The sequence below is a fragment of the Agelaius phoeniceus genome, chromosome 23 (genome assembly GCF_051311805.1).
Source record: "Agelaius phoeniceus isolate bAgePho1 chromosome 23, bAgePho1.hap1, whole genome shotgun sequence".
In the NCBI taxonomy this organism is placed as follows: domain Eukaryota; kingdom Metazoa; phylum Chordata; class Aves; order Passeriformes; family Icteridae; genus Agelaius; species Agelaius phoeniceus.
The window spans coordinates 4,546,869-4,806,369 of NC_135287.1; the positions used below are offsets into that span (position 1 = coordinate 4,546,869).

The following is a 259,501-nucleotide window of genomic DNA, read 5'->3' on the forward strand; positions in this document are numbered from 1 at the left end:
GAGGCTGAATGAAGGAGCTGTGTGACAGGAAGCCCTAAAGAGTCTCTCCTGCAGGAACACCAGCTGAAAACTAATTCTCTTTGCATTTAACCTTCATTTGCATTCCCTATCCCTTTATTTTGGGGGAATTTTAAAGCAAGCGGGTGGGCAGGGAATTTTCAGGGCGGAATTTTCTGTGTGGATTCCTAATAATTAATTCCCATTAATAATTAATTCCCATTAATAAATAATTCCTATTAATTCATTCCTATTAATTGCAAAGGGGATTTCCAGGGCTGCTTTACCCATTGCTGTCCGTAGGAATCCTCAAAGTCGTTGATGGCGTTGCTCTCCCAGTTCACCCTCACTCCCAGCAGCGTGGAGGGCAGGAAGCCCTGCTCAGCATAGACCGTGAAATAGGTGACAAAGGCCCCCACCGACTGCATGATTCCTGCAGAAACAAAGGGGCAGCAATCAGGAAAAGCCGAATTTAAGGAGCGCTGGGGGGTGTGCTGGATGCATGAAACATTCTCAGGGTTTTGGCGCTGTGAATTTCTCGCCCTCTGTAGATAAAACCTCATTTTATTGCTGAATAATGAGCAACAGGAGGGGGCTGGTGGGTTTGCAGCGGAAGGGGTTGAGTTTCAGCTCCTAAATTTGCCCTAATTTTTTTTTTTTTAATGAATTCGCTTGAGTCTTGCTTTGCTGACACGAGAGAGAGAGTTTGGGAGGCCAACCCGCCAATCTGCAGGTAGGAGTAAATTTATATTTTTTTTTTTAATTAATCAGCTTGAGTCTTGCTTTGCTGACACAAGGGAGAGAGCTTGGGAGGCCAACTTGCCAATCTGCAGGTAGGAGTAAATTTATATATTTTTTTTAAATGAATCAGCTTGAGTCTTGCTTTGCTGACACAAGGGAGAGAGTTTGGGAGGCCAACCCGCCAATCTGCAGGTAGCAATAAATTTATATTTTTTTTAAATGAATCAGCTTGAGTCTTGCTTTGCTGACACAAGAGTTTGGGAGGCCAACCCACCAATCTGCAGGTAGGAGTAGACAGCCAGCTGCTGGTTCACCAGCCGGTCCCTCCTCTTGTTCCGGGGTCTCCTGTTCATGATGTCACTCTCAGCTTTCTCATAAGCCAGTGCCACCGAGGGGATCTGCAAGAGAAACAAACCCTCAGGGGCTGGGGAGCAGCATTTGCCTCATTCTCAGGGGTTTAGCAGCAATTTGTGGTTCCCAAGTGGTTCTGCTGAATGATGGCAGAACAGAGGAGAGGAGGATCTGTATGGGTCCCTAATTAATAATTAATTCCTAATAATTCGTTCCTATTAATTGGAAAGGGTTTGGGTGAAATCTGAAATATGCATGGATGTGGTGATCAATACAAAAGGCTAGAGGAAGTTAAAAATAATTGAACATTAATTTAAAATTAAAGGGTCTTCCATGTCCCTTGGGCTGGGCTGGATGGAACATGAGGTGTAACTGCAAAAATCTCTCTGATCTCTTGATTAAAACACAAGATTTTTTTATATATATATATTATTATATATATTGTTAAAGATATTGTGTTATATATTTATATATTAGTATATATATAAATATATACTATATACATTATATATATAATATCATTATATATATATTATGATATTATATAATTATTTTATATAATTATTTTATTATTATACATAATTGTTATATATTTTTATATATTAGTATGTATTGTATAAATTATGATATATAATTATATTCTATAATTATTATTGTTATACATAATTATTCACTGCTGATTTTAGGCTGCATCATTTGTCTTTGCTTTCTGCTCCCTCCCTGCAGGCTGTTGCTGTTTTCTACTCTTATTTCTCTCTACCTGCCTGCTTTTAGTCCCTTTTTTTGCTGCCTTTCTCATCTGTAGGATAAATCCCCTGTTCAGATGTGCCTCCCCCCAGCCCCTGTCCCCGGCAGGATATTCCAGCAGGAAAGGACTGTGGAGCTCCCAACTCACAATGTCCGTGCCCAGGTCGATGAAGAGGATGGTGATGGTGCCAATGGGCATGGGGATGCTGGCAATGATGTAGATGAGGAAGGGGCAGAGCTCAGCAATGTTCTTGGTCAGGGTGTAGGCAATGGTTTTCTTCAGGTTGTCAAAGATCAGGCGGCCTGGGGGAAGAGAAAATTCTTTTGTCAAAGGGAATTTTTATCAGCAAAAAAAGCTCAATTTAACTAAATGAGGTGGAAACATTTACTGCTTATTTCTACTTTCCTCATGTGTTTCATCATGCATTTTGTAATTTGGTTTTGTTGGGTTTTTTAAGCTCCCCTCCCTTAAAGGCTTCTGAAAAGTCAAGTGTAATAAAACATTTCTTTGGATGAGGCAGTTTGAGGGGAAAAAACCTCATTCCCCAAAATGCTGTGGTTGTGATGGAAACCACAAACTCTTTACAGTGAAAGAAGAGTGGGGTGAGTGCTCCTGTCTTAGGTGGAGCACAGTGAAGGTGAGGTGTGAGAAAATAATAGAGGGAAAAGGTGGAGAAAATAATTTCTATCTTTGTGAGGCTTCAGACTGCATTGGAACAGGTCAGGAAGTGCTTTTATCTGAAGTTTGATCAGAGACAGCAAATCTTTATTATGTGTGAGGAGGGAGATTATTTCCTTATTCTCTGGTTGTCGTGTGTAGACATGGATTTAATTCCCAGCTTTGCCAAATACCAAATCCACAATTCCAGAAAGAGAAGAGAGGAAGATCAGGAGGCCCTGCCAGCAGCTTCCAGCTCAAAAAGTGGGAAACAACATTATCCTTACCTTCCTCCACTCCTGTGACAATGGAAGCAAAGTTATCATCCAGCAGGACCATATCAGCTGCATTTTTGGCTGCATCAGAGCCAGCAATCCCCATAGCAATCCCAATATCTGCTTTTTTTAGGGCAGGGGAGTCGTTGACTCCATCTCCAGTCACGGCGACCACAGCTCCCTGGAACACACAAAAGCATCCAGATGTGGGTTTGGGAGCAGAGGGTGGATCCTGCCAGCATCAATCCTTAAATTTCTAACAGAAAAATGCTGATAGGAAGTGCTGATTCCTCTCTGTACCCACGTCAAACACAGCCAGGGGTCAGGAGGGTGGTGGGCAGGGCTGGGAGAGCAAGCTCAGAGTTTGTGTGGTTCCCTTTAGAGCAGAGACCTGGAAAATTCAGGGTTGTGGTTCACTGCATCCTGAAGAGTGGACATCTCAATTAGATGCATTTCAAATGCAATTAATCTGATAGTTTGGTATAAAGAGGATTTGAGATTTGGATGTCTGCTCTATGTTCGTGGTCCATCCCTGTCTGAGCAGAGCCAGGCTCACCTCAGACATCTGGGGGAGGTTTGATTAACACAAAATGTCCTGGGTTTTTTTTTTTTTAATTAAGTGCTACAGAAACAGCCAGGCTTCATCTGATTCATAAATTATGTAACTGTTGAGTTAGAGCCTGTCCTCATCCTATCCCAACTGCTTCTGTCCATCCTCAGTCTGTGCTGGAATTTCTCTACTAATCCAAAAGATGGAAAACTCTGATTATCCCACTCAGCTTCTTTGTTATCTTCCTGAGCATCTCCTGCAGCTCCAGGCTCTGCTCTGGCTGATGCAGAAGTTTCTGGCTTGGTTCAAGGCAGGGTGCTCAGAGTGGGGACAAAGCCAGGCAAACTGATTAATAAAATGCTGAATTTCCTGTCCCTGGGGGAATTGAGCACAGTGTCACTACCTATAAATAATGCCATGTACAGAAAGGCTTATAAGCTCTAAGTGCTAAACATAGCAGGAGTCTGGCTGGGGGCGGGTGTTCCTTTTCATCCCTAAAGAGCCAAATCTGCCAGGAGTGTGGGAGTCTGAGCAGTGCAGAACACGTTTACCCACCGTGTGCCGAACACAGACCATTCAAAAAATAAAAACCACATCAAATTGAAAAGTTTTATCTCTTTTTTTTTTACTCCCTGGAGAGCCCTCCAAGCTTAAACCCAAAGAGCTGACAAAATGCTGATTGGGAAGCTCAGTGCTGGCACGACTACAAAAATAAAATAATATCTTATGCCACATCTTCTTCTCTACAAAGGCCAGGCACAGCACTAGTGTGGCTTTAATTCACAAAATCTACTTGGAAGATGTCATTTTTTAGTGGAGAGTCTTTTGATGGCAATTTTCTTCTTTTACAGAGCTCTGTAATTTTATTTTTTTTTTCTCCTATGCTGGCTGCACTCCAGGCTGCTTTATATAATATTGCCCATGCATGGGACAAACTGTCTTTAAATCCTGCTGCCTGATTTACAGCCCTGGGAAGTAGCACAGATAAGACCTGGTGGTGCACGAATCACGCTCTGGCATTCTGTGGGGTTCCTACCTCAGAATCACAAATAATCTAGGCTGGGAAAGAGCTGTGAGCTCACCTGTTCACCCAGCACTGCCACTAAGCAGTTCCACTCCCAAACATTCCTGTGGGCAGGAGGACATGGCTCTGAGCAGCCACAAGAGATAAGAGGAGAGGATGTGGCAGCAGCATTGCTTTTATCTGGGTTTAAAGAATTCCTGAGGGAATTCTCCTTCCCAGCCAGGGCACAGGAGGCTTTTTGTGCTTCTCAGAGTGCCAGGGACAATCCATGCTCTGGCCACAGCTCCAAACCCAGGGAAAGCTCATTTTGTCACCAGGAGCTGTGTCTGCAGCAGGAATTTGAGCGGCTTGGATTGAGTCCAGGCAGCATTTGTGGCCATCTGTTAGATAACGTTCTGGCACGGGGAAAAGACAATAAACAGAGCTTAGGGAGCACTGGGAATTGGCTCCCAGCCTCCCAACCCTGATGTGTGACCTTTGCCAGGCCTGCCTCACCTGCCTCTGACAGCCCTCCACGATGATCAGCTTCTGCTGGGGCGAGGTGCGCGCAAAGACGATCTCGGCGTGCTCGCGCAGGATCGCGTCCAGCTGCTCCGAGCTCATGTCCTTCAGCTCCATCCCGTTCACCACGGCTGCTGTGGCTTCCCTGCAAGAGCCACGGGCAGGGCAGGGTGGATGTTTGGATTAGGAGGGTGGAAATAGTGCACTCGTGGGATGGGTGTGCAGCTGGATGGCGGGAAAGCAGCAAATTGAGTTAATTGCAGAGGCGTTTGCTGTTAATCAGCAGGAGTTGAATGAAAGGCACTGCAGAAATCCAGAGTGGATCACAGTCACTTCTGGATACAGAGGGGTCTCATTGAAGCTTCAGAAAATGCATTTTAAAGAGGCCTCTCACTGGGAGGAGCAGAGGAAGACATCACTTCTGCAAAGAGCTTTTATCCTTCCCTTGTGATGTTATTTTTTCCCCGTTTAAGGGGTGAAGGAGGAATTTGGGCTGATGGTCCAAATTGGGTCGTGTGATGCTGAATTTTGCTCTGTGTGTGTGTGTGTGTTTAGTGAAACAGGCAGAGGCAGTGACTTCCACATGATGTGCAAAGAATAATTCACCAGATTTTCTTCACGGGCAGCAGAGATGAAAACCACCGAGGGGACACATTTAGGTGGAGATGACTCAAGAGTGGGAATGTGTCATAAAAATCCAGAAAGCAGCAGGGCTGTAGAATAAAAGCACCGTGGAGGGAGCAGGGAAATGAAGCCCTGGGTGCTGCCCAGGCTCTGCTGGCTCTCACCTCCTGTTGACCTGCTCCACAGGGATGTTGAGGCGCTTGGCAATGTCCTCCACGGTCTCGCTGGTGGCTGAAATGATGCCCACGCTCTTGGCAATGGCCTTGGCCGTGATGGGATGGTCGCCAGTGACCATAATGACCTGAGAAAGGGACAAGTGGGTGCCAAATGGCCAAGGGTGGAGGGAGATAAGGGGGAATGTCCGGTTTGGAGGAGCTGAAAGCACTTTGGGATCAGAGCAGCGCTGTGTACACAGCAGAGGAGATTAGGGGCGGTAATTGCCCAGCTCTGTATCAACATCTGGGCTCTGCCTCTCTTCCTGAGGCTGCTTTATCAGGGCTCTGGAGGAAGAACTCGTCACAGGCAGCCAGATTAGAATAATGCAGAATAAAGGAGCCCTTATATAAGGATCTATATTAGGTATGTTCAGTGGGGAGGGTTTGTTAGGATATTGCATCTTAAAATGGATCCTTGTGACTGAGGTGTCCTGACAGATAAGGCACAGCCTTTTCTTGCTTTTCTCAAAGAAAAATTGCCAGATCTGTCTTCAAGCTACAGAAAATTTCATCAGGGTTGGGGTTTTGGATTCATCTCATCTGAGATCTGTAATTCCAAATAGGATTTTCTTTGATTTAGGTAGATTTCCCTGCTGCTTAGGGCTGAAAGTTTACTTGTGGGTCCCAGGGAGTGAAATTAGGGGAATTACTGCTTCAGGTTCTTCTTGAATAGTGTTAAGATTGGTGATTCCTCTGGGTAAATGTTCAAAGCAGTGTCCTGACGCCTTCTCTAGAGCTGTTTCTATCAATCACCTTACTCTGTTTCCAAGCAAGTAATTCCAGCTGGTGTGGGTTCTGTATTCTAGAAATGGATCTGATGAGAGAGTATCTGAGCTTTTGCAAATTTGGATTTCCAGGTCTGAGTTTTTTGTGCAGTTCCTTTAGTCTGATTCTCACTTAAATAAAAATGTTTTGTCTCTAGGGATTTTCTAAATGGAAATTATACAATGGTATGAACTAAGGTTAAGATTTTCGGTAGTGGTTGCTAGAAAGTTAATTAGGGATGATGTGGCGGAAGATCTTAAATTTTAAACACTTTAAATAATACCTAAAATAATCCTAATGAGTCTTTCTGTAGTGAAAGACTCATTAGGATTATTTTAGGTATTTTTCTGTGTTTTTATCTGTAAAATCCTCACCTTGATGCCAGCACTGCGGCACTTGGAGACAGCGTCAGGCACCGTGGAACGAGGTGGGTCAATCATGGACAGGAGCCCCACAAAGCACAGGTTGGAGGTTGGGAAGTTCATGGAATCTGTGTCAAACTGGAAGGTCTCTGGGAACTCATTCTCAGGCAGGTACAAGTGGCAGAAACCTGAAAAGGTATTTAGGTTGGTGTGATGGGCAGGAAAATGTGGGAGAAAGAGGAGAGGCTTTGCTCTTGCCCACGTGACTCCAGAATTTAACCATTTCTCCAGGGATGCTGGATGTGCCAAGACTTTAAACCCCATTTCATAGGTTCTACAGCTGGATTTTACCCCGTTTTAATTGTTCACCCCATTTTCCCAGGCACTCACCCAGCACTCTCTCCCCCATGCCCCCCAGCTCCATGTAGGCTGTCTGGAAAGCTTCTGCCTTCTCGCTGTCCAGAGGCTCTTCCTTGCCGTTGATCATGATGGTGCTGCACCTCTCCAAAATCCTCTCTGGGGCACCTTTCATCACCAGCAGGAAGCGTTTGTCCTGGGGGTCGTCGGTCTCGTGGATGGAGAGCTGTGCCACAAACAGGAGAGGGGTTGGAAGAGCTCAAATTCTCCTCATTTCCTTCTAGTTTCCCATGGGATTAATGTTCTTTTCCATGAAGAAATCATGAATCCCATCAAGTGGAATGAGCTGTCTCTATTAGAACTTGAATTTCCTCTGTTGTTGAATTACCCCATTAGGGCTTCCAGATCACCCATTGCTGCATCAGGCCCAGTGATAGAAGAAATCTGGCACGATTTCCAAAAAAAGAGAAACACACCTGGAATTTGTTGGTGGAGTTGAAAGGGATTTCAGCCACTTTCCTGTTCTGTGCTCTAATGCTCATCACGTCCCCCAGAATGACCTCAGAGAATTTCAGCAGAGCTGTCTCAGAGGCATCTCCAACCACGACCCTCTGTGGGCAAAAAGGAAGAAAACATTTTAGTTTTACATTTCCACAATTCCATGGCATGCTGCACACTTCAGCATGGAATCTCCAAGGAAGATCTCCAATCCTCACTTCAACAAGGAATCTCCATTTCTATGTTCAAGTTATCCTAGAAAAAAATATTGAAATAGAAGTTGAGGATGTCTGCTTTGCTCTTGGAGTTAGAACTGAGCCACAGCAAACTGTAAAGCAGATTTGGGGTCACACTCAGGGCACTGCAGGTGAGCTGTGGCACAAACCCAAATTAATTTGAAGATAGCATTGATGAGTAAACAGCAGGTTTGTCCTGGTAGCCCAGTCAGTAGAATTTACTACCTTCAAGCAGTCATGTGGAAAGACATCAATTAAGGCATGTTTACCTTTGCTATAATAAATTAACAGTGCAGTAATTACTGCTCCTGCTACTTGTCTTGCCTTTTTCCTGGCAGGCACAGTTGGGTTTGGACAATGCACAGGAGTTTTTGGAGCTGTCCTGTGCAGGGCCAGGAGTTGGGATTTTGGATCTCCTCCAATTCAGGATAATCTGCATTTCTATGCTTTTGGATCTGTGGATTTTTTATCCTGTGTTAAATATTTTGTGTGAGTGTACAGCAGTAAAACCACTGTCAGTAAGAACTTACTGGTAAAATGGAGATTGTTAAAACCAAACAGAGAAAATTGCTTTTTCAGAGGAAGGGAACTAAGCTGGTGTGAAGTCAGCAGTACCTTCATGATGGGGAGATTTTCCTGTCCTGGCCGGAATTCCGCCCGGTTGCAGAGAGTGACAATTTTTGATAATGCTGTCCACGAGGGGGAACTTTGATCAAAGGGCTGGGCTGAGAGAAGAAAAACACACATTGCATCTTTTAGCACGTTGCATGACACAAGTAAAATCTTAACTGTGAAAAAACAGGACTGACTTATGGGCAGAAAAAAATTATTCTTTTGACAGCTTCTTTTATGGAAAAAAGATTGATATAAATTTTCCCTTTAGCAGTAGTGGCAAAGGGGCTTGGATGATGTAGTTTACTTAATTCCCTACTAAATATACTCTTGGTAAAAGGTTCTGGAGTAGAACCTCCTTCAGGTTTACTTCCTGTGAGTGGAATTCAATATTAATTATTTTTTTTCACATCTCACATGGCTAAGGAGGGATTTCCATGTGTAGAAGGAAGATATGTCTGATTTAGCCACCAAAAATGAACATCCTGGGATGGATCCAGGTATGTGCCCCTTCCCACACCCCCATTTTCCCATTTACTTGTTTGATCTTCACTGGTGTCAGCTGAGTAGATCTGGTTGTCAAACCAGAGGTGGGCAACAGTCATCCTGTTCTGGGTGAGGGTGCCTGTCTTGTCGGAGCAGATGATGGAGGTGGAGCCGAGGGTTTCCACGGCCTCCAGGTTCTTCACCAAGCAGTTCTTCTTGGCCATGCGCTTGGCCGTGAGGGACAGGCTCACCTGCAGGAGGGAGGGGGTCCAGCTGTCACCAAGGTGTCACACACAGCTGTGACAAGACTGTGATCTCCCAGTAGATCTTTTGTGGGGTTTGTAAGAGAATATTTTAAATTTTTCATTTTTGTTGGCTGCAGTGCGGTTTTTTTTCTCCATTTTTTAATTTAGAATCTGAGGTTGCAACTAGCACAGGTAGATTTGCTGCTGATAGGAACCTACTGCCTGCTGATAGAAATAATAATGTCTTATCAATCAAGAGGCTGTTTGGGATGGAAGAACCTGCAAAGGGCAGGGAGCTGCTGGTCGCCAGCTCCATGGATCCTGCAATGATTCCCTTCATTCTTTGCTGCTGGGGTGCTTTGGAGCCAGCAGTGTGTGCTGCTCCTCAGGCAGGGAGGGATTTTAGTGCTGCACAATTTGTAATAAGTGGAGTTTTCATGTGACTTTCAGGGTACAATGTCCCCACTTCCAAGTGGGAGCGGGTGGTGGGGAAATGAGTCACGTCACCGTACTCGGCAGCCATCGAGGCAGAGCAGCACTTGAACTTAAACCCCAGCTGGGTTTGAGATGAATGACTCAGTTACACCAGAATTACCCAAATGAAGGGTTTATCCTTGCAATAAGAACTCCCACCGCTCTCCAAACCCAACCCAGCCCAGAGCTGGAGAACCCCAGCGCAGACTCACCGTCACCGTGGCCAGCAGCCCCTCGGGCACGTTCGCCACGATGATGCCGATGAGGAAGATGATGGAGTCCAGGATCTTGTAGCGCATGGAAACGGAGATGATGAAGAAGAGGACCCCGATGGAGATGGCCACCCCTGCCACCAGGTACACGAAGTGCTCGATCTCGATGGCGATGGGCGTCTTCTCGTTGCCCACGCCCGAGGCGAGGGAGGCGATGCGGCCGATGATGGTGCGGTCCCCAGTGTTGATGACAATGCCGGTGGCAGTGCCTGCAGGGACAAAAAGCTGTCACCTCCAGGGCACACAAACACTCAGAGGAAGCTGCAGCCTGACATTCCAACAGGTATTGATGGAAAAACTGTGAGGAAACCGCCGTCGGTTCAAATCCAAATCAATTCGTTGATTGGTGCGGCCATAACCACGCTGCATGTTGGAACAAATGCTGAGTGTGACCATCCCCAAGGTCACTCTTTAATCTGCTCTGGTCAAAACTCATGTGGGCAATTAAACCTCTCTGAAGTTCCTCAAAGCAGAATTTCTCAAATGATTTAGCAGGACCAAGCAGCGCCTGTGCTGGTGCCTTTTTGGGGGCCCTGCTCTCTGTACGCTGATATATAACAAAAATTAGGAACATTCAGCTCCCCTGAAGTTGCTGAGTAGAGGTGAAAGATTAACGAGAAAAAAAGATAAAAGGATGTAAAGACGTGCACACAGGATGATAAACCTGGCTGGAGCCAGTGGAGAAACATATAAAGAGAATAAAATGGGATTTCCATGCCCATTTTCAGGGTCAGCTCACCTTCCACACAGGTGGTAGAGTAGAAGGCAATGTTCCTGGTCTCCAGGGGGTTCTCGTGGGTGAACTCACAGGAGCGGGACTGTGGCTCTGACTCCCCTGTGAGTGAAGAATTGTCCACCTTTAATGAAAGGGAGACATGCCCAGATTAAAGTCAGCAGTGCACAGAGGTGTCCAGCCCGGGAGGTGAGGTGGCAGCTTCATCCATAACCAGTGACATCAGCATCTCTCAGTGCCTCTTCTCTGGGCTGCTGCTGTCCCTGACAGAGCCTGTTTCTGTGGGAATTCAGGTCAGCCAATGCTGTGTGTCTGCATGTCTGTGTGAGTGTGTGTCTGTGTGTCTGTGTGTCTGTGTGTCTGTGTGTCTGTCAATGGGATTTTCAGCAGACGCCTGAGAAAACACCCAAATTTTGAGGATCTGCCTCCAGTGGAAACTCTCAGTCATGCATTGGTGCATCTGCCCTGTCCTGGCAAAGAGCAGAGCCAGAACATGGCGTGGACTCCTTGGATGTTCAGGGAGGTGTCAGTCCTAGAGGAGCTCAACATCAGGTTCAGGCTTCTGCTCTCTGACTTCATTAATTATGTCCAGTCACAGCTCTAATTCCCCATAGTGGCTGTGTAGAAATCCTTCCTATATAACAAATCACTCCAAACTCTGTTTTCCCTCTTTCCTTTGCTCTTCCAGGCCCTGTTTACCTTGCAGCCCTGAGTGAAGATGAGGCGAATGTCTGCAGGGATCCTGTCCCCACCCTTGATCTCCACAATGTCCCCAACCACCAGCTGGTCTGCTGGCAGCTCCTTCTTCTCGGCATCCCTGAGGACAAGAGCTTGCTGGAAGACAGAAAGGGGACAAAAATCAGCTTTATGCCACCCTCTACACTGAGATCCTCCCCTCTGTTCTGGGACACAGCCAGAGCAGGGTGATGGAGAGGAAATGTGAGAATATTTGACATCCAGCTGGACAGCTCAGCCTGGAATCTGGGGGATTTGAGATGGGGAAATGCCTTCCAGGGATGTGCTCACACGCCATCAGGGCTGTGGGTAAAAGCAGTGGGCTGCAAAATGTGAAACCCAGCACATTTCACCCTTTTGCAGGTTTGAAGTGGGCACTGAGATCTCGAACCCAGTGCTGGATGGAGAACAGGGATGTGCATCCCACAATTCACAGATCCATGAAAGCAACCACCGTGTGCTTGTTAGCAATGGTTTGTGATTCAGGACGTTTATCTGGGTCATTTGCCAAGAGATAAATTCAAGTTGAGCTTGCTGGGCTTCCCTCATGCATTATCGGGATGAATTCTGGTCTCAGTTGAAAGGGACTGTGGTTCTCACCTGTGGGATCATCTTGCTGAAGCTGGCCATGATGTTTGTGCTTTTGGCTTCTTGATAATAAGCAAAGATGCCAGTGAGGATGACAACCAGGGCCAGGACTACTCCGAGGTAGAGCTGATCAATAAAAGATATAATTTGGTTAATTTAAAACAAATTTTCATAATTCCTCTGTTCGAATGCATCAGTTCTGTGTTGCTTTAAAATGAGGTTTTGGCCAGGTTAAAAGACAAGTTAAGAAAAGAACGTTCAGGTGTTGGCTTGCAAATGATCAATTAAAGCTTTTTTGTGTGTTTTAATAATCTAAAATCCTTCTCTAAACTGACACAATCATGAACAAATTAGTGTAAAAAATAAAAAAAAAATAGCAGAGTATAGCTCAAAGGGGAATTCATCAGAGACTCTTTAGTCTCTGGCTGAAGTCAGAGTCTAAAGTCTCCAGATATTTTTACTGCTCTCAGAATTCTCAAGAATTGTGATTATACCCAGTGGCTATCAAACCTTTGCCCAGGCACTCTTTCAGCGAGTGATGTGGTGGTGTTTGAGCTTTTATCAGACGTGTTTGGCAGCAGGAGAGTCTGGTGAGAACAAGAGGCCTCCTTGTAGTTACTGAGTAACTGTGGAGTATTTAAATCCCGCCAAGCGTGGCGGGGCCCGGCGCTGGCGGGGTGGGCGCTCATCCACTCACGTTGTCAAAGGCCGAATCCACCCCCTGAGCCAGCTGGATGCCAAAGGAGATCCAGGAGAAGCCAGCCCCGATCCACAGGAGGATGGAGAAGCCCCCGATCATCTGCTTGAGGAACTTCACGATTTCGGGGGTGGCTTTGGGAGGAGTGAGCGCGTTGGGGCCGTCCCGAGCCAGAATCTCTGCTGCTCTTGCACTTGAGAGACCCTGCAGAAGGAGGTGACATGTGAAACCTCAGTGAAACCACAAAGAGAGTTTTGCCCCAGCTCAGAACAAAATGCTCGTGCTGCTGTTTTACATGTTTACATGTTTTTCATGTTTACAATGAAATTACTGACAGATTTTTACCCCAGCTCAGAGCAAAATGCCCGTGGTGCTTTTTTTTTTTTTCACACATTCACAATAAAATCACCAACAGATTTTTACCCCACCTCAGAGCAAAATCCTCGTGCTGCTGGTTTTTTTCACACGTTCACAATAAAATCACAGAGATTTTTAGCCCAGCTCAGAACAAAATGCCTGTGCTGCTGGTTTTTTTGCACGTTTACAATAAAATCACAGAGATTTTTACCCCAGCTCAGAACAAAATGCCCATGCTGCTGTTTCTTTCAAGGTTGTTTGTGTCACAAACCAGCTGCAACTCTGATTTCCAAACCTCCTGATTTCAGAGTGGCTGCTATTAATTATCTGTTGTGGAGAAACAGCTATTTCTTATTTCTTCTGGAGCACTGAATTTGGGGCCACAACCATCAGGAGTTTCCAGTCTGTTGGTTTTCAATCCAATATACCTGGACTAAGTGTTTGGAAAGCCAGGGGAAAACTGACATTCTTCTGCTGCTGCTTCTGCATTTCCACAAGGTGTTTGCAGCTCTGGAGGTTCTTGAAATTCTTGTCTGGGCTCTGGCCACGTTCAGTGCTTTGATATTCAAATGTCAGGTGTCAAAGGGACTCAGGTGTAGTTTCTCAAATTTAGATTTTCCTTCAAAATCAGCTCAAGCCATGCAGTCTTTGGCTATAAACTGCTACAGTGCAAAGTGAATTGTGGTGAAATCAAAAGATCAGATAACAGCTTTAGAAAAAATGAGGTGCTGGTGCAAACCCCTGAGGTCCCATTTTTGATTTCAAAGCAGTAGCTCAGCTTTGCTCAGCCTGGAGAGAAGCTCCACCTTAAACCCAGGGCAGCGCTCGTTGGCTTGATGGTTTAGGCTTTACTGGGAGCATCAGTGCAGGCACCCACACACATCTAATAATGAAATTCCTGCTCCTGGGAGCTCTGGGGAGGCCAGAGGAACCTGACTGAGGCAGTTCTTTAGGAAACCTTAGACACTTACTTTGTCAATGCTGGTACCATACTTCATCTCCAGCTCCGAGGTGCTGAGCCTGTGGTCATCCTGCATCCCAGGAGAGACAGAAAAGGACAGTGAGCAGAGCATCAGACTGCTGGAATTTTTATTTCCAAACTGCCTGGATCTGGGGACATGGATGAAGTATGACACCCCACTTCCATGAATTAGACAAATCTGCATATTGATAAGCAAAGTATCTTCCACTGGAAGATGAGAATTTTTCCCTTTTGATTTGCAGAGTGCTTTTGTAAATAGCTCCCTCCTCCAGCAAATCTGTCACAAGAACAGGGTGGTGTGTTCATGTTTCTGCTTCTTTTGGATAAATCATTTCAGTCTGCATGCTGCAGGGCTCAGAGCGTGTGTGACAGCAACCTCTGCCCTTGATTGCCAGGGTAGGGAATGTGAATTATCCTTCTCAGTCTGGTGGAAAGAGACAACAGGTTCTAAGCACGGGTAAAAAGGGTGTGGGAGAGGGAAATCTCAAAGCTCTTGTCCTTGGCCTGCAGTGACACCTCTGTGGTATCATTGGCCTAATTATATCTTGTGCTGAACTGGGATTTAGAAGCCAAGAATTTGAGAGATCTCCCAATTGTTTTCTCAGAGTGATTCATGGGTACTTGGGTGAGTCAATTCTCCTGTCTGTGCTTTGGTTTCTCTTTAGAAACACGGGAGTGGAGTTACAGCCCCGGTGGCAAAGACAACGCAGACAGAAATATTTACCTGCTGCTGGGCAGATCTTGGAAACGTGCTGGGTGAATGGGTGAGAGAATCATGGATTCAATATCTTATTTTGGTGTTCTTTGAGCTTTTAAATGCCATCCAGCCTGTAAATGGCCTCTCCTCTGAGCTGCTCTCACAGCAATCCCAAAAAGAGGTCAGCACAATTACCCTCATGTTCCAGATTGGGAAACTGGAATGTGTGGAGAGGAAGCAACATTTCCAAGAGCAGCCAGCAGGTCAGTGTAGAGCCAGGAGGAAAACACGGATTTCTGGAAGGCCAGAGCAGTTGGTTTGGGTAAAAACCCCTGTGTTTAAAGCTGAGACATGCTCTCAGCTCTGCAATCTCTGGAGCACAATGCCGCGGTCCTGCCTCTCCTCTGCCTCCTGGCTGGCTGTGCAAGCTGTCAGGAAATACTGAAGGCAGTAATTCCATCTGGGGAATGGCTCCTTTTTGGGCAGACAATGTTCTGTACCATTGGTGGCTTAATTGCACCAGAATCATCCTCTCATTTTAGGTATTAATCTTGCACAGGGTTTGTCTGGCACACTCCAGGAGGGTGAGGAAGCAAATCCTTCCCTGTGCCAGGATTTTCAGTGCAGGACACTCCCTGGATTTCATGGAATGTGTAATGGAGGCTCAGCAACACTCACCAGGTCCAGTTCTTTCTTAAGCTCTTCTGCCTTCTTTTTCTTCTTGTTGCCTTTTTGGTCTTTGTGCTTCTCCTCCTCATCTTCGATCTCTGTTTTATGCAGATCTTTTGTCCCATAAATCTCAACGGAGTAAACATCAGACCTTTTCTGTAAAAAACCACAAAAAAGTCAAAATTTTGCAGATCTGCTCTTTTAGACAACTTACAGAATTCTACTGTCACTTTCTTCTGGCTGCTTAAGCTGTTTTTTCCTGTCTTATCCAGAGGCCCATCCAGTTTGTGTCACTGTGATTGTGATCAGGACTTTATCAGGTGCAAATTACAGGGATTGCTTTAGGAATGTACAACACTTCCTGCAGCTTATGATCTAAAACAGGTGTAGGAAAATACTGCTCAGTACCTCAGCAGTGAAAATTATTCATTTATTTGTGAGCTCCAAGAAGAGATCAGTGGAAAAGCAAAATATTCATGAAAAGAAAGGGGAGGGGAAAATTATCCATTGAGAGCTTGCTTGTTCCTGGAGCTTTTCAGATCCATAACTTCAAGATTCAAATTTTAATTACAATTAACACTTAGAAATACATATTTGCACTGAATCAAAGTGAGGAATGGAGGCAAACACCGGACAGAATGCCAAGGAGGAGCTGCTCTGTTTCTGCCCTCACAGAGCTCAGACCTGGCAGGGATTCAGCCAAAAATTCGCTTCTTTTTGGCAGTGGAATATTGGGCACAGGCAGCTGTTGACCCAGGGAGGCTGCTGCACCCCAGGAATGTTTTGCTTTCAGTGATAACTCGGGAGTTGTGCTGTTTCCAAACCCTGGGTTAACTCTGCACAGTGCAGGGCAACTTCCCTCCCGTGCCACTGATTAATGATAACATTCCAGCTCCCAAATTATCCTGGAAATGACCTGCCAGGCCTCGGGAGAGCCATTGCTGACCCCATTCCAGAGGTTTCCTTATGGATTAAACCCCAGAAGTTCAGGAGAGCCCCCTGGATGTTCCCTGGTGGGACAAAAGGGGCTCTGCCAGTGCTTGGCTTGCTGAGAGCTCTCACAGCAATGAAGGGAGAGCTCTCCAGAACATAAAGAAAGCTCAAATAATGGAAACAGCAAGAAAAAAACAATAATAATTGGGGTGTCTTGTTATTTAATACTATTCTGAGCTCATCACTGGCATCTTATCCTGAGCTGTCCTGTAACCAAAGGAGTGTTTAAATCTTGATGTTGTCTCTTGGTGAAGGGGAAAGCAAAGAGCTGCTGAGCACTTTGAGCACTTTAAAGACTGAAATATTATTCCTAAACACTTGGTTTTGCTTGGTGATGTACATCCCAGAGACAGGGCATGCCTGTTATAAGTTCTGACTTTTTTTCTGCCATGCTGAAGATTCACAATCTGTTTTATCTATTGGGATTTTTTCTCTTCACCTTCCTCCTCCTCCTCCTCCTCCTCTCTTTAACTCTCCAGCCCAAAAAAATCTGTTCAGCTTTTCAAATCCCTATAGAGCACAGAAACCAGGAAAGGCAACAGCTCTCTGCTGGGAAAACTTAGCAGGTGGAAGAGAAAAATAAAGAAAATTGGTGAAGTTAGTAAAATCTATTGCTCACTTGCAAGCATGACCTGTCTTAACCTTTAACCTTCAGAGTTTCATAAAATCTCAGATTTTTGGCTCAGCCCATCCAAGAATTCTTCCCAAGAATGCAAACTATTACTGTCTGGTATTAATTAAAATTTTCACTTAGCCTGCACTTAGTATAGATTATATAGTATATATAATATACTATATATGTTATATATACTATTTTATAGTATAGATTCACAAAATAAAACTTAAGAAGAAGCAGAAGGGGCAGTTCCTTGGGCATTGTACCCACCTTGACCATCTTGGTGAGTTTACTCCTTTCCTGGTGGAGGGAAGCAGCCAAGCCAAAGCCTCTGGATCAAAAGCCAAAAACCTCTGGATGAAAAGCCCAAGCCCAGCTGGGGTCTGTGGTGGCTCAGAGCAGTCCTGGAGTGCAGAAGCTCCCCGAGGTGGTGGGTCCCTCTCCCGTTCCAGCAGGTGTTAGCTGGAATGCTGCTCCCACCTCGGCATCCTTCGGGCAGGACCAGCTCCCTGTCCCAAGGCTGTGGAGAAAGAGCTCTGCTCGCTGCTGCTTTATAAATCAGCATCTTGGGCTGCCACTCCACCCCTCCCCTTCCAGGTCCAGCCCATCTTCTGTTTCACCTGGAGTAGGTGGAAAAATACCGCAGTAATGGGCATGTGGGTTTCAGGTCAGATAGGTTCTAATTATTCCTCTGTAGTGTTTGCTCACAAGTAGGGAACAGGTGTATTATTCATCTTGCTGGAAGCAAGGAGTTTCCTCCAGAGACTTTCCAGCTCCAGGCTCCCCTGGGGATCCTGGGCTGGAGGAGGGCTCTGCACATTCTGTCTCACCTGCACAGGTGATGTTCTCTTTGCCCGAGGCCCCTCCAAGTTGAATTCCTGCCTTATTTGCAGGGATTTAATGGAGCTGTGCCCTTTGAAGCTTCAGAGCTTGGACTTCACTCTGAATCCTTGCCTTGTATTTCGTGTGTTTTCTACCTTCATGCTGAGCTGGGAGAAGTGAATGAACTTCCTGGTGCTTGGCCAGCAGGGCACTTACCTGAACACTTCTTGGTTTGTCTTGCACCAATTACCAGCTTCCAGGTAGGAGTGATAATGACATTTGTGACACTTCTGGGACCTGGCTGGTCTCATCACTTGGGAGTGAAGCTGCTTCTTCACCTCTGAGGCTGAACTGATGAAAAGCTGAGTGGAACACGGGGAATGGTCATCTGTAGTTTAACATTATTTGGGGAAAACTTTGCTGTCATCCATCTAAATGTGCTGATCGACAGAATTTGGTTTTTAGTATTATAACCTTTACTCTTTGCTGCTATAGTCTTGAATTCTATGCAATCCATAACCTTTAAATCCATTGGAGATACCGTGTGGTGCCACCAGAGAATTGAACATCTAAAAGTGCTGATCAACAGCATTTGGTCTCTAATATGATAACCTTTTATCTTTGCTGTTATAGTCTTGAATTCTATGTAATCCATAAACTTTAAATCCACTGGAGATACCGTGTGGTGCCACCAGAGGATGACTCAAGCTGTGGTCAGGCATATGACGTGTGGCTGGAGATAATCAATCACCTTTATCAAACCACAGACAGAAGCTGTTAGCGGAGGGGAAAGTCCACAGGACATCATCGATCACCTCAACAAAGCAGGAAAAATTTATATTCAGATCAAGTTCACGGGAATTGGAGTACCAGACCTCCTCAAGGTGCTCCCACTCCACAGTTTGTGTGTGTTGCTCTTTTTCCACGGCGTTCTTTGACCCTGGGACGTTGCGCAAGGTGCAGGAGTGGGTCTGGAAAGGTTTCGTGTTCAGTTTCTGCTCCTTGATGTACTCAGAGCTGGGTTTTGGCCTGGAATATCAACCTTTCCCTACCTCTGAGAGTGCTGGAGGTTTCCCAATGTGAAAAATGCATGTATTTTATGATTGGCTTTTCGCAAATATTCAAATGAATATTATATGTGTTGTGTTAGAAAGCGATGCTGTATTAATGCTCTTAAGTAGTGTGTTCAATATAGTTTTAGGTTATAAAAAATGTTAAAATAGAAATGATGCCATGTAGGATACTTTTTTTAAAGAAAGGACTCACAGCGAGATAGCAGCCACAGGACACTTGAATTTTTCAGAGAAAAAGAATTTATTGCTCCATATCAGGAGAAACGAACTTCTTCCCACCTCAATGGCTCTGTCAGGAATCAGAGGAAGAAGCTGACACTGCCCAGCCAGAATCCTGTGTTTGAATGGAATTTATGCATCATGGATGAGATGTATGAATATGCAACAGGCTGCTGCTTTTAAGGGTTAATCCTCTGTTAACGTGGGTCCTTTTTCAGGCTCATGCTGCCCAGAAAAGGTACCCAGACTGTCCATAACCCTTTGTCTTTATTGTCTCATATTGTCCTAATTCTGTTTTGTTCAAATTATTATTACTCTAATTGTATTACTATTTTTATAACCATTTTATTACTATTAAACTTTTAGAATTTTAAAAACAAGTGATTGGCGTTTTTCACAGCACTGTGAGCAAAGCAGGGGTGAGCTGGCTGTATGCAGGGAACCTGTGTTGTGTGATACCCAGCACTGAGATCCTCCCCTCTGTTCTGGGACACAGCCAGAGCAGGGTGATGGAGAGGAAATGTGAGAATATTTGACATCCAGCTGGACAGCTCAGCCTGGAGTTTGGGGGATTTGAGATGGGAAGTGGCCTTGGAGATGGGGAAATGCCTTCCAGGGATGTGCTCACACGCCATCAGGGCTGTGGGTAAAAGCAGTGGGCTGCAAACTGTGAAACCCAGCACATTTCACCCTTTTGCAGGTTTGAAGTGGGCACTGAGATCTCTAACCCAGTCCTGGATGGAGAACAGGGATGTGCATCCCACAATTCACAGATCCATGAAAGCAACCACCGTGTGCTTTTTAGCAATGGTTTGTGATTCAGGACGTTTATCTGGGTCATTTGGGTACTTTTTGCATTTGCCTTCTATAAACCATGATGGCTTCTGCCCGGGGAGGAACGTTAGAAATGCAAATGAGAGAAGTGTTTGGCAACAAAGCACCGGGTAACCCTGCTGCTCACGGGGTATTTGTCCTGACACGTCTGCCTGCTGAGGGATGTGCTCTGAGGCCAAGGAGCTGAGCTGGGAAAGTCTCTGTGGGCCCTTCTGTGGCTCGGGATCGACAGAGGATTTGCTGCTGGCAAACCACCTGTGAGGAGCTGCCAAGTGCAAAGGGCAAATTTGAAGTTAAACTTCTGTGGCCAAAATTCCATTAAGTCTGTCAGCTGAAGGGTTTTGTGTTTTTTGGCCAGTTACAAAGCAAGGATGAGGAGCACCGTAAAAAAGACAAATCTCTTGTTTTTCATGAGCCAACAGGAGGTGGTTGGACAGCTGGAATCCTCCTTGTTAGCTGGGGTCACTTGTCACGACAGAATTTGTGTTTTGTCACTTGGTTGTGCTGAAAAGGCCCTGGGAACAGAGCCCAGATGTGAACCCAGGCTGAATTTCCAGGCAAGAGCTGCTCCAAAACCAAATCCTGCTCTGTACCCTGCAAGACGTGGCATGTCCTGAGAGGAACATACCTGAGGGCTGGGATTGTCACGTGTGCTCCTGGTGTGTCACAACAGTCACAGATGAGGGGGGAGAATGAGTGAGCGTTGTGCTGGTTCCTAAAGATCAGCCCAGAAAAATAATGTGGCCCTTCTGGGTTATTATGTCTCACGTTTATTCACCTGAATTAAAACCTATTTGGATCCTATGTGAAGAAAGACAGCCAGGAGAATGTTTGGATCTTATTTAGCACAGGGGGGCCACATTCCTTAACTCGTAGGGCCTGATCCCAGTGCTCAGATTGTCAAATCCTTTCAGGTTTCGAAGTAAAAGTGTGAATGTTTGCAAAGCATTTTGGGGGAAGGAGAATGCACTGCCTCTGCCTGATGAGGTTTGCTGTGTTCTTTACATGTCTTGGATGAAGCAGGACGATCATGAGCGGTGGAAGGACCTGAAGCCGCAGAGAGGGAGGTAAATCGATGCCAGCCTTTGCTAAAGTTTGCTTAAATTTGCAAAAATTGTTTAAATTTTCTTTAATTTGCTTTTCTCCGGGGTGGAGCGCGCTGGCTGCACTTCCCGGGCCGGCCGGGAGAGGGCGCACGGCTCTCTGCGCTCAGCAGTTCCTTCGCTAATTCCTGAAAAATTCCCCAAATTCCCCCAAAATGAGCCCGAATCTGCCTCGGTGTCCCTGCACGTCCCTGTCACCTTTCCCGCAGTGCCACCCCAGCACGGCAGGGACGTGGAGCTGTGGCAGCGAGGCCAGAGGAGGCTCCAAGCCGATGAGAAATTGAGGATTATTCAGCTTTTTTCTGCAGAAGAGACACGGGGTGACCTCATTGTGACCTTCCTGTGCATGAAGTAAACCAGCGAGAGAATTCCTGCAATGGTCTGGGGTGACAGGACAAGGGGGAGTGGCTTCAAACTGAAAGAGAGAAGGTTTAGATGGGATATTGGGAAGAAATTCTTCCCTGGGAGGGTGACACAGAGAAGCTGTGGCTGGCCCTGGATCCCTGGAAGTGTCCAAGGCCAGGCTGGATGGGTTTTGGAGCACCCTGGGAAGGTGTCCCTGCCATGGCAGGGGTGGCACTGGATGGGATTTAAGGTTCCTTCCAACCCAAACCATGCTGGGGTCCTGTGATTCTACAAAAAAAGGATTTGTTTGGTTTATTTGGGCTTTGTTTGTTTGTTTTCCTTCCCTCGAAGCTAAGGGTAAAACTGACCCTGAACTCTCCAGAGTCAGACAAGTGGAAGGGGCTGAGAATTTATTCTGGGTCCATCCACTACCCAGGAGAAGAGTTCTGCCCTTTCCCTGGGTTTCCCCTTCCCTCTAAGTACCAAGTGCTAAATCTTCCCCGTTTTTCTCCTTAATTTAACCCAAAGATGTTCAACCGTAATTCAGATGCCACAAGTAATGAGCCAAGCACCTGTAAAAACCTCCCAGGAGCCAAATTAAGCCAAAGCTTAAGTGGTATTTGGACAGTGGTAATTTGGGTATTGGCTGTAAACCACTCCTTGTCTGAGCATTCACCTCCTGACAGGGGGAATTTTACACGGTGTTCATGGAAACCTGAATTTCTCTGCGTTTTTCCCCTCCTAATTTCTCCATTCTTGTTAACCAAAGATGAGTAGGAAACGCTGAGGAGCAAAGGGTTTCATTGCCAGCTTTGAGGCTGGCATTGTAAATGCTGAACTCTGCTCTAACCTTGTTACAAATGCCACCATGACTCGGTGTCCCTGCAGACCTGGCACAGCCACCTCAGCCTGAGGCCATTCCAGGGCAAGGTTTGGGTTTTCCAGAAGGATTTGAGTTTTACCTCTCGAAGCTGAGCTGGGTTCTGAACACCACAAAGAGACGGCGCAGGTGGAATTCATCATTTCATCTCCATGTATTTCCACGTTGCCTTCATTTCTTCCCATCCCCTGGTGAATCCTGGGGACACTGACTCATCTTTCACCTTGTTTGCTGAGGGTTTTTGGGTTTCTACAGCAAATTTCCACTTTTTTGATGTTGAATGCTGCTCATTTTAAACTTTTCGTGTGGGCCATCAAAAAGTCGTGGCTGTCTTTAATTTATAGATCAGCGTGTGCTGAGCTGGCTGCTGCCTGCCCAAAGAGAGGTCAAAATTCAGAATAGAGAGTTCAAAAATCAGAATTTGCACATTTCTTCTTACGGGGAATCTCACTGAGAATCAATTTTCTGTCGATGTTTTCTATTTGTGAGGAAGAAAAACAAATCACAAGCGAGTCACAGCATCCAGGACTATTTTACTCTTCTTAATATTTTATCTTCCTGCTTCCTCATGCTCCTAAATACCAACCATTACTGGATTCATACTGCTTTAAAAAACAGTAAAGAAAATTGATTTTCCTCCTTGTAACTTCCTGGAGCTGTCAGGAGCAGCCAGGACTGGAAATTGGTGCAAAATTACAGAACTTCTTTCCTTAAACATGGTGATACTCCAAACATTTCATGATTTTTAGGAATTTGTAAATTCCAGTTTTTCAAACAGCTGCTGCCTTGATGCTTTGGTCATTCTCAGGTTAAAAAAAAAATTATATATATATATATATATATATATATATATATATATATATATATATATATATATATTTTATATATTATATATATATTATATATATATATGTATGTATATGTATATATATAAATTATATATAATATATTTTATATAAAATACATATAATATATAATATGTATACAGTAATATATAGTATATAATGCATAATATAATATACAATATACAATATACAATATATTATATATTATATATTATATATTATATATTATATATTATATATTATATATTATATATTATATATTATATATTATATATTATATATTATGTATAGTATATTATATATTATATATTATGTATCGTATATAATATATTTTTATATAATAGATTATAAATATTTAATTTAATTTGTTTAATAATATATAATGTATATAATTATATATAATGTATTAATAAATATTTAATTTTTTTTTTCCTTCTAAAATATTACCTGATGTGCAGGGTGAGGAACCCACTGTGGTTTGCAGTCAGAATCTGCTGCTCCAGAGCACACCCTGCCTCATTCCTGACAGGCATCACAGCCTGGAAATTGGCACAGCCAGGAATTTTTTGGGATGCAATCAGGAAAATGGGATGGTAAAAACAAGGATGTGAGCTTGGCCTCCCGTGCAGCTGAAGCTGGAACACAGGAAGACAAAATGGGGTTTTTTCCAGGGGTGTGTTGACCCCAAAGCACCTCTGCAAAGGCAGGGGAGGAAGTGGCCGGGCTCGTAAAAGCCCTGGTATGTGTGATGTGTCCTGAACCGTGCCAGCACCACGGAGCCCTGGAATCCTCGGGGTCAAAGGGACCTCAAAGCTCGTCCCATCCCCTCCCTGCCATGTGCAGGGACACCTCCCCTGCCCAGGCTGCTCCCAGCCCCTGGTGCTCCCTGAAAACCACGGATGGTGGTCAGCCAATTGTCCATATCCAGACTTGGGAAGAGCCACATCCATCTTTCACCAAAAAAAAATCACTTTGAGTGGGCAAGAATTGCTTCCTGATTTCATGTGGAACCAAAGTGAGCATTGTTTGGCAAAGATTTGCTTTAAAATCTCTGTTCTGTGGCTTTTCTGGGGTGTTTTTGTATGAAAAGCAAATCAGTACAGCAATGTGACTGCACAAACAATTTCCAAAACCAATTGAACCAAACTAAACATTATTTGGCAAAGATTTACTATAAAATCTCAGTTCTGTGGCTTTTTTGGGGTGTTTTAATATGAAAAGCAAATCAGTGCAGCAACATAACTGCACAAACAATTTCCAAAACCAACTGAACCAAACCAAGCATTACTTGGCAAAGATTTGCTATGAAATCTCAGATCTGTGGCTTTTTAGGGTTGTTTTTAGTATGGAAAACAGGCCAGTGCAGCAATGTGGCTGCACAATTTCCAAAAACAATTTAACCAAACCAAGCATTACTTGGCAAAGATTTGCTTAGGAAATCTCAGTTCTGTGGCTTTTTTGAGGTGTTTTTGTATGAAAAGCAAATCAGTGCAGCAATATAATTGCACAAACAATTTCCAAAACCAATTGAACCAAACCAAGCAAAGATTTGCTATAAAATCTCAGTTCTGTGGCTTTTTGTGGGCGTTTTGGGGATGGAAAGCAGGTCAGTGCACCAATGCCACTGCACAAACAATTGCCAAAACCAATTGAAGCAAACCAAGCAAGGATTTGCTATAAAATCTCAGTTTTGTGGCTTTTTGTGGGTGTTTTGGGGATGGAAAGCAGGTCAGTGCACCAATGCCACTGCACAAACAATTTCCAAAACCAATTGAACCAAACCAAGCAAAGATTTGCTATAGAATCTCAGTTTTGTGGCTTTTTGTGGGTGATTTTGGGATGGAAAGCAGGTCAGTGCAGCAATGCCAGTGCACAAACAATTGCCAGCTGCTGGAGCAGGACAAGCCTGGCAGGATCATTCCCTCTGGAAGGTGGCTGAGGTGCCACAGCCAGATGTTTACCAGCTGCGTGACCTGGAAAGGGATTAAACCTGACTCAGTTGGATGTGGGTCACCCCAGCCCCGTCCCCTTCCACGTCCTGCCGTGTCACCCTGCTGCACTTGTCACTTTGTCAGGCCACAGGCGCCGGGGTTTCAGCTGGGAATGCCAAAATCCTGGCTCACAGCTTGCAACAGCAGCTGGCAGAGCCAGGCAGGGCTTTAGTCAGGGCCTGCAGGGGCTGCCAGGCTGGCACAGCCCTGGCACTGCCAGGACGGCAGGAGGAAGCAAAGGGAAAATGCCAGGAGTTGAGCAGGAAGTGAGGCACCTTGAGGAGTGAGTGGTTTCAAGCTGCTTTTGTGGGCTTGCATTCCCAGGAAGGTTGTGTGGATTCTGTGGAGCTGCTCCCAGAGCAGGGAGCATAGAAGGCATCTGTGGAAACATTTCAAGAAAAGGCTGCTTCCCCCTTTTCTTTCCTATTTTTCTATATTTTCTATTTTATATTTTATATTTGAAATAGAAAATAGAATTTTCTATTTTCTATTTTCAATTTTCTATTTTCTATTTTCTATTTTCTATTTTCTATTTTCTATTTTCTATTTTCTATTTTCAATTTTATATTTTATATTTTATATTTTATATTTTATATTTTATATTTTATATTTTATATTTATTTGATCTTTTGTGTTTATTTTATATTTTATATTATATATTTTATATTTCTATATTTATGTTATATATTTTATGGGGTTTATTTTATTTTTATTTTATATTTTATGTTTACTTTATTTTTATATTATATATTTTCTCTATTTCTATTTTCTATTTTCTCTGTTTTGATTTCCTATTTCCTATTTCCTATTTTCTATCTTCTCTATTTCTATTTTCTATTTTCTTCCCTATTTTCTTTTTTTTTTACTTTATTTTTCTCATTCCCATGCATTATCATCACAGTGGAATTCTGTTGGCTGCTTCCAAGGAAAGGAAGGAAAACATTGTCTCACTTTCCTCATACCTTCTGAGAAGGTATTTCAGACCATCTGCATTTTATTTTTCGTTTGTATTTCCTCCTGAAATTCCACCCTCTAGACATCCTATCCTCTAGAAATTAGAGGATAGAATTTTCTATTTTCTCTATTTCCTATTTTCTCTATTTCCTATTTCCTATATTCTATTTTCTATTTTTTATTTTCTATTTTCTCTATTTCTATTTCCTATTTTCTATTTTCTTTCTGGTTTTCCTATTTTTTATTTCATTTTTCTCATTCCCATGCATTATCATCACAGTGGAATTCTGTTGGCTGCTTCCAAGGAAATGAAGGAAAACATTCTCTCATACCTTCTGAGAAGGTATTTCAGACCATCTGCATTTTATTTTTCATTTGTGTTTCCTCCTGAAATTCCACCCTCTAGAAATCCTCTCCCCTAGAAATTCCATTGCCACTGCAATGGTCACGTTTGTGCTCTTGAGCAAAATTCAGAGAAGGCTCCCGGGGTCAGAGAAAATGGCCTTGATAGAGTTCAAGGTGTTGCACAACTGGGCTGTGGTGTGAGCCTGCAAGCAGCATTTTCCCCGTGGAACTGGAGGATCACATGGGTTTGTTGCACAGCCCAGTGTGAAATCCTGCCTGCACTTGCCCTTGGCCTGCTGCAGAAAATACTTGGGGTCAAGAAAAACTTGTTTCATGTTTGTCAGAGCCGTGGAGGGGCTGCCAGGGCGTCCAGAGGTGCCACTCTGGGGTGGGAGATCGGCAGCTAAAGCTGAAACGAGGATGTGGAGAAAGGGCTGCTGCCATGAGAGGCAGAAATTCACAGGGAAAATCCTCCTCTGCCTCTGGAAGGCCGAATATTTTCACCATGGAACAGAAAGAGCTGCTCTCAGGGCAGGCAGACAAATCCTGTCCTGAGGAGCAAATGCATAGGGATGAGCCCAGATGACACAATTTAAATATTGAAATGAGCTTTGATTTGGTTTTTGTGTTGAGACGTGTCTGAGTCAGCCTCAGACAGGAGCAGGAGTGCTCCTTGGCCTTCCTGGGAACATATTTATCTGGGAATGAGCTTGTGCTGGTCACACTGCTTTGCTGCAGGAACACTTGCAGTTAATGCTGCCTTTTACTGGAAGAGGATCTGGCAAATCCCATCAAGTTTTGCTCCAGGAGTCAAATATTTTGAGTTTATCTGGGGTGAGATGATTTGTAGAAGAGCTAAGGATGAATGAAAGGCTCCCTGTGTGTCACCAAATCCGAAGTTTTGTGATGAGTAAGTGACTCTGCGGGGAGCTGGGAGCCAAAATAGAATCCCAGGCTGGTTTGGGATGAAAGGGACCTTAAAAATAATCTCATCCCACCCCCTTCCTCTATCCCAGGCTGCTCCAGCCTGGCCTTGGACACTTCCAGGGATGGGGCAGCCACACCACCCTCACAGGGAGGAATTTCTTCTGAATATCCAATCTAAATCTGCTCTCTTTTGACAAGAGGGAAAACAAACAGAGTCCTTTTGGTGCTGGGTCTGACCTGAGTGGTTCCCAGTGTGCAGGAGGCTGCTCCTCCCCTGGGACAAACTGCTCCATGGCTTTGGAGGTGGAAGAGAGGAGTCAAAAGAGAACCAAATTACAGGAGATGCTCGGAGCTTAATAAGGCCAAGGACTGTGAGGTGCAAAAGATATTTATGTTCTTGATATTTATTTATGGCATTGGAGGTGGAAGAGAGGAGTCAAAAGAGAACCAAACTGCAGGAGATGCTCGGAGCTTAATAAGGCCAAGGACTGTGAGGTGCAAAAGATGTTTATGTTCTTGATAACCCTGGGAAAATATGGAAAAAGCAGGAGATAACTGAGTTATCCTGTCAAATGAGCTTTGTGTTTCCTTGCTGCTTGGCAGCCTGTCCTGCAGAGCTCCACACAGCATCTGGGTGCAACCTGGATGAATTTTGGGTGCCAATTTTGGATGATTATTGCGAGGCTGTGCCTGCAGACCCTTCCCAGGCAGTGTGAGGGTGCTGGGGGGCACAGGGCAGGGATGGAGCTGCAGCTCTTTGGGGATCTGGGAGCAGCAGGGTCCCGTGCTGGGGTTGATCAGTCACATGGCAGGGATGGAGCTGCAGCCATGCAGGGGTTAATCAGTCACAGGGCAGGGATAGAGCTGCAGCTCTTTGGGGATCTGGAAGCAGCAGGGTCCCAGCAGCCGTGCAGGGTTAATCAGTCACAGGGCAGGGATGGAGCTGCAGCTCTTTGGGGATCTGGAAGCAGCAGGGTCCCAGCAGCCGTGCAGGGTTAATCAGTCACAGGGCAGGGATGGAGCTGCAGCCATGCAGGGGTTGATCAGCCACAGGGCAGGGATGGAGCTGCAGCTGCTCGGGGATCTGGGAGCAGCAGGGTCCCATGCAGGGGCTGATCAATCACAGGTCAGGGATGGAGCTGCAGCTCTTTGGGGGTCTGGGAGCAGCAGGGTCCCGTGCAGGGGTTGATCAGTCACAGGGCAGGGATGGAGCTGCAGCCATGCCAGGGGTTGATCAATCACAGGTCAGGGACGGAGCTGCAGCCATGCCAGGGTTAATCAATCACAGGGCAGGGATGGAGCTGCAGCCATGCCAGGGTTAATCAATCACAGGGCAGGGATGGAGCTGCAGCCATGCCAGGGTTAATCAATCACAGGGCAGGGATGGAGCTGCAGCCATGCCAGGGTTAATCAATCACAGGTCAGGGATGGAGCTGCAGCTCTTTGGGGGTCTGGGAGCAGCAGGGTCCCGTGCAGGGGTTAATCAATCAAGGGCAGAGATGGAGCTGCAGCTCTTTGGGGGTCTGGGAGCAGCAGGGTCCCGTGCAGGGGTTGATCAGTCACAGGTCAGGGATGGAGCTGCAGCTCTTTGGGGATCTGGGAGCAGCAGGGTCCCATGCAGCCATGCAGGGGTTAATCAGCCCCGCTGCCTCCCGGCATGAATTGCTGTTTGCAGAGCACTCTGCACATCTGAAAGCAGTGCTGAAATGCAGACGATGAACAGGCTGGCTCCCAGCCCGCCTCTGGAGCCTGCCCTCTCTGCTGATGAGGCAGGCAGGCGTTTGGGGTGAGTGGGAAATGTGGGGTTGGATCAAAGGTGTGACAGCAGGGTCTGTGTGGACGGGCTCATCCCCTCAAAGGCAGCTGAGCTCCCAAAACTCCGAGGGGAGGAATGTGCAGCACTCTGGGATCCTGATTCACAGCGTGCCCTAAAAGCCATGGAAACAGTGGTTAATTCATGTGGGATCTTGTGCCATGAGGGTGGCAGCGTTGGAGTTCTCACCCTTGGTGCCACCATCCATTTAATCTGGGGACGTGCACAGCTCAGTCACTGACCCAGGGATTTATTGGATATGAACCATGAGCCTCTCAGCAACAATCTCCAGCTCCTTGGGATTGTTTGAAATTGCACAGAGAGTGCAGTGGGATGACTAAAAAAGATCCAAAATGTGGATTATTATTATTGTTATTCCTCTCTCCTATGAAAACTGTAATCACAGAAAATTCAAATTTGCTTAATTCCTGTGAGCTCTTGTGCCATGAGGGTTGCAGTGTTTGAGTTTTCACCCTTGGTGCCAACATCCATTTAATTTTGGGGACATGCACAGCTCAGTCACTGACCCAGGGATTTACTGGACATGAACCATGCACTCCTCAGGAATAATAAACCCCATCCTTAGCTCCTTGGGATTGTTTGAAATTGCAGAACAGCACAGAGAGTGCAGTGGGAAGACTAAAACATATCCAAAATTTGTATTATTATCATTATTCCTTTCTCCTATGAAAACTGTAATCACAGCAAATTAAAATACATGAGGTAGTGTTCTCCTCCTTGGATGGGAAGTCGGATACTTTGATATTTCATGTGCACAGAATAATACTTTCAATTTAGCTGTTGCAGAACCCTGAAAATTTACCCTGCTTGGCACTGGCTCACCAACATGTAGGAGTTTAGGCTGCTGCATCATTTGGAAGCAGATTACTCTTTAACATAATGTGTTTTAAGATTAATAATTTCAGAAGCTTCTGGGCGTCCATTCAAGAGAACAGCTCCTTGGAACAATGTCTGGTTTTGTTAGGTTACTGCACAAAATCAGCATTGCATTCAGATATTGCTGTCTCGCAGTATCACCCTGAAGGATTTTATTCAGCTACTGAAGTGATACTACAAAATGAGAATAATTTTACCACCATGTGAAACCAGCCAGCAGAAAGGAGGAACTATGTGCAATGCTAGCAGGAAACTAAGGCTGGAACATGGTGGCAAAAGAGTTTTGAAAAGTTCAGAAAAGGAAAATTGCATCATAAAGAAAATCAGGTTTAATAAATTACCAGTCCTGTGGGAATTGTCTTGTACTCTGAGAAGTAATTCTGGGTATTTCTTCTCATCAGGATGATGAATGGGCTGGTTCTGCCTAAGGGAGCATGTTTAAGCACAAGGTAAGCACTAAAAATGAAAACTCTGTGTTTCTGCAGCTGCCCTGTGTGAAATTGGCTTCTCTGAGGAAGAAGCAGAAATTAGGGTGGTTCCAAGGGAAGCTGGGCCAGTGAAATAGAGCAGCTTCATTTTGTTCCATCAGAGAGAGATTATCCCTGGAGAGGTCCCTGCCTTATGCCAAACCATCTCAGCTACCTCAGGCACTTGATTGTGGGTTCCAATTAGGACCAGGAGCTCCCCAGCTCCCCAGAACCTGACAGCAGCAGCCTTTGGGTCCACCCAAACCCCCCAGCCATGGAGAAGGAGCTGAACACCAGTTCCTGGACACCCTTTTTAATTTTTTTAATATTTTTTTTTCTATTTTTGATTGCTGAGTCCCTTTCCTGCAGCACCAGGCGGCCCTTGGAGGTCTGTCAGTCCAGGGCTCTGGATCAGCAGGTGATTGACACCTGCCTGCCTTCCTCTGGGAGTGACTCAGAGGCTGCAGAGTTTCAGTCCAGTTTCTATTTTAAGTTGCTACACCTGGCTGGCTCCTCCTGAGAGGGGCTGGATCTCGTAGCTGATATCACTGACATCTCCAGGGATAATCTGTGGCTGTCAGCAAGGTGAAAATCCCAGGCTTGGGCTGCAGCAAATGGAAAAAGGCTGAGCAGGGCCCAGTTCTGGGGGGTCAATGACTCCATTTCCACAATTCCCACCTTTTTTTGGGGTGCTCTCATGCTTCACTCCTGACTTAATTTCTCTTTTTCAATTTTAAAGAGTTAAATTTTTTCAATTTTCACTAGACTGCTAAGACTTTTAGCTGGAAGAGGAATCACATGCAGGTGCTGTGACCCTACAAATACTGCTGTGGGTTCAGAGACAAATTTGCAGCCACAGCAAGCCTGGATATGGATTTAATTTTGTGCATTTTCCCTGGATTTTTGCTCTGGCAAAAGCCTGGCTGTGGCACTGGGTGTGCTGTGCAGGAGAGGGAGCTTTCACTTGTGGATGTCACATCCCTGGTTGTGATGGATTCCTTTGGTTTTGTGAGTGTGTGGGGTTTGTTGCATTACAGAGCTTGTTTGGGGAGATAATCCACTTATCAGACCAAGAACACCTTCTCTCCCTAGCAGACAACAAATTATTTCTTCCCTTTCTGAGGGAGATAAAAAGGGATATCCCAACCCAGGGGAACAGGGCCATGGCACGAGGCTGGCAGGGTCAGAAACAAAAGGAGAGGAAGAAAAAAAGAAAAACAATATTTGTTGAAGAATGGCTGCAAAATCTGAGCGATTTACTGCAGCAAGTCATTCATCAGGGGAATTTGGCCTTGCCTCACTCTAATCTAAATTGAATCTAATTTAGATTCCAAGCAAGGGATGGGAATCCTTTCCTGAACCAAAACAAGCCTTGCCACCTCCTACCTACTCATTACTCATTCCTTAATTTGTTTGGGTTTGTTATGTAGGACACTCAGGAAGAATAGCTTAAAGCTGTGAGTGCTGACTGGATCTGCTGCTATAATCTCTGCTTTGCTGCACATGGGGTTGGTTTTTGGTGCAGTTTTGATGCAGGGTTGGTTCCATGCCTCTGTTTGGGGCCCCCAGGAAGTGGGGTGTGAAAATCTTCCCCTTTTTTCCTGAGTGCTGAATCGCCTGGGAGAGATCACTGCAGCCTGGGGCTCAAACAATTTCTGGTTTTTCATTGAAATCCAGCTCTGCTCATGCAGAACCATCCAGCAGAGCCATCAGGCAGAGCCTTCCTGGAAGGAGGCACTGCAGGATGGCTCTCTCCACCTTTGGGGTGTCCTGCCTTCTGACCTACTTTCAGTTCTTGCTTTATAAGTCAATAAACACAAAACTTGGCCTCCCAGTCCGTGCCTGTCTGGGAATGGCCTCATCCCTTCCCCAGGGCCCGCCAGGGCTGCCAGCGTCTGCACTGGAGCCCAGGGCAGTGAACAATCCTCATTCAGGACTCCCTTGCTGCTTAAAATGTGTGCCACAGCTTGTTCTGAGCCTGTTTTCTGGGGAAAGATGAAATTTGGGCTTCTTTGGGTCTTGATTCCAGCAGCTTCTGCAACCTGGAGCAGGTCAGGGCATGGCACAGACCACGCTGCCGCCTCCTCGTTTTTGAATTCCATGCCTGATTCTTTGCTTCTCTGTGCCTTGCCTCCCTCCTTCCTGGAAATTCATCTCAGTCCTGAGGTGTTTGGCCCCCTGGGAATGCTCTGCTGCCTGCAGGGATCTCCTGTGGCCCTGTGGGGATGTGCTCCATGGTCTGGTCACTGTCCCACTGCCATAAATCCTGTCACACCCACAGGCATCATTCCCATTAGACTCATTTGTCTCCCGCTGACTCCGAGCAGAACCTTGGGCTGTGCAGGTTGTTAAACCCCAAGGATAAAGGTGTGGATTGCAAATTCAAGACTTGGGAAAAACCCTGCCTGCAAGCACTGAGGGAGGAATGGGAGTGGGGAAAATGAGCAGCTCAGCAGGGGTGTGAGAGTGGCTTGGATTTGGGGGTATCTGGAGAATTTGCTGGAAGAAAAAGCAAATTATCAGTTTCTCTGCAGAAATTGAGAGAAAATGTTGAACACCCCCACTGAAAATGTTGAACATCCCCCCATTTGCTGGGGAAAAAAAGCAAATTATCGATTTCCCTGCAGAAACTGAGGGGAAATGTTGAACATCCCCGCTGGAGCAGGATCTGTGTGTGTGCAGCCCTGGCTGGCAGTGGGGTTTGTGCCCTCTCTGCCCTGCTGCTCCTCTCTGTGCCCTCTTCCAGGGCTGTTTTCCAGCTGCCTCCTCACAAACAGCATTGCCAGCAGCTGGTGATGGGTGGGAATGCTGCTTCCTCCCCACTTCCTACAGCTCCCAAACCAGAACCTCCAGGCAAGGGCTGGGGAGCTCTGTTGGCCTTGCAGGAGGAAATTCCAGTGGAAGCCAAGGCTGGCCTGACCTCATTAGAGGCAGCCAAACACCTCCTGTCCCAGGAAGCTTTTCTTGCTGCCCAGGTGATGTTGGGGTCTGCTGTTCCAGCCTCCTGAGCTGGAATTCTGTCTTCTCCCACAGCCTGCTTTAATCACATCTCTCCCTCCTGTTTTTCCCTTCTGAAATTTCCTCCCAGCTCTTGGATGCAGTTTGGCACATCCAATCTGGTGGCACTGTCGTTTGGAGCTGAAAGGAATTTGCATTTTGGTGTTCAGGGAGATTTTTCAGGCGTGTAGAGCCACCCCATGAAATATGAGTTGGAGGAATTGAAACTGAATTATGCTTTTCAAATTCTTAATAATTACATCGAAGGGATCAGCATAAATTATTTTTTTTTAGAAGAAAGTGGTTTTTAATTAGCTCTAAAACAGCTGGAGATAAGGAATTGTGAGCTAGCAATGTTATTCTGCATTTCCATCTCAGTCTGAGATCTGCTGGGCCAGGCAGGGCTGGGGTTTGGGTTGGACCCTTCCAAGTTTTAATTTCTGGGACAGAGTTTCCATGGGATCAGGAAATGCTGCCACTGCCAGAGTGAGCAGAGCCCTTTGGTGGCAATGTCAATACTTGGAGCAAAACCAGGACAGGACAAGGAAGCAGCTCCTGAGGCAGCATTTTGGCTTTGAGACTAAAATAACTCACAGGAGGATCTATATTCTGCTGGAAATGCTCCTGACTGCAGCAGGTCTTCCTGAAAAACCTCAGCCTGTGCTTGGGATCATGCCATGATTCCCAGATTTACTGAAAAACCTCAGCTGGTGCTTGGGATCATGCCATGATTCCCAGATCTTCTGAAAAACCTCAGCCTGTGTTTGGGATCATGCCATGATTCCCAGATTTACTGAAAAACCTCATCCTGTGCTTGGAATCATGCCATGGATTCCCAGATCTGGAAAACCTCAGCCTGTGTTTGGGATCATGCCATGGATTCCCAAATCTCCCTGAAAAACCTCAGCCTATCATTGGAATCATGCCATGGATTCCCAGATCTCCCTGAGAATCCTCATCCTGTGCTCAGAGTCCTGCCATGGATTCCCAGATTTGGGGTCAGCCTTGCTCCATTCCCAGATTTGGGGTCAGCCTTGCTCCATCCCGTGCTGAGTCTCAGTCATGGGAGGTCTTTCAAGCTGCCTGATGAGCTGGAAAACACTAAATTAGCAGGTCATGGAGCCAGCTTATAGAGAATTGTGGCTATTTGCATATTTAACAACTTGCACATCATGAAATGCAGGTGATTTGAAGACTCGAGAAGGAAAAATGTGTGGGAAGAGGGCAAAAAACACAATGAAACATGCTGCCAAAGGAAAGCTGATTTTAGTGCTGGCACCCAGTGGGTCAAAGACTCTCTGAAGCTGAAAACACAAAAGTTTTCAGTACTCTAAAGCACTGAAATGCTCCTTGCTCTGTGCTGGCTCCTGTCTGCCCCGGGAGGCTGTCACCAGGTGGGGAAGAGCCCATAAAGCTCTGCCTAGAAAGGGAAATGAGGTGAGGAGGTTTTGCTGAGCAAGAGGAACGAGAGAAGCAGAAAGCCTGACGTTGCTAAAGCAGCCCTGGCGTGCTCATGGGGCAGCAATGAAGGAATGGGGGTCACTGTGGGGGTGGAGGGCCATAAACTGGTCATTACAGCAGGAAACGGGAAGTGCAGGGCCCTCACCCCTGCCTTTAATGTGTGGCCTTGAGCAAATCACCTCACCCGGGTTTACCCTTCCTGGGAGGGAGGGTTTGGCACTCTGTGGGTTCAGGAGATCAAGGATTTTATTGTTTATGGATGGATGTGCAGCCATCCAGAAGGAGGGGCAGCATTGACCCTCCTTGTCTGCATGGTCTTTACAGCTCAAATTCAATATTTATAGACCCCAGAGTAGCTGGGAAAGGAAAATCATCCTTAATACTCTTAATACTTAATACTCCTTATTCCAGCTGAGGAGCTCTCTGGCATTTTAGAGGAAGCACATTCCTCTGTAAATTGAGATGAGCTTCCAGCTTTTCTGGAGGATGTGTGAAGTTTTTATTGCTGCTGCCTCAGAAATGGCTCCATCCTTGTGCCTTCAGAGCGTGCACTAATGTGCTTTATTGCCTGAGCTCTCACAGAAACAGAAATATTTACTTGTGAGCTGTTGCCCTGAGGTGCTGGGAAAGGGCGGCGATGCCTGTGGTGCGGAAGAAAAAGGCTTTTTTTAGAACACCTCGTTTCTTGGAAAGTGATGTGTCCATTCCTTGTCTGATTTGCATCAGGATGGGAGGGAGGAGGAAGAGGAAGGGCTTTTGTCCAGGGGCAGGGAGGTGCCCTGTGTGGTGGAGCAGCTGGACGAGGCTCCATGCAGGGGATGAGAACCTGATCCTTGCCAGGCAAACAGAGCTCGCTCGGTGCAGCTGGCTGAGCACTCCTCTTTGGGCGCTCCTTATGGTTCATTGCTGGGCTCTTTTTGGAATGAAATTCCTGGCATAAAGCTGATGTATTTTATAAAAAAAGGCTTTGGTGTATTTCATAGAAAAAGGGGTTTTGTTTCCTCTCCATTCCAAAGGCTTTGCTCAGACAGATTCATGACAAAAAGTGACAAAAAAACCCCCCCATGGTTTTCTCACCAGCCCTGAGGGTTCTGGGCTCTGCCTCCCTGTGCAGAAAAGCCTGACAACATAAAACATTATATTTTATGGGGTTTTCCAATGAAAACTGTTCTTCCAGACACCTTTGTAATGGAGGATTGTTTGCACAGAGTGAAGAAAGGTGAATTGGGTGCTGTGGAGGGGCTGTGAGCGTCCTGAGTGCAGGAATGGCCAGAATTCAATAACTCCTCTCCTGCTGTGTGCAAGAGGTTTCACAGGGACTTCTGTGAGCCAGAGAGGAGTTTGATAAGAGGATCCACATTTACCACTGAAAGAATTTCCTACCAAGGTCGTTGACACAGAAACCAAGAAAGAAAGAAGGAGAAATAAGGGAAACCTGCAACTCTCTATTCCATGAGCACTTTGTTTGTCTCATGACCAATGAATAAAGTGCAAACTGAAGAATTTTGTAAGAATGTATAAAAAGCATCCATGCTGTAATAAAAACAGGTTTGAAGCCTTCTGAAAATGGAGTGTAGCTTTGTGTTGTCCCCATCTCACCCGTGACACTGCTGGGCTGTGTGTGTAGTGCCATTGGAATGGGAATGGCTGTGCTTAGTGGGTCACACCAGTGATCTTTCACCTCCTTCTCGTGATCTTTCACCTCCTTCCCCTGGGTTTTTGTGGCCCAGGATGCTCCCAAGTCACCCACTGTGATGTAAAAGCTTTTATCAGCGTGAATAGATTTCATTGTGCTCTGACACCATCAATGTGGCTCCCTACAGAAAGAAGGAAATAGGGAAATAATTTGAATAAAACAAATAAGGAAGAAAAAGAGATTAGAGCCCAAATGGTTTCCATTTTGATAATTTACAGAATCAAAGAATTGCTAGGTTGGAAGAGACCTTTAAGATTCAAATGGATGCATTAGGATAAAGAAAATAGGAAAGAAGCAGATAAAATTCCACTGTTCTCTCAGGACAGCAAAAACAAAACCCTTTTTTGCCCCATTAGTAGGAATTTTTTCTCATAATAAAATCCTTCTGAGAGCATGGTGCTGATATTCTGCATTTCTCTGTGTGTGAGGGTGATCAGGACTGACCCTCACAGCATCCCTTCGTCCTGGAGCACCTCCAGCACCAGAAGAAAACTCTGTTTTTCCAAAGTCCCACCCAAAAAGGCACTTTTGGTGCTGTTAATTTTGGGGCAGGGCAGGCAATCACAGCACCATGAGGGCCAGGAATGCTCCTGGATCCCTTCATTCATCCCTCACACATCGCTGGCAGCTGGCACCAATCTTTAGTCCTGGCCTAAAGAGCAGCTGGAGCTGCTGCCCTGGTTCCAGCTGCCCTTGAAGCAGCAGCCTTGGTTGTAAGAGCCGAAATGAGAGATGCAGGACTCCAGGCTGCTCTCCAAAATGCAGTTTATTGTATCCAAAATGCAGTTTATTCCATCCAAGAGGTTACAGCAGTCCAGGGCTGTGGGTGACAGAGCCTGTGCCCACAGCTGTCAGCTCCAGCTGCAGGCAGGCCTGGAGCCCTTTGGTTTTGGTTACAATGCATTCTATCCTTTTCTTTTGGTTACAGTGCATTATATCCTTTTCTTTTGGTTACATTGCATTTTATACTTTTCTTTGCTGAGCATCTTAATACAGTAGAACCAATCTATACCTTAACTATTATCTATAGCCCATCATAACTACTGTAATTACCATATTCATGTTACTGTTCTCCAATCACTAAAAGTTAGTACATTACAGTTGAAGCTAGGAGTTGTTTTTCAGTTTTCTTGCAGTGGAAAATTCTGAGACCTTTCTTCTATTTGCAGCTTTGCTGCCTTGTTTGCCTGTGCTCTCTTCTGCTTGGTAAAAATATCTTCTTTTTTGGGGTGGGTTTATCCTTTGCTCTAAGCCATAAAAACCCCTTCTAACTCACACACCCTTTGCCTCCTTGGTTAGCCAGTGAGACTGGCTCAGCAATTCTTTTCTTCTCTATCAAAACTTGCTTCCATCTCTATTCCTTCATCAGACTCCACATTCAAAAACCTTTCTGCCCAGCACACAGATCTGTGAGACTTTCCTGTCAAACTTCCATCCTTCCCAACGCTCGGCGACCTGCAGAGAATTCCCTGGCTCCCGTGAGCTGCCTCTGCTCTGGGGATGCTCTGCTGGAGGATTTGAGTTATTCCCGAGAAAACCATTCCTGCAGGAGGCAGAGGAGGAGCCAGGAGCAAGGCAAGCACGTGGAGAGGGGCAGGGCTGGTATTGGATGCCAGGGTTCAGCTGGAGAGGAATTTCTGCATCCCTCCTGCTCTTATTGTGCCGTGGAAATGCAATCCTGGAGGTTGCTCAGAGATGATGATGATGATGATGATGATGATGCATCACTCAAGTCCTTTATGGCCAGATGCTTTTAGGATGTGTCAGAGCTGCTCTGTCGCAGACATTTCTTGGCTTTGCTAAACCAAGAGGCTCAAATCTCTGGCCTGAAAGGGGAAAATTTGCATTTGCTCGCCACGTATTAATTACTGCAGCTGATTAGGTGCCGTGTGACACTTTAATGTAGATTTGCACCCTCAATTTGGTTGGTTTTTTTTAAAAATGATGTATTTCTGTAGCACTTCACAGTAGCTGGGGAAAAGGTGTGATGCAGACGCCTCAGAGTTTTCCCAGAGAAGTGATTTCCAGCTGAGGATCTCACTCACTAAATCCTGGGATTTAAAAAGCCTGCGGGGCGCATTTAGCCGGAGGTTTATGAAGTTTCAGTGTGTGCTGGGGACTCTCTGAGGTGAGTGATGAGCACGGGGCCCGCGGGAGGAGGCAGGGACAGCCTGGGCTGTGTCCGGCCCCGGGGGCACAGCGCTATCTGCCGGGAATGCGGAGCGCTGCTCTCCAGCATCACACACCGCCGGACTGGGTCCTTTTCTGACCCCGACGTGGGGCATTGAAGGATTTTTAAATAAAAATTTAAAAATTTTTATTCCATTTTCAGTGTCATGAGAAGGATGAGACAATACGGATGATGTATGATGCTCTCCAGCATCACACACTGCCAGATTAGGTGCTTTTCTGACCCCGATGTGGGGCACTGAGAGATTTTTAAATAAAAATCTAAAAATTTTTATTCAATTTTCAGTGTCATGAGGAGGGTGAGGTAATGCAGATGTTATAATTCACTTCATCACAATCAGAAATCAACTACTTTCTAATTATAACATACAATAATGTATGATGCTCTCCAGCATCACACACTGCCGGATTAGGTCCTTTTCTGACCCCAACGTGGGGCATTGAGAGATTTTTAAATAAAGATTTAAAATTTTTTATTCCATTTTTCGTCTCATGAGAAGGGTGAGGCAATACAGATTTTATAATTCACTCCATCACAATCAGAAAGCAACTGTTTCCAATATTTCCAAACCAACTAATTATAATATACAATATTGTGTTTTAATTACACTGTAAGTGTTTCTCAGCCTATCAGCTTTTGCTACACTATTCTGTAAATGCCTTAAAGCCAATCTTCTAAAATTACCCCTCGTGGGACTTACTACAGTACATCTTTTATTCTACAGTACCTCTTCCATCCTATTCTATTCCATTCCATTCTATTCCATTCTGTTTCTATTCTATTCTATTCTATTCTATTCTATTCTATTCTATTCCATTCCATTCCCTTCCATTCCATTCCATTCCACTACAGTTCATCTTCTACATGGTTCTATTTCTCTAAACTCTCCAGTCTTATTTGCAAGGTCACCCTTGGAAACTTTTTTCTATCTCCATTTCCCTCTCACCAACATTGTGGAAAGCACTAAAATAAACAAGCTGTGGCAGAACACCCAGCCAGGGGGAGGTGCCTGCTTAGACACCAAAGTGTCAGCAAGGAATCCCTTTTGGAAAATTGGTGTTTTGGGGAAAGAAAGTGAGATTTGACAGATTCAAAGCTCTGGGTAGCTTTGGCTGTTTTATACAGCAGCTTTGAGTATGACCAGGGAGATGTTCTTCACTGACAGAAAACAAAAGACCTTTCAATTCTGTTGTATTTAAGCTGAAAAACTGTTTCCTCCTTCCTCCTCCTCCTCCTTCCTCCTTCTCTTCTGTGGCGTCTAATTTATTACAAATATGTTTGCTATTTTAGGTGAAAGAGGCTGACAGTGTGCTACAAGGAGGACAAAGCTGGGAACCCCAGATGGAGGGTGCAAAACACAGCCAAAATCCCCAAAAGTTTCTGTTTCACAGTGGGGAACTTGATTGTGCAAAGCAATAATGGACATCAGACCAAAAATCTCCATTGCAAAGTCTCCTGGTCTTTTGAGGGATGTGAGGATGATTTATGTCCATGTTTAGACAGCTGGGAGCAGATTCAGCTTTATTTCCTTTATTCATGTTCAAGGAAAAGCAGCAGCCAAGGTAAGACAGCAACATTTGCTGAACAAGCTTTCCTCCACAAAAACACAATCCTCACCCAGAGCTGAAATAATTGATGCACTTGTGTGTTTTACAAGCAGTGAGAATCCCCAAATTAAATGAGCAGATGTCAATGAATATGTGTGGCAACCTGACACACTAATGGGTTCCATCCAGGGCTGAGGTGAGCGAGCTGAGGAGAGGCCTAAAAGCAAATCTGAAAGTGCCACCTCATTAGGCTGGGATGGCTGGAGCAGCACACAAAGGCTTCCCTCTGTGCCTCATTTTCTTGGCATCCACTCCCAGAAATCAATGCCCAAAAGCACCTGGAGCCACACCAGGGCTTAGAATTTCCAGGATGTATACAGTCACACCCCTCTAAATATAGCCTGGGTTAAAGGTCTTGGGGGGGTAAAAAAATAAATAAATTGTTGGTTGAATTTCTGCCCACAACGTGCCAGCAAGGTGCAGGAATGTGCTCTGTGCAGGAATGTGCTCTGTGCAGGAATGTGCTCTGAGCAGGAATGTGCTCTCTGCTCATGCACACAGAGAGGGGAAATTTCAGCCTCCAGAGCGTGGCTGCTGCTCCAAGGAATCCCTGACCCTGCCAGGCCCCTGTGCATGCGCAGCTCTGCCTGGGTGAGGCTGCTCCTCATCTCAGAGAGCATTTCCCTGGCTCTGGAATGCCCTGGGAATGCTCTGGGAATGCTCTGGGAATGCCCTGGAATGCCCTGGGAATGCTCAGGAATGCCCTGGAATGCCCTGGAATGCCCTGGGAATGCCCTGGGAATGCTCTGGGAATGCTCTGGAATGCCCTGGAATGCCCTGGAATGCCGTGGGAATGCCCTGGGAATGCCCTGGGAATGCTCTGGGAATGCTGTGGGAATGCTCTGGAATGCCCTGGAATGCCCTGGAATGCCCTGGGAATGCCCTGGGAATGCTCTGGGAATGCTCTGGAATGCCCTGGGAATGACCTGGAATGCTCGGGAATGCTCTGGGAATGCTCTGGGAATGCTCTGGGAATGCTCTGGAATGCCCTGGGAATGACCTGGAATGCCCTGGGAATGCCGTGGGAATGCCCTGGGAATGCCCTGGGAATGCTCTGGGAATGCTCTGGGAATGCCCTGGGAATGCCCTGGAATGCTCTGGGAATGCTCTGGGAATGCCCAGGGAATGCCCTGTGAATGCTCAGGAATGCCCTGGAATGCCCTGGAAATGCCCTGGGAATGCCCTGGAATGCTCTGGGAATGCTCTGGAATGCCCTGGAATGCCCTGGAATGCCCTGGGAATGCTCTGGGAATGCCCTGGGAATGCCCTGGGAATGCTCTGGAATGCCCTGGGAATGCCCTGGGAATGCTCTGGGAATGCTCTGGGAATGCCCTGGGAATGCTCGGGAATGCCCTGGAATGCTCTGGGAATGCCCTGAGAATGCTCTGAGAATGCTCTGGGAATGCCCTGGAATGCTCTGGGAATGCTCTGGAATGCCCTGGGAATGCCCTGGGAATGCTCTGGGAATGCTCTGGGAATGCTCCCAGGCAGGGCAGGCTGCTGGCAGGGGCAGCCACTTCTGTCTCACAGAGCTCACTGAAATCCTGCCCCTCTGGCTCAGAGTCCTGATGGAAAAGCAGCCCCAGAGCCAAGGATAAATAGAGGAGGCTGAGGAGAGGAGGATGGCGAAGGAGCTGTGACTTGTGGGCCCTGGGGGGAAGCAGGGAGAGCAGGGAATCAAGGACAAGCTCGATCTGTGTCTCACAGAGTGAGGTCCTGCAGGGTGTGTGTGATAGAAATCACAGATTTGCTCAGGATGGAGCAGAGTTTTTGGGAATTGTGGGGGTATTCACGCTCTGTTACACCCCATGGGGAGGTAGATTGGCCAAAAAAAACCCCCAAAAAACCAGTACAATGCTGCTTTTATTCCTGCCTCTGTCAAGGCTGGGATTGAAGTGCTGGAGATGGTATTTCATGTCCAGACTCAGATGTTTATTATTTTTTATCTATATCACAGTCTTACCAGTCCTGATTTCTACAGCATTCTCCCAACAAGCTACAAAATGGCTCACGATCTTTCTCTACAAGGCCTTTTAAGGCCAAACGATCCAATTAAGAAATGGCACCTAAATTATTTTCCCTTTTAACCAAAAGCTCTCAGTATCCAGGGTTCCAACAGTGCACACACAAATGCAGGTGTGATTTCTGTGTGGAGAGAGCAGGCTGGGCAGCAGAGGCACTCTGGACCTGCAAATAAAGGCATGAATGAGGATCTACCCCTGGAATATTGGCTGGGAAGGGGCTGGGTGCACCTGGAAACTGCAGATCAATCCTCAGCATCAGCTGGGAATGAAGGTGCTGAGGTGTGGGAAGAGCAAAGCTGGAGTTGCCTCCAGTTTAGAACATTCAGAGGATCCAGGTGCTGGCAGCTACATGGGGAGCTCATTTTAAACCTTGAGTGTGAAAAGAGAAAACTGAATGAGCCTTTCTAACCCCCCAGGCACCCTGTGGAAGCAACAGAGAGGGAGAGCAGCCCTCCCTTGCCTGGGATTGGTGCAGCACGGATGTTGGAGTGCGTGGGAAGGTGCCTCCATCCATTACATCCAACATCCCTAACTTGGCATTCATTATCCCGCAGGGCTCCTCTGCACAGCGCTGCTCCTCCCATCCTGCCTGCAGCAGGCTGAGGGGCACAAAGGGGCCGCTTTTCCCCCATTTTGAGCCCCGGGGGTGGCAGGGCTGGCTGTGGGAGCCTGCAGGGCTCCGGGAGCAGCTGCTGCCGTGCTGGCCCTGCCGTGTCCCCGGCAGCCAGGAGGGGCCGGGCAGATGCGCTGGGGATGGCAGAGGAGCCCAGACAGGCGGGGCTCCGTTCCCGGTGCCCTGTCCCAGCCTCAGGGACCGTGGCAGGGAGGGATTAGTGGGGGCAGGGTGCTGAAATTATTTTTATCTCCTCGTCTTGTTGTGCCTGTGCACAAGTGCCAGCCTTTTCAGCCTTTTTTTTTTCTCTTTTTTTTTTTCCTCCTGTGAAGCATTAACTGGGTGGGTTGCCATAGCAACCCCTGCACGATAAGTTGGGCTGCTTCTTGCAGAGATTTCTCCCTCAACGCTCAAGATTTCTCTCTCTCTGAGCGTTGCATCCCCTTCTCCACGTCCCCTGGGGTGGCAGTGACCTCTGTGGTGCCCCAAAGGCCACCCCTGACCCCCACAGGGCTGGGGCAGGGCAGGAAGGAGCAGCTTGTGCATCATCCTGGCGTGGGATGGGGTTGGGAGGATCTCTGCTCTCCATCCCTTGTGCAGGGCTCAAAATTAAAACAGGCTTTGAGTGTGATATCCTGATTATTTACGAGTTTTCTGAAGAGGGCAGGGAGGTGTTTGCTGCTTGTCCTAAGCAGGCACAGGGTGACGCTGGAGTGGTTCCCAGCTGAGCCCAGATTGTAGGAAGAGCGAAATGATCTTATCCTTTCATTCAGAGAGGACCCAGAGAGGTTTGCTCTGAAAACAAAAACCAGCACAGTTTGTGGCAGGTTAAGAATCTGGGTGGATTTATTGCAAATTACCTTGGATCTTGTTGGTGGTAGGCTCGAGGTGAAGAATAAACTTCTCCAGAGCTGGGGAAGAGGGTGTGACCTCCCTGCCATGTGACTCTTCATCTCAAAATCCACCCAAATCCGAGGCCAGTTTCACCAGAGGTTTTCTTCACCTCAGGGCCCCATTTCCCTTCTTGAAATAGCAGCTACAACGCTGGTCTGGAATGGAGTCATTGAGGTTGGTACGTGAGTGATTCTGAGGGAAAACTCATTACTTTTTCAGGATGTTTGTTTGCCAATATAATCTGAATTGTTTGGCAGGCAGGCTCTGGGGTTAGAGGAGAGAAGGTTTCTGCTTCTACCTGAGGAGCAGCAGGGGCTGGGGGTCAGTCAGTGACTCTGACTGAGTCAGTGTGCTCGAGCTGCTGCTTCCTCTTAATCCTCTTGGCCCCTGAGTCTCATCCCTGGCAGGATTGGCTGTAATAGATGTAATTACAGCGGCAGCAGCACAAACAGTGCAGCCCTGCTGATCCCTGCTCTGTGTTCTGCCAGGGCACCTGCCTGCCTGGGAATAGCTCTCATTTCCATGGAGCTTTGTGGAACAGGTGGCTGGCAGAGGACAGAGCCAGGGATGTTTTCCAGCAGCTCCTGGGGCTATAAAAAACCCACCCCCAGCACTCATCTGCTGTGCATGGGATGGATTGTTCCAGAAAGGGTAGGAGCAAATCCTTGTGGCTTAACCTGCCCTTCCCTTTGTGCTGTTGTGATGATAGCAAGGGGAAATGGGATAAAAGAAATGGCTCAATGTCCTTCATGCAGCTCTGGGTATCATGTTTGCTGTTCTGTCTTCCCATGGAGGAAATCAGATTTTAAGGTTTCTCTATCCATGATGGATGACTTCTGAGGGGGGATGGAACGCTGGCATCAGCACCCTGCAAGCTGTTGGTCTCCCTGGCCACACCTGGCTCCTGCAGGTACATTAAACAGGTTTATTTTCTTCTGGTGGGCTGCTGGAAGAGTGCACAGGAGCCCAGAGAAGCCTGGGAGCAGAGGGGACAGTGAGAACAGCCTGACAGCCAGCGTGTGGCTTTGGCCAGTCCCTGCTGGGACACTTCAGGCTGCAAAGATTTGGGGAATGCCAGCCAGCTGTGGGCTGGAATAGGGCACAGCAACCTGTGCAGTCAGCAGAGCGAGGCAGAAGGAGGCAGCAGGAGGGTGTCCCTAGCTGGGAATTGCTCAGAGCAGCCGCTGGAGCCTGTGCAGGGTGACGTGCAGGCAGCTGCTGCGTGTGGCCGCTGGCAGATGATGAATGCAGCCTGCTGACACAAACACAATTAGGTGATGTCTAGGAAAAGCCTTGGCTTTGTTCTGTGCCTGCTTCACTCCAGCAGTGCCTGATCAGGGACCTGATCTCACGTGTGTGCCCCTGTGTCCAGCCCTGGGGAGGGCACAGAGCTGTGGCAGTGGCACTGCCAGTGGGGTGTGCCCAGCTGAGAGCCCCAGGACAGCTGGAGCTGATTTTTTCTGCTGCCTGCAAACATCTCTGGGTGGCTCTGGCCACCTGCACGCTGAGTTTTGGCACTGCCAGTCACTCCTGTGTCATCCTCTGGTGGGGCTGCTCAGGTTTAACTCAGTAGATTGGGCTGCGTGTGGAGCTGCAGGTGCTTTAAAAGGAGCACATGTAACAAAAGCTTCATTTTCCCCTCTCTGTCCACTGTGACCTTCAAAGCTGGAGGAGCCCTCCAGGGCATGGTGGCCCCTGTCCAAGGAGAGAAAGCCCAGCCTGCTGCTGGCAATAAATTCCCTGGAATCAGGCAGGAACATGAGGCAAGAGGATTTCCCAGTATTTCCAACTGTGACCTTCAGAGCCGTGCAAATGTTAGTATTAAACTTATTAGCAGCAGAGGCCTTTCTGTGACCCTGCAGGGATAACTCCCCCCATTTCCCCCCCTCTCCTTGGCTTTTTTTGGAGGCAGGACAGTGATGCTGATCTGTAGAGACGGGGAAAGGAGCGAGGGGTACAAATGAAAAGAAGGGAAATTCAGATTTTGGGAAGAAATGCTTTGCTGTGAGGGCGGTGACAAGGGCATCCAGGGAGGTCGTGGCTGCCCTGGACGTGCTCGAAGGTTGGATGTGGCTTGGTGGGAGTTGTCCCCACACATGGCAGGGGGTGGGACTGAGCTTTAAGCTCCATTCCAACGCCTTAACACTCCGTGCTTATGTGACATCCTCTGTGCGATGTCTCCGGCCGAGCTGGGCGCTGCCCGCGGGACCACCGGAGCCCGGGGCCGCTTGCGCTGAGCCGGGAGGGGCCGGGGGAGGCGGCCGCGCATGTGCCGGCCGTGCCCCCCGCCCGGGCTGCTCCAGCATCCTCGGCATCCTCCCAGGCATCCTCCCAGGCATCCTCCCAGGCATCCTCCCTGCCGGCCGCTGCGCTCCGCAGCCCGCGCAACAAAAGCGCCGCGGCCGCGCCCCGCGGAGCCGCTCCCGGAGCGGGGCACCTGCTGCTGCTGCTGCTGCTGCTGCTGCTGCTGCTGCTGCTAATGATGATGATGATGATGATGATGATGATGATCCAGCGCAGCTGATCCAGCGCTGCTATCTAACGGTGCTCCCGCTCCGCTCCGCCCGCGCCCTGCGCAGCGCCGGCCGCGCCCGCGGAGCCGCGGAGCTGTCCGGGCTCGGGCTCCGGGCTCGGGCTCCGGGCTCGGGCTCCGTGCAGGCTCCGGGCTCGGGCTCCGGGCTCGGGCTCCGTGCAGGCTCCGGGCTCGGGCTCGGGCTCTGTCCGTGGTGCTGCCGCCCCCGCGGCCGAGCGCAGCCCCCGGACCGCGCCCGCCCGGCCGCTCCCCGCCCGGCATCCTGTTGCGCCGGGAGAGCGGCGAGCAGGGAAAGAGCATCCGAGAGCATCCGAGAGCATCTGAGAGCATCTGAGAGCATCCGAGAGCATCCGAGAGGATCCTGCCGAGAGCCTGAGCGCCGGCCCGGCTCCGAACAATGGCTGCGCTGCCGCGGCTGCTCTGCGCGGCCGCGCTCGCTCTGCTGCTCTGGGGTAGGTGCTGCCATTCCCTCTCCCACCCAGCGCCGCTGGAAAGAAGGGAGGATGCTCCCTTCGCCTCTGCCCTCCGAGTGGGGCTTTTGTTGTCGGGAGAAGGGAATTCCGCTCGTGCGGAGATGGTGTGGGTGTAAGGGAGTGAAAACACCTCCGTGCCGAGCACAAAGCATGTGCTGGTCCCTTGCTGTTTGCTGTTGGTCTGGGGTTTGCAGCGTAATTTGACATCGAGTTGCCTCGGGGAGGGAGTGCAGCCCATTAAGAGGTGCTTTAGTGCCGGTTTGCCGTGCAGTCTGTGTAAACTGGAGTTAATCAATCGATTGCAGCTGCAGTTTGATTCCTGCCACGAGAAGAGGTTGGGTGGTTTCGCCACATTCGATGTGCGTGTGCCTTCAGCCCTGTGTGTGGGTGCCTGCCTGTGTGTACAGATCTCGTTTCTCAGAGTAAAGAAGGATCCAGGAGCTTTTCCTAATTTCTCCCTGGAAGCTGCTGCTGTCCGTGGAGCTGGTAGTACGGGAGAATTGGAACCAGGCTGCTTCCAGGAATAGTCCCGGGATAATGTTGCTTGGGAGAGTGGGTTAATGGTGCCTCAGAGGCTGGGGAGGAGGGAGCAGCCAGCAAAGTCAGCGTCTGGGCTCTGGAGACAGCCTTGGACAGACAGAGCCCGGGATTGTTTAGCCCGGGGGACAAATGTCAGCAGGGATTTGGTCAGAGATGTGGTGCTGAAACGATCCCTTCCTGCTCCAGCGTGTGGCTTCACATGCAACCATTTCTGTGCTCTTTGCAAGAGCAGTATTCGAGAGTTGCCAGCCTTAGCACAGCTCTGATTGGAAGCGTTTTGAGCAGGAATGCCTGGGAAATCAATAACTCCTCCTGCTGCCAAATTCACTCCTGTCCAAGCCCCTTGGTTCCCACTAGTGCCCATGAACAGGAAGGGTGCTGGACCCTCCCAGTTTTGCTGAATTAAAGCATCCAGAGCTTCCAATTCAGCACAAAGAGTGAGCTGTTCCTCCACTCCAGAATTCTGGGCTTCCCCTCATCCCAGACTGTAATTGCTGCTCTAACAGGGGCATGCCCAGCACACATGGGAGGCAATGAACAATACCTTTAAAGTGGCTTTAATTACCAGGGAAAGATGAAAGTTGTGGCAAAGCAGATGCTGGAGAGGTGAATCTGTGTGAAGTGATCACCCTCTGTTAATTATTATGAATTATTAATATCTCAGGAGAAGGAAGCTTGGTAAAATTTAACATTTGAGACTTAATCCGTTATCAGACAGTGCTAGTAATAAATCAAGCCATTTTCCATTAGGGACATTAATGCCAAGATGTGAATAACTGATGCTTCTCTAATTCTGTCTTAACGCTTCTTTCTCTGCTGCTCTTCTCCCCCAGCTGGATTTTGTTCCTCAGTGTGTGTGGAAGTCCCATCTGAGACAGAGGCTGTCCAAGGGACCGACATGAAGCTGCTCTGCATCTCCTGCATGAAGAGGGAAGAGGTGACAGCCAGCACGGTGGTGGAATGGTTCTACAGGCCCAACGGGGGGAAGGATGAGCCTGTATGTGTCACTGGGACCTCAGTCCTTTCTTTCCTTGCTTATCCCATTTCCACACCTGGGCACAACACGAATTCCTGGCAGGAAAAGCTGCAATCAGTTGGTGAGGTCAAATATTTGGGTTGTAGATTAATCAATATCAGTTTCCAGTCCCATTCCCTCAATACCTCAAGCCCAGTATCTGAGGATGTCAAATACGACTGACCCTTGGCACCCTTGTCTGAATCAGTTCTGAATCCCAAAGCTGTTCTTTTGGAGGTGAAATTAATAAAAATAAATCTGCAGGGCAGGATTTACTTATTTTTGCCTCAGAGAAAACAGTTGTATCCCAACTGTGGGAGGATCTCTGGGAGCTGCTTTGGATCCCTGTCAGAAAAGGTAAAATTGATTTTCAGAGTGAATCAAAATGGAAATTGGACAGATGAGGAGCAGCTGGAATTCAAGAGAGAATGGTGAAATGGAGAACTAGATAAAGGCTGAGTGCACATTTCTTTCTAGCTATTTTATCTGAGTCTGAAGCATTAAATCAGTGGCTGTGATTGAGCAGAGCCAGGCAGGATTACAAATATTCTACTGTCTGAGAACTAAAGGGACCAGGCTAAGGAATGAGATGGGAATTCACTCAAATTCCAGTGCCATGGGGGATCCATTTGCCAGTGGCAACCCAAAGAACACCAGTCACAGGTCATGGTGGGACTGTGGTCAGCCAGAATGTCACACTGCCACATTTGTCCTGCAGCCCTTCCATCTCAGCTGAACACCCCAGGGCTTCCCAAGGAGAGCTGTTGGTCTTCACTGTGGATGTTCTGTGGTCCTTTCCTCAGGAGATCTGACATGCACTGACTGTCAGGCACATTGCTGGGCATGAAGAATCCCAGGGTTCTGTCCCATTGCTGATTTTTTTGTCCACGTGCATCTGTGTTTTGCTGTGCCTTCATTTTTCTCCCTCTCTGGTGGAGATACTGGATTCCTGATCACTCATTTTCCTGTCTTTTGTAAAGTCACCTGATACTTTGAGGCAAAGGATGATGGAATATGAATAGCTGCTGTTACCAAGGGAGCTCAGCACATCCCTGAGTGTCGCTGGAGGGGGATGCTGCCCCTGGCTCATGGCATGGTGTTGTCCAAGGGAGAGATTACCCAGCACATGCCTTTATTTCATTACAGATCTATCTATATTTATATATATATATATTCCTCACAGATCTATCTATCTATATATATTTTTTTTTTCCTCACAGATCTATTTATTTATATATATATATTCCTCACACATCTGTATATCTATATATATATATTCCTCACAGATCTATATATCTCTTTATATTTATTCCCTCACAGATATATATATATATTTTTTCTTCACACATTTATATATCTCTTTATATTTATTCCCTCACAGAAATATCTATATTTACATATATATATTCCTCAAAAATCTATATATCTCTTTATATTTATTTCCTCACGGATCTATCTATACTTATACATATATATTTTTTCCTCACAGATCTATTTATCTTTATATTTATTTCCTCACAGATCAATCTATATTTATATATATATATATATTCCTCACACATCTATCTATATTTATATATATTCCTCAAACATCTATATATCCATTTATATTTATTTCCTCACAGATCTATTTATCTTTATATTTATTTCCTCACAGATCTATCTATCTATATATATATATTCCTCACAGATCAATATATCCATTTATTTCCTATTTCCTCATAGATCTATCTATATTTATATATATATATTCCTCACAGATCCCTTTATATTTATTCCCTCACAGATCTACGAGTACAGGAAAACAAACCACGAGTTCCCGAGCCGCTTCAGCGGGCGGATCCAGTGGAACGGGAGCAAAGACATGCAGGACGTGTCCATCACCGTGGTCAACGTCACCCTCAACGACTCGGGCGTCTACACCTGCAACATCACCCGCGAGTTCGAGTTCGAGATACACCGGCCCCTCTTCCAGAGCTCCAGGGTGATCCACCTCACCGTGGTGGAGGAGGGTAGGAGGCTGTTTTGTGCTGTCCCTGGTCAGGGTGACCCACCTCACCATGGTGGAGGAGGGTAGGAGGGTGTTTTATGTTTTGTTCTGCCCCTGGCCAAGATGATCTATTGGAATAATTACCAATATTGTGGACAGGACATGCCTGAGCTTGTCTGGCCCTGCTGCTGAACCAAAGAGCAGCACTGTGGTGTTTCACCCACAGACACTTTTGCCTGGCTGGGTGTGTGGTGTTTCACCCCACAGACACTTTTGCCTGCCTGGGTGTGTGGTGTTTCACTCCACAGACACTTTGGGCTGCCTGGGTGTGTGGTGTTCCACCCCACAGACACTTTTGGCTGCCTGGATGTGTGGTGTTTCACCCCACAGACACTTTTGGCTGCTGGGTGTGTGGTGTTTCACCCCACAGTCACTTTTGCCTGCCTGGGTGCTGCAGTTGGCACGTGGGGACAAGTCCAGGCCTGCAGGAGCTCTGGTGGTGCTGGGATGGAGCTTCCCCCCATAACAGGGGCTGCTCCTCAGGTTTCCCTCTGGCAGAGAAGCTTTAAGGTGATGGTGAAGGAAAGGAGTTGGTTCTGATGGAGGGTTTGGATCCAGAGCTTTATTCTGGCCCTCAGGCCTCTGAATGCAGCACCAGCTCCAACAGAACTCCCTGAGCCCGTGGCTGCTGCTCCTGGCCAGGGTGATCCAGCTCACCATGGCTGAGGAGGGTAGGAGGGTATTTTGTGCTCTCACTGGCCAGGATGATCCACCTCGTTGTGTTGGAGGATGGTAGGAGGGTGTTTTGTGCTGTCACTGGCCGTGGGTGTTGTCACCATCGCGGGTAGAGTTTGTCACTGCGCCACAGGAGAGGGCTCTGAGTTTGGCATTGACAAAGACCCTCAGGAGGAAAAACCTGTGGCTTGTTTGATGGCTGGAGGCTGTTTGTGGGCACGGGCTGGTTGTGTGTGAGCGTGGGAAGGCTCGCTGGGCCTGGCACAGCTGGGCAGGCTCCAGCAGAGGTTTCCAGCTCCTCCGGTGGCGGCTCTGGATGTTACAGCGCTGCCTTTCCCAGCGAGCCGCAGCGATTCCTTGCTGCCGCCCCCTCCCTCCTGGAACAACGGCTGGTTCTCCATTTTGACAGCAGTCTCCTGCTTCTCCTCCTTCCCTCTGTGGTGCTCCTGAGTCTTTCTGCTCCTCTGGGTGTTGCTGGGCTCAGTGCTGCAATCGCGGCGTGTTACGGACAGTACAGGGGATTCTGCTGCTCTCCTCAGAGAGGGCCAGGAGCTTTCAGCCCTTTTGTCTGCCCTTTCCCCTCCCTCTCCCCCGCCAGCACCTCAGTGTTTTGATCCTTTACAAATCACTGGCGGCACAACAGAGCTGAGTAACCCCAGCGAGTGGGACACGGGGAGGAAACAGAGCGTGAGGGTGAGATAGGTGAGCAATCCCTGAGGGTGTGGGGGTGGCACAGGCAGGGCTGTCCGTGTTGGATCCCTCTTGGATCCCTGCCTGTTGCAGGTCCCTCTCTTTTGCCCCCTCACAGCCTAAAGGCACCTGGAGATTCTGGCAAGGTGGGTGAGGAAGGATGACACAAGGGTGGGAAGTGTCCATGGAGCTGCATGGAAACAATCAGGGGTTATTTCATTCTATTCACAGCTGGAGAAGACTTCACCTCTGTCATCTCAGAAATTATGATGTATATTCTGCTGGTGTTCCTCACGCTGTGGCTGCTGATTGAGATGATCTATTGCTACAGGAAGGTGTCCAAGGCAGAGGAGGCTGCCCAGGAAAACGCGTAAGTGTGGAACCCCTGGAGGTCAGATCTGTTCTACAAGAGCTCTTCACATGTCCCAGAGCTCTCAAATGTGCATAGACCCGTGCTAGTACAGGACAATCAGGTCTAAAATTGGTGATTTTTTCTTCCTGATGATTGAATAAATTGTGTAATACTAATTCCTTCTGCCTCACCTCCTCTGCTGTAAAACCCCAAGGAAGTGGTTCTGTACCAGCAGGAACCTGGGCCTGTAGGGTGTCCACAATATGGGACAGACCCTGTGCAGTTTGCCAGAAATCCTCAATAAGGTCTCAGTATGACACGAAATGAACAACACTCCCACTCTGAGATGTCCAAGGCAAAAAAGGGGCTGGTTTATTTCCAGTATTTATAGAATTCCAAAAGTGACCATGGATTGGAGGATGAAATTGCCACCTCTCCAACCACACTGGTCAAACCAACAGTCCATCAATTCTCTCCTCCTCCAGAAAGGAATGCAAACCAATCATTATTTACATGAAAAGCGTGTGAGAAACTCCATTACAAAAATGTAAACATCAGAAGGCTTAGAAGAACTTTAGAAGAACAGGGCAACAAAGGTCGACAAAGTGAGTAGTGATTCAAACATGCTGGAAGACTGCAGGAAGATTGAACCCTGCTGTGGCTGACATGGGCTGGTTGGTGTTTGCTCTGTCCAAAGTCCTTGCAGTGTTTAGGAGCACCAGCACCGTGCCCCCTTGCACCACACACACCAGGCAGGGAGTGAGCACTATTCCAGGTTTGGACCATGTGGAGATGCTCTCATGGAAGGTCTGGTTTCATCCTGGCCCATTCCCATCTTTCCACACACTTGGCTGGGATTGGAGCACTCTTTGTACAAAGGAAGGCTGGCTGTGTAGGATTTTGCAGCAGGGAAGATTCGGTGTTTGCCCCTGCCTGTGCCAAGGAGTTTCCCTCTGTGGGCATCTACAGGTGACGTTTGTTACCTCAGAGATGCTTCCAGGCATTCAGCAAAGGTGAGTTTACCCAAGCTGGGCTTTACACTGTGTGCTTTCCTCCTTCCCTCCAACTACAGGACAGACTACCTTGCAATTCCATCGGAAAACAAGGAGAACTGTGCTGTGCCTGTGGAGGAGTAGCAGAGGGGAGGCAGCGCAGTGAGCGGCACCAAGGTGGGTCATGGAGAACTGGTCACTCCTTGTGTCTGTCCACCCTCAGCTTCCTCGTGGTGGGGCTGGAGACTCCTGGAGCGTGGCTGTGCTCCCCTGGAGCTTCCCCAGCAACCTTAGAGGACACACAGGAGTCTTTAGGTGTGGGGTGTGCTTGTATTTATTGAAACCCCAAATCAACACAGGCCATGATGTATTTATGCCTCCTTTACCTATTGCTGTGGCGTGGGGAATCTTCACTTTCCCCTGCACAAAGGCAACTGTAAGGGCTCTATCTCCAAAGGAAACACATTCTAGGAAGGAGTTTGTGTGCTACAGATTAAAATCTGGATCTTTTACCCACCTGTTCACCTCTGGTCAGTTCCTGTGCTAACTCTGTTGCCATCCTCACCCCTGTGAGCTCCAAGAGGAATTGTCTCCCTTGCAGGGGCTCTGAAGATAGAAGGACCATGCCACACCAGCCAGCTTTGAGGGGAGCTCTGCGCCGTCAGGAGGAGCAGGGGGAAGTGTAAATTCTCTTCCATTTGCCCTGGACTCTGTACAGCCTTGACTTTGGTCCTGTGACCCACCTGAGCTGCCAGCCCAGTGCTGAAGGACTCCTCTGTGGAAGCATGCTGAGCAAAAGGGTGTGGGCAGCACGGCTCCTCCCCGACCTTCAGTTCCACCATCACCTCAATGGCTTTGTAAATGTCACCTGTCACTTCTTAGCTGCTCTCACCACCACCTTTATTTGCTAAATGTGCTACTTCTCCACTGCAGAGGTTAAGGGTATGTATGGCACGCTGCTCTGAGCTGCAGGAGTGTGAACAAGGATCTCTTAGGGGGTTATTCCACCACATACTGAGGCCCAAGTGGTTTTCTTGGTGTTAAAACAGGAGGAATTTAATTAATTAATGAAGTCACTCTGGATTTTAGGCTGTCCATGCACAAGCAGAGTAGGGTGAGGACTGTAATGCACTAAAATTGGAAATGTGTAGTAGGAAGGACAGGTCTCTGTCATGTTCACACTTTCTTCTGGAGGGAATTGAGAATACAGACCATGAAGTATTCCTGCTTTGGGAAGCAGGATGATGTAAGTATAAGAAACCCCTGTGTCCCTCTCATTTATCAAGGGTCAAATCCCTCATCCCCTTCCACCTGCCTGGCACAGCAGGTTTGCTCCTGGACACACAATGGGAGGAGGAACCTGCAACAGCTGGCAAGGCAGCAGGACCAGGCAGGGGATCCACCTTTTCCTGGGAAACCCCAAAAAGGAAGGCAGCCTCATGCTGGTAGGCAGGAGAAATAAACAGGATGCAAAGCCCTCACAGCTTAGGAAAATGGTTGTAGTTTTATAACTGTGATGGTTCTCTGGTGCTGTAGCAGCACCATCTAGAGGGATAGACAGAAAACACCCACTTTTCCCAGTTAATCCTAATTCTCTCTTGAGGTAATTAATCACCAGTATAAATAGTCTGGATTAATCCTAAATGATCTTCTTGTGCCCAGGAATCACCCTGGAAATTCCATCTTTCCTATGCAAACTTACCTTTTCTGAGGCTTAAGCAGAATAAAAATGTTTTCTGCCCTTCAATGCAGATCAGTTGAGCTCAACAGCTGGGATTGGAAGGGAGGAAAAGGCAGAACCATTGGCCAGGCTGGAATTGTGCTGTAAAAGCAGGTGGGGAAGGTTTGGGTTTGTTGCATGGCAGAGCTGTGACATCCCTGCTGCAGTGGAGCCTGTGCTGCCTTGCCAGAGCTGACAAATTCTGCTCCATTTGTAAAGTAGCTCCAAGTGCTCGTGACTCCAGGCATGCTCCCCACCCACGGGATCCCCTCTGCTTTGTTCTGCTGCTTTTGATGTGCTGGCTAAAAATCACAGAAATTACCCCGTTTGTAAGGCAGGCTCAGGCCAGATTTCCAACTGGCACTTGTTCAAAACCCTTTTTTTAGAGTGGGTGTCAACTTTAGTCAACTACTCCAGTGCAGTCTTGGTAGCAGGAATGCTCCCAAACCCAGAGCCAAGCCTGGCAAGGGGAGCACATTTTCCAGATCAAACACACTCACAGTCTGGGCAGTTCCCAAAATCCTGATATCCAAAAGGAATATCCAAAGGGATATCCAAAAGGAATATCCAAAAGAATATCCAAGAATATTCAGCTGGATGCCATCTTTTTCCCTATCCCAGTTTGCCTGGCAGAATCCTGAACTCAACAGAGGAGGGACTGGGTTGTAACTGGAATTTCCAGCACTGCCCACAGCATTGAGCCCATTTTAGGTGAATTTTAGGACACAAGTCCAGCTCTGCTCCTGAGTCCCTGTGAGCCACAGACAACCCTCTGGTGTCATACTGTTAAATCAAAACAGGAGTGAACCCAAGAACTTCTTGAGAGCTACCTCAGGTGGTAAAGAAAGGCCATCCCCTTGTCCTGCACCTCCCTGGGTCCCACAGGCATCTTCTGGATGCTCTTTTTTGGACAAATCTTTCACTTTTCCAGTTCCTGCAGACAGAGGTGACCATTGCCATGTGGTGGTGTTCCAAGCAGGAAGAAACAGGGTGCAAAGTTCTGCTCAAGAATCTTGCAGGGAAAAAAAGAATAATAATTAAAAGATTGGTGATTCTTCAAGAACCTGGAAGAGATGGTCCTGACAAAGACTCTGTGTGTGTTCAGAATGAGAGAGAAGATTCTGGAACAGGCAGGACAATAAAAAGAACCAAGAGCCACGCTGGTTGTTGGATAGATTTTTTAATTGATACCGTACTTCCATGGTACTAACTACTTACACAGAGTTTGGCTGCAGAGCCTGTACAATTCCTACATTCCAGCACGTTCCAGTATCACTTTGAACCGTGGGTTGGTTTTGTTTTTGTTTCTTTTTATGGTTTTTTGTTTGTTTTTTTTTTGCGCACAGCGCAAAGTTTCTGACAGTCGGGACAACTCCTAAAACAAACCCACAATCCTTCCCCCACCCACCCCAGAGTCACCTCAGCCATCAGCCCCCTGCTGCCCGGGCTCTGGAGGGGATTCCAGCAGGGAACAGGCGCCTGTGGTGGTTGTAGGAGCCGCTCCTGTGCCGTGCTGAGGAGAGCAGAGCCTCGTTCATCATCACCTTGTGCACAGGAACTGCAGGACCAGGGTGGGGAGAACAAAACCCACGTGGGGAGAACAAAACCCACGTGGGGAGAACTAAACCCACGTGGGGAGAACAAAACCCAGGTGGGGAGAACAAAACCCAGGTGGGGAGAACAAAACCCAGGTGGGGAGAACACGCCCCAGGGTTTTAGCAGCTTTCTCCAGCCCTGGAGCAGGTGGTGGGAGATGAAATCCCACTGGATTGGTGATGTCCCAGGCTGCCCCTGCGAGGTTGTGATGCTGCCACTGCTCTGCTGCTCTTCCCTCCCTCCACATCCAGCCCAGAGCCAGGTCGGTGCTTCCATCCCTGCTCTCCAAGGGCCATTTCCCAGGAGGTGGGAATGTGGAGATGGGGATGACGTGCACGGCCCAGGCTCCACCTCCCCGCTGGATGGAGCTGTATCAGCTGCTCTCCCAAATCCCAATTCCACTGGGCAGCTCCAGAACCCGAGCTGCACACTGGGGTTCATTCCCTACCTACTCTCAGGGTTTGGGGTCAGGGAAGGTGGCCTTGAACGTTAGCAATGGAATTGGCCTAAATGAGTGAGGTAACAGAAACGGCCAGAGGAGGAACCTCCCCGAGCCATGTGCAAATATAACTCCTTCAGCAGAAGGAAGTCCTTTTCCCTACTGAAAAAAAAAAAAATTAAAATAAAATAAAATAAAACACATTCACTTGAAGAGCATACAGACTGCAGGAGGGGAAGGCAGGCAGGGACAGCACCAGGTCAGAGCATCTATGACACAGGTAATGATTGTCCAGCAGCAGAGGTGGGAGGGGACAGGGAAAAGCCAAAGCAAGCACTGCAAAACGTGTGGGAGAGGAGGAGGGGGGCATGGCATGCCATGGATCCATGCTGAGGGAAGCCCATGCTGGCTGCCAAGATCAGGGAATGGCCTTGATCACAGTCACCCAAGACACGAGAGTGTTTGGCCAGAGTGCACATCTGGGAAAAGAGAGGTTTTATGGCACAGAGAGACTCGTGCTGGAGAGACTGCAAAGCACAGAGATCACAGCGTGTCTGGTGGGGAACAGAGTGAAAATCAGCACGGGAGCCACCCTGGCACAGGTGCCCTGTGAGCCACAGAGATCAGAGCATGTCTAGGGGGGAACAGAGTGAAAATCAGCACAGGAACCACCCTGGCACAGGTGCCCTGTGAGCCACAGAGATCAGAGAGCACAGGAGCCACCCTGGCACAAGTGCTTTGTGAGCCACAGAGCTCAAAGCATGTCCAGTGGAGAACAGACTGAAAATCAGCACAGGAACCACCCTGGCACAGGTGCCCTGTGAGCCACAGAGCTCAGAGCATGTCTAGGGGGAACAGACTGAAAATCAGCACAGGAGCCACCCTGGCACAGGTGTTCTGTGAGCTCAGAGAGCACAGGAACCATCCTGGCACAAGTGCTCTGTGAGCCACAGAGATCAGAGCATGTCCAGTGAAGAACAGACTGAAAATCAGCACAGGAACCACTCTGGAACAGGTGCTCTGTGAGCCACAAAGATCAGAGCATGTCCAGTGAAGAACAGACTGAAAATCAGCACAGGAACAGGTGCTCTGTGAGCCACAGAGATCAGAGCATGTCCAGTGAAGAACAGACTGAAAATCAGCACAGGAACCACCCTGGCACAGGTGCTCTGTGAGCCACAGAGATCAGAGAGCACCCTGGCACAGGAGCCATCCTGGCACAGGTGTTCTGTGAGCCACTTCCCTCAGCAGCTTTGGTCCCAGAGTCTCTGTTCTGAGCTGTGCTTTAAGCAAGCTCCTGCCAGGTATTTTAAGTGGTGCTGAGGCTGAAAAGACAAATCCAGAGGCCAGGGGGCTGTGCCAGTGGCAGCCTGGCAGAGATCTGTGGGCAGAGCCCCTTGGAGCTGAGCAGGCAGTGCAGGAAGCACTCATCTGTCAAGAGCTGGGGGTGGCAGCAGCTGCCTGGGCACACAGGACAGAGCTGCCCCCCCAAGCCAGGCACTGCTGCTTTGAACTGTGATTTTAAGACTGATTTTCTGTGTAATGTGGAACCAGATGGTTCCAGCTGTAAATCAGGAGTTTGTTTCTGTGCTCCTGGGGAGAACAGCTGCTGCAGCACACCAGAACAAATCCAAAAGGTCCCCAGTACCCTGATCCAAAGTGTCTCCAGCCACTCTTTGGAACAGAAATTTCTACCTTGTTGCATAAAGGTAAGAATAGAGTCTTATGTCACTACCAGGAGAGTGCTGAGGAGCCAAGGAGGCTGAAAAGTCTGTCCTTACCTACACCCAGGTGAGCTGCTGAAGCTGGCTGATAAGGACAAGGATTAGCATTCCAGGATTAGCATTCCTAGAGGGATCTCCCAACACATGCCCTGTTACCTCAGAGGCAGCTTTGTGCCTTCCCACCAAAGCCTCGTGCTTTGAGACCTTTCCTCTCCCAGCCCAGGGTCACAGAGACATTTCCTGTGCCTCAGGTTTCTGGTTTAGAATTATCCCAGCAGGGGCAGGTGGCACCCAGCAGCCAGAGGTGTAAATGCAGCCTCTGTGCCACACAGGCAGCTCAGGGGACAGCAAAGCCATGTGCCTCTCCTCTCCTCTCCTGTCCTCTCCTCTCCCAAAGGACTGCAGGGAGGCAGGAAGGGCTCAGACACAAGTCAGGATCAGGCAGTTTGAGTTCACAGCACAGTTTGGAGACTGAGGAGTGCGTGGAGTGCAGAGCACCCCAGAGCTCATTTTCCTGTTAACCCACAGCAACTCCTCCCCTGCAAGTGCCTCTCTCCCTCTCATTTTCCCACATTTACTCTCTGGAGGGTGCAGGCCCAGCAGTGCCCCTGCCTTGGGCAGCTCCATCTGGAATCCCCTGGTTTTTGGTCCCTCAGAGGCTTCACAGGCAGAAACCTCTGGTATTCACTCTGGGAATGCCTGGTTTGCACAGCCCTGATCCAGAACTCAAATCCACTCATCCCAGCTGCCAGAGCTCTAAGATAAGCTAAGATAAGGTGTGTACTTATCAGGGGTGAGGTTGTGCCAAGGTTTGTGTCACAAACTGGTAGAGCAGAGCCTCCTGCTCCCCCTTCTCCCCACAGGAAGCATCTTCCTTGGCAGGAATTGGGCTACAAGCTGCTGGCATTGCTTGTGCATGCTTGGCTGGGGAAATGCCTTTTAAAAAATAAAAATAATAAATAAAAAAAATCCTTGTTTTGGTGGTTGTTCAGATCCTGCAAATCAAACCAAAAGCATCTTCCTTGGCAGGAATTGGGCTACAAGCTGTTGGCATTGCTTGTGCATGCTTGGCTGGGGAAATGCCTTTTAAAAAAATAAAAATAATAAATAAAAAAATCCTTGTTTTGGTGGTTGTTCAGCTCCTGCAAATCAAACCCCAGCAGCTGTGCAGGTGGAAGGGTCAGGCTGGGAGGGGAAATGCACCTGGAAAGAATCCAGGGGGGTTCCTGATGAGTGAGCAAGGGCAGAAGCCAAACCCTGCTGCCAAACCCTGAGCCAGGCCTGGCCGTGAGTGCTGGGGAAACTGCACCCTCTGCAACATCACTCACTCCTAGAAAGTGCTGCTGATCCCTCCAGGAAATGCAATCCAAAACTGGCTCCAGCAGGAATGAACCTGGCAGCTGGGACTGCTCAGGGGCAGCTGATTCCTGTCCCAGCTCCCCAGAGGAAGTGAGAACACTCCAAGGTTTTCTTTAAACCCTCACCCTGAGTGCCTTCAAACCTTGCTTTTTCCCTTTTTATTACTACTGTGAGAGATGAAGAGGCAAAACAAGACTGTGAATCCCACCCAACTCTAAGGCTGCCAAGTGGGAAAAAGAAATAACTGGAAAAAACCAAAATCCCTAAAGCCTCAAAGAGAAACCTCCCTCAGTGTGAAGGACAGGTTCTGCTTGGTCCCCTTGGGCTCTCACTGAAGGATTTCACATTGCTGAGTGTCAGGATAGGTGTCAAACAATTTAAAAAAAAACACTTTAATGTGCAGGTAGAAGAAATATCAGTGTGAGATTGCTACAGCTGCCTGGCCTGATTAACAGAGCTTTAAACAGTGATTTTAAATGGTGATTTTAAACAGTTCTGTCTCTGGGGCCCAGCCTGAGAGAACATCCTGAGCCCGCAGCTGAAATCTGCACAGGAGGAAGGATTTAGGGTGAGAAAAAGGGTTCCTTGCCTCCCTGACAGAGATAATGTGAGCAGCAAACACTGATCAGCAGCATTTATCTGTGTCCTTCTGATTTTTCTGCCTCCAGGTGGAGGAGACCCCACATTCCAGGTTCCCCTTGCACAGTGTGCTCTCTCCTGGATCCCAGGGATCTCTGTGTCTCCTGCTTGGAGCCTGATATTAAATTCTACAAGAGGGAAATCCCAGCAGCAGGGGAATTCTGTGTGCTTGGTAATTGTGGGAGTGAGTAAGAGGGGGAAGGGGGACTCTGGGACAGTCTGGCAAGTCACAGTGGGGAAAATGAGCCCCAGAAATCCCTTCCCAGGCCCTAGCACCTCAATTTCATGGTACAGCAGCCATTTCAGCAGCCTCCCTGGAAAACAAAGCCAGGGAGCAGTACAGTAGTCAGCAGCATTAAATTAAATAAATAGTCATAAATAGCCATTTCTGTCTGGTTTCCCCCAGCTGGAGCTTGCTTTCACAGTCTGAAATGTCCTTTTGATAGCCTGGCTCCATCCATGCTCCTGCACATGGGGTCTGGTGTGGGGCATGGGGAGGAAGCAGCAGCAGGTTACTCCTGCATCCACTGGAAAGGAAAGGGGGAGCTTGGAGGGTTTTGCTCAGGCTGCACTGAGGATATTCTGTGCCACAGAATGGTGTGAGACCAATTATTCATCCTGGAGGAGCCAGGCCTGCACCATCTCCAAACTGGGCTGTGCAGCTGCCTCCCTCCTGCCTCTCAGAAGGTGGAAAAATCCCAGTGCTGGCCCAAGTGGGACCCACATCCCCCTCATCCACCAGGCTGGGGAGAGGCCAAGGCCTTCATTAAACCCTTCAAGGAGCAGCCTCATCCTCACTCCAGCCCCAGAGGAGTTTGTGCATTGCACAGCACAGCCAAGCTGCCCCTCTTCCCCACCTGGCTGCTCATGGGGTCTGGAATGATCCCCAGAACACCACAAAGTGCACACTGGCTGGTTCTGAGTGCAGCTCCAGCTCCTGGCTGCCCTCCAGGGCTGCTGTGTGTGCCTCACAGCCAGCTCTGTCCTGCCACCCTCTGATGGGCCCTTTTTCCTTTCCTCCCTCGGTCCCTGCGACCCTTCCTGACCTCTCCTGGGTTTTTGGAAGCCTTGCTGCTCCACAGATGCAGTCACATAAATATCCACAGTGATGGCTGTTGCTGCATAGATACAATTATATAAATTTATCCCAGGCAAGGAAAGGAAGCTGCTGTTTTTCCCCCCTTTTTTTTTCCCCCACAGATTTGACAAGACAAGGGCTGGGTGAACAAACAGGAGAGAGATTTGCTGAGCTGGGTAGTGGGAGTGCTCGCAAACCAATCCTAATTTTGGTTTTGTGTTTAAATCTGGGTGGTGATTCCAGCACCAATGCAGACCTGCAGCACAGGGGTGGCTCAGTGGCACAGGGAAAGCAGAGAACAGGTAAAGGGGACACTGTCACCCTGTCACACTCACCTGGCAGGCAGGCACTGCCCTCGCCCAGGGCAGCAGCAGCACAGGGTGGGCTGTGGAAGGGATTGCAGCTCTGTGCTCTGCTCCCTGAGCCAGCCTGGCTGCCCTGACAGCAAATCCTGCTCCCAGGAGGAGCCTGCCAGGGGGATCTGCCCTCCACGGGGCCACAGCAGCTCCCCCTCCTCTCCAAAGCACTTCTGCAAGGGATTGGCAGCGACTGCCACCCCTGTGTGGCCGCAGGTGAGGGGGTGACAGTGTCCCCTTGGGAGACACCAGAGCAAAGCAGGGAGCTCCATGCACAGGGAGGGCATGGGGACGGGCAGGGGGGGCACTCAAACTGATGCTTCCCTTCGAGACAACAAAAACAGAACAGACAGACAGACAGACAGGAATATTACAGAGGAGCAGTGCACAGGCTCAGGGAGCAGAGCTGGGCACAGCCCTAAGCACACCCCAGTGCTGGGAGAGCACAGCCCTCCCACACATACACACCCCACACTCCCAGAGCCCCTCCAGTTCAGCCAGTGTTGGAGGTCACTCCTTCCCCTCTTTAGGCTTTTTTTTTTGCTTTTTTTTTTCCATTTTTTTTTCTCTTAAAATCTGTATATAATATATATATTTATATCTGTATATATATATATATATTTATATATATATTTATATATCCTATTTACACATATTGCACACCGTCCTCTGGCCTCCTGCATTCCTGCCTGTCAATGGAAACGTTTCCTTTTCTCCTCTGGATCTGACCCGAAGTCCCTGGACCCGATGCCATTCTGGAGATTTATTAGAGAATCCTTCATCTGCAAGACAAGAGATTTCTCCACTGTGGTGCTACCCTGGAGAAGACAGCTTGGGGATTTCCTTTTTTTCCTTTTTTTTCCCTTTTTTTCCTAGTATTGATACCATAATTGTGATTTTGGGAGTGGGAGTCAGGCCCATTTAAACCCCCAAATCAGAATTGAGGGGAGGAGAATCAGGGCTGGGGACTGGGAATGTGGGGCACCATTTTCCAGAAGGGGTGAGCAGATTTAACAGTTTAAGAATAAACTCCTGAGTGACCAACAGGACAGTGCTGAGGAGCCAAAGAGGCTGAAGCCTGTCCTTATCTACACCCAGGTGAGCTGCTGGAGCTGTCTGATAAGGACATGGATTAGCATTCCCTAAGTTCCCTCTCCTTAGGGGAAAGCAGCTCACATTTAGGGACTTGTGAGGGAGCAGCTCTCATTTCTGGACTGTGTTTTCAGCAGCCCTGTGTGCTTTTTAGGAAGCCCACCCTGAAATTCCTGGATTTATGTGGAAGCAGCCTTAATTTCTAGGCTGTGTTTTCAGCAGCTCTCTGTGCTTTTTAGGGAGCACACCCTGAAATTCCTGGATTTATAACAAAGCTGCTCTCAGCAACCCTGTGTGCTTTTTAGGGAGCACACCCTGAAATTCCTGGATTTATGAGGAAGCAGTTCTTATTTCTGCCCTGTGTGCTTTTTAGGGAGCACACCCTGAAATTCCTGGATTTATGAGGAAGCAGCTCTCATTTCTGCCTTGTGCTCTCAGCAGCCCTGTGTGCTTTTTAGAGAGCACACCCCAAAATTCCCAGACTTATGAGGAAGCAGCTCTCATTTCTGTCCTGTGCTCTCAGCACCACTGTGTGTTTTTTAGGGAGCACACCCTGAAATTCCTGGACTGATGCTATGAGATTTTGTCCCCTTCCTCCCTGAAAGCTGCATGTAAATCCAGGGTTCAGCTCAAACCAGTGTGCTGTCCAAACTGGGATGACAGATTAGACACCAAATGTGTCCACATGAGGTTTTTGGCCCTGTAGGGTTCTCTCCCTGATGTGCATGGACCCCTCTGATGGGAGAGAGCAGCCCTGGCCCCCTGACAGCCCCTGTGGTAGCCACCAGCAGCAGGAGATGGGTCTAAAGGAGCTGGCACACCTGAGGGGCTGTGGTGGAAGCAGGAGATGCTGAAGGATGGGGAGCAGCCCTGGGAGGACACAGGGACAGCCTGGTCACAGCCCTGCCTGCAGCTGTGCAGTCTCACCTGGTCCAGGAGCATCACGGAGGATTTGATGATCTCGCGCCATTTCTGCAGCTCTGAGTCGTGGTACTTCTGCTGGGACTCCAGCAGCTGGGCCCACTCTGTCTGAGACTGGGGTAACCTGCCACAAAAACACGGGCAAGGCTCAAAATCACACTGTGTACAGAGATTTCTATTCACAGAATCATCAGGTTGGAAGAGACCTTCAAGATCATCGAGTCCAGCCCAGCCCCAACCCCTCAACTGAACCCTGGCACCCAGTGCCACATCCAGGCTTGTTTTAAACTTTTGATTTTATCTTTCTCTGGTGCTCTCGGTGATTTTTAGACTACTACAATAGTATGTGAGTACAGAACTTACATTCCAGGGATGTTAGGGTCACAGAACTTGTGACATCCTCTGTGACCCTAACTCTGCCTTTCAGCTGCAGGGGAAATGCACACAGAGGAAATGCACACAGGGGGAAATGCACACCGGGGGAAATGCACACCGGGGGAAATGCACACAAGGGGGAAATGCACACACAAGGGAAATGCACACACAAGGGAAATGCACACACAAGGGAAATGCACACACAAGGGAAATGCACACACAAGGGGAAATGCACACACAAGGGGAAATGCACACACAAGGGGAAATGCACACACAAGGGGAAATGCACACACAGAGGGAAATGCACACACAGAGGGAAATGCACACCAGGGAAATGCACACAGAGGGAAATGCACACCAGGGAAATGCACACAAAGGAAATGCACACTTCAGCTTCACCTGTTTTGCACAAAAGTGAGAGCCCAGAGCTCTGGTGTGACAGGAAAGCCTCTGGCACCCAGAAAACCCAAGGGGAGCCCCAGCAGGGGTGGCTGTACCTCTCCTGCAGCCTCAGGCCCTGCCACGCCGTCAGCGTCTGCGTGGTGTACTCCAACATCCAGAGCTTGTAGAACAGCATCATGTTGAGAATGACCAGCAGCACCAGACTGCAAAAAAAGCAAGAAAAAAGCCACTTCAGGAGCATCTCACAGCCCACTGCCTGCCAGGAGCAGCTGGGACAACACCCAGCCCTGCAGGAAGGTGTCTGAGCTCAGTCCATGCTGTGAGTGGGGATTTAATCTGAGTGAGCAGCCCAAACTTCACCTCGTGGAAGAAATGTGTGAGCCAGGAGGACAGACAAACAGAACAGGCTGGGTGAGTGGATGTGCTGAATGCAGAGAAAGGGAGGGAAATGGGAGAGTAAAGAGGTAAAAAAAAGAGAGAGACAGTACCTGAAACAGATCCTAATGGGAGCAGGGAAGAGAAAAGACGGAGCAGCTGCAGGTTAGAAACAGAGTGACACAAACTGGGCTGGGAGGGGGAGGCTCAGACAGTGCAGGGGGAAAGGAGCAGAGGGGAGAGAGGCAGGAAGGACAGACAGGGATCCGTGAGCCTGCACTGCTGGTGAAGTTCCCTCAGCACAGCTGAGCTCCTGGGGACAGCAGGTGGCTGTGCAGGCACTGACACTCACACAGTGCTCAAATCCAGCCTTCCCAGGCAGGCACTGACACACACACACAGTGCTCACATCCTCCCTTCCCCATCCCCAGAGCAGGCACTGACACACACACACAGTGTTCATATCCAGCCCTCCCAGTGAGGCACTGACACACACACACAGGGCTCACATCCAGCCTTCCCCCTTCCCAGTGCAGGCACTGCTGACACACACACACTTCTGCCAGGATTTTTCTCCTGAGAAGCTGAGAAGCCTCAGAGGAAAAGGAAAACAATGATTATCTGCTGCTGCTGCAGGTGCATCTTTGATTGGCCCATGTTGGTTGTTTCTAATTAATGGCCAATCACAGTCCGGCTGTCTCAGACTCTCTGAGAGTCACGAGCTTTTCTTATCATTCTTTTTCCTTTCTATTCCTTTCAAGCCTTCTGATGAAATCCTTTCTTCTATTCTTTTAGTATAGTTTTAATATATCATTTTCTTTTAATATCATATATATCATAAAATAATAAATCAGCCTTCTGAAACATGGAGTCAAGATTCTCATCTCTTCCCTCGTCCTGGGACCCCAGCAAACACGACCACAACACACAGTGCTCACATCCAGCCCTCCCAGTGAGGCACTGACACACACACAGTGCTCACATCCAACCTTCCCCACTCCCAGTGAGGCACTGACACACACACACTGCTCACATCCTCCCTTCCCCATTGCCACTGAGGCACTGACACACACACACTGTTCACATCCTCCCTTCCCCATTGCCACTGAGGCACTGACACACACACACACTGTTCACATCCTCCCTTCCCCATCCCCAGTGAGGCACTGACACACACACACTGTTCACATCCTCCCTTCCCCATTCCCACCCCAGCACTGGAACACCCCCCAGCCATGCCCTGCCCAGCTCCTCTCTCCCCCACCACTCAGGGGGGGCATTCCTGCTCCTGCCCAGGAAGAGATTCCCAAATGCCAGCCCGGTGCCTGGCTCTGAATAGTGCAGTTATTTTGCTGGAAGAATGGCCCACTATGACCAGTCCAGTCAGGAGGATGGCAACTGGCCAGAGGAATATTCTGGAAACACCACAGAGGGCTCTGTGAGCCAAGTGAAGCTGTCAGGAGCTTGGCACAAAGCTTGGGCACCTCTGTGCTATGTTCTCATCGTGGCAGCACCTTACACCACCTCATTTATCACTGCCTGGGTGCTGCTGCAATCCTCTGCCATCTGTGCCCCCTCTGGGACCAGGGAACACAGAAAGGAGCTCAGCTTGAGCTGCAGTTTCAGCCCTGAAATCCCAGCTTCTCCCCACCTCTCTGACAGCCAGGTGGAGCCTAAGGAAAAGCTGAGCCCAAGTCAGAAAAGCCTGGGTCACTGCTTTAGGCTGCTCTGCTCCACAGCAGCTGCCCAGTGAGCACTGCAGCACTAAATGAAGCCTGCTGTCAGTCCAAGGGCAGAGGAACAATAAAAACTGAGTTTAGGAATTAAACTGAGCCACAGGGACGTGAGGGGCCCATTCCCAGCTCACTTGGAGAGCACATCCCAGTCCAAGACCATCAATCCTGAAAGATGAGGTAGGAAAGACCCAAACCAAACAGATCCTGCTGCTGAGCTGATGAAATCACTCCAGCCCCTTGTGCTTCAGCTCTTTCTTTACTTATTGTGCAGAAATCATCTCTCAAGGGTCCAGCTGCTTTCTGGCTGAGCCTCTCATCAAAATCACTGCCCAGCACCAGACATGAAAATGTTTTGCCTGACCAGATGTGACAGAATCCTCACAGACACTGAGCCCTGCTGGGGTAGCCCAGTGAGTCCCAGAGAGCTCTGCACAGTCATTGTCCCTCATAGCAGCTGGTGTGTCAGCAATTAAATCACTTGTTTTAAATTACCCACAGACACAGAGGTTTTTACGTGTCATTAAAGTCATCTTTGATGTAAAAATAAATAAATAAAATGTAAAAATAGATAAAATTTAAAAGATGTAGCAGTAAATAAGATGTAAAAATAAATAAATAATAAGATATAAAGTAAGATGTAAAAATAAATAAATACTAAGATATAAAATAAGATGTAAAAATAATACTAATAAGATGCAAAAATAAATAAACAAAATGCTTATACTTGTTGGATTTCCTCTCCTGTAGGTATTGACTTCTCTCCTTGCACAGCTGCCTCTGTCCCAGACAGGCCCCAGACCTGCCTTCAGGACTCTCAGATCAGAGTTTGGCTAAAACAAGGGCAAATCCCAGGGGAAAGGAGAGAAGGGAGCACAGAACTCCAGGAGCACAGATAAACCAAAGGTGTTTAATGCTAGCTGGGAAGGAGAGCAGAAAAAAATCATCACTTACACAAAGCTGATGACAAGGAGCAGCTTGGAGACACTCTGCAGGTGGAAGCCACTGGGGCTCTCCTCAGGGATGTGCCGTGTTTGAGTGGAACCTGAGGAGATGGGGATGCATTTGGGATGGGAAACAGGGGAAGGAGCCCCCAATCCTCTACCCACCCACACAACCCCAACAGGGAAAGGAACCCCCAATCCTCTACCCACCCACACAACCCCAATGGGGAAAGGAGCCCCCAATCCTCTACCCACCCACACAACCCCACCAGGGAAAGGAGCCCCCAATCCTCTACCCACCCACAACCCCAACAGGGAAAGGAGCCCCCAATCCTCTACCCACCCACACAACCCCAATGGGGAAAGAGCCCCCAATCCTCTACCCACCCACACAACCCCAATGGGGAAAGAGCCCCCAATCCTCTACCCACCCACACAACCCCAATGGGGAAAGAGCCCCCAATCCTCTACCCACCCACACAACCCCAATGGGGAAAGAGCCCCCAATCCTCTACCCACCCACACAACCCCAACGGGGAAAGGAGCCCCCAATCCTCTACCCACCCACACAACCCCAACAGGGAAAGGAACCCCCAATCCTCTACCCACCCACACAACCCCAATGGGGAAAGAGCCCCCAATCCTCTACCCACCCACACAACCCCAACAGGGAAGGGAATCCCCAATCCTCTACCCACCCACACAACCCCAATGGGGAAAGGAGCCCCCAATCCTCTACCCACCCACACAAGCCCAACACTCCCCTCTGTGACCAAACCCCTGCCTGTCCCCATCCCCGCGAGCTGTGCAGCTGCTCACCTGCCACATGCTTGATTCGATGGGCAACCTCCTCATCCGTGGGGGTGGTCACGGGGCTGAGCACCTCCTCCAGGTGGGGCACCCTCAGGTGGGCGTGGGCGCGTTTCCGCCGCCGCACCGTGGATTGCTTGCTCACCTTCTCTTTGGGGGATTGTCTGTGCACCTCAGCCAGGTACGTGCTCTCTGTTTTGGTCAGCTCGCTCTCTGCAGCACCAAGGGGAGCATTTGGTAGAGAGAGAAAGGTTTAACCCCTCTGCTGTGATGCCTTGGGATTTTAGATTTCTATTTTTCACATATTTGTAACCTTGCAGTTCTTTAGTGTGTCACTCCACACCCAGTGGGAGCTGCTGCTCTCCCATTTTGGGCAGACACAACAATTCCTCTCCAGGCCTGGCAATCAAGGATACTTGATCTGTTTTGGTCAGCTCGCTCTCTGCAGCACCAAGGGGGAGCATTTGATAGAGAGAGAAAGGTTTAACCCCTCTGCTGTGATGCCTTACAATTTGAGCATTTATGTTTTCCATCTATTGTAGCCCTGCAGTTCTTTAGTGTAGAACTCTGAACTCCACACGCAGTGGGAGCTGCTGCTTCCCCATTTGGGGCAGACACAACAATTCCTCTCCAGGCCTGGCAATCAAGGACACCTCACTGCCTCAGGCCCCAGAGATGGAAACAAAAGGGAGTTGGGGGCAGCAAACTTGGGGTCAATGACTTCATCAGCTGCAGCTGGAATTGGCAGATTCACCCCCAAAATGCAAATGGACCAAACTTATCAAAGTGTGAAACCTGTGATCTATTGTCCATTTCTGGGTGTAGCTCCTGGGGGGCTTTGTCTGCCCTAAATGAAGCTAAAGGCCCTTCAATAAATAGATCTGTGTTTAATTTTCTTTTGCCTGGCCTCTGTTTTTAAGTAGCCCCCAAAAAAGGCATCAGCTGGCCCAAAGAAGCTGGCAGGGCCTAAGAGATTTGTGCTCCACATTCCTCTCACCTTTTACCAAAATTTGACCCCAAACTGCCTGACAGGGAGCAGGATTTGCTGCCCTGATTAATTCCAGCAGTTAATTTATTCCAGCTGTGGTAGCCCCTTTTGTAAACCACCCCAAGGCTGGCTTAGGCTACCCACTCCCAGGGAAACACGAGTGTCCCTGTCAGTGCCACACTCACCCAAGTGACGGAAATAATCCTCCAGGCCGCTCCAGAAATTCTTCTCAATGAAGGATTTCACCAGCCCCCAAGGCTGCTTCCTGTAGCGTAATTCTGTGGAAACCCTGTGAGGAGGAACAGGTCACTCATTCCCCTGGTGCTGCTGCCTGGGGGTGATGCCAATTCACAATCTTTGCCAGTGTAAATAATAAATAATCATGTACTCTGTTATTTCTGGAATGCTCTCAGCCCTTCACGTTTCCAGAGGAGAAGCACTGCTGGAAAAATCCTTCCAAAGGCAGGAAGAGCCTCCCTCAAGAGCACTCCAGGGCCATTTGGCAGACATTTGGATTATCATTACTGAAGTCACAGGAATAGAGCTTTGCCCAGCACCCAGTTCCTCTGTTTAGCCCCAGGAAGTTCATCCTGTGCTTATCACAGATCCTGTGCTTATCACAGATCCTGTGCTATCACAGTCTGCAGTGCTCTGCAAACCTCTGCATCCAAGAGAGAGGCAAGAAAAATCTGTAAATCCCCTCCCTTATGCAGCTGTGACTGCTCTGCATTGATGTCAACCCAGCAGGTGAAAATCCTGCCCCTGCTCTTGGTGACAGCCATGTCCCAGCAACAGGACAAGGAAGAGGTGACAGAATCCTCACAGGCTCTGAGCCCAGTGACTCCCAGAGAGCTCTGCACATAGTCCCACACAGCAGCTGCTGTGTCAGCAATTAAATCACTTATTTTAAATTACCCACACACACAGTTTCTGTGTGTCATTAAAAATCTGTAAACTGCATTTTCCCTGATGTAAAAAGTAAATAAATAAAACGCTTGTTGGGTTTCTTCTCTTGTAGGTATTGACTCCTCTCTTCTTGCACAGCTGCCTCTGTCCTGATTGTCACTGTCCCAGACAGGGCCCAGACCTGCCTTTAGGACTTCCAGGACTCCAAAGCCCATGTTTGGCTAAAACAAGGGTAAAACACAGGGGAAAGCAGAGAACTCCAGGAGCACAGATAAACCACAGGTGTTTAATGCTGACTGGGAAGGACAGCACTAAAAAATAATCATAAAAAAAGAAATAAACAAAGAAATTACTCCCTCAACCCCTCCTAACACCCAAAACTCCCTCCCAAGGGTGCTTTTTGCTCATCATCCACTCCCAGGGGAGGTACCTGAGTCGGCTCTTGTTTCTGGCAACACGAGTCAAGGTGTAGCGGTTGATGGTGTAGAAATAATCGTGGTAGGGGACATCGTGGGTGAGCACCTCTGCATCGATGACATAGCACTCACTCTCCTGGCTGGCCTTGTACATTGTCTGCAGGAAAAACAGCAGGGAATTTGCTGGGTCCCAGGACGAAGGAGGAACTGAGAACCTGACTCTGTGTTCTCAGAAGGCTAATTTATTATTTTATGATACTATATTATATTAAAGAATTATTTTAAGATACTATATTATATTACAGAAGGCTAACTTATTATTTTAAGATACTATATTAAAGAATTCTTTTAAGATACTATATTATAAAAAAGAAGGCTAATTTGTTATTTCAAGATACTATATTAAAGAATTACTATATTATATTAAAGATGGCTAATTTATTATTTAAGATATTATATTAAAGAATTATTTTAAGATACTATATTATATTACAGAAGGCTAATTTATTATTTTAAGATACTATATTATATTAAAGAAGGCTAATTTATTATTTAAGATACTATATTATATTAGAGAATTATTTTAAGATACCATAATATATTAAAGATGGTTAATTTATTATTTTAAGATACTATATTATATCAAAGAATTATTTTAGATACTATATTATATTAAAGATGGCTAATTTATTATTTAAGATATTATATTATATTAAAGAATTCTTTTAAGATACTATATTATAAAAAAGAAGGCTAATTTGTTATTTCAAGATACTATATTAAAGAATTACTATATTATATTAAAGAAGGCCAATTTATTATTTTAAGATACTATATTATATTAGAGAATTATTTTAAGATACCATAATATATTAAAGATGGTTAATTTATTATTTTAAGATACTATATTATATTAAAGAAGGATAATTTATTATTTAAGATACTATATTATATCAAAGAATTCTTTTAAGATACTATATTATAAAAAAGAAGGCTAATTTGTTATTTCAAGATACTATATTAAAGAATTACTATATTATATTAAAGATGGCTAGTTTATTATTTAAGATATTATATTATATTAAAGAATTATTTTAAGATACTATATTATATTAAAGATGGCTAATTTATTATTTAAGATATTATATTAAAGAATTATTTTAAGATACTATGTTATAAAAAAGAAGGCTAATTTATTATTTTAAGATACTATATTATATTATATTAAAGAAGGCTAATTTATTATTTTAAGATACTATATTATATTAAAGAAGGCTAATTTATTATTTAAGATACTATATTATATTAGAGAATTATTTTAAGATACCATAATATATTAAAGATGGTTAATTTATTATTTTAAGATACTATATTATATCAAAGAATTATTTTAGGTACTATATTATATTAAAGGTGGCTAATTTATTATTTAAGATATTATATTATATTAAAGAATTCTTTTAAGATACTTTATTATAAAAAAGAAGGCTAATTTGTTATTTCAAGATACTATATTAAAGAATTACTATATTATATTAAAGAAGGCTACTTTATTATTTTAAGATACTATATTATATTAGACAATTATTTTAAGATACCATAATATATTAAAGATGGTTAATTTATTATTTTAAGATACTATATTATATTACAGAAGGATAATTTGTTATTTAAGATATTATATTATACTAAAGAATTATTTTAAGATACTATATTATATTAAAGAAGGCTAATTTGTTATTTCAAGATACTATATTAAAGAATTACTATATTATATTAAAGATGGCTAATTTATTATTTAAGATAATATACTATATTAAAGAATTCTTTTAAGATACTATATTATAAAAAAGAAGGCTAATTTGTTATTTCAAGATACTATATTAAAGAATTACTATATTATATTAAAGAAGGCTAATTTATTATTTTAAGATACTGTATTATATTAAGATACTATATTATATTAAAGCATTAAATATACTAAAACTATACCAAAGAATAGAGAAAGGATACATCAGAAGCTTAACAAAAACTCCTGACTGCTGCCAGAGTCCTGACACAGCTGGATTGTGACTGGCCATTAAGTGAAAATAATTCACATGAAACCAATCAACAATGCCCAGCTGGTAAACAATCTTCAGACCACATTCCAAAGCAGCAAAACACAGGAGAAGCAATCAGAGAATTATTGTTTTCATTCATTGTTGTTTTTGATCATTGTTTTCATTCATTATTGTTTCTCTCTGAGGCCTCTCAGCTTCCCAGGAGAAGCAGTCCTGGGCAAGGGGATTTCTCCAGAAAATGTGACAGTGCCATGCAAGGTAACTCAGTGTCACTCAGTGCCCCAGTGTCACTCACCTGAGTCTCGGTGACTGTGGCAGTTTTGGGGGCCAGAGGGTTGGTGAGGGTGATGGTGTACAGGATCACTCTGGTCTGATTGCCATTTTCCTCCTTCTTCCAGGGGTGAAAGATAATATCTGAGAGGACAAAACAACATTCCAGCCAAGTGACTGGGGAGGGATCTCAGGCCAGTCCCCTGGGGAAAGGCACAGCCATATAACCCAGCTGGGGATGGGATTTCCTTCCCCTTGGGGAGCCTGGCTGCTCTAGAGCTCAGCTGAGTGTGAAACCAAGGCCTTCTGTGCTAAATGTGAGTGTTTTCCCCTCTTTCAAGTACAGGGAAAGGGAGAGAAGCTGGGGATTTATCTCCTTTAGCAAACCTACAGTTACAGGGAAAGGACTATGACATGCCAAGGGATTCTCCCTGCAGCTCTGTCCATGACAGGTGTGGAGCTTTTCCCTCACACTCTTAAGCCTTGAACAGAAGATCAGGCCTTAGGTGATGATAAAAAATAAGAAAATCAGGTTTTTTTCCATAAAAAAGCTGTTCCAGCTGTTAGAAAATGAAACCAGATGGGCACTCAGCTCCTGCCTGCTCTTGGTTACTACCAGCACGGGACAGTGTGGCCAATTGGACAAAATGTGCTCATAATATCACCTCAGCAGAAAATTGCAGCTCCAAGGCAGAGGTGATGATAAAAAATAAAAAAGGCAGTTTTTTTCCATAAAAAAAGCCGTTCCAGCTGTTAGAAAATGTAACCAGATGGGCACACAGCTCCTGCCTGCTCTTGGTTACCACCAGCACGGGACAGCGTGGCCAATTGGACAAAATCTGCTCAGAATGTCACTCCAAGCAGACAAAATTGTAATTCCAAAGCAGAGCCCTTCCCCTGCAGCCCCTTGGCAGGTCCAGCAGCAGCAGCAGCTCACCAGTGTTTTGTGGGAGCAAACTCCAGAACTTGGTGAAAGTTGTAAAGCATTGGACACATGTGGAGATTCCTCTCCTTAAAAGACACGTGTGCCTCTGGGAACTCCAGATCCTTTGTTATCCCCCTCTCAAATACTAGGCATGCAATTTCATACATATTCATTTTACAAATTTCCCGTGACATTTGCCACAAATTCCTTTTTATCAGAAAGAATTCCTAGGTCAGGTTGAGCCGCTCTCCTGGCAGTTTCTCTGTCTCTCTGTCTCCCCTCCCTTATCCCTGTCCTTTGGCTGAAGCAGTTTCTCTGAGCAAAGGCTTTTTTTTGCACGAACAGGCAGACTAAACAGCTGTCTTTTCATATGTAGACTTAACTCAAAGATATACATTTCACCTAAATCAAAATGAAATCAAAATGGATTTCTACTGGGGAAGATTTCCCCTCTGCCTCACCAGAGAAGCGGCGCTGCTCCATGAAGTCCCTCTGGAACTGGGAGTCAGTGAAGAGCAGGTCGTAGAGCTTGTCCACGCTGAAGTTGAACACCTCGTTCACGTACTGGCGGCCGTTCAGGTCCTCATAAAAGGCTTGGACCTCCCCTGTGGGCAAAGAGAGCCTCAAGGTGCAGCCATGACCCTCCAGGGTGATGGAAATTGTGCTGCCCCAGCGCCAGGAGCTCAATATTGCAGAAGGAACCTTAAAGGAGGGACCTCAACTGCTGCCTCAGGTTTTGGATTTTCTATTTTTCACATTCTGTGCTGCTTTAGTGGGTGGGTCTGGGTTCACATCAGGGGATGCTGAGCTCTGGGCACAGAGCAGGGAGACAAAACAATTCCTGCTCCAGCTGGGCACCAAGGACAAATGATCCAAATCTCAGCCCAGGAGCACAAACCCCGTGGGCTGGAGAGAGAAAAACAAGGATGGGACTGCAGGGGCTAAAGCTGGAATGGGACAATGAACTGCAAGATGCAAATGGAGCAGAACTGATCCAAGGGAGAGACCCCGGGAGCGCTCGTGCATTTTGGGGCCATTTGGGTTCATCTTGGGTGCATTTTGGGACCATTTTGGTTCATCTTGGGTGCATTTGGGACCATTTTGGTTCATCTTGGGTTCATTTTGGGACCATTTTGGGTTCACCTTGGGTTCATTTTGGGGCCATTTTGGTTCATCTTGGGTGCAGCCCTGGCTGGGCTCTTGTGCTGCCCAAGGTGCATCCATGGAGGCCTTTTAATAAATCCCTGCTTTATTCTTTAGCTCTGTCCAGCCTCTGCTCTAGGCCAGCCTGCACAAGGCAACACAACCCTTTTCCTGCACTGATCCCAGGGCAAGAAGTTTGGACATCAGAAGGGATAATTAATTACATAGCTTATTTTCGGGACATCCTAAAATTGTTTTGGCTCATCCTGAAATTTTTAGGCACATCCTACAATATAAACACATTCACTTTCTGCAGCCCACAATGGGAATTCTTTGCATCTTCAGGGTCCAGGAAAGGATTTCAGTAGCAGCCACCACTGCATTCCCTCACAGGAGGGATGGGATAAGGCTGGAAGGAGCCCTGGTGGAGTGGCCTTTCCCCTTTACCTTCATCGTGGGTGTCTGAGGAGTCACTGAGCTCTGTGGGAATGTCCTCGTTGTCATTGAAGTCCAGGGAGGGGGAGTTCACAGGGCCAATGATGTCAATCTTCTCTCCCATGATGTTGGCAATGCCAAGGTCCTTCTCCACAGGACTCTCTGCCACTGCCTCCTCCTCTTCTGGGAGCACTCCATCAAACTGCAGCAAGGACAGGGCACAACAAGGGCAAGATCAGCGCCTAGAAATGGGCTTTAGTTCAAAAAACCTCACATCTGTGAGCCAATATCTGGATATTTGGCCTTGACATATCTGGAAATTAAATAGAGAGGAGGACAATTGCTATACAGTGTTTGTAAAACCTCTCAAAAAATCAGTGTTCAAGCTTTGAACACCACCAGGATTTTTGTTCAGACAAGAACAATATTGTCCAACACTGGTTTTGCTCTTGAACAAGCTAAAAGAACCTAAAAGAGGTAATATCTAAACAAGGTCTGCTCTGCCATAATTCCAACACTGTTTGCCAGGGAATAACTGAAGGCAGGGAAGAAATTACAATCCTTTTATGTCCAAAACTTTTCATCCAGAAGTATAGAAAGGAAAATGCTCTTGCTGCTGAGATTCCCAGTGCCAAAATCACCGACCAAGGACTGAACTCAGCAGCAGTGGAAGAAGAGCTGGAGGACGAACAAACCTCATATGACCCACAGGGTGCTGAATTTCAGGGAAAAACAAATTCCTGCTGCCAGGGGAGGGGGAAAACTCACCGAGGCTGGGGCTTCACTGCTGCCTGTGGAGGTCAGGGTGCTGGCAGTGACAGATTTCTTTGGCAGCTGAGGGCTGGCTTCTGGCTTGGCCTCCATGCTGCTCTTGGAGGAGCTGTCGTTGACTTCATTCTCCTCCACGGGGATTTCTTCGCAGTAGCTGGGACGCCACAGAGAACACAGGTTTTTATGGTTACCCCTCTCACAACAGCTACAGCTGCACACACAGAGCAAGTGAGAATGTTTCTATGAAGTCTCCAGGCTGTCCAGAAGCAGGAATGGCTCAGTGCAGGGGAGAGCAAGCCCCAGTTTTTTCGGGTGTTTATACAGGGATTGACAAGCATCAGCATTTTCTGGCCATGCAACAGTGCCTGGCCTCGTGACCAGGGTGCTTTGGCATTTCTAGAATTGCTCAGCTGGCTCAGCAGGCATTGAGCTCCCTCCCAGTGGTGCCTTAAGTTTTAGCTTTTCTGTTTTTCAGATTCTGTGCTGCTTTAGTGGGTGGGTCTGAGTTGATATTAGTGGATGGTGAGCTCTGTGCACAGAGCAGGGAGACAAAACAATTACAATTCCTTCTCTAGGAATTGAGAAGGAATTGTTGACAATTGACCAATTGTCCTTGGTCCCCTTGTCCTCGGGGAGTCACTGAGGAGTCAAGGACCAAGAACCATCAACAGAAGTTACAGGCCCAAGAACATAAACAACATGGACTGAAGAGAGAAAAACAAGAAGGAGGGGATTTGATAACCTAAAGCTGGAATTGGACAATTAACTCCAAAATGCAAATGAAGCAGAACTTATAAAAGTGAGTGACCCCGTGAGTGGTCGTGCATTTTGGGACCATTTTGGTTCATCTTGGGTTCATTTTAAGATCATTTTGGGTTCATTTTGAGACCATTTTGGGACCATTTTGGTTCATCTTGGGTTCATTTTGAGACCATTTTGGTTCACCTTGGGTTCATTTTGAGACCATTTTGGTTCATCTTGGGTTCATTTTGAGACCATTTTGGTTCATCTTGGGTGCATTTTGGGACCATTTTGGGTCCATCATGGGTTCATTTTGGGACCATTTTGGTTCATCTTGGGTGCATTTTGGGACCATTTTGGTTCATCTTGGGTTCATTTTGGGACCATTTTGGGTTCATTTTGGGACCATTTTGGTTCATCTTGGGTTCATTTTGTGACCATTTTGGTTCATCTTGGGTTCATTTTGAGACCATTTTGGGTTCATCTTGTGACCATTTTGGTTCATCTTGGGTTCATTTTGGGACCATTTTGGTTCATGTTGGTGCAGCCCTGGCTGGGCCCTTGTGCTGCCCAAGGTGCATCCATTGAGGAGATCCTTTTAATAAATCCCTGCTTTATTCTATAACTCCATTCTAGGCCAGCCTTCAGAAGGCATCACCAGCTTCCACGAGGAACCCTCCACCTCCAGCTTTTTTGGCATCACACATTCCAGAGCCGCAGCTTGGCCAGCTCCCAGGTGTGCCAGGACCGGCAGCATTTGGGGCATGCAGCACCTGTGCCAGCTCCCAGGTGTGCCAGGACAGGCAGCATTCGGGGCATGCAGCACCTGTGCCAAGTCCCAGGTGTGCCAGGACCAGCAGCATTTGGGGCATGCAGCACCTGTGCCAGCTCCCAGGTGTGCCAGGACCGGCAGCATTTGGGGCATGCAGCACCCCCTGCTCCCCCAGGAGAGCCCAGCCCTGCCCTCTCACCCCATGGTGTTGAAGTCATCGTCAGGAGGCACGTAGTCTTCGTCGTCGCTGGTCAGCCCCAGCTCGTTGCCGTAGCACTGGTGGACAAAGTGCCAGAGCTCCTTGGGGCACAGGGGCTGCAACAGGGGCACAGAGCGTCACCAACCGGCGGCCAAGAATGGCCAAGCACACTGAAAATATCAGGAATTGTCACTGGCAGGAGGATATTCCTTCCCTGAAAGGAGTGAGGGATTCTGGTCCTTGAGGTGAGAGCCCTTCTGTGGGCTCAGCTCTGTGAAATGCCATTTGATGGAGTTTCTTGTTATTTAATTTTTTATTACTTAATTTTTATATATACTTACATATTCATATGCAGAGTTGTTATATTTATATTTATAACTGCATTTTATCTATATTTATATTTTATTGCTATTATTATATATATTATATGTATAATAATAGCAATAATCTATTATAATTTTTTAAAACTAAAAATAGATGAATATGTAAAATATAAATATAATAACAATGCTATTTATATATTTATGGATATATACTTTTCATATATTATAGTAGTTATTTAAAATGTTAATTAGTTGTTTATATTTAAATGTTACTTTTAAAATAATGTATTCTTAATATATGTTTATATATATATGTTAATATATATATTTATATATATTTATATATATAATATATATTTTTATATATATAAATATATGTTTATATATTATATAAATATATGTTTATATATTATATGAATATATGTTTATATATTATATGAATATATAATATATAAACATATGTTATATGTTATATAAATATATGTAATTATGATTTTGTTATAAATATAATATCCCATAATAAATATTGTAAATTATACAGTTATAGATAATGTTATATACAATTTTACATAGTATATGTAATGTACAAAATATATGTAGAATATATTTTATATACACTATATATAATATATAATCTTATATATATATCTTGATAATAAATATGTAATTATATATATGTATGTCTGTGTAATATATATCTAATATATGCAATATTCAATGTTTGATTATATTATTATTAAAATACAGATGAGATTTCCCACTAACAGGGCTGGAATGTCCTAAAGGAAGCTCTGAACCTGCATTTCCCTCCACAAATTTTTTCCCACTTCTTCTGCTGTGCCTCCATTCAATGGCTGCTGCTCCATCAAACCCCAAGACCTTATGAGGTTTGTTTTGTTTTTTCTCCCCCCTTCAACTTTTTGTTAAATTAAAGCTGCCTGAAAAATCCCAGCTGCAGGGAAAATTATCTAAAACAATCTAGAAAAAAAAAAATTAAAAATTCAAATCATCTAAAGCAATGAAGAAAAACATTTCCTGCTGCAGTTTGGAATCACAAGGAGTTTGTGTCACCAGACACCCCTGTGAAAAGTTAAAAAAAAAAAAGTAAAAAAGAGAAAATGAATTATCCTGACCACGGAAAAAAAAGCCCAGATTTTAGGGATGCAGGTCAGTGATCACCACATGACTGTGACATGAGGCTCTGAAAAATGGGGCTTGTGATTGAAACTTGTGATTTAAAGATGTGGTACAGGGATGAAAGGGGATTTTCACCCCTCAGAAACTTATGACCAACCACAAAGATTTCTTGGTAATGAGGGGAAACAAACCCAGTGAACTTTTTCTGAGTTGCTGGCTTGGATTTTTTCCCATAGTAACTGCATGGGATAAGGAGGAATTTTTTAATCTAGTCCCTCACAGCAGCAACCAAAAGCATGGGGGGAACAAAGCCTCTGATGAGGAACTTCCATCCAGAGAAATGTGACTGCTCCTCCTCCTTCCCACACACATTAACTCACACCCATGTCTTGTCAGGAAAACTGCACTCAGCTTTTTCTCCCCTTTTCCTGCCAGCCACAGATCCCACATTGGGAAAAAAAAGAGCTCTGGAAGTGCTTCCTGTGTTTATCAGCCCCTTTTGCCTTGACCTGGAGACCAAGGACACCGAATTTCATTTGGAGCTCCAAAAAAGCTGCTCACAGGCAAGGTGATCCTTGCTGCTCCTAAATTCTACTCCAGTTTTTGGGACAGGGTATTCCTGGTGCCTCATTGCTCCAGCAGGGCCTGAATTCCAGCCAGGACACCCCAAAGTGCTGTGGAACAGATTCTCAAATAAAATCCAGGATTTACAGGGTCTCTGGCACAGCAGGAACAGATTTAGTTTAAAATCCAACCAAGAAAACAGGTGGTTTATCCTAGAAAACGGTGATTCATCCCAGAAAACAGGTGGTTTATCCCAAAAAATGGGTGATTAATCCCAGAAAACAGGTGATTTATCCCAAAAACCAGGTGGTTTATTCCAAAAAATGGATGATTAACCCCAGAAAACAGGTGATTTATCCCAGAAAATGGGTAATTAACACCAGAAAACAGGTGATTAAACCCCAGAAAATGGGGGATTAACCCAATAAAATAGGTGATTTGTCCCAGAAAACAGGTGGTTTACCCAAAAAAATAGGTGATTAACCTCAGAAAACAGGTGATTTTTCCCAGAAAATGGGTAATTAACACCAGAAAACAGGTGATTTATCCCAGAAAATGGTTTATTTGCCCAAGAAAACAGGTGGTTTACCCCAGAAAATGGGTGATTTCCCCCAGAAAACAGGTGATTAAACCCCAGAAAACAGTTGATTTACCCCAGAAAATGGGTAATTAACACCAGAAAACAGGTGATTTTCCCAGAAAATGGATGATTTACCCCAGAAAAAAAAATTCCCTGCAAAAAGAGGGACTTGCCTCTGCAGTCATGAGCCTGCTCTGCCTAAACATTTGTGTTTAACGTCCCTAATGCCCAAACCCACTTTTGTTTGCTGTCCCTTCTGCCCAAGCACTGGTGTTTGCTGTCCCTGGGTGTTTTTTTCAGCCAGAAGTGATGCTCCTGCCCACATCCATCCCTCCCTTCCATCCCTCCCTTCCATCCCTGTGTACCTTGTCAAGCAGGGCGTTCTGCCAGAGTCTGAACATCATCATGTACGTCCTGTCCCGAGCCCCAAAGGAGGTAAAAAAGTGCTGGATGGGGAGAGAGGGAGAGAAAAATCAGCTCAAAAAAAGCCAAAAAAACCGGGAGAAGAGCACAACAAAGCTGTTTGGGGTCGCTTTCCAGCTGGAGTGAGCCATCCCTGGAACATGGAGGGAAGCTCATGGAGAGGCTCTCAGCAGGGAATGAGCACTGGAACAGCTCTGTTAGAAATGTGCTGCTGTAAAACCTGGGTATTTCACCTGGCCCCACACCTGAGCTCCAGCTCAGCACAATCCCTGCTCCCAACCCTCCTCCCAGGGTGGAAAAACCCCACACACACTGTGCCCTGCCAGACACAGAGGTGGCCTTATCCATGTGGGATTTACCTTTTCAGTGTCAGTGCAAACTTGGATGGCATTGGGAATGAGCCGGGCTGTCTTCTCCTTGGTCATGGAGCAGATGTCCTTCAAGCGAACTGTCAGCTGCAGCAGGCAGGGAGAAACACCAGGAAAGGGAGGAAACCATGAGAAAAGAGGCAGGAAAGCCCTTCCAAGGCCAATGTGGGCACAGCCCCTGGGTTGGCAGCAGTGGGAGAGCCTCACCAGGGAGGGAACAACACCAGGAAAGGGGAAATTGATGAGCAGGGCAGCAGAAGAGCCTCACCAGTGTCTCTCAGGCAGGGAAAAATATCAGAAAAGGGAGAAAATCAAGAGAAAGGCAGAAGAAAAACCTCACCAGTGTCTCCCAGGCAGGGAAAAACACCAGGAAGGGAGAAATTATTGAGAAAGGCAGCAGAAAAGCCCTTCCAAAGCCAATCTGAGCACAGCCCTGGGTTGGCAGCAGTGGGACAATCTCACCAGTGTCTCCCAGGCAGGGAAAAAACATCAGGAAAGGGAGAAAACCATGAGAAAAGAGGCAGGAAAGCCCTTCCAAGGCCAATGTGGGCACAGCCCCTGGGTTAACAGCAGTGGGAGAGCCTCACCAGGGAGGGAAAAACACCAGGAAAGGGGGAAATTCAAGAGAAAGGAAGAAGAAAAACCTCACCAGTGTCTCCCAGGCAGGGAAAAACACCAGGAAAGGGAGAAAATCATGAGAAAAGCAGAAGAAAAGCCCTTCCAAAGCCAACTTGAGCACAGCCCTGGGTTGGGAGCACTGGGAGAGACTCACCAGTGTCTCCCAGGCAGGGAAAAACACCAGGAAGGGAGAAAATATTGAGAAAGGCAGCAAAAAAGCCCTTCCAAGGCCAATGTGGGCACAGCCCCAGGGCTGGCAGCAGTGGGACAGCCTCACCAGTGTCTCCCAGTGTCCTGGTTTGAAAAGGAAGTGAGTTTTTGGGAGGCTGTGGTCAAACCAATGGGTGCTCAGGTTTGCATATTGGTAGCTGGTGTGGTCACTGAGGACATGGATCCACCTCTGAGAACACAGGGGGTTAAAAGCAGAGAAAAGCAGGCAGGGAAAAACACCAGGAAAGGGAGAAATTTGTGAGAAAAGCAGCAGAGGAACCCTTCCAAAGCCAATCTAAATACAGACCCAGGGTTGGCAGCAGTGGAAGAGCCTCACCAGGCAGGGAACAACACCAGGAAAGGGAGAAATTGATGAGCAAGGCAGCAGAAGAGCCTCACCAGTGTCTCCCAGGCAAGGAAGAACACCAGGAAAGGGAGAAAATAATGAGAAAAGCAGAAGAAAAGCCCTTCCAAAGCCAATGTGAGCACAGCCCTGGGGTAGGCAGCAGTGGGAAAACCTCACCAGGGAGGAAAAACCACCAGGAAAGGGAGAAGTTGATGACAAAGGCAGCAGAAGAGCCCTTCCAAAGCCAATGTGGGCACAGCCCTGGGTTGGGAGCACTGGGAGAGCCTCACCAATGTCTCCCAGGCAGGGAAAAACACCAGCAAAGGGAGAAAATAATGAGAAAAGCAGAAGAAAAGCCCTTCCAAAGCCAATGTGGGCACAGCCCTGGGTTGGGAGCACTGGGAGAGCCTCACCAATGTCTCCCAGGCAGGGAAAAACACCAGCAAAGGGAGAAAATAATGAGAAAAGCAGAAGAAAAGCCCTTCCAAAGCCAATGTGGGCACAGCCCTGGGTTGGGAGCACTGGGAGAGCCTCACCAGGGTCTCCCAGGCAGGGAAGAGCACCAGAAAAGGGGGAATTGATGACAAAGGCAGCAGAAGAGCCTCACCAGTGTCTCCCAGGCAGGGAAGAGCACCAGAAAAGGGGGAATTGATGACAAAGGCAGCAGAAGAGCCTCACCAGTGTCTCCCAGCGGAAGATGTTGCTGTAGAAGCAGATCCAGTTCTCGGAGAGGTAGAGGCGGCCCTGCAGGAGAATGTCCCTCTGGAGAGCACATGAGTAATCTGGGGGAGGACAGACAGGAGCAGAACACCACAAAATGCCACTGATACCTTAAGATTTCTGCCTTTGTGTTTTTCAAATCCTGAGCTGCATCAGTGCATGACTCTAAACTCCATATAAACTCCTGAACTCTTCACGTTTTTAGTCAGCAAAATAATTCCTCTGGGCATGAAACTCAAGGAGACCCGACAGCCTCAGGCCCCAAAAACTATAAACAAGAGAGAACTGGGGAGGGGAGAAAACTGGGGTAACTTCATTACTTGAAGCTGTAATTGGACAATTAACCCCTGATATGCAAATAGACCAAACTTATAATTGTGTGAGAAACTCATGATCATTTTGGGGGTAGCCCCTTGGGGAGGCCTTGACTGCCCTCAATGTACCTGAGGGCCCTTCATTAAATATATCTGCTTCATGGATATATTGAATATGTTTATGGATACAAACATGTATTAATAAATAGAAATAGAAATGTTATATATATAAACATGGATAGATATATATATTTATATATATATACAAAAAAATATATATGTATATATATATGTATACATATAATATATAAAATATATATCCATGTTTTTATATATAACATTCATGTTTATGTATGATATATAAATAAATATTTTTATTTATTTATTTATTTATTTATTTAATCCATATAGACATGGATATATTTATATTATATATATATAAACATGGATATATTTAATCTATTTATCATATGCTTTAAACCTTGTCTGGCCTCTGTTTCTAGGCAAGCCCAAAAGAAAAGGCATCAGGAGAGCCCAAAGGTGAGGATGAGCAGCAGCATCAAGAGCAGCCACTGAGCCCAGCAAGGCAAAGGCAGGAGCTGAGCCCCAGCTGCTGCCTGTCCCCTGGGCTGGCTCCTCCAAGGACCTGTCACAGGCAATCCCTGTCCCTAATGATGATCCTGCCTTATCAGCTGCTCACTCTGCAGCAGCCCAGGTGTTATTTCCAGATTTCATCTGTTTCTTCCTTTCTGCCTCCCTGGTGTCATTGTGAGTTTTCCCCCAGTTTCAGCGGGTGGGGCACAGGAGGGGATCACCAGCTCTGTAAGGCACAGGAGCAGCTGCATCTCAGCAGCTGTGAGGTGAGGTCTGGAAGGGCAGTGGTGTGTGAGCAGGGACGTTGGTGTCAGGAAAATTCATCCACAAACACCAGAGGTTGATGTCCAAAAAGGAGACAGAGCAGTCCTGGAACTTTATTCCAATCAAGGCAGAGGCCATGGGGCATCCCCTGGGGTCTCTGCAACTTTTGGAGCACGCAGCCTCCTTTTTATCCCAATTTATGTGTTAGTGGATGCATTTAAGGATGAAAACCTGGCTGGATTTGTGCTGCCCTCCTCCCCAGAGCTGTCCTTACCCACGATGAGGCGCTCGGTGTCCGGGAGCTGCTTGAAGAGTTTCCTGAAATCCTCATTGCGCTGCTTGTACGTGGGGCTCAGCACCTGCAGGGGACAAGGGGCTGTGAGGACAGGGGCAGCTGGGGACAACAGGGACACCTCAGGGGCAGCAGGAGAAGGGGGGCAGAGGCACTGAGGAGCTCCCATCACAGCCCAGAGATGGGAGGGTTTGGGCTTTACTATGCAGGGAGGGAGAGGAAGAGGAGAACGTGGCTTGGGAGAGCAATCCAGGCTGGGAAGGAAAAAATCCTGGAAAAGGCTGCAGAATTCCCTGTGCCTGCAGAGGAGTTCCCTGTGCCTGCAGAGGAGTTCCCTGTGTGCCTGCAGAATTCCCTGTGTGCCTGCAGAATTCCTTGTGCCTGCAGAATTCCCTGTGCCTACAGAATTCCTTGTGCCTGCAGAATTCTCTCTCTGTGCCTGCAGAATTCCCTGTGCCTGCAGAATTCCCTGTGCCTGCAGAATTCTCTCTCTGTGCCTGCAGAATTCCTTGTGCCTGCAGAATTCCCTGTGTGCCTGCAGAATTCCCTGTGCCTGCAGAATTCCCTGTGTGCCTGCAGAATTCTCTGTGTGCCTGCAGAATTCTCTCTCTGTGCCTGCAGAATTCTCTCTGTGCCTGCAGAATTCTCTCTGTGCCTGCAGAATTCTCTCTGTGTGCCTGCAGAATTCTCTCTGTGTGCCTGCAGAATTCCCTGTGTGCCTGCAGAATTCTCTCTCTGTGCCTGCAGAATTCCTTGTGCCTGCAGAATTCCCTGTGTGCCTGCAGAATTCTCTGTGTGCCTGCAGAATTCTCTCTCTGTGCCTGCAGAATTCTCTCTCTGTGCCTGCAGAATTCTCTGTGTGCCTGCAGAATTCTCTCTCTGTGCCTGCAGAATTCCCTGTGCCTGCAGAATTCCCTGTGCCTGCAGAATTCTCTGTGTGCCTGCAGAATTCTCTGTTTGCCTGCAGAATTCCCTGTGCCTGCAGAATTCCCTGTGTGCCTGCAGAATTCTCTCTGTGTGCCTGCAGAATTCTCTCTCTGTGCCTGCAGAATTCCCTGTGTGCCTGCAGAATTCTCTGTGTGCCTGCAGAATTCTCTCTCTGTGCCTGCAGAATTCTCTCTGTGCCTGCAGAATTCTCTCTCTGTGCCTGCAGAATTCTCTGTCCCTCCATGCTGCCCAAGGTGGGAGTTGTGCTCTATGCTTGCAGCACTGATTTGCCAATAGCCAGCAGTGGGGCAGCCACCACAGGAAAATGGGGGATTCAGCACAGAAAATGGGAGATTTACCACCAAAAATTGGGAATTCAGCACAGAAAACAGTAATTTACCCCCTAAAATGGGTGATTTACCCTAGAAAATAGGTGATTCACCCCAGAAAATTGGGGATTGACCCCAGAAAATGGAGGATTTACTCCAGAAAATAGGGGATTCAGCACAGAAAATATATTTATCCCAGAAAACAGGTGATTCACCCCAGAAAATGGTGGATTTAGCACCAAAACCAGGGATTCAGTAGAGAAAATAGGTGATTTACCCCAGAAAACAGGTTATTCACCCCAGAAAACAGGTTATTCACCCCAGAAAATGGGGGATTGAGCCCAGAAAATGGAGGATTTACTCCAGAAAATAGGGGATTCAGCACAGAAAATATATTTATCCCAGGAAATAGGTGATTCACGCCAGAAAACAGGGGATCCAGCAGAGAAAATGGGGAATTGAACCTAGAAAATGGGAGAGTTACCCCAGGAAATGGGGGATTCACCACAGAAAACAGGATTCAGCACAGAAAATAGATTTACCCCAGAAAATGGCTGATTTAGCACAGAAAATGGAACATGGGAGATTCAGCACAGAAAATGGGTGATTTACCCCAGAAAAGAGGTGATTCACCCCAGAAAATGGGGGATTTACCCCAGAAAAGGGGTGATTCAACCCAGAAAATGGGGGATTCGCCCTAAAAAATGAGGGTTTGCCCCAGAAAATTATTATTTTATTAGGGTTATTAGCCCTGCCAGAGGAGCTTGAGCAGGCCCTGTCACTGAGAGCTCAGGACTCCCCATGCCCACCCTCTCCCCACCAAACACAGCCCTGTGCTGGGACAGTGGGAACACCTCACTCCAAAAGGGCTCTCCCCAGTGTCCCAGGGACTGAACCCTGTCCTGCCCCTGTTTTGTGTCCTGGCCTCAGGGAGCAGGGGCTGGAGGGACACCAGGGGTTTGTGGTGTGGCACCCACGCCTCCTCACCCTGTGCCAGCTGCTCCCCACAGCCACAACCCCTTCAGATCCCCATCTCCAGAGCATCTGCAGTGTTCCTCCTCACACAGGTGCAGAGAAGGAGCCACCTGGGGTACAACAATTTTCCTCTTTATCCAACAAGCCAGAGGCATGATGAGCAAGGCAGCAGAAGAGCCTCATGAGGGGGATTCACCCTAAAAAATGAGGGCAAACCCTCATTTTTTAGGGTGAATCCCCCATGATCTCCTAGGGAAGAAATGTGGGAGTGTTCCAGCAAAGGCCCCAAAATTCTGAGATTAGAGAAGGCATTTTCTGCTTAAGAATGGTGGTGGAGCCACAGGGGTGGGAGGAATACAGAGTTTATTTAGAATCAGCCTCACAGCTCTGCCAAAAGCTGTCAGATCACAGCAGATTTGATGCTGGCTGTCAAATCACAGACAACCCCTCGCCCACAAAAGCGTTCCCTGCTCCTCACAGCAGCTCAGAGCTACAAACAGAACATTCCAACAGGAGCAGAGGGCCCAGAGGAGGGGATCTCACTCTGAGCAAAGCCTGCCAACCAGCTGATGACAGAAACATCAATTGTACTTACCAAACTCCCAGCCTGAACATCTGGAAAAGATCTTGGTCTGAGATGGGCTCCAGCAAGAGCCCAAGGCCAAGATTTCCAGGAACAAGCAGAGAGGATGGGGATGGAGTGGGGAAAAGGGACTGTAATCCCTGCAGGGCTCAGCAGGAGCTCCAACCTGTCCTAGCAGAGGCTCTGCCAGGGCACAGCCAGCTCAGTTTAGACACTCACAGCTGGGATTCCATCAGCTCCAGGGCTGGCATCTCCTCGAGAGAAGTCCCCAGGTCCCTCCGGGTCCCACCAGGGCAGCTCTTGGTCCAGGAAAAGATCCCAGAGGGAGCCACACTCCAGCAGGGAATCCATCTCCTTCCCTCAGCCCTGCTCAGCTCCCCAGCTGCACTGCAACTCTGCTCTTCCTGCTCCCTCTGCTCCTTGTTTATGTCCAAAGCCCAGAGGTGCAGCCTGGCAGGAATCCAGGTGGGTTTAGGTGCCTTTCCCTGCTCTCCTGCCCACATCCAAAGCCCAGAGGTGCAGCCTGAGGAGTCCAGGTGGGTTTAGGTGCCTTCCTCTGCTCTCCTGCCCACATCCAAAGCTCAGAGGTGCAGCCTGAGGAGTCCAGGTGGGTTTAGGTGCCTTCCCCTGCTCTCCTGCCCACATCCAGCTCGTCCCAGGCGGCCCCCGAGGATCCCAGCGAGGATTTCCCCTCCAGAGCACTTTTCCCAAGGAGGCTCATGGGGGTGATTGTGCTGCTGGGCCCCCTCTGTGCCCTCCTGCTGCAGCCTCACCGCAGGCACCCCCTGCAGGAGCCCTGGCAGGTGTGAGCAGGGCAGCAAAGCCCCCAAATGTCCAGGAGTGCCGGACCCGGCCCCACAGAGCCCCGGCCCCGCTGCGACTCACGCGGCTCCAACAGCTCCAGCTCAGCTTTCCCCTCGCTGGCTGCACAAAAAGCAGCAATTCTGCCTCCTCAGCGCCTCAGGCTCTGCTCTCAAAGGCAGCCTCAGTCTCTGTGCTTCTCATGGAAGGGGCGGGCAGGGAAGATCCCAAAATGCCTCCCCATGGCTGCAGTGGCTGGAGCTGGGAACGCTGGCGGCCAATGCCCGGCAGTAACCCGGCCCTGCCTCCCAGCAGATGTTTCCTGTCATGGAAAGCTGCTGGACAGCGTGTGCTGGAGCCTGAGGGGAGCCTGGGACGTGGGCTCCTGTCCCACTCCCTGCACATGGGCCCCTGTCCCTCTCCCTGCAGCCCTCAGGGCTGACCGGGCCCTCCCAAACACAGGTGGGGCTCCTGTGATCTGCCCACACTGGCTGGGACAGCAAATACTGCTGATAGGCTCATCTTTAGAAAAAGAAATAAACTCTGTATTCCTGAAAAAGACAATTGACTGGGAAGGGGTTTGGAACACAAACCCTGTGAGGAACCCCTGAGGGAGCTGGGGGTGCTCAGCCTGGAGAAAAGGAGGCTCAGAAAAGGAGACTCAGGAGACTCAGCCTGGTTGAGCCTGCAGACACCCCTGGGTGATGGGGGCTGTTCACAGGGCTGAGATGGATGGATGGGGGCACCTGAGCTGCTCTGCACGTGTGAGGAGCAAAATTTGTGTTTCCTTGGCCACACTGAGCTCAGTGGGAATAGACTGGGCACTGGAGAGGGCACACCTGGAGTGCTGTGCCCAGCTCTGGGCCCTCAGCTTGGGAAGGACCTTGGGACACTGAGCACATCCAGAGGGGGCAGCGAGGCTGGAGAGGGGCTGGGAACACAAACCCTGAGAGGAACCCCTGAGGGAGCTGGGGGTGCTCAGCCTGCAGAAAAGGAGACTCAGGGCTGCCCCCATCACTGCACAGCTCCTGAAAGGTGCCTGTGCTCAGCTGGGGCTGGGCTCTGTCTCCAGGAACTGACACAACCAGAGCACACAGCCTCGAGCTGCACCAAGGGAAATCCAGGGTGGATATTAAGAGGAAGAATTTTCCAGAAAGGGTGATAAAGTTCTGGAATGTTCTGCCCAGGGAGGTGGTGGAGTCCCCATGCCTGGGTGTGTTTAACAAAGCCTGGATGTGGCACTGGGTGCCAGGGTTCAGTTGAGCTCTTGGGGCTTTGATGATCTTGAAGGTCCCTTCCAACCCTGTGATTCTGTGTCTGTTCACTGCTCAGGTCAGTTGAAGGAAGAAGAAAAACATTCAGGTATGTGATGGATAAAAATAAAGGATGTGGCTGGGAGGAACCGGCCATGGGAGGCCCACGGAGGCAGAATCTGAGGGGCTGCACCACTCCTGAGCCCACTCTCCTCCCCAGAAAATGGGACTTTCTAGGATTCATTCATTAGAATTCAGTCAGGTCACCTTGGAAACGAAGGGCTGAGTGAAATCCCTGCAGGTGCAGGAGATGCCCTGGGGTGCTGGCTCTCCCTGTGCCCCCTGCCCTGGCTCCCAGCCCCTCCAGCTCCCTGCTCAGGTGCTGGCAGTGCCCAGGTAAATGCCCACAGCACCAGATCTGCTCAGCTGTGGGCAAACACTGAAATAAACCCCTGAAATAAAACCTGAAATAAACCCCTCCTTCTTCCAGAACTGGGCACACAGATCCCAAAAAGCACCAAGCAGCCAACCCAGCCCCTGCTCCAGGCCAGGGGGGGAAGTTTGTTCACTAACGAGCTGTGTCTGCTCAGCTGCACCCCAAAATCACCCGGGCACAGAGGTGTCTCCATCCAGCACTGTAGCAGTGCACCCATCTGCACCCCAAGATGAGTGAATAATAATAAAAAACAACAAAAAAAACCCCAAAAACCCAAAAAAACCAAAAAAAAAAACCCCAAAAAAGCCATTCTGTAGGCCGTGAATGACAAAGAATTGGCATTACAGCCACCTGCACTGCTTTACTGAGTTTCCCTTGGCTGGAAACTCCAAATGGGATTGAATTTAAAAAAAAAAAAAAACACCACCCCCAGCCCCCTGCCTGTGCAGAGATGGTGCCAGCAGCAATGGGAAGAGCTGACCTGGAGCTGGAGGCAGCAAACATTAACTGCACTGCAAACACAGAGATGGGACAGGATGGCACTGTCCAGGTGAGGGAACAGCTCCCTGGGGAAATGGGGACACAAGGGTCACTCCCTGTGGTGGCGTCTCCCTGCGGTGACATCTCCTCATGTCACACAAACAAATCCTCCATGGGAAACTCCCAGCAAACACTGCTGGGGAAAGGGACAGGGCAGAGAACACAAAACCTGAGGAATGTTGAGTCTTGGGCAGGACAGAAATCAGGGAGCAGAGATGGCACAAGGAACAGAAAACAGGGAGCAGAGAATGGCACAAGGACACAGAAAATGGAGCCAGGGTGGCACAGGGCACAGAAAATGGAGCAGAGATGGCACAAGGAACAGAAAATGGAGCAGGGGTGGCACAAGGAACACAAAATGGAGCAGAGAATGGCACAAGGAGCAGAAAACAGGGAGCAGAGGTGGCACAGGGCACAGAAAATGGAGCAGAGATGGCACAAGGAACAGAAAACAGGGAGCAGAGGTGGCACAAGGAACAGAAAACAGGGAGTGAGATGGCACAAGGTACAGAGGAGAGGAGGAAGGAAAAGCTCATCCAATTTTCATGACTGATGGACTTGTGTGGTTTAATGGCATTGCTTCTGGAAAACTGCTGGAATAACCAGAACACTCTCTGGGAGAGTTTAGACCCCACTGACAGCAGGGCTGGTGTGAAAAACCAGCAAAGAAAGTGGCCCCCAGTCCAACAGCATCTCCTCTGAACCCATTCTGGTTGCTCAGATTTTCCATCTTTTTCTCCTTTTAAAAGTGAATGAAAACCAGAGGAAGATGCTTCAAAGTAATCACTGGGACCTGGGCTGGAAAATGGATCTGAGTTCATCATCACAGGAGCTTGCACTGAAAGTTTACTGCCAATTTAGTGCCTCTACAACCCAGCAACTGGTAATCCACACACTGAAAGTCATGGAAAACCTGACAGGATGAAAAGCACCTGAAAGGCAGGGAGTTAAACATTGCTCCAGAAATAATCTGGTGAAATGGTCACTGGGAGTTCAAAGATGATTGTGTTGATTTACTGAGAAAAGAGGGGAAATCTGAAAGGATGAAAAGCACCTGAAAGGCAGGGAGTTAACATTGGTCCAGAAATAATCTGGTGAAATGGTTACTGGGAGTTAACCATTAAGAAATGGTCACTGGGAGTTAACCATTAAGAAATGGTTACTGGGAGTTAACCATTAAGAAATGGTCACTGGGAGTTCAAAGATGATTGTGCTGATTTACTGAGAAAAGGGCTCTTCAACACCCTGCTCCCACATCAGGCCTGGATTTCTGCATTAAACTCCATTCCTGTGATTGCTGCTGCTGAGGGAGGCTCACCTGCCACCTCTGGGAAGGTTTTCCTGATGTTCTCACAAAGGTGAGGCAGAATTCCCCTTTGCCTTTATAAGAAATGTTTTACTCTTTCCAACAGACGAGTTTCCCCTCCACTGTGGCACCCACGAGGTCTCCAAGAGCAGACAGAGCCCTCTGAGCCCAGCCAGGGCTGATTCCTTATCACTCTTGTGATGTCTGGGTATCCTCCAGAAGCTCAAGAGCTGCTCAGAGTTCCCCCAAAGGCCCTTTAGAGCCTCACAATCCAGGACAGATCCTCCCAGCTCCTCCTGCACAGGCTTTCCCTGCATTCCCCCACAGGAAAACTCTGCCCTCTCCCTTCACCTGCCTCCCCAGGGGCATTTTGGGGTTGTTTTGGAGACTCTGAGCTCCTGCCAGGCTGAGGCTGCCCTGTGTGCACAAATCTGAGCTGCAGGAGCAGGGCTCCTCTCCCACTCCCTGCAATCCTCAGCGCAGACTCTGCTCTCCCAAACTCAGGTGGGAAGGGCTGGGCTCTCTTCATCTGCCCACGCTGGCTGGGACAGCAAATATTCCTGATATTCTGATATTTAGGAACAGCTAAAAGGAAGAAGAAAAATACTCAGGCAATCCTCAGGGCAGACTTTGCTGTCCCAAACACAGGTGGGAAAGTGTGGGCTCTGTTCACCTGTGGGCTCTATTCAGTGTGGGCTCTATTCAGTGTGGGCTCTGTTCATCTGCCCACACTGGCTGGGACAGCAAATATTCCTGATATTCTGATATTTAGGAACACCTAAAAGAGACAATTGGTGCCTTTTCACCGCTCAGTTAAAGGAAGAAGAAAAACACTCAGGCATGTGAGAGATAAAAATAAAGGAATTCAGAGCAAGGCAGACCTTGGGATGTAAATGCCAAAGTGAAAACCTCATGGATTTAAATCTCACTTCTTCCCTGCTGTCAGCTGAGTTTTCTCTAACTTTTCAAGTTCATCTTATTCACTCTCTTTTCCAGAGCATCCTCTGGATTCTCCTGATGCCTGGTGCTGAATTTAGGAAGCAAACCTTGCTGTGGAGCAGCAGAAATGCTGCAGGATATGGAGACACAAACCCTAATTCAGGAACAGGGAGTGGAAGGGTTCACAGCCCACGTGAGGCAGAATGAGGCAGGAAAACCATGGCAGATCTGCCAGGCTCAGAGACACAGAAATGGGGCCCTTTGCCCAAAACTCAGAGAAAATGAGGAGAGGACAGAGATTTTATCCCTGGCAGCAAAACATCTCCAGTTTGTGTCTCATTTTAATGGCATCTGCTGGGTGACAAGGGGCTTCTCCCAGGTGTGGAGTTACTGACACCCCCCCAGACAGAGCAGCTCCTCCCTGGTGTCCTCAGGGAAGAGAAACACAAATTCCACCTCTCAGAGCCCCTCAGGGCTACAGGGTAAGGCACATCTCTGCTTCAGCAAACAAAACTACAAAGGAAAATTAGCTTTAAGGCCCGAGGTCTGTTTTTATGAATTATTTTAAAAATAATAAATGAATTAACAATAATTCACCATGCAGACACACAACCCAAAGCAGACACTACAATGGTTAAACCACAAGGAACCAACAGGTTTTTTCCCCCCCTAACCACCACAGTATTTCCAAACCAAAGTCTCCATGTACACAATTACTCACTAAAGGCATGAGACAAACCTCAGGGACTTTTCCTTTCCCCTGACCTTCTCTGCTCTTCCACCACGAGGACAAGAACACAAAGCAAACCCCACAATTCTGAGTGCATTTATTCCCAAACTGGGCTTCTCTTCTCACTCTCACAGAGCACCTGCACCAGTTTGGATCTGTCCTCTGCAAAGCCAAGCAGAGAAAGCAGAACCAGAGAGGGGGCAGCTCTGCCAGACCAGCCCACGAGCTCATTTCACCCCTTTCCTCCCACTTCTCCATGGGGCAGGGATGGAAATCCCAAAAAAGCACTGCTGGGAACCACAGAACACACAAGGCAGGAGAAGTTGGTGGCATTTAAGGAAAAAAAAAAAAAACAACCAAAAATAAAAAATAGAAAAAAAGGAATCCAGGAGAGGGGAAAGGGAGGGTTCCAACTGGCAAGGAGGAATGCAGTGTTCCAGAGACAAAAAGACCAGTTAAAAGCAGCAAAAAAATGAAGAAAATTGGTGATGTCCTGCAGATCTTTAAGGCCCATGTGCTCTTTTGGGGATTATTTTTTGGGTTGGGTTTGCACAGTGCCTGGAACACAGAGCAGTGTGGAGGGGTTTGTGTAAAATGAGAGTGGGGGAAAGTGGGCAAAGGAAATGTGAGGTTCCATAAGAGGGAGATTGCACTGGTTCATTTCTAGAGCTGCCCTCAGCAGGGAGAGGAATGGAGGAACCAGAATGGTCCAAATGGCAGAAAAATCCTGCCTGGAAGGATTCCCTTACCAAAGAAGGGAAACTCTATCAAGGAGATGCATTAGCAAATTTTTAATGGAAATAACTCTGCCAAGTAGGACTGACTGACTTCCTGCAGCCTGTGCCTCATCCATATTTTCACACTGCTGCTTTTATCTGGCCAGAATGTCTCTGCTAACTAGAAAATGGGTTTGTTTTGTTTACAAAGGAAAATAATGGGGTGGGGTGGGAAAAACCACAAAAAAATGCAGCCAGTGCTTACTCTCCGGATGTACTGTCTCTCATGCTGAAAATATATGGAGGAAAAACAAGAGAACAGAAAGATAAGATAGAGAGGACATGAAAACACAAGAGACCCACAGAAGCAGAGCACAGCAAAGCATCATGCAGCAGGGAATGGAGCTCAGCAGCTACAGGCAGAAGCAGTAAGAGCCAAAGTCACCTCTAGGCTGGTGACAGAGCCAGGGTTGGCAGCAGCCAGCCCACACTGAGGCATCTGCTCACAGTCCTTATCTGCCACTTCTCCACCAGCTTGGCCCACCTTGCTTTGTATTTTATTCTTAAAATAAAATCTTATTCTTTCATTCGCTGCCTCAGTCCCTCTCTGCCTCGGGGGTCTCTTCCTGTGATGCTGTTCACACCCAGCAGGATCCCAACTCTGCCTCTCCACCTCACTGTTTCAGCCCAAGTGCCACATTCTGCTGGCCCCCATCCTGCTGTGCAAGGCTGCAGGAGGGCAGGAACTGTGGCTGACCACGGGTGGCTGCTGCATTTGCCTATGGCTACTTCAGAGGCTGGGGGCCCCACCTTGCAAAGGTCACACCGACTTTGTGCCCAGAGCAGGGCCCCTCGTGCTGGCAGAAGGAAAAACACCAAGGCAGAAGCAAAGGGTGGTTGGTGTTTCTTTGGGATTGGTAGAAAATAAATCCTCTGTGGCCCCCAGGCCACCCTGAGAGATGCACAGGGTTTGCAGGGTGGCAGCTTGTGGGGGTGCTCACAGGGGACTGAGGATGAGGGAAGAGATGAGGATCTGACTCTGTGTTTCAGAAGGCTTGATTTATTATTTTATGATATATATTATATTAAAACTATACTAAAAGAAGAAAGGATTTCATCAGAAGGCTGGCTAAGAATAGAAAAAGAGGAATGATAACAAAACTTGTGGCTCAGACTCTCTGTCCGAGCCAGCTGGGCTGTGATTGACCATTAATTAGAAACATCCACATGAGCCCAATCCCAGATGCACCTGTTGCATTCCACAGCAGCAGATAACCATTGGTTACATTTTGTTCCTGAGGCCTCTCAGCTTCTCAGGAGAAAAAAACCCTGAGGAAAATATTTTTCATAAAATGTGTCTGTGACAGCAGCTCTGTTTGTCACCACACCCCACGCTGGGACACCAGAGGGGCAGGATGTGGGGAGCACCACCAGAGTGGCCAAAAGGACAAAGCTTCTGCTCTCTGTCTCTGGCATCCCTTCCCTGAGGATGCCAGCCCTCCTTTGCCAGTGCTGAGCCATTTCCAGCTCCTCCTCCTGGAAATGGTCGGGGTGCCCCAGTGCCACTGCAAAGCCCCTTTGCACCTTCCCCCCTCCCACCCAGAGCACCCAGGGACAAGAGAAACGGGAGTACTTACATTATACCAACTCTGGCTTTTCTGTAAGGACAAAATAAAAGAGAAGCATTAGTTAGCACAGAGATCTTAGGATCAAAAAGAAAGAGGGACAGAGAAAGCAGGTCCAGTCTGGTTTGGATCATTAGTGAAGTGAAAGTGGGATTAAACAGAAGATTTCAATGGGTTTCACAGTGTGGTGTGACACAGTTATCCCCAGGTACAGGAGCAAGGGACAAGTCCAGCAGCAGGAGTCTGGAACAGGAAACAGTTCAGGCCAAGGTGTGCATGTCCACATGCACACACACACAGACATGCTGCCACCTTGTCTGCAACCAGCAGGGCCAGCCAGCAACGGAGGAGCTCATCATCATCATCATCATCAGCAGCATCATCATCATCATCACCATTATCATCATCACAGCATCATCACATCATCATTATCATCAGCACATCATCAGCATCATCAGCACATCATCAGCACCACATCATTATCACCACCATCATCATCATCATCACTGCCAGCCACCTCTTCAGGGCCTTCATTCTTCCACTGGCCGGGTGGTAAAACTCACACTGAGCCCTCCAAGCACTGCTAAGGGCAGGGACACAGCTTTGCCCACAAAAGGCAAATGTTCCAAGGGTATTTTGAATTTTAAAAGGGAGACACACACACACATACACACAGAGCCAGGAAAAGTGCTGTACAAAATCGCTAGAGAAGCTGGGCAAGGAAAAAAAAAAGCTGGGATTTTTTTTTTTTTTCAGCATTTCAGCGCACAGTGTTTTGCATCATCTGCACATGTGATTTTTTTTCCCCCCATCCTTATCATGGCATTTCAGATGGTTGGAGAGGACAGGCCACACGTCACACTGGAGCACACAAAAGAGCTGGCTCAGCTTGGAAAGCCACGCTTGGCAATTTTCAGCTGGAGATGAGATTTATCTGCACAGGGAGAGGAAGGAATGAGCTTCCCACCGCAGCCAGGCTGGCTTTCCAAGGGCAGGACACCGAGCTCCTTCAGGACACAGGAATCACAGGAATCCCCCTTTTCTGGGGGCATTTCCCTCGTGCCAGTGAAGCCTGGGGGCACCAGAGCCTTCCCCATGAGGGTGGGCAGCTCCAGCTGTGCTGTCCCCTCTCCCAAACCCTTCAGTGGATAACACACAAGGACAGAAGCAATATTTCACTGCCTTCCCTCCTCTGAAGCCATCTTGCTGCTGACCTTGGAGAATTTTCCAGGCTTTGCAGGCAGTTTGGAATAGGAAGGGAAACATTCTGTGCTGTGCCTGGCCACAGAGGCTGCAGGAACCTCACTGGGAATTAATTCCCTGGAATATTCACAGGGACACAGGCACTGCCTGCCCACCAAGGACACACAGGGAAGGAGGAAAGCGTTGATGAGGGCAGAGTGGAACAGATTTCTGTGAAGGGACAGGGGCAGCTCTGTTCCCATCCCGGACCTTCCTGCTCCCTGTGTGCCACTCCAGCCACAAAACCTCACTGGATCCCATTTCTGAAGGATCCATGAAAAGCCCCACAGTAACACAGCACACAGGCTAAAATACAAAATTCTGACATTAAAAAGAGGAACACCCCCTTTTTCCCCCAAATCCTGGGGAAAGGAGATGAGCTGAGGGACTGAACACAGAGCATGGCTCACATCCCATTCCAAGCAGAGGAATTTCCTCCTGCTTCCCACTCTTCTCCATACTTGGCCATACCTGATCCATTCATAAAGGACTGGGTTGAAGTCATCCCTCTCTGCAAGTAGGACGTGGAAAAAGAGCCTTATGCAACCCAGTCTAGACTAAAAAAAGCAGCAGGGTAATTAATCTGAGCCATGCACACAGCACCTTGTCCTCAGGAGCACAGGCCCTGAGATGGAGTTGATTTTCCTGCAGATTTGTTTTGCCATCTGTCTGCCTTAATGAGCAAAAGGCGTAACACAGAAATTCCTGGGGAAAAAAAACCCCTCATAATCAAACTATAATTGGCACACACACAGCAGAGGCACTGCTGTCACTCTGCCTGCTAAATCAGGGTGCCCATGCTGTGGTGTCAGCACAGCCCAACAGGATTTCAGTCCTCTCTGCTGCATTCATTGCAGGAACTAATTTATTTTTTTTCCCTTCCTCAAATTTGAGTTTCCCTGAATCAAGGGTCCTCTATAAAGGAGCTCTGCAGGTTCTTCTTTAAGCTCTTCCACACAAAAAAAAATTATATTGAGATCCATAATTATGGAATATGGATGATTGTTATACTGATGCTGATTATACTGATGCTCCATTATACTGATGTCCATAATTTTACCAACATCCTTAATTACACCAACACTCAAACCTCAGCTTTTGCCTCCACCAAGTCCAACAGACTTGTCCAAAATCCAAACAACCTCAGCCCTTAATCCTCTCTTCTAATTTATCTTTTTTGGTTTTTTTTAAACTCACTGAGAGGGAGATGCAAACTGTGAAAATCAACAGACAGTAAAATGGAGAGGGGAAGGAGAAAAGAAAGAAAAAGGAAAAACATATTCTTACTTTGAGCAGGTTAAGTCTGTCATACTGGAAAAAGAAACCATAAGCATTAGAACTGAAAAGAGAAAATAAATAAGTAACAGAAGGAGGAGGTTGCACACAGTGAGGGAGAAGATGGGACAGGTTTGCAGAGATGATGCTACAGGAGCACAGAGCAGAGCTCGCGGTTACAAGGGGACTGTAACCAGGAAGAGCTTGGGAGGAATGTGAAAAATGGAATATTTTCCCTAAGCCTTTAATTGTTGCCTCTAAAAAGTCACGATTCAGTGACCTGACACCTGCATGCAGTGCTGGGGAAGGTTACAGCTCTGCAGGGCACACACCCACCCTCAGCTGATAGCCCCAAACAGAGCTTCTGCCTCTCAGCACCACCGGCACTCCAGTGGGGCACTCCAGGGCTTAAAATCTCCTGCAGAGCACTGCCTCTGACAATCCCAGTGCTTAAAATCTCCTGCAGAGCACTGCCTCTGACAATCCCTGTGCTTAAAACCTCCTCTGACAATCCCAGTGCTTAAAAACTCCTGCAGAGCACTGCTTCTGACAATCCCAGTGCTTAAAAATTCCTGCTGGAGCACTGCCTCTGGCAATCCCAGTGCTTAAAACCTCCTCTGACAATCCCAGTGCTTAAAATCTCCTGCAGAGCACTGCCTCTGACAATCCCTGTGCTTAAAAATTCCTGCAGAGCACTGCCTCTGACAATCTCAGTGCTTAAAACCTCCTCTGACAATCCCTGTGCTTAAAAATTCCTGCAGAGCACTGCCTCTGACAATCCCAGTGCTTAAAACCTCCTCTGACAATCCCTGTGCTTAAAAACTCCTCTGACAATCCCAGTGCTTAAAAACTCCTGCTGGAGCACTGCCTCTGCCAATTCCAGTGTTTAAAACTGGTGAAGAACTGCAGTGCTTAAAAAACCCTGGTAGAGCACTGCCTCTGCCAATTCCAGTGCTTAGAACTCCTTGTGGAGCACTCCAGTGTTTAAAACTCTTGGTGGAGCACTCCCTCTACCAGTTCCAGTGCTCAGAAACTCCTGGCAGAGCACTCCCTGTGACAATTCCAGTGTTTAAATCTCCTGCTGGAGCACTCCCTGTGACAATTCCAGTGTTTAAAACTCCTGATGGAGCACTCCAGTCTTTAAAAGCCCTGCTGGAGCACTCCCTCTGCCGGTTCCAGTGTTTAAAACTCCTGGTGGAGCACTGTCTATGACAATTCCAGCGTTTAAAACCCCTGAAGAAGCATCTCCTCTGACTATTCCAGTGCTTAAATCTCCTACTGGAGCACTCCCTGTGACAATTCCAGTGTTTATAACTCCCTGTGACAATTCCAGTGCTTAAATCTCCTACTGGAGCACTCCCTGTGACAATTCCAGTGTTTATAACTCCCTGTGACAATTCCAGTGCTCAAAACCCCTGCTGGAGCACTCCCTGTGACAATTCCAGTGTTTATAACTCCCTGTGACAATTCCAGTGCTCAAATCTCCTCCTGGAGCCCTCCCTGTGACAATTCCAGTGTTTATAACTCCCTGTGACAATTCCAGTGTTTATAACTCCCTGTAACAATTCCAGTGTTTAAATTTCCTGCTGGAGCACTCCCTGTGACAATTCCAGTGTTTATAACTCCCTGTGACAATTCCAGTGCTCAAATCTCCTGCTGGAGCACTCCCTGTGACAATTCCAGTGTTTAAATCTCCTGCTGGAGCACTCCCTCTGACGGCAGCGCTGCAGCACGACAGAACAGCACAGACAAAAGAGGGCAGGGAGCTCAAGCAGCAATTGTACCAGCACAGCAGCAAACTCATGGGCTCAAGCTGCTCCACCTCACTGGGCAGCAAGGTTGGGAAGGCAAACCATTCTTCCTGCAGGAGATGGGTGGGGAGAGGAGAAGAGGCTGAGAAAGGAGAGTTCAGGATCTTTGCCCTCCAGGTTTTTTTGTTCCTAACCTCTCCCTGTGTGAGCAGACAACAGTCTTTTCTGGGTTAAAGAAAAGACCCATAAAGCAGGGGTTTAATGCCTGAAAATTCCTCATTTGTGCCAGAGGAAGCATAGAACAGAGCTCCAGGCCGCACACTGGATGATGCTCGTGGTTCCAACTCAGAATATTCTGTGTGAGCAGGGCAGGAGGCTCTGGTGGGCTGCTGGGGGCCCTGCCTGGGATCCCCTTCCCCTCTGAGCTCATCTGGCCTCCACATCTCCCCAGTTTCCCCAGCTGCCTCACACTGGTTGGGCTTTTCGCTCTCAGAGAGGCAGGGGCTGGCTGCAGGCACCTCCCAGCAGCACTGCACACACATTTTATAAACATCCCTCTGTTCCAGGCCTCTTCCCACCACCCCCTGCCCCTGCAGCTCAGCACAGCCTGTCCTGCCCACACTCACCAGCAACCCTGCCAGGACTCTGCTGCTCCACACCTTTCACAGCTCACCTTGAGTCCCACAGTGCTCCCCTGCAGCTATCCCAGCCACAGACACCGAGCACAAAACAATCTGTCTAAAATAAAACACACCAAGGAGCTCCCAGCAGACACCAGCAAATCGTGCAAGGTCAGGCTGGTCACAAGGACCATGACCAAGGGGTGACAGTGAGCCAGCACTGCTCTCTGAGAACTTGCCTAGAGGGAAACCTGAGGCATCCACTGGGAAAAGGCCAAGACAAGGATTCTGTGGATTTTTGTGAAGCCATCCAAGCCATTCTGCTGCTGTAAAGTGGAAATGCCAACAGCCTGGCACTTTCTCCAACAACACCCCACCTGTGTTTCTGATTTTTCCACTCTTCTGAGGGCAGCACAGAGGTGTGAGATCAAATCCCAAATGATCTTGTCTCCAATTCAAGCACCCACAGAGGGGATCTTCCACTTCTCACCTCTCAGAGCGAGCCCATGAATTCTCACAATTCATTTGGGACAGGTCTGCTCTACCAGGTTCAAGCTGGGTTCACTTGAAATCACTGATCTTTAATATTTACATCACACAGCAGAGCTTGCAAGGGCAGTAAGCTGAGATCACTGGCCACAAAAATGCAATTTATCATGAAAAGCAGGGAAGAAGTCATGGAGAACAACTCTTGTTTCTGAAACCATGGGGGAAGAAGGAAAGAGAAGGGATCGTGGCTCTGTTCAACTCCAGAGGATTTCTCCCTGGCAAAGACAGCAGCTCACTTCAAGGGAGAGGGGAAAGCAGAACTGAAAGGCTGAAATGGTTTGGGAGCAGCTGCAGGGGCTGATGCCCAGGCCAGTTCTCAGTCTGTGTGAGCAAACACAGAGATGCCAGTGATGCCAGTGAACCCAGCTTCCAGCTACAGGCACGGGGCTGAGCTTGGCTGGCATTCTCCCAGCCACAGCAGGAGAATGCCTGACTGGGGTCAGCACTCAGCACCACAGGGAGGGTTCCTGAGTGATGAGACAGCTCCACAGTGGGGGACAGGAGAGAAAAAAGAAGGCTTACTTTGGAGAGGCGCTTGTGTGACTTAATCGGAGAGAAAGCATGCAGGAATGAAAAGAGAGAAATTAGGGGAAGAAGAAAAAATTACCTTGCAGATCAAGAGAAGGAAAACCCACACACCCAACAGAGAGCACTGTACCCCCTCTTGCTCGTGGAAAGCACCAGGAATTAAAGCTCAGCTTTAGCAGTCACTGCGTTGGTAAAATTCTCACTCCCATGATTTTAATTTTGAGGGCCAGGGTGACACAACTCCTCTCTGTGGTTCCCTGTCACTTTGGTTTTTTAAGATTTTCTAAGCTTTTTGATGTTGACATTCTTGTAGTGAACTTTCTCACACACTTTCTGTAAATAACTCATTGTTTTGCATTCTTTTATAGAAGAAGAGAAAGTTGATGGGCTGTTGGTTTGTCCAGTGTCATTGGAGAGGTGGCACTGTCACCCTCCAATCCACTGTCACTCTTAGACAACTGTAAATGTTAGAGTTAGAAAATAAACTTATTTTTTCCTTCACCTTGAAAACAGCGGTGTGCACTTGTGGTTTTTCGTGTCCTACAGCAACAGTTCCCCTTCCCAAGGAGCCCCTTTCCCTGAGATCACCCCCAGTGTGGCTCTGAGCTCAGCCTGCCCTGCATCCTCCCACCCATGGCTTCCTTTGGGAACACAGCGCTGGCAACCCCGTGCTGAGGGTGTCACCAGCACTGGGCCGGGGTTTGTAGGTCACTGTGTGCACAGGAAGCCAGGCTGACCTCAAGGGCAACCTCAGAACGCCAATGATTCAGCTTGAAAACCCTTTTCCCCCCTCTTTTGAACTCACAGACTGCCCCCAGAGTGGTGAGAGATCAGAATGTGGGCCACTGAGTCCTGGTCCCTCTGCTGAGTGGCCACGAAGGGGAGGGGATGAGGATTTCTTGTCTGTGACACAGCCCAGCAATAAATCAGGCAAAGATCTAACAATTCATTTTATACAAGCCATCAGAGTTCTGCCTGGGAAATTATTCAGGCTGAAACATCTCCCTTCAAAAATCTGGGCAAACACAGGTGCTCCTGACAGCTGACACATCACTGATCTCAGGGTTATAATCAAAGCTTTATTTGGCACCCCAGGCTCTCGTGTGTGTTTTACCAGGTCCCATTCCTCACAAAAAAACCCTAGAGCCAAACCTGAAATCCTTTACCCCTGCACAGCAAAGACAAGGCTGTTTCTAATATTGTCCAAAGACACAAAACCTTCCTGGGGAAAATATCAGCGACCCTGGGCAAGCCAGCCATAACACTGCAGCCAAGGGAGGAATGGGCAGGGGGTGGGAAAAGTGATTCTGTGCAGTTTGAACTGATCTCAGAGGGCTTGGACAGGACTGGGGAAATGCACAGGCCCTTCACAGGGGAAACCTTATCAATTTCGTGATCCAGGTGATAAAAAGCAATTGCAACAGCTGAGTTACAAGGTGTGCTGAAAACCCCTGGTGGAGGAGGTTTCCCACAGAGCCTCCCAAGGAACAAGACCTCGAGAGAAATGACCTAGAGGAAACAGGACCTAGAGGAAACAGGACCTAGAGAAAGGACCTTTCCTCAAGAAAAAGGACCTAGAGAAAGGACCTTTCCTTGAGAGAAAGGACCTAGAGAAAACAGGACCTAGAGGAAACAGGACCTAGAGAGAGGACCTTTCCTCAAGAAAAAGGACCTAGAGAAAGGACCTTTCCTTGAGAGAAAGGACCTAGAGAAAGGACCTAGAAGAAACAGGACCTAGAGAGAAAGGACCTTTCCTCGAGAGAAAGGACCTAGAGAAAACAGGACCCAGAGAGAAAGGACCTAGAGAAAGGACCTTTCCTTGAGAGAAAGGACCTAGAGGAAACAGGACCTAGAGGAAACAGGACCTAGAGGAAACAGGACCTAGAGAAAGGACCTTTCCTCAAGAAAAAGGACCTAGAGAAAGGACCTTTCCTCAAGAAAAAGGACCTAGAGAAAACAGGACTCAGAGAAAGCTGTAGCCTCAGAGCTGTGCTGAGCCTGACCCAGGTGAAGGACTCTGAGTTAGGAGAACCTCCAGAAACCCCACGTGGGAAGAGGGAGGGAACCAGCCAGAGAAGAAGGCGGCGGCAGAGGACAAAGGCAGCGTGGCACAGCCCGACACCCGCGGCCCCGCGCTCAGCCTCACCTTGGAGTTCTTGGCCCCGCTGCGGCCTGACTGGGAGGAGCAGCTCCTCTGGACGCCCTGCTCCGGCGTGGACGGCGACTTGTCCGAGGAGTGGTCGGAGCCCTTCTCCACCATGGCGTCCCCCTGGGCGTCCTGCGGCGTGGGCGAGCGCGAGCGTTTGCGCAGGATCGGGGAGCAGGCGGGCGTGCTGCGGTTGGAGTTACTGGCGGTACTGTGGGGCACAGGGAGGGCACAGGGCAGGGTTAGAGCATCTCCGAGCTGACACAGCCCGAGCTGGGCGGCAGCCACAGCACAGAGCTGCTTCCTGAGCAGTCTGAGAGCAGCACACCCCATGCCCCCCATGGGTTCAGGCACTTCTCCTCTAGCAGAGGAACTGCTGGCAGTGCCTTTCTCCAGCCACCCTCCCAGCCCTCAGACCACAGGGCAGTGCCCACCAGCAGGAACTCGCTGGCTCCTGCAGTTTCAAATGGTCTGAGCTCAGCAAAGTCAAGTGTGCACTGAGGAATGAGAGAGGTGTCAGCGTGTGCTCAATACAGCCTCGCTCTGCCCCTCCTTTGTCAGTGCAGCTCTTCTCAACAGGATGCACGAAAATGGGGTCACACCTTTCACAAAACACCCCATCAAAGAGCATCAGAAAGCCCTGGGCTCTGTGATGACATTCAATGCAGCATTTCCTGTACAGAGCCATCCTTTCCCACACCAGTTAGAGCTGGGCATGAAAACGGTTTGCTGTGACCCAAAAGCCTTTGTGATTAAAAAGAAAATTAAAAATTAAGTTCCTTTTTCACAATGGGAAAAGCAAGGCTTTTCAGAGTTTTACAGAAATTATGAGGGGAATGGAACTTCTCGTTCTTTTTCCTCAGCAAATGCCCCAGTACATAGATCAGCAAGCCAGTAATGCACAAACTAACACAGAACAGGAAAACTCAGATTTCCTCACTGCTCCTTCTCTTTTGATGCCTCTCCTTCCTGCCAGACTCTTCAAAATCCCACACACTACCCCCATTTTTCCCTCCATCACTCATTTCCTTCAGGAGTCAAATCTATTTCTGACCAGCCCAGACATCCTCGAGGCTTTCCCAGCTGTGCTGCCCCAGTCAGCAGGTCACAGAGGAGCCTGGTGCAAGGACTGGACCTGTGCTAACTTCTTTAGGAGCCTGTTTTCCCATGAGCAACACCAAACATCTGACAGCACAGGCAGCAGGGAAAGGATGGAGGAATTACAGCTGCAAGGGACTGAATTAAAGAAGTTGTTACAGTCAGACTCTTAAGGGCTATGATTAAAGCCAAATTGCACACAGCAATCACAATAACGCACAGCAATGTACTCCAAAAGGATCATTTCCTCCCTGAAAACCTAGAGGAGCTGAACACATGCCTGAGGTTTCATTAATTCCCAGATAAAAACCATATCCATCTCTCCTTACCTCTGAAGATGCCAAAACCATTTTACAAGCATTAGTCAGATATGAGCAGCCAGTGTAACGCACTCCCCAGGTTTGGCTTGGCTTGGTTTTGGATGAACTGGTCTTGTAAATTCTCCTTTATTTGCTCACTGCTTGTGTCAATGCACAAGTGATGAAATTTTCCCCGAGCAGCCTGCAGGAAGCACACAGCCAAGCTGCTTATGCAAACAGGGCCAGAATCAGATTTCCTAGGAGCTGGCACGGGGCAGGAACAGCAGCGTGGAGCTTCCCAGGAGCCCCTGAGAAGATGTTTTCACCCCTTCAAAGTGTGGGATTTCATTTCAGGCTTGAAATGAAAATGGGTGTGCAAAATGTTCTGCAGGCAGGAAGGTGGATTTAAGTTAAACTCTGCTCTGTTACCTATTTCTACTCAGTAGAATGAGAAATATAGAGCAATAAAAACCTGTTCAAATATCAGCCAAACCCCAAGGCAGCTCCAGCGCAGAGCAATCCCCCTTGGCTTGGGGCTCTTCACGAGGAGCAATGGAACATCCCCAAGGGAAATATTGTCACATCTTCTTGTCCTGTGCCCTCCCTTTCCCTGGACAAGGCACAGGAATATTGAATGCTACACCAGTACAGCAACAACTGTAGCAATATTCAAGATTTAATCCCCCAAATAATAACTGAAGCAAAAGATAAAAAATGATCTGAACCATTCTCCCAGCAGCTCTGCCTGCCACAGATCAGGTACAACATGAAGTAAAATTATCAGGGATTTCTTAGTTTATTGAAGTATTAAAAAGCATCAGGTTCCTTCACAGACTTTCAGCTGATCTAGTCAAAATGGGTGTTTCACCTGGCCTGTGCTCCTGTTAAACTCAATTTTAGCAGCCCAGCAGAGCTAGATTGGTGACTCCAAGTTCATCAGCAATGATCCCAGAGATGGAATTGGTTCTGAACTGATGGAATTGGTTCTGAACTGCCATTTTTACAGACTGCAGAAAAAGCAGACTTCCAGTTAAAACCTCTGAATTCTGAGGCTGTGTTGGTCCTGCTCGTTATTGAGGCAACACTGGTTGTGTGAGAGGTCCCCAAAAACACAAGGCAAGAATTTGAAGCCACTGTCCCTGACCAGCACATTGCTGGCTAAACCTGTGTGAACACATGGACTTATTGTTCCTCTACAGCTCTACAAAACCTGAGTTTACCACACACAACCCCTGTCTCACTTTCACTTCGTGCGAGTTCAGTTTCACTTTGAGCTTGAGTTTAGAGCAGCTCTGTAAAGACCAAAAAAAGCCAAACTCAGCCCAGCCTCTGTTTGCTTTCAGTTTGCACTTGGGAGATTTTGCTGCTGCTCAATGAAAGCTCAGAATGAGCAGCTCAAACCCAGGGTGCAGCTGCCACAGCACGCAGGTGAAACTCAGGATGAAAAATGCTGGAAAGTTTGGTGCTATTTTAGTCTTTTTAAGGTCTTACAGAGCTCCTCAAGGTGGGTTTTTAGTCACAGCCCAGCACTGCAGCTGCACAGGAGCAGCACCAGCTCAGATGTTTTAGATCATTCAGATCCATTCAGATCATTGCTCAGAGCTGGCAATTTTATTTTTGCCCAGCTCACACACTGCCATAGCCACAATTTTTGGTGCCGGCTCTGCCAAGCACAACCTTGGGCAGATTTCGTCTTCCAATCTCATTTTTTAGTTGAAAAAAATTAAAACCATCCCCAAATATCGTGTTAGGTGTGTGTGTGGATTCTCACCTCTGCAGAAATAGGGGGGCAAAAAATAACACCAAGGGCTCCTTCTTTGGCTCTCCCTGCAGTCAGTGGCACAAATATCAAACCCAGGAGGGCTGAATTCCCTTCCTATTTTCTGATAACTGGGAAAACCTGAATATTTCTGACATGAAGGACTCATTTCAAGCTTGTTTTTTAGTTTAAAAAATTAAAACCATCCCCAAATATCGTGTTAGGTGTGTGTGGATTCTCACCTCTGCAGAAATAGGGGGGCAAAAAATAACACCAAGGGCTCCTTCTTTGGCTCTCCCTGCAGTCAGTGGCACAAATATCAAACCCAGGAGGGCTGAATTCCCCTCCTATTTTCTGATAACTGGGAAAACCTGAATATTTCTCACATTAAGGACTCGTTTCAAGCTTGTATTTAGTTTGAAAAATTAAATCCATCCACATCTCTCGTGTTAGGGGCATGTGGATTCTCACCTCTGCAGAAATAGGCGGGGAAAATAACATAAAAGGGCTCCTTCTTTGGCTCTCCCTGCACAAATATCAAACCCAGGAGGGCTGAATCTCCTGATAATTCAGGATATTCTGATAAAAAGCTGAATATTTCTCACATGGGGACTGCACAGACAGAGGAAATGAGGAGCCTGCTGGCCGATGCCAGCGAGGATGGGCACGGAGAGCACAGGGCTGCCCCTGCCCCGAGCCCCTCAGGGCTCTCCCTGCTCCTGCTCCTTCCCTGGAGCTTGAATCCAGCCCAAGCCCGGCCATGACGAACGCTTTCTGCAGTTGCCATGGCGACCGAGGCCTGCAATTGAACCAGGAATCCACGCCTGAAATGCCAAAACGGCCCTGACCCACTTTGAAATAAAAATAATTGTAATAAATAACGCTTTAGAGACCTAATTGCCCAGAGTGCATTCAGGGCCTCACGTCCCCCTGCAGAGTAGCCTTCAGTGGGTGAGACAGATTAAGTGAGGGACAGAACACAAACAAGCCCACCTAAGCAGCAGCCCCTTTGCTCTGAGGTGAAAACCTCTGCACACAGCATTTGAAAGCACAGAAGGCTGGGTTTGTCTCCTTGCTTTATGTCCTTGCTGTCCCCTAAAGGAAAAACATCATCAAAATACCATCAGCAAGCGTGGTAGACTCTGCTCAGATGTGGAGGAAAAGCATCAATATCTGCAGCAATGTAGGAAAGAATCTGCAGCCCACCAGTATCTTGGAGCTGGAGAGCAGAAATTGTAGTGATAGGACAAGGAGTAACAGATTCAGACTGAAAGAGGGGAAATTTAAGTTGGATAAATGGAAGAAATTGTTCCCTGTGAGGGTGCAGAGGCCCTGGCAGAGGTGCCCAGAGAAGCTGGGGCTGCTCCATCCCTGGAATTCCAAGGCTGGGTTTGTCTCCTTGCTTTATGTCCTTGCTGTCCCTAAAGCAAAAACCTCATCAAAATACCATCAGCAAGCATGGGGTGGATGGGAAGAGGCCAAACTGCTCAGATGTGGAGGAAAAGCATCAATATCTGCAGCAGTGTAGGAAAGAATCTGCAGCCCGCCAGTATCTTGGAGCTGGAGAGGGGTTTTTAGCAGAAATCGTAGTGATAGGACAAGGAGTAATAGATTCAGACTGAAAGAGGGGAAATTTAGGTTGGATAAATGGAAAAAATTGTTCCCTGTGAGGGTGCAGAGGCCCTGGCAGAGGTGCCCAGAGAAGCTGGGGCTGCTCCAACCCTGGAATGCCAAGGATGGGGCTTGGAACAGCCTGGGATAGTGGAAGGTGTCCCTGCCCATGGGACAGATGATGTTTAAGGGCCTTTCCAACCCAAACCATTCTGGGATTCTACAAGCTTTCCTTCAGCTGATGAAAAAGGACATTTGGCAATGCACGGAGCAGCCCCTGAGACACCACAGAAAGGCCAAATTTCTCCTCCAACAGAATATTTCCTGTAAGGGTCTGAACCAGGTGATGAACAGAGCTTCACCAAGCTGTCACTTTGGGAAAGGCATTCCACAAGTTAAGCCTAGTGTTCTTAAAACCACAAAGGAACTCTTTATAATGTTTTCATGGAGAACTCCGTGAGAAACCTGCCTTTGCTGCAGTCTGGTAAATGAATTCTGCATGAATGACACCCAAGCATCCTGGAGTGACACCAAAGTTCTGAAATCACAGCCATCCCTGGGACTGACACAAGCAATTCCTTCCCAAATGTGCCCCCAGAGCCAGCAGCCATCTCCACAGGGCATTGTCACAGCACCTGTGACACTGCTCAACACAGCAAATCCCTTTGGCTCTGCCCCTTGCAGGATGTGAGTTAGAATTCAGCCACAAGTAGGAAAAGGACCAAGGAATTTTGCAACTGGAGCAGCTCAGCTGAACAAGCAGCAGCCTCAGGTACCCAGCTGTGGCCACCAGCAGCTTCTCAGGGGCAGAAAAACACCACCCACACCATTCCCTGCAGGGCATTTCTCAACCCCTTGGATTCCCTCAAGCAAGTCCTGATCTGGAAAGCTTAAAGGCCTCCAAGTCTTCCCTCAGCTCTCAAAAGAATTTGCTTTCCAAGAGTCATCCTGCAATTACTCACTCCTCCCTGCAGCACCGGCCTGGTAATGAGCTCTCCCAGGCCCAGAATTGGGGTTTGTGCTGCAATTTGAGCTGAGCTCTGGAAGTGCTGAGCAATACATCCCCAGCCCAGCAGAAATGCACAGATTGAAGCACATAATGAACTCTCTCTGTCTGAAATCCATGGGCTGTGCAAAGCCAAGCCTGTGCCTACACTTCCCTGAGGAGATCCTGGAGGGCGGCACAGAACTGTGCTGGTAGTCTGGAAAAGAGCAGAAAGGTCAAGAAGGCACCTTAGGCCTGGCTGTGGCACTGGAAAGAGTTAATTCTCCTCAGAAGCAGCTATTAGGGGGGTTAATTAGACGCCTACAAAGATACTTTTCTGCCATCCAGTCTGACATCAGTGGAAAACGAGGAGATTCAGCAGCTCATTATGCAGTCTCCCAAACAGCAAGCAGATGGTAACAACTTTTGATCACCAACCTACACTCCCTTCAAATTGATAATCCAAGAATGAAAACCTGCACAGATCCTGGAGCAATTCCCCGGGCCCGCCATTGCTCTACAAGCAATAACAAAATGTTATATTTCTATTACATCTCCCAGCAAGAGAGACAAAAGAGAAAGCAATAAGTCAAAAAAGCAATGACACCTGCAGGGCTGTGCAGAAACCAAGGAGTGTTTCATGACAAGTGCTTTGAAAAGAATATAAAAATAGTCTGCCTTCTGCATGTTTTTTTAGCAGGAAAGTCCAGCTTTGTTTAAGATTTATTCTGTCTATTTTGCCATTTCACAGAATGCTGTCCTCCCGTGACATCCAATCACATGTTTACATATTCATGAAATAAAATTAATGCAATTATTATGCCTCAGAGGATTAGCAAATCACTGCAAGCATTAGGAAGGAATTTGCCTTCTGCCCAGAGCCAGCAGTGCGAGGATGGGCAGATGCATTATTAACCATGGCATTGTCCCTGTGGATCACCCGATCCTGGTTACCACTGGAGACAGACAGACCCATGGACAAACGGCCTCATCTCTCACAGAAACCACCCCTCAGCCAGCTTGGAAGAAACCTCTCCCTTCCTGCTTGGGGTGGCTGCAAAAATCCCGAGGAGAAGCTGGAAAATGTTTCTGAAATGCAACAAGAGAGATCTGCATAATAAATCCAATAACGCACCAGTCACAGCTTGGAAAGGGTCATTAACGGGCAGGGTTATAAATCACACCCTAAACCCTCCCTCAGTCACAAATTATTGTAATTCCACTTGCTCCAAAGGAAGGCAAGCCACATAAAACAAAGCATGATGGATAACACAAAGAAATCTGGGAGGCAGTGAAGGGGAAACAGCACAAAGTAAGAATTTCACATCCCTCTGAAGGTGACAGACACAGCCCCAGCACTGTCACCTGCAGGTCACCCACTCACTTCCCAGGGAGGAACAGATCCAGGCTTTGTTTTCCTCCCCTCCCCACCACAAAGTCAGCAGCTCCTGTAATTAACAGCAAAAACTGCAATGTCTGAGGCTTCCATCAACATCTCCAAGGCTGGAACTTGGGACAGAACAGAGCTCCCAAGCCTTGTCTAAGAAATAAACAAAACAACAACAGACCCTGTTCAACCATCTTTGATGTGAGGGAAGTTTTGAAAACCTGACAGCTCAAAGGATAAAAATAAAAATTAAAACAAATCCAAGCTGGTTATTTTAATCCTTGTCGTTTCCAAGCTAACATCAGAATCTTTCAGTGCTTTGGGGATGCAATGCTGCTGTCATCTGCGTTTTATTCCAAGGGAGAAAGAGATAAAGCAACAGAGCCGGTGCTGAACACCCAGGCCCACTTTGGGGCGGGGATGTAGGTGTGATACAACTCCCAGATTCCCTCCAGAAGAGCTCAGGCACCTTTTCCCCTGCTGTAACTCCAGCAAGGCTTCCTGGGCTTTATCCCCAGCCCAGGGTGTGCCCCCTGAGCACACCCCAGCCTCGTCCAGGCTCACAGGCCCGGTGGGAGTGAGCCTGAGGAAGGCTCCAGGAAGGCTGGAGCAGCCCGCAGGCAGCGGGGGCGGGCAGGGACATTGTGCAGCAGGAGCAGCAGACAAAGCTGCAGCTCCGCATCGTCCCACTCACTCCCACAGCTCGTCAGCACAGCCCTCACAAGTTAATGGGAGATGCTGTGATCTTCAAAGCCGGGATCAAAGCCGTTTCCCTTTGTTCAGCCCTTGATGTTTCCTCCCGTTACCTTTCTGAAAATAACAAAACAACTTCTGATTGATCCCCCCTGTGCATTATTCCCCCTGCTCTGCTCCGGCCCTGCAGCAGCCCCGAGGCACAACCAGAGAGGGCCAGAGCCCCCCAGTGCAAGAGCCACAAAGTGCCCTTTGTCCTGAGAACCCTGCTCAACCCTGTCCCCTCCCTGTAACAGATTCTCTCCTGCTTCATCCAGGTGTTTATTAGCTGGGGGCTCCATCCAGCTCCTTATCACATGGGGGTTTCACCACCTCTTTATCAGATGGGGTTTTCACCCAGCTCTTTAAAAGATGGGGGTTCCATCCACCTGTTTATCAGATGGGGGCTCCATCTAGCTGTTTATCAGATGGGGGTTCCATCCACCTGTTTATCAGATGGGGGTTTCATCCACCTGTTTATCACATGGGGGTTTCATCTACCTGTTTATCACATGGGGGTTTCACCCAGCTCTTTATCACATGGGGGCTTCTCCAAGAGAAGGTTGGGGGTTCTGAGTTATTGCACTGCTGTAAAGGTAAATACAACCCGAAGATTTGAAGTTTCCATCCTACTGAGTCAAAATCACAAGCTGCATCCTAAATCTACCAGCCTCTGCTGCAGATGCATGTGATTTAATGGAGCAAGGGAACAGGAATAGATTCTCTTTTCTGAAGCAGCATTTCCATGATGCACAGGACAATGCCAGCCACCAGTAGTCTAAGAAAAAGCTATTTTTTAGGGCTTTCAGCAGATTCTCCCTTTCTATGAACACACACAGTGCAATGAATCCTCACTTCCTACTGTTCTCCCTTGCCAAAAAAAATATTAAAAAAAACAAAAAGCCACCTGAATGGACTCTGGAGCAGAGCCTGAAAAAGCGGCACAAACCAAATCCTGCCTCTCCCCATCAGTGCAAACACACAAACACCGGGAGAGGAAGGCAGAGCGGAACCACGAGCCCTTGTAGAGGCAGGAGAGCACATGGGCAAACAAATCCAACCATATTCCTGCAGCGGCTCCGTGACGCATCCAACCCCGACCCCCTCCTGCCTCCCTCTTTCCCCGGACCCAGATGTTACGGCAGGAATAAGTGTCCCTATGGGAATGGGGGATGGGGGACACAGCAGGGCGTGAAGGGGAAATGAGGAGGGGTGAGGGGAATGAAAGCTGGGGAAAAAAAAAAAAAAAAAGAAGAAAGAAAAAAAAAAAAAAACAACGAACCCAAACAATCAGATTTGCCCATTGTTCGGAACAATCGAAAAGGCTGTTTTAGCAATTCCGCCCTGCAGGAGAGGCAGGGCACGTGCGTGGGGGGGGGAAGAGAGCAAGGAGAGGGAGAAAAAAATAAAATAAAATGAAAATTAAGAAGGGATCAGCCCGCGGAAAGGGAGAGAAACGAAGCATCTCTGCACCATGATGTCACGCCGCCTGCTCTCCCGTCCCCCGAACGCAGAGGAGCAGCAGCAGCAGCAGCAGCAACCAACATGGACTCCAGCTTTAATCTGCCCGGAGAGCGCCTGTGTGCGATGGAGGAGCCGCCAGAGCCGAGCCCTGCGTGTGACACACGTGTGACAGCGACAGCACTGACCTGGCAGCCATTGGGGAGCGTGGAGCGGCTCAGCAGCAGCGGCAGCGGCAGCAGCTAGGCGGAATTCAGTGGGGATCGCCCGGCATTCATGGGGCTCATTCATTCATTCATGCACTGTGCGGCCGGCCGGGAGGGTACTCACCTCCTGCAGCATGGCACGGCCCCTGCCGGGGCTCTCAGGGCCACCGCGGCGCTGCCCCGGCCCCGGCCGTGCCCATGCCCGTCCCCCCGCTGGTGCTGCCCGGTGCGGCCGCACACGCTCCGCGCACACGCCTGCGCAGCGCTTTACATAATGCGCCCACCCCTGCCCGCCCCGATCGCATCGCCCCGGCAAAGAGACCCCCCCAAAGGCTGGGAAAAAAGGATGGAAAAAACGCTACGAGTTACAAATCCGACAGGTTGGAAACGTTATGTTTGTCCTCCTCGTTTTACATAATGCGCCCACCCCTGCCCGCCCCGATGGCATCGCCCCGGCAAAGAGACCCCCAAAGGCTGGGAAAAAGGGATGGGAAAAACGCTACGAGTTACAAATCCGACAGGTTGGAAACGTTGTGTTTGTCCTCCTCGTTTTACGGAATGTGCCCGCCCCGCTCGCATCTCCCCCGCCAAAGAGACCCCCAAAGGCTTTAAAAAGGCTGGAACAAACGCTACGAGTCCGACAGGTTGGAAATGTTGTGTCTGTCCTCGTTTTACAGAATGCGCACACCCTGCTTGCGTCTCCCCTGGCAAAGAGACCCCCAAAGGCTTTACAAGGGCTTGGACAAACGCTATGAGTTACAAATCCGACAGGTTGGGAATGTGTTTGTCCTCCTCGTTTTACCATAATGTGCCCACCTCGCATCACCCCGGCAGAGACCCCCAAACCCTTTTTGAGGATTTAAACACTGCGAGATAAAAATCTGACAGGTTGGAAACCGGTCCTGTGTTTGTCCTCCTCGTTTTACATAGTGAGCCCACCCCTGCCCGGCCCGATCGCAAAGAGACCCCCAAAGGCTGGGAAAAAGGGCTGGAAAAAACGCTACGAGTTACAAATCCGACACGTTGGAAACGTTGTGTTTGTCCTCCCTGCTTTACATAATGTGCACACCCCAGTCGCGTCTCCCCCGCCAAAGAGACCCCCAAACCCTTTTCAAGGATTTAAATGCTACGAGTTACAAATCCGACAGGTTGGAAATGTTGTGTATCCTCCTCGTTTTACATAGTGCGCCCACCCCAGCCCGCCCCGCTCGCAACACCCCGGCAAAGAGACCCCCAAACACTACTCTGAGTTAAAATCCCACAGGCTGGAAATGTTGTGTTTGTCCTCTTCGTTTTACAGAATGCGCCCACCCCTGCCTGCCCTGCTCGCATCGCCCCAGCAGAGACCCCCAAAGGCTTTAAAAAGGCTGGAAAAACGCTATGAGCTAAAGATCCGGCAGGTTGGAAACCTGTCTGGTGTTTGTCCTCCCCGCTTTGCAGAATGTGCCCCGCCAAAGAGACCCCCAAACGCTTTTCAAGGGTTTAAACATTAGGAGTTAAAGATCCGACAGGTTGGAAACGTTGTGTTTGTCCTCCTCGTTTTACAGAATGGGTCCACCCCTGCCTGCCCCCCTTGCATCACCCCTTCAAAGAGACCCCCCAAAGGCTTTACAAGGGCTTGAACAAACTCTATGAGTTAAAGATCCGACAGGTTGGAAATGTTGTGTTTGTCCTCCTCGTTTTACAGAATGTGCCTGCCCTGCTCGCATCACCCCCTCCAAAGAGATCCCCAAAAGCTTTTCAAGGATTTAAACAAGGAATTAAAGATCCGACAGGTTGGAAACGTTGAGTTTTTCCTCCCCTTTTTACATAATGTGCCCACCCCGTTTACCTCTCCCACGCCAAAGAGACCCCCAAAGGCTTTACAAGGGCTTGAACAAACACTACAAGTTAAAAATCCGACAGGTTGGAAACGTTGTGTTTGTCCTCCCCGCTTTACATAATGTGCTCACCCCACTCACATCACCCCTCCAAAGAGACTCCCAAAAGCTTTCCAAGGATTTAAACACTAGGAGTTAAAAATCTGACAGGTTGGAAACGTTGTGTTTGTCCTCCCTGCCCCGCTCGCATCTCCCTGGCAAAGAGACCCCTCCAATGGCTTTTTGGGGATTTAAACAACACTACAATTAAAATCCAACAGGTTGGAAATGTGTTTGTCCTCCCCACCTCCCTCCCTGCCTGCCCTGCTGGCACCTCCCCCAAGGAACCCCAAAAAAAACCGACCCTAAACGCTTGCCAAGGACACCAACAAAACGCCAGGAGTTAAAATCTGACAGGTTGGAAACATTGTGGTTTGTGGTTTGTGTTTTGTCCTCCCTGCCGCACACGCGCTGCTGGGAGAAAGTTTCAAAGCCTGTAAGCAAGAACAGGCAGGAAAATTAAACCCTAATTAAGCAGCCACGTGGATTATCTGAGCTGAATTAAACAACGCTCATTCAGAGTTAAGGTGACCTCAACTCAATTTAGCCGGCTCTGTCTAGGAAGCTAATTTGGTTTCTTTTTTTTTTGTTTTGTTTCTTTTGCAGCGCTTATCCATGTGTAAACAGGCCTGGGATTTTTAAAGCAACATAATCCAGCAAAGTTTACAGCTTTTTCAGCATTAGGACACTGTATCCCTCCAAACCTGCTTGGGGACATCTTTATTCCTGAATATGGAGATGGACTTCAGTCCCTCTCAATACAATAATAAGGGACAATAAGTCCCTCTTAGTACAATAAAAATTAAGATGAAGGATTATGAGAGCAAAGCAATCACCCAGCTTGCATTTGCCTCCCAGGCCTTGTGTGTGCAAGGAAATAGAGTAGAACTGAGCTGGAGCTGCACTGACACCCCTGATTGGAGCACAAGTGTCCTCGTGTGGAATTACACTGAATTATTGGCCTTGGGGTGCTGTGAATGACCCTCACTGACAGCACAAGGAGCTGTTCCTTGGATGCTATAAATACTGATCACTCTGCCCTTTGCTGCTCTTGTTGTATTTTGCTCCTTCCACACCCAGGGCTGAGCATTTTCTCTTCTCCTGACAGTCAGTCCCAGCTTTGGGTGCTGATCCCCAGAAGGGCATCTCCCCAAAAGGCTGATTATCCATCATTCCACTGTAAAGAACACCCGTGGGAGCAGGAGGTGCTCCAGCAGGCTCAGATCAGTGCCATTCAAAGGCTGCACAGGATTTAAAACTGAAAGCAGCACCACCATCCACGCCTCTGTCTGGATATCACAACACTGCCAGCACCTTCATATTCCTCAGAGATTACACCTAGGTGCACAAGAATCCACTGTTCCAATAACTTTGTGGCATCCATCAGCCTGAGGTCAGTTTTGTTGTTCCAAATGCTTCCCAAAGTTTGCCAGCTGGAGAATTAGTAATTTACTTCAAGGAAATGACGTTTTAAATTGAAATTTTCCCATGGATGGTGACTCCCACTGAAACACCACGTGTAGGATTGTAACCAGGGTCAGGGATGGATAATCTGGATAAACCCAGAGAAGAGCAACCAGCACTAAAGGCACTGAATCCTTCCAGCACAGCCTGGAGGCCAAGGAATGGCAAAATTTAAATGCTCACCTGGAATCCAGGTTTGATCCCGCTGGGTATCAGCTGGAAATGCTGAAAATTGGAGCTGGATGAATCCTGACCAGACAAGAGAAACCTATTTTGGGAAGCAAACAAAACTAACCACTGTAACTAATTCAAGGCTCAATTACCCATCTGTGGCAAGCATTATTATGCAAGGGTTTGTGCTCTCCCAAACACTGTTCTGTACCTCCAACCAGAATCAATTCAAGCCTCACACTTTGCATTCAACAGCACTTGGAATGAGATATCTGAATGGTCCCATTTTGTTTTACAGCCTATGGATCTTTCAGCGTTTTTTTTCTTTTCCAGAAAGTGAGAAAATAGTTAAAACCACAATTCTTAGCCTCCACAAATGTTGATACATTTAGTCTGGATGAATTTTAAGGTTTGAACAGATGCTATATTTCAGTAGCCACATGAGTTACACTGACCCAAATGCTGTGATAAATTCAATATAATGGCTGCTTCAGATCTGGAACACACAAAGGCTCAAAGCTCCATGGAGTGGCAGGACAGACATGAGGTGAAGCCTAACCCACCCTTCAGACTGTCGGGAGAGAAATGAATCAAACAAAAGTCCTCCTTCCAAAAGCACTGTAAGAGAAGTGGTAAAAATGCAAGATTTACTCAGAGAAAAGCTTCCTAGGCTTATCTGGCATGGTGTGCAAGGGGCAAAGTTATGGGGAATTTGGAAAACCACACAGCACCTCTAAAGCTTTACAAACTTGGTCACATCTGCAAAGTTTCACCCCAAACTCTTGGAAGGACAGAGAGTTTTTACATTTCTGCAGCACCATGCCTGGCCCTGAAGACAGCTCATTTCATGGTGATAAAAGTTGGATAAAACTGCACTGAGAGAGGCTCTTTAGGAGCCTTTAAGGAAGCTTTTCTGGACATAAAATTGCAAATTCCTGTCTTGTTCAAGAGCTGCAAGAATGCATTTTATGCCAGCTGGGCTCGCTTGCACGAGCCTGCTGTTCAAGACTCAGGACAAGGACTTCACTTCATGTGTGAAGGACAATGTGAGCATCTGCCTGCTGAGCATGACATGGTCACAGCCCTGAGCTTCCTCAAAGGCTCCTAAAGAGCCTCTCTCAGTGCAGTTTCATCCAACTTTTATCACCATGAAAATGAGCTGTCTTCAGGGCCAGGCATGGTGCTGCAGAAATGTAAAAGCTCTTTGTCCTTCCAAGAGTTTGGGGTGAAACTTTGCAGATGTGACCGAGTTTGTAAAGCTTTTGAGGTGCTGTGTGGTTTTCCAAATTCCCCATAACTTCGCCCCTTGCACCCCACAGCTCTACCAAGCACCAGAGCCACGTCTGGGCATCCCTCCCTCCAATTTCCTGGGCCAGGCTCTTCAGTGGCCAGGCAGGCAGCGCCTTCTCCTTGCCCAAACTGCCCCTGCAGAGCCTGCAGGGCTGTGGTGCTGCTGTAACACAAGCACTCTCATGCATTTTGCATCTCCCAGCCCCGAGGAAACGAGGCACTGGCTGGGTAATTAAAGCCCAGGGCTGGTGACAGATCCACAGCAGGGCCTGGCTGTCCAGACCTGCAGAGCATCAGGTGGGGCTGGGATCAGCTCTCCAGAGCAATCCTACCCTCCCTGTAAGGCACACCAGCAGGGAAACACAAAAAGAGCCCTTTAAAATCTGTCTGCAGAACGTCAGGCAACAATGAGCACCTGGGTGGGTAAACACATTTCCCCCCCCCGTAATTCTTTGCCCACCTTTAATCTGATCTGGTTTGAAAACTTAAAGCCACTGGGAGAGCTCTTCCCCAACAGCTCTGCTCATCAGCTGAGTGCAGAACAGAACCAGCGGGACACACTTGTGTTTTATTTCCAGCCTTGCCTTTGAAAAAGACACAACAGAAATGTCAAGAAACACTGAAGGAAAACATGTCCTGAGGGAAAACCGAGTGCAACAACCTGGAGATGTGCAAGCAGGATTAGCACTGCTGGGAAACTGGGTGGTAATTAGCATTTTGCACGTGTTTGATTTGCTGGTTTGCTATTGTCCCTCTTCAGGAATGAAGGGGAGGACTCCTGACTGCTCAGCTTGGGACAGGGGGATTCCCTGGCTGGGGATTGCTCCTGTCTGACAACTCCTGCTCAGCCCACGGGTGCTGCTCCTCAAACCACACAGGATTCCCAGCCTGTGACCGTGTTCACAGGGGTCTGAGGATGAGGGAAGGGACGAGGATCTGACTCCATGGTTCAGAAGGCTGATTTATTATTTTATGATATATATTACATTAAAACTATACTAAAAGAATAGAAGAAAGGATTTCATCAGAAGGCTGGCTAAGAATAGAAAAAGAAAGAATGATAACAAAGGCTTGTGGCTCAGACAGAGAGTCCGAGCCAGCTGGGCTGTGATTGGCCATTAATCAGAAACAACCACATGAGCCCAATCCCAGATGCACCTGTTGCATTCCACAGCAGCAGATAACCATTGTTTGCATTTTGTTCCTGAGGCCTCTCAGCTTCTCAGGAGGAAAAATCCTAAAGAAAGGATTTTTCATAAAAGATGTCTGTGACACCAGCCTGCCAAGCAACAAGAAGCACTCTCCCTTTCTCCTTGTGGAAAATGGGCTCCTAGACAGGTGCCAGACCAAGCAAAACTCTTTCTGAGCTGGCAGTGGCATTTTCACAGAGTCCATGGATTCCTAGAGCAGTGGGGGCCGGAGGAGGCAGAGAATCATGTGCTCACAGGCATGGGGAGGAAGAGGGGGAGGAGGAGAACAAGGGGAGAGAGAGAACAAAGTGTCAACATCTTAACTGGGACACACAAAGAGCCAGTTCTTGGTAAGAACTTAATCCAGGATTAACAAGAGGTCAGCTACCTCTGCAAGGAGACTGCACTAAGAGGAGCTAATTAGCTCTCCTTAATTGCACAAAAGGAACCACACAGAATTAAAGACATTCACCAGCAGCAGGTCCCACCTCAGCCAGGACACACAGCCCTGCCTGCTGTCCCCAGCACCAGGCTCAGACAAGCAGCACAATCAGCACCTGGGGAGCCAGGGGCAGGAGAGGTGCAGGCATGGATGGGAGGGAAAAGGCTGTGGGGAGGTTCAGCACCAACAAGGGCTGGAGTGGGAGCTGGAGCCTGCACCAGCCAGGACAAGCATTTGTAGCATGGCCAGAGTCTGTCTGGGCAGGTTCCTCACCAGCCAGGTGGGACGGTGCTCACAGGGTCTGAGGATGAGGGAAGAGATGAGGATCTGACTCCATGGTTCAGAAGGCTGATTTATTATTTTATGATGTGTATTATATTCAAACTATACTAAAAGAATAGAAGAAAGGATTTCCTCAGAAGGCTGGCTAGAAATAGAAAAAAGAATGATAACAAAGGCTTGTGGCTCGGACAGAGAGTCCGAGCCAGCTGGGCTGTGATTGGCCACTAATTAGAAACATCCACATGAGCCCAATCCCAGATGCACCTGTTGCATTCCACAGCAGCAGATAACCATTGTTTGCATTTTGTTCCTGGGGCCTCTCAGCTTCTCAGGAGAAAAAATCTTAAGGATTTTTCATAAAATGTGTCTGTGACAGCCAAGGGCTGCCCCAAATCCCTGAGGAATCACAGCTATCAGCTCCCAGTGATGCCCAGGAGGGTGCTCAGTGCAGTTCTGGCCTTCTTTAAATCCGTGTGATCTCTGAAAATGAGGAGGAAGAGGAGCACAAGGCAAATCAGTTTTTCCCTGCTGGTTGATGCCAAGAGAATCCCATCCCAGCCTGGAGAGGCACTGCAGGACAGACGTGAGGAGAAATGGAGAGCACAGAGCACCAGGGACAGGCAGCAGATCCCACCTGGAAGCTGCCAGTTTGGAATGATGCAGTGGGAAAGGCTGGCTGAGCTTCTCACCCCCAAATCCCCTCTCTGGGGTTTCTACCCATGCACCACTCACACACCTGAAGCTCCTCTTGGAGCTTGGCACTAAACCCATCTGTTGTTTCCTGGGGAGCCATTGCACGTTCTGTCCTCCTGCATCTTTTAGCCCAGCAGCCCTTGCTCTGCTCTGACAGATCATGGACCCAGCAGTGTGCTGGAAAATGAAGATTACCAGGCACATCAATAACCCAGCAGATGTCTCTGAGATGGAGCACTAATAAAAGAACTCCTGCATTTATTTGGGTTACAGCAGCGTGCTGAGGGCTGGGGAGATCAGGCAGATAGGGCCTGAGTGCACCTCAGCAGGAGCAGCTCCCCTTTGCAGGGAGGATGAAGGGAAAAGCAAAACAGCTTTTGAGAGGAGGCTGCCCTACACACAAGGAAAAATAACAGAAACAGGAGCTCAGCCTAACTACAGGTCCCTGTGAAATCAGCACAGTAGTGCCTCTGTTATTAATCTTCTTTTCTTCCCTCAGGACAGAGTTAAATGTTTTGCCACTGGACTTCCAGTGTCCCCACTGCTCCCACCGACTTCCTTAACTTCTCTTGGCCCTTTCTTCCAGATTCCTGGAATCTGCTGGGCTCACCCCAAAACTGACCAAAAACCCCAGAGAGCTGCTCAGTGCAGCCCCTGCCCCCATGACCACAGATAAAACAAGGTGGAGAATAAGGCTGCCCTAAACTCAAGGAAAAAGGCCAGAAACAGGAGCTCAGCCTAATTACAGATCCCTGTGAAATCATCACAGTACTGCCTCCATTATTTATCCTTCTTTTGTTTCATTAGTAAAGAGTTACATGTTTTCCCACTGGACTTCCAGTGTCACTGCAGGGGCAGCCAGGAGGGACCAGCAGCACCAAAATTTCAAATTCCACCTCAAACACAAACAAATGAGTTCTTGGGATGCCACTGGGAATATTCTCCACCTTAAGTTCTTCCCCAGCTTTTTGCCCCCACATCCCTTCCACCCCAGCTGAGGAGCTCCCTGACCCCCCAGCACACACACACACACACAAAGGAAGGATTCCCCACCTGCCTGGGAGGTGAAAAACAAAAATCATCACAGTGCTGCCTCCATTATTTATCCTCCTTTTCTTCCCTCAGCACAGAGTCAAATCTTTTGCCACCGTACTCCCAAGTGTCACTGCAGGGGCGGCCAGGAGGGACCAGGAGCACCAAAATTTCACCTCAAACCCAACACAAACAAACGAGTTCTTGGGATGCCACTGGGAATCTGAGACAGCCACCCCCTCTCTGCTCCCAGGAACTGAGCAGCCGTGCTGCTCCCGTGCAGGCCCAGCACAAAGGGAGAGTTCCCTGACATCTGGCTAAAGCTTCAATAGCTGCCATTGGGGAGAGCAGAATGAGCATCCACAGAGCTGTGCCAGGGGCTGGCCTGCAGCAGCCTCCTGGTACAGACAGGCCCCATCCAGCACCCAGCACCCCTCTGCTCCCTCTTCCCTGCTGGGCTGAGCTGCAGGAGCTCACAGCTCGTTCATAAAGAGAAGGGAAATTGTCCTAATTGTCCTAAAATGGTCCATGGGCCAATCTCTTTCTCCAGCACCGGCTGGTGCAGTGGGTGCTTCTGCATTGTGTTGTTCTGTTATGGATATTCCAGCTTCTCCATTCCTCCCAGCTGTTCCAATCTGGTTATCCAAAGAGATCCCAGCCTCCTGGAGCGTCCTACACAGCACTGCCCCAGTCTCTGCCTTCAGACCTGCCCTGTGCCACCTCTGATTTCCAACCCCAGCCCAGCTGGATTCACCCCTGCTCCCACCGACTTCCTTAATTTCTCTTGGCCCTTTCTTCCAGATTCCTGGAATCTGCTGGGCTCACCCCAAAACTGACCAAAAACCCTCACAGAGCTGCTCAGTGCAGCCCCTGCCCACATGAATAAACAAGGTGGAGAATAAGGCTGCCCTAAACACAAGGAAAAGGCCAGAAATAGGAGCTCAGCCTAATTACAGATCCCTGTGAAATCATCACAGTGCTGCCTCCATTATTTAGCCTCCTTTTCTTCCCTCAGCACAGAGTCAAATGTTTTGCCACTGTACTCCCAGTGTCACTGCAGGGGCAGCCAGGAGGGACCAGCAGCACCAAAATTTCACCTCAAACCCAACACAAACAAACGAGTTCTTGGGATGCCAGTGGGAATATTCTTCACCTTCCCCAGCTTTTCCCCCCACATCCCTTCCCCCCAGACTGACATTCCCCCATCAGCCACATCTCCATCCCAGCTGCATCTCCATCCCAACCCCACATTCTTTTCCTGAGGAGCTGCCTGAGCCCCAGCACACACACACACACACACACACACACACACACACAGGGAGGATTCCCCGCCCGCCTGGGAGGTGAGAAACGAGGATTCAAGGGTTCCAGGGGCACCTGTCAGCGCATGGCCCTTCCCGGGAGGTTCCTCCCCGCTGCCCTGCGACCCCGCCAGGGGGAACCGCACGGAGCCGCCCGGGACCCTCGCTGCTGCTGCCGCTCCGAGGCATCTCAGGGCCGCCCAAGGAGTGGACAAAAAGATTCCCCGCTCTGATAAGGGCTCGGCATGGCTGGAACAAAGCCGCCTTTGCAATGCGCTGCCCGGCTCTGGCATCCCAGCCGGCTGCGGAGAAAAGCTCCCGCTGTGCCTTTAAGGATGTCCCACATCACCCGCTTAACCCTGGCTGCTCCTCGCTGCCCTCGCCGAGGAGAAATTGCAGATTTTTGCTCCTCTCCTGCCCTTACCCATCGGTTCTGCCGCCCTGGTACTGCAGCCCTGGCACCCCGAGTGGAGCTGCATGAAAAATCCCAGCCCTGGCACCCCGAACAGAGCTTTATTAAATGCTCTATAATATATAGAGAGATTTAATATAGATATATATTAAATATATATAGGTAGATTAATATATATATTAAATATTAAATATATTGATATTTTAATATATTAATATATATTTAATCTATTAAATATATAATGTAATATTATATATTAGATATATAAAATGTTCTATATTCTATATTTTATATTATATATTATATTTAACTATACATTATACATAATTTAATATAATATATTAAATATATATAATTTAATTATATATATAAGATTATATATATAAAAATTATATATATAAATTATACATAAATTATATATATTATATATATATAAATATATATATATGATTATATATATGATTATATATAATATTAAATATATAACGCCGTGCAAACCACCAGGGAGCACTTCTGTGACGACAAAGGAGCAGAGCAGTCAGCTGGACATAAACATCCCAATTACCTCGAAATTCCACTTCCCCACTCCCACAAAGCTCTGGCTTTTCACCCTGAGGGGCTGCACACCCTCCCAAAGCTCATCAGGCAACACAAAGCATCGATTTCCCTGCTAGAACAGCAGGCAGCAACAGGAAATATTTAGAATAAATAGAAATATTTGCCTCCAACACTCGGGCATTTCCAAATACAAGCTCTGGGAAAGGCCACCTTCTGCACGGAGGTTCTACAATGCAGAAGGTAACAATGTGACTCATCTTGGAAGTGTGTATAAACACACTTAAAAAACCTGTCTGGGGAAAAATAAACAGAGGCTGTGTCTGATTCCCGTCTGGGAAAAGCAGGAACGCAGCCCTGCTGCTGTCCTTGGCTTTGTACCTACTCCAGGCAGGTGCAACAGAGGAAACAAAACCACAGCCAGCAATTTAAAGAATTTAAAAAGCAAGGAAGCAGCACAGATGGACAGGGGAAGAGCAGAAAGCAAATGAAAAATGTTCCTGCAACGTGATGGAGGAGCAGGGAGGACGGATGTGACTGGGAGCTGATCAATCAGCCCTCGTGGAATGATGAAATATTTGCTCTGTATGATCAGTTAATCCCAAGCAGGAACACGTTTAGAAGGGTGGCAAAGAACCAGAGAGATTTTCTTACAGCGCAACGAGTTCAAAGGAAAGCAACAAAAACATCCCGGCACTCATGAGGCTCGTTGTGAAAACAAACTCGGAGGGTAAACAAAGTGGAGTGGTCAATAAATATTTGAAGAATGTAAATATTGAAGAGAAAGAGAAGCTGTTTTAAAAGGTTTGGGGTTGTTGTTTTTTTGAACAATGAGCAATGGGCTGATATGAAATTGTGGGAAAGAAACAAGGCTGAAGTCAAATCCTCACAGCCAGGAGCAGGAGAGAAGTGGAACAAACTCCTTCTCTTGTCACATTCATAAACAGCAAAAGGTAACTGTTAATAAATACAAAACAGGCCCACAGAAACACAGAATATCCTGGAGCTGGAAGGAACCCACAAGGATTATTGAAGTCCAGCTCCTGGCCCTGCCCCATTGGCAGGAGCACGGATCAATGCCTCAGTTATATCACACTTCTTTCACTCTCTAGCTCTGCTTTCCATTATTTCCATTTCTTTAAAGAGGCAGCAGCCCAGTTTGCAGCAATGCAGGATTCTAAAGGTTTGCAATGATTGCAAACCTCATTGATTGCAAACCTGTAATTGCAAAATCAGGGCTGGTTGAGCGTTACAGTTTCAAGGATTGTTTTGTCTTGCCCCAAAACTTCCAAGACACACTAAAACATCCTTGGGATTTGGAGTTCCATGTGGGAAACCTTGAAAAGTGAAATCCAAATCATCCTGAATTCCTAATCTGGACTGTGATCCTTGAAAGAACAGATGTCCTCAGGATAACTGTGATATCTCCAAATAGAAGCAATGCACAGGTTGGTTTGGGACAATTATAAGGATTCAGGTTGTTTTGGGACAGTGATAAGGATTCAGGTTGTTTTGTGACAATCACAAGGATTCAGAATGGTTTGGGACAATCACAAGGATTCAGGTTGTTTTGGGACAATTACAAGGATTTAGGTTGTTTTGGGACAATTGTAAGGATTCAACTTGTTTTGGGACAATGATAAGGATTCGGGTTGTTTTGGGACAATGATAAAGATTCAGGTTGTTTTGGGACAATTATAAGTGTTACAGTTTCAAGGATTGCTTTAACTTGCTGCATTTTTGTCCCCAAAACTTCCAAGACACACAGAGACATCCTTGGGATTTGGAGTTCCATGTGGGAAACCTTGCAAAGTGAAATCCAAATCATCCTGAATTCCTAATCTGGGCTGTGATCCTTGAAAAAACAGATGTCCTCAGGACAACTGTGATATCTCCAAATACGAGCAAGGCACGGGTTGTTTTGGGACAATTTTAAGAATTCAGATTGTTTTGGGACAATGACAAGGATTCAGGTTGTTTTGGGACAATGACAAGGATTCAGGTTGGTCTGGGACAATTACAAGGATTCAGGTTGTTTTGGGACAATTGTAAGGATTCAGGTTGTTTTGGGACAATCACAAGGATTCAGGTTGTTTTGGGACAGTGATAAGGATTCAGGTTGTTTTGGGACAATTTTAAGGATTCAGGTTGTTTTGGGACAATGATAAGGATTCAGGTTGTTTTGGGACAATGATAAGGATTCAGGTTGTTTTGGGACAATCACAAGGATTCAGGTTGTTTTGGGACAATTACAAGGATTCAGGTTGTTTTGGGACAATTGTAGGGATTTGGGTTGTTTTGGGACAATTGTAAGGATTTGGGTTGTTTTGGGACAATTACAAGGATTCAGGTTGTGGCTCTGGGCAAGTCCCCTGTGAGAGGTGCAGGGGACAGGGATTTTGCATTCCTCATCCTGCTCTTACTTCAGCAGAGTTTGCTCTCTTTAGAGAATTGTTTAAGCTGTATTAATTTTTTGCTCTTCTAAGCCAAGATTTCAGTAGGGAATTAATACACAGCTATTAATAAACAATTCAAAGGAAAAACACCTTTCATCTCTGTGTGCCTCATCTGCAAACCAGGACTAATTCCACTTCCTTTCTTCTACCCTTTGTCCATCTTGATTGTTTAGGATGGAATCTCTTCCTCCAAACTGGAGGTGGGGCGTGAAAATCTCCCAGCACAGCAAATCTCTGTTTTCAAGAGCCTCTTTTGCTGTAAAACAACACAATTTTAGAAACAATTCTATTTCCCAGACCAGTTGTGCTATCAGCTGCCTTTAAAACAGAAAAGAATCCACGGGGAACTTGTTCTTCCTGCTGGAAAAATAATGCAGCAGGTATTTGAAGCAATGCTGCAGCTTTAGTGCCCTGGAGCAGGCACTGAATATTGCTCAGTTCTGTGAGCCCTGGCCTCCAGACACATCCTTCTTTCATGGCCTACAGCTAAGCTTGGCTTTGCCTCCCAAACCTCATTCCCAAAATGTGCACCAGGTTGTGCATCACATTTCTCTGCCAGCTGACAGCTCTGAAAAAAACCCCAGTTCCAGCTCTGAGGGCTGCACAGCCTCACAAGCAAAGGGCACTCCTTCCACATCCCCACAGCTGCTTTATTTCTGGTGCTGTGGGGTCAGAAATACACCAAAATTACAGCTCTGCAACTCCTCTGGCTCCATGCAAACCCTTAACTCACAGCACCTGGTGTGTCCTGACTGCAGCAGGGCTGAGACCTCACCAGTGCAATGCCCAGGCCTGGCCACCTCCTTCCATCCTTCCAACACAGCCTGATTTGCTCAGCATCTCAGCAAGGGGATGACTCTAATTAGAGGGAGCTGTTCTTGAACCACACAAGTTGTGTGTTCCCCCTCCAGCTAATTTTTCTAATTTTATGTGCATAGCTGGACATTTCTTCTGTTACCAAATCGTTGCTGCTACTCAAAATACACCTAATTTTCCCCCAAAGTCCTTTTCATTCCACTCATTTTCTCCTCCATTTTTCTCCTTCCAATCGCAAGGCCTGAAATTAACTGTGGTCCAAAACCACATTCTGCCAAACCTGGTATTCTGAGTGGTTTGAAAATTATTCAAAATATATATCCCAAATATAGGAATCTCCAAAAAAAAAAAAAATCCCCAAAATCCTCTTTCTCTGCTCTTCTGCCACATGCATGGAGTGGCTGTGACATTGTCAAAGGAGAGTGGCAGCATTCTGCATCTTTTTTTAGTTGGGGAAAAAAGCAGAAGCATCTGCCCTCAGATCACTTGGCTGTGACCACAGAGATCATTCTGTCCTGGAAAAATGGTTACAGGCGAATAAACCGCTGGAAAATGTAAAATATAATCAACAGCACAGGCCTAAATCTGGCCAAAAGGAAAACTTTAGGAAAGGAGAAGCTCAGAGAACATTCCAGCATCTTGTATTCAGCACGTGGCTCTGTGCAGCATTTTGGGTTTGGTGACTCCATTTCCTGAGCTTGGATATTCCATCCTTGGATATATTATTGCAACTTCTACAGTTTATTTCAAACAGGCTCAAAATCCTGAAATTAGTAGTTAATTATTATTACAGTCGTAATAAGCATCAATTAAAATAATAATAATGGCATTAAGATGCACTTTCTAACCAGGGCCTGAACTCAGAGGAGTTCTGGGGAAGGTTCAAACAAAAACACAGCAGCTGCTCAACCAACCAAAGTTTAAACTGTTTAAAATAGAGAGAAATCTGGAATTTCAGCTGGAAAAAGCAGAAGAGGCCTTGACCGGGATGCTGTAATTCTGTCAGGAAGCACCACAAGGGTTTTGATGGGAATTTCTGCCTCTTCCAGGCCTTGCCCCTGCCCACTTGCTGAGCAGAAATGCAGCAGAAATTCCAGCAATGCGAGAGCTTCTCATCAGTCCAACACAACTATCAACACACACGGGGTGAATCAGGCACTTAAAAACGTGGGACACTGCCCAGCAGCTCCTTCCAGCACCTGACCCTGGAAAATCTCTGCTCCAGGCACAGGGAGAAGGAGAGGGAGACTGATTTCTGCCCAACATCTTCTTCTAGCACTTGTCCCATGAAAATCGTTGTTCCAGGCAGAGGAAGAAGGAAGGAGACTGATTTCTGTCTAACAGCTTCTTCCAGAACTTATCCCTTGAAAATCTCTGCTCCAGGCAAAGGGGAGAAGAAAGAGGACACTGATTTCTGTCCAACAGCTCCTTCCAGCACTTGTCCCTTGAAAATCTCAGCTTAGGCAAAGGGAAAAGGAAGAGGAGATGGATTTTTGTCCAACAGCTCCTTCCAGCACTTGTCCCATGAAAATCTCTGCTCCAGGAAGGGGAAGAAGGAAGGAGAGACTGATTTCTGCCCAACAGCTCCTTCCTAAAATGTGGGAATGAAAATCTCTGCTCCAGGCAGAGGGAAAAGGAAGGGGAGATTGATTTTTGTCCAACAGCTCCTTCCAGCACTTGTCCCATTAAAATCTCTGCTCCAGGAAGGGGGAGAAGGAAGGAGAGACTGATTTCTGTCCTACAGCTCCTTCTAGCACTTGTCCCTTGAAAATCTCTGCTCAGGCAAAGGGAGAAGGAAAGGGAGACTGATTTCTGTCCAACAGCTCCTTCCCAACATGTGGGAATGAAAATCTCTGCTCCAAGAACAGAGGAGAAGGAAAGGGAGACTGATTTCTGTCCAACAGCTCCTTCCAGAACTTATCCCTTGAAAATCTCTGTTCTAGGCACAGGGAGAAGGAAGGAGAGACTGGTTTGCCTCATTTTGCAGGCAGGGAAAGTGGGGCAGAGGCACCATGAGGATGAAAATGGTCAATGACAGATCCAGGCACAAACAGAGCCTCTTGTGACCCCCAGCTCCCACAGGCAGCCCCTTCCTTCCCTTCAGAAGGGACTGAGCTCTCAAACAGCACCCAGCAGCCTCAGCTCCATGCTTTATCTCTTCCTGACTGAATTTTCCACATTTTCAGGCTTTTAGTGAGGAAAAGAACCCCTGGAACAACCCCGCTGGTGCCTCACTCGCCTCAGCTGCAGGCCCTGAGTGAGCAAAGGCTGCAGGATTGCAGAGCCACTCCAGTCTGCCCTTCACCTGACATTTCTGAGGACTGGAGACAGAGAGCAAGGTGATCCTGCCATCTGATAAGAGGGGGAAGGCAATTTCCCAGCAAAACAAACGACTGGGATTCAATTAGCCAAAATAATCTGCAGCCCAAGGAGAGATCTGGGGGAGAGATTCTGGGTGCTGCAGCAAACTCTGCAAAGTGCAGCTGCTTCTTCATGGCCTCAGTGACAGAACTGCTCTGTCTGGCTGCCCTCAGAGAGGTCTCAGTCTGCACATACATATTAGAGGACAAAATTACAGAGGTTTATCTAAATTTAAATCAAAACCTGATGCCAAGAGCCAACCACATAAGAAACAAAAATATTAAAGGGATGCTTTTGCCAGTGTATCATCACACAGCAAACCCAGTCTCAGATCAGGGGTTTGAAAATGCCTTGGTTTTATTTCAAATGGTTTTCTTCCACTGTAATTTCAGACTTTTGCTAAAATAAAAGTTGTGCTTCACAGCCTGTTGCCAGTGCAGGTATTAATCCAGTGTGGCACTGAGCAGCCAGGACAGAAACTGCTGCTGGGCTGATCCTGCTTCTACTTCTGCCCCTCTTGGTGCCCAAGCACAGCCTGGCCAAGGGAATTGTGTGCAAAGCTTTTCCATGGCTTTAGTGCACTCACATTAGGCTCCTCAGTGCTTCCCACCATGGAAAAGAGCAGAAAAAATAACACCAAGGGCTGAGAAATGAGCACAAAAGCTGCTAATTACCCCTCAGTGTGCCACAGAACCATCTAGAGAATAAACCTGCCAAGGCTGCTCCAAGCTGTCCTTCCTGACACCTGGCCCGGCATCTTCTTGCTGGAAAAGGATAAAAACCTTAATTTATGGCCAGCCAGAAGGTTCAGGATGTGTGGCCAGGTCAGAATGTTCTGGATGCAGGGGAAGATGAGCGACCTGTTAATGAGGTTTGCTCTTCCTGCCGCAGCCAAGGGAACATCCTGATTCCTCAGATCCATTTGCAGAATTCATAAGGAGCTAAGGCCTCTCCTTTCCCCAGAAAACCATATTTATATGTATGTGGGTCAGCTCTGGTGGTTTTTAGCTGAGGATTATCAGCACCTATTTCTTCCCCCTGAATAAAAGGCACAAAGGATGATGAAGGAGCAGGGGAATCAATGAAGACAGGAAAGAATGAAAATGCAACATTTGGACCTGTAATGTGAAGGTCAAACAGCACAATGGGCACAGCAGCACAATTATGTAACTTTCACAGAACTATTTTGTGAAGCTTCTCCAGAAATTGAGGAAGAATTGATTTGGAAATCCAATTTCATTTGGGATCATTTGCAGCGCCACGGGACGAAGTTCATTGCACGCAGCAGTTCTTTAAGGCTCTGCGGCTTCAGCACCAAATTGGAAGTGATTTAAGCAGCTTCATCATTTCCTGGCTAATCAAGGAGCCACGAATCCCAAACACCCACGTTTGTCACCCCTGCGTGTCACAGCGAAGCGAGGACAGAGCCTCCCCTCCCGGTAATTCCCATCTCAAAGGAGCGGCAAGGCCGGGGAGCGGAGCAGGGTGGGACGAGCTCAGGAACCCCTCCCGCCCCTTTTGCCCACCCTGGGACTGGGATTCCCAGATCTGCGGGGCTGGGAAGGGCAGGGGCAGCCTGGTGGAGGCACCAAGGGGCTCCTGCAGCCGCAGCCTCCAGAAGGCAGAACTGAAACTGCCTCGAGTCAATCTTCACTGCTCCCTGACATCAAACGATGCTAATTTTAGCTCTGCTGTTCTCTAACCCTACCTAGTTCCCATCCCACCCCCACGACTACATAATAGATCCTTCCCTCAGATAAGCAGGGTGTTGGAACATTGAGAGTTTTGTTGGTTTTTTTTTTTTTCCCTCACCCACAGGCACTAGCAGAAAAATGAATTACAGATTTATTTTTAGTGGAGCCTTTGGCCCTTCTTTTCTCTGTAGGTTCCAGATTGCAGGTTCTGCAGCTCAGAACTATTCCAAGCAACACAGCAGCACAAGCAATGCAGAAGGAACCACAAAAGAAGGAAAATCAGACGAGCAGAGTTTTACTCAGTATCCCATTTATGGGACATCAATTCAGCTACCAGCTTGTTTTTGTCCCTGCAACGCTCTTCTGGCATTAGATTTCCATTTTTCATCAAAGATCTAAATTAGTTTCCATCTCTGCTGGATCATGAACTCCCCAAAAGTCCTAAGAAGGAAGAGCAGGGCGAGCAGCAGAGCCTGAGATGGAAGGGGAGGGAAAGGCTGCTGTGGTTTTTTGGCTTTCTGAGATTTAAAGCTCCAGGCCTGGCTGATTACAGTCCCTGAGGAGCTGTGAGATAACAGTGATGTCAGCCTGGAGGCAAAAGCTCTCTCACAGTACCAGGTCACAACATCAAGACGGGAACAGCATTAAAACACAAAAATGACCAATTAAACCACGACAGCAGACTGTGATGAGGCAAATTGCTGCTGTCATCTGTCCTGCCAGCATCCTCAGGGGCTGCAGCATCACTGCTGCCACCAGCACACTGTGACAGCACAGCAGGTCCTTGCACGGTGCCACTGCCACTCCGTGATGTCAGCCAGCCCCCCTGGCTGTCCCAGCTGTGCTGCAGAGCCCCAGGGCCACCAGGTGGGGATGAGATCATTTTGGGCAGGGTGAGGTGGCTGCTGCAGGAAATGCAGGGTGTGCTGAGAGAGCAGCAGTGCAGGAAATGCAGGGTGTGCTGAGAGGGAGCAGCAGTGCAGGAAATGCAGGGCATGGTGTGAGGATTGAGGGGCAGCAGTGCAGGAAATGCAGGGCATGGTGAGAGGGAGCAGCAGTGCAGGAAATGCAGGGCATGGTGTGAGGATTGAGGGGCAGCAGTGCAGGAAATGCAGGGTATGGAGGGAGGAAGCAGCAGTGCAGGAAATGCAGGGCATGGTGAGAGGGAGCAGCAGTGCAGGAAATGCAGGGCATGGTGTGAGGATTGAGGGGCAGCAGTGCAGGAAATGCAGGGTATGGAGGGAGGAAGCAGCAGTGCAGGAAATGCAGGGCATGCAGAGAGGGAGCAGCAGTGCAGGAAATGCAGGGCATGGTGTGAGGATTGAGGGGCAGCAGTGCAGGAAATGCAGGGCATGCAGAGAGGGAGCAGCAGTGCAGGAAATGCAGGGCATGCAGAGAGGGAGCAGCACAGGCACAGCCAGGGGAGGCAGCAGGGCCTTGGCACTGCAGAGCTGCTCCATCCCAGGCTCCCAGCAGCTCCAGCGCATGCTTTGCTCTCCTGCCACTCCACTGAGCCATTATGCAACTCCAGCACAGCCCCAGAGGTCCCTGGTGTCCCACCCAGTGGGATCTGGTGTGATCCCACAGCACAGGATGGACGTGGGGCCTGAACTCTGGGAAAGGCAGGTGCTGCTCCCAAGGGTCAGGGCAGGCTGTGCTGCCGGCAGCTTTCTGTCCCTCCCTGGTACAGACAGACAGACAGACAGACAGACATCATGTGTCTCTCTGAGCATGGCTCTGGGAGGAAATGTGGGTTAACCCCAGCAGTGCTGCTCCTGCACCAAGCACCAGAGGATTTGTTTGCAGCCCATGCACTGGATGGTTTTCCTTTATAGAAATCCCAACCCTATAAGCTCATTTTGTATCGAGGCTGTCCAGCCCTCATTAAACACCCCAAGCAGGTTCAGGGAGCCCTGCATTCTTTCTGTGCTCCTCCAAACACACAGATTTGGGCAAAGCAGGGCCTGGAATAACATCCCTAACTCACCCCCCTGTGCTGGATATTGCAGCACAACCAAATAAACAAAATATCCCGGGGGGAACAGAGCGACAGCTGCAGAGATCCAGAATGCTGTATAATTAAATAAGGGAAGCAATCAGAATATTTAATTTTGGGACTGGATGACGAGGATGCAGGGCTTGGGTCGCACCTGTCAGGTGACTCCAGGAGAGCTGGGGGGAGCTGCTCGGGATCTTTATGGAGAACAAAGGGGCCCAGGAGCCCGAGGAAGGGAGAGGGAAGAGCGTCACCTACTGCAGCCCGGCCAGCACTTCCCCTGTAAGCTGCTTGTGTCCCCAGGAGGGCTCCGGAGCCTCCGCTCGGCCCCAGCCCGCACGGGCACCGGGGATGCTCCAGCCGGAGCTCCAGGAGCGCCGGGATGAGCTGGGACGAACTGGGACGAACTGGGAGCGTCACAGCGCTGTCCCTGCCGGGTTTGTGGGGATGCAGCGGGGCCATGGCACTGCAGAGCCGCTCCATCCCAGCGTTCCCAGCAGCTCCAGCACATGCTTTGCTCTCCTGCCACTCCACCGAGCTATTATGCAACTCCTCAGCCCAAATGCACAGCACAGAAGGCAGCGGATCACTGCGAGAGAGGGACTTTTTTTTAATTAAAAAAAAAAAAAACATGTAATATTATCAAATGCTAATATCTGTATCATTTGTACAGCCTGTGTGACACACAGCCATGTACACACAGGGAAAATTCAAAGGCTCTCAGTGTAATTAAATAAAAGACAGAATTAGAGAAATTAGAAAAAGAGATGACCTATTGAGTCATCCCTGGCTCGGCTCTGTCCCCTGGGGCCCAGTACAAGATGCTTCCTAGTGCTATACTGTGGTGCTTTTCTTTTTTACACAGAAAAAAACCAAAAAGAGATAAAATTAAAATAGCAACAATAAGTAAAATAACATGCAAAATAACTTTGCTGTTTTCTCACACTTTACAGGCGAGGATCTCAAAGCACCACATTCATCCTGATGCAAACTAGCACACTTGAGAAGGAGGCTGTTATTTCTATGATTGCTTCCTTTTTCATTGCAGAAAAAAAAAGGATTAAGGAAAAGAAACAGGCCTTCCCATTGCCCTTGTCATCCAATTCAAACCAAATTACGAAGTCACATTCCTCTGTTAACCGTGGAACTGTTCCCATCTGATAAAGTTCTGGTTAAATCAATTTCATCATCATAATTCAAAGCCTATTTATTCCAACTAAGTGGTTTTGACATATTGGAAATTCAAAATAGTTTTGATATACTCAGGATTCTACATAAGCCTTTGGTGGTCAGGTTTATATTATATTTTATATAGAGATATATAATTGTATCCTCTATTATATACATATATATATATATGTATGTATATATGTAATAGAGGATACAATTATATTATATATATATAATTGTGTATATATATACAATTTTATATATATATATGTAGGTAAATATATATATAATTGTGTATATATATACAATTATATATATAATTGTATATATATACACAATTATATATTTATATATATATATATTTTCCTACCCCTGAAAAATACAAACTTGACCAACAATTATATATATATTATATATATATATATATTTACCTACCCCTGAAAAATACAAACTTGACCAACAATTATATATTTTATATATATATATATATATATATATATATATATATATATATATTTACCTACCCCTGAAAAATACAAACTTGACCAACGAAATATCTCTGTGGGAATATTTCAGACACACACACACACAGAGCTTTGTCAATTGCCTTTCACCCACACAATGTTTTCTTTCACTGCCCACTTAGCCCAACCTGGCGAGTTTCTCCCCAAAACACCCAGGAATGATGAAAGAATTATGGAGCCCTGGGGTACCTTGCTGGCAGCTCCGGGCTCCCTGGAACTCTGCTATCGATGTCCTTACAGCACCACGCCAGCGAGGAGCATCCCCAAAATCCGCTGCTCAGAGGACAAGCCGAGCAGGAGCCATTCCACGCACGCAGCATCCAAACCACTTTTGTATCCCCCCACCTTTCTCCGGCAGGATGTGCCCGCGGTTATTTTCCTGTGTGAGCCGGGTGAGGCGGCTCGGGGAGCGGAGCAGGGCTGGGGGATGCGGCCGGAGCGCTCCGGGCATCGCAGCGGCTGCGGAGCCGCCGGACAGCAGCGGCCCAGCGCCGCATCCATCACCGGGGCCTCTCCCGTGCCTCCCTCCCCGCAGCCAGATCCCCCCGGCATTGCCGCAGCGGAACTTGGCGGATCCCATCCCTTTTTCCCCCATTTCGAGCAGAGAGGGGGGGAAAAGGGATCATCCTCCCCCCAGCCCTTCTCCGCACCGCGCGCTTACCAGGCGAGCTTGAACCCTTTCATTAGTACAGCCACGATAATCCGTTGCCCGTGTCCTTGTCTGCCCACTGACAGCTCCAGAGGTGCCAGCACATATTGGAGCAGCCCCGGGCGGCGAGCGTCCCGCGGGGAGCGCCGAGCCCCATGCGCCGAGCCGGGGCACGGCCGCCCCCCGCGCCCCCGGAGCCGCGGCGAGGCGCGCAGGGCTCCCCGCAGCAGCAGCGACGGCAGCAGCGCCGGGGGCTGGGGCTGAGCCGCCCCGCTCGCTGCCGCTGCTGCTGCTGCTGCTGCTGCTGCTGAGCATGTGCAGCAGCCGCGGGACCGCAGCGTGCCATGGCACCCGCGGCACGGCCCGGCCCCCGGAGCCGGCACACGGCCCGCAGCCCCGCCCGGCCACGGGGGTCCGCTGGTGACAGCCCCCGGGCACGGCAGGGACAGCGAGGGTCCATGGTGACAGCCCCCGGGCACGGCAGGGACAGCGAGGGTCCGCTGGTGATAGACCCCGGGCACGGCAGGGACAGCGAGGGTCCATGGTGATAGACCTGGGCATGGCAGGGACAGCGAGGGTCCCTGGTGACAGCCCTCAAGCACGGCAGGGACAGCGAGGGTCCATGGTGACAGCCCCCGGGCACGGCAGGGACAGCGAGGGGCTGCTGGTGATAGACCCGGGCACGGCAGGGACAGCGAGGGTCCGCTGGTGATAGACCCGGGAATGGCAGGGACAGTGAGGGTCCATGGTGATAAACCCAGGCACGGCAGGGACAGCGAGGGTCCCTGGTGACAGCCCCCGGGCACGGCAGGGACAGCGAGGGTCCCTGGTGACAGCCCTCAAGCATGGCAGGGACAGCGAGGGTCCATGGTGACAGCCCCCGGGCACGGCAGGGACAGCGAGGGTCCATGGTGATAGACCTGGGCATGGCAGGGACAGCGAGGGTCCATGGTGATAAACCCGGGCACGGCAGGGACAGCAAGGGTCCATGGTGACAGCCCCCAAGCACGGCAGGGACAGCGAGGGTCCATGGTGACAGCCCCCGGGCAATGCAGGGACAGCGAGGGTCCATGGTGATAGACCTGGGCATGGCAGGGACAGCGAGGGTCCCTGGTGACAGCCCCCGGGCAATGCAGGGACAGCGCCTGGATTTGGACAGCCTCGCACGCTTGCAGGGATGGGGCACCTGCAGCTTCTCTGTTCCGGGGTCTCACGCCCCTCACAGTAAAGAATATTTCCTATTATCCACTCTAACCCCCCTACTCTGTGTCATTGAAGCCACCCCCCCTGCCCCAGCACTCCATGCCCCTCTCAGTAATAAATATTTCTGATTATCCAATCTAACCCTACTCTCTGTCAGCATGAGGCCATCCCCCTTCCACTCCATGCCCCTCACAGTAAATATTCCCTGTCTAACCCTCCTCTCTGTCACTGTGAAGCCACCCCCCCTGCACTCCATGCCCCTCACAGTAAAGAATATTTCTGATTATCCAATCTAACCCTTCTCTCTGTCAGTGTGAAGCCATCCCATGCCCCTCACAGTAGAGAATATTTCTGATTATCCAATCTAACCCTCCTCTCTGTCAGTGTGAAGCCATCCCATGCCCCTCACAGTAAATATTTCCAAATATCTCCCCCTCCTCTCTGTCACTCTGAAGCCATCCCCCTGCCCTGTCACTCCATGCTCTCACAAAGCCCCTCTCCATCTCCCCTCAGCCCTGGCCATGCTTCCCCATTTGTGAAATCAGTTCCTGGGGCCAGCAAGCCCAGAAGGGGGTTTTGAAGGCCCCTCACACACGTGGGTCGTGCTCCCTTGGCCTTGATTTGCTTTTCCCTTCCAGCACAGGGGAGCTGCAGGAAGAGCCCCAGGGCTCTCCTCCCTCTCCCAGTGCTGCAATATTTGGTTGCTGATGCTTGGGGGGGATTTGCCAGAGCACCACTCCAGTTCCTGGCTATCCCAGAGCAGGGGTGAGCGATTGCTCGGGCCAGAAAAGAGAAATCCGTCCCTGCTGGGATGTGCAACCTGCATTTCAACTTGCACCCATTCCTCCTTGTCCTATCACCACAGCTCCTGACAAAGGTCCCGTCTGCAGCTTCCTGAAGGGAACAGAGTCAGACCCCCCTAGGATCACCTGAGGGCTGTGGAAATGAGTGGGAAAACTGAATTTCATCATGGAAAACTGAATTTCCTAGCAGAAAACCAAAATTCCTAATGGAGAACTGAATTTCCTAATGGAAAACTGAATTCCCTAATGGAAAACTGAATTCCCTAGCAGAAAACCTAATGGAGAACTGAATTTCCTAATGGAAAACTGAATTTCCTAGCAGAAAACCAAAATTCCTAATGGAGAACTGAATTTCCAAATGGAAAACTGAATTCCCTAATGGAAAACTGAATTTCCAAATGGAAAACTGAATTTCTTAATGGAAGACTGAATTCCCCAATGGAAAACTGTATTTCCTAATAGAAAACCAAAATTCCTAATAGAAAACCAAAATTCCTTATGGAAAACCAAAATTCCTAATGGAGAACTGGATTTCCTAATGGAAAACTGAACTTCCTAATGGAAGACTGAATTTCATAATGGAAATCCAAACTTTGTAATGGAAAACTAAATTTCCTAATGGAAAACTGAACTTAATGGAAAAGTAGATTTCATAATGGAAGACTGAATTTCTTAATGGAAGACCGAATTTACTCATGCAAATCCAAACTTCCTAATGGAAAACTGAATTTCTTCATGGAAAACTGAGTTTCCTAATGGAAATTTAAATTTCCTAATGGAAAACCAAAATTCCTAAAGGAAAACCCAATTTCCCTTAGAGAAAACCAAATTTCCTAATGGAAGACTGAATTTCCTGATGGAAAACTGAATTTCCTAAAGGAAAACCGGATTTCGTAAAGGAAAACTGTATTTCCTAATGGAAAACGAAATTTCCTAATGGAAAACAGAACTTCCTAATGGAAGACTGAATTTCCTAAAGGAAAACTGTATTTCCTAATGGAAAACGAAACTTCCTAATGGAAAACTGTATTTCCTAATGGAAAACAGAACTTCCTAATGGAAAACTGAATTTCCTAAAGGAAAACCGGATTTCCTAAAGGAAAACCGAATTTCCTAATGGAAAACGAGATTTCCTAATGGAAAATGAAACTTCCTAATGGAAAACTGAATTTCCTAATGGAAAATGAAACTTCTTAATGGAAAACTGAATTTCCTAATGGAAAACTGAATTTCCTAATGTAAAATGAAACTTCTTAATGGAAAACGAAACTTCCTAATGGAAAACTGAATTTCCTAAAGGAAAACTGTATTTCCTAATGGAAAACAGAACTTCCTAATGGAAAACTGAATTTCCTAAAGGAAAACTGAATTTCCTAATGGAAAACTGAATTTCCTAAAGGAAAACTGAATCTCCTAAAGGAAAACCAGATTTCCTAAAGGAAAACCGGATTTCCTAAAGGAAAACTGTATTTCCTAATGGAAAACGAAACTTCCTAATGGAAAACGAAATTTCCTAATGGAAAACAGAACTTCCTAATGGAAAACTGTATTTCCTAATGGAAAACTGAATTTCCGGATGGAAAACTGAAAGGAAAACTGAATTTCCTGATGGAAAACCAAGGCCTCTGGTGAGGCAGGGCCCAAGTGGCTGCTGTGGAGCTGAGCCAGGGGATTGCACCTGGCAGCTCTGGCACAGCAGAGCCGCTGCTGCAGCCTCTCCTATATCAGGACAGAGCCCCTGCACCCACACCCACAGGGCAGGGCCTGAAGGGAAAAGTGCCAAATGTTGCATTCCCACCCACGTTTCCTGCAATGCACGTTGATTTTCCCGGGAATTCTGGTTTATCTCGTGGGATCCCAGCACGCTGCACGCAGCAGGAGCTGGGGAGCGGGGCAGGGTATCTCAAATAATTTATAATTTCATTATTTATCCATAAAATTCTTCAAAAAGTGAAGCCTGGGATGGACACCCACGCTTTTATTATTCCACACAGCTCTGAAGGGGTTTGGGCCTGGGATAGGAACGGTCTGGACTGTAAATCCTGCAGGAATTCAGGGGTGGCAGAGGAAGGAGAACAGGCAGCTGTGTGTGAATAAAGATTCTGCTCTCTTGAAGGGCTTTAAATGGTATTTTGTCTATTTTTTTTTTTTTGCACCCACACCCCCATCCCCGTGGCTGCAGATAACGATGAGTGGACTGATATGAAAACTTTGATGTGTGAAATCACCACCCTTGTTGTGTTCTCTGCTCAGGGGGTGCTTGGGGCAGTTCCAGAGCTCTGCCCCGGTTTGCAAATCTTTCTTTTGACATTTTCTGAGGGAGTTCTGGGATTCTGGTGCCCACATCCCCTCTGCAAAGTGACCAATGTGGTTCCTTGCTCTCCTACTCTGCCTGATAACCACAAAGAGATTTTGTTTTTTTTCCTGGTTCTCCCAAACCCTGAAGAGATGAAGAGCAGCAAAGCTCCAGTTCTGAATTCAGCAGGAAACCACTTTTTGAGGGCTTGGATCATTCCAGGGTGGCTGAAATGAAACAGCATCTTGGGCTGAAGTTTGAGAAATTGGGGCAGTAACCCTGAAATGGGGAGAGCCCCAGGGCAGGCGGGGACATCCCAAATCCCTGCTTTGGGAATTTGCTCCAACAACAACTTTGCAATGCATTTTTTTTGCTTATTTTTAGACAAAAAAGCCCTCATTTAACCATAAAGTCAGGCACGGGCCTTTCCCCATGACAAACAGCATGGGAAAAACACCTTCAAACCTCACCCTGCATAATCCCAGACTCACCCTGAATAATCCCAGACCCTTCTTAGGTCCCACCTGGGCCAGGCTTTGGGCTGGGCTTTTCTCCAGGAGCAGCTTTGCAGCTGGGGCCTGCAGGTTGGCAAGGAGGGAGGCAGATCACAAATGCTGTAAAATGGGTCAGGAGACCTGCAAGCTTGGCAAATCTAGGACAGCCTAATGCTGCAGAGTCACATGTTTGGAAATCAAAGCTCAGGCAAGAAAGGTATTAAGAGATAAGCAGTCATGCACTTTTCCTTTTTTTAAAAAATTTTCTTTTTTTTTTTTTAAATCCAAATAATGCGAGGGGTGGGGGAATGATCAAAGGAAGGAGATGGCTGGGAAGGTGTTTGTTTAAAATCCTCCCAGCAGGAGCCTTGGAGGGACTGTGGATCAGGTATTCCCCACCCCAATCCCAGGTTCTGCCTGATCCATCTGTGCCAGAATGAACAAACCCTTCACTTTCCCCCTAATCCTCTGCATTTCACTATTCCAGTGAGGGGAAAAAGGAAAAAAAAAAAGGTATTAAAATTGAAAGAAGGCAAGCCAAAAGCAGCTGTAGGTATCAGGAGGGAGGGGCTGTGCACAGCCACCTCCTCAGAGCTAAGAATACCCATCAGTCACAGGCAAGATGAATTCCAGATTAATTATCTACCTACTCCAGCCCACTAAAGGGGAAAATGGAAAGAAAATACCTGTCAAAGCTGTGGCTGGAGGGTTCAAAGCCATTTCTAGCCCCTGTTTGGGAAAGGGAAGCTCAATAAATCCCTGATTCTCACCTCTACAAATCCCTGATTCTCACTGCTCTGTGCAACTGCAGGTTGTAATTCTGAAAATGATTGTGAAAAGCATCATTGGTATATTGTCCTCATCTGTGTAAATGTCAATTGAAGTGGCAAATATCTTTCATGATCATGTTTTGCATTTAAAAGAGCTTTCCCAAGGCATTGGTATTTGGGTAAAAATTCTTTTTCCATAGGAAAAATTAAAAATAGGCATAAAAAAGGGTAAACACTGGGTTTCCTTAGAGTTTGTTTTGATGTTTTGTGAAAATAAACATAATAGCTGGGCTGAAGAGCAGCTCTGAAGGATGTGCAGGTGCCCTCTCAGAGCCAGAAACACAAATTTTCACCATTTTCACCCTTCCTACAGGATCTTAGACCAAAGGTTCATTTTCCCCTCCAGCCATAAAGGCTGCAAATCCAATGATTTTATCAGAATGCCATTTGGATTATTGAGGGTGGGAATCTCTTTTTTTTTTTTTTTTAAATTAGATGCATCATTTGCTCAGCACAAATAAATAATAATAACACGAGTTCATGTGGTTGTGTTGTCCTGCCTCAGCCCTGTCCTTTCTCCCAGGAAAAAAAATTCTCACAAACTTCAAAAAGAATTCAGATAATTTGGACCCTGGCCTGGTGCCAGTAACATTTTGAGTATTCCTGGTCCAGATGAAGAATTCCATTAATAAAACCTCCCCTGGGGCTCCTGGCTGCTTCCAGGCCCAGTCAGGAGGAGGAAGTCAAGCAGCAGCAGAACACACACACACAAACACTAAAAACAGCAACAAAGCCAAAACCAGGCAGAACTTTCTCAAAACTGAAGGGAAAATTGGGAGATCAGGGGCAGAAGAAAAAAATAAAAAGAGGGTTGGAGAAACAGACAGGATGTTTTCCTGAGCTGTGAGCACAAACTATCGTGGATTTTAAAAGTTAGGTCACAAGGAATACACAAAACCAGAGTTATTTTGTTTTTCCTGGCCTCCTACTTGGATGAAAGCAACATTGATGGTGCTGTCAGGATAAACCAGGGCTGGACATGGCCTCTGCAGAGGCAGGGACAGCTGCACCAAGGGACAGGCAGGCAGAAAAAAAAGGCAAAAAAAAGGCAAAAAAAGGGCAATTTTTGCACAGGATATTACCACGGCCCCAGTCAGGGCCTGGGGGGAAGCTGGAAGCACAGGGGCAACCACAGAAAGTAAAAGTTGAATATTTAGCACTGTTTCATTCACACACAGCTGGTTTGTCCTTCTCCCCTCACAGAGACTTCTCTGAGCAGCCCCAGCCAAGGGCTGCCTGCTGAAAGCCAAGGAAATCAGCTCTAAAAACCTCTGAGATGCTGCAAAAAGGAAATCAGCTCTAAAAACCTCTGAGATGCTGCAAAAAGGAAATCAGCTCTAAAAACTTCTGAGATGCTGCAAAAAGGAAATCAGCCCTAAAAACCTAAAAACCTCTGAGATGCTGCAAAAAGGAAATCAGCTCTAAAATGCTCTGAGATGCTGCAAAAAGGAAGTCAGCTCTAAAAACCTCTGAGATGCTGCAAAAAGGAAATCAGCTCTAAAAACCTAAAAACCTCAGAGATGCTGCAAAAAGGAAATCAGCCCTAAAATCCTCTGAGATGCTGCAAAAAGGAAATCAGCTCTAAAAACCTCTGAGATGCTGCAAAAAGGAAATCAGCTCTAAAAACCACAGAGAGGCTGCAAAAAGGAAATCAGCTCTAAAAACCTGAGATGCTGCAAAAAGGAAATCAGCTCTAAAATGCTCTGAGATGCTGCAAAAGGGAAATCAGCTCTAAAAACCTAAAAACCTCTGAGATGCTGCAAAAAGGAAATCAGCCCTAAAAACCTCTGAGATGCTACAAAAAGGAAATCAGCTCTAAAAACCTCTGAGATGCTGCAAAAAGGAAATCAGCTCTAAAATCCTCTGAGATGCTGCAAAAAGGAAATCAGCTCTAAAAACCTCTGAGATGCTGCAAAAAGGAAATCAGCTCTAAAATGCTCTGAGATGCTGCAAAAAGGAAATCAGCTCTAAAAACCTCTGAGATGCTGCAAAAAGGAAATCAGCTCTAAAAACCTAAAAACCTCTGAGATGCTGCAAAAAGGAAATCAGCTCTAAAATGCTCTGAGATGCTCCAAAAAGGCACCTTGGCTGCCTTCCCTCAGCACCCCCTTGCAGCTCAGGACAGGACACGTTTCCCCCAGGATGGAGAGAGCAAATCAGCTGAAATATCTCCACAACTTCCTAAAATCCAGAGGATTTCTCTGTGTGTTTGCAGGGCAGAGAAGCAGAACCTTGCAGTGCCAGGGGTGAAATTTTCCAATCTCCATTTCACCTGGGCAGTGACCCCTGCTTGCCCAACAAGCTCCACATTCACCTGATTTTTTTTTTTTTCTCCCCCTTCTCCAAGAGTTTAATTTGCTTTTCCCAGGCACTCAGCAAGGAGCAAGCAAATCAGCTGGAATATCTCTCACAACTCCCTAAAATCCAGAGGATTTCTCTGTGTCTGTGCAGGGCAGAGAAGCAGAACCTTGCAGTGCCAGGGGTGAAAGGAGCTCACTGATTTTCCAATCTCCACTTCACCTGGGCAGTGACCCCTGCTTGCTCGACAAGCTCCACATTCACCTGATTTTTTTTTTTTCTCCCCCTTCTCCAAGAGTTTAATTTGCTTTTCCCAGGCACTCAGCAAGGAGCAGGGATGGAGCAATGCAGGGGTTTCACTTTTGGCAGGCCAAGCACAGCTGGAGGTGACACAGCCCCGTGTCCCTGTCCCACAGCCGCTCTCCGAGCCCACCAACAGCTCCAAAAAGCCCCAAAATGAGGATGAATAATGGATAAAAATTGAATTTCTCCTTTTTTTTTTTTTTTTTTGGTGGGAACACACCATTCTCTGGCATGGCAGGAAATGCCAGTGCTTGAGCCAGCCTGTGTGGTATTTCCTTCCTGCCCCAGGATGAAGGAGGAATTGAGAATCTCAACTTCGTGTTCTTAGAAGGCTAATTATTATATTATATTATATTATATTATGTTATGTTATGTTATGTTATGTTATATTATGTTCTGTTATATTATGTTATGTTATATTATATTATGTTATATTATATTATATTATATTATATTAATGCTATACTAAAACTATACTAAAGAATAGAGAAAGGATACAGACAGAAAGTTACAAAGAATTATAATGGAAACTCCTGACTCCTTCCAGAGTCCCAACACAGCTTGGTTGTGATTGGTCATTAAATCAAAACAATTCACATGAAACCAATCAAACATGCACCTGTTGGATAAACAATCTCTAAACCACATTCTAAAACAACAAAACACGGGAGAAGCCAATCAGGTAATTCTTGTTTTCATTTTTCTCTGAGGCTTCTCAGCTTCCCAGGAGAAAAAATCCTGGGCAAAGAGGATTTATCAGAGAATGTGACAGTGACAAGGCTGGAAGGTGCCTCAGCAGAAAAGGAAGGACACGAAGGAGAGGTGGGTGACACAACGGAAGGGTGACACAGTGGAAGGGTGACACCAATGGAAGGGTGACACAGTGGAAGGGTGACACGATGGAGAGGTGGGTGACATCAGTGGAAGGGTGACACCAATGGAAGGGTGACACCAGTGGGGAGGTGGGTGACACCAATGGAAGGGTGACACAGGGGAGAGGTGGGTGACACAGTGGGGAGATAGGCGACACCAATGGAAGGGTGACACCAATGGAGAGGTGGGTGACACCAATGGAAGGGTGACACCAATGGAAGGGTGACACAGGGGAGAGGTGGGTGACACCAATGAAAGGGTGACACCAATGGAGACATGGGTGACACCAGTGGAAGGGTGACACTGTGGGGAGGTGGGTGACACCAATGGAAGGGTGACACCATGGAGAGGTGGGTGACACCAGTGGAAGGGTGACACCAATGGAGAGGTGGGTGACACCAGTGGAAGGGTGACACCAATGGAGAGGTGGGTGACACAATGGAAGGGTGACACAATGGAAAGGTGACACAATGGAGAGGTGGGTGACACCAATGGAAGGGTGACACAATGAAGGGGTGACACCAATGGAAGGGTGACACCAATGGAAGGGTGACACCAATGGAGAGGTGGGTGACACCAATGGAAGGGTGACACCAGTGGAAGGGTGACACAATGGAGGAGTGGGTGACACCAACAGAAGGGTGACACAGTGGAGGAGTGGGTGACACCAACAGAAGGGTGACACAGTGGAGAGGTGGGTGGCACCAATGGAAGGGTGACACAGGGGAGAGGTGGGTGACACCAATGGAAGGGTGACACAGTGGAAGGGGGACACCAATGGAGAGGTGGGTGACACCAATGGAAGGGTGACACCAGTGGAAGGGTGACACCAGTGGAAGGGTGACACCAATGGAAGGGTGACACCAGTGGAGAGGTGGGTGACACCAATGGAGAGGTGGGTGACACCAATGGAGAGGTGGGTGACACCAATGGAAGGGTGACACCAATGGAGAGGTGGGTGACACCAATGGAAGGGTGACACCAATGGAGAGGTGGGTGACACCAATGGAAGGGTGACACCAATGGAAGGGTGACACAGGGGAGAGGTGGGTGACACCAATGGAAAGGTGGGTGACACCAATGGAAACGTGACACCAGTGGAAGGGTGACACAGTGGAGAGGTGGGTGACACCAATGGAAACGTGACACCAGTGGAAGGGTGACACAGTGGAGAGGTGGGTGACACCAATGGAAGGGTGACACCAATGGAAAGGTGGGTGACACCAATGGAAAGGTGACACCAATGGAAGGGTGACACCAATGGAAGGGTGACACAGTGGAGAGGTGGGTGACACCAATGGAAGGGTGACACCAATGGAAGGGTGACACAGTGGAGAGGTGGGTGACACCAATGGAAGGGTGACACCAATGGAAGGGTGACACAGGGGAGAAGTGGGTGACACCAATGGAAGGGTGACACAGTGGAGAGGTGGGTGACACCATGGAGAGGTGGGTGACACCAATGGAAGGGTGACACAGGGGAGAAGTGGGTGACACCAATGGAAGGGTGACACCAATGGAAGGGTGACACAGTGAAAGGGTGACACAGGGGGCAGCAGCTGTGACAGGACATCCCAGCCCATGGGAGGAAACTAATCTCTTCAACCTCCTCAGGAATTCCTCCAGACTGAGCTCAGCAGAAATTGAGCAAGATTAACGACATCCCTTCAGTGCTCCAAACTCCTCACAGGGGTAACTGGCTCAAAGTCAGCAAAGAAAACAGAATTTGGGGGTTTTAAATAAAGAATTGGGGGCTAAATATCAGCACTCGCCAAGGTTAGGTTCAAATAAACCTGTGCAAATTCCAGGAATGTCTACATAACTAATTCCCAATTCTATCTGTTTTAGAAGGTTCAAACTCAACTCAGTTTTCCATTTCTCCAAAAAGATAGATTTTTTTTTTTTTCCAGTACATTCACCTAAGATGGTGCTGCAGGTGACATTTCCCTTTAATTAAAACCAAAACCTACAAAAAACAGGTACAGAGAAAAACAATTTTCAAGTGATTCTGTTGTTCCTGTCGTGGCAAACGTCTGTTTGTCAAGCCAGAGATAAAACTGAGTTCCCCAAAACGCCACCACAGCTCTAACTGAAATGCCACAGACCCTTCAGCACCCTCAATGATATTTTTTTCCAAGCCCTCCAGCTTGAAGAGGGTTTGCAGCAGTTGAGGTTTCAGCAAATATGAGAATGAGGGCGAGTTCACCTTTATAAAGCAACATTTATCCAGAAGCACATCATACAATTTATTGATAAACACTTAAAAAAAAAAAATAATCAAAAGCTGCATCAAGGAGCGACCCAGTCCTGGGGCAGAACCTTCCCCAGCACCATCCAGGCTTCAGGGAAGGGGAATTGAAAAGGATGGAGAGTTACAGCTGGAATAAACGTGACAGGGAAAGCCCAGCTTGGATTCCATGAGCCCTGCAATGTGAGGGGTTTAACCCCTGAGATCAGTGAGGGGTTTAACCAGGGAATTCCACACCCAGGAGGGAGCTTCTCCCCGGAATACAGCCATGCTGCAGGATCCAGAGCAGCCTCAAAAGCAGATTTTTAACTATTAATGCCCTTCCCCACTCCCTGCAAGCCATGGCTCCCTCCAGCCACGCTGAACTTCATCCCTTGGTCAGATAAAGCCTCAAACACGTCCTGCAGACACATCCCCTGCACTTTAACCCTAAGGAGGGTCCTTCTGGTGCCCAGGAGAACAAACCTTGGCTCTAAAGGCAGCCAGTGGTGCCAGCCTGGTGCTCCCCAGGCCTCCCAGCCATTCCCACCTCTCAAACCCCTCTGGATCCACTCCCAGATTGCCACCCCACGCTGAATTTCACCCTTTGTCAGATAAAGCCTCAAACACGTTCTGCAGACACATCCCCTGCACTTTAACCCTGCTCTGATCCCCAGGAGGGTCCTTCTGGTGCCCAGGAGAACCAGCCTTGGCTCTAAAGGCACCCAGTGGTGCCAGCCTGGTGCTCCCAGCCATTCCCACCTCTCAAGCCCATCTGGATCCACCCAGTTCCACTCCCAGACTGCCAGCCCACAGGAAAGCAGAACCCACAGCCCTGTGAAAGGCACAGGCAACAGAGAAGCCTCACAGAAAAGGGTGGATGCATCCATAAGCTCGAGTTACTTTCTCGCTTTTGACACTCCCCCGACATCCTTTCCAAAAAAAAAAAATTCAAGAGGCTGCCAGAAGGAATTTCTCCTCACACAACCGTCCCTGGGAGTGGAAAGCTGCCCCTAAAGCACCATCTAGTGTCACTCCCTCATCCAGCAGCATCCCTGCTCCCACCTCAGATGCCACGGAGGGACCGCAAGCCCCCAAATCCCCTCCCTCCCACCCCGACCTCTGCCTCCAGCACCAGCCCTGCAGCATTTCCTCCAACCTCGCGACTGTAAGGGCTCAAACCCCATCCCAGAGTGATTCCCTGGCTGTCCCAGCAGCAGGGAGGGTGGGCAGGGGGCAGGAGGGAGGTGGAGAGACAGAGTAAGAAGGTGCCAAGCGAAACCACTTACGCACAGTGAGGCCGGCAGCATTTCCATCCTACCTTTGCTGTCGCCATATCAGACGTCTCCATGCTTTCTGCTTGGCCTAGCAGTGAACAAGAGCATCAGGGGAGAAGGGAGGGAGGGAGGGAGGGGAGAGAAAGGGAAAGTCAAAAGAGGATGAAGAATAACAGGCAAACAACCTGGCAGGAGGATGAGAACAATGGAAGTCGCTTAGGGGTCAGTGCCAGGATTCTGCCCCCACCAGAGAAGGGCAGGAAAAGCATCTCAAGGGGATGGCCCCAGGTTAGGAACTTGTTTGGAGCCTGGCACAAGACCTGAGTTACTGCCATGCCCTCAACTCCTTCCCCCTGCCACCAACCGAGTGTCCAGCAGGAGGGACAGAGAGGAGCAGGAGGGACAGAGAGGACCCCGCTCCTCCTCCTGCTGCTCCCAGCTTCCCTTCCAGGCTGAGCTCCTGCAGGGAGCTGGGGAAAACCCAACTTCTGGTGAGCAGGGAACAACCCAGGCTGCAGGGAGAAGGGAGCAACCCAGCTCCCAGTGAGAAAGGGAATAACCCAGATCCCAGTGAGAAAGGGAATAACCCAGGCTGCAGTGAGCTGGGGAAGAACCCAGCCTGCAGGGAGAAGGGAACAACCCAGCCTGCAGTGAGAAAGGGAATAACCCAACCTGTAGTGATCAGGGAACAACCCAGCCTGCAGGGAGCTGAGGAAGAATCCAGCTTCCAGTGAGAAAGGGGACAAACCAGCCTGCACTGAGCAGGGAACAACCCAGCCTGCAGGGAGAAGGGAATAACCCAGCTTCCAGTGAGCTGGAGCCCAGCCTGCAGTGAGCCAGGGGAACAACCCAGCTTCCAGTGAGCAGGGGAAGAACCCAGCTTCTATCCAGCTGGGGAACAGCCCAGCCTGCAGTGAGCCAGGGGAAGAACCCAGCCTGCAGCCAGCTGCTCATCCTCCCTCTCTGCAAGAAGGGAGAGCCACCCACCCCACCCCAGCCACCCCGAGTGGGCATTCCCGGAGTCAGGAGGGCAGGAAGGAAAGCAGGTGGGTTCTGGGCAGTGCACAGGGGCAGGGGGAGCGCTCAGACACGAGGGGGTGGATGTGGGGAGGGAAGAGAAGAGTGAGGGGGGGCAGGCAGGCAGGTGAAGCAGCGATGGTGCAGAGCAGCCGTACCAGAGAGCGCGCAGTGCAGAAGGCGGAGTGCGGGCTGCTCAGTGCACCCCTGAGCACACTCACCTCACACAACCCTCTCACACCACTGGGCCTGACCTAGTAACCCTTTGGTGCACGCTGGGCTCGGGCTGGAGGCACCAAAGCCCCAGGAAAGGTGCGCTGGGTGCCAGCCTCGGGAGGCATCCGTAGCTGCGTGTGCCTGCCCCGATTGGCGGAGCGCGGTGACTTCACGCCACCCCATCCATCCCCCGGCTTCTCCCTGCCGGTCCCTCCTGGCCTACTTTGCTCCAGGAAATCAGCCTGGAGCCTGTGAGGCAGCCCAGCAGCTCCCCAGAGCAGAGCAGCGGGCAGGCAGAGCAGAGGGAGGCAGGGAAACACTGCAGAGCTCAGACAAATCAAAGCCTCTGAGAGCATCACTGCCTCAAAGTGCTGCCTCAAAGTGCTTATTCATCCCCCGGCGCTCAGGCACGCAGCAGGAGCACGCAGGGACCCACAAACGGATTTATGGCAGGGTTTGGACACACTGAGGGGTTTGAACACACCAAAGAGCGGCTCAGCCTCTGCAAAAGCAGCACCGAGCACTGCGGCTGCCCTGGGCACAGCCACACTCTGTCACACCCCAGGGAGCAGACCCACGGGGTTTGGTATATTCAATATTTAACTACAGCCCTGGCAGACCCACAGGGTTTGGTATATTCAATATTTAACCCACAGCCCTGGCAGACCCACGGGGTTTGGTATATTCAATATTTAACCCACAGCCCTGGCAGACCCACGGGGGTTTGGTATATTCAATATTTAACCCACAGCCCTGGCAGACCCACAGGGCTTTGGTATATTCAATATTTAACCCACAGCCCTGGCAGACCCACGGGGAGTTTGTATATTCAGTATTTTACAGCCGTGGCAGATCCATGGGGGGTTGGTATATTCAATATTTGACAGCCCTGGCAGATCCGTGGGGGTTTAGTATCTTCTATATTTCACAGCCCTGACAGACCCAGAAAGGTTTAGTATATTCAATATTTTACAGCCATGGCAGACCCACAAGGGTTTATTATATTCAGCATTTTACAGCCATGGCAGACCCATGGGGATTTGGTATATTCAATATTTTACAGCCATAGTAGACTGAGGGGGATTTGGCATATTCAATATTTAACTCACAGCCATGGCAGATCCATGGGGATGAGGTATATTCAGTATTTCACAGCCCAGGCAGACTCACTAGGGCTTGGTATATTCAATATCTGACAGCCCTGGTAGACCCATGGGGGTTTAATATATTCAATATTTCACAGCCCTGTCAGACTAGCAAGGGCTTGGTATATTCAATATTTAACTTACAACCCTGGCAGACCCACAAGGGTTTGTTATATTCAGTATTTGACAGCCCTGGCAGACCCACAAGGGTTTGTTATATTCAATATTTGCCAGCCCTGCCATCAGCCTGTGCTGGAGGACAATGGCACGGGGGTGAATTTCTCCTTTTCTCAGGCTGGGGACGGGCAGGAGCCCTCAGCACCAAGGCAGCCCTAGGAAGGGCCATCAGCACAGAGAGGGCTCCTGCCCTGGCACACAGAAACGTGGATTTTGCCCTGTGTTTGTGCTGCCGTGCGTTCATGCATGCTTGCACAAACCCACGCTGGCACACTGCTCCTTTGTGCTCAGAATACACAAATGCTGTGGGAGAGAGGAGGTTTGGAGGCAATACTGGGAAGGAATCCATCTCTGGCAGTGCCCAAGGCTGGGCTGGGCAGAGCTTGGAGCAGCCTGGGATGGTGGAAGGCGTCCCTGCCGTGGGACTGGGTGGGTGTAAGGTCCCTTCATCCCAAACCATTCCATGATTCCACGCAGCACAGCCTTGTCAGGGACACAGAGCCCCTGTTCCGAACGCTCATTTCAACCTCCTGAGGAATCCAGGGCAGACACAGAAATGCACAGACAGCAAATCCACACCCTCTGCTCCCCAGTCCCTCTTTCATGAAGCCACAGATGCCCCTTCATGACATTTCTACTTCTGTGATTTCCTCCAAGTTCACAACAGCGTGGGAAGGGGGGGGTGAGAAAAGCACAACAGCTTCATGGAGGCCTTTCAGCAAATCCTGAGCTACAGAGCCATAATTCTGCAGTTCAGAAAAAGCTGAATTTCCACGTTTCAGCCTCTCTGCAGCAGAGGCTCCCTGTGGCTGCAGCAGCTCCTGAACTTAAAAGCAAACAGGAAACATCTCCTGAGGAAGTGCAGCCTTAGGAAGGGAACAGCCCACTGTGAAATGCCTGAGCTCCGGGGAGGAATTCCAGCCTCTATAAATATCCACAGCCACGGTCCTGCTAGCCCGGGCTTCCAGCTCCTAATTGCCTCCGAAAGGATTCCTCAGCAATTAGAGAACGCTGCTTTTTGTCAGCATTACCCTTGCAACAGCCCCAGCTCACAGCCAGCAGGGCATCCTCTGTGCAGCTCCACGTTCCCCAGAGCAGCCTCACCTCCCAAAGGCTCCCAGGGAATAAAAAATTCCCTTTTTCTATTTATAGAATAAGAGCCTCACCTCTCAAAGACTCCCAGGGAATAAAAAAATTCCCTTTTCCAAGTGCCCAGCAGTGCAAACAAAGGGCTGAGCAGGCTCAGACAGATGAAAGGTGCAGGCAGAGAATTCAGTGTGCTGCCTGTGAGGCACCACTTCAGCCACACTGTGATTCTCCCATATGGCAAAAAAAAAAGAGAAAAGGCTGCAGGAGTTAAGGAAACACCAAAAAGCCCTGTTTGGGTCAGTGAAAAGCATGCAACACAAAACCTGTTAGCAACAGAACCAGCGGGAGGGGAAATTAGAAACAAATCAGGAAATGTTACGGGGAGAGAGGAAGAGCTGCTGGAGAGAATGTCAGAATGTGAGGAGCAGAGAGTTTAACCGGTATATGAACCTCGATTACAGGTGTACAGATCCCCAGGACAATGTGGCAGGTGGGCACAGTGCCGAGTCCTCCCCGAGGGCAGCAGCAGCAGCAGCGGCAGCAGCAGCGGCGATGTGCAGCGCTGCAGATGCCATCACAGCATCGGCCAGCCAGGGCACACCTCCATCTCCCTGGGAAAAAAAACCCTGCAGGGACTCCCTCTGTGCTGCAGCAGCTGGGAAGTCACATGAGGCTTCATTTCCAGCAGGAAAAAAAATAAAAAATAAATATGCATGTCTCTGCCTGCAGGCATGATGGGAGCTGTAGTTCCATGGCCAGGGCAGAGAGCGCCCGAGAGCCATTTCTGAGCCTGTGCCCTGGAGCTGGGGCCCGGGAGGGACAGAAAGGTGGAACAGCAGCACAGCACCTTCCTGGTGATGCCTGCCTGGAATATAACTACCCTCTTCTGATTCCTGCTTGCAATATTCCTACCTGGAATATAACTACCCTCTTCTGATTCCTGCTTGCAATATTCCTACCTGGAATATAACTACCCTCTTCTGATTCCTGCTTGCAATATTCCTACCTGGAAAATTCCTACCTTTTTCTGATTCCTGCTTGGAATATTCCTACCTTTTTCTGATTCCTACTTGCAGTATTTCTACTTTTTTCTGATTCCTGCTTGGAATATTGCTACCTTTTTCTGATTCCTACCTTCTTCTGATTCCTACCTTTTCCTGATTCCTGCTTGGAATATTCCCACCTTTTTCTGATTCCTACTTGGAATATTCCTACCCTTTTCTGATTCCTACTTGGAATATTCCTACCTGGAATATTCCTAACTTTTTCTGATTCCTACCTTTTTCTGATTCCTACCTGGAATATTCCTACTTTTTTCTGATTCCTGCTTGGAATATTCCTACCTTTTTCTGATTCCTATCTGGAATATTCCTATCTTTTCCTGATTCCTACTTGGAATATTCCTACCTGGAATATTCCTACCTTTTTCTGATTCCTACCTTTTTCTGATTCCTACTTGCAGTATTCCTGCCTTTTTCTGATTCCTACTTGCAGTATTCCTACCTTTTTCTGATTCCTGCTTGGAATATTCCTACTTTTTCCTGATTCCTGCTTGGAATATTCCTACTTTTTCCTGATTCCTACTTGGAATATTCCTACCTTTTTCTGATTCCTACCTTTTTCTGATTCCCACTTTTTTCTGATTCCTGCTTGGAATCAGAGAGTGGAGAAAAACAGCCCTCCATCAAAAGGAGAAAAATAATTCCCCAGAGAGACTTGGGAACAGGAAGAATATTTGTGTTGGGAGAATGAGGGGCAGCACCCACCAGGAAGGCAGAGAGGCTGGCATGATTCAGGTTGTAACTGCTGCTTTCTTGAGCAATATTAGAAGTTTAAAATCCTGCTTTCACGCTGTGCTTTGGCTCTTTGCCTCCCCTCATTGTCCTGCCTGTTTGAACTCAACCTTCCTTTTGCCTGAGGTGGTGCAAGAACCTCTCCCAGGCCGGGAAAGGCTCAGTCACTCTGCAAATCTGAGAACTGTGACTCATGGCACACCTGAGAGAGAAATCCCCCTTCTCCTTTTCTGGGCAATTCAAAGCAAAGCCATTTCCTAATTTTTGCCTTCACGGCCAAGAACGTGCAGCCACTGTGAGCAGGCAGCAAGAGGTCACTGCCTTGGGCAGAAATCTTGGTTGGTTTTGATCTTAGAGACAAGGAAATCCTGAATTATCTCAGGGCCTGAAACAATTCCCATCACACCACAGCCCAGCACCTGAACAGGGGAAGATTTCCACTCAGCATCACGCTGAACATGCAGACTCCCCAAACCAGAGTGCTTTAAAATGCCTAAATAAAGGGCTCAGACCTGCTGGAAGCCAAGCCTTTCCAGTCCATGAAGCTGAACCTTTATATGCAGGGCAACAGCCTGGAGTCCCTGGGCTGGCCCTGCCTGAGGCATCACCCATGGGGACACTGGAGGAACCAAACCTTCTGTTCCCATCTGGATCTGGGGGTAGCTCGTGCAGTATCCTATAAAAAAATAACCTCCAGTTTCAGATAAACTGGTCATGAACCACACTATGATATTTTTTTGGCTTTAGGAATAAAAGCCCTTAGAGGGATGACTGCAGAGGGGGAGAAAGATCCCGAATCGTTCATTTCTGAAACCTGAGACAGAAGAAAGCAGCTAAAGAACACAACTGAGGCTGCAGAGAGGATTTCAGAGCATCACTGAGAGCCCCCCCCAGCCCCTCCAGGGGCTCTCCCAGGCTCAGTGGCAACAACAACAGGGCAGAACAACGGCTGGCAACAGGAACAGAGGGTGCCCCTAACCCACAGAGCCACCCTCCCTGGGGAGCCCAGCATCAATCCTGGCTCCTCAGGGCACGGATGGGTGGCAGGTGCTGCACAAAGCCTGAACGCACATAAAGAAGCCTAAGCCTGGAGCAAAGAGTAAAGGAACCATGAACTCTTACAGAGCTGGAAGCTTTGCCAGACCCCCAAACAGGCCCATATTCCCATGGGAACAGCACTGAAACAGCAGGAAGGGGTTGAGCAGAGGCAGCAGCCAAAGGTTTGGGGCAGGGCTCATGGAGGGAAAGGAAAGCAGGGAGAGCTTCAGGAGAAGGATTCGGTTAAAGCTGGAGGAGAAGAGGGGAAAAAGCAGAGGGGCTGAAGGCACCCCAGTGCCTGACCTTGCTCCACACACCAAGAGCACAACAAACACTCTGCACAGGCCAGGGGGAGCGGAGGGGGAGGCAAAGAAGCAGAAGAAGAAAGGCAGAGGTCAGCGAGCACTCACACGGTTACAGTCATCGGCAGGAAGGGGGGATCTGTCCCAGGCCAGTCCCAGCAGCCTGAGGGAGCCTCCCTGCAGCAGCAGGGGAGGAAAACACCACTGGAGCCAAAGAGGATAAAATCCCAGCTGGGTTACACACGCACAGTGGGGCAGGGGGAAAAGCAGCACAGGGCCGTGACCTCGGAGTCCAGCGTGGAAGGATGCAGGGCTGGCAGGGCACAGCCCTGGCGAGGCTCTGGGGGTGCTGTGGGCACTGCAGCCTGGCCCAGAGGAAGCAGCAGTGACGAGGCTGATGAGAGGGCAGAGCTGAGCAGGGAGCTGCTGGAGCTGCTCTGCTCTCAGGTTTCTCCCATCACAGGCAATTCCATTTTAAAGGAGCAGCTGCCTTGGAGACCTTGGCCAGATGCGGTGCTGCTGTGGGGCAGGATGCAGAGAGCTGAGAGAATTCATTCTCTACTGCAACAAAGAGAGTTTGATGGTCATTCCAGTAACCATTACCCTCTCAAGGGCAGAACTGACCCAGCAGGCTGCCCACTACCACTATCCCACATTTTCCCCAAATCTCCTGTAACAGGGCAGAAAACACCTGAAAAATGTGTAAAAAGTGTGCATGTTCAGCTCAGAAGGAAGCCAAGGGATGCCTTGCAGAGGTAAAATCTATGAAGGGATGTTTCAAGCCCCTCTGGAATGGTTGGTACCTCTCCTTTTTGGTTGCTGACTATGAAATGTGAAGATGCACTCATTTCCTTGTGCCAGTGCAGTGCTGCTGTGGGGTAAGATGCAGAAAGCTGAGGGAATGAATTCTCTGTTGAAACAAAGCGAGTTGGACTGGAATGGTTACTGGAATTAAATTCTCAAGGGCAGAATTGACCCAGCAGACTGCCCACTACCACTATCCCAGATTTTCCCCAAATCTCCTGAAATGGCAGCAAACACCTGGTGAAAAGTGTGGATGTTCAGCTCAGGAGGAAGCCAGGGGATGCCTTATAGATATAAAATCCATAAAAGGATGTTCCAAGCCCCTCTTGAATGGTTGCTACCTCTCCTTTTTGGTTGCTGACTATGAAATGTGAAGATGCACTCATTTCCTTGTGCCAGTGCAGTGCTGCTGTGGGGTAAAATGCAGAAAGCTGAGAGAATGAATTCTCTGTTGAAACAAAGAGAGTTTGATGATAATGGTTACTGGAATTAAATTCTCAAGGGCAGAATTCACCTGCCCACTACCACTATCCCAGATTTTCCCCAAATCTCCTGAAATGGCAGCAAACACCTGGTGAAGAGTGTGGATGTTCAGCTCAGGAGGAAGCCAGGGGATGCCTTATAGATATAAAATCCATAAAAGGATGTTCCACACTCCTTTGGAATGGTTGGTACCTCTCCTTTTGGCTGCTGACTATGAAATGTGAAGATGCACTCATTTCCCAAGGAAACCACTGCAAATCTTTTCATATTCCAAAGATTTCCAGCACTGAAAGCACAGAACAGGCCATGATGAGGGGTGTGTGTGTGCTGGCTGCAAAGCCAGGAGAGAGCTGCTTTGTTCAGCAGGAGGACCCTTCACCAAACCAGTGCAAAAAACACCTCAAATTCCCAGCTCAGACCAGTGGAATTCTTCTGTCCCTACAGAGAATGAAGAAGAAACGCCCTGCAGTGAGCAGCTGCATTCAGAAAGAGCTGATGGCTGTGAGATCCAAAGGGCTCTGTGAGGACAGCAGCATTCCAGCTGCAGGGAGCAATTCCCAGTGATCCTGTGAGTTACAGCAGCATTCCAGCTGAAGGGAGCAATTCCCAGTGATCCTGTGAGGACAGCAGCATTCCAGCTGAAGGGAGCAATTCCCAGTGATCCTGTGAGGACAGCAGCATTCCAGCTGCAGGGAGCAATTCCCAGTGATCCTGTGAGGACAGCAGCATTCCAGCTGCAGGGAGCAATTCCCAGTGATCCTGTGAGTTACAGCAGCATTCCAGCTGAAGGGAGCAATTCCCACTGATCCTGTGAGTTACAGCAGCATTCCAGCTGCAGGGAGCAATTCCCTCTGATCCTGTGAGTTACAGCAGCATTCCAGCTGCAGGGAGCAATTCCCAGTGATCCTGTGAGGACAGCAGCATTCCAGCTGCAGGGAGCAATTCCCAGTGACCCTGTGAGCTACAGCAGCATTCCAGCTGAAGGGAGCAATTCCCAGTGATGCTGTGAGGACAGCAGCATTCCAGCTGCAGGGAGCAATTCCCATTGACCCTGTGAGTTACAGCAGCATTCCAGCTGAAGGGAGCAATTCCCAGTGATCCTGTGAGTTACAGCAGCATTCCAGCTGCAGGGAGCAATTCCCTCTGATCCTGTGAGTTACAGCAGCATTGCAGCTGCAGGGAGCAATTCCCAGTGATCCTGTGAGTTACAGCAGCATTCCAGCTGCAGGGAGCAATTCCCAGTGACCCTGTGAGTTACAGCAGCATTCCAGCTGCAGGGAGCAATTCCCAGTGATCCTGTGAGTTACAGCAGCATTCCAGCTGAAGGGAGCAATTCCCAGTGACCCTGTGAGTTACAGCAGCATTCCAGCTGAAGGGAGCAATTCCCTCTGATCCTGTGAGTTACAGCAGCATTCCAGCTGAAGGGAGCAATTCCCATTGATCCTGTGAGTTACAGCAGCATTCCAGCTGAAGGGAGCAATTCCCTCTGACCCTGTGAGGACAGCAGCATTCCAGCTGAAGGGAGCAATTCCCTCTGATCCTGTGAGTTACAGCAGCATTCCAGCTGCAGGGAGCAATTCCCTCTGATCCTGTGAGTTACAGCAGCATTCCAGCTGCAGGGAGCAATTCCCTCTGATCCTGTGAGTTACAGCAGCATTCCAGCTGCAGGGAGCAATTCCCTCTGATCCTGTGAGTTACAGCAGCATTCCAGCTGAAGGGAGCAATTCCCTCTGATCCTGTGAGTTACAGCAGCATTCCAGCTGCAGGGAGCAATTCCCAGTGACCCTGTGAGTTACAGCAGCATTCCAGCTGAAGGGAGCAATTCCCAGTGATGCTGTGAGGACAGCAGCATTCCAGCTGCAGGGAGCAATTCCCAGTGACCCTGTGAGTTACAGCAGCATTCCAGCTGAAGGGAGCAATTCCCAGTGATCCTGTGAGTTACAGCAGCATTCCAGCTGCAGGGAGCAATTCCCAGTGATCCTGTGAGGACAGCAGCATTCCAGCTGAAGGGAGCAATTCCCTCTGATCCTGTGAGGACAGCAGCATTCCAGCTGAAGGGAGCAATTCCCAGTGATCCTGTGAGGACAGCAGCATTCCAGCTGCAGGGAGCAATTCCCTCTGATCCTGTGAGGACAGCAGCATTCCAGCTGCAGGGAACAATTCCCACTGATCCTGTGAGTTACAGCAGCATTCCAGCTGCAGGGAGCAATTCCCAGTGATCCTGTGAGGACAGCAGCATTCCAGCTGATGGGAGCAATTCCCAGTGATGCTGTGAGTTACAGCAGCATTCCAGCTGAAGGGAGCAATTCCCTCTGATCCTGTGAGGACAGCAGCATTCCAGCTGCAGGGAGCAATTCCCAGTGATCCTGTGAGTTACAGCAGCATTCCACCTGCAGGGAGCAATTCCCTCTGATCCTGTGAGGACAGCAGCATTCCAGCTGCAGGGAGCAATTCCCAGCTCCCTTCCCAGCACTCACACCCTGCCCCAGCCCCAGGGAAACTGAGGCAGCCCCTCTGTTTCTCCTCCAGCTGCCCAGGCAGAAGGATCAGCATCCCCTGTGCCTCAGACCAGCCAAAATCCAGTTTATAGTGGGCCCAGATCGTCCAAAAATTCAAGAGGGAGAACAAAAGGAAACATGTTATAAAAAACAAACCTTTTCCTGCCCTCTAATTTTTTGGCTCCACAAGTGGGTTTGTCTCCCTTATCCCTACATTATTTCTCCTCCCCTGTGCATTTATCCTTTCCCTGCCCACTGCACATCAAAGGAGTCACTACAAATTCAGAGTTTTTCCCCCATCTCATCCCCAAGATTAAGAGAAGCTTGAAATCTCTGAGGTTTTATTAAAAACAGAAGCAGATTAAAGCTGTAGCAATCCAAGGGGCTCCTACCTTGACACACCCTTTCCACCCCACTGCTTTGAGCTAAAAATCTCTGTAAAAAGGGAAAAGATGACACTTAAACCTCAGAGACAGCAGCAGCTCCATCTGCTAACTCAACTCTTGATCACAAGAAGGGACACTCTGGGGTCCAGCTGGGATGTCTGACACCACATTTTAGAGTTTTCTTAAGTGGATACACATTTTAACCTCCCAGGGAGTTCTCTGAAATGGGAAATCCCCATTGCAAACTGGATTTTGGCTGCAAAGAAGCTGAGGGATGTGTTATCTGATGTGCATTCTCACATGTGATTTGTCCTCTCTGTTGGTTAGACGCACAGATGGAGTTCTCTGTTTGTGTAAGATCACTTTTCACTTCCCCTTAAGCAGCACTCCAGGTCCCAGAACATCCCCTAGGGAATTCTACACCCAAATAATACTAAACTAAATATTTCTGGCACAACAGCAAACCGGATTTGCAATGATTCACGAGAAAAAAATGTTAGAGAAAAAAAAAAGGGTTCCTGGAGAGCTGCACCCCATGCCAGCCCATTTTATCCGAACACCACCTCTGTGGCACTGCAGCCACCCCACACAGGCTGGAAGCAAGGGACAAATTCCCTTTTTCTGTGCAGCAGGAGCACCAGGAACACTCATGGCATGAGTCACATTTTATCCTGATGCCAGCCCAGCTGAAAGGGAGGTGGGTTTGTGTGACAGGCACACAAAGAGGGGTTGCCCACACTCTGCCTTCTCTCAGGGAACTCTGCGCTCGTTTCCAGCCTCCATTCATTGTTATCATCACTAGCACAGCCAAAATTCCCAAATCCTTGGGGTTTGGGCACATGCAGTAAGAGAGGACAGTTCTAAGCCCCTAAAGACATCCCACAGAGGGATTTTATCCTGGATTTTATCCAGCTTAACAAGGCATCCCTGTGAGACGAGGTGGGCAGCCCTGACCTCAACTTACAGCCAAACCTGCAATGCAAACCCCTCCCTGCAGGCTGTGCTGAGAGCAAAGCCTGGGCACACCTGGAGATCAGGGAGCACAGGGAAACGCCTCTGGGTCACTCACGGCCCCTCCTGGCTGCATCTTTGCAGGAAAAGGGGCTCAGAATGCTCTGCCAAAGGGAGAAATAATCAAAATAATCAAGCCCTAAGAACATCAAAAATATGGAATTCGTCCATTTTCAAACTCTGACCTCCTTTCTGCTCTCCCCACAACTTCCTGGGAAAATTCAAGCAGCCAACAGAATTTCTTCAACTTGTCTCTGTGGCAGACTTTCCCTTAATTCCCTTGAAAGCTGTCTGGTGAATTTTGATCCATCATTTGAGACATCTTTATGAGATTGCTTAGAGCAGCAGCGAGCCCTGCAGAAATAGGAGCTGCACAGATTAAGGAACTAAAATGAGATGCAGGATAGATCAGAGACAGAGATCTTAAAGCTAACTGTGCTTCCCCATTTCCTCCTTTAGATATGATCTCTGTGTAAATCATTTGGATTTACAGCAGTGGAAATGTAAATAATTTTGATTTATTTGGTTTTTTTTGTGTAAATAGTTTTTTTATTAGCTCTTGTAAACTGCCACTTCTGTCTCCTCCATTTCCAGCCTTGCTCTCCATGCTTTCCTCTCTTCAGCAGTTTGTCTCCTCCTTAGGCTAAGGACTAATTTTCCCTCTGGTTCAGTAGGTTAATTTTTAATTAAAACACACTTTGCATCCTTAAACCTGATGGGTGCCTCGGACAAAGAGCAAGTCCTTGGATCAAGCAGAGACAGGCTCATGAATTTGGGGTTAATTTGGTGGAAAACCAAAGTAATTCATGCATAACTTTGTCTCCTTTCAGTGATTCTGGGGTCTCTTATGTGCACACATCTCACCCAAATCTGTGGCTCAATCCCAGCCTTACCCACCCCTGGAATTATTTTAATTCAAGCACAATTATTCGGACCCTCTGCCTGAATTTGAACTTTTTTTTTGAGAAGTGGTGTTTCAGCATCTGAGCAACTCAGACTTAATTCCCCACCTCTGCTTTCCTGGGAGGTGAAAGAGGAATTCTCCTCTTTTATTTCATAAATAGTGATAAATAATTTTCATAAATACTGACACAAATGACTCACCCAGGCAATCAGCAAAGAACTGAGCTCTAAATTCACCCCAAACCTCTTTCCAGTGCATCCCACTAAATTCCTCCACCTAAAAACACCCATAAAGGACATTATCACCCCAAAATAAAGGACATTATTGCCCCAAAATGAAGGACATTATTGCCCCAAAATGAAGGACATTATTATCCAATAAAGGACATTATTACCCCAAAATGAAGGACATTATTGCCCCAAAATAAAGGACATTATTACCCCAAAATGAAGGACATTATTGCCCCAAAATGAAGGACATTATTATCCAATAAAGGACATTATTACCCCAAAATAAAGGACATTATTACCCCAAAATGAAGGACATTATTGCCCCAAAATGAAGGACATTATTGCCCCAATAAAGGACATTATTGCCCCAAAATGAAGGACATTATTGCCCCAGAATGAAGGACATTATTACCCCAAAATGAAGGACATTATTGCCCCAAAATGAAGGACATTATTACCCCAAAATGAAGGACATTATTGCCCCAAAATGAAGGACATTATTGCCCCAAAATGAAGGACATTATTACCCCAAAATAAAGGACATTATTATCCCAATAAAGGACATTACTACCCCAAAATAAAGGACATTATTACCCCAAAATAAAGGACATTATTATCCCAATAAAGGACATTATTACCCCAAAATGAAGGACATTATTGCCCCAAAATGAAGGACATTATTGCCCCAAAATGAAGGACATTATTGCCCCAATAAAGGACATTATTACCCCAAAATGAAGGACATTATTACCCCAAAATGAAGGACATTGTCACCCCAAAATGAAGGACATTATCACCCCAAAATGAAGGACATTATCACCCCAAAATAAAGGACATTATTACCCCAATAAAGGACATTATTACCCCAAAATGAAGGACATTATTGCTCCAAAATAAAGGACATTATTACCCCAAAATAAAGGACATCATTGCCCCAAAATAAAGGACATCATTGCCCCAAAATAAAGGACATTATTACCCCAATAAAGGACATTATTACCCCAAAATGAAGGACATTATTACCCCAAAATGAAGGACATTATCACCCCAATAAAGGACATTATCACCCCAAAATGAAGGACATTATTACCCCAAAATGAAGGACATTATTGCCCCAAAATAAAGGACATTATTACCCCAAAATGAAGAGTGGCTCCCTCTCTTCATTTTGGGATTATAAAGAAGGAGGCAGAGACAGAACTCACGTGGATTTGCAGAGGGAGAGTTTTTTCCTCAGGGAGGACACGCAGGGGTGGCACACCTGCCTGGCGGCCGTGCCACAGGACGCTGTGCCAGCACAGGGCGTGTGGACCATGGCAGCGCCTCCCAGCCCTCCAGGCAGCAGCAGCAGCAGCACCCACAGCTCAGAGCGAGGATGGCAGAGAGCCCCAGGTGCATCAGAGCAGGGCAGGATGCTCAGAGTTCTCCCCAAACCTCCAGGAGCTGCCCTGGGAACCCCCGGCTGAGAAGGGAGCTGCACCTCGGGTGTGTGAGCCTTTGGTGGAGATCCTGCCTGGGAGGGTTCCAGCCATGCTCAGCTGCGTGTCCTTCCTTTCTGCACCTCACAGTCAGCTCAGCAGCTCTCTGCCTTGGGCTGGGGCAGCTCCTCTCAGCGCTTTCCCAGCTGTCCTGAGGCGGGTGCAGCTCGTTCCCTGCGCGGAGCATCCCGGGCTCCTCCTGCTCTCCTCGGGATGCCAGGGCAGAGTGCCAAGGCAAGGGCACCCTGCAGGGCACAGCACCCGGCTCCCTGCTCTCCTTGGGATGCCAGGGCAGAGTGCCAAGGCAAGGGCACCCTGCAGGGCACAGCACCCGGCTCCCTGCCCTCCTTTCTGCTCACATCCTCCAGCTCTGAGCGTGTGGGAAGCCAGCACATCCCTCAGGCTGTCCTGAGCAGCCCAGACCCTGCCAGGGGGCTCAGAGACCCTGGCACAGAGCCCAGAGCACCTTGTGGGTCTGGTTATGACCCATGGAGCAAATTACCAACCTTGGATGAAGACCAGCGAGCCATGACAGTTCAGGTAGAATAACAGTGAAGTTATCACAGGGTGGAAAAGGAGATTTTGGGGTTTTTAGAATGGAGGTTCAGAAGGCAAGATGGAGGGATCTGAGCGTGTCCAGCTGTCACAGGCATCTTTTATGGAAAATCCTTTCCTTAGGATTGTTCCTCCTGAGAAGCTGAGAGGCCTCAGGAACAAAATGCAAACAATGGTTATCTGCTGCTGTGGAATGCAACAGGTGCATCTGGGATTGGGCTCATGTGGTTGTTTCTGATTAATGGCCAATCACAGCCCAGCTGGTTCGGACAGAGAGTTCAAGCCACAAACCTTTGTTATTCATTCTTTCTTTCTCTATTCTTAGCCAGCATTCTGATGAAATCCTTTCTTCTATTCTTTTAGTATAGTTTTAATAGAATATCTATCATAAAATAATAAATCAAGCCTTCTGAACCATGGAGTCAGATCCTCGTCTCTTCCCTCATCCTCAGACCCCTGTGAGCACGGTCACACCCAGCTTTTCTCCTGCTTCTTCTTGGCCTCCATCTCCTGCTGTGATGGTGGCACTTTGGGATTGGTTTAGAGTAGAAGCTCAGTGTCTAACACAGGTGAAGGGTATTGGGAATTAATTGTAAATATTGCACAGGCAGTTTTTAGTATAAACACATAACACCGGCCTAGGGACAGGCAGAGTGCCTGGAACTGTCCTGCTGGATGGACCTGGGCAGGACAGGAGAAAGAATTTTATAGATAAGGAACAATGAACAACCTTGAGACAGAGAAATGAAGAGCCCTGACTCCTTCATCAAGCACTGGGCTGGGAAAAGAGAATTTCTAACCTTTCTCAGGGTCACTCTGACCAGCTAAAGATCCCAACATCTGGGTGGCTGTGGGGTTTTTAGGGGGTTTTTTAAGCACTGGTGTGCAGATAAGTGACCAGAACTGCCTTGCAGTTCTCCAAAACTTTGAAGCTCAGAGCTTCAAATCTGTGCTTGGAGGACTCTTTGTTACTGGTCAAAAAACAAAACATCACCCAAAAGCAGCAAAAATAAATCCTCCTCATTCAGTTTCTGGGGGATCCAAAGGATTCAAATGCCTCAGAAAGAACCTTCATCTGTGTTATTTATTAGAGCAGACAGCAAGCTCTCAAAGGCTTTGTCAGCTTTCACACAAATTCCTGTCCATCTTACGTCCAAAGGTGTTCTTGAGTTACTTTTTGGTGAAGTTTCATGAGCACAAACCACCAACATCCAAAGGAAGACTGTACCAGTGCAGGCTGAGGGAATTACATCAGCAAATGAGACAAAAAAACAGTAGAAAAGGTAATTTACTGTCCCTCATGTGGATAATTTTAGGATCCATGCAAATAGAAGTTAATTGTAATTAAATTTAGGTTGCTGGTCCTAAATATAAGAGGTCAGCAGACTCAGCATTGCTCTGGCTTTGCATAAACAGTTTTGAAATCAGCCCCTTCCAGTCAGGAAAATCCTGTTATCACCAACCTAAATGCTCCCTTTAAAATCCACCTGGAGCAGGCAGCAATTCCAAACGATTCCCTGCTGCCAAACCCAGAATTGGATCAACAAATCCTCACCCTGCTCCACCTGTGGAATTCCAGCTGAAATGGAATTTCAGCCGCCCTCAGAACCCCCTGCTTTGCTGTCCCACTCCATTTCCTGGCTGCAGGCAGTCACCTGTCAGTCAATTAGCGATGTTTTGTTAATTAGTCCGGGCTCCACAGCCATGGGGAGATGGATAATTGGAGGAGAAGGTTCAGCTACAACTCCCAAGCGCTGATTCTGAGCCAAAACCCCTCGTGGGATGTGCAATTTTAATATGGGATATTAATTGGCTCCTTAGGGTCAAGTGAGTCAATTCCTGCTGTTTCAGGGGCTGGATGCATTTTCCCACTTTCAAGCTGATGGAAAGTGCAGCTTTTTAAACATTTCTAAAACCACCAAAAATCACATTTCTTCTTAGAGAACTCTGAGAAGTGCAAGGAAAAATAAATCAGGGATAACTCAGGGCTCACAGCTTGTGCCCAGCATAAGAAAACTCAGCAGATTCAGGCTCAAAACTTGACCTGGAGGATGCAGCAAAACTCCTCATCATGTGGCTCTGAGCACAGCAACACCCATAAATCATGCACCCAAATAAACACCAAAAATCAGCTTTCAACAGCTTTTGTGCCAGCGCTGCAATTTGAAACTGCCATTAATCAACCCAAATTCAAGTTTCTCCTGGAGCTCCACTGCAGTTCTCACCCAGGTGCTGCACACGAGTTAACCCAGCTTAAATCTGGAGTTCAGGATTGCCAGAATACATCAGAGGTGAACAAAACAGCCAAGCTCAGAGGTGTCTTTGCTGAGGACAGGATCCACCCAGGAAATTCCATTCGTGGGTTTTTAAGGATCAGAGGTGCTGATTGCCAGCACACAGCATGTCTGATGAGGCTGCTGCAGCAGCTGGAATTTGGGGAAAGAACCCCAAAAGAAAATTCTGGCTATTTCAGGGGCTGGATGCATTGTGCCGTGTTAAAAGTGATGAAAAATCAGCTTTTTAGACAGAAATTCCGGCTGGACGCATTGCCCCACGTTCAAAGTGATGAAAAATCAGCTTTTTAGACAGAAATTCTGGCTGGATTCATTGCCCCACACTCAAAGTGATGAAAAATCAGCTTTTTAGACAGAAATTCTGGCTGGACACATTGCCCCACACTCAAAGTGATGAAAAATCAGCTTTTTAGACAGAAATTCTGGCTGGATTCATTGCCCCACGTTCAAAGTGGTGAAAAATCAGCTTTTTAGACAGAAATTCTGGGTGGATTCATTGCCCCACATTCAAAGTGATGAAAAATCAGCTTTTTAGACAGAAATTCTGGCTGGAGGCATTGCCCCACATTCAAAGTGATGAAAAATCAGCTTTTTAGACAGAAATTCTGGCTGGATGCATTTTGCCATGTTAAAATTGATGAAAAATCAGCTTTTTAGACAGAAATTCTGGCTGGACGCATTGCCCCACGTTCAAAGTGATGAAAAATGCACCTTTTTAGACATTGATAGACCAATTTAAAGCCCGTTTTTTGTTAACCAGCTGTGAGAAGGACAAGGAGGTGAGAGCAGCTCGGCAGGTGAGGTTCAGGGTGCCCCTGGCACAGACTCACCTGTCCTCGGGCACGGAGGGGCTCAGGAACCGCGCGGAGTCATCGTCGTGGCTGCTCTGCTGGCTGCTCTGCTGGCTGCTCTGCTGGCTGCTCTGCTGGCTGCTGCAACACACAACACGCTCAGTCAGTGCTGGGCACCCCCTGGGCACAGCCAGCGTCCATCCCAGCCCCACAGAACAGATCGGGGAGCCCTGGGACACTCAGTTTGAATCCAGATGGAGGAGAGCACAGACAGAGCTGGGCAACCTTGTGTAAAACACTCAGTTTGAATCCAGATGGAGGAGAGCACAGAGCTGGGTAACCTCGTGTAAAACACTCAGTCTAAATACAAATTGAGGAAAACACAGATAGAGCTGGGCAACCTCGTGTAAAACACTCAGTTTGAATCCAGATGGAGGAAAACACGGATAGAGCTGGGCAACCTCGTGTAAAACACTCAGTTTAAATCCAGATGGAGGAGAGCACAGACAGAGCTGGGCAACCTCGTGTAAAACACTCAGTTTGAATCCAGATCATAGAAAACAGATCTGTCTGACCCCCTCTGGGACACTCAGTTTAAATCCAGATTGAGAAAAACACAGACAGAGCTGGGTAACCTCCTCTAAAAGACTCAGTTTAAATCCAGATTACAGAAAACACAGATAGAGCTGGGTAACCTCGTGTAAAAGACTCAGTTTAAATCCAGATCATAGAAAAACAGATCTGTCTGACCTCCTCTAAAACACTCAGTTTAAATCCAGATCATAGAAAACAGATCTGTCTGACCTCCTCTGGGACACTCAGTTTAAATCCAGATCTTAAAAAGCAGCTTTGGGAGCTCTGGGACATTTAGTTTAAATCCAGATTGAGGAAAACACAGATAGAGCTGGGTAACCTCCTCTAAAAGACTCAATTTAAATACAAATTGAGGAAACAGATCTGTCTGACCTCCTTTGGAGCACTCAGTTTCAATCCAGATTACAGAAAACACAGATAGAACTGGGTAACCTCCTCTAAAATACTCAGTTTAAATACAAATTGAGGAAACAGATCTGTCTGACCTCCTTTGGAACACTCAGCTTCAATCCAGATCTCAAAAAGCAGCTTTGGGAGCTCTGGGACACTCAGTTTGAATCCAGATTGAGGAAAACACAGATAGAGCTGGGTAACCTCCTCTAAAAGACTCAATTTAAATACAAATTGAGGAAACAGATCTGTCTGACCTCCTTTGGAGCACTCAGTTTCAATCCAGATCCCAGAAAACATCTTTGTGACCTCTGGAACGCTCAATTTTAAATCCACATCAAGGAAAACATAAACAGAGCTGGGTAACTCCTCTGGAACACTCAACTGTGAACCCAGATTACAGAAAACATTTTTGTGACCTCTGGAACACTCAGCTGTAAATTCAGATCCCAGAAAACATCTTTGTGACCTCTGGAACATTCAATTTTAAATCCACATCAAGGAAAACACAAACAGGGCTGGGTAACTCCTCTGGAACACTCAACTGTAAACCCAGATCCCAGAAAACATCTTTGTGACCTCTGGAACACTCAGCTGTAAATTCAGATCCCAGAAAACATTTTTGTAACCTCTGGAACACTCAATTTAAATCCAGATCCCAGAAAACATTTTTGTGACCTCTGGAACACTCAATTTTAAATCCACATAAAGAAAAGACAGAGCTGGGTAACTCCTCTGAAACACTCAACTGTAAACCCAGATCCCAGAAAACATCTTTGTGACCTCTGGAACACTCAGCTGTAAATTCAGATCCCAGAAAACATCTTTGTGACCTCTGGAACACTCAGTTTAAATCCACATCAAGGAAAACACAAACAGAGCTGAGTAACTCCTCTGGAACACTCAACTGTAAACCCAGATTACAGAAAACATCTTTGTGACCTCTGGAACACTCATCTTAAATCCAGATGGAGGAAAACAGATCTTTGTGACCTCTGGAACACTCAGTTTAAATCCAGATCCCAGTAAACATCTTTGTGACTTCTGGAACACTCAATTTTAAATCCACATCAAGGAAAACACAAACAGACCTGGGTAACTCCTCTGGAACACTCAACTGCAAACCCAGATCACAGAAAACATCTTTGACACCTCTGGAACACTCAGCTGTAAATTCAGATCCCAGTAAACATCTTTGTGACCTCTGGAACACTCAGTTTAAATCCAGATCCCAGAAAACATCTTTGTAACCTCTGGAACACTCAACTGTAAACCCAGATCCCAGTAAACATCTTTATAACCTCTGGAACACTGAGCTGTAAATTCAGATCCCAGAAAACATCTTTGTGACCTCGGGAACACTCAATTTTAAATCCACATAAAGAAAAGACAGACAGAGCTGGGTAACTCCTCTGGAACACTCAGCTGCGAACCCAGATTACAGAAAACATCTTTATAACCTCTGGAACACTCAGCTGTAAACCCAGATCCCAGAAAACATCTTTGTGACCTCTGGAACACTCAGTTTCAATCCAGATGGAGGAAAACAGATCTTTGTGACCTCTGGAATGCTCAGCTGCAAACCCAGATCCCAAAAACCACAAGGCTCATGCTCCACGTTTGGGGTTGACAGGAGGAACCAACAGGAGGCCTTGAGTTTAAATCTGATCCACAACCAGCACGAGGGTTTGGAGTCTCCATCTCACCGTGTGACACTTTCCTGAGAGCTTCCTGAAACACAAAAATGACCTTGCACACCACCTGGCCAGCGTTACCTACAGCCAAACTTCCCAACATCAAGCTGCTGGCTGCTCATACCTCCCCAGTGCCAGGCAGGAATAGAAAAGATCAATAAAAAACCCCAACTTTTGGCGTGGCCAGCGCTGGATTTCGGGGCAGACTTGCAAGCTGAGCCCACAAGATGTCACTGTCCCCCCTGAAACGGGCGTTTGGTGGGCGATAATTGAATTTCCTGCACATTTATGTGTGTGGGGGCTGCTCAGGTTCCTGCAGCTGATTCTGCTCCAGGGAGAGGCTCCTGGGCCAGATTCCACAGCAAAGCAGCGGCAAAAACGCGTCTGGAAACTCAGACCGGGGTCAGTTTCTCCCTTGGCAGGACGGTAAACAGAAATGTTCAACCCAGCGAATTTAATTGTGCATCACTGCTGGCAGTCACAGCCCTGCTGCACATCACAGAACGTAAATATGGGATAAAACAAACCTCCAAATTGCATCTTGTCATTCTAAAGAGCAATTTCTATGCAGGAACATCTGTTTTGGGGGGAAACAGTGCCAAAACTGCAAATGGCATATTTCCATGAGGTGTAATCATTAAATTTGATAATTGATGAATTAAATTTGTAAATTAAATTGACAAATTAAATTATATTTATAATTTAAACAAATAGCATATTTCCATGAGGTGTAATCATTAAACTTGATAATTGATGAATTAAATGTATAAATTAAATTGACAAATTAAATTATATTGATAATTTAAAGAAATAGCATATTTCCATTAAGTGTAATCATTAAACTTGATAATTGATGAATTAAATTTATAAATTAAATTGACAAATTAAATTATATTGATAATTTAAAGAAATAGCATATTTCCATGAAGTGTAATTATTAAACTTGATAATTGATGAATTAAATGTATAAATTAAATTGACAAATTAAATTACATTGATAATTTAAAGAAATAGCGTATTTCCATGAAGTGTAATCATTAAACTTGATAATTGATGAATTAAATTTGTAAATTAAATTGACAAATTAAATTATATTGATAATTTAAACAAACAGCACATTTCCATGAAGTGTAATCATTAAACTTGATAATTGATGAATTAAATTTGTAAATTAAATTGACAAATTAAATTATATTGATAATTTAAAGAAATAACATATTTCCATTAAGTGTAATTATTAAACTTGATAATTGATACATTAAATTGATACATTAAATCGATACATTAAATTATATTGATAATTTAAACAAACAGCACATTTCCATAAAGTGTAATTATTAAACTTGATAATTAATACATTAAATTGATACATTAAATTGATACATTAAATTATATTGACAATTCAAACAAATAGCACATTTCCATAAAGTATAATAATTACACTTGACAATTAATGAACTAAATTTATAAATTAAATTGATACATTAAATTATATTGGTAATTTAAACAAATTATCACACACATTTCCATAAAGTTAATAATTAAACTTGATAATTGATAAATCAAATTGATAAATCGATACATTTAATTATATTGATAATTTAAACAAATAAAGGGATGGGTTTTCTCTTCTCCCTTCTGTTTTTGCCAAAGAACTTGCAGTTTCTTTAAGGAATAAAAAGCCAATTAATCTAAATTTCATTCAATATTTTCCCCAGCCACCTTAACTTTGACCAGCTGCTTCTCTGGGGCTGTCGAGGGCTCCATCCTATAGAAAATGACTTTTTTGAGACCACAGCACCCGGCTTGGGGACACATCTGGGAGACATCACCTGGCCCTGTGCACCCTTGGTGCCTCCCCAGAGCATGGGGCAGAGCATTGCTACAGCCACGGGAGAGGGGAGCAGGATGGAGCTTCCAGAAAAGTGAAATTAGTTATAAAATAGTTATAAATAGTTATAAAATAGTTATAAATAGTTATAGTTATAAAAATAGTTATAGTTATAAAAATAGTTATAAAAATCCTTGGAAAACCAATAGAGAAACCAGCCCATGAGGCTGGGCTTAGGAAAGCACAAAACCCCTGCAGGAAAGGAAGGAGAATTCTGTAAATCAGCAGCTGGGTAAGAACAACACATTCCTAAGAGCAAATCAAGCTTTTCCTTGCGCTTCTGAGCTGTAAATCTACAGCTGGGTAAGAGCAATGCATTCCTAGAAGAAAATAAATTTATTTTTTTGCATTCCTGAGCTTCATTGTGGAGAGCAGAGAGGGAACCACATTCGCCTTCCTCTGCCTGAGGAATTCCCCTTTTTGATCAGAGGAAGCATTGCAGGGATTGTTTCTCTAATTTCTCCTTTCTGCACAGGAAACCCTCCCAGCAAAATTCCTCATTTCGGTTCAGATGGAGCCAAACTCACCCAAGGAGAATTCCCAGACTGTCCCAGGCCAGCAGCGCTGGGAGCAGCAAATAAAGCAAATAAAGCTTTTCCTTGCATTTCTGAGCTGTAAATCAACAGCAGCTGGGTAAGAGCAATGCATTCCTAAAAGAAAATAAATAATTTTTTTTTTTGCATTTCTGAGCTCTGAGCTTCATTGTGGCCCAGTGGGCTGGGGAAGAGCAGAGAGGGAACCACATTCACCTCCCTCTGTCAAAGAATTCCCTTTGTTGGTCAGAGGAAGCATTGCAGGGATTATTTCTATTTTTTTTTTTTTTAATTTCTCCTTTCTGCATAGGAAACCCTCCCAGCAAAATTCCTCATTTCGGTTCAGATGGAGCCAAACTCACCCAGGGAGAGCTCCCAGACTGTCCCAGGCCAGCAGCGCTGGGAGCAGCAAATAAAGCAAATAAAGCAAATAAAGCTTTTCCTTGCATTTCTGAGCTGTAAATCAACAGCAGCTGGGTAAGAGCAATGCATTCCTAAAAGAAAATAATTTTTTTTTTTTGCATTTCTGAGCTTCATTGTGGCCCAGTGGGCTGGGGAAGAGCAGAGAGGGAACCACATTCATGTTGGTCAGAGGAAGCATTGCAGGGATTATTTCTATTTTTTTTTTTTTAATTTCTCCTTTCTGCATAGGAAACCCTCCCAGCAAAATTCCTCATTTCGGTTCAGATGGAGCCAAACTCACCCAGGGAGAGCTCCCAGACTGTCCCAGGCCAGCAGCACGTGCAAACTCCCTTTGGGACAGCCCAACTGAACCTTAGACCTCTCTTCCTCCTCATCCACCCCATAAAGTTCACATTCCGAAGGAAGGTTTAAAATTTAACAGAAGCCGGGTATTGCAGCTCATTGAAATTCAACACCTCAGCTGCAGATTCTGGGAGCAATTAAAAACTCACAGGGGGAAAAAAAAAAAAAAAAAAAATCACTTTTTACCCACCCGTCCCTTCAGCATGAGCTGCGCTTTGCAGAAAGCTCTGGGAGCTTTTCACACAACATGAAATTATTCCAACCTTCTGGTTATTAGGCAGCGAGGCTGTTAAATTCACTAAAATGCTTCAGAGCCTGTTGTTTTGTGATGTTTTTCAGTCCATTTGAGGATAACCTGCTATTAAGTGTTCCTTTGGAACTGTGTAATGACAACTTAAAATATGGGATAATGACAGGAGAAGAGAAAGAGAGGTGGGATTTGTTCTGAGGAATAACAAGGAAAGGAATATTCAGACAGAATTTTGTGTCCACAGGGGAAGTCAAAAAGCTGCATAAAACTGTCAGGAAATCAGCAAAACTGACTCTGTCATTCCTAAGCTCAGCAGTGATAAACTTGGATTTGGAAAAGGTTTAAACTTGGACTTGGAAAAGGTTTAAACTTGGACTTGGAAAAGGTTTAAACCTGGATTTGGAAAAGGTTTAAACTTGGATTTGGAAAAGGTTTAAAATTGGACTTGGAAAAGGTTTAAACTTGGACTTGGAAAAGGTTTAAACTTGAGTTTGGAAAAGGTTTAAACTTGAGTTTGGAAAAAGGTTTAAACTTGAGTTTGGAAAAAGGTTTAAACTTGGATTTGGAAAAAGGTTTAAACCTGGATTTGGAAAAAGGTTTAAACTTGGATTTGGAAAAGGTTTAAACTTGGATTTGGAAAAAGGTTTAAACTTGGATCTGGAAAAGGTTTAAATCTTCATTCCTAAGCTTAGCAGCGATAAACTTGAATTTGGAAAAGGGGCACAAGCCCAGGGTGCCCCCTTTGTTCCTGTAATTTCTAAGACAATAAAAATATTTTCAGCTTTGTGCCCTGTGGTTTTTCCTTAATTCTCATGCAAACTCATTCATTATTAGTTTAGAAAATGAAGAAAAATCCTCAACACAGATTAACCAGGCCTTGTAACAGTTAAATCTTTGAAAATGCTGCTTCCAGCACTCCTCCACCAAGCAATTTACCCAGGCAACCCAAGTACAAAAAGTCCATTTTTCTACTGACTAAACCCAGGTGTTCTGATCCCACACGCTTTGTTTGAAGCAAATTTGAATTTGCTGCTGTTGCCTTAAATATTTCAACATTTCTCTTGCACTTGGGAAGTTCTGCGCTATAAACGAGATTTTGTACTATTAATATTCACTTTAAAAGGCAGAAAAACCTCATTTGATTCTGAGATTTCAGTCTCTGAAGGATGAGGCAGAGCCAGGATCTCTGATTTTATGCATGAACAGCCCTTTCAGGGCTCAGCAGAAGATATTTATCACCATTTCACAAAGTTCAGGCACTCAGGTCGATGTGTGCTCACCAAGAACCTTCTGGAACTCCTGTGCCCTCCAGGTGTGGGTGAGAAACGCACTGTGCTTTTCTGCCTCCGGGGGTTTTTGGCAGAATTGGAATCCAAGGGATTTTATTTTATTTTTTTTTTTTTCCACAGTGAAGGATGAGTGGGATAAGGGAAGAAAAAGGACAGAAAGAGCTCAGTGCTGGAAAATGGGATCAGGGAAAGAGTTGGGAGCATTATCCAAAAAACAAAAAATCCCAGCTATGAGTGAGGATTCCAGGTCTGAACCCAGATGAGTGTTTTATATTCACTTCGTTTAATTAACCCATTTATTTGTAAGGCTTTGGGTATTCAGTAGATAAAAGGGCTCTGTGATCACCTGTAAATTGAGGTGTGTATTGGGAGCTATCCCACAATAAACAAACACTTTGTAACTTTAAATTGTCAGAGTTTTTGGATATCAGTATTAGATCAATATCAATATTGGGAATGGGATGTACCAAAGTTATGAACATGTATTTGTATTTTGGGCATTCAATACTTGAATTGATATCTATGGATATAAAAATCCATAGATTTTGGATATCAAAATCCATAGCTCAACACTCATATTGGGAAGGGGATGTACCCAAGTCATGAACATGTATTTGTATTTTGGGTATTCAATACCCGTACAGATAAAAGGGCTCTGTGATCACCTGTAAATTGAGGTGTGTATTTGGGATCTATCCCACAATAAACACACACTTTGTAACTCCAAAATGTTAAAGAGCTTTTGGATATTGGTACTAGATCAATATCCATATTGGGAACGGGATGTACCCAAGTCATGAACACGCATTTGTATTTTGGGTACTCAATACCTGTACAGATAAAAGGGCTCTGTAATCACCTGTAAATTGTGCTGTGTATTTGGGAGCTATCCCACAATAAACCTTCACTTTCTAACTCTGAACTCAGAGAATTTTTGTCCCTCACATTGGATACCAGTACTATCAAGATCCATATTTCGAATAAATCACTTGCAAAGGGTTAAAAGGGGCAGCGTGGCCGAGTCCTCTCCTCTCACCTCATTCATCTCACAAAGGGAAACATCAGCACCACCCTCCCAGACGAGCCCTTTCACCAAAATAATCTCATTTACACACCCACAGCAGAATATTCTGATGCTGGAAACAGAACCCCTGGAAAGCCACGGAGATCAGGAAAATGGGAATTAATTGTTAAATTCCATCGGCAGGCGCAGGCAGGACGCGATCTCAGACGGCCCAATGGCAAATATTTGCTGACCAGATAAGATCAACAGCGTTTCAGTCCCGGGCTGTTTGTAAATCAGTCGTGTTTAATACTCTCGGGTGACTGGTCGCCCTAAAGCACACAAATACTGGAAGGCAAATATTTTAAAAGAAAACCACAAAGTGCTGCATATAAAGGCAGCGAGGTTCAGCCAAAAAAAAAAAAAAAAAAAAAACAAAAAAACTCCAAAAAACCCCCCAAAAATTAAAATAAAATCATAAAACAGGGCACTTGGCACAGACTACCAGAAACAAATGGCAAAAAATCTGCAGCCCCAACAAAGAGCACATCAGCATCCTCAGGAGACAGGCAGGCAACAGATGAGGAAGAAGAAAAAAAAGAAAATCACTTTTTTGGGAGCACTTTAGGGCCTCATTTGAACCTGCAGGTTCAAAAAGGAAAAAGTTCCATTAATGATGAGTTGTTACCAAGATATCATTTGTGTGTTTTCAAATTTTGGATTAGAAGAGACACCACATAGATATTCCTAAAGAGCCACATAAATATTCCATAGATATCCCTGGATCATTTTTCCATAATGGAAGAGGATCTAAAACCTTCATCTTGCAGTTTTTTTGGTTTTTTTACTTTTCACCATCAGCAGATTCTTACAGAAAAAAAAAAAAAAATTCACATCACTCAGGATTTTTCCTCTAGAAAATACCACAATATTTTCCACACATGTTGAAGCCAGAAAAAGGGGGAATGACCATTAAAATGAATGGAATGACCAAAAAAAAACCAAAACAACAAAACAAAAAAATCACTTTTTTTTGGAACACTTTAGGCCTCAATTGAATCTGCAGGTTCAAAAAGGAAAAAGTTCCATTAATGCTGAGTTGCTACCAAGCCATCATTTGTGTGTTTTGAAATTTCAGATACGGTAGAGGATCTGTAACCTGAATCTTGCAGTTTTTTTACTTTTCACCATCAGCAGATTCTTACAGAAAAAAAAAATAAATTCACATCACTCAGGATTTTTCCTCTAGAAAATACCACAATATTTTCCACACATGTTGAAGCCAGAAAAAGGGGGAATGACCATTAAAATGAATGGAATGACCAAAAAAAACCCAAAACAACAAAACAAAAAAATCACTTTTTTTTGGGAACACTTTAGACCTCAATTGAATCTGCAGGTTCAAAAAGGAAAAAGTTACATTAATGCTGAGTTGCTGCCAAGCCATCATTTATGTGTTTTAAAATTTCAGATACAGTAGAGGATCTGTAACCTGAATCTTGCAGTTTTTTTACTTTTCACCATCAGCAGATTCTTACAGAAAAAAAATAAAATTCACATCACTCAGGATTTTTCCTCTAGAATTACCACAATATTTTCCACACATGTTGAAGTCAGAAAAGGGGGAATGACCATTAAAATGAATGGAATGACCAAAAAAAGTAAAAAATTAAAAAAATCACACCCCTCAGGTTTGTGCTCATGGCTTTTCCAAAGCCACCAAAAGCAGGGAAGAGCAGCTGATTCCCCCAGAGACCACAAGACACTTGTCTTCCCAAAATCCTCAATCAACCAGCTCCAGCTACAAGCAAAAATGGGGGGAAAAAAAGGCATTTTCCTCTTCCATGCTGAAATCCCAGCGCAGCCATCAGTTCTGCACACAAATGAGATTTTTACAGGAATTTCAGCAGAAACGAGTGAGCCCAGAGCTCGCCCACTTCCCAATTCTCGCTGTGCAGCTCAGAGAGGAGCAGCCCCACATCCTCCCCTCTCAGGCACAGCTGGAAAGTGGAAGTTCAGCAAAAACCGAGAAGTGCAAAATTTGGAGCTGCTCATTCTGCAGCTCCTGGGAACAAAATGACCAAAACCGCCCCAGGCCTGCCCAGGGCTCCCCAGCCCAGCTCCCTCCTCCATGGTATTCCCAAAGATCACTTTTCCATAATTGAAGAGGATCTATAACCCTTAACCTTGCATTTTTTGGTTGTTTTTTTTTTTTTTTTTACTATTCACCATCAACAGTTTCTTAGGGAAAAAAAAAAAAAACACCAAACCACACCACTCAGGTTTTTATCTCTAGAAAATACCACAATGTTTTTCACACACACCGAAGTCAGGAAAAGGGGAATGACCATTAATTTATTCCCAGAAACGCTCAGAGTGAATTTCAATTTAATTCAGGAAGGGCTACTTAAAATTAAAGGCTCCTTTACCTTCATAAGGCAATTCAAAATATCTGAGCCACTAATTTGTAAATAATTTTAGCCCAAGTTCCAACAAATCAAATCACTGTTAACTAATTGATAGCACTAGATAGGATCAGGATAAAGGTTTTTTAAGGAAAAAAAAGGAGATTTTTTACCTCAGAACGTGAAGGGAAGCATCCTCAGAGCCCAGTGCTGAGCAGTGCTGGAGCCTCCCCTCATTTGTTCCACGCTTTGAGATAAGTTATCAGGATTTCATCTCAAAAACCTCCACATTTGCGTAGTTGGCAGCTCAAGAAACCTCCGGCTCCTCAGCACAGACACTTTTCTGAGCTGGGATGGAATTCTTCTCACAATACACTTCATTTTTAATGGGTTTTAGGCCTCAGACAAGTCTTTCCTTTTGGATGAACCCACGGTGAGTGTCAGAGTTTCCAGCAGAAACCCAGCCTGAGGAAATTCACCTACACAAGCGTCAAGAGCTGCTGCACGAGCTGCTCCCACAAATTCCACGAGCTCTGCATCTTCTGCAGCACCAACATTTCATCCCTAACCAGCCCTGCTCTTAGGCCAAAGGGAGAGCTGTCCTTAAACTGGAGCCTGAATGATCTACCCAGCAATTCTTGCCCCAAAAATCACGTGCAGGTCCTGAAGTTACAAGCAAGGCTGGCTTGGAGAGGTAAATAATAAATTCAAGCTGATCGACGGCCTTGTGGCCACATCAATAATGCATGCAGGCTGCATGCACAGCAAAATGCCACCAGATGGAAGAGAGAAACATCAGCATGTCTTAATAAAAAATAAATTTAAAAAAACCTGTGTACCTGTGTGCAGAGTTCATGGTTTATAAAGGTAAATAACTTCATTACCTGGCCGGGAAACGATGGCTGAGGGGTAGAGGAGGAGCTGTCTGCATCCCTCATTAAAAAAACATCTTATTTATCATTTGTAAGGCAGCCTTGAGGTTTGGGCCATTGTTCTTTGAGCAAGGACACGTTGCAGGGACAGTCCTGAGCCCAGGGATTGCCCTCCTGCTCCCTCACCCTGAGCACAGAGGGGCAGGAAAGGCTCTGCCAGCCCTCCCTGGGCTCTCATGGAAGGAGAAGAACATTCTCCCTCCTGCTCTGGCAGCTTTTGGAGACCCAGCAGGTAAACGAAGCTAAATTAATTACCCAGGATGCTAAAAACCAGCACCTGGGAGTTTCTGGGTGGGAAAAGCAGACCTGGAGTGTCACTGACATATTTCCTGAAAAATCCCTTCACCAGGATGTTTCTCCTGAGAAGCTTCAGAAAAGAAATGTAAGCAATAATTACCTGATTGCTTGGAATGTGCTCTGGAGGTTGCTCACCAACAGGTGCATCTTTGACTGGTTCCATGTGAATTGTTTTTAATTAATGACCAATCACTGTCCAGTCGTGTCAGACTCAGGTCAATCACGAGATTTTATTATCATTCTGGATGTCTCTTTTCTCTTTCTTTAGTAAAACAAAGCTCACAGTTACCCAGGCTGTTAAAAACCAGCACGTGGGAGTTTCTGGGTGGGAAAAGCAGACCTGGAGTGTCACTGTCATATTTTCTGAAAAATCCTTTTGCCATGATTTTTCTCCTGAAAAGCCTCAGAGAAGAAATGTAAGCAATAATTACCTGATTGCTTGGAATGTGCTTTGGAGTTGCTCACCAACAGGTGCATCTTTGACTGGTTCCATGTGAATCGTTTCTAATTAATGACCAATCCCAGTCCAGCTGTGTCAGACTCTGGTCAGTCACGAGATTTTATTATCATTCTTTGCTATTGGGATGTCTCCTTTCTTTACTAAAACAAAGCTCACAATTAATTATCCAGGCTGTTAAAAACTAAGCAGCACATGGGAGTTTCTGGGTGGGAAAAGCAGACCTGGAGTGTCACTGACATATTTCCTGAAAAATCCCTTCGCCAGGATGTTCTCCCGAGAAGCTGAGAAGCCTCAGAAAAGAAATATAAACAATGATTATCTAAGCATTTGGAATGTGCTTTGGAGGTTGCTCATCAACAGGTGCATCTTTGACTGGTTCCATGTGAATTGTTTTTAATTAATGACCAATCACTGTCCAGCCGTGTCAGACTCTGGTCAATCATGAGATTTTATTATCATTCTTTGCTAGCCTTGGGATGTCTCCTTTCTCTTTCTTTAATAAAACAGAGCTCACAGTTACCCAGGCTGTTAAAAACTAACCAGCGCGTGGGAGTTTCCGGGTGAGAAAAGCAGACCTGGAGAGCTGCAAGGGTTTGTTTATTCACTGTATGCTAATGGACACAGAGCATTTATTTTATAATAGAGCAAGGAGCAGCTCAGCTGCAGCACAGCCTGCTCCCTGCCAGCTGCCAGATTTCCTGGGAAAACCCTGCCACCAGCCAGGCATTATCCCCACAGGGTGGGGATAGAAGTTACCAGGCTCCAAAAATGAAATTCCAGCCGTGCTGAATTTGCTGGGTCCCCAGGATGAAGGAGGAAATGAGTGAATCTGACTCCATGTTCTTAGAAAGCTATATTATATTATATTATATTATATTATGTTATATTATATTATATTATATATTACATTACATTATATTATATATTCTATTATATTGTATTACATTATATTATGTTATATTATGCTGTATTATGCTGTATCATGCTATATTGTATTATATTATGCTATATTGTATTGTATTATATTGTATTATATTATATGATGCTATATTATACGATGCTGTATGTTATATGTCATGTTATGTTATATGTTATGTTATATGTTATTGTTATATGTTATGTTATATGTTATGTTTGTTATGTTATGTTATGTTGAAAGGATACAGACAGAAGGCTTAACAAGAATGATAATAAAAACTCATGACTGCTTCCAGAGTTCCGACACAGCCTGGCTGTGATTGGTCATTAAGTCAAAACAACTCACATGAAACCAATCAAACAAGCAGCTGTTGGACGAACAATCTCCAAACACATTCCAAAGCAGCCAAACACAGGAGAAGCAAGCAGATAATTATTGTTTTCATTTTTCTCTGAGGCTTCCCAGGCAAAGGGATTTTTCAGAAAATCTGACGGTGACACTGCAGCTCGATGGCAACTCAGCCAGAGGAATGGAGTGCTTGGATCAAACCGTGTTTATTTCTGTTTGTTTCTCCAGTGGGGGTCACAGCCTGCCGGCTGCTGCCTTCACCAGGTGAAATTTGGGGATTTGCTCACCCCATGGGTGCCTGCACTCCCAGCACAGGCTGGTGGCACACGCTGGGGACACCGGGCAGGCCAAGCACGGTCACTGAGCAGCAGGTGAACGATGAAATACAAGCTCAGGGAGTGATCTGCTGCACAAAACTCCTCAGCTGCTGCAGGAGGACATGAAATAAAACGATGCAGACACCGGAACTCTAAGGTAAGGAGAAGGGGCAGTTTATTTTTTGCCTCTAATATTTATAGACTTCCCAAAGTGACAGTGGATTGGAGGATTAAAATGCTACTTCTCCAATGACACTGCACAAACTAACAGTCCATTAGTTTTTTCTTCTTCCAGTAAAGAGTGTAAAACAATAATTATTTACATAAAAGTGTGTGAGAAACTTCATTACAAGACTGTAAACACCAGAAGGCTTGGAAGAACTTAGAAGAACAGGGTGACACCCAGCACAGCTGTCCCTGCTGCCCTCAACCATCACACAGCACAGAGGTGACACTGGGAGCATCTGTCACCAACAGCAGTGGCACAGCAGAGGACAGAGCAGGTGCTCTGTCTGACCCTGCTAAAGCAGCAAACAGGCAGTTTCTGGTTTATAGCAAAACAGCTTCTTGCCCTGAAAAAGTTACATTTCACTGGGGGCACAGCAAGGTTTGCCCCAGGTCTGTCAAATGAACGCCACAAACCCCTCAGGGTTTATCGCCCTCTCCGTGGCCAGCTCCTCACAGGTTCTGCTTGTGAAAAATGGGTATTTTATGATTGGCTTTTTGCAAATATTTGAATGAATATTATATGTGTGGTGTTAGAAAGTTATGCTGCATTAATTTTCTTAACTAGTGTGTTAAATATAGTTTAGGTTATAGCATAATGTTAAAATAGAAACTGTGCTATGTAAGAGTTTTTAAAAGAGAGGAATGAGGTACTTGCACTGAGATAGCAGCCACAGGAGCTAAATCTTTCAGAGAAAGAGAATTTATTGCTCCCTTATCAGAAGAAAAGAACTTCTTCCCACCTCTCTCAGCCCTGAAGACACCTTCAGGACTCAGAGGAAGCAGCTGACACTGCCCAGCCAGAATCCTGTGTTTGAATGGAATTTCTGCATCATGGATGAGGTGTATGAATATGCAACAGGCTGTTGTTTTTAAGGGTTAATCCTCTGTTAACATGGGTCCTTTTTCGGGCTTATGGTGCCCAGAAAAGGTACCCAGACTGTCCATAACTCTTTGTTTTTGTTGTCTCGTATTGTCCTAAATCCTAATTGCCCAAATTTTTTATTACTATCTTTATAACCATTTTATTTCTATTAAACTTTAGAAATTCTAAAAACAAGCGATTGGCATTTTCCCCATGCTCCTGTGGGCTGTTTGCTCTGCTCTGGTGGGAGAGCCCAGGGCTGATCCCAGCTCTCTGCCAGCCCAAGGCTCAGCACTGTGACCAAACCGGGCTTTTCCCCCTGGGCTAGAGAGGGAAAATTCCATTTGCAAACCCCCTGTTTGCCACGCAGAAAGGGGCAGATCTGGAGCCTGCTGCAGGTGAAGAAAGGAGGTGCCAGGCTGGTTTTGTCGTGCTAATGCCACCTAAGCCATCCCCTTCCTTCCAGTCACTGCTTGGGAAACATCACCAAAAATCCCTTGGGGATGAATAAGCAGGAAATTGTCAGCATGGAAACATTTGTAAACGACAAATGTACGAGGAAACTTGGCTCTTTCTTCCACCTTCACACCAAAATAAACACCTCTTGGCCTGCCTGAAACTCGTTCACCATGAAAAAATTCAGATTAAGTTCTTCAGCTGAAGGATTGGCTCCTTCATCCTCTGAACCTGTGACCACAACTTCAATATTCTGACACTTCAGCACGTGCCTCATGCATTGTCTTTCCCATTTTGTGTGCTGTGCCTGAATCCCTACCTGCACCACCACTGCTGTGTGGAAATCAGAAGTATTTCCTAAATCAGAAGAATTTCCTAAGTCAGAAGTATTTCCTAAATCAGAAGTATTTCCTAAATCAGAAATATTTCCTAAACCAAGAGATGTTTTTCAATGTTAACTTTCTGAGAAGGATTATCAGATCCTCAATGGCACGCATTCATTGCTGAAAGTTCTTTAAAAATTAATAAGCTGACAGACTGACCTTGCTAAAGGGGCCTGATGAAAGAAAAAATTATCAGATAATCGGAGTGGATATTCAAAGCTCTGCCCTGTAAACACTCAAGCACCACAGCAGGCAGTGAGTCAGTGTGGTTTGGTGGGTGCAGAAATGGTTTCTCTTTTTCTGGAAGTGCAGCACATCCTTGAAACACAACCTCACAGATCAGCTGCACAGGAGCTGCAAACAGTGGAAGAAAACTTGGCCCGCACTAAGCCAGATTTGTAAACTTATATCAGTTTCTTGGAGAAATCTTTATAGTGTCTTGTGGGTTTGGGGCCTTCAGGAAAGGCAGATTGTTAAAGGAGGAGTTAATTCCACTGCATGTAGTTAAAAGAAAAGTTAATTCCAGTGCAATTAGATTGTTAAAGAAGAGTTAATTCCAGTGCATGTAGATTGTTAAAGAAGAGTTAATTCACTGCATGTAGATTGTTAAAGAAGAGTTAATTCCAGTGCATGTAGATTGTAAAGGAAGAGTTAATTCACTGCATGTAGATTGTTAAAGAAGAGTTAATTCACTGCATGTAGATTGTTAAAGAAGAGTTAATTCCCCTGCATGTGGGGTGCCCTGCAGAGGGTTACATAAGGTGCAGCTTTATCTCCTGTGGCCACACAATTACAATGCCTGGGCATTCACTCCCTGTGCTGACAGGCTCCTGGAGGCCCTTGGGAATGATTTGTGCCCTTTCCAGCCAAAGGACTGGGTGACTTTCAGGTCTGGAAAGCTGCCAAGGGCTGAGCCCAGCCACCTTGACACACAGACCCACTGGGCTGCTTGGTGTCCCCTCCTTGTCCCCTCTTTGTCCTGTTACTGAGCTAAGGATCTCAAGGGAAGTCTCAGTGGTGGGAAGGAGCATCACCCAAAAACACTGGCAGGGTTTGGCAGCGTCACTCCCACACCTGTGAAAATCAGAAATATTTCCTAAACCAAGAGATGGTTTTCAACGTGAACTTGCTGAGAGGGATTATCAACTCCTCAATGGTGCACATTCATTGATGAAAGTCCTTTAAAAATTAATAAACTACACCAGAGAGGTCACTCCTCTCTCTCAGGTCTCCTCAGGACACCTCAGTGAGGTTAAATCTTCTCACCCACTGCCTCTGTGTCCACAGAGCCTTGTCCTGCCATTCCCAAACAGCTCCTGGGCCTTTTCCTCTTTTCCTCCCACACCTGTGAAAATCAGAAATATTTCCTAAACCAAGAGATGGTTTTCAATGTGAACTTGCTGAGAGGGATTATCAACTCCTCAATGGCGCACATTGATTGATGAAAGTCCTTTAAAAATTAATAAACTACAGCAGAGAGGTCAGTGCTCTCTCTCAGGTCTCCTTAGGACCTGAGGTTAAATCTTCTCACCCACTGGCTCAGTGTCACCTGATCCTAATGAACCATCCCATTTTTTTTCAGGACACCTCAGTGAGGTTAAATCTTCTCACCCACTGGCTCAGTGTCACCTGGAGGACCACGAGCAAGGACAGAGCCTGGCCCTGCCATTCCCAAACAGCTCCCGGGCCTGTTCCTCTTTTCCTCCCACACCTGTGAAAATCAGAAAACCAAGAGATGGTTTTCAATGTTAACTTGCTGAGAGGGCTTATCAGCTCCCCAATGGCGTGCATCCATTGATGAAAGTCCTTTAAAAATTAATAAACTACAGCAGAGAGGTCAGTGCTCTCTCTCAGGTCCTTTCAGGACACCTCAGTGAGGTTGAATCTTCTCACCCACTGGCTCAGTGTCACCTGGAGGACCACGAGCAAGGACAGAGCCTTGCCCTGCCATTCCCAAACAGCTCCCGGGCCTTTTCCTCTGGCACCAGCACATCCAACCACCACCATTCCACACTCCAGCCAACAGGCGAGGACACAATCCGGGAAGAGCCACCTCCAGGGCAACAACAGACCCTTCCAGGCTATTTTGGGCAGCATCACCTCGGGATGAGGGAGGGGAGCGGGCAGAGGACCTACCTGCTCTCACTGCACTCCTTCTTCTCTCGGACGCGCAGCCACTTCCGAAGGAGGAAGCGCTTGCGGCGCGGGGAGGCACTGGGAGTGGAGCAGTTGGACCAGGGGGTGTCCTCGTCACTGGACGGGGTGATCTCAATGGAGGGGAGCTGCAGGTATTCCTTGCTGGAGGAAGGAGACTCCTGGTACCTGCCGGCCTCCAGGCTCTGCTCCTGCACGTTCTTCATCCTCCTCATCTTGAAGCGCTTCCTGCGCAGGGTCGGGGTGGACGAGCTGGACCAGGCGCAGCCGCCCTCCAGCACCTGCTGCTCGGGGACCCGCAGCGCCGGGAGCTGCAGCGTTTCTGTCATGTTGGCAGCTGGCATCAGACGCCCTTTCCTCCTTCTGCTCCCACCCCCAGGCACTCGGAGCTCTGATCTCGGCGTAAACCACGCCACAAAGCCACAACTCGCCTTCCTCCTCCTCCTCCTCCTGCTGCTGCTGCTGCCCTCCCTCTCAAGCAGGAAACCTCATGTTCTTCACGTGCTCTCAGGGAGCACCCAGCGCGCTGGGAGGGGATGGCCGGGACACACACATGTCACAAGTTTCGAGTTTCTTTTCTCCTTCTCCGCTCTACAAAAAGTCCCTCCCTTCCCCTGCCCGCTCTCTCTCCAAGCAGGTCCAGCCCTGCCCCAGGGGCTTGGCCGGGGTTCAGGGCCCTCCCCAGCGCCCCTTTGCCTTCTGCTGGCTCAGGGGAAGGAAAAAATCTCCCGGGGCTGCTCGGGGGAAACTCGGCTGCGGTTTCTTCTCGAGAGACGAGGCAAGCATGGAGAGGAGCGGCGTGGAGCTGTGGGGAGGGCAGAGAGAGAAACAGAGGGAGGGGAGGAACAAGGCTCGATAAAAATCCGGAAAAAAAAAAAAAAAAGAGCAGCAGGAGCAGCTTGTGCTGTTTGTGTAGCGGGTGAGACACACACGGGCAGCTGTCGCAGAGTGGAACCGCGCTCCTAATCCCGACACGCAGGGTTTGTGTTACCGAGGGCGCTGCTGCCACGGATCCGCCGGGGAGAAGGGAGGAGGAGAGGGAAGAGCCTCCCGGAGGAGCCAGCGGGGCTGGGTTGGCCCTTTTGTCCTTTTTGTCCCTTTTTGTCCCCCCTTCCTGCTCAGGCAGCCCTCCCCGAGAGGGGGGCAGCCAGCGAGCTTGGACCTTCAGCCTTCTTTCACAATAATTTCTATTTTTTTTTCTTTTTTTTTCCCTTTTTTTGTTTGTTTCGGGTTTTTTTTTTTTATTTTGGGGTTTTGTTGGGGTTTTTTTTGTTTGTTTTTTGTTGGTTTTGGTTTTGGGTTTTTTTTGTTTAGGGGTTTTTTTGGGTTGTTTTTTTTTTGTTTGTTTGTGTTTTTGGTTTTTTTGGGGGGTTTGTTTTTTGTTTTTGGTTTGGATTCTTCTTTTTGAGTTTGTTTGTTTGGGGTTTTGATTTTTTGTTTGTTTGTTTGTTTGGGTTTTTGATTTTTTGTTTGTTTGTTTGTTTGTTCGGGTTTTTGATTATTTTTTTAATTATTATTTTTTTTTGTCCCCGTTGACTGCTCGCAGAGAAGCCGAAGGAGGAGGGGGATTGAGGAACAGCCAAAAAAGCAGCAGCACCAGCAGCAGCACAGCAGCAGCAGCAGCAGGTGGCAGCAGCACTGGTCGAGCTTTTAGCTCAGTTTCCCACGAGTGAAAACTGATTTAAAAGAGTTCTCTGGGGTGATGCTGCTTCCAAAATGCCCGTGGGGGATGCGGGGGGCGAGGTGCGGGACAGCGCACGAGGAGAGCCACGCGTGCAGGACAAAGGCGCTGCAGGGGGAATTCTCGGCATCCACGGCCCAAGGGAGCTGCAGGCAGGGTCAGACACGGCTGGCAAAATCCCGGTGACGAAATCAAATCAGGAAAAATGTTGTGACAGTGATTCTCCACCAGTATCCTCTGAATTTCGCCGATTGATCGTGCGTGAGGCCTTGTTCTCACGTTGGAAAAAATAAGATATAAAATTAAGTCCTCTAAGGCAGTGACTAAAACTCAGCCGCGTGAATTTCAAGCGTGTTCTCTCTCTCTCAAAAAAAAAAAAAAATAATCAACACAAAAACATCTCTAAATCAACCTGACACAGCTTCAGTTTTCATTGTTCAACAGCCTGAACCTTTAAAAATATTAGCTTCAGGTTAGAAAATATTTGTCAACCCAAATCAAAATAGTTATTCTTGCACGGACTGCCTCGGTTTTGTTTGAAAATAAACTTCACAGGAACTCTGAACATCAGAAACTGCCATCTAGGACAGAGCCAATGTGTCAGCAAAGGAAAATCTATAGCAGCAGGAACAAGGGGAAGGAAACATTTCAATCAAATGGCAGAGCAGTTTAAGTGCTCAAGTGCTATATTTAAATTCTGCACTGTCCTTTCTGCTCCGCTCGTTCTGTAAGGTAATAGCTTGACAGCTCTTCAGATGGATTTCTGGAGAATCTGTCACCTTGGTATCCATGCACCAGGTGCACACACACAAACAGAATGCCTTCCACAAGCACCCACTCAAAAAGGGAAACTCGGATAAATGTGGTTTCTTGTTTGCCTTTTAAGTCCAAGAAACAGAAATCTGCAGTTCAGACAGAATGCCAGTATTACAAATATTGCCATTTTGTCTGAATGGGCAGCTGTGCATCTTCTCTGATCCCTTTTCCCCCATATCTTGCCTTGATTTCTACCACACACAGTCTGAAGCATTCCTGGCCACCTCATAATGCCAAAAATTGCATTTCACCTCTGGCAACCAACCCCCCTCAGCATCACTGCCGAATTTTGACCAGGATAATCTGAACCTTCTCAGAGCCCCCTCCCTGCTCTGGGGGAGGGCAGGAAGAGCCCTTTGGGGGCTGTCATGAAGGTTTGTCCTGTGCATTAATGAGTTTGATCTCCCCATCAGCTGCACAAGAGCCTCCTTTAATCGCAGCAAGGAGAACAAACGAGGGTTAGAGCTCGAGCTCTGATCCTTCGGCACAGTGGCACTGCAAACCCTCAGAATGCCCCCAGCAATTGTCTAATTAATCCACAAGAGACTCATCCACGTGGCTCTGGCCCAGAGCAGCTTTGGCAATCACGTTGTTCCCCAAGGAAAAGCTGGTGCTGTCACCAGGCTGAATTTTCACCCCGTTCCCCGCCGAACTCCAGCTCGCTTGGAGAAAATTCCTTTCCCCACCTCCTTTGCACATTAAATAATCCTGTACCCTGGGAGTTCTTCTCCCCAGCACTGCCCCTTTAACTCCAAGCACTGCAGGGATTAATGCCCAGCCCTTATTTGCATTCCTGGCACATTTTTATCCCGGAGGGGATGCGGGGCACCTGCCTGATCCCATGGGAAAAGAGAGAAGCTGTGCCATGGAGCCAGCTCCAACACCTGACCCAGAGTCAGAGATTCCAGCCTATTTCTGTCCCAGCACCCTCTCCCAAGCCTCACTCAGTGACTATTCCTGCAGTTTAATGATCCAGCTGGTGATGGGTTTATTCCAGAAGTAATGGAATATTTGGAATGAATGCTTGCCCATGCTCCAGGTTGATCAACAGATATTTCTCCTCCTCAGATATTCTGGGTGCTCCAGGGCCCTCAGAAAAGGGCTTGCAAATGAAGCAATTAGGAAAGAAAAGTCCTATAAAAATATTAAAATCCCTTCCCTGAAGGAAGGAGATGAGCCCAGATTCTTTGCAGACCTTTCCATAAGGGCTTTCCCATGGGTTCAAGGGACGGCAGAATGGGAGATGAATACAGAGGAGGAGCTGGCACTGAGAGTACACGGTAAAAAACCAATTTTATTAATTGAAAGCAGCTCTTTTCAAGCACAGGAAATACATTACAGCCTCTCCAGAGGCTGAACTGAGTCACTCAGCCCACATCTGGCTGCAGAGGCTCTGCCACGCCAGGCAGGGAGAGCGGAGCACTCCCGGCCTGGGAAGAACTCAAGCAGAATTCCCATTTTTCCCACAGTTCAACATCATTTTCAAATTATTTCCCTCCCTGTCACACAGCTGAGAGTGGCAGGTTCTGCATGAGGAACCTGCAGCTCAGGCATGGCCCTGCTCAGTCAAAATTCTGATTTTCCAAAGTTCAGAAACATGGAGGGAGTTTTTTTGTTTGTTGGTTTGTTTGGTTTGGTCATTTATTTGGGCTTTGTTGTTTGTTGGTTTGGTTTTTTGGGTTTTTTCTTCTGGTTTTTGTTTGTTGGTTTAGGTTTTTGTGGGGTTTTTCTGGTTTTTTGTTTCTTTGTCTGGGTTTTTTCTAGTTTTTGTTTGTTTGTTTGGGTTTTTGGTGGTGGTGGTGGTTGGGGGATGTTTTTTGCGAAAATTCTAATTGTGTGATTTTTCAATGAAAACCTGAGACATTTACCCACATTTACTTTCACATTCAAACCTCCTTCTGCAAGAACACGTGCTATATCTGGAGCTGGATCTCAGACAGCGACTTCAGCTCCATCTTGCTCTTTGCACATTAAATTAGATGAGTTCTGTTGCCATTTGAGGACCTATTCGCGTGGAATAAATTCTGATTTCAGTGCCCTGCAGCTCTGGTGCCTCCCCTGGCAGCAGCTGCTGTCCCCTGAGCAGGCACAGCCCTTTGCTTTGGGCCGGGTGACACCTGATCCCTGCACTGTTCCCAGGCAGGAAATACCAAAAACCGTCCGTGGCAAGGAGAGGTTCACACATTTCTCTTCCCCATTCCTCCATTCCAACTGAGGCTCGTTCTTGCCTCGTTTTTTCCCCTCCTCGGTGCAATATGTCAATTAAAACTCCAGTCAGTGGGAAAATCAGCTTTTGGATAAATTGTATGAATCCTTTCTGGTATAGAACTTGAATTTATCTGGGTTTTGCCTCTGAATTAAAAGCGGGTGTGCACATTCTTGTAGTTCCAGTGCCCACAGGTGCCAAGTGTATCATAGGAGGGCACCCATCCCAAAAAATTGGGAGCAGCAACTCTCAGCTCCTGCTGGGATCACAGCCTTGCCATCCCAAACCTTGTGGGTAACAGTTTGTGTCCAATCTCTGCTCTGAGAGCCACATCTTGAGGAATATTTATTCCACCACAGATTGGTCCCTGCCCGTTTTAACAATACTTGAAAAGATGGAAAAAAGGCCTTTCTCAGGGGTTAATTTATCGAGATATTCTGTACTTATAAGGCATTAATTAGAGATTAATATCTCTTAGTGCCTTCCCCTTCAGAAGAAGCAATTCCCATGCCAGCCACAGCCACCAAAGACTCCCAGCCATGAATTGCTGCTAACAGGGCACCACCTCCAGCAGGTATTCAGCTCTGCCCTCACGCACAGCAGCAGCCCCCAGATGCTCCAGACACCCCCCAGAATTCCAGGAGCTGTCAGATGTGATTCCAGCAGCTCAGCACACGCAGCATTTCCCCAGCATTAGGGCAGAACGTTCACAATTCATTTCTCCAGGCGCTGTTCTCTCTCCAAATTCAAGGGGACAGTGGAGCCAAAGATAGCGAACAATCCAAATTAAATCAATGTCGTGGCTTGGCAGTGATGATCCATCAGCAGAAGCAGCAGGGCACAGGTTTCAGAACCTGTCTGGCAGTCTGAGGTCTCTTTGTGTTTTAGGAGTGAGGGGAATGATTTGGCACTGCCTGTTCACTCTGATCAAGGGATTCTGCTGGAGCATCAGCAAGGGAAGCTCATTCCTCCTCCTAAATCTAATGAGGGGATCAGGGATTAATTAAACTCAGTGCACCACAGGTTTAATTAAACTCAGTCCATCACAGGACAGGGGTGATCCATCAGAGTGAATTTCCATTGGAGCCTGGGATTTGGTCTGTGTGAATGAATTCCATGGAATTGAATTGCATGATGATCACAGCACACCATTGGGCACAGAAGGACAAGCCTGGGAGTGCCAAAGGGCTCTGAACATTGAATTTCCCCTCTGCAGGTGAAATCCCTGCTCCTCCAGCCCAGCCCAGGCAGGAGCAGCCAGCTCGGGGTGTTTGCTTCCATTCAGCACCTGGACCAAACAAATACTTCCCAAATGAAAGAAGAAGGAAGGTTTTGTTACAGAACACTCTCAGGACAGGGATTGAGGCTCTCCCAAGATCAGTCATTTCTCATTCAGTGGAGATTCGGGGAATTATTTGTACAAAGAGCAGCCAGCCTGGAAAGGCTCACCCTGATCAGCGCAGCTGAGAGTGGAATTTCAATCCCTGCATCCCATAAATGGGAGTGATGTGGGTCTGCTCCCCACCCCAGCCCTTGTTCCAGCTCTGAACAAACCCCACCAGGTGCTGCAGCACTGCTGGATTGTCCCTTTGGGATGGCCTGGCTCCAGTTCACACCCTTGGCTGGCCAGGGCTGGGACTTGTTCCTGGCTGTGCCTGCCCTGCTGCTGCCCTGGCTGGTCCAGGAAATGCAGATCCAGGAAACCCAGATCCAGGAAACCCAGATCCAGAAATTCAGATCCTGGAAACCTCAGATCCAGGAAATTCAGATCCAGAAATTCAGATCCAGGAAATTCAGATTCAGGAAATGCAGATCCTGGAAACCCCAGATCCAGGAAACCCAGATCCAGAAATTCAGATCCAGGAAATTCAGATCCAGGAAATGCAGATCCAGGAAATTCAGATCCAGGAAATTCAGATCTAGGAAATGGAGATCTTGGAAACCCCAGATCCAGGAAATGCAGATCCAGGAAATTCAGATCTAGGAAATGCAGATCCAGAAAACCCAGACCCAGGAAATGCAGATCCTGGAAATTCAGATCCAGGAAATGCAGATCCTGGAAACCCCAGATCCAGGAAATTCAGATCCAGGAAACCCAGGGCTCTACAGCTGAGCTGAAGAGAATAAATCACTGTTCCCTCTGGGTCATGATTTTCTACCCACAGCATGGTTGGAAGTGGAGTGTTCTGTAGTATTTCTGCTTTCTGTCTCACGTTTAAGACAAAAACAATCCTGAAATGAGTGGCATCATCTTCCTTGGTGGAATTTCAAGGGCAGAACACATCTTTGTTCAAAAATTTCTCTTGATCTTTGTCCTGCAGAAATACCAGGGAAGGGAATGTCTGCCAGGGAAAGATTTCAGTTTCATCCTGCACGAGGCCAAATGGAAAAATCAAAACGATCTCTGAACTCCTCAGACAGAGAGACAGAAAAGGTTCCTTCCTCTGATGGGTAAACTCACTTTATACTAAATATATATGAATTTATAAATACAATAAATACAATTCCTGTCCCTCACCTCAACTGCAGCAAAGCCTATCCCTGCCTGAGGACAACTGGCAGTGCTCGTCTCCATCTCCCAAGATCCATTTACAAAAATACTTTGTGGACAACTGAAAACCCTTCTCCTCCAGCTGCCTGTGCCATTCACAGCCCTAATCCTGCACTTGTGGTGTGGAATGAACCCACCCAAGGGCAGGGGCCACCTCCAGCAGCCACTCAGGGCTCACAGAACACAGAACACAGACAGGTCTCTCTCTCATGTGTATGACATGCCCCCAAAACGTGTTTGATGCATGAATACAAAAATATGAAATATGAAAAATGTGAAAAATATGAAAATGTGAAAAATATGCAAATATGAAAAATATAAAAATATGAAAAATATGAAAATACAAAAATATAAAAATATGACTATATGAGTATACGAAATTATGAAATTATGAAATTTGTAAAAATATGAGAATATGAAATTATGAAAATATGGAAAATGAAATATGAAATTACAAAATTATGAAATTATGAAATTGTGAATATACAAAATTATGAGATTACGAAAATGGTGAAATTATGAGAATATGAAATTATGAAAATATGAAAAATGAATTATGAATTTATGAAATCGTGATATTATGAAATTATGAAAATATGAAATTATGAAAGTATGAAATATGAAAAAATGAAAAAATGAAGTATGATGAGAAAACTCATCCCCGTGGTTCTGGTTTGTCTAAAAATAGATATATTTTTATAACCTTGTATGTTATAAAACATATAGAAGTCTATGTAAAGCATTCTCTCACCTGCAGCATCTATTTAGAGATAATTAATAATAATCCCCAGCCAGGCTGAGGTTGCCCTAAATGAGTGTGGAAAAGCTCTGTCACAAAGTAAACCCCACATTTATTGAGCGCAGTCAGAATTTACTGAACTGAATTCCTGGGGCAGGAATTTTAACCCGAGTGTGCAGCTGCAGGTGTGAAACACCAGATAAACACAGCGAATATTCTGAATATCCTAAAAACAATCACAGCTATTGCCCACACAATCCCCTCCCTCTTGGCTGCATTGAGATTTTCCTTTGTTTTCCTCTGCCAAGGGTGCCCGGGGTGGGTTCCCCTGCTGGCACAGGGGATATAAATTGTAAATAATCTCAATAAACGCTCACAGCTTCAGTGCCAGAGCCTCTCTGACCCAGATCCCAGCAGCTGCTGAGGATGGTGTTTGATAGAATGGAATAGCTTGCAGCTCTCAGGTTGTGTCACCAGAAACCTGTTGGTTTTTTTTTTTCCCTAAAAATGATCATTTTTATGTGAGGAAAACAAGGTCAGACTGTGCAGGGAATCTCGATCGAGGCCGGGGTCAGGAGCTCTGGGGAGCTCACACTGAAGTGCCCATGAGGACTCAATTCCAAATATCCCCAGAGCTACAAACTCCACTCGTAACCATCACCTAAAAGAGTTTTCGTTTCCCCTTTTCTCCCCTTTCAACACACAAGTAGCAACAGAAACCAACAGGTGATGCTTCTCCAGCTGTCTGGGGTTTTAAACCGTTGCAATTCCTATTTTTATACCCCAAGATTTGTGCCCAGAAATGCTGTTTTGTTTGATTAGCACCAGAGGTTTTACCTGTCAGGGAACACCACACATCACCTGCCCTGCCCTGTAAATAACCTCAGCAAATCAGGTTTGTAACCAGTGCAGTTTCTGAGGAGAACTACCCCAAAATATCTTTATTTTTCCTTAAATCTGGGCAGATGAGGCATGGTTATACTCTTGCTGAGAGCCTGGATATCAGAGTTCCTGCATTCTACTCCTTTGTCCTTCAGAGAAAGCCATTTCACACTTTATCTCAATTTCCTTCCAGATAACGTTTAGATTAAGCACTGCCTGATGTACTGGAACTGTGCAAGTTTAATTTAAGAAAGAGCATAAAGCACATGGTGATCTCAGAGTCTCTCAGAATGTTCAGTCCAGGAGATTCCCAGAGTTTGGGAGCTGAACATTCCATGTCCTGTCACCAACTTCAGAGCAAAACCAGCATCCATTTCAAGGTGGAAAACAGAAAAACAAAGAATTCCTTATTGCTGCTCCTTCCTGGTCAGAGCTCAGGCAGACTCTGGGCTCCAGCTGCTTGTGAGCCAGAAAATCTCTTTTGCTGGAAATGAATAATTCATGTGTCTGACAATCTCCCTGCCCTTTTTTTTCTTTCTTTATTAAATTTGGGTGGGGGGTGCCACCGGTGTTTGCTGAGCTTTAATTCTCAGAATTCTCCAATTCTGTCGTACACACGATGGCAATTTCTCTCCTACCCTGTCTGAGCCATAACTCAATTTGCAGACAACAGGAAAATATTCTGAAGCTCAACATCAATCTGGTTACTTCAATATTGCACCTCTGCTGCTTTTGTCTCTGGTTTTTTGGTTTTTTTATTTATAGCTCCTACCAAATTTCATGGCACTGCTGTGGGTTTGCTGTGATTTCCAGGCACGGGAAAGTTCCCAAAAAGACACAAATGTTCCCAAAAACCCACAAATTTCTGCTCAAATTCAATCTTAAACCAAGGGCCATGACAAATGCAAGGTGGTGCTATTTTATGTGACACTGTGTGGAGAGAGAAAAAACTGATGATCTCATAAATAACCCAAATTAGCCAAATTTGAACTCGTCTAATTTGAGAGTTTATTGTGTTGGGGTTTTTATTTTTTTAACTTCTATAGAAATAGAATTTATATTTATTTATATTTTTATTTATATAGAATTTATATAGAATTTATTTATATAGAATTTTATATAGAATTTTATAGAATTTTTATATATTTTATATAGAATTTTTATATATAGAATTTTATATAGATTTTTTTTATATTTTTATATTTTCAACTAATAATTTTTATATTATTTATATTTTTATATTATTTTTTATATTTTTACAATTATTTATATTATTATATTTTATTTTATAATTATATTTTTATATTTTTATATTTTTATATTTTTATATTATTATATTATTCTATTCTATTCTATTCTATTCTATTCTATTCTATTTTATTATATATATAAGTAATTATATTTTTATTTTATATTATATTTTTATTTTATAATTATTTTTTATATTTTTATAATTATTTATATTATTATATTTTATATTTCAACTAATAATTCACAAGCAGAAGATAATCCCAGGCTCAAATTCCAGCTCCAGCCAGGAGAGGTGTGGGAGAAAAAGCCAATTCCAAACGCTGCCACTCCACTTGGAACAGAGTTGGAAGGCAGGCAGGGATGAAATCTTTGAAGCACAAATTCAGGGTTTTTTTTTTGGAGTTCTGACTCCAAGTTAGGAAATTATTCAGCCCAGCCTGAGGATCTGAGTCAATAACCTGTGCAGGGCTGAACGCTGAGCTCCTTGCAGGATCTTTTCATTAGTTATAAATATATCTGCCATTCACTTTTTGCCTTGGTGCTCTTCCACTCCCACTTCTTCCCAGCCAGCCACTATGAGATCTGAGCAAACAATGACATTTACAGGATTATTTTCTAAAAAAATCACCTTCCTCTGCCTCTCGAGGCTTTGCCTCGGGCGAAGCTGCACAATGACACCTTGGCAAGGCTGTAATAAAAAAGCAGAAATGAAACAGAAAGAAAAGCCCCATAAGTGGAAGCTCAGTGAAGCATCAGATAAATGTCTTTTTTTTTTTTTTACACACTGGAATCTGGCAATTACCTGGCACATCAGTGTGAATAACATCCAGTAATTAAATCTGAGGCACAGAGCTGATCTAAGCGCCTGATTTGGGTCTAAAATAAGCGAAGGGATTTATAATTAGGCATGGTTACAGTGCTGCTGAGAGCAGGGTGACTTCCAACTGCTGCAAGGTAAAACTTTTGTCTTTAAATATTAATTTGTGTACCAGGAAAGCAGCAGATCTGTTCACTCTGGGGGAATCTGTTGATTTTCTTCCTCTTCCACTTCCAAGAGAATAATCCAAAATTTCATCCAAGCTCTTAAGCTTGGCCCTGTTGCATCTTTGATCTCCACAAAAAGATGTGAAATTGTCTCTGCAATCATCTCTGGGTGTGTTTAGGGGTTATCCCTGGGTTTAACTGAGAGCAGCTTGTTTGGACCATACAAAGAATTACTGCCAGAATCCAGGCAGAGTCTGCAGATGGTAAAATTAAGCTTCCTCCTCCAGCACAGCACAGCTAATTAATAATTCATTAAATGGTAAAAGTCATTAATAATTTCACCGGTTTTTACCTAAACTGGGGCATGGAGAGGAAAGATTTGTGTGTGTTCACAGACTTGGTTCCTGCACAGTCATAGCTCAAATAGTCCTTGAATTTTAAATTTTCACCAAATTTCAGTGAAATTTCCACCTCCACATCAAGTTTTTGGCATTGTCCTGGTGTTAGGACAGAACTCCCTGAATTTTACAGAACTTTCTCCAAATTTCAGTGAAATTTCCACCTCCACACCAAGTTTTTGGGATTTTCCTGGTTTTAGGACAGAACTCCCTGAATTTTACAGAACTTTCGCCAAATTTCAGTGAAATTTCCACTTCCACACCAAGTTTTTGGGATTGTCCTGGTGTTAGGACAGAACTCCCTGAATTTTACAGAACTTTCTCCAAATTTCAGTGAAATTTCCATTTCCACACCAAGTTTTTGGGATTTTCCTGGTTTTAGGACAGAACTCCCTGAATTTTACAGAACTTTCACCAAATTTCAGTGACATTTCCACCTCCACGCCAAATCTGTGGGATTGTCCTGGTGTTAGGACAGAACTTTATCCTAGTTGGAACCAAACCAGGGATCAAACTAATTGCTAATTGCTCTTACAAGGTCCTTGTGCTCAGGGCAGTTGTTATAAGAATTTTTTGTTATAAGATTTTTCCAAGCTCAGGAATGGGCAGATAAATTGAATATACAGAGAGCTGCGTGCCCAAAACATGAAAATGCATCCCCAGGCAGCTCAGATCCCAACCATCTGCCCATTCATCCCAAATTGGGATGGGGTATTTATTGCAGGGATTGGATATTTATTGTAGGAATTGGGTATTTATTGCAGGGATTGGGTATTTATTGGAGGAATTGGATATTTATTGTGGATACTGGATATTTATTGTAGGAATTGGGTATTTATGGCAGGAATTAGGTATTTATTGCAGGACTTGGATATTTATTGCAGGACTTCGATATTTATTGCAAGAACTGGGTATTTATTGCAGGGATTGGATATTTATTGTAGATATTGGATATTTATTGTAGATATTGGATATTTATTCAGGGATTGGGTATTTATTGGAGGAATTGGGTATTTATTGGAGGGATTGGGTATTTATTGCAGGGATTGGATATTTATTGCAGGGATTTGATATTTATTGCAGGGATTGGGTATTTATTGTAGATATTGGGTATTTATTGCAGGGATTGGGTATTTATTGTAGATATTGGATTTTTTTTTGCAGGGATTGGGTATTTATTACAGGGATTGGATATTTATTGCAGGATTGGATATTTATTGCAGGGATTGGATATTTATTGTAGGAATTGGGTATTTATTGCAGGGATTTGATATTTATTGCAGGGATTGGATATTTATTGTAGGAATTGGGTATTTATTGTAGGAATTGAGTATTTATGGCAGGAATTATGTATTTATTGCAGGACTTGGATATTTATTGCAAGAATTGGGTATTTATTGCAAGAATTGGGTATTTATTGTAGGAATTGGATATTTATTGTAGATATTAGATATTTATTGTAGGGATTGGGTATTTATTGCAGGGATTGGGTATTTATTAGAGGGATTGGATATTTATTGCAGGGATTGGGTATTTATTGCAGGGATTGGATATTTATTGCAGGGATTGGGTGTTTATTGCAGGGATTTGATATTTATTGTAGATATTGGATATTTGTTGTAGGGATTTGATATTTATTGTAGATATTGGATATTTATTGTAGGGATCGGGTATTTATTGTAGATATTGGATATTTATTGTAGATATTGGGTATTTATTGTAGATATTGGATATTTTTTTGCAGGGATTGGGTATTTATTGCAGGGATTGGATATTTATTGCAGGGATTGGATATTTATTACAGGATTGGGTATTTATTGCAGGAATGGGGTATTGATTAGAGGGATTGGGTATTTACTGCAGGGATTGGGTATTTATTGCAGGGATTGGGTATTTATTGCAGGGATTGGGTATTTATTGCAGGGATATTTATTGTAGGGCAGCCTGGCAGGAACACAATTTCTCAGCAGGTGCTTCCACAAATCATTTTCTCTAATGAAGCTACACCAAAAAATCAAGCCCAGAAGAATAGAAAACAATGAGTTACTTGTCTCAAAGGACCTTTTTTTTAAAAAAAAAGATAACAAAACACTCTTAAATAAGGGCATCAGCAGAGGGGGGAAGCAAATGGAGAGGTGAGATTGGAGCCCAGCCCTGCAGTGTTCCCCCTCAGTGTGCACAAAGTGCCTGGGAGGGGCACAGCTTGGATATCTCAAATTCAGGTTTTCTTTCAGGTGGTCACACTTTGGATATCTCAAATTCAGGTTTTACTTCAGGAGGGCACAGTTTGGATATCTCAAATTCAGGTTTTACTTCAGGAGGGCACAGTTTGGATATCTCAAATTCAGGTTTTATTTCAGGTGGGCACAGTTTGGATGTCTCAAATTCAGGTTTGTTTTTCAGATGGGAACAGTTTGGATATCTCAAATTCAGGTTTTCTTTCAGGTGGCACCTGCTTGTAGGGGCCAATAAGAACTCCCTACAGTGCAGGGTTTATGCACAGCTCTGTCTCTGAGACACAAAAGCAGAAAATCACATTTATCTCCCAGGTCAATAATTGCAGAAATTCAGAATAAAACTAAACCTGAGCTAGATATGATAGCAAGGGACAAAGATCCATTATTTCACTCTAACAGGTCACTAATGAGCTAAAAGATGTGAATATCAATTGAAGCAAGAGGCTTAGATGAACTCACATTCAAGAGACCCCTTCACATTTTTCTGAGCAATTCCATTTGTGACAAGAAGCACTCACTGCTGAGCTTATTTCTGAGGATAAAAAAGCCTCTGCCATCCTTATAATTCAGATAATTCTACTGGAGACTGATATTTACAACCTGCACAGCCACATCCATCATTGCCTCTGCACACCCTGTCCAAGAAGCAGTGTTTTACAAAACTGACCTACATAGCACAGCAATTCTTTTCCTGTTTAGCACTGACACTCCAGTTCCAGCAGCAAACTCCTCCACCTTTATTGCACTTTCCTTCACAAACACTTGAGGGAAATTGCTGTTGTTTCATATTAAAAAACCCCCTCAAGTTACAATCAACAAGCACAGCTGCACATCCTCTACTCACACTTTTCTCCTTTCTGGTAGCTGGGCTTTCTGTTGTTGTTTTTGAACTAAAATTGCCACATTTACACAATAAACACCCAGCAGGGCACACATCTCTAGCAGCCAGTGTGAAACGTGTGTGGTGGTGCAGCACTTGTGGGGTTAAACACTCAGCAGAGACCTTGGGCCCAGTCCATGGGGAAACCTCTGCCAAAAAGCACTGGGGTCATTTCTCCCCCCAGAAAGCACTGGGGTCATTTATATCCCAAAAAGTGCTGGGGTCATTTATACCCCAAAAAATGCTGGGGTCATTTATACCCCAAAAAGTGCTGGGGTCATTTATACCCCAAAAAGCACTGGGGTCATTTCTCCCCCAAAAAATGCTGGGGTCATTTATAGCCCAAAAAGAGCTGAGGTCATTTATCCCCAAAAAGTGCTGGGGTCATTTATACCCCAAAAAATGCTGGGGTCATTTCTCCCCCAAAAAATGCTGGGGTCATTTATAGCCCAAAAAGTGCTGGGGTCACTTATAGCCCAAAAAATGCTGGGGTCATTTATACCCCAAAAATGCTGGGGTCATTTATACTCCAAAAATGCTGGGGTCATTTCTCCCCCAAAAAGTGCTGAGGTCATTTATCCCCTAAAAACACTGGGGTCATTTATCCCCCCCCACAAAAAGCACTGGGGTCATTTGTCCCCTCAGAAAGCACTGGGGCCATTTATCCCCCAAATACCACTGGTGTTATTTATCCCCTAAAAAGCTCTGGGGTCATTTTTCCCTAAAAAGTGCTGGGGTCATTTGTCCCCTAAAAAGCACCCAGGTCATTTATCCCCCACAAAAAGCACTGGTCTTATTTATCCTCTAAAAAGCTCTGGGATCATTTATCCCCCAAAAATTCTGGTGTCATTTATCCTCAAAAAGCACTGGGGTCATTTATCCCCCAGACAACATTGGGGTAATTTTTTCCCCCCCAAAAAGCTCTGGGGTCATTTATCCCCTCAAAAAGCACTGGGGTCATTTATATCCCAAAAAGCACTGGGGTCATTTATATCCCAAAAAGCACTGGGGTGATTTACCCCCTAAAAAGCACTGGGGATTTATCCTGGCCCCTCTGGGAGCTGTGGGGTGCAGGAGGGGAGGCACACCCAGGATGGACTGAAAAGAGGAAGGGGGAAATGGGAGACCATGGGAAATGCTGCTGGATAAAGCAGGAGAATCAGGCAGGAGATTCCAAGATTCCTTTCCCAGCACCACCCCAGCAGTGCTGTCAGAGGCAGCAAACAAACAATTTCACATTTTGTGACAAAAAAAATTCACATTTTTAACAACCCTGGCCTTTATCTGCAGGAAATTCAGGGCTTTGCCCTGGAGTTTCAGCAAGCTCAGAAAGCAACTGCAGCACCAACTGCAGCACCAGTTGCAGGAACAGCTGCAGCACCAACTGCAGGAGCACCAGGGCAGCCTGGCAGGAACACAATTCCTCAGCAGCTGCTTCCACAAATCATTTTCTCTAACCAACCTACACCAAATATTAAGCCCAGAAGAATAGAACACCATGAATTGCTTGTCTCAAAAGACCTTTTTTTAAAAACAAATACCAAAACACTCTTAAGTAAGGGCATCAGCAGAGGGAGGAAGCAAATGGAGAGGTGAGATTGGAGCCCAGCTGTCGGGTCCGTCTGTCTGTCTGTCTGTGCCCCGACACGGGCAGGGTGGTTCTTGGGTGCCCCGCGTTTCAAAGGACGAGTCTGGACTCTTCAGCTTTTCGGTCTTCAGATTGTTTATTATTTCTTATCTACAAAATTTTCTGTCTGCCCAGCAGAGGTCTGACCTGCAAGCAGTCACAGGCACTCTGCCCACCCACGGGGCGGTCATGTCTTTTTATACTAAAATCTACGTACACAATATTTACCTTTATTTTCCAATACTTTTCACCCATGTTGGCAAGTGCACCTTCACCATAAACCAATCCCCAAGTGCCAACATCACCACAGGAGATGGAGGACAAGAAGGAGAAAGAAGAAGGACGAGACACGCCCTGATCCCTCCATCTTGTCTCCATAACCCCCCTGTACCAAAAACCTTAAAGTTTATATTTCACCCTCTAAATGTGTCCCTTTTACACCCTTCACTCTAAAGTGATTCTCATGTCCTCAAACTGCTGTCACTTCTGTGGATGGATCAAAATCAAGCCACCAAACACTCCTGGCAACATTCCAGGATTTTCGAGACCCCCAAGGGTTCTCCTGGCATCTCTGGACATCGGGAACGATGTGCTGAGATCCCACACCCAGCCCTGCAGTGTTCCCCCGAGTGTGGCACAGAGTGCCTGGGGAGGCACTGGGGCTGTTTGTGGGGTAACAGGGGCTCAGCCAACACATCCCAGCCCCCTTGCCACCAGCAGAGCTGCCAGGGGGATCTCAGACACGTCCTGGTGACACCCTGGATGTGTCCCCACATGGGGCTTCCCCTAAAGAGCTGCAGCTGGCTTTGGGACAGAGGGCAAAGAGACGTGGGAGGAGCTCCTGTGACACAGAGAACATTAAAGACAGGAGCAAACAGGAATTCTACACATCCTCTCTCACTGCAGGAGGGATCAGCCTGACCAGGTGGGTAAAACTTGAAGGGGTCTCTTCCCACCTCCCTGGAATTATCACTGGGGCTGCAGCAGGAATTTGGCCTCCACGTGAAAGGAATGAGGGACTTGTCTTTACAAACTGTGGGTCTGCTGATAAATAAAAGTGGGCACTGAGAGATGAAAGAAACAATGGGAAGAATCATGCATTCCATAGGAATTTCACAGATTGACACAAGGAAAAGAAAAAGGAGGGTGCACATTAGAAGGGGTCTGTATGGGGTGATCTGGGGAGTCTGCACCTCTCAAGTACCTCAGAAATGGGGAGAGAGAGAAGGGAAATGTGGCTGGAAATTGGGATAAAAAGGAGGCTGAGTCCTCCAAAAATCTCAGAGACCCCAGGGGAATGGCCCATGGCCTCTGCCTTGATTGGAATAAAGTCCCAGGACTGCTCTGTCTCCTTTTTGGACATCAGCCTCTGGTGTTTGTGGGTGAATTTTCCTGACATTCACAAGTTTCTTCACTTGCTGGAAACGAAAAATCCCCACAAGGAGCAGATGAAGCTCAAACGGTGCAGCAGCTGCAACAGGGATGCTCTGGGGGCTGAACTGGTCCCTTCCAGGGCCCCTCTCCTCATCAGTCACCTCCAGCTCCAGCCACTGACAGGAGCATGAAAGAGCTGCAGTTTTCCAGCAGGAGACTCCAGGCTCACACTTTCCAAGGCTCAGATCATTTCTTTAATGCAGCAGTTGATGATCCACCTCCAGACACTCCAGTGAGCTCAGCACTTCAGCCAAACTCACCAAACTTGACAGAATTTCCCCTCTATTGGTGAATCATTAGCAGAGCATTTCCATTTTCCTCTCACTTAACTGCACTGGAATACAATCCCAAATCACTGAGGAGTGACACAGGCAGGACTGATTTCCTTGGGAGAGTTTCTGCCCCCTTTTCCTTCTCTAGAATTCTTCAAAGGAAGAAGAATTGCAAGATTACAGTCACAGGATGTGATTCAGAAATCCCTTCAGCACCCAGAGCCCCCTCCACTCAACCAGAACAAGTGGAAATCCCTGGAATGGTGGAGGATGTGGGAACATGAACGTGGCTGCTCTTGACTCTTTGGTGACACAGATCAGAGATCAGAAGGTTTTGTTAAATGCACAAATCCTTCCCCAGTCAGCACAAATTAAAGTTCCAGCAGCTGGGTGTTGTAAGGATGTGGCCAGCCTCTGTTACAGAGAGTTTAAACCTGCCCTCATGTTTCCTCCCAAAAATGTGTAACATCCTTTCATAATCAGCTCCAACACAGATTTTCCAGCAGATTTCCAGATTTTCCAGATCAACCCCACCACTCTGAGGCTGAAATCAGACTCTGCTCTTTCAGCTCCACTCATTTCCTGATCTCTGCTCTGCTCCAACACAAACCAGCTCCACTTCCTGCCTCTCCTGGAATTACACAATTCTGTTACTCCTGGCTTTTGCAGAATTTACTGTGAACATTTTACTTTCTTCCTCCTCCCAAAACACTGGAAGTTTTTCTTTTTAACCCTTTTTCTCTAGATATACAATCGGTTAAAATATCTGAAACCATTTATGCTAAATATATTTCTTCCAAAGCTCCTTGAATATAAACAAATATTATAAATATTATTCCTTGAGATGAGCTTACAAATATATATATATAATATATATAAATATTATATATATAATATATATATAAATATTATATATATATATATAAATATAATATAGATATGTCCTCCTAGAATGTTCACTGCCACTAAATGAAGTTTATGCCACCATCTCAAACATCTTTATGGCAACACACATGGCACAGCTAAAATCTTGAATTTTATTATTTTTTTTCCATTTTTTTGAACTGTGACTTTCAGAGTTTGAGCTTTATTAAGCCAGGCAGTCCCTCAGGATTTTTTTTTCCCCACCATATCAGACAGGATCCAGAATTCCAGACTGAGGAATAGGGCAGGGACCAGTGCCATCATGTGTGCCAGCCACACTCGTGGGTACCAGGGATCACTCCAGCCTTGCTGAAAGCACCACAGCCCATCCCTCTCGAGATGTTGCCATAGAAACCTCAAATTATGTCTATAGGGGAACAGGGAAAAAAAAAAAAATAAAGGTTTTTTAAAGGTATGGATGAAGCAGCTCCATGGAAACCAGCCCTGGCTGTCAGAGGAGATGAGCGAGGGCGTTGCTGTGGGGAGATGAGCACCAGCCCAGCCTGCAAAGCGCCAGCCCTGCCAGCCTGGAGAGCTGGCACTGCCTGCCCGGGGCTGCCACGGGCGGTGGAGGTGGCACAGCAGCTCCTGGCACACAGGGGACCAGGGTGGGCCGGTGACTGCAGTGCCCACGGGGCCAAAATACCCCACAAACCAAAATACTGTGAGCAAAATACCCCACAAACCAAAATACTGTGAGCAAAATACCCCATAAACCAAAATACCGTGGGCAAAATACCCCATCAATACCTGCCCACATGGCTAAAATACCCCACAAACCAAAATACTGTGAGCAAAATACCCCATAAACACCTGCCCACAGGGCCAAAATACCCTACAAACCAAAATACCCCACAAACCAAAATACTGTGAGCAAAATACCCCATAAACACCTGCCCACAGGACCAAAATACCCCACAAACCAAAATACCATGGGCAAAATACCCCATAAACACCTGCCCACATGGCCAAAATACCCCACAAACCAAAATACCATGGGCAAAATACCCCATAAACACCTGCCCACAGGGCCAAAATACCCTACAAACCAAAATACCCCAAAAACCAAAATACCGTGAGCAAAATACCCCATAAACACCTGCCCATGGGGCCAAAATACCCTACAAACCAAAATACTGTGAGCAAAATACCCCATAAACACCTGCCCATGGGGCCAAAATACCCTACAAACCAAAATACCATGGGCAAAATACCCCATTAACCAAAATACTGTGAGCAAAATACCCCATAAACACCTGCCCACATGGCCAAAATACCCCACAAACCAAAATACCATGGGCAAAATACCCCATAAACACCTGCCCACGTGGCTAAAGTACCCCATAAACACCTGCCCACAGGGCCAAAATACCCCACAAACCAAAATACTGTGAGCAAAATACCCCATAAACCAAAATACCGTGGGCAAAATACCCCATAAACCAAAATATCATGGCCAGAAAACACACCACAAACACCTGCCTACAGGGCCAAAATACCCCACAAATCAAAATACCATAGCCAAAATATTTTTATTTTTGTTGATGATGATGATGATGATGATAATTATTATTATTATTATTATTATTATTATTATTATTATTATTATTATTAATTTATTTTTACTGCATTATATCTTACATATAATATATATTATATATAATGTGTAATATATATTTGTGTGTTATATAATGCAACATATTATATTCTATTTATATAATATACTTATATATTATATATTATTATATATTATATATAATTTTACATGTTTATATATAATATAATATATTTATATATTATATAAATGTAATATTTATACATTATTATTTATTATTATTGTATTATATTTCTATATATTATATATTAATATATACATCAATATATATTAATTTATTATTATTATTGTTATTGTTATTGTTATTGTTATTGTTATTATTATTATTGTATTAGATTTATATGCAATTTATTTATATCTATTATTTATCATTTATCATCCCTCCTTTAAAGAGACATTACAAATACAGGCTCTGGAGCAGGAACCTTCTGGAAATTCCCATTTGCCGCATAAAACAGAAGATTAAACCCCAGCCATGCATATTTTCATTGTTGGACTGTGCCAAGAGCCAGCCACCCTCAGCACCTCAGGCTGAGGCTGTTACCCCCAGCGCCCTCAGTGCACTCTGAGGTGAACATATGCTGCTCTCTCATGGTGAAATAAGCATTTAAACACATCAGGAGCCTCCAGCAAATGAGTCAAATCTAATCCTCAATCAGCACTTGCTAGATCGCTAACCCCAGACAAATTATTTAATGCTGTTTATTAAAATTATCAGAGCAGCTGGTGTCTGCAGCTCCCCTCCCAGCCAGGGCCTGCTGCATTCATTATTATTGTTATTATTAATAATAATATTTTATTATTCATGAAGCTTTGATGAGGGTCAGGGAAGCAAAGAAAACACCCAAACAGATATGGGAGTGCCTGGAAATCCTTCCAGAGACAAAAATTAAATATATTTTACAGCATTTGGCTGCTTTATCACTAGGGAATATTTTGTGTGAACATAAAAGGTATTGAGTTAGACACATGCTATAATCCCAAATTTTTTCCCCATTTTTTTCCCTTTTTCACTCTTTTCTCTCTTTTATATTTCCCTGAAAAGAGTTCTGTATCAGAAAACACCCAAACAGATATGGGAGTGCTTGGAAATCCTTCTAGAAACCAAAAATACAGAGATATTTTACAGCATTTGGCTACTTTATCACTAAGGAATATTTTGTGTGGTTATAAAAGGTACTGAGTTAGACACATGTTATAATCCCAGTTTTTCTCCTCATTTTTCCCCCTTTTCCTCTCTTTTATATTTCCCTGGAAAGAGTTCTGTATCCAACACTGATTTGGATTCTTTTCCCCTTTTTGTCTTTTATATTTCCCTGTAAAGAGTTCTGTATCCAACACTGATTTGGGGATTCACAGGAGTCCTGCAGCTCCCCTCCCAGCCAGGGCCTGCTGCATTCATGAAGCTTTGATGAGGGTCAGGAAATCACAGAAAACACCCAAACAGATATGGGAGTGCCTGGAAATCCTTCCAGGGGCAAGAAAAAAAAAAAGAGAGATATTTTACAGCATTTATCACTAAGGAACGTTTTCTATGGTTAATCATCACCAGGAATAAATTCATCAGTCAGACAAATCCATTCTGTTCGGAAAATTCACTCACAAACACCAGAGGTTGATGTCCAAAAGGAGAGAGAGCAGTCCTGGAACTTTATACCAATCAAGGCAGAGGCCATGGGGCATCCCCTGGGGTCTCTGAGATTTTTGGAGGACTCAGCCTCCTTTTTATCCCAATTTCCAGCCACATTTCCCTTCTCTCTTTCCCATTTCTGAGGCACTTGAGAGGTTCAGACTTCCCAGAACACCTGATCCCAGAGATTCCCCTCTAATGTATAACTCTGCCTTTTCATTTTTAATTCCTATGGAATTTAGGGGTTTTTCCTCCCCATTGTCTCTTTCATCTTTCAATATCCAATTTCATTGATCAGCAAACCTAAAGTTTATTTGTAAAAGCAAATCTCTTTGTCCATTCATCAATCAGTGGAATTGTTTCTTTTCTCTCCCAGTGCTGGTTTTATCCACCAGCAGCCCCACAGCTTGTTTGGAAACACAAATCCCTCATTCCTCTCAATTCCAAAGAGCAGCTCCCAAACCCAGCAGCTGCAGGAGGTACCTGAGCTCCTCTCACATCTGCAATTCCACAAACAAACTTTGCTTTTCTTGGCCTGCCAGCCACAGAGCCACAGGGATTTTTGGCCAAACAGCCAGGAGGGATTCCAGAGGAAAGCTGGCAAACATTCCCAGCTCTTGGGCTGTTGTGCTTCTCTCCTTGACACCACTGCAGGAGTTAAAGAAACATTTTCCCTGCTGGGATGTTTCACATTCTCCAACCCTGCTGAACTTTGCTCACCCAACTCTTTTCCCGTTTTCCTTGTAAAACTCAAAGCCATGAAACTTTAAACAGAGAAGAATTTAAACAGATTTAAACAGAGGAGAATTTAAGACAATTAAAGCATTTCTTTCTCTGCCCCAATCCTCAGCAGGATATTCCTTTCCCAAGTATTTACGCTCATCTACTCCTCACAATTTAAGACATTTTGTCAATATAAATGTAAATTTTTACAAAGGTGACATTCAGTGTGTTGCACAAACCCCAGGGCTGAGCACTGGAGGGGACCTCACACAAGGTGCTGTTGTCACAAAACACCTTCCAATATTTCTTTGGAAAGAAATACAGATACAAAATTCATTTTTTTCCTCCCACTCTCAAAAGCACAGGATTTGTATTCCACAGCTTCATCTCCCAGCCAGTGCTTTGCCAGCTCAGACACCCAATTCTAACAGGAAATCCCCGATTTTATCCCAATTGTATCAGTTTGTTGCCTGTGTTCCTCGGGCTAGCACAGCAATTCCAAATATTTGATAATTTAATTGCACAATTACCATTAAATGCCATTTTCACCGCGGAGGTGGCAGCTCAGAGCCACAAGCAGGGGACATTGTCCACAGGTCTGCAGTGACAATCAGAATTCCAGCGCAGCCACCCCTCAGGGCTGCGTTTCCAGCCCTGAATGACCCTGACAGACTGTGGAGTGTTTATTTGTTCTGCTCTAAATCCATCTTCCCCAGACTGCCACGTCCTGTTAGCTCCTCATTTCCCTCCTTCAATCACTTCATTATTTCCATTTCTCTCTGATGCTGATACATGAACTTACATCTCTTGTAAAACCTGAGCTCTCCCCTTTTAGTGAGAACCTTTGCCTTTTTTTATTTTTCTACTCTACTTTTTTTTTTTTTTTTTTGAGATCATTCCTTAATCCTTCATTCCTTTTTTTACTTTTCTTTTATTGCCTCATTCCTTATTGCAAAACACTCAGGGAGGTGTAGGAGTTCCTGACTTCATTTTCTCCTTAGATCAGAGGAAGCTGATCTACACTTTTCCAGTAAAGCACAACAATCAGCAGGATTAACCCCTCTAAGAATAAAAAAAAAAAAAAAAACAAAAGAAAAATCATCTCAGGCACTCGGCCTGGGGGCCAAGGGTGCTGAAGAAAGGAACAACACACAAATAATGATCAGCAAGCTCTGCAGAGCTCTCCCAGCAAACACAGATGGCACACAGACACTCAAATGCTGCACACACATTTCATGACATTTTGGAAGCAGCACATTTGGGTTTGAATACCCCAAGCTGTTACTCAGAGCAGCTTTTTTTTTCTTTTTTCCTCCCTTTTTGGTTTTTTTTTTTTTGCCACCAGCAAAACTCTGCCTCGTTTATTTTCATATTTCAATGCGCCCACAGCACAGATCTTTGAGCGTGCTTGTAGTAAAACTATTAACATGGATTTGGATGTTGCTGTGATCACTTTGCTTCTGAAAAAGAGCCAGAAGCCAACGGAAAAAGAAAAAGCAATGTATAAACCCATCAGGAGGAGACCTAAAGGATCAGACCCCTTCAGAAACTCTTCTTGCTCCTGGAAGTGCTCCTTGAAGTGACTTTGAGGTGCCTCTGCCAGGTTGGTAAAGCTCTGTAGGAACAGCCCCAGCAGCCCTGAGCTTTCTCTGCCCACCTGTCCTGGATTGCCAAGCACATTGTGTCCTGTTTGCCGTGTGCATGGCAGCTGGCTTCTGCTCAGTGGGCAGTTTGCCTTATCTCTTCCACACCCACTCCTCCCTCTGGGCAGATAACACCTGCTGATAACAGCTATGGAATGTCACTGCATGGCTGATAAGAACTACAGCATCCCATTGGGAGATGTGAGCCCGGGGGGAGGAGCCAAGCATTCCTACCTGGATATAATCTGGAGATTCTGGAACACCAGCCAAGCATTCCTGCCTGGATATAATCTGGAGATTCTGGAACACCAGCCAAGCATTCCTGCCTGGATATAATCTGGAGGTTCTGGAACACCAGCCAAGCATTCCTACCTGGATAGAATCTGGAGATTCTGGAACACCAGCCAAGCATTCCTGCCTGGATAAAATCTGGAGATTCTGGAACACCAGCCAAGCATTCCTGCCTGGATAGAATCTGGAGATTCTGGGACACCAGCCAAGCATTCCTACCCGGATATAATCTGGAGATTCTGGAACACCAGCCAAGCATTCCTGCCTGGATATAATCTGGAGATTCTGGAGCACCAGCCAAGCATTCCTGCCTGGATATAATCTGGAGATTCTGGAACACCAGCCAAAGCATTCCTGCCTGGATATAATCTGGAGATTCTGGAACACCAGCCAAGCATTCCTGCCTGGATATAATCTGGAGATTCTGGAACACCAGCACGGCTTCTGCACTGGATTCCCCAGAGGAACAGCAGCTGCCTCTTGCCCTGAATCTGCAGAGGCAGAGACTGCACCTTTCTCCAGGATCCCTGCTCCAGCAGAACCAGCCCTGGCACTGCAGGAGGGCTGAGCCACAATTCCAATGGTTCTGCTGCCAGCACCCTGACCCACAGGGTGTCAGGCTGGGTTCTGACTCTGGCAGTGTTTCAGTTCACTGCATTGTTCATTTTATCCTTTTCTTTTCCTCCCTAATAAAGAACTGTTATTTCCTGCTCCCATATTTTTTGCCTGAGAGCCCCTAAATTTAAAATTTATAGCAATTCAGAGGGGGTTCACATCCTCCATTTCAGGAGAGGCTCCTGCCTTCCTTAGCAGACACTTGGCTTTCCAAACCAAGACACCACCACAGAGAGGTTTTTTGCCATCCTCATTCTTCCCAGCCCATGCAGAAATGAAGATGCCCCAGTTCCCCTTCTAAAATCAGATTCAAACTGTCCCTGGCAGCTCTGCAGCCAGCACAATCCCACTCCGTGGCACTCATACATCAGATTTATGAGTGCTGATATATGCTAATTAAATAAAAGCCATTTCTCAGGTTTTATATTCAGTGGGGTTTTTACTGAGGAAGCAGAGCTGGCCATCCACCAGCTGCCGCAGCAGCCAGGGATGTGAATTTCTAGTTTTTATCAAGCAATTTTATTCTAAAAGGAACCCAGCAGCACCTGCTCTGAGCCCAGAGTTGTGCAAAATCATCCATTCAGTCACCAGCACTCATTTTGGGAAGGGAATAACCCAGGAGGTGCTGGCTCCCAAAATGCTGCTGTAAACCCCAGCTGCACTGAGCTCACCTGAGCCCTCCTGCAGGGTCTGTGCCAGAAATCAGGGACTCGGTGCTGCCATACCCCAAACAGCCCCTTTAGCCACAAATCCCACAGTTTGCGTAAAGTTTTATCACCTCTCAAAAAAAAAAAAAAAAAAAAAAAAGAAAACACTCCCTCACTCCCTCATGGGCAGGGTTTATGACAGGAATCAGAGACTCAGTTACTGCCATACCCCAAAGAGTCCCTTCAGCCACAAGTCACATTTATTTAAAGTTTTATCACATCTCAAAAAAGCAGAAGAAAACATTCCCTCGTGGGCAGGGTTTACAGGTTTTGGCCTCCAGCAAATCTCCGCCTTCAGGAAGGGGGGGATGTCTCCAGAGAGAGCAGAGCATTAGTAAGCAGATCATCTCAGCTCTAATTACACTTGGCATTCAAACAATATTTTAAACCGAGAATAATTTTGTTTAGGCCTTCACTGACTAATAGAGGAAATAAAAGACATCAATGCTGTGCCCAGCTCTGGGCCCTCAGCTTGGGAAGGACTTTGAGATCCTTGAATGTGTCCAGAGGGGGCAGCGAGGCTGAGAGGGGCTGGGAACACAAACCCTGAGAGGAACCCCTGAGGGAGCTGGGGGTGCTCAGCCTGGAGAAAAGGAGACTCAGGGGTGCCCCCATCACTGCACAGCTCCTGAAAGATGCCTGTGCTCAGCTGGGGCTGGGCTCTTTCTCCAGGAACTGACACAACCAGAGCACACAGCCTCGAGCTGCACAAGGGAAATACAGGTTGGATATCAGGAAAAAGTTTTTTCCAGAAAGGGTGATAAAGTTCTGGAATGTTCTGCCCAGGGAGGTGCTGGAGTCCCCATCCCTGGGTGTGTTTAACAAAGCCTGGATGTGGCACTGGGTGCCAGGGTTGAGTTGAGGGGTTGGGGCTGGGATGATCTTTAGGGTCTCTTCCAACCTGGTCATTCTGTGATTCTATGATAAACATCACAGAGGGATGACAGGCTGGATTCAGAGCAGAGCTGAACTGAACGTCTTCCATCCCTGCACTCCAGGAATTCCTCATAAATGGGGCAAGGGAAGCTGCAAAAGCCCAGCCTGGGGAGCTTGGCTGCATCTGGAGCACAACCAGCCTCAACAGCCACGGCAGGGGCTCTCAGAAACAAATGTGAAAACCAAAGTGCATTCAGAAATGAACACAGCAGCTCTGGGCTAGGAATGGGTTTCAAGGGCCTGGAATTTGAGCCATGGTACTGAACAACACCAGCTTTAGCAAAAACCTCTCCAATTTAGTTTTAACCATCCAGCAGGTTTCTTGTCTTGTCCTTACAGTGCCAGTCAAAATTCTTCTGTGTTTAAACTGAGTGCTCAGTGTTTAAACAGATCTTGAGCCATCTCCCCTTTCATATCCAAATTGAAGATTTGAATGCTGTCAGTTGCCATTTCAACAAGTCTGAGATACAATCAACTTAGGACCAGCACTTTGAACTATTTTTAAAATTATTTCTGCCTTCAGTTGCAATGCCTGCAGGAAGCAATAAGCCATATAAAGATATCCCTTATCTTAAATAGATCCAAATAGGCCAACGTATAGGATATAGGGTATAGGATATAGGGGATCCCTTATCTGGCTCTCACACCCATTTTCCTCTTCACACCCCATAAAGCACTGCCGGGAATTCACCTGGCTGCTGGGTTCACTTTCAATTTTGGGCACTGCCAGGAATTCACCTGGCTGCTGGGTTCACTCTGGATTTCAGGAATTGCCAGGAATTCTCCTGGCTGCTGGGTTCACTCTGGATTTCAGGAATTGCCAGGAATTCTCCTGGCTGCTGGGTTCACTTTCAATTTTGGGCACTGCCAGGAATTCTCCTGGCTGCTGGGTTCACTCTGGATTTCAGGAATTGCCAGGAATTCTCCTGGCTGCTGGGTTCACTCTGGATTTCAGGAATTGCCAGGAATACTCCTGGCTGCTGGGTTCACTCTCAATCCTGGGCACTGCCAGGAATCCACCTGGCTGTTCAGCTCACTCTGGATTCCAGGAACTGCCAGCCAGAGGGGACGATGAATGGAAGGATGCAGCCACATGAAAGCACAGCCTGGCAGTGGCAGAGGAACCCTGCCGGGAGCACATTAAAAACAAATCACTGCAGGAGCAGCTCCATTGATTCCTGCAGAGCTGCTCGGGAGCAGGGGGAGCTGGGCTTTGCAATCCAGATAAGCTGGGCTCTGCTACAAGTGTGCTCCCCTGGAAAAACACAACAGGCTCCATGTAAACTGCTAACGAGGTTTAAGAGCTTGTTTTTATCTCAGATGCGCTGCTCCCTGGGAAATTCCTCCTGTCCATCCCCCCCATCACACAACCAGGGATGTCACCAGCACCAGAACAGAGCCATGTGTGTGACAAGGAGCTCCTGGCCAGGGCAGGGCCTGACACTTCAAATGTCGGCGGCTCCTGAGAGCCTGGGCCTTCCTCAAAGACACATTGGGAGATAAAAGGCTTATCTGCACAAATAGGAAAGATCAGCTGGCCTGAGCTGCTTACCCCAGCCCCGGGCTTGGAGGGCTTGGACAGGGAGCACAAAGCGCTCTGAGATCTCTGAGGGTTTGGACAGGGAGCATAAAGAGGCCTGAGATCGCTGAGGGTTTGAAAAAGGAGCACAAAGAGCCCTGAACTCTCTGAGAGTTTGGAAAAGGAAAACAAAGTCACCCTGAACTCTCTGAGGGTTTGGAAAAGGAGCACAAAGTGCCCTGAGCTCTCTGAGGGTTTGGAAAAGGAAAACAAAGTCACCCTGAACTCTGTGAGAGTTTGGAAAAGGAGCACAAAGTGCCCTGAGCTCTCTGAGGGTTTGGAAAGGAGCACAAAGATCCCTGAGCCTTGTGAGGGTTTGGAAAAGGAAAACAAAGTCACCCAGAGCTCTCTGAGGGCTCCTTGGCTGAGGGGCTGCATTGGTGCAGAGCATTTCCAGATCTGAGGCGCCACAGACGGCCCAAAATCAGACAAAAACGATGATGGAAGGTGACCTAGCAGGGCAGGGGCTGGAACATTCCCAGTGCAGAGCAGCCCTGCCTTTGGAGCTGAAAGCTTCAGGGACATGGCCTTGCGCTGCTCTCCCCAGAGCTGATGAGGGGGAGATCAGCTCCAGCTCCCTCTGCACCCCAAGGTCTCATTAAAATAAAATTAACAGCTCCTGTCAGACTGCCCAGAGCCTCTGTCCACACCAGGCATTCCTTTAACCTTCCCTTGCCTGTGGCACAGGGGGGAATTCTCTCAACCCTTAGGCTGCTCTAAAAGGAAATAATTAAGATTTCCCTCTTCTCTATCCAGCCTAGATCCCCAAAGCTTTCCCTGGCAAAGGCAAGGAAGAGCAGATGCTCAGGTCAGGTGAGATTAAAGGGAAATGTCCCATATTCCTGTAAAAGGAAAGGTAGAGACTAAAATGAAAGTCAAGGGAGAAGATCTCAGATTTGATAACTGGTTCTGCTGCTAAAAGTGACAAGAAATTGGCCAAAACGTGGCAGGACCAAAGAACTTGGCTTCAAAAATTACCTTGGCCTGAGGAACTGGTTCCACTCTATTGAATTTATCTTGCCAGACACTCATACGGCTCAGAAATGAAAATGTGAAATCCTAATTATTTCTTGGGCACCCCAGAGGCAGGAAAAATTAAATATTAGAAGGGAAAAGAATAATGGTAGAAGGAAAAGAAAAAGGAAAGGAAAGGAAAGGAAAGGAAAGGAAAGGAAAGGAAAGGAAAGGAAAGGAAAGGAAAGGAAAGGAAAGGAAAGGAAAGGAAAGGAAAGGAAAGGAAAGGAAAGGAAAGGAAAGGAAAGGAAAGGATCAGGAAGAGCCAAGGAGAAATTGATAAATTAGGTTAGAATAAGAAGTTTCTATGTGTGCATCTGGGCTGGGTGACTCATGAGATAAAACATCACCCAGCCAATGGAGCTGTTTGAAGAAGTCTCCAGGGAGGAAAGCAAGGAAAAAGGGAATAAAAATGAGCCAAGACAATGATGTGGATGTTTCTTTCAGTCACAACACAGCCCGAGTGGAGGGTGGGGAGGTGAGTGAGGTGTGTGGGTTGAGACACAAACAAGCATTAAAGGCATTTTGTTCAACCTGGATCCAGATAAAAGTTTGCAATTCCCAGCTTGGTGATCTGAAACAGATTATTCTGTGAGCATTTCCCAGCACAAAGGGTGGAAGTGATTGTGGAAAGGAGCAATTATTCCCTGATGTTCATTAGGGCTGCACCAGCCCCAGCACAGCCATGGAGAACAGCAAACACTCACATGGGTGGGATGAAGGAGCTGCTGATTTTCTCCATCCTGCTTTCCCGACTTTTCCAGGAGTCCTGTTTCCTGCAGAGCTTTTTCTAGCCCAGGGTCCTGCAGTGCTAAGTGTGATCAAGGACCTGCCATGGCCATGAAACCAGGTCCTGAAAGCTTCTCCCCAGCAGGGCTGGTGGCAAACCTGCCTGGTTTGGCTCAGGGGTTTGGAGCACACTGCTGTCACCAAGCTTTTCATCTTTAGCTCTGCTAATCCCACTAATCTCTTGCTCTTTAGTTAAATTAGGCCCTCAGTAGTTACCAGTATTTCTGCTCTGATGATTCAGAATGGGGTTACAGCAAATCCAATTTCTGTTCCCTCTTGAGTGAAATGTCAGAAGTCTCACTAAAGCAGGTAAGAAATACTAAATTAACTTTTTTTGTGAGCTTCTGAAGCACCCCACAAGGGAAATCCCAAGAGAATCCACAAAAAAGAAAGGCACATACCCCAAAGAGAACAGACTCTGGACACCTTAACATGAAAATACACAAATTAAATGCTCTCTCCACTGATTTCCTCACCTGTGAAAGGAGGAGAGCATAAAAAAGCATCAGGACTGTAAGTTCTAGGACAAAGCAGCACCACTGAAAGGCAGTGCTGATCCAGGCCTAACAGAGCTGTCATTTCCCTCCCCAGAATTTCAGGTTTCAGGACTAAAAGTGGTAACAAGAAGTGGGTTTGCAGCTGGCAGGTAAATGCAGAACAAGCAGGTTCCAAGGCTAAGGAAAGGTGTGAGGAAAGGCTTCAGAGGAAGGACAGCGACGGGACAGGGGCCAAAGCTGAGCAGAGGAAGGGAGCAGGCAGCAAAGCAGGGAATAAGAATAGCTTGGGTGGGTTTCTCATTTTGTTTGCCATTAACAGGTTACTGAAGAAAAAATCACCTTGGATGAATGTGTCTCTTGTTCTCTTAGAGCTGCATCCAACAAAAGGAGTTTCCAGAGCAGCCCACAGCTCCAGCCTGATTCTTCCTCTGCCTGGAGTATTTGCTGGGCATAGAGTTCCTATTTTGTATTTACTGGGCATAAAGTTCCTATTTTGTATTTGCTGGGCATAGAGTTCCTATTTTTGGCTTCACAAGTGCCTTGAGCATCTCATTTCCAGCCCTGGGAGTCTGCCTGAGCTCTACCAAAACCACACTTTCAACTCTCCCAGCCACTGCTCCAAGGCCACAATCCCTGACACAAATTCTCACAAAGATTTTGCGTCACAAAATCAGACTCTGGGTGACAAAATCCACCTGGATACAACTTTAACAGATTCCAGGTGTACAGAATGCTGTCCAAACTTGAGGTGCAAGGCTCTGGCTTTTACAGAAGCTATCCTTAATATCCTTAATGATATCATGGAGGTAAAAAAAGGAGGATTGTCCCCTTCAATATGGACATAACAACATTTAGTTTTTCCATAGATACCCACAGGAAGAGCACCCACTCAGGGTACATTGAAATCCAGATCCTCTTTTAGAAGCAGCCACTTTTGGACCCATTGTGGCATTCACATTCTCTGGAAAAATCCCTTTGCCCAGGATTCTTCTCCTGGGAAGCTGAGAAACCTCAGAGAAAAAGGAAAACAATTTGATCTCATTTGCTTCTCCTGTGTTGTGCTCCTTTGGAATGTGTTTGGAGATTGTTTACCCACAGGTGATTGTTCCATTGGATTCTGCTGGGAGTTGTTTTCACTCTTTGGCCAATCAGTGCCAAGCTGTGTCAGGACTCTGGAGAGAATCATGAGTTTTCATTATTATCATTTTAATATTCTATAAGTATCCTGTCTGTATTCTTTAGTATAGTATAGTTTAGTATTCTTTAACATAAAATAGTACCATAAAGTAATAAATTAACCTTCTGAGAACATGGACTCAGATTCATTATTCCTTCCTTTGTGTGGGGACAACACAAATACAACAGCAAATCTGTTAAAAAATGACTTTAGCCATTACCAAATCCTGATTTTCAGCCTGGTTTAATGAGTTTGGGTGTCCATGTGCTTGAGAACCTGCTGGAGCTCCTGCAGGGCCTGGCCCCAGCCCCAGGTGCAGAGGAGCTGCTGCACACTCATGCAAGGCTGGGATGTGTTTGGAGATTGTTCACCCACAGGTGATTGTTCCATTGGTTTAATGTGAATTGTTTTGATTCATTGGCCAATTGGAGCCAAGCTGTGTCAGGACTCTGGAAAGATTCACAACTTTTCATTATTATCTTTTTAGCATTTAGTAAGTATCCTTTCTGTATTCTTCAGTTTAGTATTCTTTAATATAATATAGTATCATAAAATAATAAATCAGCCTTCTGAGAACATGGAGTCAGATTCATCATTCCTGCCTTCATCAGGGCATTCCCTGCAAATACAATAACCAGTCCCTTAATTGAACTGGAGCCCTCCCTTGCAATAATTAATTGTGCCGGGGAAGTTTCTGGAAGGCGCAATCCAAGCCCCCAGCTGGTGCCTTGCATGTGGGGAATCGCAGGTGGGTGCAATAGGCATTCCTCAGGCAGCTCCCTCCCTCCCTAGCGCCTGCAAATGCTCTGCCAGCGAATCCTGGGAGCTGAGAGCTCATTAATCACTTGGGTACAAAAAGAATATTAACCCAGCTGTGCTCCCTCCTGGAACTGGGAATCCTGGGAGCTGAGAGCCCATGAATCACTTGGGTACAAAAAGAATATTAACCCAGCCGTGCTCCCTCCTGGAACTGGGAATCCTGGGAGCTGAGAGCCCATGAATCACTTGGGTACAAAAAGAATATTAACCCAGCAGTGCTCCCTCCTGGAACTGGGAATCCTGGGAGCTGAGAGCCCATGAATCACTTGGGTACAAAAAGAATATTAACCCAGCAGTGCTCCCTCCTGGAACTGGGAATCCTGGGAGCTGAGAGCCCATGAATCACTTGGGTACAAAAAGAATATTAACCCAGCAGTGCTCCCTCCTGGGAGCGGCCTCAGGCACTCGGTCATGAGCTGGGCTCTGCAGCTCCACCCCACTCACAGCAGGGCACGCAGCAGCTCCTTGATTCATCCTTTATTTCAACGCAGATTATCTGGTCATGGTTGAGGCTATTTGTCCATTTTCCCGGCCAGGGAGTTCATTAAAAGTGTAACAAAGAGCAGCACACAGTTCCAGGAGTGAGTTTGTCCTGTGGTGTCATCACAGAACCTAAGGGGGAGATAATGCCAAGTCCCTCCTTCCTGACCCCCAGATTCTCACAAGAGCTACTTCAAATTTTCTATTTTATTTTATTTTATTTTATTTCTCTCTCTTGTGAGAGTAGCTCTTTATCCAAGTCCCTCCTTCCTGAACCCCAAATTCTCACAAGCTACTTCAAATTTTGTTTTATTTTATTTTATTTCTCTCTCTTGTGAGAGTAGCTCTTTATCCAAGTCCCTCCTTCCTGACCGCCCAGATTCTCACATAAGCTACTTCAAATTTTCTATTTGAAGTTTTTATTTTACTTTATTTTATTTTGTTTCTCTCTCTTGTGAGAGTAGCTCTTTGTCCAAGTCCCTCCTTCCTGACCGCCCAGATTCTCACAAGAGCTACTTCAAATTTTCTGTTTTATTTTATTTCTCTCTCTTGTGAGAGTAGCTCTTTATCCAAGTCCCTCCTTCCTGACCCCCAGATTCTCACATAAGCTACTTCAAATTTTCTATTTATTTTATTTTATTTTATTTCTCTCTCTTGTGAGAGTAGCTCTTTATCCAAGTCCCTCCTTCCTGAACCCCAGATTCTCACATAAGCTACTTCAAATTTTCTATTTATTTTATTTTATTTTATTTCTCTCTCTTGTGAGAGTAGCTCTTTATCCAAGTCCCTCCTTCCTGAACCCCAGATTCTCACATGAGCTACTTCAAATTTTCTATTTTATTTTATTTTATTTCTCTCTCTTGTGAGAGTAGCTCTTTGTCCAAGTCCCTCCTTCCTGACCGCCCAGATTCTCACATGAGCTATTTCAAACTTTCTATTTGAAGTGTTTTATTTCACTTTATTACTCTCTCCTGTGAGAGCAGCTCTTTATTCCTGGACAGAGAATCGGGCTGGAGCAAAGCTGTGGCTGTGTGCAGTCAGAGCCCTGCCAGCCAGGCATGGGTGCTGCACATGAGCTGGTTAGGAATGGAAATGTGGGTGAGAGCTGCAGAAATCTCCCCCTCGAGCAGAACCGCAGCCCACCCTGAGCCTTGGCTTCCCCCTCCCTGCCCTACCAGGAGCAGAGACCCCTCCCACCAAAGGCATTGTGAAAATGGGTATTTTATGATTGGTTTTTCTCAAATATTCAAATGAATATTATATGTCTCATGTTAGAAAGTGATGCTGTATTAATTTTCTTAAGTAGTGTGTTAAATATAGTTTTAGGTTATAACAATGTTAAAATAGAAACTCTGCTGTGTAAGATACATTTTTAAAGACAGGACTTGCACTGAGCTAGCAGCCACAGGACACCTGAATCATTCAGAGAAAGAGAATTTATTGCTCCATTATCAGGAGAAACGAACTTCCTGCCTCACTCAGGATTCAGAGGGAGAAGCTGACACTGCCCAGCCAGAATCCTGTGTTTAGATGGAATTTATGCATCATGGATGAGGTGTATGAATATGCAACAGGCTGCTGCTTTTAAGGGTTAACCCTCTGTTAACGTGGGTCCTTTTTCAGGCTTATTTTGCTCAGAAAAGGTACCCAGACTGTCCCTAAATCTTTGTTTTTATTGTCTCATATTGTCCAAATAATTATTACTCTAATTATATTACTATTTTTATAACCATTTTAAAAATTTACAAACACTAAAAACAATCACTAAAAACAAGTGATGGGCATTTTTCACAGCACCAACACTCTCAGGTCCTGACTTTGGGTTCTGATTTGGGCTCTGCAGCTCAGCCCAGCAGAGCTCAAGGCAGGATCCACCCTCCTCTGTAGGAGCGTCAGGGGTAGCACGGTCAGGATGGGTGGGGACGAGAGATCTCTGCAGCCAGGGCTGGAATTTGGGGTTTATTGCAAAGGGCCTGGGTGCAGGGCCCTGCTGGGAGCTGCCAGGCACAGCTCAGAGCAGGCCCGAGAGAGGGAGAGAGAGATAAAGAGAGTGGTAAAGAGGATCAGAGGGTGAGGTTCCTGTTACAATACAATAAATCTTCTTCTGGTCTTGGAATTTGAGGTTTATTGCAAAGGGCCTGGGTGCAGGGCCCTGCTGGGAGCTGCCAGGCACAGCTCAGAGCAGGACTGAGAGAAGAGAGGGGAGAGAGGATGAGAGGGTGAGAGAGTAAAAGGGTAAGGGAGTAAAAGGGTAAGAGCATAAAAGGGTGAGAGAGCGAGGTTCCCGTTACAACACCATGAATCATCTTCTGTGTTGAATATTCTAATTCTCACTAACCAATCCAGTACAAGATACAAATCCTACAGCATTTACATACAGCCTATAAGAATCATTACATCACCACACTGTGTTACATTTTAAACCCTACAAACTCCTCTTTGGGCCCCTTCTGCCAAGCTGTAGGGTCTGCTCTGCCCCTTGGGCCTGTCTGCAAGCAGAGGGTGTTGTTCCATCAAAAGGAGATCACCTTCAGCAGCCACACCATTGTTTTCCAGTTGTTCAGTAACTGAGGGATCTCAAAGCTTGCTTTCATTTCAATCTCACTCATAGTTTCCACATTCTCCAAATCTTTTGCCAGGCAATCACATTGATGAGGCTCTCCTGTTCCATCTTCCCCAGCATTCCTCCCCTCGTTGCTGCCTTCCCCAATTAGCTGGGAGCCAAGGCTGTCACATCGGCTGAGCCCTTCCCGGCTGGATTTGCTCCCTCCTCGCTGCAGGGCCAGGAGGGCAGCGAGGCTCTGCAGCCCCAGGCTCCCTGCCCTTTCCACTGTGCCACTGTGTGTCACAGCCGTGAGTGTCACAGCCGTGAGTGTCACAGCCGTGAGTGTCACAGCCGTGAGTGGCACAGCACAGCAGCCTGCTCTCCCTCATTAGCTTCTCCCGGCAGACACAAGGGCTGGAGGTGCTCCTCGTTAGCTCCAAACAGAAATCCCAGCCCCTCTTCTTCCTCTGGTAGGTGAGGAATGCCCTGCTTGACTCTCACAATTGAAAGGTAAATATTATGGATGTGTTAAGAGAGGTTTTATAGGTTTGTAGTGATGTTTCACCCCCCTTTTGTTGTTTTCAGGGAGTAGTCAGGACATCAGAGACACTGGACAGCAAAGGAGTCAATTACAAGAATTTGAGAGAGGTTAAAGGGTTAAAAGGCAAAATATCCACTGTGTGGGTGAACACAAGGAGGAAAAATCCTTTGCTCCTGGCACTGTAATATTTTCTCTATTCAGAATAGTCTTGTGTTGTATTTTTTGATAAGGTTTATTAAAAACCTTTTTAAATGATTTGAAAGTGAGCAGCATTTCTCACACTCCCAAAACAGCAGGCACAGGACACGAGCAGCAGGAGGAGGAGGAGGAGGAGGAGGTGGAAAAACTCAGGGCAACAGCTCAGAACCGGGGGGTGGGTCCCAGAAAAGCCTAAAACACCAGAGCACAAACCTAAAACCCAGCATGGGCACCCCCCTCTATCCCTCCTGCCTCTTGTGGGAGCAGATCTGAGACTTCAGCTCCTCCAGCCCCGAGTTTCCAGGACATTTCCAGTCCCTGACAATTGTCACTCCCTTTTCACATGGTTTAGGCACCCAGGTGTCACCAGGCTGGCTCAAAGCAGGATATTCCCCTTCCCTTGCAATTGTCACTGTTTTTATCTGGTTTAGACACCCAGGTGTTACCAGGCTGGACCAAAGCAGGACATTTTCCATCCCTTACAATTGTCACTCTGGTTTAGGCAGCCAAGCATCACAAGCCTGGCTCAAAGCAGGACATTTCCCTTCCCCTACAATTGTCACTCCCTTTTCACCTGGTTTAGGCAGCCAGGTGTCACCAGGCTGGCCCAAAGCAGGATATTCCCCTTCCCTTACAATTGTCACTCTGTTTTTATGTGGTTTAGACACCCAGGTGTCACCAGCCTGGCTCAAAGCAGGAAATTTCCCTTCCTTACAATTGTCACTCCCTTTTCACCTGGCCAGGTGTCACCAGCCTGGACCAAAGAAGGACATTTCCAGTCCCTTACAATTGTCACTGTTTTTATCTGGTTTAGACACCCAGGTGTCACCAGCCTGGACCAAAGCAGGACATTTTCCATCCCTTACAATTGTCACTCTGGTTTTATCTGGTTTAGGCAGCCAGGTGTCACCAGGCTGGCCCAAAGCAGGACATTTCCCATCCCTGACAATTGTCACTCCCTTTTCACCTGGTTTAGGCACCCAGGTGTCACAAGCCTGGCCCAAAGCAGGAAATTTCCCTTCCTTACAATTGTCACTCCCTTTTCACCTGGCCAGGTGTCACCAGTCTGGCCCAAAGCAGAACATTTCCCTTCCTTGCAATTGTCACTCTGTTTTTGCCTGGTTTAGACACCCAGGTGTCACCAGGCTGGCCCAAAGCAGGACATTTCCAGTCCCTTACAATTGTCACTCCCTTTTCACCTGGTTTAGACAGCCAGGTGTCACCAGCCTTTCTAAAATCCCGATTCCTTTGTGTCCATCTTGCCCAGCAGCCAGGGGACTGGCAAGAAGATGAAGAGAGGCCCAGGAATGGAGAGGAGGCTGGGGAGAGGATGCAGAAAGGCCCAGGGGAGGAAGGGAAGCTGGGGGGAGGATGCAGAGAGGCGTGGGCAGGTGTGAGAAGTGCTGGGAGCAGCACAAAGCTGCTAACAGAAATAAAACTGTGCCTCCACAGGAGCTGGATGAGCTGAAAAACACAACACCTCTGCTGGGTTTGCAGACAGGAGACACCACGTGGGACACACCACCCCCGGTTCTGGGGCTGGAATTGCAGAGCTGGATCATCCAGCGCCTCAGGAGAACCCTCAGACTCGTTTCAACCCACAGCATTATTTGTGTAATCGCAAATAAACACATCAGGGCAGACCCCACAGCAGGGAGATACCCACAAACCCAGGGCTGGGAAGAAGCTGGGACAGAATAATTCTGTGAAAAGGAGCATCAGCAGCCTCTGGCACGGGCTTTAGGACCACTGTGAGGTTTCCCATAGAAGTTTCAAGGCAAATCCCACAACCAGACATGGGGATGGGCCAGCCAGAGGTCTCAGATGACCCAAAGGTAAGGAAAAGGGTTTAGGGTTTAGCTCTCACAGGCTGTCATTGCTTTGGCTGCAAGTAAGAGAGGAAAATGGGCCCAAACCAGGCAAATTTAGGAAGTCTGGAGGAGAGCAAGAGAAAGGAAAAGCTGTAGTGCCAGTCTGGTTCCCACTACAACTGCAGAACATTTTCTGTGTTTGTCATCCCAGCATCCTCCAGGACGGTGCTGGCAGCCACAGGCACAGCTCTGCTCACTCAGCACTGAGAGAGCCCCAAAATCACAGCCACCAACGCCTGACCCTGAATGGAGCCCCAAAATCACAGCCACCAACACCTGACCCTGAATGGAGCCCCAAAATCACAGCCACCAACGCCTGACCCTAAATGGAGCCCCAAAATCACAGCCACCAATGCCTGACCCTAAATAGTGCCCCAAAATCACAGCCATCAATGTCTGACCCTAAATAGTGCCCCAAAATCACAGCCACCAATGCCTGACCCTGAATGGAACCCCAAAATCACAGCCACCAATGCCTGACCCTGAATGGAGCCCCAAAATCACAGCCATCAATGCCTGACCATAAATAAAGCCCCAAAATCAACTCCAGCACAATCAACAAGTGCCTGACCCTAAATGAAAACCCAAAATCATCACCAGCACAATAATCAGGTTCTGACCCTAAATGAAAACCCAAAATCAGAACAATCAACAATTGCCTGACCCTAAATAAAGCCCCAAAATCAGCACCAGCACAATCATCAATACCTGATCCTAAATGAAGTCCCCAAATTAACTCCAGCACAGCCATCAATGCCTGACCCTAAATGGAGCCTCAAAATCATTGCCAGCACAATAATCAGGTTCTGACCCTAAATGAAAACCCAAAATCAGCACAATCAACAATTGCCTGATCCTAAATGAAGCCCCAAAATCAGCACCAGCAGAGCCATCAATGCCTGGCCCTAAATGAGCCTGGTGGAGCAGGGGCAGAGCTCTGTAATAATTCACTTTATCTTTAAATTAAAGTTTAAAACACAGATCCCAGCCTCTGGCAGGGTGGATCCTGCTGTTCATGGAGGGACAAACCCCAGGCCTTTGGGATCCAGGCCAGAATTTCAAACAAATTTCAAACCAACTGCTCAAATAATTCCAAATAAACATTTGCTAATCTGAAGGTGTGAAAGAGAGAATTCCCCAGTGAGCACAGTGAGTGCACACCTGACCCACTCGAATTCTGTAAGAAAATCATTTATTTCAAAAACCCCAGCGCTAAACCCAAATGTTTTTGACTCCACTCCGCACCTGCATGCCCAATGAAGATTTATCAGAGCATGGAAGCTCAGGAGAGTTCCTGATTTGCATCTCATTAGCATGAATGTTTATTGCACTCTGCAGCTCTGATTCCAGGGCACAACTGGGATAAACTCGTGCCCCACAACCCTTTGCGACAGGCAAAGTGCACAGGGCAGCTGAGCTCCAAATGAAGATAAAAATGGAAAATTGGGGAAAAAAATTTGAATAAAAAATTGGGAAATATGGTGTTATAATCAGCAATTTTACTTTTTGGCTCAAAAAATAAAACATGCCATAAAACCACTGAAAATTCCTTATGGGATTGCTGTGTTTTCTCCCTCTTTCTTTTCCTATTGTGTTTTTTACTTTCTGCTGCTTCACATTTCTGTTCAGCCCCAAACCAGCTGAAGATTTTTTTACCTGACCAAGAGCCCACAACTCCAGCAACCTCAGCCCTTATCAAATTTGTTGCAAGAGAAATCTTGCATAAATCAAATTTGGTGCAGGAGAAAAGCTTGAAAATCTGGAAGTAATGGATAAAAAAATTGGAATAAAAAATCATGAAGAAGACACCCCAAAAGGCCCATGAGTGTGAATAGTTCTAGTAATGTTAATTAAGATATATTTATGAGTTCCTCCTGTTATTAAAGAGCAGCAGATGCTTTGAGTTCTCTGTAAAATAGATCAAACTTAAATTCCCCTTTGACATGGGCACGTCACTGCCTAAAATTCACATTATTCACAGGCAATTCCAAGTTATTTGTCTTCTGTAAATGGAAGTTTTGCAGAAAGTTTAGCAGAACCACAGCAGGATCATTCCCTCTCAGGTGCTGCCCTGTGTTTCCTTCTCCTCCTCAGGGTCTCTCTCAAGACTCAGAATTTTTTGGAGACACCAGGAAATCACTCCTGTGTTTGCTGCTTTCCAAAACACCTCATATGATTCTACTATTAAAAATTTAATTAAATATTAAACTAAATTTAGGATTAAATATTATTCAATGATTCACTTGTTAGTTATCCTGGTCTTGAGCAGGGGTCCAAAATTTAGAATTAAATATTATTTAATGATTCACTTGTTAGTTATCCTGGTCTTGGGGTCCAAAATTTAGGATTAAATATTATTCTATTATTCACTTGTTAGTTATCCTGGTCTTGGGGTCCAAAATTTAGAATTAAATATTATTTCATGATTCACTTGTGAGCTGAGACAACGTTCTTTTCAGGATAGGCCAAAAATGGAATTATTTCCACTCTGCTGATTCCACCTTTAGGGAGGAGAAAAGGCAACAGGAGCTTCCAGGCTCAAACTTTTGGTTTTCCAGGACCAAACTGCCGCCTTGTTGGTTATATTCACAAAATAGGGGTTGTAAAAGGAAAAATAATGACTATTCAGAGCTCATCTAGTCCAGATAAAGCAAGATGCAGATCAGGGTCATTCATGAATAAATGAAATTCTGTAAAAAAAGAATTTACATAAATGAAATAAATGTATTTAAATAGATATTTAAATGTATTTAAATGTAATTTAAAATGTATTTTAATAGATAATTTTACTAAATAAAAGTATTTTAATAAATAAAATAAAGGGGGTTTTTTTGTATTTTAAATGAATAAATGTTATTTATTTAACATTTACCCAATAGTTTCAGGCTTCTTGTGTGGAAAAGGTCAAAAGCAGATGATGGTAACAGCACCTGATATCTCCATATTGACCTTAAATTTCTTTTTCCCTCTTTGCCTCAGCATGTTCTCATGAAAAATGCACAGAAGCAAAACGGATCAGACATGAAATTAGACAGAATTTTGGTTTAAAATAAATAAAAGACAAGCCCTGGTCAGCAATCAATGCTCTTGCATGGAAATTCCATTCACATCCTTGCAAGTGCTCTGAGCAACAGGACATGAAGCTGTGGAGAAGATGAAAAAGAACAAAAAGGGAATTTTTCCTAGATCTCAAGTGATGCTTTTTGCTTTCAGTGCGACGTTTCTGTCCAGCTCCCAGCAGTGGGGGAAGGCTACAATTCCTGCATCCCCTCCACACATCGGCAGCACCCTGCTCCTATTTCAGACAGGTTTTCTGTCAAGCATCCCGAGGATCCCAGCTGGCTAAAACGCCAGGATTAACGGTGCCATCTTTTATTCAGGGCCTAATGCTGCTCCTGAAGAGGATCACTGTTAATGAGATGAGCTGGGTGTGCATCTGGAGCTGTGTGTGCTCACGGAATAATCAGAATAAACCCGGCCCAAACTCCAGCCAAGGATTTTTTGGCAGCCGTTTATTGCTCTCAGTAATGCCTCCTCTCAATATTTGTGTGAATTATAGAATATATTTGGGCTCATCCTGAAAGTACACAAACAACTGGCTGGAAAAAGTGTTGTCCAGCTGATACTAATTTGTGGCAAAAGCTGTTCTGAGAACTCAAATGAGAGGTGTGGACCAACCTAAGCCTGATAACTCCCCTCTAGCTGCTATTTCCAGGGCAATCACCTCCAGAAGGAAGGTAGGAATACTTGTTGACAGGCAGAAAAGCTGCTCAAGACAAGAAAATCAGAAGAAAACTGCCACAGAATGAAGATACGAGAACACAGAGAAAGGTTCTGTTTTATAACTGAGTAGGTGCACAAGTGGTTTGGAATATCCAGGAGGTCCAAAAAATATTTTAAAATATCAAAAAAAATCAAAAAATAGCCAAAAATACTCTGTTATCACAGCTGTCTGAACACCCCTTCCTTCCTGCACCAGCCCTTGGTTTGGAGGCTTTTAATGCTCCAAGACACTGAAATCTTGTGGGATGAGCAAAGCCAAAATTCCCCGAATTTCCAATCCCCTCCCAAGCCCATCACAGCCTGTTCCTCAGTCCATGTTAGAGCTCAAATCTCCTCCCAATCCCCATCACAGCCTGTTCCTCAGTCCATGTTAGAGCCCCAATCCCATCACAGCCTGTTCCTCAGTCCATGTTCACAGCTCAAATCCCATCACAGCCTGTTCCTCAGTCCATGTTAACATCTCAAATCCCTCCCAATCCCATCACAGCCTGTTCCTCAATCCATGTTCACAACTCCAATCCCCATCACAGCCTGTTCCTCAGTCCATGTTCACAGGTTCAATCCCATCACAGCCTGTTCCTCAGTCCATGTTAACATCTCCAATCCCATCACAGCCTGTTCCTCAGTCCATGTTAGAGCCCCAATCCCATCACAGCCTGTTCCTCAGTCCATGTTCACAGCTCCAATCCCATCACAGCCTGTTCCTCAGTCCATGTTAATAGCTTTACCAGCGGCAGGGCTGGGCTCTCACTGCACCCTCCAGAGGGGCCATTCCCCCAAGATTTGTACTTTTTATTCCCTCATTTGCCCGCCTGGCTCTGCACCAGTGCTGGTCCTGGTGCTGTGGCGGTGCCTCAGGTGAGGATGGCAGCAGGAACTCAATTCTTACCTGGTTCCCGGTGCTGTGGCAGTGCCTCGGGTGAGGATGGAGCAGGAACTCGGTTCTTACCTGGTTCCTGGTGCTCTGGCAGTGCCTCAGGTGAGGATGGAGCAGGAACTCGGTTCTTACCTGGTTCCTGGTGCTGTGGCAGTGCCTCAGGTGAGGATGGCAGCAGGAACATGGCTCTTACCTGGTTCCCGGTGCTCTGGCAGTGCCTCAGGTGAGGATGGAGCAGGAACTCGGTTCTTACCTGGTTCCCAGTGCTGTCTCAGTGCCTCAGGTGAGGATGGAGCAGGAACACTGGTTCCCGGTGCTGTGGCAGTGATCCCAGTGAGGATGGAGCAGCAGCTCGGCTCTTATCTGGTGCCTCAGCTGAGATGGAGCAGGAACACGACTCTCACCTTGTTCCCAATGCTGTGGCAGTGCCTCAGGTGAGGATGTAGCAGGAACTCGGTTCTTACCTGGTTCCTGGTGCTGTGGCTGTGCCTCAGGTGAGGATGGGAGCAGAAACGGGATTCTTACCTGGCTCCCGGTGCTGTGGCAGCGCCCGTGAGGACGGGAGGAGGAACGCGGCTCTCACCGCGTTCCCGGTGCTGTCTCAGTGCCTCAGGTGAGGATGGAGCAGGAACTCGGTTCTTACCCTGCTCCGGGTGCTGTGGCAGTGCCTCGGGTGAGGATGGAGCGGGAACACGGCTCTCACCTGGCTGCCAGCGCTGTGGCAGAGCCTCCCGTGCCGGTGGGAGCAGGAACTCGGTTCTTTCCTGGCTCCTGGTGCTTTGGCATCCCGTGAGGATGGAGCAGCAGCTCGGCTCTCTCCCGGCGCTGTGGCAGTGCCCCCAGTGAGGATGGGAGCAAGCAGCTCGGTTCTAACCCTGCTCCGGTGCTGTGGCAGTGCCTCAGGTGAGGATGGAGCAGGAACTCGGTTCTTACCCCGCTCCCGGTGCTGTGGCAGTGCCCTCCGTGCCGGCGGCAGCAAGAACACGACTCTCACCTCGTTCCCGGTGCTGTGGCAGTGCCCCCAGTGAGGATGGAGCAGGAACACGACTCTCACCTCGTTCCCGGTGCTGTGGCAGTGTCCCCAGTGAGGATGGAGCAGGAACACGACTCTCACCTCGTTCCCGATGCTGTGGCAGTGTCCCCAGTGAGGATGGAGCAGCAGCTGGGCTCTCCCCTGGCTCTCATTCATTCAGCAGCCGCGGCCAGCGGGGCATCCCGTGGCGGGGAGGAGGATGAGGAGGATGCGCTCCGGGGGGATGAGAGGCGGCGCAGGCAGCACAGCCCCCGTGCCGGGGCTCATCGCAGCGCCGAGGACACGCAGAGCGCCCGCACGGCGGCTCGGAGCCTGGGAAAGCCTGGTAACCCTTCCCTGGCTGCGGCGCTGCGAGCGGCGCTCCCGCATCTCCGGGGATGCGCCCTCTGTGCCCGCCAATCCCGGCGCTCGCAGCCGCGCCTCGCCCACAGCAGGTGGGATTTGGCAGGCTGGAGGCTGAAAAGGTGTCAAACCAGCGATTCCCGCTTTAAAAACCCTAAAAAAACCTGATGGGAAAGGTACAAAAACCTGGTTATCAGCAGAACGAGGGAGTGGGTGACCGTGTTCACAGGGGTCTGAGGATGAGGGAAGGGACGAGGATCTGACTCCATGGTTCAGAAGGCTTGATTTATTATTTTATGATATATATTACATTAAAACTATACTAAAAGAATAGAAGAAAGGATTTCATCAGAAGGCTGGCTAAGAATAGAAAAAGAAGGAATGATAACAAAGGTTTGTGGCTCAGACTCTCTGTCCGAGCCAGCTGGGCTGTGATTGGCCATTAATGAGAAACAACCACATGAGCCCAATCCCAGATGCACCTGTTGCATTCCACAGCAGCAGATAACCATTGGTTACATTTTGTTCCTGAGGCCTCTCAGCTTCTCAGGAGGAACAATTCTAAGGAAAGGATTTTCCATAAAAGATGTCTGTGACAGGGGTGCCTGGACCGACTGAATCCCAAACCCACAGGACTGGAGGTGGAAAGGTGGCTTGGATCTTACAGAGGAGGGGTCTGAATATTTCTATTTCCTCCTTTCACAGCAGTATTAGAGAGGTTTGGAGCATCTGTGCCCACCATCTGCAGCAGGAATACACTTCCTGGGGAGTTTAAAGATTTCTTTGTCCCAGAATCAGAGGGGTGAGGGCAACACCTGAGACACACCTGGCAGAAATGTCACAGAGGAGACACAGAAACAGATGAGGTTAATGGGAAATCAGGTCCATTCCAGCATGAAAGCCCTTGCACTGGAGCACACCAGCCCTGCTGCCAGCACGGGCTCAGAGCTCTCATTGATCCTCTCTCTCTCACTGTGATCACTTTCCCTTTGCACATTGCCTTAATTCCATGACAAGACCGATTCAATTTCTCTCTCAACAATGCTTATCCTATTCTATAACATTTCTAAACCAGCACTTCTTATCTCAAAGTTAAGAAATTTGAGAAGAAATTTGTTGAGAAATTTGTATACAAATACAGACCATGTAAACCTTTTGTCAAGTTTAAAAATTCTCTACAGATCCATTTCCCACAAAGACCAAATATTCCTTCCCTAAAAGCACACCCTGGGGACTTGGATGCCAAGCTGTCATTAACTGTAATGAATCAAAATCCATTGTGGGGGCTGAGGTTCAGCTGCCTGGTCCTGCTTTAACCAGCCCTGACAGAAGCAGCAGCTCCCATCCTGGGCTTGCCAAGTCTCAGGGGACAGCCTGGCTTGGACAATGTCAGAGAAATCAGACTGGTTTGGAGCAGGCTGGCACAGAGCAAGAAAAAATTAAAATTACAAAGCACATTTCCTCAAAGGCTCCTGCTCAGGACCAAACTCACACCAGCAATGCAGCAGGATCAGGGAAATAAAGCACATGGGGAAGGCAGCAGATGGGAAAAAACCTGCACAAAGCAAACCCCAACCATCACATCCCTCCCCTCCAGGACGGGCTAATGCAGGGCTGCCTCCTCCTGTTTGCTCTCAAAGCAAGCCCCAGCCTCCCTGTCTGAGTTTTGAGGCAGACACTGGCAAACTCCAGCGTTTGTGTGGGGACACATGACTGGGTGCAGCCAGGTTTGGGAGGATTTGAACCGACTGGAGCCAGGGGTGTCCTAGAAAAGCGGCTCTGGCCAGCAGAGAGGGGCAGACAAGGCTCAGGCAGGGCTGGAGGTGCTGTCTGCTCTGCTGTCTCAGGCAGGAACGCATCCAAGCAGGGCCAGAGCAGGAGGATCCTTCACCCTGCCCAGCCTGACCCCTGGGAGCTGCTGGGACCCTCCTGGGCACAGCAAGGAGAAGGAAAATCTGACATTGCACAACTCCTCCAGGTGGAGAAGTGTCTCCCACTTCACAGAGGGTGGAATTTCCACATTGCTCTGATTTAATGCTGCAAACCTGCCAAGATTCACCAATGGTTACCTCTGGACTGTAGAACACAGACAGGAAACCTGTCACTGTCACATTTTCTGAAAAATCCCTTCCCCAGGATTTCTTCTCCTGGGAAGCTGAGAAGCCTCAGAGAAAAATGAAAACAAGAATTATCTGATTGGCTTCTCTTGTGTTTGGCTGTTTTGGAATGTGGTCTGGAGATTGTTTGTACAACATGTGAATTGTTTTGAGTTAATGACCAATCACGGTCAGGCTGTGTCAGACTCTGAGGACAGAGTCAGGAGTTTTTAATTAGGATCTTGTTAAACCTTCTGTCTCCTTTCTCTCTTCTTTAGTATAGCATAATATAATGTAATGTAATATAATGTAATGTAATATAATGTAATGTAATGAAATATAATATAATATAATGTAATGTAATATAATGTAATGTAATATAATATAATATAATATAATATAATATAATATAATATAATATAATATAATGTAATATAATGTAATATAATATAATATAATATAATATAATATAATATAATATAATATAATAATATAATATAATATAATATAATGTAATGTAATATAATGTAATATAATGTAATGTAATATAATATAATATAATATAATATAATATAATATAATGTAATGTAATGTAATGTAATATAATATAACATAACATAACATCATAATATATCATAAAATAATAAATTAGACTTCTAAGAACATGGAGTCAGATTCATCATTCCTTCCTGCCGCAGGGAACCCTGAAAATACCACAGTAACCAGCAGCACACCCATCCCAAAAACCTCACTAAGGTTGTTCTCTCTGATGTTGATCCGGAAAATTTGCTTAATTAACTTTTTCCTGTGAATTTGTCCTCTCAGGAGCACAGCCAGCATGAAGCCCAGCACCAAGTACAAATAATAAACACAGCCCAGCTCCATCCCTTGGCGTCTCACTGAGGAAACTCCTGGCCTGGACGCCTTAAAAAAGCCCAGAACAGCCTGGGAGTGTAAAGCATTTCTCACTCTGTTCTGCAGGCAGAACAGTCTGTCTGCAAGAAACCACCCAGCCACCCTGAAAATCCACATTTTAATCAGAGTCTGGGGTTAGTCTCCCCAGACTTGAATAAAAAATGGTGCTAGGAAGAGCCAGAATTTACCAGGGAAACGCAGCCATTATTCAAGCGCAGCCCTCGCTCCTTTGCTCTGCTCTCTCCATCCCTCTTGCTCTGAGTGCTCCTCTATAAAAAGCAAAGCTGACCCTCTGCAGGAGCCAACCCCTTCATGCATCACCTGCCAGCTCAGAAAAACATCCTTGAAGGGAGCTGTCAGTGCAGAGCTTAAAATATTCTGAGGATGGCAGAGTTGCAGGGGGATTTCCACGGGAGCAGACACGGTGACTTTTGGAGGGAACAAATGCAGCAACAGCACCAAAAATCACATTTCTTGTGCTCCCAGCCAGCAGGAGATTGGACATCGGGTTTCCACCTGCCTGTTTTCAGATCTAGGGCTCTTCCCTTGGAAAAAGGAGACAAAATTTGTGCCCTGTTTTGCCTCCCCTAGGCTCTAATCTCTGTTCTGCAAAGCAGGGAGTCAACACAAAGCCAGCCCAGGGCTTCTGAGAAAGGAATTTGACCTCAAAGACTCATGTGGATGTTGATAAGCTGCAAAAGAAAAACAGTTTCACAAAAAGGACAAAAAAAAACCAAACCCAAACCTCAAACATTTAACTGAGCCCACCTAGACATGGGATTAAGTCTGTCTGCACAACAGGTTTGTATTTATTCCCCTCAAATACTGAGCTCTCTGCTGAGACTCAGCTCAAGAGTAACAGAAAACACCAAGTATGTGTGGGTTTTAATGAGGGAAAAAACAAGAATTTAAAAAAATAAATCAGTCAGAAGCTGCCTTATCACTACACAAGCAGAGTATTCCTAATTCTCTGAGCAGAATTAGCCCCTAAATTGTCTCCAAATGCTGCTCTATCAGCCCTTCAAGGCAGAAGTGCAGCATCCCACAAAGGCAGGAACCAAACTGGCAGGGCTGGGGTCACAATTTAGGAGCAGCCCCTGCCCAGGCTGGAGAATTCCCAGTTTTCCCATTGCTTTGATCCCCACACATTCATTTTTAGGGCCGCGCGTTCATTTCTGTCCTGGAGCAAGCAGGGAACGCAGCTGGGAGCTCAGCCCTGCAAGAGCAACTCCTAAATTATAAATTATCCCCAATTCCAGCCAGCCAGGAGCTGCTGGGATTCACTTCTGCTTTTCCAGCTGCCAATTAGAGGGAAAAGGCAAAAAAAAAGAAAAATAAAAAAGTCTCATTCTTCACTTGCAAGTTCTTCAGGGAGACCTGAGGGAAAGTGAAATTTGTCCCTCTCATTCCAGCTGCAAAGAGAGCTCTGGGGATTTTGGAAGGAGTTTTGAGTGAGTTAGAGGTGGGATTTCGGAGTTTTTATGTGATGTGGTTTATTTTTTGTATTTTCTGTAGAGGTAAGAAGGGTGAGTTTGGTTTGCATCTTCACTGTATGGTTTAGAAGGTCACAAGGCTTCTCTAGTTATAAGATTTTTTTAATTAATTAAATATTGTTAACAAGGATATTTGTGGTTTTGACTTAATTTTTAAATATCTCATTTTATGGACTTCTTGTCTAAGTTTTTTAGCTAATCATGTTATGACACACTAATTTATAGTATCACACTTTAAACTTCTTGTTTATTTTTGTAACTACTTCTATTTTTCTATATCTTAAACTCTAAAACTCTAAATTTTCTTCTACTTAACATGTTTCTGCTTTAAATTATAAATTTACATTCTCACCTTAAACACTTAAGTTCAGAAATCTTTTCTAAAGTCTCAAATCAAACGCTGTGTTTAAACTTTAGCTTTTACACCCAAAATTCCGAGAATTCCCTTAATTTCAGATTGCTACAGAGAGCAGAGGGATTTATCTCCCCTCCCACCATCCACAAATTGGAATGTGAGGACTGGGGCAGGAAGAAAGGAAATCCAAGAAGAAACTGAGCAGCTCCTGGTGGTTGGGACGGGGACCCAAGGGATTTTATGGGATTTCAGAGATCTTTGGGCATCACCTCAATCCCCTTGGGCAGAACTGTCCCTGCTGGGGATGGGTGGAAAATGCAAATCCAGCATTGACCAGGAGAGTCTGGCTGTGCCCTCTCACCCCAAAAATGGATTTCCCTGCTCTCCTGGGAATCCCAGTGCACTCACACCCTGCTCCTGGAAAATGTTACCCCAAAATCCTTTTTGTTTGCCAGCCCATGCTGTACAAGTTAGGCTGCTCAAACAGCTGCACAGAAAAACAAAAAGCTGGTTCAGCTGCTCACAAGGGTGAGTTCACAATCTGTCAGCTCGTAATTGCTGCACAAACATAAAAGGAGCTCCTCAGAAATGGGGTTTTTTTCTGAGACCCAGTGCTTCTGTTAAAAATGCACGTCCCAGGCTTTGTTCCCATTTCCTTCTGTATTTTTTTTTTAATTGCCATGTGACCAAATTTAGTTTCAAATAAATCAGAAGACAAAATTTGTCTCAGTACCTGCGAGTGCTGAAGCAGAGAAATTAAAGCACAGTTAAGCTGTGGAGAACTTGAACACAGGAACATTAATTTTCCCTCTGAACCATTTCTATGCAGCATTCTTGGTTTAGATGGTTCAGATTATTGGTTTAACATTTTCAGAAGAAATGAACATTCCTCAGGTTGTGGAGGTCAGGACAGATTTGAAGGAAACTTTTAACAGATTTTTATTTTCTCCAGTTCAATCCTCTTTGTAGAAACACTCAGAATTTCTCCAGTGAACCATTCCACTCTGCCCTGACTCATTTTTACTGCAGGCTGCCCACTTAAAACAAGGAAAAATAAAAAAAACCAAAACCCAGATGGGTAATTGGAAGCAAAAAAACCCCAAAAAAACCCTCATGCCCTGACAACAGAGCTGGGCAAAACAGATTTGGCAGCAAAAGGCTGTGAAAGCTTTGAGGTTTCTTTCCTCAGGAAATAAACCCATTATCTAAACCCTGCATGCTGAAAACGCCTCTATCTTCACTTGGCAGACTCGGGGCTGAGCTCAGAGAAACTTTGGGTATCAGCTGCCCTTGCAATCCTCAACACTTCCACAGGGAGAAGAATCAAAGATGTTAAGGCAACCCAGGCTGTCTGGCACGGCCCTTTCTGATGGGATAAGATCATTTATTCACCTATTTTCAACCTCTGACACCGCTCCTGAGAGGTGAAAATCCCGAACTCACATTCTCAAATTCCAGTCTGGTGTGGTGGGCCCATAAATTCAGGTCCCATAAATTCGGGTCCCATAAATTCAGGTCCCATAAATTCAGGTGTAGCCTCAGCTCCTTGGGGTGACCAAATCAAATATTTTTCATCAATATGCCTCTGAGAAGGATTTTTCTCTTCCTATTCATAGTGACACTCAGATTTTTAAGTGAGTTACCTCCTGCACTGTTGAGGAACCTTTTCACTCTGCCATTTTCTGAGAAACTGGGTTCAGTACTGAAGATTAAGCCTGCTTTATAACCCAGCCAGGGCCTTCCAGCAATAAAAATATTTGCAAAAAACACACCTGAGGAAGAAGGGCCCCATCTCCCTTTTGAGCTGTCTGGATTTATCCAAGAGGATGACAACAGTCTGCTCTCCACCTTTCAGTCACACCTCAGAATTTGGCAGGGCTGCACTTCCAACCCTTCATCCTCAAATTTTACCTTTTTCCCTTCATCCTCAAATTTTATCTTTTTTTTTTTGTGTGAGAAAAGGCCGAGCTTTGTGCCAAGTTCTGCACCAATAAAAGCCCGGTGAGGCTCCAGATTTAAACCCAGTGCACAAAAAGCTGATTATGCTTAGTTGTGCATTGGGGAAGGGAAATAAATCCCAGCTCAGGGCAGAATCAGGAGCTGCCCTCTTGAGCCAGAATTCAAGTTATTTTTCAATGTAATGGCCTGAGGAAAAAGGGCCCCATCTCCCTTTTGAGCTGTCTGGATTTATCCAAGAGGATGACAACAGCCTGCTCTCCACCTTTCAGTCACACCTCAGAATTTGGCAGGGCTGCACTTCCAACCCTTCATCCTCAAATTTTACCTTTTTCCCTTCATCCTCAGATTTCACCTTTTCCCCTTCATCCTCAAATTTTATCTTTTTCCCTTCATCCTCAAATTTTTACCTTTTTCCCTTCATCCTCAGATTTTACGTTTTTCCCTTCATCCTCAAATTTTACTTTTTTTGTGTGAGAAAAGGCAGAGCTTTGTGCCAAGTTCTGCACCAATAAAAGCCCGGTGAGGCTCCAGATTTAAACTCAGAGCACAAAAAGTTGATTCAGCTTCGTTGTGCATTGGGGAGAGGAAATAAATCCCAGCTCAGGGCAGAATCAGGAGCTGCCCTCTTGAGCCGGAATTCAAGTTATTTTTCAGAGTAATGGCCACAATTGAGGCCTTTTGTTTTAAAGTCAGGCAGAGAAAAGAATCCCAACATCTCCACTGTGGCCCTGTGGTCATTGCCACTGAGGCCAGGAAAAGCAAAAATCTCAAATTCTTCAATTGCATCAGGCACAGGCAGGCAGCAGCGAACAATAAATACCAGAGACAGAAAAGTTCACCAGGCCTCAAGGCTTCTTCTTGCAAGGGCTGGGGTGTTAAATAATAAATGGGAGATTAATACAGCTCTCCATCAGCAGGGCAGGCCCTGGGGGAGAGCTCGGGGATGGAGGCTGATTTTATTAGAGCCATTTGGAATATTCCCGGTGTCTGCTCCATCCCAAACCCACCCCACCCGGATAAACACAGCGTCCAAATTTAGCTCTCTCATCTCCCTCCCCTTCCCAGCACTCCCACAAACAAAACCTCGGTTAAAATAAAATAAAAAAAAAAAATAAAAATAAAATTTGCAGCAGCAAAGAGAACAAAGAGAGTGAAAAAGCAGCAGGATATCAAGGGTGCTGCTCCTGCTAAGCAGCAGAAGTGCTCCCCTTCAAAATGAGATGAGAAAATTCCAATGTGAGAGGAGGAATTGCCTGGAGCACATGGGGAGAGCAGCTCTTGTTTGGGGCTTTTTTTAACTTTTTCTGCCACATTTCTGCCTAAACTGCCCTTGAGCACCACCAGCCCACCCAAGGCTGCTTTACCCCATCTCCCCTCCAAGCACATTCCCAAACCCCTCTGAGCCCCTGCAGGATTATCCAACACAGAAATTCCCATTATCAAACACAGAAACTCCCATTATCAAACACAGAAATTCCCATTATTAAACACAGGAATTCCCATTATCCAACACAGAAATTCCCATTATCAAACACAGAAATTCCCATTATTAAACACAGGAATTCCCATTATCAAACACAGAAATTCCCATTATTAAACACAGATATTCTCATTATTAAACACAGAAATTCCCATTACCCAACACAGAAATTCCCATTATCCAACACAGAAATTCCCATTATCCAATACAGATATTTCCATTATCCAACACAGATATTCCCATTATCCAACACAGATACTCCCATTATCCAATACAGATATTTCCATTATCCAACACAGAAACTCCCATTATCCAACACAGATACTCCCATTATCCAATACAGATATTTCCATTATCCAACACAGATATTCCCATTATCCAACACAGAAATTCCCATTATCCAACACAGATATTCCCATTATAAAACACAGAAATTCCCATTATCCAACACAGAAATTCCCATTATAAAACACAGAAATTCCCATTATCAAACACAGGAATTCCCATTATCAAACACAGAAATTCCCATTATCAAACACAGAAATTCCCTTTCAAATGCTTCCTATTCCATCCAGATCTGCTGCTGCCCTGGAGAGGCTTCAAAGGAGGAATCTTTTTTGGGTTTAAATGAAGTGATTTTGTGTGTGTGTCACCTGGGGAGCCCTGTCAGAGGCAGAAGTGGAGCTCAGCCCAATTCCTGCTGCATCCTTTAACTGCCTGATGGTGAAATTTTAGTTTCTTGCAATTCATTGTCCAGCCAGGGACTGAAATAGAGCTAATAGGCCGCTGTTCCTTTTTTATTATTCCTTTGGAAAGGAAAATCTCTGCCTAAAACCCCAAAAATCCAAGCTCCTTTGCCGTGGCTTCCTCCCATTGCTGCAGGGAGAATGAAGGATTGATAAAATGGTAGAAAGCTGAACAAATAAATGTGATTTCAGTCCTGGAAGTCAAACCCTCCCCAGTTCCCAAGGGGTTCAAGGTGCAGGCCCTAAATGGTGTGGCTGGAGTGCAGATGGACTCAGCTGGAAGCACAGAAATTCCTTTTTATCCAAGGGGGAAACCTCCCTGTCCTCTCTCCTCCATCTCCCCACAGGGTTATTGCACATTCTGGTTATTCCAGTGCACTCCAGCCTCCCTGCTTCCACCAGGAAAGGGAAATCCCTTGTTCCACAGGAGCTGGGCAATTCCTTGTTCCAGTAAATTCGGGATGCAGCAGCCCCCAGCCCCGCTGGGAGCTGCAGTGAGGGGTGAAGGAGCTGAAATCCAGGATGAGAATTTCCTCCCTGACCCTCATTTCCTCATGGATTGGCTTTCCCTTGCACACACGGAGGCAGAAAGTGTTGTCCCTGTTGCAAACATCCAGAATTATTCTTTAAACTTTTAAACCTAATAACTGATAAAAAAAATAATGAGAGAAGCATGCCAAGCTTAGTTATGGCAAGCTAAAGAAATCCAGTCCTTAACACAATATACCTGGGAGAAATAATCCAGTGCAGCAGCAAATTTGCTTCTTCTGGAGATAAAGATTGGATTACTTCAGTAGGAGGCAGAGAAAACTGGATATGAAATCTGAGGATTGTCCTAATGCAATGCAAGAGACAAGCCCTTACATGGGAGGATTGGGAGACAGAAAGCACTCGCCTGTCTCAAGAAAAAACGCTGGAGAAGCCTGGCAGGAAAAATTCCCTTCAGCTCCTCCAGGATGAAGTGCAGGATTTGAATTTTAAGCTTTCCAGTACAAGACATTTCCATGCAAATTCTTTATTCTGTTGTCTGGATCCAGACTAGCTGGGGCTGAGATTATTCATTTTTCACCCAATGGAAAGGGTTAATATTGCACAGTTTCCTGGGGTGACAGCATTTCAGTCTGTTGAACAGCAAAGTAAAATATTCACAGAAATCACTCTGGGAGATATATGAGGAAAATTAAATATTCACAGCAATCAATATGGGAGGATCTACCAGGAAAATAAAATATTCACAGCAATCACTCTGTGAGGATCTATCAGGAAAATTAAATATTCACAGCAATCAATCTGTGAGGATCAATCAGGAAAATAAAATATTCACAGCAATCAATCATGAGGATCTATCAGCAAAATTAAATATTCGCAGCAATCAATCTGTGAGGATCTATCAGGAAAATTAAATATTCACAGCAATCAGTCTGGGAGGATCTATCAGGAAAATAAAATATTCACAGCAATCAATCATGAGGATCTATCAGGAAAATAAAATATTCACAGCAATCAATCTGTGAGGATCTATCAGGAAAATAAAATATTCACAGCAATCAGTCTGGGAGGATCTATCAGGAAAATAAAATATTCACAGCAATCAATCATGAGGATCTATCAGGAAAATTAAATATTCACAGCAATCAATCATGAGGATCTATCAGCAAATAAAATATTCACAGCAATCAGTCTGGGAGGATCTATCAGCAAATAAAATATTCACAGCAATCACTCTGGGAGGATCTATCAGCAAATAAAATATTCACAGCAATCAATCTGGAAGGATCTATCAGGAAAATAAAATATTCACAGCAATCTCTCTGTGAGTATCTATCAACAAAACAAGACCCAGAGAAACCAACATTTCCCCAGCCTGACTCATTCCCCCAGTTTAGTTTTTGGGGTTTTTAGTGTGCTGTGGATGGCAGCAAGATGGAGGCACAGGGGCTGTCCTGGGTTTCTCCTTCATGCTGCTTCTTCTCCATGGGTTTGGGGGGCATTTTGTAACTGGGCAGGAAAGTCCCCATTGGGGGCTCTGTGGGATCAGTTATTGGGTTAAAAGGGAAAATAATCCAGGTGTCAGCTCTTAATTGGATGGTTTAGTCTTAAAAGTCCTTGGAACAGGAGATTGTGGCCATTTTGTGCCTTGCTGCAGAACTCATGGTTGTGAGGCTGTTTTAGTGATAAGAAATAATAAATAAACACCTGAGTCTGAACATGAACCAGTGCCTCAAGTGCCTTCAATCCACACCCAGAGAAATGGATACACCTCCCTACTAAAACCCCAAAACTCTAATTTGTTCACCCTGTGCCAAACTCCACCACTGTCTACTTTCACACACTCGTAGGTTCCAATTCATCCCAAAGCCTTGGCAGCTTTCCCCGTGGATGAGGGTTAAAAGCAGTGTTCTCCTGGGGCTCAGGACACCTCAGCACAGGCAGAGGAATATTCCCTGAGCCCCGGGTTCCAACGAGGCAGGGTCACTCTGAGATTTCTGCCGTAATTCGCTTTTTCTCCATCCTTCCCTCGGGATTTGGGAGACCCAGAGCAGCCTCTTGGCTGACGGGAGCTTGGGTGGCAAGAAGCATAAAGCTGTGTCTGCTGGAATCAAAAAGGGCTCAGCCAGCCTCCGGAGAGCAGAAGGAAAATTAGGAGGAGGTTGGGAGCCCTGGAGGGCAGAACTTGTGGCAGGCAGGGCCAGCAGCTCATCCCTTGCTTTGACTGCTAAAGGTTGTGGCAGCTGCAGGTCTGCCAGCCTGCAACAATCCCAATTATTTCCAGTGCTGTGGCAAATTATGGACCTTCCAAGGAAGAGTCTGTGCCAAACCATCTTTTCATAGCTACAGGGGATGCAGCAAATGTGGAGGGATGAATTCTTTCTGCTGGTATTACCCGGGCTTGTGTTCCTGCTGCAGATGGGCCCTGCTAGGCTTTGTTACATAAGCCCAGCCACTGCTTTCCCAGAGGCTGAATTTCTCTTTTTATAGGAAAAAAAAAGGTTGAATTTCCCTTTTTATAGAAAAAAACCCAGGCAGATGCACTCCCCAGGCTGAGCAGGGGGGAAATGAAGCTCTATCACATCAGTGTAGTGAGAATCTGCATTACCTTGACAATTTTCTGTCACAGGCTCCAGCCCTTCCAGCCTCCTTCAGCAGATCTGAGTTTATTTATCTGAACTGGAAAAGGGAATGAGCTTTGCTACATTTTGCTCTGCAAAAAAACGGGGGCAGGAGAGAAGTTTTGAATAAAAAATTCACAGGGCTCAACCCAGCCTCTGAAAAATAAGGAGGGATTTTGAAGCAGGTGACGTTAAATTTGAATTTATACAGATCTTGTCCCCCAAATGCAACCCCAAAACACTTTGTAGAAGCATCTTGATTTTTAATCAGCTTCTGAAGGCAGGGTAGTGTTGATGCTTTGTGCAGGCTGGCCTAGAGCAGAGGCTGGACAGAGCTAAAGAATAAAGCAGGGATTTATTCAAAGGCCTCCATGGATGCACCTTGGGCAGCACAAGAGCCCAGCCAGGGCTGCACCCAAGATGAACCAAAATGGTCCCAAGATGAACCCAAAATGGTCCCAAAATGCACCCAAGATGAACCAAAATGGTCCCAAAATGCACCCAAGATGGACCCAAAATGGTCCCAAAATGAACCCAAGATGAATCCAAATGGTCCCAAAATGAACCCAAGATGAATCCAAATGGTCCCAAAATGAACCCAAGATGAATCCAAATGGTCCCAAAATGAACCCAAGGTGAACGGTCCCAAATGCACCCAAGGTGAACCAAAATGGTCCCAGAATGAACCCAAGATGGACCCAAAATGGTCCCAAAATGAACCCAAGATGAACCCAAATGGTCCCAAAATGCACGAGCGCTCCCGGGGTCTCTCCCTTGGATCAGTTCTGCTCCATTTGCACCTTGCAGTTCATTGTCCCATTCCAGCTTTAGCACATGCAGTCCCATCCTTGTTTTTCTCTCTCCAGCCCACGGGGTTTGTGCTCCTGGGCTGAGATTTGGATCATTTGTCCTTGGTGCCCAGCTGGAGCAGGAATTGTTTTGTCTCCCTGCTCTGTGCCCAGAGCTCAGCATCCCCTGATGTGAACCCAGACCCACCCACTAAAGCAGCACAGAACCTGAAAAATAGAAAATCCAAAACCTGAGGCATCAGCTCAGGGTGGGGAATTCTGTGTCCCCTGGGAAAGAACACAACCTCCCTGCTGGGGCAGCTCTGTCCTGGTGGGAATCTCTGGCTCAGGCACAGCTTTAGTGTTAACATCTTGGGGTGCAGAGATCAGCTCTTCCCTCATTTTTTACTCACACCCACAGCAGCTCTTCATCCCCACCTTCCAGCTCAAATTTGCTTTTCTCTCATGCTCACACCCTTCCCAGCCAGTCTGACACAAAGCACTTTGGCCCAAAAAGCAAAGGATTGCCTGGATCTTGTTCACTGCACAACTCCTGGCTCATTTTGCCTGCAGGGGTTTTTTTGTTGCATCCAGCACAGACAAGAGCCCAGGTTTGTGTCAGGTGTTTGCAGGGGGCTGGAGGACACTGCTGTGACAGCTGGGAGCAGCTGAGGCTTCCCTGCCATCTGTTCCCTGTGTCCCCGAGCAGGGAACGGCCACTCCAGGAGCTTCTTCATCCTGGCTTTGCAGGGAATGGCCATTCCAGGAGTATTTTCATCCTGGCTTTGCAGGGAATGGCCATTCCAGGAGTATTTTCACCCTATTTTCCTGAGCAGGGAACAGCATTCCAGGAGCTTCTTCATCCTGTGTCCCTGAGCAGGGAATGGCCATTCCAGGAATTTCTTCATCCTTGTGCAGGGAATGGCCACTCCAGGAGCATTTTCACCCTGGCTTTGCAAGGAATGGCCATTCCAGAAGCTTCTTCATCCTTCTGCAGGGAATGGCCACTCCAGGAGCTTCCTCATCCTTGTTCAGGGAATGGCCACTCCAGGAGCATTTTCATCCTGGCTTTGCAGGGCCCCAGGAATTTTCTTCGGAGATCAAACTCTGGCATTTGGCACCAGGACTGGAGCTCGTTTTGCACCCACAGCACCCCCAAGGGGTTTGTTGGTTTGTTAAGCAGCACCAGGGCAGGTCACAAGCACTGTAGGACAAAGAGCAACCAATGGTTCCTTTGGGTGAAATAACCCAGCTGACAAGACAAAATCTTTGAAATAAAGCAAAAAATAACCTCATTCAGAAGTGTCATCAACACCAACCACCAGGATCTCACTCCTTCTCACTCCTTCACCCAAAGCCATGAAGAAGAAATCCAACATAAATAATCTACCCTCAGAATTCTGGGGTCCCTTTAAAAGTCTTTATTCACTCGTTAACCCAGGCAGGCCTTGCTTAACTTCCACTTCCAGATAAAAATCACGACCCAGAAAAAAATTTTTGCTGTGGGAAGCAGCAATGTTCGTAATTGAAGTGCAGGAGAAGGAAAGATAAAAGCACTGGGGAAAGGCATTAAGTTCCTTTGGAGGCCTGGGGAGAAACATATTTAAGCTTTAATGTGGAGTGACATGTGCAGACTTAATAAAGAGTTGTTAGATCATGATCCAGCTTCCTGCATCCTCTGCCCTGAATTCCAAGCATGAAGCACCAGGCTCTGGTCAGAAACACTTCTGCTTTCTCTTTAGGGGCATTGGGTTTCTTTGCCAGGACATTTTGGTTTTTTTTTTTTAATCTCTGCTCATCCTGTGCAGCAATTCCTTTATCTCCTGGATAAGCTCCTGCAAAGAAATGAGCTGTAATTCCTGCCCTTTCCTCCTTGGCCCTTGTGAAAAATGTGTATTTTATGATTGGCTTTTCACAAATATTCAAATGAATATTATATGTGTTATGTAGAAAGTGATGCTGTATTAATTTTCTTAAGTAGTGTGTTAAATATAGTTTTAGGTTATAACATAATGTTAAAATAGAAACTATGCTATGTGGGGTACTTTTTTTCCTAAAGAAAGGACTGGCAGCGAGATAGCAGCCACAGGACACCTGAATCCTTCAGAGAAAGAGAATTTATTGCTCCATTATCAGAAGAAATGAACTTTTCCTGCCTTGCTCAGCCCTGAAGACACCCTTAGGATTCCAAGGAAGAAGCTGGCACTGCCCAGACAGAATCCTGTGTTGGAATGGAATTTATGCATCATGGATGAGGTGTATGAACATGCAACAGGCTGTTGCTTTTAAGGGTTAACCCTCTGTTAACATGGGGCCTTTTTCGGCCTTATTTTGCCCAGAAAGAGGCACCCAGACTGTCCATAACTCTTTGTTTTTATTGTCTCATATTGGTCTAAGTCTAACTGTCCAAAATTTTTATATATTACTCTAATTATATTACTATTTTTATAACCATTTTATTACTATTAAACTTTTAAAATTCTAAAAACAAGTGATTGGAGTTTTTCACAGCCCACGAACTTTTCCCAGACTTTTTCCTTCAAATCCTTCCCGGACTTTTTGCTTCCCAGGGTGTGTCGGGCAGGACTGTCGGGCAGGCTACATTTCACAGTTCATTATCAGAGCACTTGTACCCCTCCAGGAAAACTTCACATTTCCTTGGTGTCTTTCCTTCCATTTCCTTGGTGTCTTTTCCTTTCATTTCCTTCCTGTCTTTCCTTTCATTTCCTTGGTGTCATTCCTTCATTTCCTTGGTGTCTTTCATTTCCTTGGTGCCTTTCCTTTCATTTCCTTGGTGTCTTTCATTTCCTTGGTGTCTTTCCTTTCATTCCTTCGTGTCTTTCCTTTCATTTCCTTGGTGCCTTTCCTTCCATTTCCTTGGTTTCCTTCCTTTCATTTCCTTGGTGTCTTTCCTTCCATTTCCTTGGTGTCCTTCCTTTCATTTCCTTGGTTTCCTTCCCTTCATTTCCTTGGAGTCTTTCCTTTCATTTCCTTGGTGTCTTTTCTTGCTTTTCTCTGGCCCTTTCAGACACAGCCAGATGGAAACAGCATTAAAGCCAAGTGGCTGCTGTGTGTAAGAAACAAAAAAAGTTTAGAATTCCTTGTAACTTCCACGGGATGTGAAATTAAAATAAAAAATACTTGCATTGATGCCGAATGTTTTTTATTATTTTGGGGTTAGGGTTGGCTGCAAATTCCACTTTGCAGGAGGTTCCAGCTCGGCAGGGGCTCCACCTGCTGGGACACGGGACAGCCTCGGGCTGCAGGACGAGAGTGAAAAATACACAACGAAAAATTATTGTATTTTTGAGAGGAATGAGGGATTTGTCCTTCCAAACCAGCTGTGGAGAGAAAACCAGCACTGGGAGAGAAAAGAAACACTGGGAAGGATTCCACTGAGTGATGAATGGGAAAAGAGAGTTGCTTTTACAAATAAACTTTAGGTTTGCTGATAATGAAATTAGACATTGAAAGATGAAAGAAACAATGGGGAAAACCCCTAAATTCCATAAGAATTAAAAATGAAAAGGCAGGGTTATACAATAGAGGGGAATCTCTGGGATCAGGTGTTCTGGGAATCTGAACCTCTCAAGTACCTCAGAAATGGGGAAGAGAGAAGGGAAATGTGGCTGGGAATTGGGATAAAAAGGAGGCTGAGTCCTCCAAAAATCTCAGAGATCCCAGGGGATGCCCCATGGCCTCTGCCTTGATTGGAATAAAGTCCCAGGACTGCTCTGTCTCCTTTTGGACATCAACCTCTGGTGTTTGTGGAATTATTTCCCTAACAATTTTCACAAGGATGAAGAAATATGCATTCATTCTTGTCACTTTTTTTTTTTTGAAGAACAGCACAGAAAAATCAAATTATTTCGTTTTTTCAAAGGCATCTCATCAATCCTGGGGAGTGGAGCTGTTTCAGGACAGACCCAGGTGTTGGAATATCAAGGAGCTCCTTCTCCATGCCTTGTTTTCTGTCCATTTTTGAACTGTGTTGATTAAAGTTGTTAAAAAGCGCTTTGAAATCCTCAGCAAATACCCAGGGCCCAGTGTCTGAGTGATTAAAATTTCCAACTAACGAGCTGCGGTTGGCACTGCATTCCTTTGATATGGATTTGATAGAATTGCCCAGAAAATCCTTTGAAAAAATGCGAATTAAAATCTACCAAATAACTCTTGTCTCGCTACAGCAGAAAGAAGAGTGTAAAAAATATTTCTTAACGAGAAAATTGTTGCAAGGCGAGGCTGTAAAAATGGGAATTAAAGGGTTGGGAGCATCCCCTGCTCCCCGGATTTCAGCCCTGCCTCCCAGCCGAGCCCACGAGGTGGCACCGTTTCTAAAAGAATAAAAACTCGGGAATGAATTATTTCATAATCCGTTAACCAGCGGTCAAACACAGCCCCTGAGTTTGGAGAAGTTGGGAGATGGATTTTCACCCAACAAAACAGCTTTTAAATTCCAATTTTTCCTTTAAACCGAGAAGGAAAAGTAATAAAAAGCTGAGAAAGAAATAAAAAGTTGGATTAGAAAGAAATAAAAAGTCGGAAAAAAAAAAAGTATTTTTATAAAATAAAAATAAACAAAAATAAAGAAATAAAAATAGTATAAAAAATAAAATTATAGATGAGAAAAAATTTAAAATTATAAAATAAAAATAAAAAATAAATATTTTCATGAAATAAAAATAAAAATAAAGAATGAAATAAAAATAAAAATAAAGAATGAAATAAAAATATTACAAAAAATAAAAATAAATATTTTCACGAAATAAAAATAAAAATAAAGAATGAAATAAAAACATTACAAAACATAAAAATAAATATTTTCATGAAATAAAAATAAAAATAAAGAACGAAATAAAAATATTGTAAAGAAATAAAAATTATAAATTATTTAAAAATAAAAATTATAGAATTATAAAGAAATTAAAAGTCTGTTCTGCATTTCCACAGCAGAGCAGAGAGCTCAGAGAGGTTCTTCAATGCCCTGAAAAATCAGATTTCACCCAGGCACCCCTCGGAGGGCCAGGATGAGTCTCTCTTCGGTGTCTATAATAGAAATATTTTGTTTGAGCAGCAGCTGCTGCCTGGCTCCAGCTTTAATTGACCGGGGGTGCCCAGAGCTCTCCTGTTGTGCATCTCCTCCCCAGCCCCAATTTCCATTACAATCAACAGAGGCGCCCTCATCACTTCCATTGCTTTTGACGCCTGCCTCAATATTTAATGATGGAACAGCCCCTGCCTTCCAGCTTCCCATCCCAAGCTCACATTTTTGCCCATTTCCATCTCCAAATGATCAAAATTCTCCCATTTTTTATCTGCTCAAGCACTGTGGAATGTTGAATTTCCATTCAGCAAAATAATCCCGATTTTCCCCTCTCCCAGGGGCAGTTTAGCAACGCCAGCACCCACAGAGCATTTCCTGCAGGTTCTAATGAAAATAAAACTGTCCCCACCACAGATGAACAGAGAAGGAGGGAATTGAAAATCCTGCATTAAGGACAGTGAATTAACGTGTCCTAACTCCTGAAAATCCGACCATGGTGATGCCACCCTTGGACCAAGCTCAACCCTGAGACAAAGCTGAGACCAAAGCTAAAATCAGCCCCTGCCTTCAGCTCGTTCTTCTGAGCACAAGGGACAAGTGACAGCCATTTGGGTGATTCATCCATCAATATTGCAATGATGGGAAAAGAGAATTTATCCTTGATTAACAAAATGAATAATAACAAGAAATAAAAAAAATCATAAATTAAAAATAAATAAAAATAATGATAAATAAAATTAATCCTAAATAAAATTAATCATAAATTAAATAAATAAATAATAAATTAGTCATAAATCAAACAAATAATAATAAATTAAATTGATAATAAAGGCAAATAATAATAAATTAAAATAACCATATAAATAAATAAATAAAAATAAATTAGATTAATAATAATAAATGAAATTAACAATAAATAAAAATAAAATAAAATTATAATGAATATAAATAAATAAAAATTATAATAATTAATAAAATTGATAAAAAATAATAATAAATTAAATTAATACTAAATTAAAATAATCATAGATTAAAATAATAATAAAATAATATAATAATGACAATAAATACAAATAATAAAGTTGATAAGAAATAATAATAAATTAAATTAACACTAAATTAAATTAGTAATAAAATAAAATAATAATGGAATAATAATTAATAAGATAAAATTATTTGTAAATTAAATAATAAAAATTGTTTATCAATTAAATAATAAGTGCTCTTGTTTTATTTCAACTCCACTGGATATTCCCAGCCAAGCTGAAGAATCCCAGGGGTTTCCTGCAGAGCATGAAAGCTGCAGGAATCCTGAGCTTGTGCTGCTGCAGATCACCCTGCCCTTCTCCAGGCCGGCTGTAATCGATGTGACAGAGGAGAAGCTGGAACAAGGTGACATTTTCTCCCTCACTGTGCAAAACAGCGGCCGGGAGCGGGTTTGCATTCCCAGAGCACCACGAGCACCTTTCCAGCCCCGGGGAAACATCCCCAGAGCTCCCCCGGCTGCCAGGGCACACGTGGGGCTGGCAGAGCCCTGCAGAGGGGCAGGCTGAGGTTCCCTCCAGAGCAACCACAAAACCGGGCCCAAAACCTGCTCAGATTTTCCCCATCTATGCCAAATTCCTGTTTTCAACCACTAAAATCTTCCCTCGCCTCAGCCCTCCCCCTGACTGCAAGGCAGGCTGTGGGCATCTCCTCGTTTCTCCTCCCCACCATTTTCCAGCCGCTTTTCCCTGAGCTTCTGTAGAAATCCAGAGTCCCCAGACGGGCCAAAAAGCTGTTCCAAGAGAGGGCCATCCCTTCTCCCGAAATTCCCTGTCCTTTCCAAAGGCCATCCCATCTCCCGAAATTCCCTGTCCTTTCCAAGAGAGGGCCATCCCTTCTCCGGAAATTCCCTGTCCTTTCCAAAGGCCATCCCTTCTCCCAAAATTCCCTGTCCTTTCCAAAGGCCATCCCTTCTCCCCAAATTCCCTCTCCTTTCCAAGAGAGGGCCATCCCTTCTCCCGAAATTCCCTGTCCTTTCCAAAGGCCATCCCTTCTCCCGAAATTCCCTGTCCTTTCCAAGAAAGGGCCATCCCTTCTCCCGAAATTCCCTGTCCTTTCCAAGAAAGGGCCATCTCTTCTCCCGAAATTCCCTCTCCTTTCCAGAGGCCATCCCTTCTCCTGAAATTTCCTCTCCTTTCCAAAGGCCATCCCTTCTCCCGAAATTCCCTCTCCTTTCCAAAGGCCATCCCATCTCCCCAAATTCCCTGTCCTTTCTCCTCAGGCAGAATGAGTTAATGCCAAGACCCAGCTGGATAAAGCAGCTTGGAGCTCTGTTCTCCCAGCCAGGCTGAGGGCAGTGAAATAGAACAGGAGAAGATTTTTCCCTTCTGGTCAGAATTGGAGGATTAGCTTGTAAAAACTGGGAGGTCCAATTAACACAAGGAGCAGAACCTAGCAATGCTCACAGAATCACAGGATCAGAGAATCACAGGATCAATCACAGAATCACAGGATCAGAGAATCACAGGATCAGAGAATTACAGGATCACAGGATCAGAGAATTACAGGACCACAGAATCAGAGAATCACAGAATCAAAGAATCACTGAATTACAAGATCACAGAATCACAGGATCAATCACAGAATCACAGAATCAATCACAGGATCAGAGAATCACAGGATCAATCACAGAATCACAGGATCATAGGATCAGAGAATCACAGGATCAGAGAATCACAGAATCACAGGATCATAGAATAACAGGCCACAGAATCAGAGAATCACAGAATCAAAGGATCACAGAATCACAGAATCACAGAATCACAGAATTACAGAATTACAGAATCACAGAATCACAGAATCACAGGATCAATCACAGGATCACAGAATCACAGAATCACAGAATCAAAGGATCACAGAATCACAGGATCAATCACAGAATCACAGGACCACAGAATCACAGGATTGATCACAGAATCACAGGATCAATCACAGGATCAGAGGACCACAGAATCACAGGATCAATCACAAAATCTCAAAATCACAGGATCAGAGAATCACAGAATCACAGGATCAGAGGACCACAAGATCACAGGATGAACTAGGTCAGAAGAGACCTTTGAGACCATCAAGCCAAAGCCATTCTCAGCTGTTCCAGCACTGAGCTGATGCTGCTTTAATGGGTGGTGTCCATGCAATTCCCAAATCCATGATCTGTTCATCAGAAGTTCTGCTGGAAGATAAAGGAATTTCCTCTCTTTTATCTTTCCCCAGATGAACTCGGCTCCTTCAGAGCTGTTTGGTTCTTGACTGTTCTTGCACTTCTCCTCCATCTGACCCTGAAGCTTATAAAAATTAACATCCAGAAACCAAGATTGCAACAGAGGAAACAGCAATGCTGACACTCAGTTAGGGGCACAGGTCCCAACGGAGCACAAGCTGTGAATTATTCACCAAGCAACATTTTCCTCTCCTTTTTGTGGCCAGACTCTGAAAAAGTCACAGGATGTGGCAGATGATCTGTAACAATCTCCATATCTGGCTGGAACACTTTTTCCTTCTTAACAGGCTTTTAGTTATGTTCAGTAGAGTGAGGAGCTTTATTCAGACACCAAGGGACAGCTCCCAGAAAGTCCAAAAGTCCCACTAAACATGGAGAAACCCGAATTTTGAGATGCACATCCAGCTTTAAATTAATGTTCAGTAGAGTGAGGAGCTTCATTCAGACACCAAGGGACAGCACCCAGAAAAAGCAGCTTTGAGTTGTGTTCTCATGCCCATTTCATGAGAGCAATGAAATAAAATAAGAGAAGACTGTTCCAAGTCCAGAAGTCCCACCAAACATGGAGAAACCCGAATTTTGAGATGCACATTCAGCTTTAAATTCATGTTCAGTAGAGTGAGGAGCTTTATTCAGACACCAAGGGACAGCTCCTTGAAAAAACAGTTTTGAGTTCTGTTCTCATGCCCATTTCATGAGGGCAATGAAATAAAATGGGAGAAGACTGTTCCAAAATGAAGTCCAGAAGTCCCACCAAACATGGAGAAATCCGAATTTTGAGATGCACATTCGGCTTTAAATTAATGTTCATCAGAGGGAGGAGTTTTATTCAGACACCAAGGGACAGCACCCAGAAAAAGCAGCTTTGAGTTGTGTTCTCAGGCCCATTTCATGAGAGCAATGAAATAAAATAAGAGAAGACTGTTCCAAGTCCAGAAGTCCCACCAAACATGGAGAAACCCAATCTTTGAGGTGCACATTTTTAAATCCACATTGGCACCCCAGTTTTGATCAGCCCAGGGGACACTGGAGTCATTCCCCTCCTGCCTCCTCCATTGTGTAACTCCAGCCCCTCAGGCACCCCCAGGCTCCTCTGCAGCCAGGCCCTGTCAGATCTGCTGCCAAATTATTGCCAGGAATGGCTGAACCTGTCAATGCAGAGCTTGGAGCGAGCAGCTGCTCTCAGAGAATCAATGAACAAACCACGAATCACCTGACCCTGAGCAGGGCTGGTCTCTGTTTCAGAGCTCTCCTGGATTCCCAGGGATATTTGGGATATTTGCTGCTCCATCCCTCCGTCCTCAACCCTTCAACAGCAGCAGAGCTTTCACTTGGAAGCGACTGAACAAAATAGAGGAGAGGGGAAGGAAGAGTGAGCAGAACAAAGGAGATTTTATTGCATTTATGATCACCTGGACAGGTGGAAGTTGTCTCAGCAGAAGGCCCCACCACAGGCTACATTTCCTAGTAGAAAGCACAGCTGCTTTTTGCAACCTTCCTCTAGGTGGAATCCAAAATAAACTCTGGCTCTCCTTCCCTTCTGGAATTCAGAGGATTCAGAACTCCAGTTATTCAGTGAGGGAACCAAAATTAGCTGCCAAATATGGGTGGTGGTGCAGGAAAAGCTCACAGAGGTTGGAAAAGACCCCAAGGATCGTTAAATTCATTCTCTGGCCGAGCATCCCCTGGTGAACCAGAGCAGAGCCCCGAGTGCCACATCCATCCTGGGGAGCCAGAGCAGCCAAGGAGATGTGGTAGAAAAGCTGGAGTTAATTTCCTTCTGTTCTGAGAGGCTAAAATCAATTTAAACCCCAGGCTAAAATCAAGCAAAGGCCAGACCAGGGCCTGTCCCCTGTGTCAGCAAAACCCCTCCAGGTGTCCACAGCAGCATCAGTGATCCTGTGTCCCCCTGTCCCAGAAAATGAACTTCTGCTGAGTTTTCTATCCCAGAAAATGAACTTCTGCTGAGTTTTCTGTCCCAGAAAATGAAGTTCTGCTGAGTTTTCTATCCCAGAAAATGAAGTTCTGCTGAGTTTTCTCCCTGTTTCCCTCTCCCTGTAAGGAGTGGGAGGCAGCAGCAGGGAAAGGCTCCATCTGCACACTTTGCAGTGCCAGAGCCCCTCCCAGCCTCCCCCTGCTCACACACAGCAGGGCACAACTTCCTACAATTTATCTCCCCAGGAGCTTTTTTGCTTCATCATCTCCCAGACATGTTGTTTTGTCTTCAGCTCCAAAGGGACACACGATGTTCTGGGGAAAGATATTTGCATTTTGAAAGCATTTCCATTAACTGGCTTTTCCTCCTTTTTTTTTTTTTTTTAATTTTTTTTTTCCCTTTACTTTTTGAAGGTCACATAAATAATTCAGGGCTACATGCTGGAAGAACATGCAAAGCTCAACTTTGGACACGGACTGGAGCTAAAGGAGAGATTTCCATGAGCACAGGATCACAGCTCATCTGAGAGCTGCTCCACTCAGCATGGAAAGCTGTTATGAAAAACAAAAAATCACTTGGGTTTAAAATTTTAAAAGTTTAATAGTAATAAAATGGTTATAAAATAGTAATACAATTAGAGGGAAAATAATTTGGACAGTTGGGATTAGGACAATATGAGATAATAAAAACAAAGAGTTACAGACAGTCCGGGTACCTTTTCTGGGCAAAATAAACCTGAAAAAGGACCCACGTTAACAGAGGATTAACCCTTAAAAGCAGCAGCCTGTTGCATATTCATACACCTCATCCATTATGCAGAAATTCCATTCAAACACAGGATTCTGGCTGGGCAGTGTCAGCTTCTTCCTCTGAATCCTGAGTGAGCAGGAAGAAGTTCGTTTCTCCTGCTAATGGAGCAATAAATTCTCTTTTTCTGAAAGATTCAGGTGCCCTGTGGCTGCTAGCTCAGTGCGAGTCCTCTCTTTTAAAAAAGGATCTTACACAGCACAGTTTCTACTTTAACATTTTGTTATAACCTAAAACTATATTTAACACACCACTTAAGAGCATTAATCCAGCATCACTTTCCAACACAACACATCTGATATTCATTTGGATATTTGAGAAAGGCCAATCATGAAACAGGCATTTTCCACAGTGTTCAGGCACAGCAATAGTGCAGCACTGAGCACACCTGAGGTACTCCAGGGGATTCAGTTGTGTACAGGAACCCCTGATGCTGTGACTTGTCTGAGTGCACCTCGTCTGAGTGCAGAGCTCAGTGACTCAGATCAGAGCTCAGGGCTGTTCATGATCTGTGAAATTCCTCAGGAGTGCTGGCCTGGGGTGGGAGATAAAAAATGGAGCCATGAACAGAGCAGATCAAAATATTTGGGTTTATCTTTTATTTCCCCCGCTCTATGGAGTGAAAATTGTTTGGTTTTTTCTCCAATCTCTAAAGCAGTGCACAGAAATTAGCTGTAAACTCTGCTGGTTATTAAACAGAGCAGCTTCTTCCAAAAAAATCAATACACATGAGCTCTCCAAAGATATCAATACACAGGAGTCCTCCAAAGATATCCATACACAGGAGTCCTCCAAAGATATCCATACACAGGAGTCCTCCAAAGATATCAATACACAGGAGTTCTCCAAAGATATCAATACACAGGAGTTTTCCAAAGATATCCATACACAGGAGTTCTCCAAAGATATCCATGCACAGGAGTTCTCCAGAGATATCAATACACAGGAGTCCTCCAAAGATATCAATGCACAGGAGTTCTCCAAAGATATCCATACACAGGAGTCCTCCAAAAAATCAATACACAGGGGCTCTCCAAAGATATCAATACACAGGAGTCCTCCAGAGATATCAATACACAGGAGTTCTCCTTCATCTGGAGCCAGAAAAATTCCAGATTACACCTCACCGATACAACTGTTAAACCAAAGTTTCAACGTTTGATTTTATTCCTCTAAGGCAGCACTGGAGAGAAAGGAGCACTCCCTCCGGGGTGGGAATTTACACACTCCTAGCAGGAACTGACACACTCCTTGCAGGAATTTACACATTCCTTGCAGGAATTGACACACTCCTTACAAGAATTTACACACTCCTAGCAGGAATTGACACACTCCTAGCAGGAACTGACACACTCCTTACAAGAATTTACACATTCCTTGCAGGAATTGACACACTCCTTGCAGGAACTGACACACTCCCTGCATGAATTGACACACTCCTAGCAGGAATGTACACACTCCTCACAAGAAATTTACACACTCCTTGCATGAATTTACACACTCCTTGCAAGAATTGACACACTCCTAGCAGGAATTTACACACTCCTTGCAGGAACTGACACACTCCTCACAAGAATTCACACACTCCTTGCATGAATTCACACACTCCTTGCAGGAATTTACACACTCCTAGCAGGAATTTACACAATCCTAGCAGGAATTGACACACTCCTTGCATGAATGTACACACTCCTTGCATGAATGTACATACTCCTTGCATGAATTTACACACTCCTTGCAGGAATTTGCACACTCCTAGCAGGAATTTACACACTCCTAGCAGGAATTTACACACTCCTTGCAGGAATGTACACACTCCTTGCAGGAATTTACACACTCCTAGCAGGAATTTACACAATCCTAGCAGGAATTGACACACTCCTTGCATGAATGTACACACTCCTTGCATGAATGTACACACTCCTTGCATGAATTTGCACACTCCTAGCAGGAATTTACACACTCCTCGCAGGAATTTACACACTCCTTGCATGAATGTACACATTCCTCGCAGGAATTTACACACTCCTAGCAGGAACTGACACACTCCTAGCAGGAATTTACACACTCCTTGCAGGAATTTACACACTCCTCACAAGAAATTTACACACTCCTTGCATGAATGTACACATTCCTCGCAGGAATTTACACACTCCTAGCAGGAACTGACACACTCCTAGCAGGAATTTACACACTCCTTGCAGGAATTTACACACTCCTTGCATGAATTTACACACTCCTTGCAGGAATTTACACACTCCTTGCAAGTGGCTGCCTGGAGCTGCCTGAACAGCAGCTGATGGGGAGATTCCCCAGGGACTGGAGCTCCCATTTTTGGGGTTTGCAGGCAACCCCAACAAGGGAAGAGATGAGAATCCTGACTCCGTGTTTCAGAAGGCTGATTCGTTATTTTATTGTATATATTGTATTAAAAAGGCTATACTGAAAGAATAGAAGAAAGGATTTCATCAGAAGGCCGGCAAGGAAAGGAATCAATAGTAAAATCTTGTGACTGCTCACAGGCTTGACACAGCTGGGCTGTGATTGGCCATTCATTAAAAACAACCACACGAGACCAACCAAAGATGCACCTGCTGCATTCCACAGCAGCCGATAACCATTGTTTGCATTTATTTTCTGAAGCCAGTCAGCTTTTCAAGAGAAAAATCCTAGGAAAAGGATTTTCATCAAATACGCCTGTGACACCCACTCACAGCCCAAGCTCTGCAGTCACAGCACAGTCAGTGTGGCCTGACCGTTCAGCACAGCCCCAGGCCCTCAAAGACTCCATCTCACCCAGGCCGTGGTTCTCAGGGCTGATTAATTCCCTGAAATTCATCGCCATGACAAAAGACGCGAGTGCTGCCCAAGCCAGACCTGTCAGGTTTCTGTTGGGAGCAGGGAATGAGTCACCTAAACCTGGGATCCACTTTCCTGCAGCATCTGTTCCTTATCTGGGGGCAGAGCAGTGACACCGAGCATCATCTCACACTCGGGAGGCAGCGCCAGGTGCAGCTGGTACCTCGAGGGGTGAGCCAAGGGCTGCTCTGAGCAGCCTGCTCCAGGGCCAGGAGAAGGAAAATCCTGCTCCAGGGCCAGGAGAAGGAAAATCCTGCTCCTGGAGAAGGAAAATCCTGCTCCAGGGACAGGAGAAGGAAAATCCTGCTCCAGGGCCAGGAGAAGGAAAATCCTGCTCCAGGGCCAGGAGAAGCAAAATCCTGCTCCTGGAGAAGGAAAATCCTGCTGCAGTGCCAGGAGAAGGAAAAGCCTGCTCCAGGGCCAGGAGAAGGAAAACCCTGCTGCAGGGCCAGGAGAAGGAAAACCCTGCTGCAGGGCCAGGAGAAGGAAAACCCTGCTCCAGGGCCAGGAGAAGGAAAATCCTGCTCCAGGGCCAGGAGAAGGAAAATCCTGCTGCAGTTCCAGGAGAAGGAAAATCCTGCTCCAGGAGAAGGAAAATCCTGCTCCAGGAGAAGGAAAATCCTGCTCCAGTTCCAGGAGAAGGAAAATCCTGCTGCAGTGCCAGGAGAAGGAAAATCCTGCTGCAGGGCCAGGAGAAGGAAAATCCTGCTCCTGGAGAAGGAAAATCCTGCTCCAGTGCCGGGAGAAGGAAAATCCTGCTCCTGGAGAAGGAAAATCCTGCTGCAGGGCCAGGAGAAGGAAAATCCTGCTCCAGTGCCAGGAGAAGGAAAATCCTGCTCCAGTGCCGGGAGAAGGAAAATCCTGCTCCTGGAGAAGGAAAATCCTGCTCCAGGGCCAGGGAAGGAAAATCCTGCTCCAGTGCCGGGAGAAGGAAAATCCTGCTCCAGTTCCAGGAGAAGGAAAATCCTGCTCCAGTTCCAGGAGAAGGAAAATCCTGCTCCAGTTCCAGGAGAAGGAAAACCCTGCTCCAGGGCCAGGAGAAGGAAAATCCTGCTCCAGTTCCAGGGAAGGAAAATCCTGCTCCAGTTCCAGGAGAAGGAAAATCCTGCTCCAGTTCCAGGAGAAGGAAAATCCTGCTCCAGGGCCAGGAGAAGGAAAATCCTGCTGCAGGGCCAGGAGAAGGAAAATCCTGCTCCAGGGCCAGGAGAAGGAAAATCCTGCTCCTGGAGAAGGAAAATCCTGCTCCAATGCCAGGAGAAGGAAAATCCTGCTCCAGGGCCAGGAGAAGGAAAACCCTGCTCCTGGAGAAGGAAATTCCCTCTGTTCCTGCCAAAGGCGCCGTGTTCTGAGTGAGAGGAATGGAATGAGGATGAAGAAAAGGAGATTTTTTCATGCACAACCTCCCTCTCCACCCTCCTCCCCCTGCACACCCCAGCCCTGTGGGATGTGAATTTATTTTTCTAGAGGAAACCCCCTTAGAGGGGGTTCCCCTTTGAGCGGAATGAGGGGTTTGTGTTTCCAAACCAGCTGTGGGGCTGCTGGGAGATAAAACCAGCACTGGGAGAGAAAAGAAACAATGGGGAGGATTCCACTGATTGATGAATGGAAAAAGAGATTTGCTTTTACAAATAAACTTTAGGTTTGCTGATCAATGAAATTGGATATTGAAAGAAACAATGGGGAAACCCCTAAATTCAGTAAGAATTAAAAATTAAAAGGGAGAGTTATACATTAGAGGGGAATCTCTGGGATCAGGTGTTTTGGGAAGTCTGAACCTCTCAAGTACCTCAGAAATGGGGAAAGAGAGAAGGGAAATGTGGCTGGAAATTGGGATAAAAAGGAGGCTGAGTCCTCCAAAAATCTCAGACACCCCAGGGGATGCCCCATGGCCTCTGCCTTGATTGGAATAAAGTCCCAGGACTGCTCTGTCTCCTTTTGGACATCAACCTCTGGTGTTTGTGGGTGAAATTTCCTGACCCTGGCCAAGGCTCTGTGTTCTGAGTGACTGTGCTGCAGTGTACAAACCACATTTCTCCCCCACACTGAACCATTTCCATGCCTGACCTCTCTGTCCTTTCCCCTCCCCTCCACCTCTTAAAAATATTTTGCATTTTAAGTCACTCGTGAAAAAAATGTTTGAGTTTGGAGCTTTTCCAGGTTGGAGCCTTCACGTCCCTGTCAGCAGAAGCCTCTGAGTTAAGAGAAAGAAATTTGCAAAAATCTGACACCTGCCACTTTCCATTGAGCTTTGGGTGGAAAATGTCCCTGGCCTCTTCCATTTTTAATGTCAGAGCCAGCCTGGCGGAAAAGATTACCTCAGGTAAAGTCATTGGGAACAGGAGCTGCTGCCAAAGCCCTCCCTGCTCACTGCTCCTCCTTCCCCAGGGATAATCCTCCTCCACAGGGAGCTGCACACAGCCCCCACTGCCAGGATTTCTGCTCTCAGGGGGGATTGGGAGCCCAGGAACGAATCCTGGTGGGATTCTCCTCACCAGGAATGGGGCAGTGTCCTCTTGGAAATTCCTTCAGA

General features: G+C 46.5%; 3 protein-coding genes and 2 long non-coding RNA genes across 13 annotated transcripts in view; 3 read left to right on the plus strand and 2 right to left on the minus strand.

Moving 5' to 3' along the window:
• LOC129129454 (potassium-transporting ATPase alpha chain 2) overlaps nucleotides 1-10,351 on the minus strand; it is a 14,925-nt gene extending 4,574 nt beyond the window's left edge. The window contains exons 1-12 of the mRNA XM_054647295.2: nucleotides 9,931-10,351; nucleotides 9,052-9,250; nucleotides 8,517-8,626; nucleotides 7,644-7,778; nucleotides 7,201-7,393; nucleotides 6,823-6,998; nucleotides 5,633-5,769; nucleotides 4,839-4,989; nucleotides 2,782-2,950; nucleotides 1,985-2,139; nucleotides 1,013-1,136; nucleotides 285-430 (exon numbers count right to left, since the gene is read on the minus strand). Coding sequence (XP_054503270.2) covers nucleotides 285-430; nucleotides 1,013-1,136; nucleotides 1,985-2,139; nucleotides 2,782-2,950; nucleotides 4,839-4,989; nucleotides 5,633-5,769; nucleotides 6,823-6,998; nucleotides 7,201-7,393; nucleotides 7,644-7,778; nucleotides 8,517-8,626; nucleotides 9,052-9,250; nucleotides 9,931-10,017 — 1,782 coding nt within the window. The 5' untranslated portion in view covers nucleotides 10,018-10,351. The remainder of the gene's footprint in view (nucleotides 1-284; nucleotides 431-1,012; nucleotides 1,137-1,984; nucleotides 2,140-2,781; nucleotides 2,951-4,838; nucleotides 4,990-5,632; nucleotides 5,770-6,822; nucleotides 6,999-7,200; nucleotides 7,394-7,643; nucleotides 7,779-8,516; nucleotides 8,627-9,051; nucleotides 9,251-9,930) is intronic.
• Nucleotides 10,352-14,409: 4,058 nt separating this feature from the next.
• On the plus strand, nucleotides 14,410-19,476 carry LOC143695631 (uncharacterized). The gene is made up of 3 exons (XR_013185025.1): nucleotides 14,410-14,539; nucleotides 14,748-14,846; nucleotides 18,513-19,476. It is a non-coding gene; the product is annotated as an uncharacterized LOC143695631 (long non-coding RNA).
• A 1,335-nt stretch (nucleotides 19,477-20,811) lies between these two features.
• LOC143695630 (uncharacterized) lies at nucleotides 20,812-40,538 on the plus strand. The gene is made up of 3 exons (XR_013185024.1): nucleotides 20,812-21,072; nucleotides 30,507-30,554; nucleotides 40,208-40,538. It is a non-coding gene; the product is annotated as an uncharacterized LOC143695630 (long non-coding RNA).
• Nucleotides 40,539-46,210: 5,672 nt separating this feature from the next.
• Nucleotides 46,211-56,254, plus strand: SCN3B (sodium voltage-gated channel beta subunit 3). Its single transcript, XM_054647527.2, has 6 exons — nucleotides 46,211-47,040; nucleotides 48,435-48,598; nucleotides 50,403-50,628; nucleotides 52,263-52,401; nucleotides 53,456-53,552; nucleotides 53,977-56,254. Exons 1-5 carry the CDS (start codon nucleotides 46,986-46,988, stop codon nucleotides 53,517-53,519), a joined length of 648 nt encoding a protein of 215 aa, XP_054503502.2. The 5' UTR covers nucleotides 46,211-46,985; the 3' UTR covers nucleotides 53,520-53,552; nucleotides 53,977-56,254.
• Nucleotides 56,255-59,784: 3,530 nt separating this feature from the next.
• On the minus strand, nucleotides 59,785-186,327 carry GRAMD1B (GRAM domain containing 1B). Of its 9 annotated transcripts, none has more exons than XM_077189877.1 (22): nucleotides 185,514-186,327; nucleotides 167,401-167,502; nucleotides 104,592-104,802; nucleotides 96,493-96,513; nucleotides 95,121-95,144; nucleotides 85,303-85,387; nucleotides 83,815-83,918; nucleotides 81,954-82,049; nucleotides 81,537-81,617; nucleotides 78,568-78,683; nucleotides 76,853-77,009; nucleotides 76,097-76,286; nucleotides 74,968-75,111; nucleotides 73,607-73,725; nucleotides 71,263-71,405; nucleotides 70,112-70,215; nucleotides 68,948-69,151; nucleotides 68,139-68,229; nucleotides 65,565-65,576; nucleotides 65,172-65,279; nucleotides 64,306-64,423; nucleotides 59,785-63,068 (listed from the first exon to the last, which is right to left on the minus strand). In XM_077189877.1, the coding sequence occupies exons 1-22, from the start codon at nucleotides 185,873-185,875 to the stop codon at nucleotides 62,979-62,981; spliced, it is 2,682 nt and encodes an 893-aa protein (XP_077045992.1). In that variant the 5' UTR covers nucleotides 185,876-186,327; the 3' UTR covers nucleotides 59,785-62,978. The 9 variants fall into 9 exon arrangements, with proteins under 9 accessions (XP_077045992.1, XP_077046000.1, XP_077045993.1 ...); XM_077189885.1 differs by lacking the exons at nucleotides 167,401-167,502; nucleotides 185,514-186,327 and adding exons at nucleotides 149,195-149,238; nucleotides 150,389-150,478; XM_077189878.1 differs by lacking the exon at nucleotides 65,565-65,576 and having other exon boundaries at nucleotides 185,514-186,323.
• Nucleotides 186,328-259,501: the final 73,174 nt, after the last annotated feature.

What these genes read in the sequence shown, in the direction of transcription:
- GRAMD1B (XM_077189877.1), bottom strand. Translation starts at nt 185,875, where the DNA reads ATGCCAGCTGCCAACATGACAGAAACGCTGCAGCTCCCGGCGCTGCGG. An exon ending in GGAGCAGCGCCGCTTCTCTG is followed by an intron (nt 73,726 to 74,967) that starts GTGAGGCAGAGG and finishes TTGTCCTCTCAG; the next exon opens with ATATTATCTTTCACCCCTGG. An exon ending in GGATTATTTCCGTCACTTGG is followed by an intron (nt 69,152 to 70,111) that starts GTGAGTGTGGCA and finishes TTGGTGCTGCAG; the next exon opens with AGAGCGAGCTGACCAAAACA.
- SCN3B (XM_054647527.2), top strand. Translation starts at nt 46,986, where the DNA reads ATGGCTGCGCTGCCGCGGCTGCTCTGCGCGGCCGCGCTCGCTCTGCTG. An exon ending in GCTCGCTCTGCTGCTCTGGG is followed by an intron (nt 47,041 to 48,434) that starts GTAGGTGCTGCC and finishes CTTCTCCCCCAG; the next exon opens with CTGGATTTTGTTCCTCAGTG. An exon ending in GAGGCTGCCCAGGAAAACGC is followed by an intron (nt 52,402 to 53,455) that starts GTAAGTGTGGAA and finishes CTCCAACTACAG; the next exon opens with GACAGACTACCTTGCAATTC.